Source organism: Asterias amurensis, chromosome 3, assembly GCF_032118995.1.
Source record: "Asterias amurensis chromosome 3, ASM3211899v1".
NCBI classification, from domain to species: Eukaryota; Metazoa; Echinodermata; class Asteroidea; order Forcipulatida; family Asteriidae; genus Asterias; species Asterias amurensis.
The window spans coordinates 1,403,003-1,607,279 of NC_092650.1; the positions used below are offsets into that span (position 1 = coordinate 1,403,003).

General features: G+C 37.9%; 14 protein-coding genes across 16 annotated transcripts; 8 read left to right on the top strand and 6 right to left on the bottom strand.

The window, feature by feature from the left end:
- Window positions 1-3,306: 3,306 nt before the first annotated feature.
- Window positions 3,307-37,888, bottom strand: LOC139935052 (beta-1-syntrophin-like). Its single transcript, XM_071929502.1, has 6 exons — window positions 37,276-37,888; window positions 18,801-19,207; window positions 18,037-18,179; window positions 12,420-12,619; window positions 9,870-10,072; window positions 3,307-9,070 (listed from the first exon to the last, which is right to left on the bottom strand). The coding sequence occupies exons 1-6, from the start codon at window positions 37,784-37,786 to the stop codon at window positions 8,978-8,980; spliced, it is 1,557 nt and encodes a 518-aa protein (XP_071785603.1). The 5' UTR covers window positions 37,787-37,888; the 3' UTR covers window positions 3,307-8,977.
- Window positions 37,889-37,931: 43 nt separating this feature from the next.
- Window positions 37,932-51,529, top strand: LOC139935054 (malonyl-CoA-acyl carrier protein transacylase, mitochondrial-like). Its single transcript, XM_071929504.1, has 7 exons — window positions 37,932-38,056; window positions 38,365-38,705; window positions 39,262-39,492; window positions 40,067-40,278; window positions 40,815-40,902; window positions 41,478-41,695; window positions 42,341-51,529. The coding sequence occupies exons 2-7, from the start codon at window positions 38,453-38,455 to the stop codon at window positions 42,734-42,736; spliced, it is 1,398 nt and encodes a 465-aa protein (XP_071785605.1). The 5' UTR covers window positions 37,932-38,056; window positions 38,365-38,452; the 3' UTR covers window positions 42,737-51,529.
- Window positions 45,022-65,817, bottom strand: LOC139935053 (uncharacterized). The gene is made up of 9 exons (XM_071929503.1): window positions 65,220-65,817; window positions 63,154-63,277; window positions 59,228-59,274; window positions 57,091-57,211; window positions 56,172-56,408; window positions 55,356-55,557; window positions 54,071-54,191; window positions 53,064-53,436; window positions 45,022-52,641 (listed from the first exon to the last, which is right to left on the bottom strand). Exons 1-9 carry the CDS (start codon window positions 65,666-65,668, stop codon window positions 52,060-52,062), a joined length of 2,256 nt encoding a protein of 751 aa, XP_071785604.1. The 5' UTR covers window positions 65,669-65,817; the 3' UTR covers window positions 45,022-52,059.
- A 441-nt stretch (window positions 65,818-66,258) lies between these two features.
- On the bottom strand, window positions 66,259-114,365 carry LOC139935060 (Fanconi anemia core complex-associated protein 24-like). Of its 3 annotated transcripts, none has more exons than XM_071929512.1 (6): window positions 114,299-114,365; window positions 70,599-70,868; window positions 69,927-70,066; window positions 69,081-69,233; window positions 68,135-68,311; window positions 66,259-67,345 (listed from the first exon to the last, which is right to left on the bottom strand). In XM_071929512.1, exons 2-6 carry the CDS (start codon window positions 70,735-70,737, stop codon window positions 67,244-67,246), a joined length of 711 nt encoding a protein of 236 aa, XP_071785613.1. In that variant the 5' UTR covers window positions 70,738-70,868; window positions 114,299-114,365; the 3' UTR covers window positions 66,259-67,243. The 3 variants fall into 3 exon arrangements, with proteins under 3 accessions (XP_071785613.1, XP_071785611.1, XP_071785612.1); XM_071929510.1 differs by lacking the exon at window positions 114,299-114,365 and adding an exon at window positions 71,851-72,046; XM_071929511.1 differs by lacking the exon at window positions 114,299-114,365 and adding an exon at window positions 71,847-72,046.
- On the top strand, window positions 72,204-85,717 carry LOC139935056 (DNA replication licensing factor mcm4-A-like). The gene is made up of 18 exons (XM_071929505.1): window positions 72,204-72,337; window positions 73,262-73,463; window positions 74,090-74,272; window positions 74,639-74,720; window positions 74,979-75,057; window positions 75,940-76,140; window positions 76,418-76,652; window positions 77,199-77,441; window positions 77,894-78,125; window positions 78,819-78,913; window positions 79,282-79,384; window positions 79,847-80,023; window positions 80,386-80,479; window positions 80,945-81,099; window positions 82,381-82,498; window positions 82,800-83,041; window positions 83,308-83,518; window positions 84,392-85,717. Exons 2-18 carry the CDS (start codon window positions 73,277-73,279, stop codon window positions 84,485-84,487), a joined length of 2,733 nt encoding a protein of 910 aa, XP_071785606.1. The 5' UTR covers window positions 72,204-72,337; window positions 73,262-73,276; the 3' UTR covers window positions 84,488-85,717.
- Window positions 88,504-92,311, top strand: LOC139935057 (E3 ubiquitin-protein ligase TRIM71-like). The gene is made up of 2 exons (XM_071929506.1): window positions 88,504-88,668; window positions 89,005-92,311. Exon 2 carries the CDS (start codon window positions 89,066-89,068, stop codon window positions 91,382-91,384), a length of 2,319 nt encoding a protein of 772 aa, XP_071785607.1. The 5' UTR covers window positions 88,504-88,668; window positions 89,005-89,065; the 3' UTR covers window positions 91,385-92,311.
- On the bottom strand, window positions 106,407-113,590 carry LOC139935059 (DNA-directed RNA polymerase II subunit RPB3-like). Its single transcript, XM_071929509.1, has 7 exons — window positions 113,398-113,590; window positions 112,474-112,592; window positions 111,735-111,787; window positions 110,870-110,998; window positions 110,601-110,652; window positions 110,001-110,207; window positions 106,407-109,590 (listed from the first exon to the last, which is right to left on the bottom strand). The coding sequence occupies exons 1-7, from the start codon at window positions 113,481-113,483 to the stop codon at window positions 109,409-109,411; spliced, it is 828 nt and encodes a 275-aa protein (XP_071785610.1). The 5' UTR covers window positions 113,484-113,590; the 3' UTR covers window positions 106,407-109,408.
- Window positions 113,862-121,171, top strand: LOC139935058 (regulation of nuclear pre-mRNA domain-containing protein 1B-like). The gene is made up of 7 exons (XM_071929507.1): window positions 113,862-114,065; window positions 116,240-116,369; window positions 117,080-117,192; window positions 117,883-118,157; window positions 118,832-118,958; window positions 119,141-119,316; window positions 119,640-121,171. The coding sequence occupies exons 1-7, from the start codon at window positions 113,915-113,917 to the stop codon at window positions 119,784-119,786; spliced, it is 1,119 nt and encodes a 372-aa protein (XP_071785608.1). The 5' UTR covers window positions 113,862-113,914; the 3' UTR covers window positions 119,787-121,171.
- A 726-nt stretch (window positions 121,172-121,897) lies between these two features.
- On the top strand, window positions 121,898-132,419 carry LOC139935061 (glucose-6-phosphate isomerase-like). Its single transcript, XM_071929513.1, has 13 exons — window positions 121,898-122,134; window positions 124,111-124,201; window positions 124,702-124,890; window positions 125,208-125,291; window positions 125,634-125,777; window positions 126,269-126,385; window positions 126,962-127,015; window positions 127,247-127,471; window positions 128,017-128,182; window positions 128,494-128,570; window positions 128,862-128,990; window positions 129,669-129,811; window positions 129,941-132,419. The coding sequence occupies exons 1-13, from the start codon at window positions 122,001-122,003 to the stop codon at window positions 130,065-130,067; spliced, it is 1,680 nt and encodes a 559-aa protein (XP_071785614.1). The 5' UTR covers window positions 121,898-122,000; the 3' UTR covers window positions 130,068-132,419.
- On the bottom strand, window positions 132,145-142,843 carry LOC139935062 (type I phosphatidylinositol 4,5-bisphosphate 4-phosphatase-A-like). The gene is made up of 8 exons (XM_071929514.1): window positions 142,726-142,843; window positions 140,280-140,467; window positions 139,185-139,291; window positions 138,820-138,934; window positions 138,097-138,143; window positions 137,527-137,617; window positions 137,068-137,122; window positions 132,145-136,608 (listed from the first exon to the last, which is right to left on the bottom strand). Exons 1-8 carry the CDS (start codon window positions 142,835-142,837, stop codon window positions 136,520-136,522), a joined length of 804 nt encoding a protein of 267 aa, XP_071785615.1. The 5' UTR covers window positions 142,838-142,843; the 3' UTR covers window positions 132,145-136,519.
- Window positions 142,844-145,137: 2,294 nt separating this feature from the next.
- Window positions 145,138-150,458, top strand: LOC139935063 (pyrimidodiazepine synthase-like). The gene is made up of 5 exons (XM_071929515.1): window positions 145,138-145,312; window positions 146,779-146,884; window positions 147,172-147,394; window positions 147,754-147,880; window positions 148,400-150,458. The coding sequence occupies exons 1-5, from the start codon at window positions 145,288-145,290 to the stop codon at window positions 148,624-148,626; spliced, it is 708 nt and encodes a 235-aa protein (XP_071785616.1). The 5' UTR covers window positions 145,138-145,287; the 3' UTR covers window positions 148,627-150,458.
- Window positions 150,459-151,655: 1,197 nt separating this feature from the next.
- Window positions 151,656-177,028, top strand: LOC139935120 (trafficking protein particle complex subunit 8-like). Its single transcript, XM_071929586.1, has 29 exons — window positions 151,656-151,972; window positions 152,874-153,074; window positions 153,796-153,885; window positions 154,660-154,834; window positions 155,456-155,630; window positions 156,258-156,393; window positions 157,000-157,334; window positions 158,042-158,151; window positions 158,668-158,818; window positions 159,487-159,587; window positions 160,717-160,822; window positions 161,393-161,524; window positions 162,279-162,350; window positions 162,957-163,109; window positions 163,538-163,664; window positions 164,091-164,288; window positions 164,674-164,846; window positions 165,727-165,801; window positions 166,256-166,576; window positions 167,198-167,631; window positions 168,290-168,443; window positions 169,036-169,135; window positions 169,734-169,805; window positions 170,253-170,308; window positions 170,489-170,701; window positions 171,222-171,326; window positions 172,300-172,448; window positions 172,805-172,897; window positions 173,390-177,028. Exons 1-29 carry the CDS (start codon window positions 151,816-151,818, stop codon window positions 173,706-173,708), a joined length of 4,683 nt encoding a protein of 1,560 aa, XP_071785687.1. The 5' UTR covers window positions 151,656-151,815; the 3' UTR covers window positions 173,709-177,028.
- A 2,101-nt stretch (window positions 177,029-179,129) lies between these two features.
- LOC139935123 (uncharacterized protein KIAA1143 homolog) lies at window positions 179,130-181,296 on the bottom strand. The gene is made up of 3 exons (XM_071929591.1): window positions 181,079-181,296; window positions 180,378-180,513; window positions 179,130-179,858 (listed from the first exon to the last, which is right to left on the bottom strand). The coding sequence occupies exons 1-3, from the start codon at window positions 181,190-181,192 to the stop codon at window positions 179,617-179,619; spliced, it is 492 nt and encodes a 163-aa protein (XP_071785692.1). The 5' UTR covers window positions 181,193-181,296; the 3' UTR covers window positions 179,130-179,616.
- A 258-nt stretch (window positions 181,297-181,554) lies between these two features.
- LOC139935121 (kinesin-like protein KIF15) lies at window positions 181,555-203,802 on the top strand. Its single transcript, XM_071929587.1, has 34 exons — window positions 181,555-181,711; window positions 182,640-182,655; window positions 183,312-183,483; window positions 183,807-183,883; window positions 184,179-184,216; window positions 184,362-184,462; window positions 185,503-185,682; window positions 185,886-185,987; window positions 186,268-186,501; window positions 186,888-186,946; window positions 187,437-187,500; window positions 187,915-188,035; window positions 188,488-188,618; window positions 189,095-189,253; window positions 189,775-189,982; window positions 190,519-190,655; window positions 190,934-191,113; window positions 191,914-192,135; window positions 192,230-192,337; window positions 192,884-192,977; window positions 193,785-193,915; window positions 194,400-194,594; window positions 195,186-195,347; window positions 195,514-195,600; window positions 195,794-196,021; window positions 196,915-197,031; window positions 197,431-197,586; window positions 198,005-198,097; window positions 198,390-198,499; window positions 199,157-199,282; window positions 199,543-199,614; window positions 199,846-199,939; window positions 200,267-200,398; window positions 200,645-203,802. Exons 1-34 carry the CDS (start codon window positions 181,699-181,701, stop codon window positions 200,819-200,821), a joined length of 4,296 nt encoding a protein of 1,431 aa, XP_071785688.1. The 5' UTR covers window positions 181,555-181,698; the 3' UTR covers window positions 200,822-203,802.
- Window positions 203,803-204,277: the final 475 nt, after the last annotated feature.

Sequence of the window (204,277 nt, forward strand, 5' to 3'; positions counted from 1 at the left end):
GCTTATGATTTTTTTTCGAAAAGTTCACAAGCCTAATGATTTTTTCGGAAAAGTTCAAAAAAGTTCACAAGGCTGTAGCCTTATGATTTTTTTCGAAAAGTTCACAAGGCTTATGATTTTCTTTTCGAAAAGTTCACATGGCTTTAGCCTTATGATTTTTTTCGAAAAGTTCACAAGGCTTATGATTTTTTCCAAAAAGTTCATGATTTTTTAAAAAAAGTTCGAAAAGTTCACAAGGCTATAGCCTTATGATTTTTTCAGAAAAGTTCACAAGGCTATATGTTTTTTTCCGAAAAGTTCACAAGGCCTTATTATTTTTTTCAAAAAAGTTCACAAGCCTTATGATTTTTTTCGAAAAGTTCACAAGGCTATATGCTTATAATTTTTCAAAAATGTTCACAAGGCTTATGATTTTTTTTCGAAAAGTTCACAAGGCTATAGCCTAATGATTTTCTCGGAAAAGTTCAAAAAAGTTCACAAAGCTGTAGCCTTTTTAAAAAAAAGTTCGAAAAGGCCTTATGATTTTTTCAAAAAAGTTCACAAGGCTGTATGTAGCCTTATGATTTTTTCCGAAAAGTTCACAAGGCTATATATCGCCTTATGATTTTCTCCGAAAAGTTCACAAGGCTAGCCTTATGATTTTTTCAAAAAAGTTCATGATTTTTAAAAAAAGTTCGAAAAGGCCTTATGATTTTTTCCAAGAAGTTAACAAGGATATAGCCTTATGATTTTTTCCGAAAAGTTCACAAGGCTATATGCTTATAATTTTTCAAAAATGTTCACAAGGCTTATGATTTTTTCAGAAAAGTTCACAAGGCTATATGTTTTTTTCCGAAAAGTTCACAAGGCCTTATTATTTTTTTCAAAAAAGTTCACAAGCCTTATGATTTTTTTCGAAAAGTTCACAAGGCTATATGCTTATAATTTTTCAAAAATGTTCACAAGGCTTATGATTTTTTTTCGAAAAGTTCACAAGGCTATAGCCTATTGATTTTCTCGGAAAAGTTCAAAAAAGTTCACAAAGCTGTAGCCTTATGATTTTTTTCGAAAAGTTCACAAGGCTTATGATTTTCTTTTCGAAAAGTTCACATGGCTATAGCCTTATGATTTTTTTCAAAAAAGTTCACAAGGCCTTATGATTTTTTCCGAAAAGTTCACAAGGCTTATGATTTTTTTTCGAAAAGTTCACAAGGCTATAGCCTAATGATTTTTTTCAAAAAAGTTCACAAGGCTATAGCCTAATGATTTTTTAGGAAAAGTTCAAAAAAGTTCACAAGGCTGTAGCCTTATGATTTTTTCCGAAAAGTTCACAAGGCTTATAATTTTTTCAAAAATGTTCACAAGGCTTATGATTTTTTTCGAAAAGTTCACAAGGCTTATGATTTTCTTTTCGAAAAGTTCACATGGCTATAGCCTTATGATTTTTTCAAAAAAGTTCATGATTTTAAAAAAAAAGTTCGAAAAGGCCTTATGATTTTTTCAAAAAAGTTCACAAGGCTGTATGTAGCCTTATGATTTTTTCCGAAAAGTTCACAAGGCTATATATCGCCTTATGATTTTCTCCGAAAAGTTCACAAGGCTAGCCTTATGATTTTTTCAAAAAAGTTCATGATTTTTAAAAAAAGTTCGAAAAGGCCTTATGATTTTTTCCAAGAAGTTAACAAGGATATAGCCTTATGATTTTTTCCGAAAAGTTCACAAGGCTATATGCTTATAATTTTTCAAAAATGTTCACAAGGCTTATGATTTTTTTTCGAAAAGTTCACAAGGCTATAGCCTTATGATTTTTTCAGAAAAGTTCACAAGGCTATATGTTTTTTTCCGAAAAGTTCACAAGGCCTTATTATTTTTTTCAAAAAAGTTCACAAGCCTTATGATTTTTTTCGAAAAGTTCACAAGGCTATATGCTTATAATTTTTCAAAAATGTTCACAAGGCTTATGATTTTTTTTCGAAAAGTTCACAAGGCTATAGCCTAATGATTTTCTCGGAAAAGTTCAAAAAAGTTCACAAAGCTGTAGCCTTATGATTTTTTTCGAAAAGTTCACAAGGCTTATGATTTTCTTTTCGAAAAGTTCACATGGCTATAGCCTTATGATTTTTTTCAAAAAAGTTCACAAGGCTATAGCCTTATGATTTTTTCAGAAAAGTTCACAAGGCTATATGTTTTTTTCCGAAAAGTTCACAAGGCCTTATTATTTTTTTCAAAAAAGTTCACAAGCCTTATGATTTTTTTCGAAAAGTTCACAAGGCTATATGCTTATAATTTTTCAAAAATGTTCACAAGGCTTATAATTTTTTTTCGAAAAGTTCACAAGGCTATAGCCTAATAATTTTCTCGGAAAAGTTCAAAAAAGTTCACAAAGCTGTAGCCTTATGATTTTTTTCGAAAAGTTCACAAGGCTTATGATTTTCTTTTCGAAAAGTTCACATGGCTATAGCCTTATGATTTTTTTCAAAAAAGTTCACAAGGCTATAGCCTTATGATTTTTTCCGAAAAGTTCACAAGGCTTATGATTTTTTTTCGAAAAGTTCACAAGGCTATAGCCTAATGTTTTTTTTCAAAAAAGTTCACAAGGCTATAGCCTAATGATTTTTTAGGAAAAGTTCAAAAAAGTTCACAAGGCTGTAGCCTTATGATTTTTTCCGAAAAGTTCACAAGGCTTATAATTTTTTCAAAAATGTTCACAAGGCTTATGATTTTTTTCGAAAAGTTCACAAGGCTTATGATTTTCTTTTCGAAAAGTTCACATGGCTATAGCCTTATGATTTTTTCAAAAAAGTTCATGATTTTTAAAAAAAAGTTCGAAAAGGCCTTATGATTTTTTCAAAAAAGTTCACAAGGCTGTATGTAGCCTTATGATTTTTTCCGAAAAGTTCACAAGGCTATATATCGCCTTATGATTTTCTCCGAAAAGTTCACAAGGCTAGCCTTATGATTTTTTCAAAAAAGTTCATGATTTTTAAAAAAAGTTCGAAAAGGCCTTATGATTTTTTCCAAGAAGTTAACAAGGATATAGCCTTATGATTTTTTCCGAGAAGTTCACAAGGCTATATAGCCTTTTGATTTTTTCAAAAAAGTTTACAAGGCTATATGATTTTTTCCGAAAAGTTCACAAGCCTTATGATTTTTTTTCGAAAAGTTCACAAGGCCTTGAAAGGCCAAGGGCACCAGGCCTTGAGCATTTTAAGGGCACCAAGGCAATGACCAGGGGGGCATGGGATCAGGCCTGGGATTTGGATTGAAAAATGGGGATTTTTAGAAACAACAACAAACACAAGTAATGTCAGCTGTCTCATGCTTCCTCTTGTATCAATGTCTATTTTATTATTTAAGTCTGTAAATCAAGGTAAAACAAATGACTGGTTATAATTAAATAAAATGATTTGAGTGACCAAATGACTTTGATTACATAGTATATGAGTATATAATTTGTTAATTCACCGGTTAAGTACATACAAATAAACAAGGGATATCATCAAACAATGAGTGGATTCCCTCCAACTATTACAAAAAAATGCCCATTAAAGTTTCCCTCCCGACACCAATATAACACTTTTAAGAACAATTGTCATCTAAGTATACGGCAATTGACAGGCAATTTAGAGGCAACCTGCAAGTTGTTGCTTGTGGACACGTCGTTAAATGTTTGTCGCAGTTTTGCATAATGGCTCTCCCACAACTATACTGTCACGAGAACTGCTGTTCAGTACCAGACTACTCTCTTGCAACTACTGCAGAAAGTCAGGAGCCAGCAGTAACAGTAGGAAGATAGTCACATAAAAGCATGCACCACAACAAACATTCAACTTGTTCACATGCATTCCTTTTGGCCAATGAGTAGACTTGTGACGGTGTACACATTGCCCAAAAGGAACGCATATAGATCCATTTTACTTCAAGAAATTTCAATGATAATTCCAAGGTTTCTTCTAGAAAAATGCCTGCAAACGGCAAATTGCCATTAACGATTTTAATATTAAGTAGAACTTGTTTTTGAAATTGTTAGAACTTGGGTTTTTTTGTAAATGATTAAATTTGTTTTTACATACTTGCCAGTACTTGCAAACATCAACGTTTTATATTATCAAGCCATGGTTTTTGTTTTATATATCTTTATGAATAATAAAATATTAAACTTTTAAGTCTTAATAGCTTAATTCTGTGCACTTCTTCATCATAGTCCATTTGTATGTGATCCGACTTGGTACATAAAAAGCAAGTAACAACAGGCACTGAATCTTTTCTCGTTCCTTTTTTCTTTGAAAAAAACTAATCACAAAACCTGTCAAAAAAAGAAACCCCAAATGCTCAAGCCAGTTAAATTTCCCTGAGAAAGATCAAAATGCTGGCAAGCTGGCGTTTCGGCAAAAAACTAAAACTTTCATTCCCAACTTAGTTTTGTACTTTGAATTGTTTTGAAAATGAGGAACATGTGGCTGAAGTCTTTCAAAATAATTGTATCTAGGCCTACACTTTATTTTTGAAGGTGTGCTTTAACTCTTTGTCTTTCAGAGTAAAACGAGCTATAAGCCCCTGCTGTTAAAATTCAACCTGTTTTTACAAAAACAAAAAACATTGAACCAAAAATTTTGACAAAATAGGGACCGGCACGTTAAACCAGAGGTCAATGGTTCAAATCCTGATCTATTAAATTGTTCATTGTTCAACCCTCAAATCGGAAAAAAACAAAACAACAACAACAAAATAACAACAGGTGTTCAGTTGAAGCTCGACACCAAAAGAAACAGTACCATAATAGTTTGTTTGCTGTATAATATTTGTTTTAAAGTATTCAATTAAATATATTTGTTTACCTTAAAAGATTTTAAAATAAATGTTTTTGGGTGGCTATTAATAACTCATGATTACATCACATTTCAAACTCAATCCAAAGGTATTTGAAAGATAACTGAAAAGACATTTATGCACTTCTTACACAAAATATCTGCACTTTTTTAAAGAATCAATTACATTGCAAATATTGGACAAAAATGCTGGTAAAATTACATGTTAAACAATATTAATTATATCGATATCAATAAATAAAACTAAATTCATGCTTGTTATGTTTTTGTTGTTTTTTGTTATATACAGAAATAATAATAATACTTTGCAGTTAAGCACACAGCATGTTTGCACAAAAGCCAACTGAATTCAAGACTGCACTCTCTTTTCACTAACTTTTTATGTTAATATTAATTGGAGATTGATAACTACAAACACCTTAAACAATTATTTTGTGGTGAGACCTATCTATCGAAGAACAAAACCTAATAGCAAAGATTTGAAAGAAATTTGCTTTGGTCCATTTGCATTAACAGTAAAAGAACCGAGCAAAAGCATAATAATCCCTATCTATCATGAATAGCGCCCTCTTTGGCTACCTGTGGTAAACCAAAGTATTGACACTAGCTAAATAGAGTTTTATCTTGTTGTGACCAACTTTGTAAGGATTCCCTGTGTTCAAATAATGATCATTAATACTGATTTGCATTATATCAGAAAGGTACCAGACTATTTTATCTTCTGGCCCCCAGTTTAGTTACACTACAAAGTTAAGTATCGGTGCAACAACAGCACAAACAAATACGGAATACATTGTATAACTCAACTGCTGGTCGATGCTAACATACAAACATCATAGAAAATAGTAAACAATTCTGTTTTTTATTATATTTTACTTACAGAGTGACACCTCAGTGATCTGATACCAACATATTTTACAACCCGTCTTTGTAGACCATTCCATTTGCTGATAAACAAAGCTTGGGTGGGTTTCACCATGGTTTCACAAAGAGTTAAAACTAGTTTTATCTCGAGTTAAGACGAGTTACTAGTGCTAAGGACTAGTCCTAACTCTTTGTAAAATCGACCTTTGGTTGGCATGGAATCGTGTCAACATATATTTGAACCAAATTTAATATTTATTCTACGCTGCTGTTGGTAGCTTGTTGTTTATATCCCCTTGTCTAAAACAAAACCCAAAACATGGATGTTTTGATCTTTTAAGGGGAAAACAATCTCTCCAACTGGACGACACCTCAAAGTGATAATGCTATAATATCAAGGTCACAGAAGGGTCATCTGACTCAAGGCTCAATTTAATTCTTTCCAACTATAATCGATCATTTCATTTCGGACCATTAAAGACATATTTCAGTACATCTTCAAGTCAGCAAAGTATCCTCAAAACACGAGTCCTGTTATAATATGCATGCATTTCAAGAATTATAGAAATTATATTATCAAAAATGCATCAGAGAAGGGCCCAATTCCATACAGATGCTTTTTAAAAGCACAAAAAGTAGCCAAGCACAAACCAATTTTGCTTAATAGGGTTACCAGCCAAAATACTATATTATGTGTACGATCTTTAACTGGTTTCCTGCTTGGATTTGCTCAAACTTGCTGCTTATGAGCTCTATGAAGTTGAACCCAATTCGTTACATCATACAGTTTCCCACAGCATAATACATTGACAAGGTTGGTTTGTATTTTAGCAAATAATGAATTGACGTAAAAATGAATAAAAGCTCATCTTCCTTGTCAAGAAGTGACACTCTTTATGTCTATAACTGCAGAAGGTTCTGAATCTATAGTAATTAATTTGCAGAAGTGTCATCAGACTGGGCCCGTCAGCCTATGGTAAAACACAAAAACAAGGCTGACATTTCAAGGTTACAACTATTTCTCAGAATTTTTCTGAATACAATTCACTTTGAATACATGAAAGTAAAAGCTTTATAAGCTGAAGCAAATCATTAAACAGAATATATTTTCTAGGTTGTACAAATGCTGTTAAAAAGTTCTCTCAATTTAAGAATCCAACCTATAAATGCTTTATTGATACATGATGAAAAGTAAGTACAATTTTTCACCCAAAAAAATGTGCCTTTGTTATGTGTTTAAAATTAGGAAAACATTTAAAGTTACCAAATGAGGTAGCAGAGTCATTGATAACCGTTTTAAAAATTGTGCCAAAACTCAATTCATGGTGCCACTAAAATATTCAAATTAGGTTTTTACTTTTAACCAATAGAAATACCCTCATTTGCATAGTGTACACATAATACAATTTTGGTAGTGGACTTGCAAACCAATGGTAAAATCAACGTTAAAATTACTACAAACAATAGCAAACTTACAGGCAGTTTGTATTGGCAACCTAATGTATTGTTTTTAGCTTTAAAAGTGTTCACTGTAATTTTCTCTATAAAAAGAAATATGGAGCTGTAAACAAAAATGAAATGCCTAAATGCGTTGGGTGCTTATAAATAAAAAAATATAAATTCCCCCCAACTAAGAAAAAGATTGGTCGAATTATCAAGGGCAACGTGATGGGATCAAAGGAAAAGTATTTAAATTACACATGCATTATAATAGCGATGCATAATTTGCATAGATCTTTCTGACACCATCATTCCCAACAACCAATTACAGCCCTGGAGGACCGTCTAAATATGCGCATATTTTATGCATAATGAGATGCACTGATAGCTTGTTTTTACAGACAATCTTGAAGACAAAAATCCCCCCAAATCGTCCTGTAAGTGTTGTTGTCCCGATAAAAAAAAGACAAATCACAAACAAAAAACAAAAGTTTACATGAAACAATACTTTAAAGTGTGACATTTTCCAGTACTTAAATAAAGTTAATTGTTAAAATTGAGTTTTCTGCTGTCACAGTTATGTTCTAAAATAGATAGTAAGAGTTATATTTGAGATACATATCATAGATGATATAACTAAGATATATTGGGATATAACTAAGATATACTGTTTATCTTACAAGTAGAACCTAGTAAATCATGCACACAAGGTAGAACTTAAACAAGAGAGAACTTATACATATCCATAACAAACAGAGATATAACGTATCAAAGTTTTTGTTTAGAAGTAAACTGGACAGTTTTACAGCAAAATATTGCAGTAATAAATCAAGTGTTGTCAACGTTAGTCAATAGTTTGTTAATTTTCATAAAACATGCCACATTGTTTCAAGAGTTAAACAATAAGAACTGAGTTTCCATGAAATTTAGTTTTGTTCATTCAATGTTCTCTTCATCTTTTTAATTTGAGTTATTTTTGTTTGTCAACTTTTTTTCTGAGTTGTTGCTTTATTATAGGTGTTAAAAGATAAAGGTTGAAAAAGTGAGTCTGTTTTGCTCAACAACTGATTTGGTTATATACATTTATAATATTCACAAGTCACTTTATACAACTCCATTTAAGTCAGGATCCAAGACATATGAATAAGGCATCCTGACTACTTGTGTTGTTAGCTTTGTCTTGCCTCAGGATACAAATCCCAATCCGTATACTGAACACTCCAGGCTATGTTTACAAAAATGGGTCAGTTTTTGAAAAGGCTGTGGGGTGCTCCCTCGAGGAGCAGTCTGGTATCCTAATCCTTTCCCTCGATGTCAAGTATCAGGGCCCAATTTCATAGAGCTGCTAAGCACAAAAATTTGCTTAGCATGAAATTTTTGCCTTGATTAAAAACAGGAGTACCAACCAAATTTCTACGTGATTTTCAGGATAAGCAAACAACAGCTGAATACCAGTAACAAAGCAATTTTCAACAAATGGAAATTTGGTTGGTAATCCTGCTTTAATTTAAAAATACTCAGGAGCCAGCTCCAACCTTTTGCCGATAATTACACAAAGTACACCCTTGCTCCAAATAGTTTCTGTTGCCGAGTTGCAGATGCGTGCCATATTTATAAATATAGAGTTGATGTATGCGTCTTGTGCCAACAGCAAGTCTAAAGAGTGTGATGTCATCACCAAATGTATCCTCCATACGACGATTCCAGTGACGATTTGTCACTAAGGAGTCCGAAGCTTAGGACGCTATCAAGTTTTTGAGGCGATGAAAATACTTTGCAGCCTGAATTCCTAGGGCACGGAATAATCTTTATGTGCATCAATTGTCCTACTGGATTATCTCCCACAATGCACTGCATATATCCCATCATGCAAAGAGTCCCATCCGTGTGACCTTGGCACTGAGGAAAGTGTGAATGATAAAAACGATGGGTTTGGGGCAGGTATGTAGGTCCAATTCCTGAAACAAAGAAAACAAAAGCAAAAGTCAACAACAAGAAAATTAAAGACCATTTCCCCTAGAACAGGAAGAAGAAACTTACTAAAATGGGCACAGAACCACACCATAATATGGCAGAACTCAACACCTTAAAGTTATGAAAGATAAGATTGACCCATGTGTTGTGTTTTGTTGGCTGCACATACTGAATCAAACAAACCCAAGCAAAGTGTACTGAAAACGATCATGGAAATAAAACCCCAGATCAAAGATTCACCAAGATGGGGCTAGATAGCTCAGTTGGTAGAGCCCCAGCTTTCTTATCCAGAGGTCATAGGTTCAAGTCCTGATCTAGTAAATTTGTCTTTGTTTATCCCAAAATTATTTAAAAACTAATCCAGTCATTTTACTTCATTTACACCCCCGAACAAAGATATTGATAAAAAAGGGACACCGCCAACATAGGGCTAGATAGCTCAGTTGGTAGAGCGCCGGCACAATCCGGAGGTCGTTGGTTCAAATCCCACTCTAGTCAATTCTTTGTTTAACCCCAAAAATCACTTGATATTTAAAATAGAATGTCACATCTTCTTATATCTGGTGATCCCTTTGCTTCCCAGTTTGTATCGTAAACTTGGGTTTGATCCCTGGCTATATACAGGTTCAGGTTGTATGGTTTCTACTGCGGTCTTCAGGAGAAGACGAAAATTTGAAGAAGTAAAGGCAACAAGGTTTTATCATAAAACCAATCCTCTCACCAACTCTCTACCTATATGTAATATCTTGAGAGTTTATGATTCTTTGAAGACATATTACTTACAAATTCTCCTTCTCCTGCCCCAAAGTCCAGCCAGAGGAGTCTCTTGCCGTCGTCTGATGAATAACGTAACTTCTCGTAGGGATAGACCCAGTAAACTTCTTTTGTACTACTGCTGATCTGGCCCTCCTGTGGGTTGCTTGTGAGCGTGAATCCATTCTCATAGTGGAGGGTGAGCTTTGTTTCCTTGCCTTGCCAAGTTGAAGCTACAGAAAGATTTGGAAAGAAAACACAGAAGCAAATATAAATCTCAAAGAGAAACAGTCTAATTTGTGGCTAAGATTCAAATAAGCAATGATGAGGGAGGGAGGAGGGGGGTCTTCAAATGCTATTTTCTTTGACTTTGGCAGTTTTTGAAATAAGCTTAATTTTAAACAGGAACATTTCTTGGATGATTGGTACTGGTATGAACTTTATGATCATTGAACTTTGTGACTGAAACTTAAATATCAATTTATATTTCAATAACTACCAAGTCAGAACCAATTGTGATTATATTTACACAGGTTGGCTTAAACAACAAAATTCTGTTAAAGACATGGATAGACAATGCTTTCCCAAAGCCAGTGTTATACTCTTTCTTTAAAGCCATTGGACACTTTCGGTAAACAGTATTGCCCAAGGCCCACACTTCGTGTATCACAACTTCTATATAAAATAACAAACCTGTGAAAATTTAGGCTCAATCGGTCATCGGAGTCGGGAGAAAATAATGGGAAAACCCACTCTTGTATCCGCATGTTTCACCGTGTCATGACATGTGTTTAAAATAAATCCGTAATTCACGATAACGAGAATTAATATTGTTTTAATGTTATCTCAAAAGGTAAAGCATTTCATGGAATAATATTTCAAGAGAAGTCTTTCACCATTACCTTCTGTAAACCCTGTAAGTTATTTGTAAATCTGTGAAGTTTTAATTTTGTTTCTGTTCCGAAAGTGTCCAAGCACAATTTGGGGCAAATATAAATCACAAAAAATGTGTTTCATGTAGTTGCATGGTTGAATAACGCGACAAACTGTAAGAAACCATCCCTCGATGATCCCTAAGGATCCATAACTCTCAGTGTAGACAGACTTTGGATCAAGATTTGATCACCATCAGATGTTGATGGAGGTCGTAGATAATCGCATTCCCATCCAACAAATTCAATATCTTGATCCCCTATGACCCCACTGATAAACTTAAAGTGAGGTTAAAAAAACATTGCTTTTTTCGGTGACTAGTTGACTAAAACTTTACAGACCCGTATTCTTAAACACAGTCTGCTGAAATATCCTAGTACATCTTCTAGCAGGCTTTCAGAGAAAACGATTTCAACAGTCTTATGTTTAAATGCTTTGGATGCAATTTTCTGAAGCCTCTTGAAGTAAAAAATCCAGCTCAATTGTTTTTCAAGACGGCAACATTTCAGAAACACTCTGACTGAGTGAGCCTTCAAAGAATCTGCAACATCTTAGAAATTAGATCTGTCTGAAATTCTGTATCCTCTTATTTAACAAATAAAAGGTCAGCGAAAATATTTCTCAGATTAAAAATAAATTTTTTGGGGTATATCACAAAAATTGATACAAATAAAAATATTACAGTGATGAGTATTAAGTACTGTTCAATACATTCCAAAGTTCTGTGAGAAAAAATCCACAGGCATATTAGTAAGGTGGGATTCGAACCCACGACCTTCTCCATACTAGAGCACCAAGCTTGCCTGGTGATAGAAGAAGTTCCAATAAAATATAGAACTCGGAATGCCTCTATCTATCAGCTAGCTCGTTTGTCTGGTGGCAAGACTTCTGCTCTGGATTAATAATAATAATAATAGACCGTTTTTATATAGCGCTTTTCACGCCAGAGGGCGTCTCAAAGCGCTTCCGACAATATTACCCCTGGTCACCGGGCCTTAAATCATTCTTTAAACCATCTCAGCTCCCTGGGGAGTATACAGCCTGTGCGACAAATACATGCGCTACTCGGCTAAACCAATCACAAGAACCACCTCTGCCCTCACAGGTACCCATTTACCCCTGGGTGGAGAGAAGCAATTATAGTTAAGTGTCTTGCTCAGGGACACAAGTGTCACGACCGGGATTCGAACTCACACTCTGCTGAACAGAAGCATCAGAGCTTTAGTTCGGTGCTCTTATCCACTCAGCCACGACACCCCACAATTAGCAAAGGCTGTGGGTTTGAAACCCACCCCGAGTGGTAAAGCAGTGGAAATTTGTTTTCACAGAAATCAGGGAAGTACTGAATATACACTGCTTAAGAAACATCGATGTATGGATAAAAAACATACAATATTCTGTATCCCTGATGTGAAATAAACATCTATGAAATTGTAAAAAAAAAGAAAAAGAAATTGGTTCAGCAGAACATCTTGAGAAGTCATTCATGATGGTATCCCAAGCATGGAGTTGTTAAGGGGGGGGGGGGGTGGACTGTGTTAGCAATTCTCATGAGCAAAGATGAAGATTGGCTCTTATCCAAACCTAATGTTCTTGGGAGCAAAGTTTCGTGAGAATATCTAGATTAAGGAACCTGACGGTACTCACAACATGCAATCTCTTTCATCAGCACAGCTGCATTATGGGAACCCTGGACCAGATGGCGAGTCCATGCAGCGAGATCCCGCCGGGTATCCACTCTGAATAGGTGTGCTTCGATCCCGTTACGGGTACCTGTCCGAGTACCAAATGTAAGCTCCACTTGGTGACGTGGTCCAAGGCCTTTAGGGCTACCTGAGTATAAAAGCCTGGGGGAAAAAAGAGAAGTTTGGGGGTTAAGTTGGAAACAAGTAAGGTAAAGGTATAGGTTGGAAAATATTGAAAAAGACAAAAGTGAACAAAACTTATTATTTGGACCCAGTTTTCAGGCATACAACTGCAACTTCACCACCCCAAAAAGAGGAAATTGCAAAATTCCAATGATTTTGTATAGTATTTCTCAATTTTCAATGGTAAAACTGACATTTTAAAAAAGAGGAAATCAGCTGATCCAAGGAAAAGTTGCATGCCTGAGTTTTAAAGAAAGAGTAAAACGAAACACTTTTTAAATGTTTTATTTTTCAGACATCATTTAGAAGATCTGAATCTCATAGTAAGTTAGAGAGAAAGACCTATGGTTCATACTTCCAGTGAATGCGATAAGAATGCTGACGTCACAAAAACACAAAATTGCAGCAACTAATTCGTGTCAGTTGACTTGTGCTCAACTACTGCGAAACATTCCCAGCGAAAATAGCCATGTGACGTCAAAATTTGTATTGCATTCGCATTTGCAGTATAAGTATAAACCAAGCTTTATAGGAATTTTCTTGATTATTACATGACTTCAACTTTTTAAACAAAACCATGGACCAGTGGAGGGAAAATAAATCCGCCGTCAGACTCATGATGAATGATAAACAGATAGGACTAACTGTTTCTATTTCAAGCAGACAGTGTTTCTTGTGACCATAAACATGTGGTTTCTCTTTATTTTCTTACCGGGTTAGCGAGGGTCATCTCTCAATAAACAAAAAGAGGTATTTGAAATGAAAAATGTCTTCCTACTGATTGATAACTTTGACTGGAATCTTGACCAAGAGAAGATTATGTTTGCAACAGGATGTTTCAAAGAGAAGTGAAATTACCAAAGCAGTGGAAAACTTCCAAAGTGCTTTCAACATGAATTAGAAGACTTGATATCATCAGCTCAAAACCAAAAAGTCAGAAGAGCAGCTTGCAAGGATTTCATAAAATTGTTTTAGCATATTTTCAATCTCCTGGTAAGTGAAATTTATTGATTAAGAGTGGTCTCCTGAGTAGTAATAACACCGAGTTCTTTATAAAGGGCTTTATCACAACCGATGGGCAAATCAAAGCGATCAATGTTCCTTTCCCGAACTGTATGCGGAGCTATGTTTTGGACAATTTTTTGAAACCAATTCCTTCACATAGCACCACGTAATGGTTTACAAGGTGCTGTGGCGCAATATGCAGCCGATCAAATCAGGTACACCAGGTGAAACCCCATTTCTTTTTGATAAGTGCACTTGGTTCTTTTACATGCATTACACACTCCACATGACCTATGGCTTAACATCCCGTCTGAAGACACAGCAACAATAATATGTCTTGCTTTGGGACACAAGTATCACAACCAGGACTCGAACCCACACTCTGCTCAGAAGTACCATAGCTTAAATCTTGTGTTATTATTCGCTAGGCCAGAACATACCATTAAATAAATGGTCAGCTTTTTCGCCTTGTTGGCTACTCTTTTTCCTACAACACAGAATTCTTCAAAGCTAGCTCAGATTTCCAGCGACACTTTAACAATAATTCCCAAGAAGGAGAACCTTGTACTTTTCTCTTCCAATGTGCTTCCGTACAATGAACCCAAAGTACTTTTCTGTTAAAGGGAAAACAGACTTTTGGTTATTGGAACTGTTTGATTGTTTTAAAGCTATATTAATGTTGATTGAACTGACCTGTAACAAAAAGTCAAAAAGTGATCAGTTTTTAAGATTTCGCCGAAAGTTGAAAATGATAAATGTCCACGCAGGAAGAATAATCCGTAATTGGAATACACAATCTGTGAGTAACGATTCTCAGATTCTGATATCTTTTTCCATAATCACATTACTTTGAAGTGAAATGATTCTCAAAATGCTATTAAAAGCTGCTGTACTTCTAACCAAGTATCTTTGTATTGCCATTAGTGATTACCAAACGTAGACCTTCCCTTTAAAAGAGTTCTGTTCAACTCATTTCAACTCAGTTCTGTAATCATTTGTTATGGGATCCACATGTGGCACTATTACAAGCCTTGGGGCAATGCCTTATAACAAAAATCAATCCCTCTGCCAAGTCCTTCCAATTTCAATTCTTAATTTCAAGTACCCCCCCCCCCTTCATTTCAAGAAGGTCTACCCTGCTAAAGTGCAAAAGCAGATTTCACACTTTAGTTGTGACTAGAATAACAATGTCCCCTTGATCCACTAAAGCAAAAGTAGTAGTCCCGCTCGATTTTCTACCTTGCGCCCAGGTAGTAGTTAAAAAAGCAAGACAGTTCTGTTCAGAACTGAGAAGTCTCCCGAATTCCGACAAATCTACTCCAGGGTTCTCAAAAGAACATAATCTACCTACATACACACATGGTGTTAACGCAAATCTAAAATAAACCATGATTTTGTTTTCTACAACAAGTAAAGAACTAACAGACATAGATTAACAGACATAGATGTAGTAAATCTCTTTTGAGTGATTGTGGTTCTGAGACAAACCAAAGGGTTTGTTGTTTCGGACAGTATACTCTGTCCGTTGTCAGGAGACTGCTGGATTCCAACTGGGGGTTATGTAAGGTGAAGTTCTTTAAACAAAAAATACAAAAGGAAAACAAAAAAAGTCTCCATCATATGTAGATTTTGTTAAAAAAATCATATGCATTGACGGCCCAAAGAACATTTAAGTTTAGGCCGTCCTACTTCACATATTTAATTCTAATTACTCAGACAATACCCCAATTGCCAATTCCAGCCACACTCAGGAATCAAAGACCGACCAACGTCAATTACCGATTCTTACTTAGCTCCAGGCCTTCATGCCCTCTACTCATTCCTTGAATGTCTTTTCACCTAACCTCAACTTGTCTCCCTTCCCTGGTGGCATCCACACAGATGAAATTCCAGCTGAGTGTCTGCACTCTATGGCAGTTATTTCCTCCTCATGTTCCCCCGGCTGGTGTTTTACCAGCCAGTGTTTTTTGAGCCAGAACACTAAACCTACTCAACTCAGCTGCTCAACATGAGCATATTCTGCATCGTTTAACGCGATGATTTTTTTTTCTTTTCAGAGAGGAACTTATCTAAAATATCTGGTTTCAGAATTTAATATTCGTATCCAGTGTTATCGCTGTACATTTTTCAACATCTCTCAGTTATTAATATTTCTCTCGGTTATCTTTATTGTGTCTGTATATCAGGCCTGAAACTTCATCTTCGAAAAAGCAAGACCATTTTAATTTTGCAAAGAGCACTTCCCTTGCAAAATCTTAAAGTCAAGGAGAAACTTTGAAGGGGCACCAATGCTAAGACTGGGGGCAACGGAGGTCATGACCTCTGTGGAAAAACCACCCTTGTAGCACAAATATCTGTGCTTTCAGATGCTCGAGAAAAGCTTCAGGCTTTAAGTCTTTCTCAGATTTGAAAATGTTAGTGAGGAATTACCTCTTTCTCTAAAACTACAAAACTTCAGAGGGAGTCCTTTCTCACAATTTTTTAAGCATCAACAGCTCTCCGTTGCTCGTTACCAAGTAAGTTTGTTTGCTAATTATCAAATGAGTAGGATTAATTTTAGGACTTAGGACGAGTTAAATTATGTAACCATAGACGTTAGGATGAGTTGCTCGTCCTAAATTGAGATATGATTAATCCTAGCATGTCGTCTGCAGTACCTTTAACAGATGAGGCATCCTTGACGTCATGCACAATGAGAGATATTTGGCTGAAATCCGGTCTTGTTTGCAACATGACCAGCCATGACTCAAAAGTATCACAACATCGCAAGGATCAGGTTTTACCTTGCAAGAAGTAGAGATCCTTTGTAAATGATGGTATTATGAACTACATGTATAAATAACTTGGTCTATTGTCAATTGATATGCATAGCAGCCTTCATAATCAGAGGAGAGGGGGCGGTTATCGGGAGTTAAAATGTCTGAAACTAGGATCCAAATATCATGAGGTACATGTATGCTGAAATGATGGCATTTCTTCTTTTTGGATTTTTCCACCCAGGACTTTGTGTTAGAAATACCATCCAAAATGTACACTGTTCCAAAATTAATATGGGACCCAAGCCAGAGATGGTGCCCAAGTAGACTGGTCTCCCATCTTTATCCGCAATGATAAAGACAGACACTGGCCTTATAGGCGCAATGATTCCATTGAATAAACAAGCAGAACATTTACCTCTTAGTCTTTCTCTAAAGCTACATTCCTTCTATGATGGTATTTTCACAATTTGGTAACCCCTGAAGTTAGAGATTTCAAGGAGTTTCTGGGAAAAGTCTCCTTGGAAGTAGATCAAAAGAGCGAAATTTACTCTACATAAGGGGCCCATTTCAAACAATGTTTTACAACATCAACAGCTCTCCACTGCTCTTTGCCAAGTCAATTTTTATGCTCATTAACTTTTGGAGAAATTACCAAAGTATACCCACCCTTTAAAGAGTAAATTTTTGCTTGTTTGTACTTTCTTGTCATCATCATACAAGTTCAACCACTTGTTGATTTATGCATAAAAAGTGGGAACACTGCTTTTATGCCGTAGTCCATCCCTATGATATGACACCTCTTCAACATGATATGGTACAACAGCAGCGATGAAAATATTCATTAAAACTGAGACCATAAACCATCTGCCTTGAACGCATCGCCGGTGGACGGGTATTCCGTAATCAATCCAATAAAGATAATGAATGGTCTGCTTGCATCTCTCTCCACCATTGAACATTCCAATCAGCCAAGACATCATGGCGTGATCTTAACTCAATGTCTCGGTAGTTGGAGGAAACGATTGAAGGGAAGGGAGGACAAAGACGGATCGAGACAAGGCGTCTTGAAGCACCTCTGCATTCATCAATCTTAGATGGACATTGTCCATTAAAGAGAAGTCATCATTTTCAAAGATCCATCTAGTTTTCAAGATGTTTTCAAGAAACATTTCTAATTAGGTGAGCTTTGCCGTAGCACCATGTGTAAATCTCTTTCAAGCAGTGTTGGTTCTGAAAAGAACCGGTGTTGACAACTCAACATTTCAATCAGGATGCTCTGATCGTCTTCAGGAGGACTAACTTAAGCAAATTTGAATTACACAGGGGCACAATAAGATTAAATAACATCAATCTTAGATGGACATCGTCCATTAAGCGGCGGCCATTATTTCCAAAGATCACATCCATTTTGTTATCAAGAAACATTTTGAAAATAACTAGTTCTTATACAGTGCGATACACAGATCAAATGAATGCTGAGCGGCCCTACCCCAAACTGCAACATTAATCCAATATCTGCTTGTATGATAGCACCCTGCATCAGTAGTCATCAGGTAAGAAAAAGATGCACAAAGTTATTTTATGACATGGAGAAAAATACACATATTTAGAATTTTTTCTTTCCCTTTTTACCTCGTTGCAAGAAGCCCATGGACGAGAAATGCTTTGCCCCACTCCTCTCTCGTAAACGGGACGCTGTCGTACATCAAGATGTCTTTGTCCGTGATTGCAACAAAGACCGGTTTCCACGCTGAGCCACCGGTATCTGTATGGGTCTGATTGCAAATGTTAAAGATGAGTGGAGGCAAAGAGGGGGAGGGGGTGGGTGGGGGAGGGGGGTGAGATATACCTTCCCTTTTAAAATGATTCCTCAAAAAGGTTTAAGGATCGGGAAGAGGGGGGGGGGTGAACAGCGTTCTCCCTTTCAAACAATGGACCACTAGACGAATTGTAATTCTAAAAACCTGAGGAAAAGTAAAAAACTTCGCAATGCCAACTGGCTAGTGCAGTGTTGAAAATCATTCTACATAATATGAAATATGGACTAATGTTCAAAGCTAGATGACCAGTCAATTGGCAAGCTAACTGGATCAGCTGGTTAGTCACTGACAAAGTTAGTGACAAACCCAGTGATATAGGAGGTCATTGTTTATTTATTTATATATATTTTTTTTTAGCAAAGATTTTTTGCAAAGAACCTCTCCAATGAAATATTCAGAAGCATTTGAGAATTTGTTTTAAAATGGGCAAGCTAGATAATGGCAACATACAATTTGTGGGCACAATTCTGTGCCAGGCCCAACTCAAACTGAGGAAAAATTAATAGCATCATAGGCCTCAACTTTTGGGGCACAATTCAACTCCAGACCTAACTCAGTATTTCTTTTTAGCAGTACCTGTTCACAGAGCCAACCCATGTGTTTAATCTCTCTACTCCCTGGCGTAGCTCTCAAGATGTCGTTGGCTTCGGAGATTGCTTGGATCGTCAGCAGCGAGACGTTGGCCTGCAACGCACTGAACCACTCACTCGCACTCGTTGCGTCTTTACACCTCAATATACATGAGCTCCTCCCATCCGGGGAGTGCAGCTCGATCGTCCGTTGTTCGGGATCGTTAACGGTCAAGTTCGATGTTACATAGCACAGTTTAAGCGGTATGGTGCGCATCTCGGTGAAGTTGTTACGGGTGGCACGAGGGTTTGCTCCTGGCTCCTTGATGACATACGGTGAAGGCGTGTCCCATCCCACCTCTCCGATAACGGTGCTACGACGGAAGTAGGGCGTCACTTCACGGAGGTATTTCACTGAAAAAGAGAGAAAATAGTAGGCATTTTTAAAAATACACTTACATGTATTGTACAATGAATATTGCATTTTTCAATCTAAAAGGCAAAGTACATACACTACAAAACCGGAGCGGTGTTGTCCACACACTCAGGAAGCAAAATCTATAATTGGAAATATATACACAATTTTTGAGAAAAGTATCTGACAGTATTGTTTCTCAGATTCAAATTTAGGGGAATAAAAATTGATTTTTTTTTTTTGCCCCAAAACCACAAGACCACATTACCACATTACGTAACCACGTAACCACATTACTTTGCAGTGAAATGGTTCTCAAAATACTTTATACAATCAAAAAGCCGAGCAGCTGTACTCCTTACCAAGTAAGCTTTTAATGCCACGAGTTTGGACACTTTCGGAACAGAAAAAAAATTAAAACTTCACAGATTTACAAATAACTTACAGGGTTTACAGAAGGTAATGGTGAAAGACTTCTCTTGAAATATTATTCCATAAAACATTAAAACAATATGAATTCTAGATACCGAGAATTACGGATTTATTTTAAACACATGTCATGACACGACGAAACGTGCGGATACAAGGGTGGGTTTTCCCGTTATTTTCTCCCGACTCCGATGACCAATTGAGCCTAAATTTTCACAGGTTTGTTATTTTTTCATATCAGTTGTGGTACACGAAGTGTGGGCCTTGGACAATACTGTTTACCGAAAGTGGCTTTAAAGAGTGATAACCAAAAGTACATAAACATTTGAACACATGTAGATAAACCAATGCTGTTGGTCCCATGTTCTTAACTTCTGAATTTGAGACTTTTGGACGATTCTTTTTCACAGTTCTCGCCAGTAGTGCCCTCACTCAGACCTACACGCGCAATACTGAGCATGTGTGCGCACAAAAGCAACCTTATGTCTGCTGCCGCCAAAGTCTGACCTCCTCCTCCCCCCACCCTTCCACCCCCATCATACTCAAACAAATGCATCTTATTTTGACTTTACAATCTCTGATGGAATCTTCAGCATCCTTGTTGTTTTCATCTTGCCGGTTGGTCTCATCTGTCCTCAGGGAGGCAGATTGAAGATAGGCCGAACGAGAAGCCATGATCACGGTAATTTAATGATGGGACACACTCGCATTCACACTACTCCAGTGTACGGGGACCCCGTTTATTATGTTGACCAGTTCACACAATCCTGCCTACAATTCTTCTAACTTGACAAATACAGGGTTGATTACAATATCAATTAGTGAGTTTTCTATTCCTTATACTTGTATATTGACTGGAGGACTATGACCTCGCATTATTCCTGGTGCTTATATTGACTGGATGAGTACAACTGGGCAATATATTTACTGGAGGTATACAACCAGGCAATATATTTACCGGTTTACTACAACTGTGCATTACATGTAACATCCAGGATGGTAATATTGACTGGGGGACTATGACCATATCTGATGCTTACATCGACTAGATTTCTACAACTGGGAAATATATTGACCGGAGGAATGCAGGCAATAAACTGACTGGATGACAAAGACAAGGCATTAGTCTCTGCTGCTTACTGTATATTGATTGGATATCTACACTTGTTCAACTATAGGCACTATATTCAAGCTGCTTATATTGACTGGTCATACGGTTATGACGTGCTGAGTACAACTGGGCCATATACAGATATATCACAGTTGCTTATATTATTGACCACAACTAGGCGATAAACCTCTGATGATGCCTACATATATCATATATATGATATTTGGTCCTTGCGAGAGAAATGGGGGAAATTTAATGGAGTAAAAGGGTTGACCTAGATGAACATGTTCGCATGGTGTAAGCTTTAGAAGGCTTTTCAGGCAATTTAATCACAATCTTTCTTATTTTTCCAAGGGTAAAAAAATCATTGGATGAATATTATGCCTGATGGACGATTTAAGCCAGGATTTGGTAAAGTTGTCGGAAATGTAAAAACTAGGTGACAGATAAAAGAAGGTGTCCAAATTTAAAACAGCGTCCAAAAGACACCCAAAAACCCTTCTGGCTGACACTATGTAAACCTTTGGTAAAAAAGCAATGAGAACAAAACAAATTTCAAATGTGAAAGCTATTCACAAAAGAGCTGAAGTCTTCTTATACTCTCCTGATGTTTATCAGAAAAGCATCGATTCAAATTAGAGCTTGAATAATAAATCAACACAACGCGCCTCTTTAAAGTTCAAGCAGCAAGCTTTGCCTGCAAAACCAATCTCCAATTAAGTAAACATACATTTAACATGCATGAGTGTGATACTTAAACATTTATTGACCTAAAACTAAGGTCTGCTCCATCGTTATTTTCACAGATCCGAATTACCGAACACGGATGGGACAAGATTAGAATTTATGTCTTCCTCTCCTGTGAAGCTCCCTCGGAAGATGAAGGAGCTCATTATTGAAGGAACGATTCGAGGTGTGTTGAGATTCTCAGGATGGAAATCGATGCGAGTTCATGCTTGATTTCTCACTACCTGACTCATCATACTATCTGCTCTGACCATCACTGATTGTTCTCAATGCCATTCGTTGCATACTGTCATTGGTGATCTGACGTTTTGTGCACTGTCGACGCAAGTACATCACGTACAGTACAGATACAGGCTCTGTGGATATTTCATTTTTGTTATGGTATATATATAGTTAAAGGGAGATGAACCTTTGGTAATTACTGCAAATTTTAATGACTATAAAAACTTGTTCTCAATGCCATCCGATGCATTGTCATCGGTGATGTGATGTTTTGTGCACTAACGACTCAAGTATATCGGGAACATGCATGCTACATGACTGTGTGGACATTCCATTTTTGTTTGGTATAATTAAAAAGAGGGTATACCTTTAGTAGTAACTCATGAAACCTATGACTAGGAAAACTAACTTGGTAACAAGCACTGGAGAGCTGTTGATATTATACAAAATCTTGTTAGAAAGCCCCCCTTTGAAGTAATGTAGTTTAAGAGAAGAAGGTAATTTGTTTGCCCCAAAATCTTCAGGAGAAAAGCTTCAGGCATGAAGTCTTTCTCAGGTATTTGAAAGTACACAATTCTATGCAACAAGGGTGGTTTTTCTTTTATTATTTTCTTGCACTTTGATGACAAATTGAGCCCAAATTTTCACAGGTTTGTTATTTTATGTATGATGGGATACACCAAGTGAGACTGGTCTTTGACACTCACCAAAAGTATATCATGCGTTTAAACAGTTTAAGGGGACATTTATGCAAAATTTCCGTCAAAAGTTTTACAACATGCCAAAACCATTTGACAGAATAAACCGTAGTCATGGAGAAACCCCATCATCAATATGATAAAATACACTCCTCGCTAACCCTCGTTGATGTGTTCTAAACACCCAGCATTGTTCAGATAGCCTAAGCGGCCCCAGCTGCATTACCCATCACTCAGCGTCTTACTGATGGACAAGCTTTTATTTTCTCATTTTCTGCCTCGTTTCCCGCAGCAAAACATTTTTACGCCATTTAGAAATGAAGTCCTTAAGGTGCAACAGAATGGACGCAAGGGTGTCCTCTGATGGATTCAATTTCAACTACCTTGAATTATGGTTTTTTTTACAATTTTAAAACTGGTTTATACTTCCTGCGAATGCGAATGCAATGCAAATTTGACATTAATTTGACATCACAACTCTGTTTTCACTTCAATATTCGCAGGAGAGTTGAGCACAATTCAACTGCTACAAATTATTTTTGTGAATTAGTGAGGTCAACATTTGTATCGCATTCGCATTTGCATTCGCAGGAAGTATGAAAAAATCGGGCTTTACTTAATTATTTTTCTTGAAAATATTTAGAGCTAAAAACAATAGTGAAAAACTTATTATTGTTTTGCTTTTTGGTTTTGTAACAAAAAACATTATATACACTTCAAAAAAAATTTGATTGATATATTCTTGAGCAAGCTTTTAGCGAGATTTTGGTCAAAAGGGTGTCCAAATTTGCTGGGAACTTAAAAACTGGGCGTTCAAATTGTTCACTTACAATACATTTACATATAAATGACAGATAAAACAGGGTGTCAACATTTGTAAAAGGGTGTCCAAAAAACACCCAAACACCCCTCTGACTATCGCCCTGTGTTCCTGAAATACACCTTTAACAGTGTTTCTTAACGCTGAGAGAGAAAAAAAACGGTCTCACACTTTCAAATAACTCATAATGTGAATGTTAGAAAGCGTCGGAGCAGATAAGCATATTACAAGTGTGTCCGATGGGACCGCATCAACTGTACAAGAGGCCATTACTGAGTCAGACCAGGTGTTCTTCTAGGAGCCTGGTATATCATCAAAACACTGTATGATCATTTTCAAATCTCTCCGTCATGGTTGTGATTTGGAAATTGTTTAGCAGGGTCTGTGTCTTCTAGTAGTCTAGAAAAGGAAGATGAGGCGCCCTGGACCTCCTGGGTGTTACACTCTAGAGAAAAAAATAGGTGGTCGGATTCACATCTCGGCATGGTCTACATGTAGAAGATGAAGCCCCAGTGACCCTCATTGATTTGTATGAAAAAAATATGCACAGCCACCCAGCCGTGAGTTTTCCCTTCAGCCCAGTTCGCATTGGGAAGGTAATTCCTGGGGAATTCCTGGGGAATTTTAATGTCACCGCTGACCCATATTTGTTGCACAATAGCTGGAGATTTTGACACAACCTTTTTTGCGCTTTCTGGAAGTTGTTCTTTCACTTCTTCAAACAAATAAAATAAAACACTGCTTCTTGAATTTCAAAATGTAAATTTGTACAATTCTTTCTCTTTAAATTCTGATGACCTTCAAAAGTCATTGACATGGCTGGAGTTAAATCTTTGTGAAGGGGAAGGTACTGCAATTTTCATTTTGCAAAGGGCCCGTCCATTGAAAAATCTTAAAGTCCAAGGGCACCATGGGCCAAGTATGGGGCAACAGAGGCCGAGCCTCCGTGCCTACATGTAATTCCAGGTCACCATTGACGTATTACTCAATCCAACACTCCAGTCCTCTACTTAAGTTAATCAAGTTGTCCTGAATGAACTCATCATGTCAAACACTTTCTCGTTACGAAATCTTGCGCAGCTTTAATAAACACTTACATTTACATAATTGCCAATTTGCATATTAGGCACTATTGTATTAAGACTATGCCTCTGTGTTGACGCGCTTTTTTAACGTGCATAAAATTGGAACAAAACAAATTTGAAAGTTGTGTGTCCTTGTTAGTAAAAGAGAGCAACAAAAACTTGTACAAAGGAACTCTTTCTCTCTTGAAATGCTGTCAAAATGAATCTTAAAAATAAAAAGAGCTATTTCCATAGTCGCCTTTGTCTTTAAATGCGATTAAAATGTTTAAATGCGACAATAAATGCGATTATAATAAACAAAAAATTCAATAAAAATTTGACTTAAAAACACTTGAGGTACAAAACAAAATGAAACACTGTAAACTTCATTTACAAGACCGGAAGAAATTTTAAAACTACGCTAAAGAAATGAGCAAATTATAAACAGATAAACATAAATGAAGATGAAAACAAACAAGGAGGAAAAACCATGTACTAAAAGTGTTTGAACTCCTATTGCTGCTTTGTCTCGTTACATTTTTCTCAACGTTTATTTTGCAAAACCCTACATCCCTCTCAGTGACCGAACTGATTTTAATCCCACTCTTTCCAGAGACATGATCTGAAGTCTCTGTTCCGAACCCCCTGCCTCATTCCATGGCCCAATAGACAGTTCACCTTGCCTGAGGTTACCCGCTAGGTAATGCCCTCATCTGACTCTACTCAGAACCCAGCAGTCCCAGTACATTGATTGTTTCCCAGCTCAGGTAGGGGGCTTCTGGTCCTCCAAGGGCACTAGGTTTAAAGGGATCTTTCAATCAAAGAAACCTTCCTCCGTGGTGAGATGATGACAAAAGCTTCTCCAAAGATGACATACAGCAAGGACAACTTGTGTACTTTTTCAAACACAATGGAGAGTCTACATCATGAGGTGATGTTTCAATATTTTGAAATCAGAACATTACCCTGTTTATTTCTAGTAAACCTGGTAAGAGAAACACAACCAGATCCAAAACAAATTCCTTTATGACAGTCTCTCGGATGAAAACGCCCACAATCTCAAACTTAAAACCTCTAGGCTTTTACAGAAACAAACAACAAACAAACAAACAAACAAACAAACAAATAAATTACAGATTCTCTTTGCAATAACAATATTACTATATCTTTAAATGTAATACTGTATTTTGAGTGCAGGTGGCGATTGAAATCCGTCTACTTTGCAGGATCAGAAATCAGACTCCAGACTCTCTTTTTTCCAAAGCAAAGCAAAGATGCCTTTCTTCCAGACTTGAGGAAACCTTATAAATGTCTCATAGTGCAGTGACCTCCAGTTACTTAAGACCTCACATTGCGAAGGAAGAAAAATAGTTCTTCACTTTTATTTGTGCCAGAAGAGTTTGGTTTCAGGTCAGTTTATTTCCACTCAATCAGTTTGCTTACACAATGATAAACATTATGGTACTTTATAAACAACGTAATGATTAAGTGGTGGAAGTCCCCTAAAAGCAAGCGCAGAAGGAGTAGAAAAGTTATTACAGAGAAAATATCTTGATAGAAGTAGCCCCTCCTTAAAAAAAATTTAAAAATACACAATAACCAGATTCCGAGCACAACTTACAATTGTACTTAATCAAGTGGTAGGGTTTTGACATAAGATGACCTGAAACCCTTTCAGACGACAGCCATTTAGCAAGGCTCCCTTGCTTATTTTTTAGCATGGTTGCTAATTTAGACAATGCACCTCATGTGAAAGGAAAACAATATTCATCTTGTCCATATAAAGAACAGCAAATTTGATATTTCACTAGGAATCTTGAACAGTCCTCCTTTCGCACAAAGTGCAATTGTGAAGTTTCACAACCTTGCTCAAACTTAGCAAGAGACACCTACTAAAATGATGTTGTGTGAAAAGGGTTTTAAAGTGAGTTTTCAGCAAAACAATCCAGGGTCCTTTAGCATGACACAGACCTGTCCATTTTTCCCCTCAGCCCCTCTTCTTCTAACTGTCTTCAAAAGAAGACTGTTCCATATTCACTACTCCCTCATACTGAAGGGGACACAAAGTCTATCACTGCAGGCCAAGTTGTGTTCTACACCCACAGCGTCAAGCCATCTTCCGCGCTTTCAATGAATGCATAGTCGAGATGCTTGGCACAACGGCCGCTCATTGGAAATGCGAACAAAATACTGGAATGACCCAACATTATGACGGGATTGAAGAAGTACGTGTATAAATGCATGATGAGGACTGCTTATTCCTCCATGCTTGTACACACCATGTACATGTAGTGCATTTGTAAATGTACAAACATTTATGTGTGGACTGTGGAGTTCAAGAACAATGATGGGTTTTTTTTATGTGGGAATTAAACCAAATCCTTTCTCATATATATTCCTCAAAACAAACTAAATAACTCTTTTTATTGCTGAAAGAAACTCACCTTAAATTTCTATGAATAATTCCTATTACAGATAAGACTTTTATAAATATGTATTATTCCCACACTGTAATAGGCAGATGAATTTAAAGAAAAAACAAATTAAATTGAGTTTAAATACAATCTGTTTGCGATGATTTATGTCTTCCTTCGACAGAACTATTACAAGCTCTGAGAAAACAGTGTCTTGTAAACAGGTCAACAGAGAAAACCAACCGATTTAAGGTTTCATCAAGGAAAGCAAAATTTGACTTTTAAAATAGTTCACAATTTCTTAAAAGGTCACCTGTTATCTAAAAGGTAATGGAGTAAAAGTTAATCAGTTTTGAAATGGTCTGAATTAGAGGAAAATCCAATTAGAAAATTAATAAATTCAATTGGATTGAGATGACATGAACTACGCTGAACTGAACTTGGTCAAATTAAAATCGATTTAAAGGGGAGATATACGTTTGGTAATCACTCTTAAAGCCATTGGACCCTTTCGGTTCAGAAAAAAAAAAAAAAAAGTTCTCAGATTTACAAATAACTTACACGGTTTACAGAAGGCAGTGGTGAAAGACTTCTCTTGAAATATTATTCCATGAAATGCTTTACTTTTTGAGAAAACAGCAAAACAATATAAATTCTCGTTAACGAGAATTACGGATTTATTTTAAACACATGTCATGACACGGCGAAACGCGCAGAAACAAGGGTGGGTTTTTTCGTTGTTTTCTCCCGACTCCGATGACCGATTGAGCCTAAATTTTCACAGGTTTGTTATTTAATATAGAAGTTGTGGTACACAAAGTGTGGGCCATGGACAACACTGTTTACCGAAAGGGTCCAATGGCTTTAAAATTAATTGCAACAACAACTTTTGGTAAGATGCCTACAGCAGCTTTCGCAAAATACATTATAAAGCACTTTGAGAATCAGTTCACTTCAGAGTAATAATAATAATAGTAATAGTAAACATTTCTATGGCACTCTACAATGAACACAGCGCCTCACAAGAAAAACGAAATAACATAAGTAAAAAACATGGCAAAATAAAACTATTAGTTGCGCTCAGTGGGAAACAAAAACGTTTTGAGGTTATGTATGTATAAAAGGTATTTTATAAAAAGTTTTTATGCCCCAAAATTTGAATCTGAGTAGCGTTCCTGTGTCAGTAAGTTTATTCAGATTGTGTCTGCCTATAAGGGATTATTCTTTCTTTCAGGATATATTTGTTATTTCCAGTGATATCTCAAAAACATGAACGTCTTTTGAAATTAAATTTTCACAGGTTAATTTGATGTTAGTTTGATTGCATAGACCTACATGTAAAGGATTTAAATAATCAAACGGTTAAAAAAACTAAAGGTATACTTTGCCTGGTGTACTGTTGGAATGGTATACAAATAGCTCATGATCGGTATGGGGTAAAATTATAAATTTATTAGAACTCGTTAGCTTCCATTCCAAGAGTATAATTAGTACGGTATGACAAATGATATGCAAATGAGCTCAGAGAATGACTCATAAAAATGATATACTCTTGGTTTTAGTTAACGATACCATAACGATATCTTATCAGTCAAGTGGGTTACTGAAAGGGCAACTGCATTAACCATTACACTTTTTCTAGTTGTATAAACATAATTAAATTCCTTTTTTGTTTCTGAAGTACTGTATCGGAGTAGTGTATTCAATTAATAGCGGTCCACTGGCCGAAATGGCATTTAAAAATCTAAGTGGTCTAGCTGCCTAATATAGTGTTTAAAAGCATCCCTGTTTACGAATGCTATTTATGAAGTATGGACAAGTAAAAAAAGCTGGCCAACAAACAAACTGACAAGCTTCCCGGTCATCACTGGCAAGCCACTGAATAAGTTTCTTTTGGGTTGAACACAGAAAAACTATAATGTACCTGAAATGGGACTTGAACCCGTGATCTCCAATTGAGCTATCTCGCCCTACATGTTTTTTGGCGATCTCCCTATTTTGTCGATTTCTTTAATCGAGGATGCAAGTCAAAAGGCATATAATAACTGTGGTTTATTATTCGATACAATAAAATAAAGACTGTTGGGGATAAGGTAGAGTTGAATTGCTGAAATATCGAGATGAAAACTTGCTTTATATTTATGCAAATTTTCATGCTATTTTGTACTAAAAGTGTGCAATGGTTATTTGACACAGCAATATTCATAATTGACTTGTTTGGAAGCGCTTTCACTCACGTCCTTTAAAGCTGAGTGCCAGGAGCCTGCTGTGTGGATGATCTGCACTATCAGGAATTCATCCTTCAGCGACATTGTACCATCTTCTTTTGACACAACTATTCTTGATATTCATATTATTAGAATAGATAGTGAGGTATTCCATTCATTTTTCCTTTCCACATCCGCGGCCGGGCGTGAGCTCAAAATTATTGTCTCAGTGTGTGTCCCTGATGACACAGCGTGGATGGACATTCCATAATAAAATCACCATCACACTGACGAAAACCATCAAGGATTTCTCAGTAACCTTCCCTTTTTATTATCTTCCTTCTTTTTTTTTAATGACAAAATTCCACAACTGAAACTCACAGGAAAGCAATTCTGAAGATCTATCAATTGTCTATAAAACAACAATTATTTGTAAACACAAAGATCAGTAGGGATAGATTGCCCATTATACAACAATCTTGGGAATATTTTGTTCGATTATATTATCAATCAATGGATTTGAACTCCTAGGCAAGGAAGATAGATGTAAGCTTTTGATGGACCATCTTGATGAAGCTATTGTTAATTCTGTTGCTTTAAAATATCCTTTTTCCCCATGTGGTTATGTTCCAATTTCAGAATAAAATACAACACAATACAATACATTACAGTTGAACAAAATGGTAAATTAATATTCACAAACTGTATGGCAACACTATACTGTACTTTGTATGGTGTAAATTTCCTTATAATACTGCTTTTAGAATTAATTAAAACATGCATTCACACATACTCCTAAAACCCCTTTTGCCATGCGATTCCCTTGACCCCCGTGTTGCGGTGTACTTGTTCTCAGATTCCACGCTTAGTTCCAAGTAATTGCAGCGGACAGTTTTTCATTAACCTGTTTATGCAATCCTGTCACGACAGATCAAGTACAAGAACCTCTGACGAATAGGTACACATGTTTTAATCTGACCACGATGTACTTGACGCCGACAAAATGAAAGAATTCCGCAGTATTGTTTTTCTCCTTAATTCCGCATTCCTGTCTTGCTCTGCTTTTTTATATATTTTTGATTCTTGACACTTCTGATTTGACGAGGTCTTCAAGATTGTGTTCCAATCTCGACAATCAATCCAATTTCAAGTCCACACTTCCACGGAATTCTACTTATGGTCTTCAGTCACACACCATCTGCCCCCTCCCCTTCGGTTATTACCACGGTGACAAATCCAGCACTATTGCACAGGCCCTACATGAGTCTTGTGTAGTGCGTTACGACCATTAAAGGTCTCACACACCTTGGGTGGACTGTCACAAGATGCATACATATTTTATAACAATCCAGCTACATTATTGTTACACACTATGTAGGCTGTAAACACAAATCTGCATAAAGCAATTGATCCTATACTAGGCTTTGGAAGCTGTTGGATGGCTTCAGCTTTGTCAGACCACGGCCAGACTGACAGACAAATAATCACAGCAAACAGGGTTCTCACATGCCACAAGCTAACATACTGGCTGTTACGCATGATTTGCGTGCCGATACATTTTTAATTTTTATATAATTTTATTTTTTGTTTTTACAAAACACATGAAGAGAAAACCATGATATAGAATGCTTCAGATTGCACAGTAGGACTTCTTATTCTTAAACCAAGAGAACTAGAAACATTCTGAAGACCTCATTTCAATTCAGCATGCTTCGGCCGAACAGCATTTGAAACAAAATCTTGCTTACCAGAATAAAGTTAGCAGCCATAATACTATGTCACATGTACTATCTATAACTGGTATCCTGCTAATTTTGCTAAGCAGATACGGGTTAAACAGTATTCTCTGCTAAACGTAGCTCAATGAAATTGGGGCGATATGTCACAACTCCCCTCAAAAAACATTCCCATTCCGAACAAATGGACTCCATAGCATCCTCATGGCAGTGCCCTCTTCAAGTGGAAAGATTTGAAGATGACAAACAACTTCTCAAACGAATACTTCAAGTGCATATAATGGTAATGTACTAGAGCCTTTAAAGCCTACACACCACTACACTAATGCCCTACGGTGACCTGCTGCCTGCTTGTACCCTTGGAATGCGTTTTTAGAACACAGTCATATGTGAAACTAAATCTATGATACATGGTATGTATGCATGAGATGTTTTAATGAGAACTGCGCCACATGTTCAGCGTGGGAAATGCAAACGCAATATTACATTTGTGATCATCAGGCCATAGATAATACACTCATAAAAATGATACACCCCTTGTTTTTCTAATGAAGCCATTGGTATGTGTTTGTATTGTCGATTATTTTACTTTGATTCAATTGCTGGTGTGACTACTGTTTTGCATGATATGATCATGTTGTTGTTTTTGTTGTTGTTATTGTTTTCAAATGTAATAAAGTATTTTTTATTTTAATTTAATAATATTCATTAAAAACATATAATTTTGTTTGAGTTAAGACTAATTTGGATATATTTAAAGAAGAAAATTGAATGTCTTAAAAACACATTCCAGTTATAAATAAGTTGTACTTCAAAATCGTTAAATAATATTTTTGAAGCCAATTTACATAATAAATGATACATTAATTATTGTAAAATAATTCTAGAACAAATAAAAATAATTTTATCTAAATCTTAGTTATTTTTATTTGTTTATTATTAATGTTATCACCAACCAACAGTGGTAAACAGCTATTAACAAAAAGAGAGTACAAAATAATTACATTTACAGTTTACAAACAGATAAAAAAATGCATCACAGCAAAAAAAATTAACACCCTGTTTTCACGACAACAAAGTATTACATTTTTTTTATATTCTCACAGATGTCGGCAAAAACAATCACAATTTCCCAAACCCTTCAGTAAATAACCGTTTTGGAACTGTTTTGAAGTGTTTATTTACTGAAATTTAGCTCAACTAACAGCCAAATAAATATACAAAAAGCCATCAATCTTGAGCTGTCTCCATTGCCTCTAGGCAACATGACAGAATCCAGTCCTTTCTACCTACAGTAACCCCTCCATGAAAAGCGTCTGTTAACGCCACTTCAGGCCTGCTCCAATCTCATCGCTGCGCTAGTATTAGAGCCACTCTCTCTCGTCGGAGAAGAAAAAAATCATCTCATGATTTTGGAATCCAATTCTAGAAATAAGTAATGAACTGAAGAATGGTTATGAGTTTGTATTAAATATTATTATGATTTGGAACTCTACAGCCTTTCCGCAGTGAATGAATTCCCTTCAGTAGTAAAAACAAAATGTTTCATAAAATGTACAAATATACAGTACTCAACCGGGGGGGGGGGGGGGGGGGGGGGGGGGGGGGGGGGGTGGGGGTAACAGCATATAGGTCAACTGAGGCATTAAAGCATTGCTCCAGGACACAAATCATGACTAACATTTGAAAATAAAATAAATCAGGGCGAAAAATTAATCAAATTCAGATATATGACAAGCCACTCTAACTCCTCTCTAACTCATTACAAAACTTTAAAATTGTATAATGAAACCTGATAAAATTTATTGCAAGTTGTATAATATGCTCCAGAAGATATGGAATGAATTGCTGCATAGCATTGTTTACCCTTTTCATTAAAACTTTTTATTAAATTTTGTTTTCAACGAACTTTGACAGTCAGGGCTAAAATTTTACACCAGAAAGACAGGCAAGAGCCCAGTGATTTTAGTGCCAGGCCAGTCAGTAGTCTCTTTTGTTTTTCAATTCAATGTATTTTTGTATGATGTTCAAATATTGACTTTGACAATTTTTTTTATTTTCTTTTTTTTCACAGAGCTCAGGAATATGTATCAGTGCTTCATACACATTGGTGTAAGGGTAAAAGACAATTGGAAAACAAAAAATAGCTGCACTAGTGTAAGTTTGGCCGAGTAATAAAAAAAACATGTTTCACGTCCGGGTTTTTCAAAAAAAGGAGGAAGAGGGGCTTTTTATTTTTTATTTTTTATTTCAAGATGGCCGCCATTCTTTGTTAAATGTCAAATATCCATTGTTTTTTCTACTGCTGAAATACACAAAACATAAATGAAACAATTTAGTCGAGGCATTCAGACAAGACATTCAGATTGTTTTTGCTGAGATCATTTAAAATAACCCTATTTTAAAATTTTTTTTAAAAATGTGCATAAAAAAATAAAATAAACAAGGAAGCAGCCTGTAAAAAGGAAGCGGGCGGGGACACTAAACATGTTTCTTTTTTTACTTGGCCTTACTAAAAATCTTCAAATTTTCACCTGAAACTTTACTTATGCAGTTTAGGTACATCTTATGAGGTTTACGATGTGGCAGTTTGACATTTTGGTCGGACGAAGCTAATGTGCCAAGGGATCATATACACAAAGCTTATCTACTGGAAGGGAATTTGTTCATGCCGGCTAACCCAATGATTGAACCAAGCACCGTGAAAACCAGGGCCCAATTTCATTGCCCTGCTTACCGTAAGCAAAGAATTGGCACTTGCGGAAGCAGGGCTTACTAAGTCAAGCGCATTTCATGAGTTAGCAGGGAATTTTGGCTTGTGCGTACTGAACATTACTAGGCATTCTTTGCTAACACAGTACACAGCTACAGCTAGCAGAGAATCTTGATCGTAAGCAAAGAATTCGGCGGTAAGCAGAGCCATGAAATTGGCCCCTTGTTATTCCACTGAATGCAACCATCATTTAAAGCAAGGATACCAGCCGTAAAGTATGACATTTAAAATATACATTGAGATCAGAAAGTCATCCTAGAGGTCGCTTGACACTTGCAAAGTATCATTTCCAAAAGTGACCTTTGAAAATTGGGATTATGAATTTTAAGATGGCGTAACTGATGCAATATTCATTGTGCGCATGAATGCTTAATTACAAAGCATATGACGCAGTTGTTGTGGGTGCCATGGGTTATTTTGAGACCTGCTAGTGAGTATGAAACTAGAACATAATTTAAATGTTGGCAGAATGCCAACTGTGAATGTGCTTACAAGTTGAACCATTTCCTCATCACACAGAAAATCCAATGCAAAGGAGAAGTATGACATGAACGTAAATAGAGCTAATTTCCGGACTATTATAATTGCCATCTTCCCACAGGAAATTTGTTGTAAAATAAAATCATATCTGCAATGTTCAAACTTCCACTGCAGAAGTCAAGACGACCCATAAGCGTGGCCATGTGACCTTTCACCTATATCATCGACACAATGACCCCTACCCATATACTGTGGACTTCACAATCTTTGTATTACAATCTTGAATCATGTGAACAGTACACAACACCCAAAGATACAATTGTTTACTTGGTAAACAAAGTTCCTCTTTTTAACTTAGTAAACACACAATGTATGGCAAAGACTCTATGGATTTAAAGGGATACCTTTGGCAATTATTTCCAAAGTTAATGACCAATGATCATAAAAGCGTGCTCGGTTTGATATCTCAGAAACAATACCACCTTTTTAAATGAAATTTTCACAGGTTGGTTTTATCCGAACAGTTTAAAAAAACAAACATAATATTTATTATTTAATATTATTACTATTATTGGTTTATTTCATACTCAAATAAAAACATGGAATAAACAGTATGGCAACTGAGTGATGTTTAATTGCACCATACTATCAATAATTCATAAACTAGGAATTAAAATAATAAAAAGAAAGTAGCATACTTTGCTTCTATTAAGGGAAAACAAAATGTATTGGACAGATCATCATAACAGTACTTGATCCATCCAAACCCCATTGATGAAGGTTTTACTGCCAGACTAAAAAGTAGCCTACAATACACATCCATCACCACAAAGTTAAGCTCTCTCTTCAAATCACCCAGGCACATTCCTGAGGTCAGAAGAAAAGCAAAACTTTCCTTTACTCAATTCCTTGTCTATTGTTTAGCCTCTTCCACTGAGGAGATTATCTGGTCTCTTGTGTGGGAATGAGTACATTGGGGTGAATAGGGATAGTGATGCAAGAAGGGTGAAGTGCTATTATGCAGTCAATGGTCTTTATAAATCACAGTCTGTCACATCATGACAGACAGGATATTAAATGCAAAGGTAAACCACAGTTATTTGCTAATCGAAGGAACTGTTTATCATGGTTGTAGCTAGACCAATTTATTTTAGAGGTTAAATCATAGAGTTATATATAAAAACTAGAGGGCGCACAGGTGATGCTGCTTGTACAATCGGGACGGGACCACAAGGAGACACACGCGCGCCATTCTGTACGCGACACACGTTTGAGTTTGTGTTTATTGAACGCTACGCGTTACTGTTTTGTCAACTTACAAAATGGCCGCATGTGCGCATGCGGGGCGCCCATATAGGCCAGTGTGCCCTCTAGTTCTTATATATATCTCTATGGGTTAAAAAACTTATTCGAAGTCCACCAAGGGTGAGTGGATCAACAAAATTATTCATGTTTAATTGTGGGGGCTATCATTGCTGAAGTGCAAGCTTCAAGGCCTACTGCCAGGTTTCCAAACTGTTCATGTTATTTAAGTTGAATGCCTTTTTGACTATTGTTCTTTCTCTGTGACATTTGATACTTCTTATCATTAGCTGTGTCTGATATCAGTACACAGTAGACAATATTTTGAACAATTTGCATAGCAACACAATGTTCTCAGAGTGCTGGGCAAAAATTGCAAGTCCTAGGCAGGCCTGCCCAGCACCGCCCACCTTGGCTGCAACACTGCTGTTAATCACCAATAACAGAGATGACTTCTACAAATGGTTTCATGTCAAAAGACTTCAGGTTCTTATCTATCCGAGAAAAACAAGGTTGGGAAAACACCTTAGAGAAAGTAGTATGGCAACATACTTCAAAAATGCTCTCTTTCAAAATGGCTTGTAGAAAAAATTAAAATTGAAAAAAAAGAAAAGAAATGTAGCTAAAAACTTGTTTTAAAATGCATCATACTGCACTATATGTTTACTGGAGTTTTCTGGCCCTTTCTGCACAGTTGGGTAAAATTAACCTGAATGCCAGACAGACTGTGTATTGTAGACTGTGTATCTTTGACTATAACTTTAAGTATACCCTACCTTTAGAGGAACTTGCTGCTTGATCAGGCACCAGGGTTGACAGCGCTATCCTTAATTACACTTTGTCTTAACTGACAATGATTGATTACATAAGTTTCATCCAATGAAGGTGAAACGTTTATTTTATCTCAAATACTGAGCTCTTCAAATACTGAGCTCTTAAACCGCAGCACGCTGACTGTCAGAGCTAAGCCAGAGTCTGGTTAAAGTCCAAGGTAAAACTTGACAAGTTAATAAGTCAGGCCTCGACAGCATTCTTGTGGTGTTAAAGAGTGCATAATTATTCTCAAATAATCACTGTACACAATCCTTTTTATTCCATCGGGCTTTGAATAAATTTGCCTTCAATTTCTTTCAAGTATGATTAAATATCCGAATACAACATGGGTATCGGTGAGAGCTGGGGAGTAACCTGCGATGGACTGGCATCCCCTATCCAGGGGGAATAGAAATATTCTAAGTCGTTTAATTAATGCCAAAGGAAACCGGATATAAACACCCGCCTGATGAGCTATTACTTTTGGAAATAAATGTCACAACACCAAAATTTTACACTGGTTGTTTGGGCTAACAATGGCCATGAGTGTACACAAATTTCTGGCTTTGAAAACTGAAGTAGCCCTATAATAAAACAAGTTAAGTACACAAATACTAAAATCTATGCTTTGCCTTTGAATGACGTTTCGAACAAATTATACTGAAAAAATGATTTATTCATTTTGGGTTTTATCTCATCCTAAAAACCATCAGCTCTCAAGTTTTAAAGTTTGCAAACAAGAACACTAGCGTGGTATTTGGATGATTTTCCCCTTTGTCACATTCACAGTTATTGAATATAATTAAGTGGCCCACATTCACAGATGTAACGAACATGGGTTAGCCACTTTTAAAGAGTAATAACTCTAATATTAAATATGTAATAGTAATAAAGTTTTAAAAATAATTACAAAAATTCTTCTTCTTTGGAACCATTACTGGGTAAAGATAAAGGAAAAGTTTCCGTATGGCGCCACCACTTTTTCATTCGATTTGAAATAATATAGTATCTTATTTACCCCAACGATACCTCAATGACTATGAGATATCCCTTTTTGTAAAAATGAGTGAAAAAGGGCTGGCGCCATACGGAAAGTTATCCAAGATAAAATCCTTTAAAAAGTAAAACCCTTACAAATAAGATACATACAGCTCCCCTGCCCTGCCCCGCCCACCCCAACACCCAAACACACCCAAAAAGTAAACAAACCCTCACTCCCAACTCCCAGGTACCGTTCTACCACATTCTTACCTTCAAGGACCACCTCCTTCCCCGCCTTTTTGAGCGCTCGTACGGCCTCATCGTGGGTAGCGTCCCGCAAGTCCTCTCCATTCACGGACAAGATAGCATCTCCAACATACAAACTCTCGGTGTGATCAGCGGCAAGTCCCTTGAAGATTTTACTGATGATAATCGGCATTTTGTTCTCTTTCCCACCTTTAATGCTGACACCAAGGCCGCCAACTTCATGTTTGATGACTTTAACAACACGTTTTTGGTTGGCAATAGCATCTGGAATGTTGTCCGGGCCTTGGACTCCGTGCATGTAATCCGAATGGCGTAGCGAATCATTTTTACCGGGGTTGTTGTTCTGTTCGGTGGGCCCCGTTCCCCCTCCGTTGGCAACACCATTAGGCTCATATCCATCCTCTAAACTGATGGTCAATGTTTCTTCTTCCAGGGTAGCCAACACTCGACACCATTGATCCCTTGCAAGAACCTCCAAAAGACCTGATTTTCCGACGCCGGCGGCAGCCATCATGTTGACAAAATTTCGGCACACCAGTTTTGTTAAAAAACATCTACTTAAAAATCCTACTGTGCATCCGGATCCAACATTGCTTACTGATGGCTAGAACAGTAAATAAACAAGCAATATCTCCCTCGTTTGATGTGGTCTGGTACCCTGTTCCAACTACACACACACACAATCTCTGATATCCATAAACCATGCCAGAGCGATTGGTGGCGCTGTTGATCAAACATGTGTATTTTTGGGGGCAGAAATCACAACATGACATGAGTTTCGCGCGTGAGTATTTATTTGTTTTCAAGTAATTAATTAAAAACAATGAAAGTGGTTTAAATAATTCTTAGACCTATAATTTTCACTGATGGGGACATTTTATACAAGAATCATAAACTTAGTTTCACTTTGCCAAGTTCAGTTCTATGATTTAATTGAAATTTCTGTATGTTATTGTATTGTTATTGTTAATGAATAGTGCACACCACTGGCAGTGTTTCTGTAGTCTGACTGTTTTAAAGTTGACCCCCGCCCCCCATACAAAAAAGAAGAAATTTTTGATGTTTCTACTCAAATGTTGAAATTTTTCTCAGATTTACACATGGATCATGTGACGACACTTCAGCAGCATCTCAGGCCAGACATAATGACTTGAATGCGGATAATCGTTGGAGAGACATCATGGCCAAGGTTATCTTTAAGACTACGATGGATCTGTCACGGCGGACGAGACTTGGCGTCTTACTCACAAGACTCAGCCAAAGGACTGCTCCAATCATCCACAGATCCATCACGACAACAACACAGAGTTTTCAAACCTCATTAACAGACCTTTCCCCTAAGAATGGATTGCATCTTGACAGGACGGAATTGATGGGAAAGAGGGTCTACCTCCAAACAAGACAGCTATCATCTGGGAGTAATGATGAGGATGGTGAGAGAGGAAAAGGCCGTGTCCGAAACAACGACTATGGCTACAGCTACGGCTAGATCAGCGCCTGCCAGTGTTGAAAAATAGGCAGATGACTCAGATGAGCCCGATCTAGCCGTTGCTGTAGCCGAAGTCGCCGTTTTGGACACAACCTTAACATCTAAGAAAGTTGAGGTCAAAGGTTAAAGGCGATGGACTCCTTTTGAGATCCCTGATTCAAAGGAATTCCTGATTGAATCAAAAATTGATGACATAGTGAAATGTTTTGGCAGATTTTGTTGACACTTATCAAATGTAACTTTGAAATGTATGTTTTAATTCTCACAATTTGTTTAATTTATTTATTATTTATTTATTTCCAGGCAAACAGTTCATACAAAGAATAGGCAATAAAAATAAGACTACACAGAGAACAAGCCTGCAGATACCAAAAAGCGAAAATAATCACTATCTAAAGGCGATCCAGACAATAAAAATAACAAAGGCACAAAAGGGTTATTAAGTTATTATTGTTCAATGAATTTTTATGATATCTTAAAAATAATTGATTCTCATTCAGAGAGCAACAGTCCTGATCAGCATTCCAGTCCACAACCAGCCAAGGAGCGATTCCAGAGCGTCAAGATATTACTGGATGAAGCCAGTCTACAGAACAAAAGAAGGGATCCATTTGACTTTTCTGATGTTCCACAACGCACCAATTTAGTAACAGAGAACCACAAGACGTCTAGTGGTCGCAAATCAAAACAAGATCCTCGAGAGATGTCGACTTTTCTTTTCCCTGGTCAAGGTGAACAATAATCTTAATCAGGTTGTATCCTTAGCATGTCATGGCTGAGTAGTATGGTGTACTGGACTCAGGTTCTGGTGGTTAAGTGATGGGAGTATGGGTTCGAATCCCCATCATGACACTTGAGTCCTTGAGTTACCTATGAGGGTAGAGGCTGCCAATTGTTACGAAACTTATGCAAATGTATTTAGTCCACTCGTGCAACATTTTTTGCTTAAGTTGTGCTCCACTAACACTCCATCGACACACCCAGTCGTGTTTGACAATTACATTCGAGGACACCATTGTACTTTCTGTTGTTCCTGTATTAAAGCAATCCCTATTGATTTCGAATCCCCCAGCTAATTGCTGATTTCACAACGACTAGAATAAATATTGTTCTCTAGTTACTGAATCACAATTTCTTGATTTGTGTAATTCATAATCATTACCAATGTTTGTAAGAGAGAGATTGGCTGTTGCTAGCTTGGCGCTTATATTCCTTTGTGGGAGTTTGCCGAGTTCTTGTGTCTGGGATATGTGTGCTTTATTTATATTATTATAATTTCTGTCCTGATTCTTCCTTACAATGCAGGGAGTCAGTTTGTAGGTATGGGTCGTGATCTTCTAAAGTATCCAAACGTAAAGGACATGTTTAGCATCGCATCAGACATCCTTGGGTACGATCTGCTGGACTTGTGTCTGAACGGAACACAAGAGGAATTGAATCGAACAATACATTCCCAGCCAGCCGTTGTCGTGTGTTCTCTCGCCGCTGTGGAAAAACTAAAAGAAGAACAGCCCAAGGTACTTTTAAAACAATTGTTATCTTCATTTAAAGACACTGGACACTATTGGTAACTACTCAAAATAATTGTTAGCATAAAAACTTACTTGGTAACAAGCAATGGAGAGCTGTTGATAGTTTACAAAATTGTGAGAAATGGCTCCCTCTGAACATGGAGCAAGGACTGAAGTAAAGTAGTTTTTGAGAAAAGAGTGATATCTCACTAAAATATTTGAATTTGATTTAGAGAATTAGATTTTGAGGTCTCGAAATCAAGCATCTGAAAGCCGCAACTTGTGCTACAAGGGTGTTTTTTCTTCCATTATTCTCTCTCAACTTCGACGACCAATTGAATTTTCACAGGTTTGTTATTTTGTGCATATGTTGGGATACACCATGTAAGAATACTGGTCTTTGACAATTACCAATAGTGTCCAGTGTCTTTGTAGGGGCGGGGCTGTGTTGTCATGATAGGGTGTCATGGCCATCATTTTCAGATCAACTTTTGAAGAAAGATTAATACTGTTGTTGGTTTTTATTTTGGTCATCTTTTTAGCTGGTGGAGAATTGTGTGTCGGCAGCTGGCTTCAGTGTTGGGGAATTCTCCGCTTTAGTCTTCTCTGGCGCCCTCGACTTTGAAGATGGTAAGAAGACATTGGACTGGTCTCCTGTCTTATAAATCCCAATGATAATGACAGTAAGAAGACTCTAGACTGGTCCCCTGTCTTAAAGACAGGCACTGGTCGTACAGACCCAATAATTTCATTGGATACAATGATGTCATTGGATACAATTATTTCATTGGATACAATTATTTCATTTGATCCAAAGATTTCATTGGATACAATGATTTCATTGGATGAACGTGCAGTGGCGTAAGCTTTCCATATCTGTGTTGTGATTGGTCCAAGGTGATGTAGTTTGTCAGCTTGCACTTTCTATCGCCTGCATGCTGCGAGTGCATAATGTTGTGTATATCAACGTGCAGTGGTGTTCTATTCACTATGTGATATGTGTACATGTAAGTGTGATTTGACTGCGAATCTCCTTGTGAAACAAGTGGGAGGTCAAAGGTAACATCCAGTCAGGCTGGTATTTGGTGTTATTCGCGAGCCTAGAAGTGTGACTTCAGATGTTCAGGCCTAGGTATTAATTTATTTTAAAATAATATTGTGAAAGTAGGATTTAAAGATGAACTAATTTATTTTTTTCTTCACAGCTATTCAATTGATCAAAATTCGTGCTGAGGCGATGCAGCGAGCATCAGATGTGGTTCCTAGTGGTATGCTGCACGTGATTGGTCGTGCGTCGACTAGATTTAAGATGATGTGTCGAGAAGCGGCCGATTCCTGTTTAATCAATGGCCAGACTAATGCTATGTGTATGATAGCAAGCCATGTATACCCAGAGGCTAAGGTTGTGGCAGGGAATGAAGAGGTAAGTGTAGGAGTCGCTTAGAACCATTTTGACTCCCATCAGAACTGTTCAGCATGTGATTATTTATAAAGTGTCTGATCAACAGAGTGTTGGTTTCAGTCCTGCTTTGATACTTGTGTCTGAAATGAGTGGATAACTTCACAGAGTGTAACTTCCAGATACACGTTTATTCATCAGAGTAATTCATGACTAGGTTTACAAGGGTATAGTAAGGGTTATGTGAATAGCGCCCTCTATTGTTGATATATTACAGTGTCCTACGGCAAGACACTTGACCGTTATTGCTGGGTCATTCAAAGGAGGTGTTAATCCGTAGGTCCTGTGTGTTGCACGTAAAAAGAACCAAGTTACACTTATTTCTAAGAAAAGGAGTTTGTCCTGCTTTTTCTGGGGGTGGTTGCTGAATGCACCACAGCACCTGGTAAACCCAAAATGCGACATAAATGGTTTTCATCATTCAAACATATAGTAATAAAGTGCTTTGAGACACTTGTAGATAAAGCGCTTGTATGAAATCTGTTTTTTATTATTATAGATTAACTTTTTCTTAAGCAGGACACTTAAATTTTTGCTTCAACTTTGTATGAAGCGGTATATAAATGTTGTGTATTATTATATTACTATTATAATTATTAACCTCTCCAGGCACTGAACTACATCCAAGAGATGTCTCATCACTATTCCCTTCGGTCTGCTAAGCGTGTCGCAGTCAGCGGTGCATTTCATTCTCCACTCATGGCACCAGCTCAGGAAATCTTCTCCTCTGCCATTGAAAAGGTCGCCTTCGAAACCCCGGTCATCTCTGTCCACTCCAATGTCAATGGCAAGAAGTACCGCCACTCAAAGCATATCCGCTCCCTTCTGAAACGGCATATTCTAGAACCAGTTCACTGGGAGCAGACGATGCACGAGGTTTACCAGCGTAATAAGGGAGACCATTTCCCTAAAACTCTTGAGGTCGGACCAGGAAAACAACTTGGTGCATTTCTACGAAGGAATAATGCCAAAGCATACCACTCGTATGAAAAAGTTGAAGTTTGAAAGGTTCAATAGACCATATGCATTGACGTCATCCAGCCACCATCTTAGAGGTAAAACGGTTACGAAACAATCAAAACAGACGAAACGCACAGATATGTACGCGCGGTGCACAGGATTGGCCAATGAACAACCTCCTAGAGGGCGCCCTACTAAAATGACATCATGTGCATGAGGTCTATATACGATGATGCAGCATGTTATTTATGGTCGTGGTTTAATATACCATGAAACATACACTTGTTGTGATCTACCTTAGTTGATAGCCAAAATTCATCAACTTGTACCTAACACCAACAAACATTTACAATATTCATTATGCTGCATTTTGTTTGTGTGCTTTCAGATGTCTATAAATCCTTCTATACACTGCTTCTCAAGATTTCCCCCATCTCTCCTTGTAATATGCCCAAAATACTCAAGTTTTCTTAAAAACACCGACGCTAGTTGTATGGTCTTGCCATTTGGTATTTAGCATTTGTCTCCAGCACCAAAGCTAAAAACTTGTTATTTTTGTTTCCTCCACTTACGCCACTTACCAGGGCATTTTTAGGGCTTTGACCATCGTTCTCAGAGTACAGCTTTGGCACAGAAACTGTTTCGAAATTTTTTAAAATGCGGGTAATTTTATTCATGGCAGGGAGATTCAAGTCCAACTTCAGTGAGCTAATTAAACTCCTTGCTTTTTCTCTGGGCATAGTCTAGAATAAATGTATGCTGCTGGACCAAAAATTATTTAAAGAATGCATATATAAAAATGACAATGTTTGTATTCGTATTAAAAGTAACAGAATACTGAAATTTATTGCATGGCCACTGTGTCAAGTAAGGTTGAATTTAAGATTATAATATCAAGGCTAATATTTTTTAAGTCATGTTTAGCTTTCTTAACGATGCAAGTATTATGTGTAATTCACGCACAGATTTAGTTTGCAAGTTATAACAGCTGATCACCAACAACAGCTAATGTTTTTGTGCAAAAAGTTAATTGGCAGACGTTTCGACCCAAGCCGATTCTTTCTCAAAGGCTTAGAGACAGACTCTGCTAGGGTTGAACGACAGGCCATTAACTATTTTTTGCGTTATACCATAGGTCCTATTTTCTAATTTTATTTGATGACTCTGACTCACAAAGTACCATAGCTTTATCGGTGCATTACCATCTTGAGTAACTCTCATTCAATTCAATGTGTTCAAACCATAGAGTTATATATAAGAACTAGAGGGCGCACGGGTGATGCTTCGTGCACAAACGCCACGGAACCGCAAGGAGACACGCGTGTGCCATTCTGTACGCGCATTGAATATGAATCACACGTTGGAGTTTGTGTTTATTAAACGCTACGCGATGCCGTTTTGTTCAACTTACAAAATGGCCGCACAAACACACGCTGTGGGATGCCAGTTTTGTCAACTTAGAAAATGGCCGCCTGCGTGCATGCCCGGGCGCATGTATAGGCCAGTGCGCCCTCTAGTTCTTATATATAACTCTATGGTTCAAACTCAAGCTGAAGTGCAAATTAGTCTGGTCCCTTTGGTGTATAATGGAAATCAGTGTCTACTAATTGACAAGCCTGCAGGGAACCAAGATGATGGCAACACAAAATAAAATAATACTCACTCACACTTGGGGAATCAAATGGTATCCTTTATTTCAAAATTTTGGCAAAAATCTATAATGGGTTGTATACAGTACTTTCCAAGTAATTTCACATTTAATGAAACAATTTTGGGTCGATTTTTAATGTTTTTTGTTTGTTTGTTATAAGTTTCTAGTTTACAAACACTTAAAATAATTTGCAACATAAATGTAACTTATGACAGAGGGGTTTTTACATGCAATAAAATATATATTTTTGTGTGTTTTAAATTTTTTTTTTCTCCACCTTTTTTTTTCACTTAAATTTGTACATTGCAAAACAAAATAAAATGTGTTTTAAAAAGTCACAAAGTATCCAACATTGAATTAAGAAGTCTGATATCTGTTGAAGTATACTTTAAATGGATTGGATAACACTAGTTTGAGAGTTCTAGTTAAGGATTCGTACAAAAATTGACTTGATTATGAGTTTACAGGCATCATCCTTGAATATCATTGTCTGGACTACAAAGTATTTCATAAAAACGTATACAAAATGAGTTATATGACTTCAACACAATGGTTCCATTTCACAGGATTGCCAAAGACAGAAAGTTGCCAAAGACAGAAAGTCGCCATTGACAAAAATTTGCCAAGTATCGGGAAAGGTTTTACTGATTACCAGCCAAAATGCAAACTGTACTCTATCTTAACCACAACTGGTTCCCTTTGTTCATTAATGATGTCTCTTGTTAGAAACGTTAAACAGCGAACTGGGTGTTGTAGAACACAAGGACTAGAGATAATTATGAAGAGCGGCAATTTTACAAAAAAACAACCCACAAATTGATGGAGAGATTTTTATCTGCCAACTCAACTGGTGTTGAGATCTGTAGAGCGATTACTCATTTTGTCATACCTGCTTAAACTGCTGGCTACGGCTACGACTGTTGCTAAGAGTGTTGCTTAATAAGGACATCCTATGTATCAATGCATGATGACACAGTAATCTAGTTGTAGCATTAGGTGTAGCCACAGCTGCCAATTCAGACTGGGCCTTAAGCTGGGTTCATACTTCCTGCGCATGCTTCATGCGAAACAAATTTTCATGCAGCGAACAATGAATTATCGCGTCGACAAAATTCACTTCGCATTCGCAGGAAGTATGAACCGGGCTTCAGTCATGTGTCCCTTCCATTCAGAACAACCAAATCTATTACAATTTTTGTTACGTGGATTAAAGCTCAAAGATTGTATCCAGCTTAAAACACCCTCCTTACCAATGCATACTATCCAAGTACTTTAACAATCCACACTATTTCCCAAAACCTAACCAGTCTTGCTTTAGAATAAACGTTAACAGATATCGTTAATACATAGCACTAGATTGAGGCCTATAAAATTATGTAGTATATGGCTATCCAGGCTCATGATTTACAAGGGTTGTAATTAAACGCTCCTCTTTTGAAAAAACTAAACACGTCCCATCTCTTCACTATAAAATTGGAAAGCATTTCAAAATAGTCCATCAGGAAAAAATAACACTATTCACATAATATTTATAATAATTACTCGTTACTATGTATATAATGTACACAAGAGATATGGTACTGTATGTACAACAATCGGGAAAACTGAACAGCAAAAAGGCGTTAGTCGCTACTAACTCTTATTCCACCCCGTACCCTGCATTAAATACCTTCATTTCTTGAAATGTCATAAATCAACAAGCGAAATAGTTTTAAATACCTTTTTTAGAAACTATTCTCACAGACCCCAATTTATCACAACTCTATCGTACCCACAACCCATCCCTGATACAACTTTGTTCCGCTTCATAAAAACAGAATTACATACAAGGGAATTGAGCGAGCTTCAACCATTTTCCTAAAAATTCTTTGTAACAATAGTCAAGCAATCCTGTTTTTGTAGAAGTCTATGCGCCAATGTTATACCTAGTGTTAAATATACAGTACAAGGGTGCCTAGCCCCTCAAGGCGTTTCAAAACAGTACAATGCCAAACCTGTCCAAAGCAACAGGATCAACAAGCTGAAATATAATAGCTCCTGGGCTGTACACAGTACGTAACTTACACCATTTGTCCAATCCATATGATAACAGATGGAGCATACCATAAAGTTTCAAAAGCTTGTTCAATTTAACCAACCATACGCATTGACGCCATCCTGCTACCATATTACAAGTTAAGTAAAACAATGATGAAATGATGTATATGCAAAGCCAAGTACGTGCTACATGCGCACAAGGTGGGCCAATTACCTATCACCTTTGATCTCTACATAAAGGCGCCCAACTGCAATGACGTCATGTGTATAACAATCATTAATTTCAACAACTGTTCATTTGTGTAAATGACAAAAATTAAAAGTTCACCTTGGAACTGCCTGGTGGCTATTTAAGGAAGTCTAAGACAGTTTTTAAACGATGGTGGTGTCTTTTTCTAAATAAGTTGATTAAACAATTTGTTTACCTGCAATAACTTGAATATGTATACATACTGTAATACAAGAATATATAAATATTCATACATGAAAATGGTACATCTTGTTTTTTTTGCTATTTTTGTAATTTTTTTTTCACTCCCTCTCTCTCCATTTCTCGTTAGTCAAACTGAAATATTTATAGGACAGATTGTCAACACTCTCTCATCTGCATAGTCACACAAGCATACAAAGTGTGTGTGTACATGGCACATGTACACCACAAAACACAACAGATTTCCTAAAATTCATTAAAAGTCCATCTTGGGCGAGAAACAAAAACAAATAATAGTTATATCCAATGAGAAACATATTCCCGAGAAATTTACAACATCAACAAAATCTTACATCATGGTTTAAAAAATTAAAAGTCTACAATGACAACCAAATGCGATCAACAATCCTCCAGATGAATTGCTTCTTCCGAATGCCACTTTTTAGGAGCTACCTTTGGGAAATAAAACTAAGACTCTGATGTTTTGTTAATTTATCAGAGTTTAGTCAAACTACAAAGATCGTTTTTTTTTCATCAAGGAGTCTGTTCTAGTTTCATCAATGAACATTCGTGTAAATGTCCAAGCTGATTTGACTAGTAATTTTAATCAGAAATAGTAATATTTTACAAACTATTTTACAAGTAAGGCTGCTCATCCCTCAGAGATTCAGCAGATGGACGTCAAACAGAATTTGTTTTGGTGTTTTGCTGTGAAACAAGACCTGCTCCTACATGATAAGGCTTTGGTGGTAAAACGGCTAGAGAACAAACTGCCTTTAGGCTGTGTCCGAAACAGCGACTTCGGCTAAAGCTACGGCTACACGCACGATCTAGCCGTAGCTGTAGCAGAAGTCACCGTTTTGAACACAGCCTATCAGAGTTAAACTTTAACAAAGAGTTATAAGAATGCTAGTTTCGCCTTAAACATCAGCATGTGTTAGTGAGTTGAGTTCCTTCCATACTAATATCAGACATCTAGTCTTTGAGTTGGAAAATGACAAATTGTACAATTTGTAGGGCTGTGATACCCAAGGAGCAGATCTTAATCACAAATATTTATAACCAAGAATGCGTTTCACAGCTAAGCTTACTGTGGGTCCAAACATCTCTTAAACAAAAAACCTGTACATTTCTCTTTTTACAACTTACTTTGAAAGCAATTTTTTATACTTTTAAATGCGGCTAAATATATGTATACTACATCGTAGTAGATGTTCATTGTTTTAACTCTGCCTCCCCTGCATCGTTCGTTGTTGAGATGTCAAATTCACTCCATTTAGACGTTTTAAAATAAAATGTCCTCAGAAAGTTTGTTAACAAAACTAAAGCAAAAAATATACACTTTTTATACACACTTTCTTTACAATACGAAAAAATCTTAAATGTCTACAGGTGTTTTCACTAAGATGTCTCTTTGGTTGAAAGTGTTTGTTGAGATATATTTGTAGTGTATGTTTGAAAACACAAGGGTGTTTTCAACAGCAAATTTCTTTGCATCACTGCGGAAGTATTTATCCTATTTTGACAGCCATTACGTTGTTTACCTGTATCATTGGCCGAACAAATAATAACAACAATCACCAATAAATTAGTTATAATTGTTTCACATCATGAAAATTTGGTTCACATACGCCCTCATGTGGTAAAAAAATACTGGAAATTATGAGCAAAAAGGTAGGGATTTCTGTTTGGATTTAACTCAACAAAATGTATTTGAATTGTTTATTAATATACACACACACATTCTCAAAACACAGTCAACTTCCATTTGCAAACTATCCAACATTTTTCGCCATTTAAATGTTGTTTTTTCCTCTGTAATCTGAATACTAAACAAACCTGACATGGCTTACAAGATTCTCCCAAATGAATTTGAAATGAAAAGTACATATGCTTTCACTGTTATAAAAAAGGCACATTTGTTTTTCTGACAATTGTTTACGATAAACACAAACAACAACAATCTTTGATGGAGAGCTTGATACAATAAATAGCCAATCCATGATGGAATTAGAAAGTGAAATAGTTATTAAGCATCATAAGATGAAATGTCCGCAAATTTATTTTAATAAAATTGTTGGGAGAAACAAAAAACGACACAGGAGTGCATGTACAGGTATAATAAAATATCGTTTGAGGAAAAAACAAAACTCTTTTTTTACTTGATAAACTTAAAAATGTTGAGAACTTCACTATGTACACTGACTTTGAAATTTACAACGACACATACAATAACAAAAATGACATTGGTACGTTTGAATATTTTTAAATTGTTACTTTTTTTTTGGTTTAAATGCAATTTATTCACTGGAAGCATTTAGCTTACTTAGCTATGGTTGGTCTGTGAATGATGGGCAAGCTACAACATTGTTATCAATCTGGACCCATTTTCAAAAGAGATTTAGCAGAAAATATTGACTACCCAGCAAAGCTGAGCGAGTAGCAGGTCACAGATAAGGTATGATAACTTGGCTGGTAACCATATATCTGCTTAGCGAGAATTTTCTGTGCTTAACGACCCTTGCCAAATGTTGAGGTCCTTTTCAAAACCACGGCTTGGGCTTAACCTCCTGCTTGGGCTCCGTCAGTAGGTTTGAAACTTTTCCTGTAAGTACAAGACCTCACAGCCAGACATAGCCATAGCCGCAATTGAAGCCTTAGCCATGGCTTCAACAAAAACCCATTGCCGTTTGTTTAAATCTTCCATGGCAGTGACTGAAGACTACAGCATTGTAGTGAGTATACATTCCCCAAATCAATGATGTATTTCACCCTATGCTGTTTCTATTGCTGGAAATCTTATTGCAAGCAAAACTTTTGAGAAGACAAAGCATCTTGTTCCTGAAAAATTTCAAAGCTTCATTACAAAAAATTATCAAGAAAAAATGTGAGTTTAAAAGCTTAAAAAGCCCCACCCCTTTGTAACATCTGTTCGCAATGTTATTGTTTCAAGCAGGTTGTGTTTTGTTAACAGTATATTTGATTTACTAACTTTATTTGAAATAAGTTTTGCAACCTGTTTCCGAAAAACTACTAATGAAATTTATATCCACAGACAAATTTTGGTTCTTGGACAAAATTTGGAACAATTGATCGAGTCCAAGAACTAACCTACATGGTTTAGGCTTTAATACACTTAGCAGGCTATTTAATCACATTTTTGTCTGATTTTCCAAGAGCGAAGCAAAATTTAGAAATCGGACTAAAGTAGGAAGAACATCATGCCTGTATTCAATTACATGTGAGAATCTGTTCCTAAGACTGCGGCTTGGTTAACTGCAACTACTTTCTATTTAAATGTGCATGTTTTAGCAATGTTATTATGCTGCCTAACTAATTTTTGTTCATACCTGAGTTTTTAGTATAACTTGACGCAAAGCACAAAGTATTATTCAGTAATGGCAACAACAAAAATATAAAAAGACTTCTTTAGTGGAATTATTCATTTTTTGCTATGAGCGCCGGTTCAAACGATAACTGGTGAACATTATATGCTAAATGTTATAATTACTTTGAGTCAATTTAAAAGTTTGTAAGTCTACTTGGTATTCCTGCTTGGAATAAACCAAGATGTGTGTTAACACCCAGATAATAGGCGTGTCACGTTCCCATGGCGATATGTATATAATATCAAAGACAATGTAGCTGGAGATACAGATCCAGAAATCCAAATATCTTTCTAAACCAAACTCTCTACACTGTATTTAAACACCAGCACATAATCTTCATTGTTTTAGCCAGCGGACATTAATCTCCATCTGCCAACGATTTAAAATATCCCTTGAACTTCTCCGTATCTAAAATTCTTCTTTTAACACCAAAAAATCCACATCACAGGATTTTACTTCATGAAGAGCCCAGTGTGTCTTCGGGTGAACTATTTCTCTTGTATAGCATAGCAAAATGCTACAAAAACTATAGCATGCAGCATCACAGTCCAGCTTTCTCCAGAAGACGATCAGAGCATACCGATCGAAATGTCGAGTTGAAACCAATGGTTCTTTTCAGAACCACCCAAACTCATTGGAGATAGTCATTACATGGTGTTACCGCAAACCTTTCCATATCGTATTTCCACCATGCAAAGTTTCAAATCCTACTTATAATAATCCCAACAAGGGAACTCACTCCTGCTTGTGCAGGAAGCTAACTCTATTGAAAGTGTGGCTGAAAGTCTGGCCATTAGTAAGGGAATCAACTACATCAAGTCAGTTCATGTTAACTTATTTTCCTGCTTATCCTTAGAAGAAAGATGCATATGGACTGTCTGGCTTAACTTATCAAATTAAAACCAAGCTACAATTACCTCTCATCAAAATTTAAATAATATAAAAAAATAAGACCAAACATAGATCACTACATGCCAATGTTACAGCTCACAAAACAACAAAAAGGAAAAAACTTCAATGTAAAATTTGCCGGGCGAAGCAGCATCGGACAAGTACCAACCATATGCGTCACGTTCACTGTTTTTACAGTTTAAAAAAAAATAATTGGAAAGTAAAATCAACCTTTTTAAAAAATATATTATCTTGATCTACACTGATTGAACCTGTGCCCACATACTCTTGTTCAAATTGAAAACCATCAAAACAACATTACCGGACACCTTGTGTCCAATTTATCTTCGCCATTCTCTTTTCTATCTACAAAATGGCAGCACCTCTTTGACTTTTTTTGTATCCACTGTTTTTTTTTTTCTTTCTTTAATTTTTTTTTTCAACAATGTTTTTTTTTTTTTTTACTAGCGCAACAGGTACTTCAAGTGTTGCATAGACAGTGATGCATAAATAAAGTCAGACAACGTTAATGTACACCCAGCTTATTGCACCCAGTTACAAAAATATACAGTATGATATGGTTCAAGTTGTCGTCGGTCAATTAAGTTGTTCCAGATCGGGTGTTGAGATGTCTATACACAGAGAAGAAAAATCGTCATAATGAAATGGTTAAGGCGGTGAAGTAGCTTTTAAAATGATACAAGGGTAACTCATACGCCATTTAATCCTCTCTTTTTCTCATTTTTTTTTACCCAAATGCAGGGTTTAAAAGTGAAGATTACGGAACTCACTTCCAGTAAGTTAGTCTTACCAATCAGGATTACGTGATCTTTACACTTAACATTAACACTTTCAGGAATGCCTGATTTTGTGAGGTGGTGCTAACGAAGACTTTAAAGAATCACTGCTGGCTTTTTTCAACATTCAATCCTCGCGGAGCTGGAGTTTGTCGTATCAGACCTGGCAATGTTCAACGGACAGGGTTAGAATTGTTGTCCTTTTTGTGCTTGCGCTTCATCTTCTTGTTGATGTTGTTGTTGTTGCTGCCGCCTCGACCGTTGTTGCCGCTACTGCTGCCAGAGCCGTTTCCTGTATTACTGATCCCACCGCTGCTACCGTGCAAAGCACCACTGCCACCGACACTACTGCTACGGAATTTACTGCTCTGTTGATGGTTGCTATTACGATACGTCCGTGATGTTACCATATGAGTGGCAGTTCTAACCGCTTGCTGGGGAGGACTTTGGGATGGCTTTGCCAACTCCTCCTTAACACTAGGCTTCTCTTTAGCAGCAGTGCTCTTGGACGGAACGTCTTCCTTAAGAGGTTTAGAATCAGACACAGCTTGCAAAGTCTTCACTGTTCTCACTTCCAGGTCTTTTGGAGTGTTTGCAGAGCCTGATTTCTGAACCTTGGCATCTAAACTGCCATGTGTTTGAGTTAAGTCTTCTGTTGGTGATGAAGGAGTTGAGCTTGAGGGCTTCTGACGCTCTGGAGTGTTATCAACGCTGTCCTTTGATGAGCCAGATGCTTGTGACGACAAATCCGAATCCTGAAACACAAATCATGAAAAACTTGTAGGTTATATTACACCACAGAACACAGTTGGGTTCGTTATCAGAAAAGAAATTTTGATCAAAACACAAGGTGTTACACTCTCTGGCCATCCTTGGTTGACTTTTAGATATTCAATAAGTCTTGATTTCTTACTTCAAGAGGTCAGGCCTGGAATTCTAAGTAGGGCATGGCCTCCGTCGCCCCTGGTCTCGGTGCCCTTTCAAAAGTGTTCCATAGACTTTCAAGTTTTACAATGGAAGCTCCCTTTGCAAAATGAAAATGGCTAGGACCGTTTGATTTTTCTCTCTACCATGTTTGGTCCTCTCAAAGATGTGCACCTGAGAGATGCACCTTACCATTGGACGCTTGCTTTCTTTCTCCAAAAACTACATGTATATCGTACTCTTAGACACTTACCGTATCACTGGCACATGACAAGGCATCAGGCGTTGATGGTAACGATGCCAGAGAATTCACCTCTGACTCAGTACCCTGAACATTGACTGCAACGTCCGTGTTAGCGTTACTGGTATCCTCAGACGCTTCCCTGTTCCGTCCTTCTGCGATATTGTCCATGTTATTATCCAGAGTAGTGTTCACAGTATTGCCGATAAGCTGGGTGGTGTTGTTGCTGCCCCCTAACCGCATGATGTTCTGGGGTGGGGGTATACTCATCATACAGTTCCTGGTGTAGATCATCGGTGGGGGGACCTTGTGAGCCCAGTTGACGTGGATCCATTGCCGGTACTCAATCACCTCATCGGTGATTCGTACAATGCGACCAAGAATACTGCGTCAAGGGACAATGACATTTATACTGGTTAAGAATAGTTGGAATTAAATTTAGAAACTGTTGAATCAGGAATTCATAAATACCCGACAGTTTCGCTATTCCTATTGGTGGAGAGCGCGTCATGTTGGGGTGTTTAACGGTTGATAATGACCAGCTGGAGCTGTTTATAACCGGTTGTTTTAAAGCTACGTTTAGATGCATACTACTACTACGAATGCATATCCGAAAACTGCCTCAGTCATAAAAATGCAACACACGTACAGAGCTCAAGGGCATCGGAAAACGGATTAGTTTCATACTTTATTACGCATTTTAACTGCCGTTTAGAACCTACGACCATGCCAGTTTTATATGGCAGTTTAATAACTTGTCGCTACCCTTTTATTCCCGTATTTAAGCTTGAAAATACAAAACAGCAGAATGTATTACACTGTGAACGGCCTGGATGTGATTTCTCTACAAAAATGGTAAGGTTGCTCACTTGGATGTGAGATTGGTAGGAATCCATGACTTTCACTACATGGCAATTAAACCCCCTTAACAGCCAGAGGACATCAACCTATCAGTCAATCTTTCATGAAATAAATGTTGCAGCTGAGAATTTCTTTCTGAGCATGAAGCTCTTACTGACCTGTCGATGTAGTTTTCTTGATCCAGTCTCGTCAGCAGACCCTGTTTCAGGACGCTATAAGCGTAGCCAAATGCCTTCCGTACTTCCATAAACCCGTAAGAACTCTTGCAGATATCCATTCCTACATGAGAACAAATAATCTTTTAGAACAATCTTTGCTTGAGTGAAATTCTACAGTAAAAACTAAAAACATAACTTATTCCCCCTACTCTTGGGAACATTTCCAGTTAGTTTACCTATCATATACAAATTATTCAACTGCTCAGATTGTGTAAAATTGTTCACAGAACTATGTGTGTGCTGTGAAGATGCATTATCTTATTATATCATATTGCAGGCTTGCACAGTTAATGTAGCAATTACAACTTTAAATGATCAAATAAACCTTTAAGCTGGCTGAATACTTCATGCGAAAGCGAATGTGAAGCAAATTTTTTTGACGCAATAATTGGTGTACGTGCTGTTTTCCCAATTGTGACACAAAAATTTTGCTTACGCGCAAAGTATGAACCAGGCTTTACAATAAGACTTCAGGCCTGCACACAAGTTTGTGCGACAAGGGTGTTTTTTCTTTCATTATTTTCTTGCAACTTTGATGACCAATTGAGCATACTGGTCTTTGACAGTTACTAAACGTGTCCAGTACCTTTAATAGTCTCATTCATGCCCTTTCCGTGACCTAGCTTCAGTCTAATCTGCTATGCACTTATGCCTAATGAACAGGTGGCTTAAGTAATTAGTATCGATTACCAAGAGCATTCCCATGGTAAGAGACATAGGAGAAACAGGAAGGACTTGGACACTGATCCAGAATTAACGGCCGATTAACTGCATTAACTCTCATGGCCAACAGCTTCATACAAGGGCATAGATACATCTGCAGTTACACATTTGGAAAAACAAAACTAACACAGTTCTCCAAATAACCCACAGCACCCACAGCAATTGCCGTAGTGCCCTGTGCTTTTGCCATGGTGCCCTTTGCAAAGTTCCAATATAAATTTTTAATTTCCTCATTAAAGTGCCCCTTAACGGAGGAAAATTGCTATGCCCCATCAAGGCCTTAAAACTTTGAAAATTTGAAAACAAATCTCCTTGTAGATTTCTCAAACTTAAATTTTGTTTTCCTGGTGGAACAGAGGTTGGACTATGGGTGCACAACACCCTTAAACCAGCCTTGACATTTCCTTTGGCAACCGCGAAACCAGTCAGTCACGACTGACCCATCTTCCATCCCTTTCCCTCCTCCCCTCTCCTAAACCTCTAACTCCTGCTCCTTACTGACCTGGGTTTAAGGGATCCTCGATGCACAGCAGCGATGTACGATACCCTTGAGCCATCTTCTCTCTGGCGTCTTCCTTGGAGAAGTAACGCCCACCGTCCGTGACGCTGATTCCAGTCTTGAAGTAGTTGAAATTGACTCCATAGAGCTCAAAGAACTCAATGAGCTGGACACCAAGATTGGTAGGTTCTGGTCGAACGTGCATCTGAGAAATAAAAAACGTACTCAACATTTTAAAAAGTCCATTCCAAGACAGGCTTCTCAGCAATCAGTGTTGGTAACTTTTGAAATTTCACTTCCAATTGAAATTTTTTTGGACCACTTTGGTTTTCTGCACATTGCTTCAACGCAGAAAGCAATCGAACGAAAGCAATCGAACGAAAGCAATCGAACGAAAGCAATCAAACTTGTGCACTTAAACGGGTCTCAGAGTCTGAATATTCGCAATCGCCCAATCTGTTATCATCCGTTCCAAAAAACAAACAAAAATGAAACAAAACCCTAAAACAAAACAAACAAATCCTATCAAGCACTCTTTACTGAAAAACTAAATTTTACAAGTTATGTTTCTCAAAACCAAGTATTTACAATCACCATACTATTATTCTTTAAAAAACCTCTGTTCAGCCCTCTACTTACACGGAGACCACACAAGCCACGGCCTCTGTTGCCCCCTGTTCTTGGCCTTGGTGCCCCTTCAAAGTTTCCCATAGACTTGCCCATGATTTTCCATAAAGTGCCCATTGCAAAATGTAAACGGCCTTGCCCTCGTGCCATTATTTTAAGTATTGGGTTTATTTTCATCACAAGAGGGCTCACCTGTAGGAAGCTGACTGCCATTAAGATGAGGCTGTATGAACTGATACCTCCCGTCCATACTTCATTCAGATCTCGCTGCAGTAGGAACTGTTTCAAGACGAAGACTAGATATGGGAGACGTGGAAACTGCTTGATGAAGTCCTCAATCAGTTTGGCGCAGGCGGTACCGGTTCGCATGTTGAAGCTGATGTCCACTTTTACCTTAGTCAGGTCGTCGGTCAGCTTCACAATCGGAACCTTTGGGATATAGAAGTGAACAGACAGTTAACCTCAAATTTCTCATGAAAAAAAGTCCGGTGAGTTTTTGAGTGACTTTGTTTCTCAGCATGAGTAAGATAACAACTCTATAAGATTCAACAGATTTGAGTGATGAGTTACTATTTATTGTGGGATTCTGATATAGATACATAAAGGGTTTTGGAAACACTTATTAATACATATTTATTTAGAGAATGTAATTACTAGAGAAAGTGTTCAAAGGTTGGGACATTCTTAAAACGTAAAAACAGTGGGTTGATCTGAAAATTCTGAAAGGGTTTTCCTAAACATTTGGAAGTCATAATCCTTATCTAGATCAAACCTTTAAAACATTTTTTTAGGAACACCACAAAACAAATTCAGGTGCAAAATCCATGGGAAGGTAAACAATACATTGGATTATAGTAACCCCCCCCCCCACCCCCGCACGTTCTCAAATGACAATAACACAAACCAGACTTTACTTAATACCCCTCCAGAAAAAAAGAAAATCAACAAAACAAGCCAAGAGGTTAGACTTGTGTTGCACAACACCCTTTAACTAGTCTTGACATTTCATTTGGCAACCGCGAAACCAGTCAGTCACGACTGACCCATTTTTCAAGGGTTAGCGCACTTAGATATCCAGAACTAGATCAGCCGTACACAAAGCTGTACTCACCGATGCTTTATCCAATACTTTGATGGAACCCATCTCAGCTATGTTGCTCTTCTCTAGCTCGTTGCCGATCCTGAAGTAGGGGCAATCCCCTAGGTCTCCAAACACCACAAGGTCAATGTCACTGTCAAACAAAAACCAAAAATGACGTTAGTCTCATTGGCTCTACTTTAAGAAAAAATGTCACCAGTATCTATGAAGAGCACAGTTTGTTGCTGTACAACTTCTGTCAGTCCCAACCAATTCAGTACAACATCAACCTTTCTGCTAATCTTGTGGACGTGCATACTTTGTGGATCACGACAAATGTATGTTTCACTGGGTTTTCTCAGTGTCATGAAGGCTCTGTGTTCACAGTGCATCATAAAAGTGTTTCAAGGCGTACAATGTGCGTTGCATTATGGAATTGCCATGGGAGGGGCTATAACTTTGGTTTAAATTATAACAAGTGCAACAAGAGTTAATATGGCGAATGATATGTAATGAGAAACATGTATTATACATGTCAACTGTTGTTAAACGCCCAGGGTTAAAGGGTCCCGATCTTGGCCTTTGTGCTCCTTGAAGACTGGTCCCATATTACCCAAAAACTTACTCAGGTGCAATTTGGTTTCTTTGCATCGTTAATAATAACATCAGCTGAGAATAGAATTGTGGCTAAGGTACTGTTAAAGTTACAAATTAGAAACTTGACTAGGTTGAATAAAGGCGCTACAGTCTCAACCTTAGTTTTCAAAAACATTAGAATGAGCCTGCGGCCAGCGTCTTGGGGCAGTTTCTTTTACAAATAGTTGGAAAAGCAACAACTTTTAAGAAGGTGGGGATGAAGCTAAGTTCCCCGCCATGTCTGCATACTCTTCAGTCTTCTCAAATATGGTAAACACAGTGTGTTGACCCTGAACACATGTCACACGCGGTGACTCTGCCACGCTCATCATTTTGGTGGGCGTTTGGTTTAAGTGTAAACGTCGAGTCGCCTAAAATGCGCTCTTCACTGAATATCGCACAGTGACTATGCCCACCAATATGGCGCATCCAAGATTATTTTGATGATGACTTCAGGTGAATTGGGTCAATAAATCATACAGTTACATCTAGGATTAAAGGTGTACACTTCCTTTTGAGATCCAGGTAAACCCATAATCATTATGTGAACAGGAAATGCCCACTAGCTTCTGTTTGGCCAAGACTACTAACATCCTGGTAGCAAAATAATCATACCATCTGGAAAACACTAGACAACTGTTAACCAACACAGACCACCATGGTTTGCACCACTAGGATGTCTGACAGCCTTTTGGACACCCTGATTTGAAACTTGGGAAGTTTGTTGACACCAGGTTTTACACCTCCACAATTTTGGGCAAACATGGAAACTCAATTACCTGCCAAACTTGTACCGGAATTTTTATTTTATTCTTTATATGATCTAACGATCTTTTGTTAACAGTAAATATCTTAAAAGAAAGTTTGTTGCTGTTTTTACAACAAAACAAAAAATACTTAGAAAACTTGAGAATGATAATGATTTTTGGTCAGAATCAACATGCAATTCTGACTTTGAACGCCATCCATGTACACATAATATGACGTACATGTCACCTGTCTAAATCCAGTTACCAACCATGGAAAATCTGACCACAATAAAGCTACATGTACTTCCTTAAACACTCCTCATCAATTTTACAACTTAATGATTTGATTCACTCTAATGCATAAATCCATGCGTTCTTAAAATGGACATTACGTCAGTAAGAAAAGGGCTTTTAATACTGCAAACTTGGGGATTGGTTGGACTGTCTAAGTTTAAACTTTCTGAGGCTTGCAAAAGTTGAGCTTTGCACACATATTCATGTCTTCGAGAGCAATGTAATTATATACCGACTATTTTTTTTATCGACTCTTTTTAAATTCCTATTTGTTATTAGTATGCAATTTGCTTATAAATCTGCTTGTAAGATTGTATGAGTGTTTTCTCTTTGTATTTTGTATGCAGCTGATTTTTATATTTGTGTAGAGCGCTTTGAGGCTTTGCATAACGTGCTTTAAAAATGTTCCTTTATTATTATTTATTATTATTAATATTTTTATTTTCAAATATGCAGTTTTTGATTAACAAATTTGAACAAAATGTCCTCACCTTGTTGGAAGGTACAGCATTGTCCGATAGCTGCCATAGATATCCACCTGTAAAAAAAAACAAAGTAAAGAGACATTTAAAACAGAAAGCTAATATTTCATTTATTTCCTTTGGAATATCTATCACTACTCACAACTCAATGTAAATGACAGGAATTATATTTGGCCCTTGGAATAGAGTAGGAACATTTTTATTGAAAACACTGGTTGGCCTACATGTACATGTAAATGGGCACTGTGGTTCAGTGGTACAAAGTAGACTACAGGACTGCAATCACAAGGTTGTGGGTTCGAATCCCCCCAAGCTAACCACTGATTTAACAATGACTTGAATGAATATTGTCGTCTCGTTACTGAATCACAATTTCTTGATTTGTGCAACTTATAATTATAGACGATTAAACCAACGTTTGTATGAGAGGGATTGGGTGTTGCCAGCTTGTGGGAGTTTGCCGAGTTCCCTCTATGGGAAGATCATTAAGACAGACAGACAGACAGACAGACAGACAGACAGACAGACAGACAGACAGACAGACAGACAGACAGACAGAAATGCAGTAATAGACTTTTAAGATTATTTCAAGAAGAAGAAAAATCCTTCAGATTCTTCTGATGAAAAAAAAAGAAAAGGGAAATCAGATAAAAGTAGGAAGACTATCATGCCTGAAACGAAAAGCACTCCACTAGATAATCTTAACTTAAGGTCTATGGGACTTTTGTATCAGAGATTTATATATAAGAAGCTCAAAGGTCATGAGAAGGTCAGCCGAGGCCATGTTAATCATAAAACCCACATACGATATGTACACAGCCATGACAGGACTCAAGAATGTATTTGATGCAAGTGGAGGTTGTACATGTACTTGGGTTTCAAATGCAGGGCTCCAATTTTGGGGACAAAATCTACAAGACATGTATGGCTTGTAGCTCAAACATTTGCAAGAAAATTGTTTACAAGACCAGGGCCCAATTTCATAGAGCTGCTTAAGCAGAAAATATTGCTTAATAGTTTTTTGCTTAGCAGAAATGAGCAGGGTACCATTCAAAAATTGTACATGTGACATGGTATTTTGGCTGGTAACCCTGTTCTGGTAAGCATAATTTTGTTGTGCTCAGCTACTTTTTTGTGCTTAAGCAGCAGTATAAAATTGGGTCCAGAATGCAGTATCACTATAGAACTGTTTTTAAGGGTACGACTTTCATAAATACTCAACAGAATTGAATGATATCCGATCTGATCACAACATTTGAACATAATTTTTGTTATAAAAGGATGAGGTGAGGTATTATTATTCCATCACACAAAACTACTCGACTTGTCCAGTCAAGAGTTTACTGACCCAATGCTAAATACACGTCACTGACCTTGGGTCTGCGGTCCAGTGTTAATTTCAATCACTGAAATGGAAAAAAATGAATACCTGAATGTGTTTCACAAGATCGGCACCAAACTTGCATTATCACAAAGCACAAAATCGGCACAAAACTTGCACTATCAAGAAGTACAAGATCCTGACAAGATCGTCACAAAACACGCTTGCTTCCGAATCTTTAAAGTTCTGCTTATAACAACTCAATGTCACTTTCACAAACTACCGAGGCATGCAATTCCCACTCCTAGAGGGACAAGGCCACTTCTAATTGAGCAAAGGGCATTCTCATTAGCAAATGACACTATATTTGTGAGCATTCTTGAAGAGGGCACCAAGGCCAGAACTATTATAACACAGGGTCATGACCTCCATGTAACTCCAACCCTTCAACAACAATTTCAAAGCGAAATGGAGTCTATAGGATTTGAGGCATTGCATGGTGAGGTATCAATGTATGTTTGGTTTGCGGTAACACCATGTGTGTATCTACTTGCCAGGTAGAGTTTGTTCTTAGAGAACTGTCTTGCTTTATTCTACTGCCGCGGAGTAGATAATCGGAGGTTCAGGAGACTTCTCAGTTCTGAAAAGAACTGTCCTGCTTTTTAACTATTACCAGGGCGGATGGTATAGAAAATAGACTACTACTTTAGCTTATAGGACCGTAATTAACTGTACTGCCCCGGAGTCAGTTCTGAATTGGTTTCTAAATGGAGTCTACCATCAATAGCTGGCCAATCCTTAATGTTCCGCCCACACACATTCTTTGTTGATGCTTTGCAAATCAAATATTCCCAGGCTACATGTATTAGACAAAAATAAAAAGGCCTTCCAGAAAGATTTACTAGTGTTTGAAACCTCCAGACAATTTTTTGCATTTATACAAAATGTCCTTTTGGTTGGTAAACAGTTTGCAACAGCTTCTATTTTCTCATAAAACTAAAAATAAACTTGTACTAGTCCAAGGCAAACAATTTGTTGACAAGTTGATTAGGAATAAACTGCCAGTGATTAGCCTATATTATAAATTTAACTTGGCAAAATTACCAATTTCAATCAATCTGAAAGCTCACTGATAATACAGAGACTCATACTCATGAGGGAGAAGCACTTGAATACCCTGCAAATTTCAGTACATGTACAGTACATGTACAGTACATGTAGGTTACATGTATGCCGATTGCCAATATCAAAATAAGCCTGATGTAAACACGCAAAATATCCCTCACAAAACAACATTTTGGGGTTATTTTCACAGAATGTGACAACACTATTTGATGGAAGTTACAGAAATTTGTCTTTGTGTGTTTATTGTTTATTAGAAGGTAGTTGTTTTAATTCAAATAACCTCTCCCTTTCGATGCGTTATGTTCGAAAATTCTGAATAGCTGACAAATTTGTTGGGGAGAATGTCTGAACAGTCAATATCATTTCAAATTTTTCTTGTATGACGTATCAAAACCATCGTTTCCACTGCATGTAACAAAACATAATAAATGTGTACATATTTCCCAGCCATTGTTATTGTAAAGCTCAGAGTTTACATGTACCTGTAGTAAACATTATTTGCATACTGGACCCATTTAACCAAACAAGGCTTGTGATGTCACACCATCTGGATTTCTCATCGCTGGGGATTTCCCAATTCCTGTGTGCTTTTCGTGAAATCCAGTTTTGCCAAGTGCCATTATGTTAAAAAGGGTTGGGTGCTTATTATGAAAATACAAAACATGAAGTGTCAACATACATATTGTGCACCACCTCACAGGGCTGTATGCTTCGTTTTTGAAAGGGCAAGGGCACCAAGGCATTTTCTTCTTGGTATAGGGCACCCTATGATGAAATTGCAAACTTGTACTGGAGCATTTCTTCGTTGCCTCCGTGAAGTATCAGGCCTGACCTCATTCAGTCTCTTTACTTATCATTTTTCCTTAGCTTGACAAAATATTGTATGGTTGGTTTTAAATAAAGTGTTTATCCATTTGAACCCTTACATGTCCCATTTTCTTATAATTATAAGCAAATATTCAATGCACTTTCATAGATCAGGGGTCAATTTCATGGTGCTTTTACCACATAATTCTGTGCTTACACAGCCTAGTACAGCGATTATTAAGTGCTTTCAGATGCTTGATTTCGGGATCTCAAAATCTAAATCCTCTTTCTCGAAAACTACGTCACTTCAGAGGAGCCGTTTCTCACAATGATTTATACTATCAACAGCTCGACCAATGATCGTTACCAAGTAAGGTTTTATGCCAACAATTATTTTGAGTAATTACCAATAGCGTCCACTGCCTTTAAACCAAACTCTAACCAAACTGCTGTTCCAATGCCAGGTGTAACCTTTTCTTTTTGTGTTATCCACCTGGAATTTAAAAATCTTGAAAACTAAAGACCTTAACAAAATTAACTCTCCTTGAAACCTGTCCCATAAAACAATCACAACACTTACCAATGTAATCCTTTAAACACTTACCAATTCCAATGACTGCTTATTCATTGACTCTAAGAATCATTTTTGTGTGAATAAAAACAAAAGCAAAGAAAGATTTACCCGAGCTTCAGGCCAGATGTTCTTGACGATGCCCTCTATTCTTTGGACGACTTCTCTACGCATCCAATGCTCCTCAGCGCGTGGATACATGAAGTAGTAGAAATCTTCAATCTCACGACTGAGTCTGCAGACAAGAAAACACAAACAAAAATAATTTAGGATAAGCTTTTCGTGTTTTTGTCTTGATGTTTAAATTTACTTCCCGAAGAACCATTATAAATACTACACAGGTACAGAACCGTGTCATTTCTTAGATTGGTGGAATAATTTTTACTGCCTCAACACTAAAGGACTCCAATATGGATTATTTTAGGATGCTTCAAATGCTTCACAGCGTTGTTTCAAAAATAATCGTTCCAAGCCAGTTTATCTAAACGAGGCATATGTCACGGAGAACAAGGTAATTACATACTTGTTATTATTTAGAAGGTTTTTAAAAGAATTTTAAGAGTCTAGGTTGACAAGTTCCTGTCTCTATTTTGTGACAGTTTTGTGATTCTGTGAACAAAATTTAAATGATAATGATCTACATTATGAATAATATGTGTGAGTTACATAAAACATATTTTTAAATGCATTTCATTTGTGTACTGCTGAAGAATATGATGACAAGATAAAATCTGGACTATTCCATTTCATGAGGGGATGGAAAGTAAAAAAGGAAAGCCAGATTTTCATGGAATGGGATACAAAGATAATTAGTAAACAACCTTGCAAGTGAAGCATTATATGTTCAAAATGAAGCGCTATATTGTACTTTCAGGCAGTAATTAGAGCTCGCTAGGTCATATTGGTAAACTCATCGTTTCAACTAGATCTTCCATTAGCTTATTAAATTTGACCACAAACAGTTGTACAAAATTTAAGGGTCTTGACATTCAGTCAAAAAGGGCAAGTCTAAAAGGTGTTCTACAGCAAATGTTCTACAGCAAAACAGTCCATTACTGACACATATTTGTCAGTAACCAACCCTAATTGCTGAAATTTATCTGAAGTCGAGCATATTCCGTCTTAAGTGCAGTGCACAATTTGGCTTTGTATGCGCAAGCTTTAGTCTTGTGCAAGCAAGCAACTACTTAATTGAAATACTGTCACACCTGAACCTAGATTCCACTTCAAAGTTTTAAAACCGTTCTTCTGTTTAAGTTCAAAATTTCAGTTTATAGCTTACACTTACAGGTTTATCAGTATTTAATTTTATAAGTAAAGACCTTTGAGATGAAAACTTTTGAATTTGTTAAAGTTCTATTAAAAATGTTTATAAATTCCCACATCATATAGGCCTATCTCTTTGTAATAATCTTTCCGGGCCTGGTTGTGAAAACTTCATTTTTTAACTTCATTTTTAGTGACGTAACTAAGAATAAAGATAAAGACAGAATCTCTAACTTAAAGAAAGGCTTAAAAAAAATAGGAAAAGTTTCCGTATGGCGCCACCACTTTTTCATTCGAAATAAAATAATATAGTATCTAATTTACCTGATTGATATATCCCTTTTTGTAAAAATGAGTGAAAAAGTGGTGGCGCCATACGGAAAGTTATCCAAAAAATATAATGATTAATAAGCCTAAAAAATAAAACAATACGATGGAACAAAATTGGTAGCGCCCTCTATTGAAAAACATTAACAACTGCAGTGTCTTTGTGCATAATCTAGCACTGAAGACACCGCAGCAAATGGCGCGCGGTGCTCATCAATTGCGCGCCCGGATTGGTGTAGGCCTATCTGCCTATAGGCAAGTCCATTTTTCTTGCTTTGACAGCTACAACAAGGCTATAAATATAATTGTACATTCCTATTAATTAAAGTGATTTTGTGAAAACTCTGGAACGTCGCCAGTTTTAAAATGGCATAATCCAACTTAAAATATTCTAAATCCAAATTATATTAGACAAAAACAAAAGCACGATTAGGCCTACTTTTTTTTGTCCAGACAAAACTTAGATTTAGAATTGAAAAGGGACCACCATCCCATACAGAATTTGTTTAAATTAAAGATCCTAGTTTCAAAAAAATAGAATAAATCTCCAAAAGAAAGAGCCTCGTCAGGCCAGCAAACCGTACCCAAGTTCCACATTGTGATTGGTTAAGTCCGGATAAGGCAAGCCATGATGGCTGCCTGCATTTCGCCTTGACCACCACGGCGTTCCACCGTCACGAAGCTTTCCTGAACTGTTCCAGTCGTAAGTACTGGCAAGGTTGTCTTTTCTCCTCTTATTGAAAATATTATTGCTGCTAGTTCTCTCGCCATTTTGATAACCATTTATGGCTGATCGTTTTGTGGCCAAATCGGTCCCAGAATCGCCGTGTAACGGGATAAAATCCTGCGAGTCCCGAGGGGGGAGTGTTCGGTTTCTGGATTCATATTCGTTCAGTCCATTGCGGTCGCCTGCTTTACTGTCGCCCATTTGAAGGTCCCGAAAATTCTGGGTAGCGCTGTTGAAAATTCTCGTCCAAAGTTCTGTTGCTGGTCCAAGTTGCTCGGGCTGATACCAAGTGCTTCTTGGATCCATCCAAATATCCTCTCGGAGGCTAACCAAAAAGTAACTACAAAGCAAATTCGGCGACGGTTTCGCAGACCTTTTCCTAATTTTCCATTCAGCAGACAGGCAGATGTTCTTCACCTTTCGAATTTTCAAGATGGCGACCGCAGATGAATAACTGCAATGAATATTCATTAGATTAGAGTTGCACACAGTCGATTGACTGATTCCTGTGACGAATGCGCATGCTGCGTACAAAATACATTTATGACAGTTGGAAGTAGACTTGGTTCAAGTCCTTGCAAATCACAGATCTGGGGGAGTGACTTGCATTTTGAATATCAGCAGAGTGACAGGCTAGCTAGCTAGCAGGAGAGGAGGGGGCGGGGCTAAGGACATGAATGATACACCCCACATTGTGGCACTGATACAGTTCAACCCCCCCCAACCCGCAACTCCCCCCCCCCCCAATTAAAAATCTTAATTTTGAGCCTCCGAATATACAAAAATAAAAAGATGGGGCATGCCAGATGAAAGCTTGATGTTTCTCCCACTTTTTTTCTGCTCATAATTATTTGATGGACTTGACAAAAACAAAACAAACAAAACTTCAATCGATATCATGTCACAAATGTCATGTGCAAAGTACATTTTATTTACAATATGGTACAAACAATAAATAAATAAACAGAAGTTTTGCACATTTGACCCCAACATTTCAAAGTGCAATTATTGCCACTTTGTACTTACAAAATACTGGGTTTATCATTGGGTTTATAAACTGGTTATACACTGTGGTTAGTGCATATATTCTTGTCAGTCCTTTTAATTCTGAATTCTGGGTTGAACATTTTTTCTTTGTTCAACCCCAAATTAACTAAAATTTACCCAGTAAGTTTACCTTGTGGTTTGTAATGTTATTTTATATCATTTTAATTGTACTGTTCATTCATTCATTCATTTTAAAGTGTTCATGTATGTAAACATATCGCATGTATAATGTCCTTGTTAGCCTCATAACAAGCAGGTAAATTGCACATTTTATTTATTTTAAAGGTAGTTGGAAATAAAAACATCCCCTGGCCGACAGTAATTCAGAAATATTCGTAAACTCTCTTGTGATTGAACAAGGAGGGTGAGCACTTGAAGCTGATACCAAGAAGCCGACCACCTCAATGTGTACTTAGTCGGTATAACACTGATCTAGAATTGCAAAGGTCGTGGGTTTAAATCCCACCCGAGTAATATGCCTGTGATTTGTTTTCACAGAAATTGGGAAAGTTCCGAGTACACATCGATGCAATGTTGACCCCAGTCATGGCCTTGGTGCCCCTTCAGAAGTTTCCCATTGACTTTAAGATTGTCCAATTGAATTGCCCTTTGCAAAAAGCAAATGGCCTTGCCCTCTCGAAGATGAAATTCCAGGCCTGTGGCTTACAGTGGAATTAAAACACACGTATATGTATGCCATGTCTGCATTGATATGGCTATGACTGATTCGCTGAATAGGCCTACTCCTCAACAATGTAGCTGTAGCCAACAAGCGTAGCCAAAGACTCTTGGATTTAAACTCAATTCCAAATGAAGCCCACTGCCTGGGAGGGTTCAAGTCACTGATGGTTGTTGATTTGCAAATGATGAGGTCTTGTGCTGGAAGAATGACCTGATATGACTCGCCTTGCTCTTGCCAACCACTTCAGCTATTGCCTGAAATATAAAATGGAAAATAGTATTAGCTGTTAGAAACCGCTTACCGAAGGTATAAATGCAAAAATATAGTTATTGGTCTGGCGTTTCGACCCTAAAAGAGACTTTGCGAGAAAGACTCTGCTAGGGTCAAAGCGTCAAGCAAGAGGGTAAGAAGTACAGCAGATTTGGATAGTATTAAGCTTTTTGAGAAACTTTTTCACTAAAGATATCACCGTTTATACACAAATTTTTGAATCTGAGAAGTGTACTGACAGTAACATTTCAACGATTGTCTATTCCAGTTTCATAATCACTCCGATTTTTGACATCTCAAAAACGCTACCACCTTTAGAAATTAAATGTTCACAGGTTGGTTCTATTGTATAAATCTACAACTATGGGTGCGTTCGTTTAGCTTCCCTGGGTAGACCCCGGTGCATTCGAATAGCTTTGACGGGGCTCACCCGGGTCAGCCCCCAGTGCCCTGTTTGCGGAGTGGGTCACTTGGGGGTGACCTGAGGTGCATGCCGTCACCACGAGAGGGCGAGTGTGATCGTTCGTTTAGCTCTTGTCAGGGGCTCACCCGAGTGAGCACCGCAGGGTAGACCCAGGGAAGCTAAACGAACACACCCAATATAGGTTTGAAACAGTGGGTTCAAACTCCCCAAACGTGTACAATCCCTTTAACCTACCCAAAGGTAGTTGATTGGTTCTCTAATGGTTGTAATAATACACAGTAGAGATAAATTAAAAAATCCAATGATTTTTGAGATGGGGGTAGTAATAAAAACGTTGTTCAATATTTACCTCTTCACTGGCATTACTGATTCCTCTGATACTACCAAACTTCTGTAGCAGGTGTTTGGCTTTGACTGGACCCACATTCGGGATGAGTTGCACTAACGTCAGGACCACTGCATCAATAGGTTGTTTACGTCTCTTTACAAGAAAAGGGTTGGCGTGGGGTTTGTGCTCCTCATTCACCTGAGATTCAATGTAAAATGAAAGGTTGTTTGTTTACATTTGTTTAGATGATTTTCCCGTCAAGGGAACTCCGCTTACTTCCCTAAGCTGGCAGCGAACAGTCGATCTCTGTGGTACAAACATTGGAAACAACAGCCAATATTTCTCAGACAAACATTGGTTGAAAATCTATGATTATGAACTGCACAAATCACAAAATTGTGATTCAGTAATTAGACGACAATACTTATTCTGATCATTGTTAAATCAGTGTTAGTTTGGGGATTCAAACCCACAACCTTGTGATTGCAAGTCTTGCAGTCTTACCACTGGACCACGGTGACCATAAGAGTCACATAAGACTCTCTTCTATCTGAAAATACTCTTTTTCTTTCTTCACGGAACGTGTAAGAGTGCTTTCAAACACAACTATATCTTCTCCAGTGCGCTCATCCAGTGTTCTCACCACATTGCTACAAGAATCATCACCCATCATAAATTTATAGTGGGTGCGTTCGATTAGCTTCCCTGTGTCAACCCCACGGTGCTCACTCGGGTGAGCCCCTGACAAGAGCTAATCGAGCGATCCCACTCGCCCTCTCGTGGTGACGTCATGCACCTCAGGCCAGCCCCAAAGTGACCCGTTCCAAAAGTGGGGCACTTGGGGCTGACCCGGGTGAGCCCCTGGAATGACGTCAAAGCTATTCGAACGCAACGGGGGCGGATTGGGGGTCGACCCGGTGAAGAATCAACATCTATGGGTATTTGGGGAAGCAAGATGGGAATTTACCATTTGGATAAGAAGGTTCGCAGCCTCTGTTTGAGATGAGACAAAGAGTAGCCTCAGCCCCAACTCTAAGATAACAAACTTCTGTAGTTCACAGTAGTACTGGTTGCTGACTGGGGTGAGCTCAGCTATCACGATCCCCCTTAGACTGTTAGCCTAAATATATAGGTAGGTAAAAACAAGACAAAGTTTAAAAAGGCATAGAAAGTTACTTTTATAACAACAAATGATGATAATGCATCTTAAATGTTCACGGGGGAAAGGTTTTATTCATGTTTTGTTGGGACCACAATGAAACTGATTCAAAATTACAAATTTGGGTCTTTCGGAACTGCAGGAAATTCTGTTGCCCAAGTATGGACAATATGCTCCTCCAGGGTGTAATAAATTAAAATTTGCATCAATCCTGAGCTTTATTTTTCCCCTGGCTGATTAAAGATAAAGTGTTGTTTTTTCTTTTCCTCCAAGCTTGTGTGTAAACATCTAAGGATTTTGTGAAAACTTTAACGGATATTACGACAGCTCCATGAAGTAATCACCAATTCAACAATCTATTTGACTGAAACATCACCCTTTAACAAGTTATTTTGGTTTGTACACAATTTATGACACTGTAATTGTTGAATTTAAGTTCTAGTGGTTTATTCATCTGGGTGTTGGTTCGAATCCCGGTCAAGATCGACACTTCACTATAATTACTTGTCTTCACCCAGGGGTATTAATGGGTACATGCAAAGAAGCAAAGGTAGCTGAGAAAGATTACAGGAATACTATTGGCCCATTGACCATCAGCAATAAATGTTAGTATTAATATTGTTGTTATTATTATTATTTTGCATAAAATCTAACCTTCCTGAGTTTTGCTATTTTCTGTTTGAAGTTGCTGCCAGCAACGAGATCTGTCTCTGAGACGTAGATCACCCCAGCCTCGTTGGAAGGATGGAAGTCAATCACTCCAAGGTTATCTTCAATCACTACCTTTAGTCGGCCTGAACACAACAAAAGAAAATCAACTTCTGTCAACAGAACTAGATTTACATTTGTAAAACAACACTGCAAATTTGTGTGGGTAGAGGACAGTTCAATATGGAAAAAACAAGAATGTTTAAGAGCATAATACAATATAAATTTTTGGTTTTACCCATAAACACTTATGTGTGTTAGTACTGTATAATCAGTACTTACCCAAGCTCTGTGAAAAAAAATCTAAGGCATATTATTTGAGTGGGATTCGAACCTCATTTTAATATACATTTTGTTTTTTTACTGTGATATTAAGGGCCTTGTCACCTCTGGGCAACTTTAACAGGCAACCAACTGCAGTGCATAATACAGGACTAATCTGGTAGCACATGGGTATATTTTCAAACAATGTCTGATGATTCCCAAGAAAAATTTGGACAACGTCAAATGTGAATGGATTCTCTTATTTTTTTAGATTGCCTGGAAATTTTATAATTCAAATAACTTTATAAAATCTCTTCAATAGACTACCGATTCTGTACAACATTTCAGTTTAACCTTTCAGTGTTTTGACTAGTTCGGAGCCTTTCCATCTTTGGCTTGTGACGATACATCCTGGTGGGACCCGACCGCCTTCATTCACAGGAGTGCATGGGATCTGAGACAGGTCACCAGACCTCATTGATGATGATGTCATTATGCCATTGGATAGGGAGTTGTAGGGTTGTGCATCTGATTCTGTTTATTTTCCTGAACAGTTAAGCGGAACTTGTGATCGTTCAACCGCTCCAACATTTCCACCAATTCCAATCGAACTATATCAGCAACCTGTAATAGGAGCAGATGTCAACAGTCAAGACCCTTTCCATTAATTTAATTAATCTTATCAAAAACAACTATTTATTTCTTAAACTTCCAATTTACATTGCCTTTGATTTGATTTTGATTGTGATTAAACTGATTAAATGATTGATTGTTTGATTGATTAATTGATTGATTGATTGATTGATTGATTGATTGATTGATTGATTGATTGATTAATTGATTGATTGACTGATTCACTGATTGACTTGATTGATTGGGCTAGTATGAGCCGACTGAACATGTCGTAAACTTAACTGGTCAGCAATTGTTATTTCCAGAGTTTCGCCATCCCATTTCTATTTGTGGAGAGCCAGTCACATCCCCACATGGGGGTGTTTATAATTATAAATGTGTGACTCTGAGTGTGATATAAACACGACTAGAACTTAACATGCTTAATTTCTTTCAAGTGTTTGTTAAACATAGGCGTGTCTTTTAATATTAACGCTTGCCGCTAATTTACACTTCATCAGTATTACTGTTAGTTGCGATAAAGTAACCCTCCTGCCGACATTACTGTTAGTGTTAATGCAATAATTGAATAAATAAACTGGTTATCAATGTATTCCCTTATTACAAAATCAGTTATCAATAATCTTGTCAATCATGCCCATCATGGCATGCTGTAACAAAAATATTTAATAACTCAACTGCATGTAGTGTTAGTGTTACTGTGGACGTGGTGGTAACAAAGATGTAAATTTAAATTATACAGAGAAATATCTATTTGGATAACTTTCCGTATGGCGCCACCACTTTTTCACTCATTTTTACAAAAAGGGATATATCAATCAATCAGGTACTTGAAATTAGATACTATATTATTTTATTTCGAATGAAAAAGTGGTGGCGCCATACGGAAACTTTTCCTAAGTATGACCATATGACCCACATTTCAGGAAGTAAATATTGTCCCCACATAGTTCTAAGAGTAATACTTACTGACCGAAATGTGCAATCTGTCAACGTCCCCTGAAGTTTTCGTGTAGTTTAAATAGTTTGTTGACTTTTGATCAGTGACACGTCAATCTATTTTGAGGCATTTCGCGGGAGATTTTTGTTTTGATCTGCGCCCTCCAGCGTCCAGAATTAGTTCTAATACTCAACTTTTTATAACATTCTTCAAATTAAATATTCTAAATAAATAACAAAATAATATATAAACATCATTTTAACACCGCATCAAGTAAAACATTTTTGATGTATGTTTAATTTTATTGATTGTTAAATAAAGACCAAAATAAAAAGTAATAAAACTTACAGTTTGATTTTGTTAACGATGTTGAATATTGCCAAAAGTAGGTCATTCCTTTCGCGCGCTGAATTTAACACGTGATAGCAGACAACACTGCCGTCGACTGCAAGCAAAATTGCGGGAAAGTCACAAAATTGCAGCAAGAAGTTCATCAAGATCCAGTATTCATTTATTGTTGGTAAGAAAACATTTGATGTATTACTGCTAACCATGTTGATCTGTTAAACCTGCAAGTGTTCACATTTAAAGTGTATTAATGGACACAAAATTCCGAAACTGTTTATTGTTTTTTAAATGCCACTTGAATTTGATCATGTTGATTTGGGGGACTTTAAAAATGGTAGATCGTCATCAGACAAAACAACATTCACATTCACAATGTGGTGAATTCACTCCAGATGTAATTCCTTTGTTGGTTTTTCAGTCCAGAATACATTATATTTATAAAAGTGTCTTCTAATACAGAAATGAATTGAAATGAACTCCTCAAAATAATTTTCAAATAATGTTTGTTAAATAATAAATAGGGCCTATATGACTTTTTTTTAATTCTTAAATTAAAGTTGAAAACAAATTTAAACAGCAAACTAACATTACAATTCCATAGCACATGATAGCAATGGGGTTTCTTTAGGCCTACATTCCATTCAAGATCTGTGGCTGTCCTGTGCTGTACACTGCAGTGTAATTTAATTTAAATGATTTTTGATAGTTTTTTTTAGTTTTTTTTATTTGTCGTCGTTGCACCTTGGAAAAGTTTCCGTATGGCGCCACCACTTTTTCATTCGATATGAAATAATATAGGATCTGATTTACCTCAATGCGATATCCCTTTTTGTTAAAATGAGTTAAAAAGTGGTGGTGCCATACGGAAAGTTATCCTGCACCTTTTATTTATTGAACATTTAAAAACATTTAACATTTTTGACAAAGCCATGAAACAGGCTGTAGTTAACCCAAGCTACTCCCTGGCATTTACCTTTTGGTTTTGCAAACTCAGTTGCATGCCTCACTCATTAACCAAACACTAGGAATTATTGATTTTGTTTTATAAAAGATTTTAAAAATCTTAATTTTACGAATCAAACAACTTTCTCCACAGAATTAGGAGGAAAGAATGTCTTCTCCAGGTAGTGCCGCAAGTAGCCCGGGTAGTCGCCGTGGTAAGAGAAATCGCGTTGAGGATGATGACCCAAGCGTTGATAAAACACCCAGCAAGAAAGGGCGCAAAGCTTCACAACAAAGTGATACACCTTCTAGGAGGAGTGCAAGAGGGGCGGCTGGAGCTTCAGAAACAAGAACACGTAAGAAGCTTTTTAGGCAGGGTTTTGGTTAGCGCAATTTGTTGGGCTGTTATGGCTACTCTTTGAACATCAGTCTTATCAAAGAGAGCCTTAACAGCCCAACAAGGTGGGCTAGGGTTTAGAAACCCCTTTTTCTTTGTTCTTTTTGGGGGAGGGAGGGGGTGAAGGGTTTATATTGGTTAAGATTGAAGATTGAAGATTGACTGCATTCCTGATAAAGGAATAAGTCAGAAAGATTTGATTTTGTTTGTTTAGATGATCTTCCGTCAAGGGAACTCTGCAAACTCCCACAGCGGGATATAAACGCCAAGCTGGCAACAGCCGATCTCTCTCATAGAAACATTGGTTTAAGGCCTATGATTATGAACTACACAAATTAAGAAATTGTGATTCAGTAACTAGACGACATAATTTATTCTAGTCATTGTGAAATCAGCGGTTAGCTTGGGGATTCGAACCCACAACCTTGCGATTGCAAGTCCTGCAGTCTAACCACTAGGCCACGGTGTCAAGATTTATTGCATGCATTGAGTTTATGTTTTATCAAACGATTTTTTGCAAATGTATATCCCATCAACAAAAAGGTTGTGACACTTCTAGCGATTTTGTTTGTTTATTTTCTACAGCAACGCGTCCGGCTGGTAAACGTGGAAGTGCAGCATCTTCTCCTGGCTCTCAGTTGAACGGTCGACCGATTGACTCCTCCCCAGATGGTGACCTACGACCTTTGCCCTCATCTCCGCCTTCTGGAGGCTTCCAAGGGATCCAGGACACCTCGGTGTTCTCTAGCCCAGGACTCTCAAGAGCAGGTAGGGCAGAGACTATTCCATTATTCCTTACACAGGGGTGTAACCAAATTGAGAATGCAAAAGAAAATGCAAAGGAATGGTAGCTCCTTAAAACTGAATGGTGCTCATCGCCGCTGATGGTCTTGAATTTTGGCGTTGGTGAACTTTCAAAATGTTTCTATAAATGTTTAGATTTTTTTTGCAAAGTGAAAAAGGCCTGAGTCTTAGAAAAAAAATTCTAAGCTTACTTTTGCCTCAAGCCCTCTACCCAAGTGCAGTCATATTTCTCTCAAGTCATCCTTTGAGATTTCTTGTTTGTAATTTCTTTCATTGTTCCATTTGGGTGTTTGTTCTCAGTTATCACAAATGATATCATTATGTTTACAGGAACTAGTGAAATTGCGATGAGTTCACCTCTGAACTACGGAACCCCAAGCTCAAGGATGAGTGGTACACCAGGAAGAATGGCGTATCCTTTCTCATATTTGCTTCTTGCAACTTTGTTTTCGTTTTTTCTTTTTCCTCCTGTTTTTACACAAGGGACTACTAATTTTAATTATCAATACAGTTTTAATCTTGTTTACTATCCTCTGCTCTTCAAAATGGTACTTTTGTATAAAAAAGAAAGAACAAAAAATAAGATTTTTAAATTTCAGTGCACTAATCGTATTTGCTGTGGTTTTAGTAGTTTGATTAAATAATTAACCTTGACCATTGATATCTAAAGTGGGACACCTGTGCGACCTCGTAATGACATCACCAGTAATCGCAAGCTACGCCAGGTCAACCTGCAATCTGACCCTCCCGTGAGTAATGTTAAAGGAACACGTTGCCTTGGATCGGACGAGTTGATCTATAAAAAAGCGTTTTTAACCGTTTGTTATAAAAAGCATATGGTTGGAAAGATGTTTTAAAAGTAGAATACAATGATCCACACAAGTTTGCCTCGAAATTGCGTGGTTTTCCTTTTACTGTGCGAACTAACACGGTCGGCCATTTATGGGAGTCAAAAATTTGACTCCCATAAATGGCCGACTCTGTAGTCGACGAGGTAAAAGGAAAACCGTACAATTTCGAGGCATGTTTGTGTGGATCATTGTATTCTACTTTTATAGCATCTTTCTACCTATATACATTTTATAACAAACGCTTTTCAAAGACCAACTCGACCGATCCAAGGCAACGTGTTCCTTTAAACTTCTTTAACAATCTTTTGATCGACGTAAGAAGCCTTTGAATGACCGATAACTATGTGTTTCACCAATCCAATAATCAGGTTGTGCCACTTGGGTCCATCTTCACAGACTTACTGAGAGGAATGCAATTCTTGTGTAGTCTCTAAGTAACCCACGGCACCCACAGCGATTGCAGTGCTTCCCGGTGCTTGTGCTGTTTTGCCCTCTGCAAAGTTCCTGTACAAATTTAAGTTTTCCTCATAGAAGTGCCCCTTACTAGAGGAAGTATGCCTTTTTGAGATATAGCGGACACTATGCTACAATATTATAAGGTTTGGGTTAATTTGTGTGTATACACCCAAACCAAACAGTACACTCCTATAACGTCCGCCATACATCTAAAAGGTTTATTGCTTTGCCTCTTCAAGAAAGAAATTCAAGTCCTGCTTGTGGTGAAGTGGCAGTAAACCAGTCGGCTGTGACTCATACAAGTGTTTTATTTTCAATTTATAGGGAGATGCCACTGAGCCAACTGCAGCAGTCACCAGTGAACAGCCCGGTGGTCCACAACTGGTCATCTGGGGAACCAACGTAGTGGTCAGTGAGGCCAAGGAGAAATTCACTCGCTTCATTCAAAGGTTCATTGACCCCGAGGCGGATGAAGCGGAAGGAATTGACCCCAACGAGCCCTTGTATCTGCAGAAACTTGATGAGGTGATCAAAGGTCATAGGTCATCATGTGGAAGGTCAAACACACAACAAAGCAAATCTTGCTTGGCTCAGAGAAATCTTATCTTTAGCATAAACCTGCTTCAGCCAGCAAAAAAATATATTTGGACATTGCTTTGCGCTCAAATGCCACTGTCTGAGCCAGTTTCTGCTCAGAGAAATCTTAATCTTTAGCAGAAACCCGATTCAGCTGGAGGAAGTGCCATACATTTAGACATTGGTTAGGACCAACATGCTTATATTTGTATTTCTCTCACCACAGATCCACACCCTTGAGTTACCGTTTCTCAACATTAACTGCCAGCATCTTGGCCAGTTTGACAATGACCTCTACCGTCAACTTGTCTGCTACCCTCAAGAAGTCATACCAACCTTTGACATGGCGGTCAATGAAATGTTCTTTGAGCGTTATCCTGACACAATGCTGGAGCATCAGATACAAGTGCGGACCTACAATGCCGATAAAACCAAGAATATGCGCTCACTCAATCCAGAAGGTAAAACGAACATTTGTGGGTTTTTGTTGTTTTTGCAATTCCTGTTGAAGCTGCTCAAACTCTTAAAGGGAAGGTATATATGTGTGGTAATCAGTCTTAAAAATAATGGCAATCAGCTTTCGATAGTTTAAATAATTTTCAGAAACATTTGGAAGTAATGTGGCTATTGAGAAAGATATTAGTGTTTAACCCCAAAAAGTTGAATCTGAGAAGACTGTCTGATACGTTCTCAGATTGTGTATTCCAATTACGAACTATTCTACCTGGGTTGACATAACCGCTCCTGATTTTTGGCGATATATATTTTTTAAAACGCTACCACCTTTTGAAATGTTATTTTCACAGGTTAGCTTTATATCTTTATTTATATATGTTTTGACCACTCGAATGGTATATGAATTGACCCGACCAATCGAATGGTTAAAAAAAAACCTAAGCAATGTGTTCCTTCTAGAGTCATGTAAAATCTCTTCAATTCTCCATCCCTACTCTCCCCCATGTACTTATCCATTACCTCATACTTTCATCTTATTCATCCTCCGACAGACATTGATCAGCTAGTGACGATCAGTGGCATGGTGATCCGTACCTCTCAGCTCATGCCAGAGATGAGAGAGGCTTTCTTCCGCTGTCACGTTTGCGCATTCACCATGACGGTGGAGATCGACAGAGGGCGTATTGCCGAGCCTGCAGTGTGTCGCTCCTGTCAGACCAAACATAGCATGGCTCTGATTCACAACCGCTCACAGTTCTCAGACAAACAGATGGTCAAGCTGCAAGAATCCCCTGGTAAGAAGAGAATCCATTGTAAAGAAAAAGAGATTGAGTTTGAACAAGGAAAAATTGACTGGAGTAGGACTTGAACCAAAGACCTCCAGATTACTGTACTGGCTCTCGACCAACTGAGCTATCTAACCCTATGTTAGTGGTCCCTCTTTTAGTCAATATCTTTGTTCAGGGGTGCCAGTCAGAAGCAATGTAACTGTTTGCTGCATGTTGCCAGGGATCACACCCAAGTTAACAATACAACCTGGTAAGCGGCAGCCATGGGATCACCTCAAGTGGATGCAACTTAGATCTCAAGTAATAGACCACAAGGTATACTTACCGAGTCAGTTTCCCTTGTGGTTTATTTCTAGATATGTAAAGACAAAGAATATGACACAAACTGTGTAATATTTTTTTTTTTTTTTTTCCCAGGGAAAAACGATTGTAATATAATGTTACTTTTCTTTGTTTAGATGATATGCCAGCGGGTCAAACCCCACACACCGTCATTCTGTACGCGCACAACGACCTCGTTGATTCGGTTCAACCTGGTGATCGCTTGACTGTGACCGGGATCTACCGCGCCACTCCGCTGCGTGTCAACCCGCGCCAACGTAATGTGAAGGCTGTGTATAAGACGTACATAGATGTGATTCAGTTCTGCAAAAGCGACGCAAGTAGATTGCATGAACAGAAGGATGATGGGTGAGTGGTGTAGGTTTACGATTAACCCATGGCACCTTCAGCATTTGCCGTGGTGCCCTGCGCTTTTGTTTTGGTGCCCTCTGCAAGGTTTCAAAACAAACTTACATTTTCCCTACAGAACTGCCCCTTACCATAGGAAAGTTGCTGTGCCCTTTCAAGAGCGGTGTTCAAAGCCTGCAATTGGTTATCAATCAAAACATTAATGAGAATAAAAACTTACTTGGTTAGACCGTACAGCAGCTTTCGATAGTTTGAAGCATTTTTAGAATCATTTCACTTCAAAGTAAAGTGGTTATAGAAAAATATATAGGTTTTTATCCCCAAAAATTTGAATCTGAGAAACTAGCTGTCCGATCTGTTCTCAGATTGTTTTCCAATTACATACTTTTCTTCTTGCATGGACATAACTGCTCCGGATTTTCAGCAATATTTCAAAAACGCTACCATGTTTTGAAAATGAAATTTTCATAGGCTACTTTTATTGTATAATCTACATTTATATTGGATTGAAACAATCAAACAGTTAAAAAAAAAAAAAAGGTATACACTCGCTTTAATTAAGTTATCTTGCATTGTAATTTCAAACATTTTATTAAAGTTGACCAAAGCTTTACTCCATCAAGAATTCTACAGCTTATAAAATGTTGTCCCCTTCGTTCACCCTCGTCCTCTTTATGATTTGTTCTTCCTCAGAGATGACCAGAGGATCTTCACAGATGAGCGCAAGCAGGAATTGATCGACTTATCACAAAAAGAAGACATCTATGAGAGACTGGCCAGAGCCTTAGGTAATTGACATTTCATCCAGTTTGTAACCTTTTCATGTTTTTAATTCTTAAAGGGTTTTTGGTGCTTTTTGTATGACACAAAACACAAACGCTACAGATTTACATTATATGGTTTGAAGATAATGGTGGTAGATGGATGTACGGATCCGTTTTTACAACGGATTTACCAAACTCTCCTGAAAACAATGCTCTGTGAAGCTGAAACATCTACAAGTAAACTATATTACATTCAATTTCATTCACAGCCAGTGGGGATTCATGTCATGGCCAAAAACTACAAAAGGTATCAAAAAACCTTTTAATAGAGCAGCATAATTCAAGTTTTTGCTGGATGTTTGTGACAACCTGTGAATGTTTTTGTTTTATAGCTCCAAGCATCTTTGAAAATGAGGACATCAAGAAGGGAATTCTATGCCAGCTTTTTGGATCCACCAAGAAAGATTTCTCTGCAGCAGGACGCAGCCATTTCAGGTAAATTTGATAAAATAATGATTTTTTTTTGTGATTTCACATTGACCCAAGATTATATTTTCAAACTTGTGTTTGATTCAACATGATAATTTTTTTTTTTTTTTTTTTGGTGAGTTTTGGATAGTTTGTGTTCAGTAAGTTGTGTTTTTGTTATCTAAACTAAAATGTTAACTGTTCTGGGTTTTACTATCTCCCCTGATTCTTTTTACAATGTTTAGGAGACTTGTAGATTTTGATGCATAATCTTGATGCTTCTCTTTTGAAAGGGTAAAGGCACCAAGGCTTGTTTTCCTTTTGATAAAGGGCACCTCCATGAGGATATTGTAAATTTCTAGTTGAACGCCTTAAGGGGCACCAAGGCAATGGCCAAAGGCAAATGCCTCCATGAAGGCATCATACCTGAATGCATTTTGAAATAAGAAATACGCCTTCATTAAAGCCTGTGGCATCCTCTTTCCCCAGGTCTGAGCTTAACATCTTATTATGTGGTGACCCCGGCACAAGCAAGTCTCAACTTCTGCAGTATGTGAATAGTCTGGTCCCAAGAGGGCAGTATACATCAGGCAAAGGTTCCAGCGCTGTCGGTCTGACAGCTTATGTAACCAAAGATCCGGAAACCAGGCAGCTGGTTCTACAAACGTAAGTCGGATATTTTTTAGTTTAAAGGATATATTTTGTTTAAAAGTCTTGCAAAACAAATACTTGAAGTAAATGCCAAAAAGTAAAGGAGCTTGCCCCTGTTGAGCATTGCATTTCTTGTGACTTGGACTTAGTGTAAACCTAAGGAAACGCTAACGAGATTCACAATGGCAAATGGTCAAGCGCACAGATTTCCAGTTGTTTTTTTATTAGACTGTGAGTTTGAATTCTACCCAGGCTGAACACCTGATGCTTTATGACCGTTACTGTACATTTAGATTGGAAACCAAAGCCAGATGTACCACTTCATGAATGCGTAATACCTTAAATAACAGATAAAGTGTTGTTCTTTGTATATACAGGGGTGCGCTTGTACTCAGTGACAATGGTATTTGCTGCATTGATGAGTTTGATAAGATGAATGATAGCACACGTTCTGTTCTTCATGAAGTGATGGTAAGTACCGACACTAAATCCATTAGTTTCTGTAAATATTTAATTCCTTTTCAGTGCAGTGTTTTTACTTCCAACAATGTACAATTTATTCACCTTATGTTTTTGGATAGAAGTTTAGGGGGGCAGGGTATACTTTTGGTTATTTTTAAAATACCAAACCTGTGAAAATTTGGGCTGAATTGGTCATCAAAATGCAAACCTGAAAAAAGGGCTTCAGGCCTGAAACTCATATTCAAATTTTGCGGTGAATAAATTACCTCTTTCTCTGAAACTACATTACTTCAAAGGGTGTCGTTTCTATAAAAAAATATATTTTAAAATACCAACAGCTCTCCAGCGATCTTTACCGCGTAAGTTATAAAGGTCGTTAATTTTTGGATTAATTTACAAAAATGTACAACTCCCTTTAAGCTAGAGATCCAGTACCAGGTTTAAAAGTTTTATCTTCTCCATTTCCCTCATCAGGAGCAGCAGACCCTCTCAATCGCTAAGGCTGGTATTATTTGCTCCTTGAATGCTCGTACATCCATCCTTGCTGCCGCCAATCCTGTAGATTCCCAGTGGAACCCGAAGAAGACCATCATCGATAACATCCAGCTTCCACACACTCTACTCTCAAGGTTTGTTCCTCATTCTAGAATAGTTCAAATCACTCCTCTCTCCCAGGAGAGAAAGACGACCCTCGAATCCCCCCCCCCCCCCTGCCCTCGATTCCTTGTTTTACTGGATTCACATTGATTTATTATAACAATGAAATCAAACAAGCTTAGTAAAAGGCCTTGGGTGGATTTCACAAAGGTAGTCCTAACTTAGGACTAGTCCTAGGCAATGCTAAGAGATAGGACTAGTCCTAAGTTAGGACCAGTAACTCATCCTAAGTTAGGACTGGTCCTATCTCTTAGCATTGCCTAGGACTAGTCCTAAGTTAGGACCAGTAACTCATCCTAAGTTAGGACTGGTCCTATCTCTTAGCATTGCCTAGGACTAGTCCTAAGTTAGGACCAGTAACTCATCCTAACTTAGGACTGGTCCTATCTCTTAGCATTGCCTAGGACTAGTCCTAAGTTAGGACTACCTTTGTGAAATCCACCCCTTAACACCTCTCTGGTATGCAGCACTTTTAGAGGAAAATGTAAAATTGTATTGGCACTCGGCAATAAGCCTTTTTGAGGTATGGTGGACGTGATAGGAGTGTACTGTTTGGTTTGGGTGTATACACACAAATTTACCCAAACCTTGTAGTGTTGTAGCATTGTGTCCGCCATATCTCAAAAAAGCTTACTGATGTGATGCCATGGGTTAATTCGAGGGCCGTTAGTGAGTTGGTCGTTCATGCCAATTTCTTCAGATCTGAAATGTTCGGGTGTCGATTTACCACATATTGATGGATTCTGCTGAATATGAATACCGTTTCTAACCAGAACGCTAGGGAGGTTGGGGTTAGAGGGAAGGTACAAAATCTTATTCTCAAGATTCCAATCAGTGTTGTAGGGGGCAGTGCTGGGCATGCCTGCCCAGAACTAACACATTTCGCCCAGCACTCTGAGCAAAATACATTGTGCTGCCCAGCAGTTTGCACTTGATGAGCAATGATGGCCCCATATCTAAACATGAATAATGTTGTTGAACCACTCGCCCTTGGGGGACTAAATTGGACTTAGAGCCCACCACTGGAATTGGTCTAGATACAACACTGATTTCAATAATGTCCAGCTCATCCATAAGGTTTATCGCGATTCAGAAACGCAATGCATTGTGGGAAGGAATATGGGGCGGTTTCTATGCAGTTTCTACGACTCGCGCACGCTCTGCCTTTACCTTTGTGTGGGTTCAACAGCGCCCTCTCTTGATATTTTGTATTCGCGATAAACCTTTTTGTATTGTGTTCTCTTCTCTTGTAGATTTGATTTGATCTTTCTGATTCTGGATCCACAAGATGAGATTTTCGATCGTCGTTTGGCCAATCACTTAGTGTCACTCTACCACCAGGGTGGGGAGTTGTCGACTAATGAACACATGGTGAGTTGTAAGAATATACTCAGAAATTTAACAAAGTTTAATCAATATAAACCACAAGGGAAAGTGACTTGGTAAATTTTGAAATTATTTTTTTGGGGGATTGAACAAAGAATTGACTAGAGTGTGATTTGAACCAACGACCTCCGGATTAACGTGCCGGCGCTCTACCAACTGAGCTATCTAAAGTTTAATCACTAATAACTCATAGGATTCAAACTGCCTCTAATTTCCTTCAATTCAAATTTCAAAAGACTATAAAATTTTTCATGCAATTATATTTGACAATTTTGTTTTTTACCAGGACCTGAATCTTATGAGAGATTACCTTTCTTACGCCCGTTCCTACGTCCACCCCAAACTCAGCGAGGAGGCAGGACAGCTTCTCATTCAGGCCTATGTAGAGATGCGGAAGATCGGCAGCGCTAGGGGGATGGTTTCCGCCTACCCAAGACAACTAGAGTCTTTGATTCGCTTGGCTGAGGCCCATGCAAGGATGAGATTTTCTAATGTTGTGGAGATCGTGGATGTGGATGAGGCAAAGAGGTAAGAAACAGTTGGTTACTTGGTTTTTGTATTTTAATAAAAATTATTTTTGGGGTTGAACAAAGAATTGACTAGGGGATTCGAACCAATGACCTCCGGATTAACGTGCCGGCGCTCTACCAACTGAGCTATCTAGCCCTATATTGGCAGTGTCCCTATTTTGTCAATATCTTTGTTCGGGGGTGCCAGTCGGAAGCCACCGGTTGTTTGGCATTGTTGAGATTGTTTTTACAAAAGTTTGATTGATATATATTTTTTTTTTGTAGATTGCATTATGAAGCCTTGAAGCAGTCTGCCTTCGATCCCCGCGATGGAACAATCAACATTGACATCTTGGCCACTGGACTGAGCACATCGGCTCGTAAACAACGAATGGAAGTTAAAGGGGCTATCAAGAAGAACATCGAAGGCAAGGGTAAAGTGGCCACCGTTAAATACCAGATGACATTCGAGGAGGTCAGACAACAATCAGAAGTGGTGAGTTACTTGAGCTCTAAAATTTGAGTTGTTTGTCTCTCTGTCTACTTTGTCTCGCAGCTGTCTGCTTTGTTTAACAATTCTTTATTTAATTACTGTTATTATTTCTAAATTCTACAATTAGTGTTGTTTATCTTGTTTTGGGATGATACCGGTGCAAATGTGGAAACAAATGTTCTATTGAAGTTGAAGTTGTAGTTCTTTTCCAGTCTGTTTATACACTTCATATAAATAAATAAAAGGCCCTTTTCACACTGTATCTCTTATCGTGAAACATAGCCCTGCGGACACCCCAGGAATTTGTTAACCCCCACTGTTAAGCCCGGTTCAGACTTCCTGCGAATGCGAAGCGAATTTGATGTCACGCCCTCCTTTCGCAGCGATTATTCGCAAGGGAGTAGAGCAGAGGGCAACAGCTTCGCATTCACATTCGCAGGAAGTATGAACCGGACTTTACCCCCGCACACTTTCACGCTGTGTCCCTATTCCAAAGGGTTCTGGTTGCACGTTTCTTACCCCCCTACTCCAGAGCAGGGGTGGCTACTCCGGGTATGCCCATTTGCCAGGGCAGATCAGGTGTCAAGTGATCATTGTGTGAAAAGGCCGGCCTTTATTCCCCAGGGTTTAGAGTGGTTTGAAAAGGGCTAAAATGATACTGAACCTAGGAAATGTAAAGTTTTACAGTCAGTAATATACAGGATTTGACAAATAAACTTGGGTACAACAATTGTATTCAATGAACATTTATTTGATCTATTCAGCTTGCTTGGGATAAGTGGGAATTCAAACAGCTTAGTAACCTGTAAAACCAATGCACAATGTGTGGTAAATAATCAAACTTAACAATATATTAACATTTTTACTTTCCCTCAGCCAATCACCAAAGAGATGTTTGACGGTGCTTTGAGAGAGCTACAGGATGAAGATGTCCTTATTTGGCTCGGCAAGAACATCCGTCTTATGAAGTAGACCATCATATGAAAGCATCTGGAATATACTACTTTTAACTTTCATACTTTCCAGAAAGTAAAGGAGGTATTAAAACAAATACACTGTTGTCATTTTTTTAAGATCAAAGTGTTGGGCCCTAATGCAAAGTGATTTGTATTTTTATAAGGAGGTGCTGCATTTGGGTTTTTTTTTCTTCTTTTTTCTTTGAAAGCGTTAGTTTACAATATATTATTTTTTTGAGAGCATGCTAGGGACTCGGAATACATAGTGTGATAATTTGGACCAATATTCAAAAGCACAAACACAAAGTGTTTTTCCTTTTGATGACAAAAATATGAGGAGTTAAAAGTTAGAAGTTGTAAATATTTTTCAATCTTGATAGTTTTCCATGTGTGGATCGGAACTTGGAAAACAAAAAAGTCTTTTACCGTGCCCAATAGGTGGCAGAGGCTGGCTCCCAAATCTTCACATACTTTATAACCCTCTTTTCCTCTTGTACAGAAGAACCCCCCCCCCTCTCTAAAATATTCCTGAGATTCTCAGAACACAATGAAAACACTAAGGGGGGGGTACACCATGCCACATGTAGAGTACCAAAACAAGGCCAAGGAGGTATGAACACTTCCTCCAGAGTAGACAAAAGACGAAGGAATTGAAAAGGTCAGACCTTTCATAAAATATATAATCTAAGTCCAGTATTCTAAATAAATCATTTATTTTAAAACATTCATGATATTAATAAAGAAAGGGTTAACTTTACATTGTTGTTGCTGTAGAAATAAATATGGAACTGTGTGACAGTAAGCTGTAAATGATACAGGTTGAAATGAAAATTTTAATATAGCTACATGGTCATTAAGTTTATTTACTTGTACCGTTTTGCTTCTTGTATGAGCTGGATGGGATAGGGTAAGTCGCCAAAATAACAAATAATTTAGTGACAAGGCAAATTATTGGGAAATGTGTACCTTACTATTTGACCAATATTTGCATGTATGTTTATAACGATTTCGTGTTAAGCTCTGAAGGCACAAACAAATTTTAAACTGCTGAAAAATTCATACCCAATCGAAAGGTAATTTCGATATCATAAAATGTAACTTTGATTTACTGATTTGTAAATTTATATTATTTTGGCACTTCCTGGGGGTTTTCTTGGCATTTGGTTTACAATGTACTTTTTGTATCCTTTAGTTGATTGTGTAAAGCGAAAAATTAATAAAATAAACCACAAGTAAAAGTTTAAAATGCTTTGTTTTGTTTTGTCGGTTTGTTGGTTGATATAGATGGTTTGGTTTTAAGTGGGTTATTACATCTGCAATAGAGGAAGGACAAAGCTTTGAAAACATAAATTAGTTGATGAAGCGAACGTGTTTTGTTCAAGTTTTGCATTACTTACAATAAAGTGTTGGACTGATTTTGTTTTTTCTTCCTGAAAAATTACAAACAAAAAATTTGGTTTTACAGTTAAAATTAAAGTTTTTATTATTGAGCATATAAGTAAAACGCACGACTTTTGCCGCCCAAACATTTCAAATTTATGTTTTCTTCGGGTGAGGGTTAGGCCAAGGTTAGGCCTACACCTTTAAAACAAAATAATTAATGACCGGAAAAAGAACTCGGTGTGAACGTTATTTCAACCTGGGGGTGTGTGTCACAGTGTTTTTGTTCACTCTGATTTTTTGTCACTTAATGCACACTTCTTCTTTTTTAAGAGTAATGTTTTGTATTTCGTTTGTTGTCCCCCAAAAAACGGAGAACGAACCGCCAATTATGTACATGAAATTGGGTGGGGTGGGGCCTGTTTTTATTGATTTCTTACTCGACCCCTTTTGGTAAACTTTGCATCATGCGCTCAGTTGTAAACAACTGATTAGTTTTATGAAAACAACTGATTAACTTCTCAGGAACATTATACACCACTATACACACATGGCTACATTTATATCTAATTACTTACGTCCAACCCATGCGTCCATCGAGGTTTTGGAAAAATATTGCGGTAATTTTTCGACTTCATTATTATTATTTGCTGTATCGCCCACTACCGGTGACCACTATCAGGCTCTACTTTCTAAGGGTTTTTAGCAACAAATTTGCTGGAAATACCCTTTCTCTAACTCGGACACTGAAGATCTTAAATAATGTATGCACTTGAAACATCTAGTTTGTTGATGGTCTGTGCGAAAGTAAACTACGATTATTTAGAGGAGCTCTGCTATGCACAATCCATGTCATATTATGATTGATCACATTCTCGCAACAGCTGACAACAATGGACTAGAGTCTAGACTACCACGTGACGGCTGGTAGAACATGAATGACCCAATGCTGGTTTGGGGTGAATGTGCAAGCATGGGGGAGCTATACACATTATCTCATCTCATGTGCAAGCATTGCTAGAGCACGTGTCTCTTTAATAGCGCCAAGGTTTGAACTGAGCAATCGGAGTCGTGGTTGAGAGCTGGCTTCGGTCGCTCTGTGCCTTCTTTTGTCGGTTTCTTTCATTTTGAAGAAACTCACTTTCAGATATTGGAACAATTGCAAGAGATAATTTTTTAACTCCGTTCCGTTCTCTCCGAGTAATAAAAAAACAAACACGCACGACTGTTGAAAATAATACAGCGTCTGTCTCACGTTTCATTATCAATTTAGTCTAATCCCCCTCATCTACCAGTCTCAATCTTCCCACTACAGTATCTATCAGAGCGCCCTCTATCTGTTAGAGGACGAGCCCCAACACTCTCGTCGGCAAAAGTTGTAGCGGTTTGAACACTTGCCATTCTGGAGGAACATGGAGGTTATTTCTATCTCCATGGGAGGAACCACAAAACTATAAAAACACATTTTTGTTGATGAACGAAAGCTGTTTTTGCTTTCCTTCCATCTTTAGATTCCATGAAATTTCAACCTCCACGGTCCTGTGTGTGAAAATAAACATAACTACTCAGCCGCTTGGCATTCGGATTTAGAGCATAAAATATCGCTTATTTTCTTTTGTCTGCTTAGCATATAAATGAGCAGTATATACCAGGCACAAACTGTATATGTCTCATGGTAGTTTGGCTAGTAACCATTCTGGTAAAAGTCTGTTGTGCTCAACTGCGATGTTGTGCTTTAAGCAGCTATGAAACTTTGCCAGTGATGTCTCATCAGTAGTGTGCACTGAGCCGTCTGAGAAAATCAGATGCCACCACGAACCAAAAATATTATTTGTATGCAGACATTTTAAGCCGGTAGGGTGTTCCCTCCTTTGAAGAGAAAGGCATAGCTACCCCCCCCCCCCCGCCCCCAACTACACACACAGTCATCGATCACTACCAAGCTTTTTACGAGCACTTTCCTTCAAAAATAGCTGAGAGGTGGGCATTCCATCGCAGCTAAAGTGGGTGAAGTCATTTGAGAAACTTTCTATCAAAATCTGAAATATTTTAAAGCCCCGGGTCCTGCAAAGATGTATTTTTTTGTGACAAAATAAATTTTGTTTTTCTACCACTTAGAAGAAGAGTTTTTCTCTCACTGTTATGATTCGCGCGAAAAATATGAAACTCATAATCAAGTCACTCGAATATTGACCATGCAATGGCGTGTGCCCACAAAATGCCTGACAAGCTTGGGCCATGAACCAAAACGTCCATGGCACGCAATAAATTAACATTCAGATTCAGAACAATTTTATAGTTGACACTCAACTAAACCAACACCTACACCCTTTTGGGTCTCTCAAAATTGGGTTTATAAAACTTTATTTTCGAAGAAAAAAACTTATCCAAATTGTGGGGGTGGCATCCGGTCATATCTTGCGATCTGAGCACCGGGACTGGCTAGATTTGGTATGACTTATGCAAATTATCCTTGAACCATGACCGTACTTCCGATCTGGCTGTGTGTGAATGGCCAATAACAAACTACGCTTATCAGAAACACCGCCCACTTTGTAGGGCGCAAGCTCCTAGCCCTCAATACACAGCGGGTGGTATGGTACACGCGCGTATGGCCCTGTAGTAGTAGTGTAACATGTATAGTACATTCGTACATGTATTGTGGTCATGTACATGTACACCATAGTAATTCGCACAGTATACATGTTATACTATACTAGTACGGATGTACTGTATTGAGGAACAAGAATATGTGTCTTAAGATAGCAGTTTTTCAAAAAAAGAAGCAACTCGCCAAACCTAGTCATCATGGAGGAGGTATGTACATTTAAATGCATCTTTAAAGTGATTCCCATAATGGTGAAGATTAAGAGTGAATGGTTGGTACTTAAATCAGATGAATGTTTGAAATTCTTTTTTGAAAAAGATGGGTGGGAAATGCTGTGTGGCCCGTGGTGGTGTGAATTGGTTTTGGCGATTGAGTGCGTTCGTCGGTTGCGTCCTCAGTGTTCGTCTTTTGCATTTATTTAAATAGTAACCTTTTTAATACCCTAACCACAATGCACAAAAGAACATTATCATGTTGACTGAGCACACAACAGCCGCTAATTCACAGTGACTTTTACGTAACAGTGCTTTGCATTTTCAAAACAGGCTGGCGTGCTGCACTGACCTCCACACCGCCAAATGCAACACTCCACTCCACGCACCACTCATGGCCGCCTTCGCTGCTGCAGTAGCCGAAGAATTCAACGAACAGCAATGGTGTGCGCTCTGTTCAGAACGTTTGCAGGGCACGGAACCCAAAATCCTGTCCTGTTTTCACAAGTTCTGCCGGCCGTGTTTAGAGATGCGAATTGCCGAGCCAGATCGCATCCGGTGTCCAACTTGCTATCAGGAAAGTCAGCTAGGCGACTTGGGGGTGGATGGGCTGCCGACCGATCTTTTCATCAGTAATATTCTCGATGTTGTGGGCAGTCATGAAGATGATGGTGACGGGGTGTCGTTGCCGCCCGACCGGCGAAATTGCAATTCTTGTGATGAGGGGCAAATTGCTTCAAGGCTGTGTAGAGACTGTAATGAGAGATTATGTGAAAGCTGTGTTCAGGCTCACCTGCGTGTCAGATTGACTAAAGATCATCACATTGTTATGCTGCAATCCCAAGGGCCAAATAATTCCAGTGGTCGACACAGAAATCCACATCATCAGTCCTACCAAGCACAGATACAGCCAGTTTCCGATAGACCCCCAAGCTACTGTGAAATCCACACAGATGAAGTCTTGAGACTTTATTGTGATTCATGTAGTAAAGCAATATGTCGGGATTGTACCATGATGGATCATCGTGGGCACAGTTGTGTGTACCTCCAAAATGCTATCGAGGACAGTAAAGTCATCACACTCCGTCTTCTCAGTGATGCTAAAAATGGCATGCATGCATTAGAGGACAGTTTATCCCACACTCGATTGATGGCTGAGCAAGTTGAAAAGAGAACACAGCTTGTCGTGAAAGAGGTCCAATCGGTCATGCGTCATCATCTAACAGCTCTGGAGGAACGGGAACGTGATTTGCTGCGAAAAGTTGAAAAAATCAGACAGGTCAAAGGTCGGGCATTGCACATGCAGATGGAAGACTTGAAGCAAGGGTTGGAGAGTGTGTCCAACTGTATTGGGACAGTAGAGAACGCTTTGCAGACCGGAACCGATTTAGATGTCCTTAAGACCAAGGACTTGATTGTGAATCAGGTGCAGGCCCTGCGAGGTTTAAGAGGACACCTTCAACCACATGAAGACGACCAGGTTGTATTTACACCCCCTGATGCTGCCCTTCATACTGCTATCAGCTCTCTTGGTTTCATTAGTAGTAGTGCCTATGCGCCAACCTCGTATGCCACTGGTGATGGGCTGAAGCGTGCGCTACAGGGTAAAGTCACAACTTTTATGGTACACGCCAAGGACCACAATGCTGAGTCCCGCTGCATTGGAGGCGAAGCTGTTGAGGTCGTCATCCAAGGACCTGAAGGTGGACTCTACCCAGCTGAAGTTGTTGATCGTCAGAATGGTACCTACGCTGTCAGCTACCGACCACAGCTTGAGGGCCAACATGTGGTGTCAGTAACCATCCGCGGAAAAAACATCCTAGACAGCCCTTTCATCGTTACAGCTCGGACCGGTCGGAATTATGCCAAAATTGCTAAAGTTCAACTCAACTTTGGCAATGAGGGTGAAGGTGATGGTCAGCTTTGTCGTCCGTGGGGAATCGCTGTAAATAAAGACAACTTCATCATCATAGCAGATCGCAGTAACAATCGCATTCAGGTCTTCACTCCGAAAGGAATATTTCATCACAAGTTTGGCTCGGCAGGATCTCGAAATGGCCAGTTTGACCGTCCGGCTGGAATCGCCATGGATAGCCGTGGAAACATTATCGTTGCGGATAAAGATAACCATCGTATACAGGTATTCACATTCGAGGGGCAGTTCCTTTTCAAGTTCGGCGAGAAAGGCAGTAAGAACGGCCAGTTCAACTATCCATGGGACGTGGCTGTGAACAACGAGGGAAAGATTCTGGTGTCCGATACACGCAACCATCGTATCCAAGTCTTCCATCAAGATGGCACCTTCTGCAATAAGTATGGCTTTGAGGGCGCTCTTTGGAAGCATTTTGATTCACCAAGAGGAGTTGCTTTCAACAATGAGGGCCATGCCGTCGTCACCGACTTCAACAATCACCGGCTGCTTGTCATCACTCCTGAGTTTACATCCGCTCGCTATCTCGGCTCGGAGGGCAGTAATAACGGGCAATTTCTCAGACCTCAAGGAGTAGCCATCGATCAAGAGGGAAACATCATCGTGGCCGACTCAAGAAACCACCGCATCCAAGTGTTTCAGCCAAACGGCAACTTCCTCTGCAAGTTCGGAATTCAGGGAGTACAGGAAGGCCAGCTGGACCGCCCCTCCGGAATATGCGTCACTCCAGATGGTGTCATCCTCGTTGTGGACTTCGGCAACAATAGAGTACAAGGTTTCTGAATTTTATTGTAATTTACGGGTATTATATAAGCTGTCAGAGGTGGACGGCTGGTGAGTCAGAAAGGTTCGTACCTTTAAGTTGTTTGCATTTTGACCACATCACATTAAACAAAAAATTGTATATAAAAATTTGCTCTTTCTTTGTTTGTGTTGAAAAGTTTTGCTTCGCAGTGCTCAAAGCATTTTAAACTCAGCAGTGCTTTTCAGTACTTGTGACAAGTCGTGATACACGTACCCTTAAAGCCCTAAACAAAAATGCAATTTTTAATTTTTTAAATTGTGTTTCTTCCTCCAGGATTTTGTATAGAATGAAATGATGCTTGCATGTGATGTATAATGTAAAGATACAATTTATATTTTATCTGATGTGCTTTCTCAGGAGATTCTGTGATGCAGGTTTTAAATGCAAACGTCTCAAGGGTGCAACAGCAGGGAATAATATTTAATATAGCAGGCTGTTGTTCAGAGCAAAGCACTTGTTTGAATACCTTTTCACTTGATGATGCTGTATAATTGTAACTTTTTCAAATGAAAACTGTCAGTTTGTTTTGTTTGAAATGCAGAGTCAGCTATGAACTTTGTTGTAAAAAAGAAATGAGATTTCAAATCGGACTCTTTCTGTGTGGTACAAATTCTAAGCCAACTTTAAGAAAAACAAAACCTCATGCTAGCTATCGCATTTAAAGCATTTAGAATGATTACCAAGGTTGGCCAACTTCGTGAACAATTGCCTGGCAAGTTTTAAAAGAAAAGAAAAAAGGAAAAACAAAAAAGTTTTGTAAAGTAGTTGTGTCAACTCATTGCGACTTTTGTCACTGATTTGTGGTGTTGAAATAATGCCACATTAAAATATTACTCTTCCACCACCAAAGATTTTTAAATTGTCAAAATATTTAGAGTTTTAGCAGGAGGACAGCCCAAGGCTGCTTTTTTGCAGGTCAAACCGTGCAGCAAGGTGCTAACATGCCTTGCACCAATTTTATGATTTTATACTCGAGACAAATGCTTATAAAGCAATTCAGGGTTTGCTAATTCTTCTTAAGTATTGTTTTTGCTGTTTTAATTCAGAAGTGAATAAAACTGTCCCTCAGATGACTAAAAAAAAGAATTGATACAACAAGTATTTTTAGCAAGTTTACTAGAGAGTAGAAATTGAAATCGTTAGGAAGTGACAAATGTTTACATGACTTTCAAAAAAACACAATTTCTCCATTTACAACCGACATGCTTATGAACAAACATGTTTTGGACAGAACACTAAATTCAAAGACTTCTTGAAATGGTTGTCTTACCACCAGTAGTCAAAGCCAAAGGGCTGTGTCCCCGAAACCATCACTAAGTAATTGCTATACAAAAATAGTAAGTATGCAAATTGCAAATGCTACTGTTTCTGACCAAAACACAAGCAGTGAAAGCTTACTCCGCTTTTTGTGTGATAAATCGTTCTGTGAATGGTGATTCATTGTTCTTAAAAGTAGTGAAAATGTTGTGAGTTTGTAAGTTTTAAACAGCACCTTTTAAAATTCTACCTCATTTAAGTTTTGCACCTCATTATAAATGTATTACGTAGAGTTAGTTTTACATATTTAAAGCAGTGCCTTGTTCTTTTGTATGTTAATTCTAGTTTTGTTCGAGCTTCTGCTCTTTATAATTTCATATTTCAGTGTCTAGAAAATGTTATGTGGGCTTGTTTTTATGCCCTTTTTTCCCCTCCAATTAATCACGTTGTATTTTGTAAGTTGTTTTGTTGTTTTTCCATTTATGTTGATTTGCTAAATGATTTAATCACATGCCACATGTAAAAATTCAAAAACATCATCGTTTCAAGAATGACAGTTTTTGTGCCAACATAGATGACTTCCAATATATATTTTTACTTTGAAGACTCAGGAGTATTTTCATTCGGGCTGTCACGTGGTTGCAGCTCGCTCTTTCACAAATACCAAGCAATTGCCGCATTGCTGCAAGAAGAATTGTCCGCAAGATTTGTTCAGCCAAGTCGTACTGCGTGTTGTCTCGGTTTAGGTCTTCATATGTTACCGAGATGTACATGTATAGATCTGTATCATATGCAATATAATTATGCAAAGTGCTGACTTAAATGTAACGGTTTACCAAACGCATCGCCATGACTCACTTTGAAATGTTCCTCGCTGCTTGCAATGCATTACTAACAGTTCAGTACAGCATAATGCGCTAAGATACCCGTACATCAGCTTACTGAATCTAAAGGGGCATAATTACAAATCAACCACAAGAAGGAATTGTTACTCCTTATATTTAGTTGCCCTTGTAACATTATAAGTAATTGTGATTTAAATAAGACAAATTTAAGAAATTATTTAATAATGTAAGATCTTGTAAATACAACAAAGACCAACTAAGCTTAGCTATCTGATTAACAATCCAAATTTTAACTGAATGTGGATTAATAATTGTGAGATAAGAAAGCACGAGTCACACTGAGAACAAAAAGTACCACAAGCTGGGTGTAAATGTCATACAGTGTTAAATCCAATATGGCGACCTCAAGCTATCACTGCTGTACTACTACACAGTACATGTGTTGTGTGGGTCACTGGAAAATTTTAATCTAACCACACTGATTATGCACCAGGTCACTTTCTTCTGATGTTGGCCCTGAGTGCAGTACACTGAATGGTTAAAGGGACTAACTGGACCAAGTCTCATGTAAAAACCATCTGTATACTAAGATTATTATTTACTCTACTCCTTTAACCTAAGAAATTCTTTAAAAAGATTTATTTCTTAGATAAAAAGTGAGTTCAATGATTTTACTTCATGAGCATTTTATAAAAATCTAAGTTTCATTGCTGACGTTACCTCAAACTCAGAGACATTTTTGTAATGACTATGAATTAAATTGCCCAACGAAATATTAAGTTTATAAATAAATGTATCGTTAATGTTGCATTCTTATAAAAAAAACACAGGTACCATTTTTACTACCAATCACATATTTAGTTTTGGGGTAGGGGTAAGGGGTAAAATATTGGTGAAAATGATTGATTGTCATCGAAAATAGTAAAACACTTGTACTCTGAAAACTGATCACAAATAGCCGAGTTTTTTTGTAAGGAATAGCTTTGTAAGGAACAGTTACTCTCATGCCATGTTTACTCTTCCAGTTTGAAAACTGCCTAGGTTTGATTTTAATATCTGAGTTGTTAGTACTGACACAAATGTTATTAAGGGTTATTCAATTGTCCTTAATACAGTGTATTTTGCTTGTTAATTGTTTTCTCCAGCTGTAAAAGTTGTTTCTAATTGCTGCCAAACAAAACAACACAACAAATTAATGCAGTACCTCCTGCGGGTCATGGCATAAAGGTTGTTCTTTGCATGTGATTTAAAGTTCAATTTTGCCTGGCCAAACAACTAAAAAGGAGATTCATTGACAAAAAGATTCATTGACAAAAATGGACTTAGAGTAGGAATGTTAATGAGTTGCTATTGTTTCATGATATTTCTATCAGTATTGTAGCTTTCTATACAAAGAGGCTACATAGGCAATGGCCTCTATGCCCCTTGGGCATTGCCTTGGTGCCCCTTGAAATATCCATCATAGAGGTACCATCTAGAAGGAAAAACTGCCTTGCCCTTCTAAGAGCTTTCAGAGCAAAGTATCAAGCTCAAAGAACATGACGCATTTATCCTATTTTGGATAAAAATGTTCCTTAGTGGTTGATGATAGAATATTTTTTAATTACTTATCAAGTGATGACATTCAAACCTTCTTTAAAAGAAGAAGAAAAATCAAACATTTACATGTAAGGTTGACTGACTCTGTGACTGGGCGTGACTGCGTACAACTCTATTCTCAACCAAGCGGATTGTGGGACTTTGTGTGGTGTAAACCTTGACCCATTAATATTAAACCACAAGCCAGCTTGTGTTTGACCTGGAACAGAATCACAATTTTGTTGTTGGAAATAATTAGAAAAATAGGCTGCATGTAGAGGTAATAATTTATAAATAATCAACGTGCTTTGGATCAAAAGTCATAGTGGACATAAAGGCTATCATCAGTAACTTACACTGCATTTTTATGTCCTGGTATATATTGCGTGTTTTTTCAAACTATAACAGGCCTGGAATTTGGTCATTGGAAGGGCAAGGTCGTTTTTAATTTGAAAAGAGAACTTCCATTGGAAAAGTTTAAAGTCAATGAATTTGCTGTCGGATTAGATTGGAATTAGTAAACATGAGTCAAATGAAATGTGTGCTTTTTACTGGTTTATAATAATCAATGACTGTGTGTGATTCATGGTATACTATGTTGTACACAGGAAGAGGAGATGCATGTTTGGAGGCAAAAGAGTTGTTAAACGTACTCCGTTTGCAGAAATAACAAAACACGCAGATAACAACTTCTCTGCTGATTCTGAACTTTTGATTTCTGCAATAAATAAAAATTACATGAAAAATTTAAATACACAATTATGCTGCGATAAATGTTATTATTCCAATTTGTTTCACTCTATGGAATAAGTTGTAAATAACTATAAAAGTTGAATCAGATTATTAGTTTTTGTAGCTGAAGTAAAGATCTTTTTCGTCACACTGGAAGATCTAAATCTAAGTAAAATATGTTTGTTCCTTCATTTCAGTCAGCCCAGATAAATAACAAAAATAGCACAGTTGATCTCTAAAACCTATGGTCTCAAAGTTTGGAACAATCACTTATGATTGAAATTGGTACGTGTAAATACAATGAACAAGTGTTCCTGCCAGCATTTTTAACTGTACATTTTTAAAATGATGATAAAAATCAATTTACATAAACTGGCTTAATCAGTATGAGGAGTTTGAGGTCGTGTAGATATTGGAATGTACACTAATTCTATTACATGTACTTTGTGACATACTTTGAAAAACAAAGATTGTAATTTAGTTTTCATGTTTACAGGGGAATTCAAGTGGCATTATTAGCTTATCGTTTTCACAGCATAAATGTACTGCTCAAACTTAAGTTGATGTTTTAAATTTGTCAGTTTTCCCATGGAAATCACTGGTCAATAACATTTTTAGGCTGTAGCATATTACTCAAATTACCGAAACCTTTTTAAATACAACAAGTTTGACTTGAGGTTTATTGACTCTGTGCTGCATAGCCAAACTAAACCATTCTGTTAAAATTTTCTTGAGTTTTGGTGTTGCGATGCCATGAATGTGCTTATTGGTTTTGGATGATGATAGCAAGATCTTGGTAAAAACATGTTGGTCTGAGGGAGGGGGGGGGGTCATGCTTAATTGGATCAAAAATGTTATTTAGATGTTGGGCTGAAGAAAGAACTGAGGTGAAAATTTAATTGAAGCTTCAGAATAATGCATTAATTGTTTTTAAATGTTCAAAGTTGTTAGGAAAGTGATTTTACAATTGGATGTGGCCAGGGTTCATTTTCATAGAGCTGTTCTTGAAATGAATGCTGTGCAAGTTTACAACACAAGTTTAGCTCTAAGGATGTCATGTGCTTGGCTAAGTTGTGTGTCAGGCAATGTGTGGAAAATAGGGTCAGCAGCTGATTTCAAGAAACTTTATGCTGTGCCATAAACATTGGCAAGTGGACTTACGCAGTTGCGTAAAGTTTCGTAAAAATCGTCTGCTGAACTCTTTGCATGTTTCAAGTAAGTGTACAGTAGGTGTATATTGTAAGTGTTAACAGCCAATGGGATATTATTATTAAGTTTAAATAAAGTGTAAGCCTTTGTTATGATGATAACTAATGCGCTGTACATACTGCTTAACTGTTGCAGCCACGCTGCTGGCTACATGTTTGTGCTGCGTGAAAAATTACTATAACAGGAAAAACGGATTGCAAAGCAAGGCCTTAGGTGTGTAGCTATAACAAATTTGAATTACGGGTAGCCTTGTTTGTGGTGTATCTCTAAGATCCCACAGAAGGCTTTTTTCAGTCCCATCTTAAATGTCGACAAATATAATAATGCTTTGCAAGTCGCATCTACCTCAATATAGTAGTAAAAGTTGGCTCTGTTTAATCAAGAGCTGGATCTTCTACGTGTTTTATCTCAGGTACTGTATAAACATAGTGATTTTTTGTTTTTTGTGGAGAGCGCTAAATGATATGGTCAAGTGCATGACTAGAAATAATTTAGGTCATTATTGAGAATGTTTATTTGCAGCTGAGTTGAGTTCAGGATGAAAATCCTAAAATGCCAAGCATCTTCTTTTTTTTTTTTTTGGTATCATGGTTGAAAAGTTTCCATTTTGGAGGCCCAAATGCCATAAGTTATTCCTCCCTGTTTCAGAGAAGCTTAAGACTTGCGATTTTTCCACATCTGACCGACAATGTGCCAGTAACTTGTCTCCACATGTAAATTAGATAAGGTGTGTTACATTTTGCTCAACAAATGTTTGTTAAATTGGTTGGAGTATTAAGACTGTTACATTAGAAATGTTTTGTGCTGTCTGAAAATTATACTTGGCTCTTTATTCTAAGAAATGTATAACTTAATCAAATACGCCTCTTTTGCGCAAACATGTCTGGAGGGTAATTGTGAGTTTGAGGGCAGCCAAAATACCTGCGTTTGAGATGATTTTTTTGCTTTGGTTCAATATACACATCTATTGTGGGTTTGCTTTAGCCCTTTTTACATGACATAATATTAACATGGGTCCCTTGCTTAGTTTTAGCATGGTTGTGAAATTTTACCAAATGGACCTGGTATGAAAGAACAACCATGTTTATCTGGCCATAAAGGATGGTCAATTTTTGAAGATTTCACTAGGTACAATGTACTCAGGACAGTCCAAACATACTTGTTCTAAAGCTCTTCTTACACACCAAGTGCAATTTGTACAATTTCACAACCATGCTTAAATTATTAAGGGACCCCTGCTAAACTGCTGTTGTGTGAAAAGGACCTAGTAGGTGGAACAAAGAGACAGCACAGGCGTGCAGTTAAACATGTGTGGTCAGGTGATGTGTAGATCTGCAAGAACTGTATGCAATTTGTTGCAAACACCTCACATGTTTACACACACGTTTGTCAATTGCTATTGAGGTGTATACATATACTTGTTATTCACTGAGTGAAAGAATCACCTGAAGTAAAATCCTAACTCAATTTTACCACTGTAAATTGTAAAGCAGCAAAATAAAAGCCTGTCTTAATTTCATGCTGGTTTACTGGCACATTGTTTCAGTCAAATCGCCAAATTGAGACCTTTTTCATCCATTTTGATTTTGTTTTGTAATTGTATGATTTCTTGTTATCAATATATATTTTTTGATCATATACGGATCAAATCCACATTTTGTTGTCATAGATGTTAAGGATAATTTTTATTTTGAGATTTATGTTTGGTGTGTATTAAACCTTGAATTAAATGATGTAAAAGTAAATAATTTGATGTTAGAATTGTACCTGTAGTAGATGAGTCGAGTATTAATGTTCTATAAAATGAAATATAAAAATAAATTTTCTTTACACAATTTTATACACTAATATGAAGATTTTCAATCCATGAAAATGAATCTCTCTTACTTTGATCGTGTAAAAAGGTGATTGAAAACCAACAGATTTCTGATGAATTGTTGCCACAGAAATTACTGTTCCTTAATATGTATGTGATTAGAAAGATCATTTAAAATGCTGCATGTGTCTGTAATTATTTAGTGTTTAGATATTGGTTTATAATGGAAACAAGTGAATAAATATGTTAGCCTAGAAAATGTACAAAAGATGTATTGCAAAAAATGCTGCCGGGTGTTCACAAGGGTTCAGTTTTGCTGTGTTTACTTTTAAAAAGTAAATTTTAAGAACTATCTTTCTACTTTTTATACAATACACTTTTCAAGCTCTACTGATTTGCATGACAGTGATATGGGGCCTTGAAATCTTTGACATGTTCATTTCTGTTGAGTATAAACAGTGATCAAATTAAGACAAGCTTCTCCCATGTGATCCTGTAAGCCCAGTTCACGCTACTTGCTAAGGCGACAGGCCAAAAGAATAAGAATTTCACTTCACAGCTCTTGTTTTCTCTGTGATTGTTTTGCAGAAATTGAGAATAGCTGAACTGTTTTGAATTGTTCGTTGCGAGTTTCTGACTTCAAAATATACTTTGTATGAACTGGGACCTAACAAACGAGTACAACAATTTTTTCTTGAAAACACATCACAACTCGACCCGTTTGAATTTCCATCAGATGTCTGAAGATTACACTTTTTTTTTCCAAATTAAGATTTTGGTTTTGACTTTGAGTAGTGTTATCCTATTGAATTTGTGTGATGGATTAAATTCATAATAGACCATCGAAGCATTAAATGTTGCCAAGCGGCATGAAATACCTGCAGATAATATGATGAAATAACATTTAGGCCCCTTCATGTTGTATGTTAAATATTCATATGTGCCATAGTAAGCAAAGCTTTGAATGTAAAATATTAACAAATCCCAGATTTAATACCACTGCCAGTCAAATTGGTACAGTAAGGTACTGATTCTCTGTTGATCAGGTTTTTATCGTTGAACCAATACTCATATATTGTTCATCCAAGTCCTCCTATTTGTGGGGAATTGTCATCATTGACAGCCTAAATTAAAAGTTCAATGTTTTCTCAAGAGTAACTGAAACATGTTTGGCTTGTCAATGTGACTGAAAAGTGTGTCCAGTTTAAGCAAAGTAAGCTACTCGGTGTAGTCCAATAAATGTTTGGTAACCATTCCCTTAACAAGAGCTAGTTTAAAAAAACTTTCAAAAAAGACACTTTTTCAGAAAATAACTCTAAACGTAAAGGTGCCTAGTGCACACATAATTATCCAAACCCCTTTGAAGTGGGGACAATTTGCTGCAGCTTGGTCATTTTGAGTATGTGATTGTTAGCTTATAGTGATGACTCTGTGTATACTACTATCAATGAGTAACTAGTAAAAAAGTGTTGTTTATCGTGTTGTAGTAGTTTAGTATAAATGTTTCCAGTAATTTGATGTGGCCTTGGGTGGGGAAGGGAGAGATGGTTTAAAAAAATATCAGGGAAAATGTGTTACTTTCGTGGTCGGCTCTTGCTGACATTGATGATGTTTGAATACATGTACAAAGAGAAAATGTTTGATTAGGATGGAATGCTTAAAATATTTAGAATTATTGCAGCGTTACAACCCACATTTGTATACGCACCTTGTATGAGGGTAGCCCCCAACATTGAGTTCCCATTGTTGGATAGCTTTTACAAGTTGTCGCACTGCATTTTAGTTGCAATTAACCTGAAGATAATGTTTGTGTTCTTATGGCGACAGAAAATGGTTCGTGCATTAAGATATATTATCAGAATACATTGCTAGGTGCTGAACATCAAATTAAACTGCAAGTGTTATGCCCTTTTTTTTTACAAAGAAGTGTTTTGTCCCAAATACAATAAGAAAACACATTTTTTTCACTTGCTTAAATATTCCAAAGTTTGCTTTTGTAAAATGCCAAACCTGACTGTAACCAAGTTCAGTTCATACTCATTTTATTATGTTGTATTTAGTGTTTTTAAACTACCTCGTTTTGGTGCAGAATGTTCGAATGATGAATTTGAATATTGAAATTGTCTCAGTCTGTGTTTGTTGGTAGTACAAGAAGTCGACAAATACAGTGATACATATTTGACAGCTTGGAAATCTTTAAAAAGTTTAACAAGCACTTAAAGAGTGTTTAAATGCTTTATTGTGACATTCAATGTCATATAATCTTTAATAGCCAAGCTTACCTCACGCATCAAAATGTAATGTTTCTTTTTTGTTTTAGCAAATAAAATAAAGGCCAAAAAAAGTATGAGTGTGTTTTGATGTATTTGTGTCACTGTATGGACAAAATTTGTTTGTAGATTGTGTTTGTCTCTGTGGCGGACAAAGTAAAAAAAGAGACCCTCGGGGCAGATTTCTGGTCATTATGAAGTCAAGGTTATTAAATGAAGGATTACAATTATGGAGCTCCATGGTTACACCAACTTTTCACTCTTTGGTTACACCATGGAGGTAGAAATAGTAGCTCCATGGTTACAGTGTTTGGACCACTCAGAATTTTGCGCGTTTTAAAATGATGTTAGTTTCTAAGTGAATTGTACACCTGAACGTTATATCAGTTCTGAGAAAATAAAGGGTGTACATTTGCTATTTACTTGACAAGCAAAGATTGCAGATTGCAAAAAAAAATATGTGCTGATTTTTGTTGTTGTTCATAGTAAATGTTTTCCATATAGGATTTGAGGCATTGCATGGTGAGGTATCAATATATATTTGGTTTGCGGTAACACCATGTGTGTATCTACTTGCCATGTAGAGTTGAGAGAACTGTCTTTCTTTATTCTACAACCGTGGAGTAGATTTACCACCAGTACCACCATGTGAGAAAGATTTACCAAAATGAGTATTTGTACTTTCCTCATTTCTCCCTGATGACAAGTTAATTCGGATTGGGTGTGAGATTCAAATTAAGTCCTGGTTTGGAATTTCTTGGATGCCAATGAGGTGATACCAAGGAGACCATTGCCTCCTTTTCTCTCCTTATCTTGTTAGTGCCCCTTAACAAATTCCAATCAACAAGGATTTTAAATACTTTGATTTTGAATGGTTGCATCATGGAGGAAGTTGCATTCTCCTTACAAGAATGAAATTCCAGGCCCAACTGTCTCAGCATGTTAATCATGGCCACACAGCAGCCACATGAAGTGCTGTTGAATATGCAGCTCTGATAAATGTTTACATCAACATAAATAATAGTCATTTCCTGTTTATGATGCTATTGTTTCTATGCAATGGGCAGGGGGTACACCAATATTAATAAACAGGAAGTTCAGTCTTTATTAAGATGTTACTTGGTCTGTTCCTTGCTCTATGTTTGGTGCATGGCCTCTGAAGGTTCAATAGTCCAAAGGTTCAATAGTCCGAATCGACAATAAGGTTCAATCGTCGATTCGGACTATATCGTCGATTTGGACTACCGAAACCTATCAATGAACCTTCGGACGAATGAACCTTTGGACTATCGCATCAAATGTTCGGATTAATGAACCCTATTTCATATTCGAACTAATGAACCCCCTGTTATGGGAAATTTGTGCATTCGGACTATCGAACCTTCGGGTCGACACCTCTAAAACAATCATGCCTTGTGACCACAATTACATCTTTTGGATGATTTAGCCAATGGCCAAGATAAATCATAGAGCCAGGGGTAAATGCTACAATAATTGGAGTCCAGCCTATCAAGGGTACTGGTTCAGGTTTATGTGTGTGGTTCACAGTGTGTACTAATAGTAGTGCACCATTGTCAAAGAAGATTGTACATGTGTATGTACATGTACATGTACATTGAGCCTTTATGTACCACATACTCCTTATAGATAACATTGTTCAAGAGCTGTTACATAACATTACATAATAAGGCTGTGCTTACCATTACATGATTGGCTTGCATAACTACACTCACTGGTCAAAGAGTAACCGTGCATGCTTGTTATAGCCCATCAATTTGGTTTTCTAAGGATTGTTTTGTTCTGTTTCTCAGAAGTGCCTTCATGCCAAATAAAGGCCATTCTTGTAACTGAGTAATTCCATTAGGGTCAAGGATTTCTGGCCAACTCCAACCATTGCTATACATGCAATATGCATGGAGGTAGCCAATGCTCTATGCAGGCTCCAACTCACATGGTGGACCTAGCTTTACAATTAGCTTTTTGAAAACAATTCAAAGTATGGTTCATCTGGTCCTTGTATGCTCTCTATAGATTTACTTTATAGGCAGTTCAGTCATAGAGCAACTTGCTCTTTTAAGTGCAATTCACACTATGAATTACTTGAGTGGGTCGGACCATAGAGGTTTGTCCTTACATATGGTCAGGACAGACCAAATACAGAACAAGATACATTATAAATAGCATTGTTCCATGATAAAGGTTCCTGGATTTTCCCCAAACATACACATGATGTTGTACTTAAAAGTTAGGGGAAGGAACTTCACACGCTTTGTTGCTCATACAACTATTTATGTAACCTTCAGTTTGCAGATTTTAATTTTTATGCTTATGGTTTCAAACATGGAGTCCTTCCTTCATGCATCAAGCAAGGATGTAGAACCATAGAGTAAGGTAGAACTAGTATATAACATTGTATGAAGTTGATGGTCTTTGTGGATACCAGTATTTCTTTTAGCAATAAAAAGAAGACTTAATTTATTTGGCCCAATAATTGGGTTTTCATTTTCATGGTGGAAGTAGGCTACAGGTTTACTGCATAGCTGTTGCCAATACAACAACATGGCTTTATGTCTCATGGATTGAAGACTGCTTTGCAGATTCTATATAAAAGAAAATTATAAGAAAATCACTTTTTCTATGGATGAACTGAAATTGTTCTTCTGAGTGGTACTTATTTTCAAAAGGACTTGCCCCAACAGAAAAGGCAAAGGCATCTGTTAAATTCTAAACTGACAGAGGGTAACAAGCATTTGGCACAGATGAGTTTCTCAAACGTTTCTTTTAAGTGGACTAAGTCAAAGGAAAGAAATGGTTTTAAAAATCAGACAAAAGGTATCCACTAGTTCTTGCTGTGTGTTTGTGTGTTATCATAGCAATTTACACACAGCTTTGTTTTGCATGTCATAATGGATGTTGTTATAGTGGTTGAGAGATAACAAGCTCACTTAATTATTATTAATATATTACCTTGGAGGTAGAAATATTAATATTACATTAGCTAATAGAAGTAATATAAAAACAACATTATATGGTAAAATGTCTGGGGTGTCATTCTTACCACCTGTTAAAAAAAAAACTATTTTTGAGAGAGAAAAATGCACTTATAGAGAGTCTATACTTGGGGCAAAAGAAGGCTAAAAAGTTTAACCATGATTAGACCATGCAGGTAGCTAAGTAGGAATTGGTCTCCAACCATGGGAGTGTGATATGCTGTGATTAGCCTATCGGTAAACACAGATCAAATCATAATCTCAACCCACTGTTTCCAGTAACTAAACTATCCTGAGAAAATCTTTAAGTTGTTTTGAATTACCAGTGGACTTAAAACAAACTGATCAAAGATACCTCCTGCTTTGTGTAAACACACTCTGTTTGTCATGGATCTGATACAAGGTTTCAAGTAAGATACCAATATTGTGTAAACTTAAAGATTAGCATAAATTTGTCATGACTTTGAATTGAAAGATAAGATGTTTTTAGCTTGGAGAAGTAAACTATATATACATGTAGCTAGGATATCTACTTCATATTCATTAAACTCTGTGGTTGTCACAATAGTCAATATACCCATAGCTTGAACTCACTTTAAGCCCTAAATAAGAGTAAGCTTGTTGCCACAACATCCAAAGGGCGATTTAGGCTATTTTTTCTCCACCAGTTTCACTCCAGGTTAAGTGATAAGGTTCTTGATCATAGAGCAAGTGTTTGCAGGCTTCGAAATAACCCGTGGAATCACCGCAATTGCCGTAGTGCCATGTGTGCTTTTGCTTTGGTGCCCTCAGCAAAGTTCCAATTTAAATTTCCTCAGAAGTGCCCCTTCAAAGGGCCTACTAAAGGAAAATAATTGCTGTGCCCCCTTCAAAAACAAAATTGAAGGCCTTGGTTTGTAATTTTTCCTCCTCCATGCAAGCTCTTTGTTCTGATTCCTTCTGTATTTCCTTCATCTGTATGTTTCCATGTTCCAAACAAGACCAAAGGCTGAAAGCTGACAACAAAGAGAACATGATCTGGAACTCATTTGAGATCAAGGTCATTATTAGCCAAAGGACAGGAAGTTGTTGAAGGCCTACTAATATGGTGGATGCTGATACATGTACTTAGGTTGTGTTACATCATGGCATTCCTCTATGATCATGGGTCATGGTTGCTGGTTATGTAACAGGATGCAATCCCCCCCAGCCACGCCCCAACCCTCTTCAAAATGACCAATGCTGTGATCCTATGGTTTAGACATGATCAAGTCTGTACAATTCATTTTGTTGACAGCTGAGTGATTTTTTTTTTTGCCAGATCCTTGTCATAATTTAGCAGGAAGACTTCCACGAAAGGATGCATTGTGTGGCAATAATTATGGAAGTCTGTCTAGGTTTTAGTCTCATAGTTATAAAGACAATAAAAAAAACATCAACATGAGACCTGTCAATAGATTTTTAAACACCATCCATCCATTCATTGGAAGTATTAAGTCAAAACTTGTGAGTGAGCAAACCTAAGAAAAGTTGGCTCAAAAGTCAGTGACAGTTAAGATCAATTAATTTGGGGGTTTGCAGGTTGGGTCAATTTTTATAATTTTGTATGCATTTATGCCTACAGACCTCTCTAACCATATTGAATTGAATTGAATTGAATTGAATTGAGAAATTGAAGTGTAGGGCCTATTTTAGCCTACTTTTGTGACCTCAAGCTCCCTCATTTTCAATTATACATATACTTAATACATGTACATATGAAAACATATGATAACCCGTCCATTCCAAATTGTTAAAATGAACTGCTAATTGAGTAATTTTAAAAGCTATTTTGTTTAAAAAAACACACAATATATTTCAAGATGTACCATGTGATCATTTCAAATTTCGCGCTTGGTCGATAAACTCGATCATACATGATCAGTCGTGATGCCTACATTACAAACATCATGTCATGTTTATGTGATTTAGAAAAGCTATTATAAAAGCATTCACACAGTGCAGCTGATGCTCGTGAACTTTACAATAATACACATCAATGAGATCCAAAGGCAGTGTACGTGCACACTGATGTGTTTGTAACATGACCTAGCTGTCTAGACACTGATCACCCTGGATGTGATGTTCTGGTTCTATTTGTGATTGATTATCCATGGAGGAAGAAATTGGATAAAAAGAAGTGTATTTTTATACACAGGAATAATAACAAACTTATTGCACAGCTTTTTAACTCAATTTGTAATTTTTATTTATTAATATATGTCCACAAATTTGAGGCACTTGTCATGACATCAGTTTGGTATGATTGTAATTTATGGAAATTACAAATTGCAACACATTGAACTGAAGCAAATGAACTACTTCTATTATCTGTGATAGTTATAAAGAAATATTGAAGGCAATTTAATTATTGTTTCCAAAAATATCTTCAGTATTGATTACAACTACTCTGTAGCCTCAATAGCATTTAGCAATCTAAAATAAAAGGGATAATTTTTTGAAACAATCTAAAAATGTACCCAATGCTTGCCCCAGGTGAAATTTTTCCTCAGGCAGACATTTTTTAAACTCTAATTTTAGGGAAGAGAGTGGGAATTTGTTCTCTATGGTGCACAAGTTCTAAATATTTGTGTAGGCCAACTTGATGAGTGCTTGTATATAAGGCTAATAAATTTGTGTATTTGCAACCCAAGGCTTTGATTGTCTGCAAGTCCTTTTCAACAAAATGATAAAAAGGTCTTTAAAAGATTGTCACTTTTATTTGCTGAAACTAAATGAATGAGCTATTCTTTGGAAGCAAAAGAAAGTTGAGTCTAAATAAAGATATCCTATTCTTTAATAACATTTTTTACTGAGGGAGGAGACCATGCAGCCTGATTAATAAGATAAACCACTTATTTATGTATGGGGAAAATCTTCCTTTATTTATGTTATTAATGCATGTTGTTTAGAAATACATCAGTACAGCATCACTTAGTTTACCAGGATACAAGTTGGACTTCAAAGATAAGCTTTTTGTTTTGAATTGAATAACTGAGTAAAAATTATACTAACAAATTAATTGTATATATTTTAACAAATGGGAAGGGCAGTGGTATTGTTTTCACAAAGCTGAAATTCAATGAAACTTTTATACTACTTTATGATCATGACTTGACAAATAAAGAAACCAAAATGTTCCTTATTGTGTTTCTTTAGTTTAAACTTGAAAAAATTGACAATATAAATTACAAGTTCTTAAAAGTTTTAAAAACTTTTTGAAATGTGGCTTAGCGTAGCCTAAATGTTATTTTTGTAATAAAATAAGCATTACTTTATACTTACACGCACAACTCCTCTTTTCTCCCGAATGTTCTGCCTTGAACTTGAGGGCAAAATCTCCTAAAGTTTACAGGAAAAATTTAGTTGTGCAGCGCCTCGAAATAAAAGGTGAATGTCGTCTGCTCACTTTTAACTTTAGTTTAGTCTGTTAGAGCGCCCTCTTTAGTTCGAAAGAGAACCCTCGATATATCACCCTTTCTTGAAAAGGTTTAATAAATGTATTTCGGACAAAAAAATGAAATTCATGCATGTGGCAATGCGGTACAATTGTGAACAAGAGTGCCGATAGTTTGCAAAATTTTCCATTCCAAAATTATTGGCCCGGATAGTTCTGGAACTTGGAAGCTCGTCGAAAGTTTCTCTACTCTAGCCCATTAATATTTTTTCCCCTTTCCCGTTTTTATTTTTATGGTCTAGTGTAAAAGACCCAATTTTTACCTGCTGATCAGTATTTCAGCTTTGTGCACTATTGGTAATTGTCAAAGACTAGTCTTCACAGTTGGTGTATCTCAACATATGCATAAAATAACTAACCTGTGAAAATTTGAGCTCAATCGGTCATCAAAGTTGCGAGATAATAATGAATTATTTTTAGATGGTTGATTTCGAGACCTCAAGTTCTAAATCCGAGGTCTCGAAATCAAATTTGTGGAAAATTACTTTTCAGAGGGAGCCGTTTCTCACAATGTTTTTTACTATCAACCTCTCCCCATTACTCGTTACCAAGTAAGGTTTTATGCTAATAATTATTTTGAGTAATTACCAATAGTGTCACTGCCTTCAATAATGATCACATTTTAACAAGGCAAAAAGGAGACACAACTTAAAACGGTCTAATGTTAGGACGCCCTCTGTTGGTCGTTATTTGAAAACTTAACAAAATTGACGGTGTAGTGGTTTTTGGGACACTGTCCTGTAATTGCAGAGAGGGAAAACAGAATGTAGCACTTTTAAGACATACTAATATTAAATAAATAACTACAATTTATGCATTTGTTTACTAACTACTAGTTAGTCATAAAAGTGCTACATTTTATTGTCCTCTCTGCAATTACCTGGCTCCCCACGACTTTTTAGATTTTTAACTGAAGCCTCCTACAGGAACAGATCAGTGTTTTTAACTTGAAAACTACATTAGAAAAAAAACCACAAAACCATAAAAACAAAACAATAATCAAAGCATTGGAGGCTTAATAATACATTTAATAAAAGTATAAGAAATAAAGACGAAAAAGGTGTTGCTGGCAAAGACCTCACTTACTCAAGACAAAAAAAGCTCTCTTAGTACTTGACTTTAATCAAAATTACAGCAGTTTTCTGAAACACTTCATGATAACAAAGTTATTAAAAAAATGGATAGTGGTATGATAAGGTTGGAGGGAGAACTGAGAAAAACAAAATATTCATATTCAGAATTAGAATACCCAGATGGCGTTGTCATTTGTAAGTTCTTTTTATCCAAGTAGTTGTAAAAGCCCTATTTTAGAAAGCGAAGTCTTCATAAAGTTGCTTATAAGAGTCAGGTCCCCTGTTGAATTTTGCTCAACACAGAACTTTCTCTAGCAAAATTATCTTCTTAAAGCTGCGAAACTCAGCTGTGACACTTTTTAAACAACTTTATCAAAGTCAATTTAGATGCACACTGGTAATTAAAGTTTAAAATTAAAATGTATACAGTTTTTTAAATGACCAGCCGTCGTTTTCACAAAACTTTTCCTAACATAAGACGTATCTTAGGACTTAGGATGAGTCCCAACCCTGCACTGTAGCATGCAGACCTTAAGATTAATCCTAAGTTAGGACAAGTTACTTGTCTTAACTGGAGATAAGACGAGTCCTAACTCTTTGTGAAATCGACCCCTGGGCCGGCAAACAACTAATATTGCTTGAACGCATCACATAAACATCCTCCTCTAACCGCAACCCCCCCCCCCAAAAGTCTTGACATCTTCGTTTTTACTTCCAACAGTAAAAATATCTAAAAGTATATTTCCCCCTAAACAAACTAATTAATTGCCAATCCTTCACTCTGTGTTTCGTGGCTGTGCTGTGTTTGTAAGTCACTCAACTTTTTCTTGAGAACTGACAGACCTGTGAGAACGATCGTCTCTGGTTTGAGGGCGCCGCACGACTCAACGTTGACCCAGAACTTCCTTGGGTTACTGGTGGGGTCGAAAGGGGCCTCAGCTACAAAGGGGAAAAAACAACAACATTTTCTCAAAAAATTTACTACGAATATTTCTGAATTGGACTACACAGTATAATGTTTTCTTGAAAAAAAAAATGGGGAAAAAATCAAACTGCACATGGAATGATAAATAAGCACCAAATGTTTTGTAAATTTTGTGTAAAAAATAATTGGTAGGTAGAACTTTTACAGCACAAATTATTAAATCTGAAGAAAAGCTTGATGCACTCTAAACAGGCTGAAGGAAGAAAACAAAAAAACAAAAAACAAGAAATATGGGGACAACATTTGGAAGGTGCCTTAAGGAACGATAACGAGAACGAAAACGATAACAATAAAAGTGCACACCCTTAATTGGTTGAAGGAGCGTGGGCGTATTCTGATAGATACATGGTTAGTTGGAACTTACGTGTGTCTTCATCCAGCTCTGTGAATTCACTTTTCGGCCATTCTTCTGGTTTAGGGTACACTGTGTTTCTGAAAGCATTGTCTGGATCGTATTCAAAAGCAACAGCAGCTGTGGGGATCCATTTGGCATGCTCTTTACCGAAGCCTTTTCTCGCAAAGGCGTGGAATTTCAACTCCTGCCCTTTGCGGAGCTTGACAATTAGGATATCTACACAATGAAAATAACAAAAACGCACAATAAAGAAGCATCATATAGTTTTAAACAAAACATTTTCAAAGTTGATTATTAAGGGGTGAGAGTCTCAGTCATTGGTGACAAAAAAAGTCCGAAACTAGGATTCAAATTTTTAGGAGGCATTTCTACCTTTTGGTTAACCGTGGAGTTTAGATTTCACAGAGCTTTTAGGAACAGTGTCCTGAGCCCTAGAGAAGAAGATCAAAGAGCAGATTTATTTACATTTCTAAAAATTAATCACTAATTGTCTACACAAGGCTGGTTTAGAAAGTCTGAATTCAGATAAAAGTCTGCAATTTCTCACCTCTGTTATTGCAACGATTCCCTTAGGTGCAAAAACAAAATACTTTGCAATTGAACACTTACCGTCTGTTTCACCATACTCGCTTGATTCATCCTCCCTGTGTCTTGAGGTCACCTGAAGTCAAATGTCAAAGGTCAATTTTGTGGTTATCTAAAACTGGGTAAAAACTTCCCAATACTCACAGTGAGACAGAGTTCACAACTAATGTTTTCACAACCACTAAACCGGCATTGTACTGGCATTGTAAATAAGCCCCCAAAAATAAAGACAATATCAAATAAGAGTACATTTGTAGCTATACTATAGGTGAAAACTCGGTTAGGCAACTTACCGGTACTACTTTTGGGTTGTTTGAGATGAGATCTCTGGACGTAACATGCCGCGTCTGATCGTCCGTGCATTTGACATCGAGGATGAACTCTACAGAGCAGTCTGCGCAAAATTCCTCACAATTACAATCCTTCAAGAGAGATGTGGGAGAAGATGAGGTACATGTAGGTTATTGAAGAAGGCAAGATGGAAAGTAAATCTTATTTTATTCAAAGTAGTCTTAACACTACTACTCTTGGAAACATTTTCCAGCGAGTGGACCAACTGTTTTAGACCATTCAACTCGACAGATTGTGTATGGTGGCACAACTGTGCAAAGAACTGTGGTTCGTACGTGTCATGTGTAGTGATATAATATTGCAGGTTGGCATAGTTTATCTATCACTGAAAACCACAGTGGATGATATTGAATGGTCAGATGGTAGGAGGGTTGACTATGTGTTATGTGGAGCGATACATTTACCAATGATGTAACATTGCTGACTCGCATAGTGTATTTATCATTCAGAACCACAAGGGATGATATTGAATGGTCAGACAGTAGGAGGGTTGACTGTGTAGTCGATGCACTCACCACATGATATCACACAGCAGGCTGGCATCGATAAATCAAAATCACAGGGATTATATTAAATGGTCAGACGGTAGGAGGGTTTGTAGCCTTGCTTTAAACCAAGCAGATTATATTTCAACAAACATGATAATTCACAGGAGTCAAGAATGCTTCTTTTCGCCTCTCTCCCTGTCAACTCATTACTGGTTGATGGAATTATGTGATGTTCTTCCTTTTTGTGGAACTTATTGGTGATGTTTGTTTTTAGTTTCTTTTGTTTTCTTCCTTTGGGGTATTTCCATTTATAGCTTACCCTATTATAGTTCATCCCATCAACGACATCATCACTTGTTAAGGGAATCAAACCTGAAAATAAAACAAAACAAAAAAGTATAAAAATTAGATCTTAAATTGCAGCTGAACAGAGCATGGACAAAACATTCTTGTGACAATTGTTTGCTGTTTTCAGTAGACACTGTTCAGCTGAAACTTCAACGAATGACCTTTATTGTTTCTTTCTTGCTAATTTGCCTTATCAGCATTTGCTGACAAAAACCAAATTATGACTCTCCATTTAACTCGTGGCAAATTGAACTATAACCACAATAATTGTCCCTTGTTTATCAAGTTGGGTTGTTATAACAGTAATAAGCTCGGTCATCTTCCACCCTATCTTTCCACCACTCCTGGGCCCACCATTTGCAACCTTAGTTGCGATAACGCAACCCTCCTCCCGAGGACAAATTCTTGCTCCGGGCTCTCTTTTTTTTCTTCAAAATATTTTCTCAAGGGTGTTTTGAGTGTTATGAAAGGATTCATTAGACATTGAGTATCAAGCTCATGTTCTTAAAATTTGCATCATGATTTTCGAAAGTAGCAAAAATGAGACAAATCTAGGAACTAGCTGTCAAAATTGTATGTGTTGGACCAATTCCTATTTTGCAACAAAACCTGCTCGTAACCCTTCAGCTTTGCTGTTGATTGTAGGGTCACGTTAATCGCAAACTATTGCAACCTATGCCAGTACCTAACTATGGATTTTACCCACTCACCCACTCGTTGTGAAATGAACTCATCGTGGAGCACTGAGCTATTTGCCTCAATCTGGATCCAGTCAATGGCGATTGTTGGTGTTTCTGCGATGAATACTCGACGAAGACTGTTTGCAACACTGTAACATAAAATAAAACAAACACAAAGAACACCTAAGTAATTGGTCGGCAGGAGGGTTACGTTATCGCAACTAAGTAATTGATTGATAACCAAGTCAACCACAAAACAAAAATAAAATGAAATGGACAACATTTCCAATCTGTTCATAACTTGTTTCATTCATGATTTAAAAACAAAATTAGCAGTATAATAATTCAATGTTATGTTTCCAATAGTATAGTAGAATTTCAATATTCAATGAGGGCTTTCGTCAGAATGACATCAATGATGCACCAGATGTCTTTATTTAAATAACACAATCAGATTCTTCACTTTGAACAGTCGTTCCAGTTCCAGTCTCTGCGCTTGAACGAAGCCTCACGTACGTTTCATCCGTGAAGATCGGCTTACCAGGATGCCATAAACTTGCATTGCAGACGACAGAGGCTTACTTTTACAAATGAAGAACATACAATCGAAAAAATAAACTTACTCCCTATTTTAACTTTTAGTTAGGCCTACTCAGCACCAGGATGAATGCAACTTACGTTACAATTACATTATTATTTTTATTAATAAAAGTATAACAACAATTAATACAATACAAAATACAAGTATCATGAAGGTTATTATGTTATTGAGGAAGCTTTGTTACAGGAACAATTTGAGTTTTTTTGGTTTTCTTTCATTGCTTTATAAGTTTTTGACCAATTAAAATAATGGTCAAAATAATAGACTACAGAAATAGCGCCCTCATGTGGCGGAGTTGTCACATTGTGACTCACAAGAAAGTTTTGACACCGCATGAACTGTTGTTTTTTTACCTCAAATCAGTGTCCTCAATGACAAATTTTACGTTGTCTTCTTTTAATTCCGTAATACTAATTGTTGGTTGATTGGCGTACGGCATTGTAGAAACTCTTCATCAACGTAAAGTGTTACTTTAGGCACAAAAACTTCACGTCGTATGCCGAACACATACAAACAACACACATGTTTTGCAGCAAAATCAGAAAATAACAACAAACAGACTGGTACCCAAACATTACTCATTCACATACCGCGGTATGAAGCCTGGAATTAACACCATCCTCGTTGGTAATTTGTAAAGATTACACAACAAAACAAAAATTACCATATAACATAATTCTAAAATACAATTATTAAATACCGTTTTGTACATTTGATTTATTATTAATAGAATATTGTTTACTCAAACTTTAAATTGATTGTTACAAAAATACATATAAATCAAACAATCTGAAAGAGACTGACACTTTCTTTTGGTCTCAGGATAAGTGAATTTTTAGTACTGAATTTTTAGCTCGAGAATCATCCAAAATGAGCTCTTTTTCAGACAGTGCGTTGATTGAAAAGCTTTCTGGCCTAACCAACTCTCAGCAGAGTATCCAGACAATGTCCCTATGGCTGATTCACCACAGGAAACACGCCAAGAAGATTGTTAAAATTTGGTTTGGAGAACTCATGAAAGGTTAGACCCAGTAACTGGGGCGCTGTACTCCTTTTCAACAATTTTTTACTTTATCTGTCGTACTAGCGCCCCAGGGAATGGCACAGAATTTTAACGAATACCCAGTTTTTCGCGACACCCAGCCACAAAAAATGCCTCAAAATGACAAAAAGACCAAACAAACTAGCTCAAAAATCGCCTACTCTATTCTCGATACGTCTAGGATGTAACATCAGGCATTTAATTGTACTCACGATCATTTTTTAAACTCCAAATCGATGATTTTTAACTCCGCATCGTGGAGCGATTGACAAGTCTGCGATTTTCGGATGTGTATGGTAACGAAACATGGCGTCGCGTTGTGGGTGGATGTCCATCAACGGCTGTTTAATGCTACACTTGTTAGAGGCGTTGCAGCGAATGCTATACATTGTACACGGGGATGGGTACAGGCGCTGCAGCTAGCGAGTGCCCACGTGCGTTCAATCATGGGCAACGTAACTTACACGGTGCCGGGTTGTTGGAAAATTATCAGAAAGGGGGTGAAAGGTTCTCAGAAAGGGAATATTGTCTGAAAGAGGGGATTTTTCTGGTCTGAAGTCTGCTGGATGAAGCTGGATGGTTCTGGATGAAGTCTGCTGGTCTGGATTTTTCTGGTCATCGCCCTCCCCCCCCCAAAAAAAAGAAGGAAAAAACGAAAAAAAGGGGAAAAAAGATGATAAATAAATAAAAAAAAATTCTACAGTGACACTGGCAGCACTAAACATTATAAGAAGCAATTTAACCATGCACAAAAATCGTAGGCCTAGATGAAGTACAGCGGTTTTTATATTTTATTTATCATATTTTTCCCCCTTTTTTTTTTCTTCTTTTTTGGGGGGGGCGATGACCAGAAAAATCCCCTCTTTCAGACAATATTCCCTTTCTGAGAACCTTTCACCCCCTTTCTGATAATTTTCCAACAACCCGGCACCGTGTAAGTTACGTTGCCCATGATTGAACGCACGTGGGCACTCGCTAGCTGCAGCGCCTGTACCCATCCCCGTGTACAATGTATAGCATTCGCTGCAACGCCTCTAACAAGTGTAGCATTAAACAGCCGTTGATGGACATCCACCCACAACGCGACGCCATGTTTCGTTACCATACACATCCGAAAATCGCAGACTTGTCAATCGCTCCACGATGCGGAGTTAAAAATCATCGATTTGGAGTTTAAAAAATGATCGTGAGTACAATTAAATGCCTGATGTTACATCCTAGACGTATCGAGAATAGAGTAGGCGATTTTTGAGCTAGTTTGTTTGGTCTTTTTGTCATTTTGAGGCATTTTTTGTGGCTGGGTGTCGCGAAAAACTGGGTATTCGTTAAAATTCTGTGCCATTCCCTGGGGCGCTAGTACGACAGATAAAGTAAAAAATTGTTGAAAAGGAGTACAGCGCCCCAGTTACTGGGTCTAATGAAAGGTAATTTTTAGTATTGAATGCTAGTGAAATGAATGGAGTGTCATGTCTGGCTGTTCATTTTCCGGCAGGTGTGGATTGCGGGGGTGGGGGTGGGGGGTGGGGGGTTAAATGATATTATTAATGGATTTTTTAGACAATGTTTTGTATGCATCTCCGACCAGTGAATTTGTTAAAAAATACTTACTTCTGTTTGATCGTGATATCGAGCTATTATTATGTTAAATGTGTAATATAGGGCTATAGTAAAAAAGGTATTGTAAATGTTGTAAGTAAAAATAAAAATATAAAAATAATAGTAATTAATACTCAAAGTCGATTTTGAAATGCAGATTTTATGATAAAAATGGAGATTAGTTAATTGTTTGTTATACAAACTTAGAATTGAATATTGAATAGACAGGGGGTCTGTCTCTTGTCCAATTCCAAGTTACTCGACCCAAAGATGTCCGATGCGGTTTTCAAAGTTTGAATAATATATCTGGCAATGGCATATGTAGTTGTTGTTGTGATAATCGTAACTTGCCCTCTTCCCAACGGCGTAGGGAGGAGGGTTAGGGGTTTTGCAACTATGGCATTTTGTAGCCTGTACACCAGTAATGTCTATGTTAAAAAAGCAATGTTGGCACTTGGGACTGGTTTCTGTCTAATTTATCGTGGGTTATTTCTGATGCTGTTTAGCTGTTAATTTTCTTATTTTTTTCGTTAACTTGCATTTTCGTTTTTTTAAAGCCAAGACACGTCACAAACTTGTGTTCATCTATCTCGCAAATGATGTGGTGCAAAATGGCAAGAAGAAGGGGGGAGAGTTCACTAAGGAATTCAGCACAGCCATCCACAACGCATTCATCCATGTTATGGAGTAAGTCAATAATATAATCAACATTTGCCAGAAAAAAAAGAAAAAAAAATCAATTAACCCCCATGGACAACCCTCCAACTGTCTGACCCTTGAATATCATCCATTGGTGTTAAATTTCAGATTTAAGTATGCCCTTCAACAATATGACTTATGCTTTGAATCATCATCTTGTGTGAGGGAATGCATCTATGTACACAGTACAAAGTTAATTTTGCATTTTTGTATGAACTGCAAAGGTCAATTTTGTATTTGTTAAGTACAGTGCCCAGTTGCTGGATCTACATCTACACAGTACACAGTCAACCCTTCTACTGTCAGACCACCCAATACCACCCACTGTGCTTTTAAATAATGGACACTATGCCAGTCTGTAACATATACATAACTATGATATCAATTGGTGAGTGCATACATAGTACAATATAAATTTAAAGACCTTGAACTTCGCTCAGGGGCACAGCAATTTTCCTCTGGTAAGGGGCACTCTATGAGGAAAATTTTATTGGAACTTTGCAGAGGGCGCCACAGGAAAACCACAGGGTACCACAGCAATTCATGCAGGTGCTGTGGGTTATTTCGATGCCTGCACAACTGTTTCAAATGGTTGGTCGACAACTCGCTCAAAAATTGTACAAAGAGGTGGAGGGTTAACAACAGTGATAATCATATTTTTCAAACTATTTTTCATTTAAATTTCTCCTCTTTAATAGAACCGCAGAAGATGAGAAAACGAAAAAGGCACTAGCAAGAGTGCTAAGTGTGTGGGCAGAGAGATGTGTGTTCCATTCCCACTTGCTGCTTAAAATGACATCAACTCTCTCAGGTAGGTTTAAATCGTCAAACAAAATCATCATTACCATCAGGATGTCTTCATCCATGGTAGGATAAAGCCCTCCTTCAGCAATCTCCATTGTCTTTTCTGTCACTTATCATTCTACTCCATGCCAGGGCCCAATTTCATAGAGCTGCTTAACAGAAATGTTCTGCTGAGCAGAATAGAACAGGGTTCCAATGATTTAACATAGTGTACTCTAAATAAATACATACTTCCCAAACTACCCAACTGAAAATTCAAATGTTGACCCCTTCTCCATAAATACCCCAATGCATCAAATCCAACTGTAGGATAAGCACATCATATATCAGACATATATTTTTCTTTCTTTATGGCCAAATGCTGGTCTGCTTTATACGGCCTCGTGAGTTTAACTGTTCAGCATTCAGCATTTGCTGATTGTGTAAAGCCACAATCTATGGCTACACATTTTTGTTCCTGTCCATTTTATGAACAACAGTATGAAAACCACTGATTCAGCAGTTATTTCAGTGCTCTTTGTATATCAATTAACAATGTCATTGATGAAGTGCTTGATTTTGTCAAATTGGGTTACTAAACATTTTTCTGTTGTTCATTTGGTCTCTTGTTCATTTGGGCTTTACACGCTTGCATGCAGATAGGTTGACTTTTCGGTAGAGATTGTTAATTCTAATGGGCTGGCGTAATTTCTTGCAGGTGGAGAACCGGTAGTGAAGAAATCGCGACACAGCGAGCCTCGACACAGAGATGGGCGCCGAGGTGAATCACGCCACCATCACTCTCAGCGTAAACCTTCGCCAGCCACCGCCCCGCCTCAGTCGGATTCGGAGAGCCTCAATGAAGAAGCCCCTAAGAAGGAGCAACAATTTGAAGGCTCATTCGGAGAGAAGTTTGAGGCCTTGCACGAGTTACTTGATGGAGAGGGAGATGAGGAGGAGGAAGAACATGTAGACCCGGAAGAAGTCCCAGATGTAAGTCTTGGGCCGTCTCATTTTAATATTGGAAGGAGAAGATAACTCGAAATAACCCACAGCACCCACAGCAATTGCTGTAGTGCCCTTTGCAAAGTTCCAAAGCAAATTAAAATTTTCCAATTGAAGTGCTCCTTTAACCAGAGGAAAAATGCTGTGCCCCTTTAAGAAAGATGATCAAGGACGGCCAATAATGTTGATAAAGATAATGGATATAGGGAAGTGAACCCTGCTCCAAATCAAAATCAAAGCAAATCAGAATATCTTACTAGAATGAGAAATGTTAGACTTCCATCAGAATTCAGATATTTTTTCAGATAGAATGAAATCCTGCTCTTTGACCTGCTTCTCTAGCAATGAGCTTACCTTTCCAAGAAGCTCATTGAAATCAATAACTCTAGGGGTACCATAAGGTGGAAATCCATCGTACTAACATACATCCTAAAGTTTGTTCAAACCCATTTTTCAGTAATAACTCTCACCCCTGATCTGCCCTGAAATATACCTGTGGCCCAGGTATTACCATCACATGCACACTGTCACATATGACAGAAAAACGATTGCAACAGTTTTGGGGTAAAACAAACTGTATATATACAGCTGGTTTTACCCCAAAACTGTTGCAATAGGTTTTTTTTTTTTAAGTAACTAAAGTGTTCCTCGTTTTCTTGAAGGCTGATGAGATAGTACAAGCTCTTCAGGATATGGATAACTCAGCTTCAAGTGATGCCGTTGTGAGGGAACAGATCGCAAAATTGCCCCCCGAAGTTCAGGATACCAGCCTGCTGGAAAAGATCGAAGGTTTGTCTTATTGGCCGAGGGGTTTTATTATAAAAAGTTAAAGACACTGGACACTATTGGTAATTGTCAAAGACCAGTCTTCTCACTTTGTGTATCTCAACATATGAATGTCAATTGCCTTGTGTCACATGATGGAATTTCTTTTAAAATTAATTTTTGTAAATTTAATAATTGCTATTCAGACACAGAAGGTGCGGACCGACTGTCAGCGTTGGTGAATGATGCCTGCTCCCTCCTCGATGACTACAACGTTAGATTATCCCTAGAGTTGGAAGACAGACAACACGTCATGAAGATGCTGAAAAACTACAGAATATCACAGCAACAGAAACTCAAAGCATCGGAAGAGAAACTTAAGGTCAGAAACACTCAGTTTCTTTCAATTACATAATAATAAGACTTTTTTTTAAAGACTTTTTAAGACTTAATAAGATAATAATAAGACTTTTAATGACTTTTTTTAAAATTTTGCACCCTAGCAACAAACACTCTCCTGCCAGAAGAATGTTTTGTTCAAAATTTTGACCAGCTGCCATTTATGACTATTAAATTATTGTATCAAAATACATTATTGTATGAAGCATGGATTGCATTTTTTTATCAATTTGCATAATCAGTTAAATTTTTCAACTAATTTTTTGTTTAACGCTTCGCCTTCTTCCTTGTCAAAACCTCTTCCAGGACTTTGAAGCCAAACTGACCAACGTGACCATGGTGCGCAAAGACCTTGAATCTCATATACAGAATCTACCAGATCTGACGCTACTGCCAGACGTCACTGGGGGGTTAGCACCCCTGCCCTCTGCTGGTGACCTCTTCTCCATTTGAAGCCAGTCAGAGGTCAAAGTCTGACCTGAACTTGACAAACTGAGCTGAACTTAAATCTGCGTCAACTTGATATCTGGTCAAGCGGTTTGCTATAAACTCAGATAATCTTTGTTGAAGATGAACCTACTACCTCAAGTGGTGTAGCTAAACTGAGGTACCTGTCGGAAATTGAGAGTACAGCTGGACCAGTGCTTTACACACTAAACGAGTTATCACACCCAAGTCGGAAGCTGAACCTTGGACCATTCTTTTCATGGTCAAACACCGATGATAACTACCTTGTGCTCAGACAGTCCCTGTGATCCAGGAATTCTCATAAGAATGGAAGTTTATCTTCCACACTCAACCCCTACAAAATTTCAAGACACTTTATCGGTTTGATTTGTTGCTTTTGAAACTGTTGTTTCCACTGATTAAATCATTGGTGTGAAGTTTGTTGTTTTTAAATTTTTGTTAAACATAAATGGATTTTTTCCATGTTGGCCCAAAGAGAATAGAACTTACATGGGCCCAATTTCATAAAGCTGCTTATACATAAAAAGTTGCTAAGCACAACAAAATTATGCTTACCAGAATAAGGTTACCAGCTAAAATATCATCTTCCTGTACAAAATGTAGGTGGTATCCTGCATAGTTGTGCTTGGCACAAACATGTTAAGCAATGTTTTCTGCTTAAAGCAACTCTATAATATAAAATAGAGCCCAGCTTATAATCCTTAACGCAAGGCTAAAAGGGCCATACGTCGCTTGGGGCATTTCATCATCCATTTCCACTGCCTCATTTTATTTCCTTGATTAACCCTCCTACTCTTTGTGCTATTTTCCAGCGAGTTGACCAACCAGTTATAACCAATTAGCTGTCTACAGGCGTAGCATTTTGTAGCAATTTATCACGCAGAACTACGCACATTTGTTATTGTGTACAGTCCACTCTTGTTGTATAACAAGGTCTTAGAGACTGGCCAAATTACCTTTTTAAAGTATAATTGTTATAAGAGGATAGCAAAACCAAAACAAAGAAACACAAAGCAGAAATGAGATTCAGGACTTTAGAATGTACTCTTTGTAAGCAGAACCCATTCTTAATAGTGCTCTTCATATTGAGAACCAACTGCATATGACTTTAAGTCACACAATATTGTATTGCAGGCTGGCATAAATTATCTATCATAATAATAACTGGATTTATATAGCGCCAAATTACCAAAGGTGAACATTGCATATTCAACATTAGAAGGGTTACAGATGTAGTGTTGAAGTTATACTTCATTTTTTGTAAAGTTTATTCAAACTTGACAGAGCCAAATATTATAGTAAGCTTTTGTACAAGTTTGACGAGGATGTGTATGGTGTAAATAAATAATAACAAATAAATGCTTTGTGTTTGTGCAATACTTTGCTGGGAAACTTAACTTAGTTTCACTTGGGTGTTCTTTTTTCTTGTCATTTGATTCACATTTTTTATGATGTGGTTTCCACAAATAACTGGATACATTGTCTTGTGGTGAGGGCTGATTTAAAATGTCATTTTCCCGGTTTGCTTCTGCTAATTTATAAGAATTTACAACTGTATCTCATTAATGTTGAGTTACTCCATCATGAAGAAATTCAGCTCTCCAACCCCAAATTGTGGCCCCCCCCCCACCTATTGTGTCTTTGTGTGGAATTCTGTAGAGGATTTTAGTTGGGGGGGGGGGGGTACTTCTGTATGCTAGGAAAATGTAACTTTTTTTTTTGGGGGGGGGGGGGGGTTATCTCTTCTGCCCTCGTATGGTAAACCCCTAGAGCTTTTTTTTGTAAAAAAAATTGCTTCTAATTGCAATTTGTCGCAACTCTCTCAGAGTCAATTCACAGCTCTGTAGACTGCTTCCAACCTCCAGTGTGTTCTTAAACAAAAGCAAGTCCCAGCCAATTACCTAAATGTTATTTACACACCACTGAGGCAGAACCATCGCCAGTATTTCAAAACAAGTTCAAGCCTTACTATTATTTGTTAAATAGTACATAACACATACACTACGTGCAGATTTAAAGGTCAGTGAAATAGTCAACGACTGTTGCATGATTTGAAATAAAGACACGTCAAACAGTTTCTGACTGGCCGGCCAGGTACCGGCAAAATTCACACACCTCCACCAGTACCATCCATCGCGAACTTCCGTGATAGAGCTTCTAAAAACACCTTCCAGAATTTCACCAGGCTTCAAGTAGAAAATGGCTTCTACGTTTTTAACTGACGACCAGGCATGGCAGGCTCTGCAGAAGTACTACGATGCGAGTGGGAAGAAAATCAACGTTCTGGAGATGTTCAAAAATGACCCCGAACGATTCAAGAAATTTAGTCTCGCGTGAGTATTTCCGACTGAGTTAACACTGTGTATTTAGCCAAACATTTGTAACTTTAACTTAAGTTGAAGTGGCTGTGTTTTCGCAAAGTCATGCCGAATCAACAAAATAATTGCCATACAATTATATGTTTCTCTTTGTTGTAAATGTTGTAATTCTCAATAATTTATAAATAACAAATTGAGCTAAAAATGTACTATTTTATTGCAGGCCTAAGTGTTTTTTGTATTTTTCTTTTTTAACAGGCTGGTTAAATGGTTTGTTAATACTTCCTTATTTAATGCTGAGTTAGCTCTACCCTTAGTTACTACCCCTCCTGTAGCCCCATTTGGGTCCAATTGTCTCTGTATCCTTGGCCTCAGCACCATTGCAAATATAATGTTGTGCCCTCTTGGATTTTTCGGATAACTTTCCGTATGGCGCCACCACTTTTTCACTCATTTTTACAAAAAGGGATACCTCATTGAGGTAAATTAGATACTATATTATATCATATCGAATGAAAAAGTGGTGGCGCCATACGGAAACTTTTCCGATTTTTCTTCTGCGAACTGCATCACTGATCGAATGCCAATGGACACATGCCAATATACTTGTAAATTAAAATAGCCAGTTTTGGGGATTTTTTAAAAACATCTGATCACATGTTTCAGTTGAAAAGCATTAATTTTTGAGAATGAACTTTTAAAATTATCTCAATAAACTTGCTCATTGAAGGTAGTTGCGATATCGTAACCCTCCTCCCGACGGTTCGCTGAGGAGGGTTACGTTATCGCAAATTGAAGGAGGCGTACACGCAATTCATTTTACGTCGAGATCCCTTTAACCAATGACCTCTTGAGTAAGGTGTGTGAGACTCGGCGCTCTACCAACTAAGCTACTTTTAGCCCTATGTTGGCAGTCTCCTTATTTTGTCAAGAATATTCTGAAGGAATATTCGGATAACTTTCCATATGGTGCCACCACTTTTTCACTCATTTTTATAAAAAGGGATATAATATCAATCAGGTAAATTAGAAACTATATTATTTCATATCGAATGAAAAAGTGGTGGCGCCATACGGAAACTTTTCCGAATATTCCCTTCCAACACTGCATGTTAATTCACTCCATTTGCAGAATTTGGTACATTTATTTCCTTGTTGTGTGACCCAGACGTGTTGATGTTTTTAACCTTCACCATTTTATTGACTATCCAGGATTTAACCCTGTTTGTTGAACTAAAGCTTCCTGTTGTGTGTTTGCATAAAATCCAATGCAAATATGCATTTTACTTTTAGTTGTTAAAACTTAACAGTTTTCAAGTGTCCATATTGAACTTTTGCGTATAGAGTGTAGTCTCCAGCATACATTGTAATTTAACAGTTTTCAAGTGTCCATATTGAACTTTTGCATATAGAGTGTAGTCTCCAGCATACATTGTAATTTAAAAGCAGCATACTGAAATAACTTTGGTGAATTCCATGGTCTAGCTCAACTAATAAACTTGGGAACTGATGTGAACTTTTGATATAACTTGAATAAGTAATGAAAGTTAATAACAAATAATTTCAGTCAGCTAGGCAATATAATTTGCAGGATCATTTGTAAAGCTCAAGGGAAACTGACTGGGTAAATTTTAAAGGATTTTAGTGTTGAACAAAAAATAAAATTGCTGAGAGCTTGATTTGAACCAACAAACCTACAACGTGCTATTGAGCCCTATGTTGGCTGTCTCCTTATTTTGTCAATATCTTTCATCGGGGGTGCCAGTCAGAAGCCGTGTTGCCAGGGATCAGGTATCATTAAGGATATCAACTTTTTATTTAGGATATCAATAAGATTACAAGGGAATCTGACTGGGTATTATTTTAAATGATTTGAGGTTGAACTATAAGACAAATTGACTAGATCAGGATTTGAACCTGACACCTCAATTCTGGAAGCTGAAGTCAAGACTGAAATGTTGACCATTTCCTTTTTTTAATGTCATTTCCAGGTTACCGTTAGGAGACGGCAGTGGGGATCTGCTCCTGGACTTCTCTAAGAATCTTATAAACGAGGAAACCTTCAAACTGCTTATCAATCTGGTAGGGAATAAGGGATCAATTGACCATGTTTGACCTAATGAGGGCGCTTTCAACAGGGAGTTTCCTTGCGTCACAATTACAGTTTTATCTTATTTTACTGTCTGTATGTTAATAACAACAGTTTTTTTTTTTTTTTTGGATCATGTGAATTCGGTTCACATAGGCTATGCTTTCATGGTCTAAGTACGGAAAGTAAAATTTTGCCCCTTCAAAAATCAGAAACCATCCCCTATATTGTCTCGGGTTTGACTGATTCTACACAGACAAGCCAGGGACCAATTTCATAGAGACACTTTTGCACAAAGAAGTAGCTAAGCACAGCAAAATAAAGGTTACCAGCCAAAATACCATGTCACATGGAAATTTTCACTGGTATTCTGCTAGGTGTTGCTAAGCACACAACTTGAAATGAAAAATTGTCTGCGTAAGCAGCTCTATGAAATTGAGCCCAGAAGTCAATTTAAGTCATCTTTTACAAGGTTCATTCTACTTGAATGTAGGCAAAGTCTCGTAACATTGAAGCAGCACGCGATGGCATGTTCAAGGGAGACAAGATCAACATTACTGAGCAGCGTGCCGTGCTTCACGTCGCCCTGCGTAATCGCTCCAACACACCCATCATGGTGGACGGTAAAGATGTCATGCCAGAGGTCAACAAGGTCTTAGCGCAGATGAAGACTTTTACTCAGGTTAGTTTGAGACAACCTCTTCCGGGGTGTAATGAGAAAGAGAAATATATACCCCTTACCGTTGGTTTTTTTCATTTTCCCATATGCCCCTCTGACTTCCCATTTTTACAGTAAGAAAATGAGCTTTTTGTTGGCATGGTATATTTATTTTCACAGCAAAGGTCCTAAATTGTATCATGTGCTAACAACTCTATGATAAAGTTGAAACTTACCTGGATTTTTTTTTACAATTTCTTCTCTTTGACAAACTTTTCAGGGACATTCAATCAGATTTGGGAACTTATAACCTTAATAGGGTTTTACTTTCTTTATTTCAGGCGGTGCGAAGTGGCGAGTGGAAGGGCTACACAGGAAAATCCATCACAGACATCGTCAATATCGGCATTGGAGGATCTGACCTGGTGAGTGGATGGTTAATAAAGTCACCTTAACAAAACAAATATAAAATCGCAAAGACGTAGTGGTATCTTGACTCGCCTTAAACCTCTAGGACCCTGGTTTGAATTCTTACACGCTCAAACAGCGCCCTCACAGAGGTCAAAGAAAGATCTGTCATTGGCTGAGAGTTTCGTCCATTCCTATTGTTTGATCTGCAGTGATAGCAGTTCTTTTGCAGGACCCTATCCATGGCCTAAAGTCTTGTTTTAATCCATGGTGCAGGGTCCTGTAATTATTACCCTTTTTTTCTTATTCATTTTCAAGGGCCCTCTAATTAAAAGCCTTTTTCTTAATCCATACTCCAGGGCCCTGTGATGGTAACAGAGGCACTGAAGCCCTACAGCGGTGACCTTCGTGTGCATTTTGTTTCCAACATCGATGGTACTCACCTGGCGACAATTCTGAAAAAGCTGAATCCAGAAACGGCTTTGTTTCTTGTAGCATCAAAGGTAGGATTTTGTCATAGTGCCTGCTCACCCCTTCTACCCTATACCATCTAAATCAAGCAGAAAGTTTATTGTGATGGTATGGCCTCTTCAAAACTGTGAGTAGAGCTGAATTATTAAAATAGTACTACTTGCTATGGAGCATAGAAGTACTGTGTGTATAGCTACTCACTTTCATGAATGAGAACTTTCAAACTTTAACTGAACTAAGACTTATTAAGTCAGTCTGGTGAAGACAATAAGCTGTTATCTTTTCCACATATAAAGAAAACCTGCTCTTTGATCTACTTCTCTAGTGCTGAGGACACTGTTCCTAAAAGCACTGTGAAGTCTATATTCCAGCAGTTACTAAAAGGTGAAAATGTCATCCTTTCAACGTTCCTTTCGAAAACTTTGATCCTAGTTTTCAGATTTTGTTTTCAACAATGACTCTCACCCCAGAAGGTGCGTATGGTAACTCAGCTCTACATGTATCTTTCATTTCCTCCTTGCAGACGTTTACCACTCAAGAGACGATTACCAACGCAACGTCAGCCAAGAACTGGCTCCTCTCCTCCGCTAAGGACCCAGCTCATGTTGCTAAGCACTTTGTAGCTCTCTCAACCAATGCTGTAAGTCATCTAGTGTTAACGTCTCTTTACCTGAGGAAAGACCAGCCAATTTCCCCCTAATGTTCAAATGAGACAAGGTCTAAGAAACATGACCATATCACACCTATAATTAGAGAAACTCCATTGGCGTCCCATCCGACAGAGAATTCCTAATAAAAACGATTACTTTTTAATCACAGATTGGCTTAGCCCCACCTTACACTACAAATCTTCTTGTACCCCACACCCCTCTCACGCACACTTTGTTCTTCTTCCTCTTAAATGTCCCATAAATGGTGACGTGCCTTTTCCGTCTGTACACCAATGTGTGTTAGCACTGTATACTCAGTACTTTCCCCGAGTCCTGTGAAAAACTATCACAGGCATATTTTCTCGTGTGGGATTCAAACCCACGACCCTTGCGATTCTAGAGCAGTGTCTTACCAACTAGACTACCGAGGTTGCGCGGTAGCTAGAGGCATCCTGCTTGTTTCTGCTGTGCAGGAAATTGTTAGGCCGCTTAAGCAGCTCTATGAAATGGAATAAAAGTAGCAGTGTTTGTTCACTTAATATTGTGTTTCTTCTTTTCTGTTTCAGGTCAAGGTGACAGAATTTGGCATTGATGGCAAAAACATGTTCCCCTTTTGGGATGTAAGTAAAAGAACGTGTTCTGTTGTTCCCCTTTTATTCGGGTTGAGAATAAAATCTATTTGAGTTCCTTGTGAAGGACTCAGCGAGGGAAGGGGGAAGAGCTGTAGGTGTAAACTTGAATCATAGTTTATTTAAACCTAAAGTGACAATTAAATAATTACATTTGTCTAAAATTATTTGAGATCATAAAAATAATGGATCGGTTTTTGTTGCTGTTGAATTTCTCTCCAGTGGGTAGGTGGGCGTTACTCCCTCTGGTCTGCGATCGGCCTCTCCATTGCCTTGTACATTGGAATGGACAACTACGAGCAGCTTCTGTCTGGTGCCCACTTTATGGATAACCATTTCTGCAACACCCCTCTGGAAAAGAATCTGCCAGTTGTGCTAGCCGTGTTGGGAGTCTGGTACCACAACTTCTTTGGATGTGAAACTCATGCACTTCTTCCGTATGATCAGGTTGGTTTTTAAAGATGAACTGGTGCCTCTATCTTATGTCACTGTTTGAAGGGAAAGAGTACCTTTGGTTTTTGGAATTGTTTGTTTTTTTTTTTTTAATCCGTTATGAGTGTAGATATATACAATAAAACTAACCTGTGACATATTTATTTCAAAAGGTGGTCGCGTTTTTGAGATATCGCTGAAAATCATGGGGACCCAAGATCACACATTAGACTAGAACGAAGAGCCTTTCTCAAACCCGGCTTGGGCTACGGCTAAGGCTAAGGCTCTGCGCACTGCAAACGCAGCTCGGCCTTTAACCTGCATTTTTTTAGCAGCGCGTATTGCACGCGGTGGTTCGAACATCAGCAGACAGAGCCTGGAGCTCAAGCCAAGGTTTGAGAAAATCCCCAAGAAACAAAGACACTATTATAGTAGAAAACATAGAAGATTAATGGTTAGGTTTAGGTATTGAATTTGATTAGGGTAGCATTTCTGTTTAATGTAGATTCAGGATTATTTCCGAAAGCTGTATTGATTAAAATCCTCATGTTTTGTTTCAGTACATGCACCGCTTCGCAGCTTACTTCCAGCAAGGTGACATGGAATCTAACGGTAAATACATCACGGCATCGTCCGGTCGCCGTGTTGAGTACACTACAGGACCCATAGTATGGGGAGAGCCAGGCACCAACGGACAGCATGCATTCTATCAGCTGATACATCAAGGTAAAGGCCCTAATGTTGTAGCGTCACCTTTTTTGGAATATCATGGCACAAATACTCCACTTTTCAAATGACACACAAGTTGATATTTTGTTGCAATGTTTTTTTAAAACTATTAAGTATTGTTAATTGGTAAACTGTAGGAATATATACTTCTTGGTTTGTGTAGGAGAAGTATAACTAATGATTTCAATAACGTCAACTTTTGCTCACTTGGGGTCATTTAGAATGGTCATTGTAAAAACATTCAAAAATTGGGGGTGGGTCGAAAGAAATAACTGGAAAATCACAATTTTTGTTTTTTTTCCACATAGGTACTCGCATTGTCCCAGCGGACTTCCTAGCACCTGTAGATACACATAATCCCATTGCAGAGGGAATTCATCATGAGGTAAGATCAATCAGTTATTATTAATGGATGTTAATTTTTTTTTTTTTTTTAAATCCCACCTGAGTGATTTGCCTGGGGAGTTTTTTCACAGAACTCGGGGAAAGTACTGAATATATACATGTAGTACTAAATACACATCGGTGTAAGGGTAAAAACCAAATAATATTTAAAGTTTCATTCATACCAATTATATTTATTAATGAATTCAATAATAAATGCAGATTTCTAAAGTGCATTTTCTCCAAAGGTTTGAAAACTGTATAAGTGTAAAAACATTTATGTTTCCTCTAGATCCTTCTAGCTAATTTCCTTGCTCAGACCGAAGCTCTGATGAAAGGCAAGACTCTAGCCCAAGCCGAGGAAGAGCTGAAAGCAGATAAGATGCCGGAAGAGACTAAGAAACGCATCCTTCCACACAAGGTAGTCATACAACCATCACAGACCTACAGCCAGGCTGGAGAGCAGAAAATGAGGGGGGGGGGGTCTTCTTAGCCCCCTCCCCACCCCTCTCAATCACACACAACCTTAGTCCTTCCATTGTTATCCTATTGTTCCCTTTTTAAGAATTCCTCTCCGGGACAGCATTGTTCCGTGGTTTAGAGGACCCTCAACTGCCAGTACAAAAGATAGTTTTTGACCTGATAAATGTTTTAGCCCTTGTGAAAGACTCTGCTAGGGGCGAAACATCAGGCTATTTTTAGCTGATAAATCTTTGTTCACAGACTTGGTTTTTGTATGTTTTATGTTTTGTACACATGACATCAACATGAAAGTATGATTCCTTTGAAATATTGGAAGTTTTAGTATTTCAATGACAAGAGTGAAGGTAACTACATCCAGATCCTCCTGACATCAAACTTTCTTAGAATAATTCTGAGATATATTTTGAAAAGCACAGGTATAATGTACAGGGCATTGTTCAGTTTTGCGTAAGTTGTTATGTTTAGTTTGGTATGAAAACGTTTGTGTTGAGTTGCATGACTAGTTTTGTTGCAGGAGATGTGTACGTTCAGTTACAATTAGGAGAGACGTAGTTTGGGTTAATTTACCCTTGTCTTCTTTATCAACGATGTTTTTTTGTTTCTTTCTATGAACCAGGTCTTTGAAGGAAACCGACCCACCAACTCGATTCTATTTCAGAAGCTGAACCCCTTCACCCTAGGGGCGCTTCTTGCGATGTATGAGCATAAGATCTTTACTCAGGGTATTATTTGGGATATCTGCTCCTATGACCAGTGGGGGTAAGTTATGTTGTTCTACTTACCAACGGTTAACGAAAGAGTATGTTAAATGTGTGCTGTAGTGGTTACTTAACTAGACATGCTAACTCCATACACCACAGTTGACTCTAGAACTGATTCCTCCTCCAGGGTTGAGCTCGGCAAGCAGCTTGCTAAAGTGATCCAACCTGAGCTGAAGGATGATAAACCAGTCGCCAGCCACGACGCTTCGACCAATGGTCTGATTAACTTCATCAAGACCCACCGCAAGAAGTGATGTGATGGGCCTGCATCTAGAAATGGTGACATGCAAGGGATAGGGGTTGGAGAGCAAGGGGTCAGTCGTACCCAGGTCAAAGGTCAAGAGGCCAAAGGTCAAGATGTCAATAGGCTAGAGGTCTCTTCTAGTCAAGTCATTAGGGATAGTGGTAGTAAAGTCTGGTGTGTGTTTTCTAATCTAACAGATGGTAAGACAAGAATTAAGGTCATATTATATGCATGGTGGAAAAGTGCTAAGTAAGTGAGGTTTGTGGTGACCTCATTTAAAAATCTCCATTGTGATGATAGATTTTTTCTTGGTGTCATCGCAAACGTTACTTACTAACAAATGTTGGGTGACAGTAGGAATATGTATGTTTGGGCATTTTGGGCTTTGGATTGTTCCATATTGGCAATAATTTCAAGGATTCTGAATTGTCATTTTCAACCCCACCCCTCTCTCCGAATTACAAAGCATAACCCAAATCTTTGCATGAGTTCATCCAAGCATTCATCAAACAACTCTCTGCATAACATTTCATTACCTTCAACCAACGCTGATGTTTTTTCTCTGTGTGTCTATGAGTGTATTGAATTTAAAGGTGAACCCATTTAATATTTAGTCGTCAACTGATAGTTAAGGTTTGTCGGTTTCTTTTGAGTGGTTGAAATGAAATGGAGCATTGTTGCTTCTGAGATAAGGTAGTCTGAATTATTGCATTATTTGGGAAGGAAATAAATATTCTCATTATACCATTTTTCTCCATCCATTTTGTGCGCATTATTTTTTCTTTCTTGGATAGCGTTAGGATTTAAAATCTCAGAGGTATGGTCATTGTTTTGTTTTTGTCAACGTAATGTTGATTTATAGGCAACAATTTCTAGAAAGATACAATAAAAGTCACCTATGAAAGTTTCAGTTTAATTCTGCGGAAACTTGTTTAAAAATGAAGTACTTAGAAATTCTAGCAATTTTAACAAATGTACTCTTAAAAAGATGAAGTTGTTATTGAATTATATTTTACCAGTGGTTAAAACTGCCATTGACATGTAGTTACACAAATGTGTACGACTTCTAGAAGAAACCTACACAATGTTGCTACAAGCAATTTATTTGTATAATTTTTGTTTTGTGTTGCAGATTTATGTTGCTCTTTGATGTCAAGTGCAGGTTATCCTTCTGAAAGATTTTAAGAAAGCAATATATTAAAGTATGTGAATATCTGTTTCAGAAATTATCTCTTGGTACCTCTAGGGCCAAGTCAAATGAGGCAATTTACTGGCAATCCGTCCCAGGCAGTATCCAAGAGGAAAAACCCATATTTCCACATATTTGTCTAGGGAACATTAAAATACTAATATAAAAATGTCCGCTGTACTGCAGAAGTGTTTATTTTTTACATGCGAGGTGCAGTTGGTTGCCTCCAAGTTGCCTGTAAAAATTACCTCGTGTGACAAGGCCTGTAGACTGCAAAAACTAATAATAGCATAGTATTTAAGAATTTCCTATTTTTGTATGAATAACATAAAATGTATTTCTAGTTCATGATGAGAGCTCTTCAAGTTTTGTGGTCAGGTGTTTAACAAAAATTATATTGAAATTTTATTTTGTTAGTTATATTACGCATGAAACATGTCATAGGCTCCACCGATAATGCTTTGTTTTGGTTTGGTGAAGTCAAAACTTTATGGTACCTCTTTTCACTGTGGTGCTGCAGTCTTTTTTAAAGAAGGCAAAACACAATAATCATGAGAAACGTGTTAATTTGTAAAAGCAACTAATATGTTGTTATTTGCAAAGACTGTTCATCAATAAATACAAAAGTACACTTTAATTTGTCTTGTTTTGTTTGTCGAGTTTCATTCCCCAAAATAAGCAAAATATTTCAAATACCATCCATTCATTTAAAGTTGGTGAGATATACAATCATAGTTGTCGAGTGTCTTGCTCAATTACACAACTGCCATAACTAGTATTCGAACCCACAATCAAATGCCTCAGCTACCAAATCTTAATCTGCAGCATGCATTTCGCCTGCCCCTTAAACACATGAATAAAAAGTGAAGACACCAAAGAAACAAAACTTCACAAAATGTTCATTGTTACATACTGTATTTTCAATAACAGTCATATAATTACAGAATTTATAAATTTCCCAGTATCAACTAAAAACTTATGAAAATGTGTAAGCAAAATACCAATAAATTAATAAACAAAACAAAAAAAGCGCAGAAGAGGAAAAAAACCAAACCTGTTTTCAATATTGAGAGTAGTCCGCTTTTGTCAAGGAAAGAACTGTGAATTAAACTACCTGTTAAATGTGATAGTGGTCTTGTCACCAAGGTAATCCATATTTGGTAAAACATAATACAATATTTTAATTCTTATAACATATGATTCCCTTATAACATATGATTCCCTGCAAATCACCTGGTATGATAAGGAATTTTTTAAATGGTGTTTACAAAATATATACTTCTGCGTATTAGTTTTACTCATGAGCAATAAGCCAGATTTCTGAAGAAAAACATGGAAAGTTGTAAACTTTTAAAAAAGACCATTTTTAAATCTACGGAAAGAATGTCATGTTACTCATCAATTACTGTCCCCTAGTCCTCAGTGGAATAGTCCAACCATGCCTCTTTCTGGACATGTTATTGGGCATGGGTGGGTGGGGAATGAGGGAGTAGGGGTGTTATTTGAAAATCACAGCATGGTGCAAATTTAACAGTCCTCTACACTTTGATGGAACCTTTGTTTCGTATTTACCCTGCCCTTCAACCCAGAGGAAATGTACGGACTTAAAATGTGTCCATTGTAGTTTTGACAGCACAACTGGTTACACCCCCGAGTTCCGACATCCCTATATTCCGACACCCAAAGTGTATTTTCCCAAGACTTGATTTCAAGTCTGAGACTGTTGTTATTTCTCTGCATCAGCCACGCAAAATGCCCCCGCAGATTTGCTATCACACGCTCTAACTCGCAATCTCTGTGATCGTAGGCCAATGACGGAGGTTAATCTGCAAGAGGGCCCTATTTCAGGCAATGATGTGTTGTCTATCAGGTAGACTGAAAGCCACAATCACAGACTTGGAACCAAGTCTAGCATTTTCCTAACCCTTACCCTAGCGTGTAAATCATCAGTTTTTTCTTCTTTGGAACATAGGGGTGTCAGAACATAGGGTTGTTTGAACATAGGTGTGTTGGAGTATAGAACAGTCACCCACACACACTGCATGAAATACATGTAAAGTGTGCATTGCTTTCAGAATGTTAACCCATCACTTAAACAGAACTTCATGATCTCATTTCATGATCCCACCGCCAATCTCACGCATTGATATTAGTTAAACCTCTACTCTACGTTATATCTTAAGTTTAATACAAAAGAAAATTATGTATACATACACAGCTTTTGAATCGTAAAGATTTGTTTATCACCTGTGTTTAACAATCTGCGTATTTGCATATTTACAGTAATTTCACCTTTAAATTGTTTTTTGCAAAGTCTACTTTCTCTCATTTTTTTTACTACGTCTGATTAAGATTAAACAAGTATCTTTACACTGGGTAAAAATTAAAACGAAAAATGAGTTGCTTGATGGGAACTTGCCATTTTCAAAAGTTTTTGTGGGCTTTTTTCTTCAGTCAAATTTTTGTTTACTGGAAAGAACAAAAACATTTAATTTTTGATACTCGGATTTTAAATGAGTTTCACCTTATTAGACTATGGGGTGATTTTGTAACTTAAACAACTTGGTGTATTGTATATGAAACGACAAGGGGATTTTGCCGTATTCCAAAATTGTACAGCTTCTTCAACACAAGTTCGCAAACTCAAAAAAATAAAGCATAATTTTTTAACTTCACAATTATAGAACTGTTTCACCCAGAATATATGTATTTATTTTATATCTTTTGAATGGTATACCATTCTAACAATAAGCATTATACAATGACCAGAGAGAAAGAAATTTCACAGATTTAGAGCAGCATAGTTTAAATTTTTAACACTATCAGGGATATGGTGACAGTAAGCCAAAATCGTAAACGCTAAATCCTGCGACTAAATTGGTTTTCTGTGATACTTAATGCACTCACTTAGGCTTTGAGTTGAAGCTTTTATAAAAGCAGCGTATTTTCCAGAAAGACATTTCTTGTTTAAAATGAAAACTAAAACAATCGGGGGAACCCAAGCTAGGACTCAAATATTATAAAAAATTCCTCTTTGAAATTTCAATCCTAGAAAAATTAATGTTGCGTAGCTATACATTGAAAGATTTTTCAAGTCAAATATCCACGTTGAGTAATTTTGAACGCTCGACACCCAGTATCTGAAAACTACTTCATACAGTTGAAATTTACTGACCGCAAAATGATTTGACAACAGCAGAAGTTCATGACACCATTTGCACTTAAGGGTGTTTACCTCTTGCTAAAAACGACTTCATCGACTGCTTTTAAAAAGCAAGAGGCAGATCGATCAATCCTGACAAAATTTAGCAAATCCTGTCTGACAAAAAGTTAGCAAACAGCATTAAAAGTTTGGGTTAAAACTCTCAAATAATTCACCTCGGAGTTCAAATTTGTCTACATTTCACAATTCTTTGTTTTTAAAAGGTGAGGCTGTAGCTAAGAATACAAAGAAAAAAAACCTATATTTTGGCGACTAGACATGTTTTTTAAACTTGAGCTTTCCAATATAACCATTGCAGTAACTTTTTCCATTTTGCATCAATATTATATAAAGTGCGCATTTTAACTTGACTAGTATTATTTTTGGTCAACAGCAAAACCATGTTATTAAGGGTCACTACTGTGCCCTTCAACAAGAAGTGCTTTGTTATAGAGATTAATTAAACATTAAGTAAACTAATCTTGGTGTGCAAATCTAGCATTTTCATTGATTACAAAATGCTGTTATTATGTTTTTTAAAGCAGCCTGATGCATTTCAAGATCAATAATAAGAATCTGGAAATATCCTTTTTATATTTTAGTATAATCTGCTGATACATTACAAGCAAAGTTGAGGAAAAATGTTATTTACAATCATATACATGAGAAGCATTCATACATCTATATTTATTCATCATATTTATGGTACTTACAGGCATTGGACACTATTGGTAATTACTGAAAATAATTGTTAGCATACAAACTTACTTGGTAACAAGCAATGGAGAGCTCTTGATAGTGTCAAACATTGTGAGAAACGGCTCCCTCTGAAGTCACATAGTTTTTGAGCCGCGAATTTGATTTAGAGACCTCAGAATAAGATTTTGAGTTCCCGAAATCAAGCATCTGAAAGCACACAACTTCGTGTGACAGGGGTGTTTTTTCTTACTCGCAACTTCAACGACCAATTTAGTTCAAATTTTCACACAGGTTTGTTTTTTCATGCATATGTTGAAATACACCCAGAGAGAAGACTGGTCTTTGACAATTACCAATAGTGTCCAGTGTCTTTAATAAAGACAAGAAGATTCGGAATATTAAACACCAGAACATACATTGAGATGTTGCAAACTACTCACCAACCAAAAGGTTCTCAAATGAATTGATAAAATGAATGAAACAGCATGATGTTTGGAAACGCACTCAATCTTTTCTTCCAATTTTCAAACACAGTAAAAAAATCAACCGTTGTCAGAGAGGAAACAGTCTCAGAGAGTAAAATGCCTTGTAATTGCTTAGTTCAACGTCAGTCCTCATATTTTGAATGGCGACTGCACTTTCAGGGCTCGAAATTAATACTGGACCGCAGGCCCAAGGCTTGTACTCTTAGCCTTTGGGGCAGTAAAATAAGCCTGGACAAGCCTGGTGTTTTTTTAATTGACTAGTAGCATTAATAACTCATCATGTAAGTTATGTAGAAACTTGAGGTTTAATTCAGCAAAATCTACTGGAGCAGGATTTTATTGGTTCAAATTCCGCTCTGGTAATTTTTCTTTGTTTAACCTAATGGTTTATAATTATTACATCAAATTTCTTTAAAGCGCCTACACCCATACCACTAACTGAGTCTGTGTAATATGATACACCATTCACATATATATGGTAGTATGTGTCATTGACAGCCATCTTTGATGTATTAACACTGGAAAAGTGCACGCGTGTACACGCTGCGTGTCACTCTCTTAGCCAATGGTAGCTCTTTACCCATGTACAATTCATCAAATATGGCGGCCGATGACGCGTATTGCAATGGAATGAGTCTGAGGAACCTTTCTAGTAAAATAATCCCCAGAGAATATTTTAGGGGAAATGTTAGTGATCTATATGTTCAATTGTACAAACTCTTTAAAAAAAAAACCAGCTGACCAAGATCTCGCAACTTAGTTTCAATCACTTCATCTGAAACAAAAATTGTATAATAATCTCTCATCTTTGGTTACCCACTGCCCGTCTTTGTCAGTCAAGCTTCAGAGGGTTTTGTGATGTGGTGGTGCTAATCCCAAGTCGGTTCTTAGGTTTCACCGGTTTCGAAGTTGCTGACAGTCATGACGCCGTAATAAATCCCTCGCATCAGGTTTAAGATCCCAACAATAAAGGCACCTGGGGTAAAATGGGTACAAATAAGGGGTCAAATCAGTGGTGTTGTAAGATAAATGAGAAGCACACACGGTCAGTAGGGTAAAATGGGTACAAATGGGTACAAAATAGGCTAAATTAATGTTTATCCAGGTAGAATCAGGGGTGTAGGATCAATAAGAACCAAATATGCACAGTTTAGTGGAAGATCTAGGAACAAAACAGGTTGAATGGGATAACTACAGGATCAAGTTGGTACACTAAGCACAGTTGTTGGTACAAACAGGGATTAAATAGGTTAAAAAAACAACCGATGGGTACTTCTAATAAATGGGTATACTCTACAAACAGGGGAGTCTAGAACCGTCAAAAATGGGTACACCAGGGTGTCAACTGGGTATAAATGGGGGATGGAGGGGTCCAAATGGGTACCCTTGTCTACTCCAACTGTGGGTACCCCATTGTGTATTGAATTGTACTTACCAATCCATACGACGTAAATCCCACCTTGATTTTCAGCCATGGAATAGGTCCCGAGCTGAAGAGTGAAACAAAAACATGGTAGGTTTTACATTTCATAACTCTTACATCGGTCAAAATGATGTTCAAATATGTCACATTTACTTCGGTGAAGATATTTTTTTGCCAAATTAGTTGACGTCTCCAAAAACTTTGTAAACTAAAATTAATTTTGAAGAACTCTGGCAGGCCACAGCAACAAATATAATTAGGGCCTACTTTCATGGCTCTGTGTACCACCGTATTCTGCGCTTATGATCACCATTATCCGCTTACTCTGCAAGCTTAGCTTAGTAACATGGCGTATGCAAGCGCACAAGCAAATATTTCCTGCTAACCCGTGAAATACGCTTGACGTTAGCGCAAAATTCCCTGCTTCTGATCTTTGGAAACTATCACAAGCAAATGTTTGTTTTTTCTTACCGTAACGCCGACTCCAGCTCCAAGGAAAATAAGTCCAACCACAATGTAGATGAGACATCTATTCTTGGCATAGGCTGAACCAACGGATGATCTACGCATTACAAATTCAAAACAAAATGAACAAGACATAAGAAACAATGAGTGTAAGCTTTATAAAATCATAAAGACCACAAGTGTTGGTTCCAAAAAGCACACGGCTGCAACATTTTTGTACCACATAATTCAAATCTCTTCTAAAAACTTATCTCATGCCACAGGTTTTCAAGGACTAATTTTGTTGTGTCTGTATTTCTTTGTTTTGTTTTGTTTTAGGGTTTTTACTGCGCCTTGAACACCCAGCAGGGTGGATATGTGCGCATTACAAGTCTAAATATGTACTATTATTATTTTTATTCTACCTTATTACACTCAAGCGCATAGGGACTTAGCTGTGATATTGATATACAAATGTGGTTTATTATTATTAGAGGTCATGCTAAACATCATGTCATTAACACATACTCCAATGTTTACCATAATATCTACATTTCTAAAAACAAAAAAGCATTTCAAGACAAAAATTCAACTTACACTCTTCGACAGTAGGGACACCTGGCTAATGCTGATTTGTGTGGAAACTGCAGAGGAAAACAGTTTTAAAAGATTCCAGGTTAAACTAGTGTTATCAATCTCGGTTTTTTATGACTTCTAAAAAAGTTTTTCCTATTTTCCCGTTATAATGTACATTATTTCGTTTATTCTCACTTAAATATTTTCCTCCTTGGTCTTTTTTTGTTCTTTCTTTTTACCAACCCCCTGCTCTATTTATTTTTTGCTCCACCCTACACACAACATATGTTGACACCCCGCACAACTAGACAAGGCCTGAGATCTATCAGACATACGCTTCATGTTCCTCCAGCTTGGCTAGTTCCGGGGACAGGGCTTTTCCAATGAACATAGCACCAAGACTCTGGAATTCACTTCTTGAAAACCTCAGACAATTGCACCACATCATTTTCAAAACACACTCAGGCCTGATACTTCTTTGGGCCAACAAAGGCGAGCCTATATGCCCCCTGGTCATTGCCTTGGCGCCCTTGAAATGCTCTTAATGTACAATTTCCTCATGGGGTCCCTTTTCCAAGGAGATAATGCCTTGGTGCCCTTGCCCTTTCCTTCACACTTGTTCATGCTTGCTTTCCCGACAATTTGAAAGTCTTTTAACTTAATTTCTACCAGACCGAAAGTGTGCCTTACAAATGCTGCACTATTAATATATACCCTTAACCAACAACCGAGACAATTACTTACTCTGAAACCCTCGTTGCAATGTCCACATATGACTCGGTAGCTAGCAGATCGAGTCACGTTGGTAGAGGATGGACTCGCAATTGAGACCGTCGGTGAAAGATTGATGACTCTCTTACTGTAACACAATGGAAGAAAACACAATACCAATCCTCAAACCCTTGTATTTAATTTGTTTTTTATCCGAAGCACCAAAGAAAAAACACTCAATTGGGATTCAAACCCACAACCTTTGCATTGCTAGAGTAATTGAGTGCAAAGTTTCAAAGGTTTTATATTGTGTGCATATGTTGAGATACACCAAGTGAGAAGACTGGTCTTTGACAATAACCAATAGTGTCCAGTGTCTTTAAGGAAGGACAACCTACCAGTTGGCTCGAGGGCAAGCGATACGCTTTGATGAGAGTTTGCAGATGAGCAGACAGTTACACGGACAGCGGACATACTTCTTTCCTGCAGGTGCTTCTTTGATTGGCTGAAGAGAAATTCATAATAGGTGTAGAATATGTGAGCATGCTATTTATGTTGTTATGGTGTCATTATTATTGCGATGATTTACTTCTTGGGCTTGAGCTTTCTTAGACTGGGGGATAAAGACAGGTACCTGCTACTCAGATCCAGTGATTCCATTAGTCCTAGATTCCATATGATACAATGACTTCTATGGAAAGTTCATGAGCTTTCCATAGATGCCTAAACAGTACACTCCTGTCACGTCCGCAACAGAATTTGACTGCGTATCTCTATGTGAAAAGAATGTAGGGCAAAGGTGAATTTACACGCCGGCTTGATGGCCGGTCTCTGGCATTATTCACGAGCCTCGAAATGTAATAATAATAATTTGGGGGGCTAATCATCCTTACTCGTAGCTAAGAGCTGAATTGCGAAGGACGCGGCTACAACGTGTTCGAGAAGCAGGCATGCAAGGGCGCATTTAGCTGCCAGCCACATCAACCCATCATGACCACGGAGCACAAAGGTGACGTCAGATGTTCAGGCTAGAGCTTTCTTTGTTTTGTGAAGGGTTGAAGCGTAAGGGTTAGGATCAATGTAACAACCTCTTTCCCACATCTGTAGACTGTTTTACAAGGAATTTCAACCTATACCTTTAGCTCCCTTGAGTTATTTTTATCTTAAATATATTCTTCTTGTAGCCCCTTAACAAGAGTATAAATTTTATTATTTGTTTTACTACTTGTATTATTACAACCAGATGTGGGGAGGCAGGGTGATGGAACACATCAATTACTTTGCTTTTGTTTCTCCTAGCCCATCTGGAAGTATTTATGTATTGTCACGAATCGTTCAAATGGCTGAATAAATAATAATACAAATAATAGTAACTTGCATATAATAAAATAAGTAAAAACAATTACAATTTGAAAATAAAATTACTGATATTATTATTAGTTATTGACATGAATTGATATTTAAATGGGGAAAAAAGGTAATATTTGCCTTACCGTTGCTTCATTACAAGAGCTGCATTTCACAACATGTTGGTGCATCCGTCCCTCCAGGTTGATCATAGCCTGACACACTCGGCAGTTGATCATGGGCACCCCGCCCTCCGGCGCAGGGGAGTAAGGCGGGGGTAACTCCCCGGGTTGAACGGGTGGCGGGACATCACCTACTATTGGTGGGTCAAGTTCTTCAATTGGTAGGAAAAATAAAAATATACACAATCAAATACAATTAATAATACAATTATCTGAATTTTTAATGTAGACAGTGAAGAAAATTAAATACTATTTTCATATTCTTCCATAATACAATCAGGGAGGAGATATTAATGGGTGTGTTCGATTAGCTTCCCCGGGTCGACCCCGATCTGCCCCCGGTATGTTCGAATAGCTTTGAAATCATTCCAGGGGCTCATCCGGGTCAGCCCCAAGTGCCCTGCTTGTGGAACGGGTCACTTGGGGCTGGCACGAGGTGCATGACATCACCACGAGAGGGCGAGTGATAGTTCAATTTGCTTTTGTCAGGGGCTCACCCGAATGAGCACCGCTAATCGAAGGCACCCATTATCAACATGCATGATCCTGATCTGATAGAGAAACCATATTATGCTCGGAAAAACATTTTAAATCGCATGAAACAAAGTACAAACACCGCTTGCTCAGGTTGGGAAGCTAGAGTAGAGTACTCTGTTTCTTCTACTTCTACTTTACTACTCAGCAAAGTCCCATGATGGGAATGGGATATCACACCAAGATTACACACGCGTTTGACCGATGAAGCAACCTAGGGTAGATTAAGAGTGGATTTGAACTGGGAGAGCTGGGCAGTGACAACAGGCAGAGGAAGATTGTTCCATGCAGGGGTAATTCTTGGGGAAAAAAAGAGTTGTTGTAGATGTTGGTGCAGGATGAGACGAGGTTTCAAAACGAGAAGCAAGGAAAGTTGCTTGGGTAATTTTTGTAGTTCTATCAATAAGCTGTAGGCCCTAAATTTGTTGAAATGATTCAATCAAATTAAATATTCATGATAATACAAATTACATTAACAATTATCAACCATTCGACATGACAATAACATTTTGGTTTCAACTTTCAACAAACTGACATGATTTTACTTTTTATTTATTTATAATAAATTAAAATAGGTCTAGTGGTGTAATAGGCTACATATACTACCTAGGCCTACCTAGAATCTAGAAACTATTTTTTACTAATAAAAATAGGATGGACACCCAGCCAGGCCAACCAAAAAGGCCAAAATGGTAAATGAATTAAATGATGATGATGATGGGCGCGATCGGTCAATCTGCGCGATCAACCGATCGCGCTGCGCTATCGACCGATCGCGCTGCGCTATCGACCGATCGCGCTGCGCTATTGAAATATCTATTGGTCGCGCAGCAATCGGTCGATCGCGCAGCAATCGATCGATCGTGCAACAATTGGTCGATCGCGCAACAATCGGTCGATCGCGCAACATTCGGCAACGAACATGCGCGATCAACCGATCGTGCGGGAATGGCTCGGCGCGATCGGCCGATTGTGCAGGAATGATTTTGCGCGATCGGCCGATTGTGCAGGAATGGTTATGAGTGATCGGCCGATTGTGCAGGAATGGTTTTGCGCGATCGGCCGATTGTGCAGGAATTGTTTGGCGCGATCGGCTGATGTTCAGGGGCCGAATTAACAAAGATGTAACATTGTTTGTAACTGCAAATCAATCGTAGTATTACGTCACTATATAAATCACTATGGTGATACTAAAAATTTGTCCTGCTATGAATTTTATTGCTTTGAGAAATTGCCCCAAGGAATAGTTTACCTGCACGATCGGTCGAACGCGCAAACCCATTCCTGCACGATCGGTAGATCGCGCAAAACTTTTCCTGCACGATCAGTTGATCGCGCAAAACTTTTCCTGCACAATCGGTCGATCGCGCAAACCCATTCCTGCACGATCGGTAGATCGCGCAAAGCCTTTCCTGCGCGATCCGCTGATAACGGGAAAAAATACTCGTAGCGCAATCGGTCAATCGCGCAAAGATGTCATTGCGCGATCGACCGATTGTTGCGCGATCGACCGATTGTTGCGCGATCGACCGATTGCTGTGCGACCAATTGATCATAATTTGATCGTTCAATAGCGCAGCGCGATCGGTTGATCGCGCAGATTGACCGATCGCGCCCAACAATGACACTTTAATTATATGAAAACATTTATTTTAATAAATGTCAGCACTGTAACTTGTAAGTGTAACTAACTGTCAAAAAAATCGGTGGGTTTATCCAAAAAGTAGGTCGACTTGTCTCACTCACCTAGAATTCAATGCAAAACGAAGAGGAAGAAATAGAACAACAAATGGATCACACAAAAAGGCAATGTTTGCGCCGCTTTAAAAACAACCAGTTACAAAATAACTCCACAGGAGTAAGATCAAATGTTTACCTGTTGAATTTATTGGAGGTAGAGACGGGGCTGATGGAGCAATCAACTCATTCTCGCTGTTATCCGAGTTACTGAGCAGAGGTTCGCTTTCTTCCTTGCGCGAGTCCGCCATCTTGGTTTCAACTTTATTAACAAAACGCCAGCCACTGCACTACGTCATCGACCATCATGTGACCTTGATCACGTGTGACCATTGTTTACTTTTAAAGTTTGGCCATGAGGCAATGATCATGCAATGGGAAAGATAATGGGATTTGGGGTCCGGGTGTGATGAGTAATTGCATGAATTACGAAATTGTCAGAAGTTTGATTATAAGAAACCAAGTAAAATGTGGGTGTCTTTGAACATGTGAAAACGTATACTTTTCCTCATATCTTTCAACATACAAAACCAATGTTTAAAAAAAACCTATTTTGTTTAATTTTTGAAAGATTTATTTAGATGGGTTTAAAATGTTCACAATATACTACTGTGGGCTTTTAAGCAACATGACCACACTAGGGACTGCCAGTATTTTGTGGGCTTTGTTTTTGGTTGGACACTGCTAATTAACTAGTAGTGCCTAATTACATCACTTTAGCTAAAAATACCAGCAGGGCCCAATTTCATAGAGGTGCTTATTATATAAGCAGAAAATCATCAGGACCCAATTTCATAGAGCTGCTTAGCACAAAAATGTGCTTAGCATGAAATTTCTTCCTTGATAAAAACAGGATAACAACCAAATTTCCATTTGTTGAATATTGCTTGGTACTGGTATTCAGCTGTTGTTTGCTTATCCTGAAAACCACATGGAAATTTTGTTGCAAAATCCTGTTTTTATCAAAGCAAAAATATATCATGCTAAGCAAATTTTTGTGCTTAGCAGCTCTACGAAATTGGGCCCTGCTGACAAATCCCTGCTTAGCAATATAGATCAGGATGCCAGTCACAGATATTGTACGAGTGACATATTTGACTGGTAACCAGGTTAACATTATTCGTTTTTGCTTAGTTTTTTTAGCTTATAAATAGCACCTCTGATATTTGGGCCCTAGCTGTCAGACGAACAGTTCACCAATAATTTATGCAACTACTCACGTCATTTACCACAGTAAATGAGCTTGAAAATTTCCCCTATGTTAGTGAAATTTGACACATTTGTCAGAGATCATCTGTAACTATAGCTGTAGTTTCAATTTTGATGGTTGTATTTTTATATAGTTACTGATCGTTTGTATTGTATTTGCATACAGTTCTTTGTCAAAGCCATTATAATTTCCACAACGAGTGTTTAATAAAGTGTCTATCTATCAATATATCTAAATAATAGCTTCTATTTTAAAAATTGGTGGGGAATGTCAAATCGAAGCACAAAATATAGAACAGCAGAGTGTTACAAAATTATAATTTTATTTCAAAAACAAATTAGTTTTAAATGGACAATGCAGAAAAGGTTAACCAATAAATCAAACATTATACATGTAATTCTTTAAAGAAAATTAAAAGTAACATTTAGTATAACTAGTGTAAGTCTTATTTCTAACTAGATTCACCATTCCCCCATCCCCTATGCCACAAATGGCACTAGCAATGAGTAGCATATTCACCAGAAAGTTTGAATCATTGCTTTTGATTGGTCACATCACTTTATCATTTTTATTTATTTTATTAGTATCTTTGCTTGGATCAATCCTACCTCCATGCTTGGATCTTAAGATTCAAGTAGTGGTACATTATTTAACATTACGTTGACATAATTATGGTAAGGCTAATGAAATGCATCCCAATATCAATATTTAACTAATAATAATTTTAAAGTAAGTTCTAAGCATTAGGTTTACGTTTAGCTGTGCTGTTGAATGGTTGTAAAATAAAGAACATTACTTGAAATTTCAATCAACTCAGCAGTTCCCCCGCCACCTAATTAATTTTAACATTAAGTTAAACCTTTTGAGAGAGTATAATGTTGTTATTTGTCGAATCGTTCAAAAACATTCAAAACACTTGAATGAGGTACCGGTATGCAAACTAATAACAGTTGTCTATAGGTTGTAGTAAACCTGAATACATGTATCACTATTTACTAAGTTAGACAAAAACACCCCTTTAATATCGCGGTGATAGTCTTTTTTCGTGCGTTACATTTTTGGGACTGTGCGTGCTATCCGGTGTGCCGCGTGCGCCTTGACTAAAGGCAGTACTGACTAAAGGCTATCTGCTACCCCGTCGGTAGACTTGGTTCAGGTCGGGTCTCGTGCTTTTCGAGTCAATAGCCGCGGCAGATGAGCTTTTTTTTAACATTGGCAATCCAAATACTTTCGATGGGGCGCGCTGTTTGTGGGATCAAGCGAATTGTATCAAAGACTAGCTTTGTTTAGAGAGTAGTTGGAGATATTAACTGAATCACAACTTGCGCATGCGTATTTTAATCACAACCATTCGTGGTATAGCTTCGTATGGACGTCGTGTTGGACCAAGGATGAAGGTTGAATGAAATGAAGCGTATCTTGACTCAGCAATTTTACAATCTTTTGGCAAGAACTAGCTGACTGGTTGTAGGGGAATGTAAAACGTCAACAATGTCGCAAAAACACCTCCAATCCGGTAAGTAATTGCATTAAAGTCTGCTTTATTGCTGAGGCAATTGGCCATGTCACTGATGTAGAAGAACTGGCAAGTTTGGAGGAAGGATGTTATTATATTTTATTGCTCAAAAAGGGGGCTGGTCATCTCACCGGGTACCGGACACTTCGGCACCTTGCAAACTCGGCACCAGCAAACTTGTGCTGAGTTTGTGGGTGCCGAGTTTGCAAGGTGCCGAGGTTGTGGGTGCCGAGTTTGAGAGGTGCCGAGTTTGCTGGTGCCGAGTTTGCAAGGTGCCGAAGTGTCCGGTATTCATCTCACCACCTAGCAAGCTCGCCACCAACTTCCTCTATGCACCAACAAAGTCGCCCCCTGCAAAGTCGCCCTCTAACCTGCTCGCCCCGAGTTGTTACAAAGTCGCCCCCTGACAATGTCGCCCCCAAACAATGTCGCCTCTAGCAAAGTCGCCCCCCTGACAATGTCGCCACCAGCCAATGTCGCCCCCTAGCAAAGTCGCCCCCAGAAAATAGTTAAGGGTTAGGCAAGTTAGGGTTAGGGTTATGGTTAGGGTGAGGGTTAGACCTTCCACAAGCACATTACTTCATACGGAATTTTTTTCTGAAAATGTTTTAACTATATTTTTTACCACAATTATTGTAGCCGTAATTATTTTCTGAACAACATCTGGGGGCGACTTTGCTAGGGGGCGACATTGGCTGGGGGCGACATTGTCAGGGGGCGACTTTTCTAGGGGGCGACATTGTTTGGGGCGACATTGCCAGTGGGCGACTTTGTTTCAACCCAGGGCGAGCCGGGTAGGGGGCGTCTTTGCAGGGGGCGACTTTGTTGGTGGCAAGCTTGTCAGGTGGCGAGATGACCAGCATTCATAGATATATGGCGATAGCTTTGATGGCGACGTGCGGAAGATTATCCGAACAGGGTGGGCAGGTGAGGTGAAGCCTTTCTCATCTTTCACTGAAGGTGGATGCTGCCTTGGGTGGGTAAGATCGTGGATTTAATTTTTGGTTAAACTAATTAATTTATCCCTGTTTCATTAACAGATGTCCTGTATTGAAACAATTGGGTGGACCCCCCACCAAAAAAAACAAAAAACCCCAAAACACACCAAAATTTGACAAATAATTGTTTAATTTTATACTACAAATATAATTGAGGTCAAAGGAATAATAGCACAAAGATAAAAAACATGTAGAATGCCCCCTCCCCCCCAAAAAAAAAAAAAAAGATGGAAAAGGAGGCTTCGTATTCGCATGGTCTTGTGCAAACTTTCACGCTTGGCACTCGCAGCTTACCACAGGTCAGGCTCAACAGCCTAGCATTTCCCTGTAGAACTATGAGTTTGGTTTCGCTAGGGTCGACAAGTGGTATTCAGCGGAATGAACCCTATTTTATAATGCGGGTGCCAGGGGTGTTTTTCGTCTGCATCAATTAAAGATTTATTTCACTATTTCATTCACTACTTATAGGTGACTCTTTGCCACCACTGACAGAAGGAGCTATGCATCTCTTTAGCATGCGTTACTGCCCATATGCACAACGCAGTCGCTTGGTTCTCTCAATCAAAGGACTCAGGTAGGTTTAAATGAGGCGGAGTGTGTCTTTCTGCTAGACCTAGTAACTGGGGCGCTGTACCTTTAAAAAGAAAACTTGTAATCTTTGGGGGTACGACAACTGAAAATTTATTTACAAAATTGAAGGAGTGCACTGCCCCAGTTACTTGTACTTCCCTTGGGTGTGTTCAACTCTGCTAAACAGAGGGCATTTAAGGCATTTTGGTACAAGCTGCTTTCGCCCACTATTGTCTCTAAAGAAAATCATGAATTATAATATTTATGACTTAACATGTTTTTTTCTTCTAGTTTTGAGGAAGTGAACTGTAACCTATCGAAGAAACCAGAATTTCTGCTTGAGAGGAACCCAAATGGGAAAGTACCGGTGCTTGAAATCAACGGGAAGGTCTTCATTGAGTCCGGCATCATCAATGACCTCTTGGATGACCTTTACCCTGACCCACCTCTCTACCCTAAAGACCCATATGCAAAGGCGGAGGATAAAATCTTCATGGAAGAGTACTCATCCAAGGTATTAATCTATGTTGCTGACAAAGATATTTGTACAATTTTTTGTAATATTTTCTCTTTCTTTTGACATGGTTATTGGTAAAAGTGTGTCCAATTTGCTGGAAACGAAAATATTGGGTGTCCAAATTGATCACTTACAATACTCTTAACATAATACCAGATATCTCAGGGTGTCTACTTTAAATCATTTAAATCAGGGTGTCCAAAAGACACCCAGACACCCCTCAGGCTAACACTAAGTTTGGACATCATAGAAATATCTACTTTTTTTAGTTACATTAATTTAGAGTTTCAAATAGTGTAGAATTTAAAATATATACTCCTTTTTCTTAAATTCCGTCGTCTTTTTTTTTCATCAAGGTGATACCACATTTCTACAAGTTTGCGAAGTCGGATTGTCAAGACAAGGAGGCAGAGGAGAAACTTATGGCTGGTCTTGAAATCTTTGAGGCAGAACTGAAAAAAAGAGGCACTCCATTCCTTGGGGGTAAGTAGCTCCCATTACAAGATGTACAATTCCTTAAAGGTACCTGGAGTTTCAACAGGAAATGATGTTTTCAGTCGAAAATGCTTTCCAGGCAAAATCTCTCTGAGTGTTAAGCCTTGAATTTCGCTCGTAGAAGACGCACAGCGATCTTCCTCTGATAAGGGGCACTTCTATGGGGAAAATGTAACAGTAATGAGGAAAACTTGAAATGGGGCATAACCTGAAAAGCCAAGCTTGCGGTAGACATGCCTAGACAAATAAAAACACAATGGACTAACATAAACGCAAACTTTTTTTTTGCTCAAGTTATTTTCTTTCAAAAGAGGGGGATGTTGTGATATGGGACTACTTTATATCACCTTATTTATTTCCTTGACACATATCACTTCAGTTCCCAAACAGACTCCCTGCAAAGCAACTTTGAGGAAATTGGCCCAAGTATTGAGCTAAAGTCGTCTATATGATTGTAAAACTGTACTTCTCGGTTCTTATTGTGTTATTTATGTTCCTTTCTGTCAGGTCAACAGCCAGCTATGGTAGACCTCAATATCTGGCCATTTAACGAGCGCTTTGTCATCGCGGATGCGCTCACCAATCTCATCAAGCAAAAGTTCCCTGAGCTTGATTCTTACTGCAGACGTATGGAGGCTCACCCAGCCATCAAGCCAATCGTCACTAGCAAAGAAATTCTGCGAGAATTTGCCAAAGGTTATCAAGTTGGCACTTTCAAGTATGATGATTTGTGACTACAGGGTGAATCCATGCGGGATATCAGACAGGGTAAAGGGACTGCTAAACTTTAATCCTATTGTAAATGCAGTGGACACTATTGGTAATTACTCAAAATAATTATCATCATAAACCTTTCTTGATTACGAGTAATGGGGAGAGGTTGATAGTATAAAACATTGTGAGAAACAGTTTTCGAGAAAGAAGTAGTTTTCCACGAATTTGATTTCGAGATCTCAGATTTAGAATTTGGGGTCTCGTAATCAAGCATCTGAAAGCACACAACTTCATGTGATCATACAACTTACAGGTTTGTTATTTTATGCATATGTTGAGATACACCAACTGTGAAGACTAGTCTTTGACAATTACCAATAGTGTCCAGTGTCTTTAATAGTCTCAGGCTTTACAAGTTAAATCCTTCATTATTATTTTAAAGGCAAAGTGTACCTCTGGGGTTTGTTTACAGTTGATTTTTTTTAAAGCCATTGGACCTTTTCGGTACAGAAAAAAAGAAAAAGTTCACAGATTTACAAATAACTTACAGGGGATACAGAAGGTAGTGGTGAAAGACTTTTCTTGAAATATTATTCCATGAAATGCTTTTCTTTTTGAGAAAACAGTAAGACAATATCAATTCTCGATAATCGAGAATTACGGATTAATTTTAAACACATGTCATGTGACACGGCGAAACGCGCGGATACAAGGGTGGGTTTGCCCGATATTTTCTCCCGACTCTGATGACTGATTGAGCCTAAATTTTCACAGGTTTGTTATTTGATATAGAAGTTGTGATACACGAAGTGTGGGCCTTGAACAATACTGTTTCCCAAAAGGGTCCAATGGCTTTAATCCAGTACAAACAAACCAACCTGTGAAAAATTAATTTGAATTCCTGGTTGAGTTTTTGAGATATCGCTGAAAAACGGAGCGGTTATGTTAATGCAGGAAGAATAATCTGTAATTGGAATACACAATCTGAGAAATTCATCTGACAGTAATGTTTCTCAGTTTCAAATTTGGGGGGAGTAAAAACTAATATCTTATTACATAACATTACCTCAAAGTGAAATGATTCTCAAAATGCTATTATAATATCGAAAGCTGATGTCCACTCCAAGTAAGTTTTTATTGCCATTATTTTTAAAGCGTGATTACCAAATGTATATCTTCTATTTAAATCCTTTATTACTACTTTAAAGGTTGTGTTTTCGTCTAACTTAGTAACAGTGATACGTGTACTCAGGTTTACTACAACTTACAGACAACTGTTATTAGTTTGCATACCGGTACCTCATTCAAATGTTTTGAATGTTTTTAAATATTTCAACAAAAAGCAATATTATGCTCTCTCAAAAGGTTTAACTTAATGTTGAAATTAGGTGGCGGGGGGAACTGCTGAGCTGATTGAAATTTAAAGTAATGTTCTTTATTTTACAACCATTCAACAGCACAGCTAAATCTGAACCTAATGCTTAGAACTTACTTTAAAATTATTATTAATTAAATATTGATACTGGGATGCATTTCATTAGCCTTACCATAATTATGTCAACGTAATGTTAAATAATGTACCAATACTTGAATTTTAAGATCCAAGCAAGGATCACTGATGAAATAAATAAAAATAATAACGTGATGTGACCAATCAAAAGCAATGATTCAAACTTGCCAGTGAATATGCTACTCATTGCTAGTGTCATGTTAGTTGTATAATTGGCATAGGGGATGAGGGAATGGTGAATCTAGTGGGAAATAAGCCTAACGTTAGTACTAAACGTTATTAATTGTTTTAATGAATTGAAGTGTATTCGTTGTTGAAATAAAATTATACTTTTGTAACACATTGCTGATCTATAATTTTTTGCTTCGATTTGACATTCTCCACAAATTGTAAAAAAAGAAGCTATCAGTTAGATAGATAGATAGATAGATAACACTTTATTAAAAACTCATTGTGGAAATTATAATGACTTTGACAAAGAACTGTATGCAAACACATTACAAACGATCAGTAACGTTACAATACAACCGTTAAAATTACAGCTATAGTTACAGATGATCTCAGACAAATGTGTAAAATTTCAACAAAGTCGGAAAAGGAGAAGGATGGGGAGACAAACAATTTCAATAAATTAGCATTTAGTAAAATGATTGGATAAGAAAGTATCACAATGTTTTTGTCCTACTGAGAACAATGATCTTGGAGTGCTCTTTGGATTTAAAAGGCGCAGCCTAGCCGAAGTGATTGTTGTACAATTTTTTGTGCACGCACACACATCCCTTTTTTAAATATAAATTTTGCATATTATGCATATTATGCATCTTCACAAGAACACTATAATGTGAAATATTAATGGTCCACAAGTATATTTGTTATTAGTAGCTTATTTTGCAAAAGTCACAGTTTTAAAAGTTTGTCTCGCCCCCCATTTCAACCCTCCTTGATGTCTCTCTATAGTAAATTCTCACTAAGAAAAGGGGCGTGGTGCCCCAAAATTGTACCGCGGTAAGTGCGCCCCATCATCTTTTAGAAAAAGTATGGACGTAGTAAGTGTAATTACCAATACTGTATAGAACTTTGATTAAATGGCTTTGAAAAGGAAACAACCCAAGGATGTTCGTGTGAGCATACATTGCGCGCCCCCCCCCCCCCCCCTTTAAAAGGGGAAAAACACATCCCGCGCTCCCAGAGTTTTTGGGTCGCCGGGGGAAAGTAACTGCTTTCTACGGCGCGCATACACAAAGTTTGATGGAAACACTAATAATTCCTAGCTTGAACTCAGTTAGACATATATGAAACAATGATGTTTTGTTTTAGGTGAATGGTGATGGTTTAAAACTGTTTTATTCCCATTTTTGTCCTTTGAAAACCACTCATCGAAAACAGGTGTTTTGTCCACAAAATCAACACTGACTTGAGCGCTTTTTGCTACTAAAAACTCGTATTAATTCTGAGTGCGTGAAGAATATGTGGGGTCAAGAGTGTTTTGGTGACGAGGCTGATTTTCCCACAATGCAGTCCGCAGAACTGAGTGGCGTATGGAGGAAGATGGCGGACACCTAAAACAAGAACAACTCCCGTTACGTATTTTCAATGTTCTACTTTCAAAGTGCCCCGTGTTCTGACCGAAATTTAAACTCACGAAAGGGCTGAACAATTACTAAAAGGATATAATTTGGAGTTCTATTATTTAGGAGCAATGGCGCAGTGCACGCAGAGCGCGCAGGAGTTTGTGCAGAATGCCTTCGGACCGACGGTGGCTGTGTTGTGCAGCCACGACGCGGAGGTTTTGGCACAGAAAAACAATCTTTCTGTTGTTGAAATGTTACGCCCATTTAGCTGTTTAACGAACGAGGGTAAGCTAAAGAAGCCGTTTGTTTTTATGTGGTTCTGTTCTTTAATCTAACCTATTAAGAAGGCAACCAGTCTTTCTGCTCAGCTCAGGCAAAATCTGAAGAATGACACGAATAAAATAATGAGGAGTTTTTCAGTTGTTATTATTTTGATTACGGTGACTGTTTTGTGTGTGTGGTCGCTGATATTTGGGGGTGGGGGGTTATTACTCCTAGAACTATTTCGGTTTCGTCCGGCTATCGTCTCCCGTTACGGGAGACGATAGCCGGACGAAACCGAAATAGTTCTAGGAGTAGGGGGTTATCATCAGAAAAAAATTCTGTATCCTGCCAAAACCTTCTTGAATGATCATGAGTGTGATTACGGAAAAGTTTCAGTATCACGCCACCACTTTTTCATTCGATATGAAATAATGGAAAAGTTTCCGTATGGCGCCACCACTTTTTCATTCGAAATAAAATACCTGATTGATATATCCCTTTTTGTAAAAATGAGTGAAAAAGTGGTGGCGCCATACGGAAAGTTATCCAAAATAATATAGTATCTAATTTACCTCAATGAGATGAAGTGGTGGCGCCATACGGAAAGTTATCCAAATAATATATTATCTAATTTACCTCAAATGAAATATCCCTTCTTGTAAAAAATTTGTGAAAAAGTGGTGGCAGGATACGGAAAGTTATCCATGACTACCACCATATTTTTTGTTCTCTGTTATAACAAATTTGATCTAAGAGTTCTTGTACATGTTGGCACCACACTATATTATATAAAGTTATGAATGAAAGTGCTTTCGAATACATAACTCATGAATAAAGGCAAGTGATTTATTACAATGACTCTGTCTATAATGATTGTATCACCTTAAATGTTGTTAAATTGTGACTATTTCTTTTTCTAAAGCTCATATAAGAGACCCATCAGGACAGATACACACTGTTCGCAACCTCCGCCTCATCCTGAACGAGATGAATCATCAACCCCAGGCTCCGATGCTGATGAGGAAGATGCTACAAGAGAGTGTCAACCGATGTCAACCACCGCCTGTCAACGGAAACCGTGGCAACGTCATCACTGTTGGTTCCTATGACCTGCAGATTGGATGTAAATTTATATCATAATAATAATCATAATGAGTAGGGTAGATGGCCTAGTTTCCGATCCAAACCAGACCTTCTTCAGAGGCATAAACAAGTACAAACAAATACACATCCATTCATAGAAAAAAGAGGGGAAAGGGATTAAGGGAAGGAAAAGTAATAATCATAATAATAATAAGAAGAAGAAACGCAGTATTGCTGCAGAACAGCCCCAAAGCTATGTACAAAAACAAAGCTAGAAAAAGAAAAGAAAATCGTTTAGCTGGAAAATTGTTAAAAAGTTACACAATTTTGTCAGGAATGTTCACATTTGTGTGTTGTTTAATCTCATCCCTGTAATGCAGACATTTTATGTGTCCCTTGTAAAACAAAACCCACGCCCATTAAACTACTTCTCTACAGCTGAGAAAACTGTTCCTAAAATCTTCTTGCAATATGTATTTACAACTCATAAACTTCTCTAAAAATTAGAATGCAATCAGTTTAAAACACCTCCTAAAATTTCTACTTACAGACTTTTTTTGTCAGCAGGTTTGTGTACAAACTAAAGGGTTTTCTCTCAAGTTTTGTATGATTCCAGTATTTGTTTTTTCTTGTACATATTTTGCAATTTTTGATCTAAATTGCACAATGCCATAGATAACAATTCTTGGTAGGCTTTCCCCGTCACTAAAAGTTTCTCAATACATAATTTTTTTGAATTTATTTTCTTGATTAAATTGCAGCATCCACGGCTTGGTATGAAACTTACCGTGATGTCTTCCTTCAGCTGTTGACACCATCAGATCATGAGTTTATACAACACTACGTTGCATGTATCCTTTTTAAAACAATCTACAAAAGTATAAATTCAATCTTTTGTACATTACTTTCTGACCATTCTGTATCATCTGTGTTGAGTAATAGAATAGACGTCATCCTGCAAACTGATTTCATGATGTGAATGCATCTAAAAGGTCAACCCTCCTACTGTCTGACCATTTAATATTATCTTCTGGTTTTTAATGATAGATGCACTGTGCCTGCATGTACTCTGATATCATAATGTGAATACATCTACAAAGTCAACCCTCCTACTGTCTGCCCATTTAATAGCATCCACTGGTTTTTAATGATAGGTGTCCTATGCCAGCCTACAATATGATACCATGTGGTGAATGCATCTACACAGTACACAGTCAACCCTCCTACTGGCAGACCAGTCAATATCATCCACTGTGCTTTTGAATGATATTATAAACTATGCCAGCCTGCAATATTTTATCATGTGGTGAATGCATCTACACAGTTTACAGTCAACCCTCCTACTGCCCGACCCTTCAATATCACCACTGTGCTTTTGAATGATACAATGTATATAAACTATGCCAGCCTGCAATCTGATAACATGTGGTAAATGCATAAAAAAAACACTGCATTTCTGACTTTTTAAAGAGATATGGTGACTTAAAAACCACATCGAATGTGTAAAAACAAAATGACAATTTTTTTATCATTTTAACTTTTACTTAAAACTATGCAAAATGATAAAATGCAAAATGATACTGTTCACCAGTAGTTTTCCTTAGCACAATCCTTGTTGGCGCTAGGTATGCATGTAGTATCAACGTCCCACGCCGACCCGATGGATCAGTTTGCCAAGCTGAGCCAGCAGCAGCATTTTCTGCAGCACACCTCCAAATCCCCCTATCCAAAATGGTTGGTCCCGAACATCTTCAAGTACTATGTACTGTTGCATGACAACACGGATGGTGAAGAGGAAAAGTGAGTATTTTTTAGGGGTGTTTGCTTTTTGGTGTTAGCAGATTAAAATGCAAAGGTTCGCCAGCTCTTAATTAATGCATCTTGGAATAGTTTACTAAAACATATTCCTCCTTTTCCTAATAATATAAAATTTTGTATCGCCTGAGTGGAGCACATCACTCATGTTCATCCCTGAAACATGTTCCTCTTTTGTGATTGTTTCTTGACCAATGAAAATTCACAATCTGTTACCATGGTATCACAATCGCCCTTGTTTTGTTCCCCCGAATACACAAATGATTACATTGCTCATTACCTGTCGAGATAAGTGACTATTCTTTCATCTAGCTACTGTTTAATACACCATGCCTGAGAAAGGGTAGAGGGTATCCCCCCCGAATGTTCTCATACTTTAAGACACTATTTATTTATCTTCACTGAAGTACCCCCCCCCCCAAAAAAAAAAAAAATAAATAAATAAATAAATAAATCCTCGAAAGAGTTTCTAAGATTCCACAATGAAGACACGATGTAGGGTACACAATGCCCCATTTCAAGTGCCAAATGTGGTTCGGTTGCATCAATTTACATGCAATAGCCATGACCATCTACTTCCTTTTGATTATTTTCCCGCCTTTCCAGGGCTGAGGCTGTTTACCAGAGCATGAAGACCACCTATAGCCCTCATACCTGCCACCTTCTTAGGATCAACTCACGTTCCCTCAACGCCGCTGAAACCACCATATTAAATAGTGAGGGGAGCAGTAACATGCCGGACCCCTGGAGCCAATATGTCAATAAGAGTTCAGAGCAGTTGGTAAGTAATGACCAGAGCCCAATGTCACAAAGCTGTTAAGCAGAAAATAATGCCTAACAAACTTATTCCCTAAACAAAAATTGGGTCAGGCACCAGCCACAACAATGCTAACTTAATGTAATGTGGGCTGGTAACCTGTTTCTGCTAAGTAATACTATTCTGTGCTTAGCAAGTTTTTGTGCTTACAGGCTTTATGAAATTGGGCCATACATGCATTTCTGCTAAGCAAAACTGAGCATAAACCAGTGTTCTCCGCAGACTGTTTTTGTTGGGAGGTTGGGTTGACGTCATTGGATTGGTGACCGTCTGTGTGACGTCATAATCGACTGTCAAAATCTGTGAAGTAGATTTCGTCCATACTGTGTCAATTTTTGCCAGGGTGGTGAATTTTGTTTGTCAGGGTCGCCTGAACTTTGACTATGTTGAGTGTTTGTTAGTCCCTGTTAGGACATGATTTGCATGACTGCAACTGTTGAATATTCATGAGTGCTTTTTAGTCCTTCACAGTACATCATTTGCATGACTGCAACTGTTGAATATTTATGAGTGTTCGTTAGTCCCTGACAGGATATGATTTGCATAACTGCAACTGTTGAATATTCATGAGTGTTTGTTCCATCCTGACAGGACACATTGGATTCAGACATAACTCAGCCGACTGATGACGAGGGATTCCCGGACAGAGTGATGGAGTCCGGGCCGGAAAACCTGGAAGTCACAAATCCTTCAGACACGAGCTTATTAACACCGGACAGCACAGATGGTAAATCAATTAATGTTACTTGTTGATGAGTGTTGTATTAAAGGCTGGTTTAAACAATATAATTTATGAAAGCACATTCTTAACAAAAGTGCCACAGAGCCCGGACCTCATGCAGGCACAAATTGTACACAGCTCACAGAGCCTTGACTTCCTGCAGGCGTAAATTGTACACAGCTCACACAGCCACAGAGCCTTGACTTTCTGCAGGCACAATTTGTACACAGCTCAAAGAGCCACAAAGCCTTGACTTCCTGCAGGCACAATTTGTACACAGCTCAAAGAGCCACAAAGCCTGGACTTCCTACAGCCTGGAACTTGATGAGCTGATACTTTAACAATACTAGGATACTGTTGAAAAAATGTCCTATATCAATAGTCGAGTAACCAGCCTATTTGAAATTGCCCTGGTTATGTGTTATGTCATTGCAAGATTAATTGATATTTATCCCACCCGATAAATATGCCTGTGATTTTTATTGTAGATCGCAGGTAAGTTATGAGTATACAGTGCTAAAAGAATCGGTGTATATAGGTAAAAACCAAAACAAAAAATTCATATGATATTAATTCTGTTTAAGATTAACATAGCATTGTACTGGTTCACAGATGGCCCTAATGACCCTTCACCCGATGATGTCATCATACCAACTCAGGGGAACTCCCTCAATGAAGTCATCGCCCACCCTCTGGATCAATCCATAGAGACGAAACGATCTCGGGAAGAACTGGATTCCTTCAACAGTGCTGACGCTCCGCTACTTACCAACAACAAGATCCTGAACAGTGAGGGCGGTATGCAGCCTACCTCCAAGAGGTCAAAGTTTCATGGGGCATGCTTGACGTTGAGCGATCACGACCGGCTGCGAAATTTCATTCACGAGTTTTCCGTGCGAGGCTTGTTGCCGTACATTGAGAGAATGATCAGGATTCTTAGCGATCAGGTTAGTCCCGGAAAATATCCACTGTTAAAAACAAAGCCGATGAAAGGAATACTGACACCCACTTACCCTACGAACCCCCTCGTGTCTTTGGCTAGAACTACTCTCAAATCCTCCAAAATACTCTACTCCTAAAAACTTCCTTGTGTCTTCGGCTAGAGACCCTGTAAAAAACCTCAAAAATCCTCCACTCCATAGACCTTCATTGTGATGGCCCCATCTTGGTCACATTCCCTGTATCCAATAACAGTAATGGATGCTAATATTCATTGTACAAAAACGAAGCCAGACTATTTCTCCTTCCAGCCTTGGTTTGGTTGCATGTTTTTGAATGCTGGTTTTCTAGTAGATAGCGATCTAAGTCTCTGCGATTTTAAAACAAAAGTAACCCCAGGTACTGTGAACTTCTCTAATTTTTTTCCCCTTACCCAATTTCAAACAAGGTGAATTAACAGTATTTATCCGCTGGTTGTCCTGGACTAATTGAAAATCACCCCTGTCGTATTTTTGATGCGATGTGGGTAACCATGATGGAACAAAAAGGGAGATTTCAGTACAGTAGTGTTTCCTGAGCCTCCAGCCACCATTTAAAAACCTTTCACATACAACAGAACATGGCTACAAAATGACAGATGTACCATATGCCAACAACTGTGCTGGTAACATTTATAAAGAAGCATTTACTAAAACTCACTTTGTCAAATCTTCAGCTCGCCGCAAGGAAAGGACTTCACCGGTTCATGTTCAGTGCGACCAAGAAGTGGTTCGGTGGTAAACAGGCTGAGAAGGCTGCCGTCACTGGACTCGATATGGGTGGAAAGTAAGTACAGGGTACCAGTCAAGGTCAAAGGTCAATACTTGTCTTTTTGCTGATTGATAATAAAATATATATGTTTATTTCGATGAACAATTCTGTGTAGAGAACGTCTTTCCCTCTTTGGAAGAGCAACCTTGAGAAGTAAGGCTGTGTTTGATTTGGCTGCAACAGTTATGGCTGTGACTGTCGCTAAGAGTGTTGCTATAGTGGTCCTTTACTTCAGCACACAATGACGCAACGATCTAGCCATAGCAGTAGCCGTCAATTTGGACACATCCTATCTCTGTAATTTTGTGTGTTTTTTCCTCTGCCATTTTTATAAAGTTTTCAACAACTTCTTTTGAAATGTGAAGATAGATTTGTTTTTACAGAGGTAGTAGTTTGATGGTAGAAAATTACAGATTGGTGAGAGAAATGGATATAATTCTCGGAGTGACTTGTTTTTGTCCTGAGCGATATCGATAGCGATTAAATATGATGGTTTATAAAACCCATTTCTGGTTTCACTTTTTCCCCCAGGTACTTGAGAGAGTCTCCTGAGCTACAGATGAGACGTCTAGCCGACCTGGCCTTCTTGGTCCAGCTCTACGAGCTTGCTTATACCTCATACCATACTGCAAAGAGAGACTTTGGTAATGACCAGGCATGGGCTCACTACGCTGGGGCACTGGTGAGTGGTTCTTCTAATGTTCATACTAATTGGTCATTTTGGTCCAACTCCTCTGTCAGGCAAGTAGGCAATACTGAAGGCATTTGTAAAAAGTAATGTGTTTTTAAATTTGTCTTCAGTAAATTCATTGTTTGTTCTTGTTTTTTGTTGTCGGGAAGACTATTCTGCAATTCTGCTGCTGCTACTTCAAAAGCTCTGGCCTTATAAATACTAGTAAAAGTCGATGGACTTACTAAGACAGACTTGGGTTATGAGCGGAACAACTTATTATAAGATCTTTTTGTGCATGAACTTTTGGTGTGCTTGGTGTGTTATTGGTGTGTTATTGGTGATGCTGCTTTGTTATTGGTGATGTAGAGAGGCGCATGTTGTACAGACCATCAACATGATATACAGTGCCTTTATAGATCTGTCTACAAATGCATAATAAACCTTATGCACATGATGTCATATCAGTAGGGCGCCCTCACCTACAGTTAAAAAAAAGCAGCTGTTCATTGGCCAAACCTGTGTGCCCATATATGTACAAATCTGTGCATTTTGATTGTTTCGTCATCGATTTACATGTACCTTTAAGATGGCGACTGGATGATGTCAATGCATGAGGTCTTCAATAAGTTACTTGTGAACTGACGTTTATATTTTCTCCCTGCATTGTTGTGATATAGGAAATGGCCGCAGTGTCTGCTTTCATGCTTGGCAGTATGCAGAAGGCTTACCCCACACACTACATGGAGACTGCAGTAACCACGTACCTAAACACGTGCAAGTAAGTAGGCGTCATTGGTTTATAAGACAGAAAAATATGACCAACAAAGGGTTTTGCTCAAATTGGGAATGAGCAAAACACCAGTGTCAGAAATGAGCATCGTTTCAGACCATTTAACACTAGGGCTTTATCACACGAGGAAACTTTTGCAGGCAATTTTGAGGCAACCAATCGAGTGCATTCTACATGACCACTGTGGTAGAACTTGAGTATTTTTTCAAACATTTTCTTACGATCCATCAACAAATTTTGTGATTATTCTAATGTGAATGGATTCTCTTCTTGGAGATTGCCTTGAACCGACTGCCTGTAAATTGCCTCGTGTGACATGGGTCTTACATGCTGCTATGGAACCTTTGTTTACAATTTTAGTGACCGTGTATATTACAGGGCTTTTCTGGCAATATTGGACACAAATTTCACATTAATTCAAGAGTTATAAAAGTACGGGTAACAGCAGAACAAGTTTTGAGATTTGTCCCCATTCTTTATATCAAAAGTTGATATAAAAGAGGCAGTGAAATCTTTATCAAATATTAGAGTATTTATATAGTGCCTTATGCCAGGCATCAAGGCGCTGTCCACTTAAATACAGTATTTTAAAAACAACACTAAATATAGAAAATGCAGTCTAAAAACCACAAGAAGGGTATTCAATTTAAACTAAACCAAACCACCAGGAGCAAACCATGAATAAAAAATACTGGAGGTGAGAGGTAACCAGCACCTTGCCCTAACGTCAAGAACCTAAGGAACAACATACATAAAAATACTAAAAATATTTAAATACAATGACAAAATTTATATGTTCTTCTGTTTACAAATCATGCCTTCAGCAGAACAAGTTTTGAGATTTGTCCCCATTCTATATATAAAAAGTTGATATAAAAGAGGCAGTGAAATCTTTATCAAATAGTAGACTTAATATGTTCTTCTGTTTACAAATCATGCCTTCAGGAAGTCTAAGATCTTTGGCTTTTTCTTTTATACATGCCATACCACAGGTTACATGGTCAATAATACTGAGCGCTCTTAAACAAGTTGTTGATTTTGGCGCTATATAAATTTCGCCTGATTGACTGATTGATTAATTGATTGATTGATTGATTTCAATATTTGTTTGTTTTAGGAGACCACAGTTTGCAACTAGAGCAGTCCTGATGAGCACTGAGATCCTTAAAGCCAGAGGAATGTACGCAGAAGCAGCCATGGAATTCATTAGAATGACGGGAGAGGTAATATTATCATTGTCAATGCGTCAAGTCTAGTCTCAAGTAATAAAATATGACGGCCGAATCCCAAGTGTGAAGTCAGTTGAATTAAGTCCAAGTCAAGTTTCTGTCTGGTACATGGTTTCAAATTTGAAGTTATTAAAGCATTGTTATACTTTTAATGTCTTATTCATCACTCCAAGTTCTAGTTTATATTTTATGATTGGCTGCAAATCTCAGAATTGTTACCAATCTCTGTGATTTTGAGCTTTTGGATGAAAAAGAGGATGTTCGTAGCATCTCAAATAAAACCAGGTTGACAGGAAACAGTGGAATTCAAAGATATAATGTTTGTTAACGAAATGTTGCTAATATGGGTCCGATTTTACAAATAGCTAAGATTGATCTTAAGCTGTGTAATACTCTTAATTGCTAAGCAACTCAAATACAAATCACTATGGTGATACTGACAACTTGTCTTAACATAAATCTTTGTGCTTTGTTGAATCATCCCCAAAAATAGCTTCAGCATTTTAAATCGAAGCTAATGATTGAGTTTTGTCTTAATTTAATTGGTGGTGCTTTTCTTGGCAGGATTCTGATATAAGGAGTGCCATCTTCCTGGAGCAGGCAGCCCACTGTTTCATCAATATGCGTCAACCGATGGTCCGCAAGTATGCATTCCATATGATCCTAGCTGGCCATCGATTCAGCAAGGCAGGACAGGTCAGAAATTAAATATTTTTTGATGATTACAACTTTTGTTTTGTTCTACCCTACACCGATATATGACGGCCTTGATGAGCAATGTATACTCACAAAAATGTAATGACAGAAGTAGAACTGGCTTTATCCTCTTATCACTGCGCTCGCTCGGTTGTCTATACGCCTCTCTTAATATTTATCCATGAGTACGTCACAATTCTAACCAAAAACGAGGCCATAGGCGCAGCCACTGCAAGCGATGGCGGACGTGCGCCTATGGCCTCATTTTGGGTAAGAATTATGACGTCATGCATGAGGCGTATAGCGTTAAAGCCGTGTTCGCAATGGACTTTTGGGGGTAATCTAACATTGCACATGGGTAACTTGACCATTTTTAGTCCAGTGCAAATAGCCCTTGGAAATTTCACCGTGGTAACTAAATGGAGTCCAATGGGTAGTTTAACCGGCCACCTTCTCCAAAGGTAAACTAACCTGGTCAAAGTAACTGAACGAAAAAAAGCCAAATAATAGTCTTTACCTTTGAAGCAAGTTTTACATCTATAGTTAATGATTATTTCCAAATTATTTATGTGGACAATTTTCTTATCACTTTAGTTTTTGATACTAATGTGCTTGTAATTCGACTGAAAAAAGTATTTGTTATTGTTGATTGATTGTATTTTTAAAACAAGATAAGCAGTTGGTTTAACTTGGCTCGTTTTTTTTTTCCTGGGATCCGATCAGAAATGACTTGGTATTTTATTCTTATTCACAGCGAAAGCATGCATTGAGATCCTACTGGCAAGCCTTACAGGTGTACAAGGGCAAAGGTTGGACACTAGCAGAGGTATGTATGCTACAACCGCCATTGTCAAGTTTCTGTAATTACAATGACAGACATGGGTACTGATAGTCAGCATACCTAAAAGGGGACCAGACTAATGTACATACCAACCTCGTTTTAGTAACATTGACTTCTAATAGGAGAGTTGAAGATTATTGGTCCATGGTATAAATCAATGAGCCATTTGCGAATTGGATTTGAATAATGTCTGGTACAGTGACTTGCTTAATCACTACTTACTGCTACATTTGAATTCCCCAGACTAATAGAGACAGTTGCTATGATATGATTCAAGGCAAGCTTTTGTGATGTTAGGTAAGAGATGGTGAACCAGGGTTTTCTTTTCTGGAGGTTGCTATTCAAGAACTTGCCTAAACCATTTGACATAGCAACTGTCTCCATTGTTTGAGGAATTCAAGTTTACGCGTTACCTTTTGACTAAACAAGTCATTGTACAATACATTATTCAAAACTCGCAAAGCCACCTTTCTGTCGATAGGTGTAGTTCATGCTCCTTGCATCACGTTGTACTCTCCTTAACGCCAATAGCGATTCTTTAAAACCATCATTTTACAAATACTTGAATGCATACTTTTTTCTCACTTCTAGGACCATATAAATTTCACTATTGGTCGTCAGTCATTCAACCTGAAGCAGTTGGAGAATGCCACCACTGCATTCAAGCATCTACTAACCTACAAGAGCAAACAGCCACCAGACCAACAGAACGCTTTCTTCAAAGACTACTTGTCTGTTTTCAAGGTAAAGCTCTTGTTTTTGTTTGCATTAAATTTGAGGGTATGGAGCTACGTATTATAGATTTAGTTCTGTGCGAAGGGCCTTGAGTTTCTTAAAGGCGGCGGATTGGGCTTGATAGATTTTCATTGCTATTATTTACTGAAGAGGCAAGAAATAGACCATATGTTGTGAAACATCACAGAACAGGAGCAAGCAGCCACAAAGCTTGATAATTGTCTGGTTGCCAAAATACACCTTGACTTGAAATGTAGGACCAATCACACTTTTCAAATGATGTTTTGTCTCTCCCATTTTCTTCATCATCATTGTCATCATCATCATCCCCCTGTATTCATCCATTGTTGGATGAAGTCCTCCTCCGGCAGATTTCTCCGTCTCCCAATTTCTTCTTAGTAAAAACAATTTTTAACTTCTTTTTTGGGGCGTGGCAGCAACTAAAGACAATGCAATCTCAAGAGGGAAACATGCAGACCACATTTTCTCAGCTCCCTCTACCCATCATCAACAAACCATTAACGAGGGTTCTGCTGACAAACCCCAGGAAAACAATACTCCCAGGTAAGCAAGAAACTTCAAATCATACTTCCAGAAAGTTAGATTCTTGTGTCGTCTATTGTGCAATCGGCGTACTTAACTAATTATTGTACAATCAGCGTGCTTGACTTACTCATAACTCAGACTTGGACTCAACGCAAACTCAGGTAAACCATTTAAGACTTTGATAATTGCACCGAACGCTTTGGACTTAGACTGCATCTTGGGTTTGAGTTACAGTGACCTATTTTGTCCTTTTCACCAGTAAGCCTCGTTTCAAACCAGTCACTAATTCTTGTGTTTCAATTGAAACCATTTATCCAATTAAGACCATTCCAATTGAATTGTAATTTCAGTATCGTTCGAAAAAAAACCGGAAAGAAAGTATCAAACATGCAAAGAAAAGAAAAGGGTATTTAACACAATTTTTAAAACAATTCTTTATTCTAGACAACCACATGTTTGCAACCTCTGTGACCTTTGACCGCATATTTGACCCCACGGAGCGTGAAGAATGGCAGGACTTGGAGGAGATGGCTGTCATGGTGGCTACCGGCCAACGGAATCTACCGGCCGGTTACCGGCCGAATCTTCAGCTGTTACATGGGAAGACGGACAACAGTGTCAGCCCTCTGGTGGTGGTTGGAGGTGAGACACAAAATGTCACTGATGAAACAATTTTGTTTAAACTTGCAGAAAAAATTGCCCCAACTTTTTGAAAACTGGTGTAGAGTGAACAGTATCATGATTGTGATCTAGTTATAAAGGAAAACTGATCGTAAATTTCTGTTAATTTGGGGGTTATATAAAGAATAGTTTAGTACAATTTGGCACGTTTGTGTGGATCATTATATTCTACTTTTAAACTATCTATCTAACCATTTGCATTTCATATCAAACGGTTTCAACCACTTTTCAAAGACCAATTCGACCGATCCAAGGCAACATGTTTCTTTAATACCGAAAGTCTATTCTGTATCATGAATCCGGGAGAGAATTGAAAATTCAAAAATATTTTGTTTTGCCACAACAGAGGCAGTGACAGTAGAGTTAGTGTTAGAGAACCCATTGAAGATTTCATTAACGATATCAGACCTGATGCTAAGATGGAAGTTCACCCCCGTCGACTACGAGCACGTGAATAAAGAGAACCCAGAACAGCAGCCGGCTGTGGTTTCAAACGAGGCGGATATCCTCAATGAAAAGGTATTTTCAATTTCAATTCTGATTATTGATGGTTTTTTAATCGATGCAAAGTACTCAAAATAATGATTTTTGGTAGAATGTATTCCTTGGGTAACATTAGCTTCTGAGTTTGTATTTGGCGATTGGGTGGGCGGTGTGGTTTCTTTCCTTTGCCTTTCACCTCTAGGACCCCTGTTCCGGGGGCACTATGTGGATTAGGTTTTCTGTCCCTACCTGATTGCATGGATTATCCTGGGAATATTTCTCTAGGTTTTTTTCTCTGACGTCTCAAACTTAAAAGGAAGGTACACGTTTGGTAATTAACTTTAAAATTGACTTGGTAAAGAGCATTGGAGAGCTGTTTATAGTATAAAACATTGTGGGAAACGACTCCCTCTGAAGTATTGTAGTTTTTGAAAAAGAGGTAGTTTCTCACTAAAATAATAAAAGACTTCTAGCTAGAAGTCTTTTATTCCTATCCGAAAGCACACAAATTCGTCCAAGCAAGGGTGTTTTTTTCTTTCATCATTTTCTCGCAACTTCGATGACCAATTGAGCCCAAATTTGCACAGGCTTGTTACATAGCCTTAAAACTTCCTTCCTTGTCTTCTCTCCATTTGGTTATTGGCTAGCTACAGTGATTAAGTTTGCTTTTCTGGGAAACCTTACCTTTACAACCAAAATTAATAAATACAAATTAACTTTAAATTTTATGAAAATCATTTGCCAGAAATTGAGATGAAGTTTTCACAAAATATGCCTAAGTCATCATAGTATATTATTTGGTTTCACCGCTACACCAATGTGTGTAAGCATTGCATACTTAATTTTTCCCCGAGTTCAGTGAAAAGAATGCAAATTTTATCTATTACAGTCTTTTTTATTGTGTTGTTGTTTTCAGCGCAACCAGTTGGATGAAGTGGTCAGCACAGAGTCGATTCATGAAATTGTCCTCGCTGGTAGTGAATACAAACCGGTGAGTCCAGTTCCTCTTTAAAAAAAGAAATTAATTACCATTCATAAGTACCCTAGAGAGTTTCGCTATTCCTTTTGGTGGAGAGATTGTCTTGAGGAGGTGCTTATAAGGTTGATAAAGACGTTGGTGGAGCTGTTTAAGACTGGCTGGCTTCGCATGCTTGGTGCGCCAATTCCATGTTTGCTAATTTACTTCCGCGGAAAGCAATTTATATAGCTTTAAGTACCACTGCATAATCTATTTGTACATGCCTGTATACACAACCCAACGCGTACCAGTTTATTGTGTCTGAAACAAACTTCTTCTTTTTTAACGGAATTTTACAGTTTTCTGAAACGGTAAATCATTGGCCGTACTTAACATCGCAAACTTACACGGTGTAAACTCCTTTGATTGTTATGGTCTCTTTCTAGCTCAGTTTTCTCTGACCTCCCCTCCTGACTCCCACCCTCAGGTACACCTCTCAGTGACACCTCATCAGACTGGAGAGCTCCACATCCTCGGTGTCGCTTACAGCCTCTCCGCTCAGCAGTTACTCACCACCAAGGACGAGATCACCCCCACTGATTTCGGAAACCGTGAGAACCCAGACAGCCCCCAGAAGGATTCCAAGTCCATTTCTCGTGGCGTCGGTGTCATCTCAGTCCAGGGCGGGCAAGATCTGGACATTCAGGGGCCGAGACTTAACGGCACCAAAGTTGAACGATGTAGCGTGATGTATGGGCCTGATCGCCGGCTGGACCCTGTGGTTGTACCACCCATGCCACTCCTAGAAGTATGTATTACTCAGCATGCTCTTTATAACTATCTTTATGTCTATAGACCTTATGCATTGACGTCATCTAGCTGCCATCTTAGAGATAAAGCGTTGACGAAACAATCAAAACGCACAGGTTTGTATGCGCGGTGCACAGGATTGGCCAATGAACAACCTCCTTTTGACCTCTAGGTGAGGGCGCCCTACTGAAATGACGTCATGTGCATAAGGTCTATTAGTAATCTCTCTGTTGTATTGACTCCTTGCAATAATGCCACCCATGGCTACTGTGCATAGCCCGAAGGAAGAACACTTGGAAGGAAGAACACTTTGATAATTTAAGGAGAATGTACTGTCCGGTTTGTGTAAACTGTTAATATGAAGAAAAGTGGTACATCTTAGCACTTGTTCGGCTTTTTTTTTTGAGATCTTGAATTAAAAGTTTCTAGCTTTCTTATTAAAATACTTTTAATTTGTTCAAAATTGTTTTGCCCCTGCATTATTCATATACAATAGATGTAGTGATCCCATTGGAAACAGTATTTTTCATGGAAGCTTTTGAATATTGTTCCGTCTTTATATTCAGAACAAAGACATTTTTGTAAAAGTTTGGGATCTTACTTTCTTTCTCATCGTCAGGTTATCTTCAACTCTTTCCCATCAACTCTACTATGTGGTGAAGTCTGCAGTTCAGTCGTGGAGTTCACCAACAAGGGATTCAGCCCCCTCCAGAAACTTCTTGTGTCATCCAACCACCCTGAAATGTTTTCCTTTGGAGCGTTCCACACTCCCACCAACCAATCCCAAACGGGCAAAGACTTTGCCAACCAATCGAAAGCCAGTGTGTATAGGACTGTTCAATTATCCGGCAGTAGGGAGGGGGGTTGTGTGGAGAGCACTGTTGATAAGTGTAATATATCGCATGTGACTGAGATCCCACTGCCTGGAGGCATGCTGCCTCCAGAGGGCAGTATATCAATACCCATGTTTGTGAGAGGGCCCGATAAGAGTGGAATACATGAGATTAATATGCTTTTTTATTACGAATCTTCAGAGGAAAACGCCAAAATGAGGTGAGGGCTTGTTTCTGGAGAATTAATATAAATAAATATGTTTACTGTCCACCATTCATCTGTGGAGCATGCAACCTCAACTCTCAACCATACAGGACCAAATTCCATAGAGCTTCTTGAGCACGTAAAGTAGCTAAGCATAATAAAAATATGCTTACCAGGGTAAGATTACCAGATAAAATATCATGTCACTTGTACAATCTGTGACTGGTATCCTGCTTATTTTTACTTAGCAGAAAGTGTTTGAACATGATTTAATGCATCTCTATGAAATTGGGCCCTGGTCCAGAGGATTGCAAGGAAAGATAACCAGCTGGACCAGACGAATTGCCTCAAAGAAACTAAGTTCCTGTCTAAAGGCTCTCCTCTCCAGCTGGTCCTAAAAGAGAGCAACAATAAATTTAAAATTTGCCACTTCTGTCCCCAAATCCTTTTGCATTCTTAAGGCCAAGTCACACTGCAGCGATAACGAAAATTGCAGTTTGATTTGCATGTTGGAAAGAGAACTAGCTGAAGCCTGAAGGATTGCCTCAAAGAAACAAAGGATCCTGTCTAGAGGCCCTCCTCTCCAGCTGGTCCTAAAGAGAGCAACAAATTTGCCACTTCTATCCCCAAATCCTTTTGCATTCTTACAGTTTTGATTTGCTTACCGTTCCAGGCATAGAACATTGCATCACACTGCTGTGATACACTCTAGTAACTCTATTTCTTTGACTGCGACTGCCTTGAGGGCGCACTCTGGCGAGAGACGAGACGCCGAGGCAACGGGAACCAGCTTGGTCGTCAATCTGGACATTGACAACATGAATCAGGTACGATGTTTGGAAACAATGATAGAGGGCGCTGTTTACACTGTGCAGCATTTAGGGAGTGTCTTAAAAGTGGGAATGGTAGGAGCGTTCATGGTTTGTTTGTTTGTTTGTTTTTTGTTTGTTTGTTTGGATAATCTTTCCATCAAGGAAACTTGGCAAACTCCCACAAGGGGATATGGACACCAAGCTGGCAACAGCCAAGCTCTCTCATTACATACAAACATTGGTTTTATGTCTATGAATGAATTTCACAAAATCAAGAAATTGTGATTCAGTAACAAGACGACACTGCTTATTCTAGGCATTGTGAAAACAGTGATTAGCTTGGTAGGATTGTAACCCACAACCTTGTGATTGCAAGTCATGCAGTCTAACCACTAGACCATGGACCACCTCACTAGACCACTAGACCACCCCCCCCCCTTGATGGTCTACTAGTCCATTGGGCCCCCAGAGTGTTCCACTAAATGTTCAAAATACCAATGCGTATATTCTCCTATGTGGGAATGTTCCCTTAGCTCGGCACAATTCCTTGCCTACACTATTTGAGGTGAAACCCACACTTTGCAATTTTTTTGTTTTTGGCCACCAGGTTCATGATTCTCATATAATTGAGTTCAGCATTGGACAGGTGTCTTGCGTCAGCAATACATGGGCTCTTGACAGTCTCGACGCTAACACTCAAACCAAAGGTGAGATATTATTTTCTTTGTTAGTTGATTTTTCTTTTTATTAGAAAGAAAACCCAATTCATATTCCAATTTCATTGTACCAGTTTTTGCTTGGCCATGCTGGTTACTGTAGCCAATATTTAGCCAAGATGACAAGTGAGGAATGTTTTACATTGATGGTATTGCACAAATATCTACTGACAAGAGAATTCCATTAAGCAACATTTTCTAGGCCCAATTTAAAAAAAAATTACAAGCACACAATTTTGCTAAGCACAGAAAAATATTGTTTAGCATAAACAGGCAACCAGCGTTAATCCCATTAAGTTTGCACTATTTCGACTGGTACCTTGCTCATATTTTGCCTAGCAAAGAAACCTGCTAAGCAGTGTTTTCTACTCAGTAATAGGGCCCTGCTCAACTGAGCTCTATATGCCTTGTTGAGATATGGTGGACACAATGCTACAACACTATAAGGTTTGGGTAAATTTGTGTGTATACACCCAAACCAAACAGTACACTCCTATCACGTCAGCCATACCTCAAAAAGGCTTATGAAATTAACCTTAATTTCAGATTTTTAATTTGTTATGATTTGATGTGTGTTTTTTTTTCACAGAGCCGAAGATAAGTGGAGGTGAATCCCAGAGGATGTGTTTCAAAGCTACAAAGTGCAGACAGCATCCAACTGGTAGGTCCTGTCCATCACATTTCGGTTGACCCATGGTGATATTTTTGGTACCTTATAGGACTTTATTATGCTGCCTCCATCTTGGTCATGTCCCCGTATCGAATATCAATAATGCATGCTAATAATCTTCTTGCAGTTAGGAACCAGACTAGTTTGTTCTTTCAGCCTCGGTTTGGTAACATTGATATCAATTGGAGAAATTCAAGATGGCTGCACTGTGATAAAGGTATATGGAGACCAAGGACAATGCAGAAAATGGAAAACAAAAGGATCCCATTGGGGAATTCCAAAGGCTGGGATGCTCCCCAAGGAAATATGTGTACAAAGTCTGGGGGAAACTGTTGTGGTGACGAGTTTTTGTGAAAGTTCTGCGTAAATATGAAATTCAAGTAAAGCTTGCAATAAACATACCATTCAACTGACTATTTGTTTGTATTTGTTTAACAGAGAATCCTGGTAAGGAACAACTGGTCTTCACGAGTGTTACATTCGGGAAACAAAGGGTAAGTTACAAAATCAGATGTTTGCATGGATTTTGATATCAAATAGACTGGCAGTTGGAGGGTTGATAAAAACTGATGATAAAACTGATGACCTCCCTGAGGGCGTGGATAGTTCAAAACAATATGCGTTTTCTTTCTATAGTAATTAATAACAATTCTTTGTTAATTTCTTTTGTTTAGGTGGATAGCTCGGCAACTCCTTGCCGTGACTTTTTCTTCCGTTCGACCTTTGACCCCAGCAAGCGAAGCCTGGAGCTGACCCCATCCAGCAAGACGGCAACTCCCAGCACCATGAGCCCGACAGAGGAGACGAGTGTTACCGTGGTAACTGACACCAAAACAGCTCTGGAGGATTGCGTCAAGGCGGGGTTGACCCTCATCGTACTGTGGAAGGTAACTTGATAGGAAGAAGAAATTTAATGATGGTTTGAGCTTGAAATATCAAAATAAATTAGTACATTTTTAAAGTGGTTTGATTTCTGCAGATGTGACGTACTTAGGAGTTTCACTATTAAATAGTTGTATTGAGAATTGTAGGTTTGTATTGTGACATTTTGTTTTTTTGGGGACCGAACAAAGAAAAATTTACTTGAACAGGATTTGAACCCATGACTTTGGATTAACCTACTGGTGCCCACCAACTGAGCCATCTAGCTCAAGGGTGGATTGCAGTCTCCTTATTTTGTTAATATCGTTGTTCGGGGTGCCAGTCAGAAGCCATTCAATTTGTGACTGCCTTGTAGCCAGGGATCACAGTGTACAAGGGAAACTGACTGGGTAAATGCGTTGATCTTAGAGACAATTCTTTAGGTCATGATGTTCAATTGGAGTAGATTTCGCTGAAGTTTGTTTTGTCAAATAGACTTATTGTTGTTTACTTTGTTTGTAAAGTTGTTGTCTTGTTGTCATGCAGGCTTTTGTTGTTGATGAGGAGGGCTTCCATCATACACTCGTCGGGCAGCATCACATTACCATGGAAACAATGGGCAAAGAAGTAACAACTGTGCAGACTACAAGGGTAAGTCAAAACAATGCCAACAATCCTTTATTTGGATAAAAAAAAATATTTTTATTCTTTTCTTTTCGGAGAAAAACAACCTTTTACTAAATTTAAGTATACATTCCACTTGCAAATTACAATAAGAAAAAGTTTTAAAATAAATTCATTATCACATAAAGTAGAAAATACAGTTTTAACTTTAAGAGAATGGTTTTATGGTTCAAAAATTTCTTCACTGCATCCTGTTTGAAAGCGAATTTCTTACACATTTTGCCTGCTAACTTATCAAGCCCTTATAGCTTAGCCCCTGGCTACATTTCTTGCCTCATTCATTCTGTCTCTCTGTCACTTGTCCTGGTCTATGATCATCTAGAGCCCCTAAACTTCATAAGAAGTTGGGGTTACAGGCTATTTGCTACAGCTGATCCTCGTTAGCGCTTCACAAACAAACATCTAGTTCCTTAAGTTCTTTAAAGTCTCAACTAAAAACGCAGTTCTTCACTGCCACTGTGGAATCAGTACTGCTGTACGGATGTGAGTCATGGACACTAACCAGTCGTCTAGAGAAGAGACTGGACGGCTGCTATACAAGAATGCTTCGTTGTATAAAACAGATTCTTTGGGAGAGGCATGTTACAAACCTGGAGCTCTACGGTGGACTACCAAGAGTAGACTACTGAGAGCAGGCTGGTACTATGGGCCCCTTCTTAGGGTCACTGTTCCCGTGGCAGACCATAAACCACCTTTGTGGACACCTTGTGCCGGGACTCTGGACTGCGTCGGGAAGAGCTGCGAACAGCAATGGAGGACCAACGTGTTTGGAGGGCCATCAACCGATGCTGCGCATCGACTGAATGAATTGAAAAACACATTTGATGTCTCTAGCCTATTCCTGCGCCTTGTAATTTCATTTTCATTGTCATTTTCCAGAAAAGCAAGATTGTTAATTCTTGTTTTTTTAATCGGACTCTGATTTTTCTGATAACTACAGAGGCCCCGAGAAGTCACCCCTCTAAAGATAATCAAAGACCCTGAGACGGAGCTGGCCAAGAAGGAACCCAGTGCAGAGGTCATGGGTCAACTTCTGAAATACAGCCTACAGTACAGCGAGGTCAAAGAGCATGACTTTACCAAGCAGAGGTCAGTCCCTTCCTCAAGTCACTCAAGAAAAAACAAATCATAGATTTGCATCAAATGTAGCCATTTTGATTTGATTCCTTTTTGTTTGCATGGTCTAAATGGGAAGCTATCTGTTTGGTGATCACTCTTAAATTGAATGGCAATAACAAACTTTTGGTTAGAAGCCTACAGCAACTTTGGACAGTGTAAAGAATTTTTGAGAAACATTTCACTTCGAAGTAAAGTGGTTATGGGAGAAGGAATCAGGTTTTATGCCCCAAAATTTGAATCTGAGAAGCGATATTGTCAGTAATTTGAACCTATAAATGCTGTGTTTTATTTGAACTGTTCTAATGTTTGTTTTTCCCCTTCCCCAGAATCTGCACGTTACCAGTGTCTCTGAACGTATACAACTGTACCAGTACTGCTGTAGAGGTTGCCATAGAAACAGCGGACCAGGACAACACAAGGTGAGTTAGTGACATAATCTTTGCAAAACATAGTTAATGACCCTAGCAGAGTCTTTCTCGTAGGCTTCAACAAAATATATGTATATTTTTGTTATTTGGATATGTATTTGTCTGTACTTACTTATGCCTCTGAAGAAGAACCGGTTTGGATCGAAAGCTAAGGCCATCTACCCTACTCTTTATATATTTTTGTTATTTTATATTTTTAGCCTTTTCTGAAAAACTCTGCCAGGGCCATTTACTATTTTATGCATTTATGCCCTAGGTCCTTTTGGTTGGTTAGCAGTTTGCAACATCTTATTTTATTTTCTTAACATAATCTTTGACGTGATAGATGATTGAGTGAGATGCATAACAAAACCCGCTCTAGTAAATTTGTCTTTGTTCAACCCCAAACCAGTATATATTATTAATAAATGTTCCATCTTTTCAAATTGGTATAATGAGAAGATTGAGATTGTTGAGATTTTCTTTATGTTTTTGTAAATCTAGTGCAATGGCGGAGAGGTCAGCCTCCCAGCCCGATAGCTACCCACTCAGGGCGACATCAACAAGCTCAACCGCCTTCTCCTGGGTCGGACACATCACCCAGAAGTTGATTCTACCCCCTCACGCACCCCACCAGGCTCCACTCCATGCCTGCTTCAGTGCCCCGGGAGTCTACAATCTGGCTAATACAAAGGTTCTTGCCAGGTCACCACAAGAGGGCGCTGGTGACCCCAAGAGGTCGGGAGGTGAGAGGTCGGGGTTTTTGTTGCAGCAGAGGCTACCCCCTAGCCTAGTGACAATCGTTGGTGCTTCTGTATCGTAGTGTACACACAGTATTCTTTGGTTGGTGTTATTTTAAAACTTTTATTTTTAATTTTTTTTTTTTTCAATTTAAATATTTTGAGGAAGACTTTCAGATATTTTCTATAATTAACTACTGTAGAATATTATAATGAAAAACATAACTGTACAAATTAAACGAAGTTTCAAACAGATTCAATTTATAGAGAGAATTCAGTTCCAGTGATGTTCAGGAGTGTTGCAAATCAGTAGCAACACGATGACAGTGAAAAAAGTGAAGTAGAAAGATAACAGGTTAATGTTCATTTAAAGGTCCAAGGCTCAATTTCATAGAGCTGCTTAAGCAGAAAATATTGCTGAACAAATTTTTGCTCAGCAAAAATAAACAAGATACCATCTAAAGATATTACACATATGTTATTATGGCTGGTAACCTCATATAAAAAGCAAGATTCTGTTGTGCTAGGCTACTTCTTGTGCTTAAGCAGTTTTATGAAATTTTGCCATGTTTTGCTCGACATTGTGGTATGCCCAAATTAAGACGAGCCTGTCCAGGTTATAGTTGGAACAATTCCCAACTTGGCCCGTTTTCATCAATATGCTTTATGAGCAGACTAAAATGATATTTTTTTCTGGTAACCTTATTCCCGAGTAATATGCCTGTGAATTTTTCTCACAAAACTTGGGTAAGTAGAAAGTGCTTCCACACATCGATAAGGGTGGTAAAACCAAATAATAACATTGATCTGGGCCCAATTTCATAGAGTCTATTTTCTTTAGCAGCAAATATTGCTAAAAAGGTCTGCTAAGCTCAACTAACCAGTTACATTTTGTCCATGTAATATGGTATTTTAGCTGGTACCCATTCTGGTAAGCATCATTTTGTTGTGCTTAGCAACTTTTTATGCTCAGCAGTTCTATGAAATTAGTCCCTGCCGTCGATTTCACAAAACTCTTCCTAACTTAGGATTAATCTTAGGACTTAGGACGAGTTCTGTTCCATATATGAAGACGTTAGGACGCATTGAACCCATCCTAAGTTAGGACGGGAATTCGTCCCAACTAGAAATAGGATTAATCCTTGCGTTTCGTGAAATCGGCTTCTGGTCTGCAAATTTTGTCTACTTTGCTCAATTTGTGCTGAAGCAGCTCCTTAAATTTGGGCCATGGAACTGTACAGCAATGTGGACAGGGTCATCTGTTAGTTGGGCGATTACGCAAATAAAATGTAGGAATGGCAGTATGTATTGCCGTGTCAGTGCAAAAATATTATAACTTGATAAGTTTTAAATAACATTTGTTGCATAAATCATGTGTTTTAAGAGGCTGCATGCAAAAATGTATTTCTCAGCATTGGGTTTGTTTGTAGGTCAGTGCGGGTTTCAGAAAGAGAAGGTGTATTTTGAACAATAGAGTAAAGGTTGTTATTGTATAAAACCATAACCCTTTCGTATCCTTCAATTCCATTTAGGAAGTTTTCTGATTTTGTAGGATTTGGGACTACAAGCTTGAGCTCAAGCTACATGCCAAATAACAATTATTTCTCACTAAAACTGACACCTGGATATGGATTACATAGTCATCTGGAAGCTGTGGCATTGAACAAACTTTTAAATCGCGGTCTAAAACCAAGTGCAGATGAGAACAGATGGCAGTCTTTAAAGACCTGTACACTATTGGTAATTGTCAAAGACCAGTCTTCTCACTTTGTGTATCTCAACATATGCATAAAATAACAAACCTGTGAAAATTTGAGCTTAATTGGTTGTCAAAGTTGCGAGATAATAATGAAAGAAAAAAACCCCTTGTCACATGAAGTTGTGTGCGTTTAGATGGTTGATTTCGAGACCTCTAATTCTAAATCGCAGGTCTCGAAAAACAAATTCAGGAAAAATTACTTCTCTTGCGAAAACTATGCCACTTCAGAGGGAGCCGTTTCTCACAATGTTTTATACCATCAACCTCTTCCCATTACTCATTACCAAGTAAGGTTTTATGCTGATAATTATTTTGAGTAACTACCAATAGTGTCCACTGCCTTTAAACCTTCCTTTGAACCTTTTCCCTACAACGTACAATTCATTCCTCATTCAACCGCGCAGCTGCAAAATTATTTCAAAGTTTTTCCCTCAAAAACAGAGCAATTTTTTCAGGTGGAATTTTCAGAAATCTTAGCAATTATTACGGAAAAGCTCCGTTAAAGAACGAGGCTATAAAAAAAACTTCCTTTTTGTCTGGCAACTCACAACTGTTATCTTCAGTTATCTTACAAACCAGTAGGGCTGTACGGTATATCATGGGTATATAGGCTGCGAGGCAGCAAGCCACTTCGCCATAACAGTTGTTCAAAAACAATTCTCCACTGTTTCTTTATTATTGTCTTCTCATTGTTTGTTCATCAGGGAGATATAGACAAGAAAATTATTTTCTTTCGGAAGTATGAAGAACGAAAACATCCTTTTTGTCTGGAAACTCACACCTGTTATCTCCAGTTATCTTACAAACCAATAGAGCTGTTGACTGACCCCTCAAGTTATTCAAATAAACACACACACTTTAGTGAAAACGATGTTTACTTTCAGAGTTATTGTGGCCAAACTCGTAAATGTGACTGTGAGGAGCCTGAACTCTATTTTTGAGTATACCTCCATTTCCACCAGTAATCTTTCCACCTAATAAGAAAATGGAAATAAAACTGGGCCATTGAAGCAGCATTTGTTTTTGATAAGTCTTCTTTAAACAACACATAGTCAGTATTCTATTTTTGGAATACATATAATCATGCTTTATTCTTTAAGAAAGGTTAGAATGTAGAAGCATAATCACATATTATTCTCTAAATACTTTGTGAGAGCAGAACCACAAAACTCGGGAATGTACTGAGTATACAGTGCTTACACACGTCATGTTAAGGGTAAAAACCAAATAATATCCTTTAACCTCGATGCAATTTTAACATTGATGAATGTTTTCAAGTTGAGCGGACAGTTGTTCAAAAGTTTTCAGCATCTCATTATGAACTACAAATCCTGTCTTCAACATTTCCCCCTAAATTTGAGTCCTAGAATGCATGTACTTTGCATGCAGCTTTCCTTTTCCCCTCAAAGTTTGTTAAAAATTCATTCCCTAAATCTATTACTCCAATCACCCAAAACCTGGTTCATAGATTGTCTATATTTATTACAAACTTAACTTTTTTAGAATATGATGGTTACCGGTACATTGACAAAAGTTATTATTAAAAAAATAGTCAATATTTTCAGATTTTGTGTTAATTATAGTTAATGTAAATACTTTAAACAGATTCATACAATGTTTATGCATTTATCCATTTTTTGTATAGTAAACAGATTAATCTTACAGTAATTGCTATTTTTGTTTATTAGAAAACTCAACCAATCCATTTGATGTCAAATTGTGTTCTTCTAAGATTAGTTGCAAATGTATGGTTGTGACTAAGCAGATATGGAATGTTTCAAGTTTTTTTTCAAACCACGCACACCTTTCTCCGTTTGCTTCAGTAGAACTTACTGGGAGGTTAAAGAGAAGGTACACGTTTGGTAATTAATAGTATAAAACATTGTGGGAAACAACTTTAATTTTAAAACAAAATTTTATGCTAGAAATGTTTGTGCTTAGCAAATTTGTGTGCTTAGCAGATCATGAAACTTGTCCCTAAAGAGAAACTTCGCTGAAACCTTCGGAGTCTCTGTCTTTCTTCATAGTCAACGTTGTGTTGTCTTACTCTTCTCCTTATATAATCTGCATCTTAAACAGCTGCAGCATCCTCCATCATAGTATCAAAAGCCAGAGGGACATTTTTGGCTACTGAAGACCTACTCATTTTTTTTGCCTAGCAAAGAAACTTCCTAAAAGTGTATCCTGCTGAAATTGGGCTTTCATTGCAAACAATGTAAATTGAATATTTTCACTAAGCAAGGTTTTTCTTCGCTCTGCAAATTTCTTTGACAAAACAGCTTGAAGAATATAATACACATCTCGCAAAATGAAACTGGGATTAAGTCTCCTTTGTTGTCAGCTGCAGAGAAAGGATTCAAAAATTTTGATTATGCAAATATCACATAAAGGCAGTGGACACTATTGGTAATTGTCAAAGACTAGCCTTCACAGTTGGTGTATCTCAACATATCAATCAGTCATCAAAGTTGCGAGATAATAATGAAAGAAGAAAACACCCTTGTCACACGAAGTTGTGTGCGTTTAGATGGTTGGTTTCGAGACCTCAAGTTCCAAACTTGAGGTCTCGAAATCAAATTCGTGGAAAATTACTTCTTTCTCCAAAACTATAGCACTTCAGAGGGAGCGGTTTCTCACAATGTTTTATACCACCAACCTCTCCCCATTACTTGTCACCAAGAAAGGTTTTATGCGAATAATTATTTTTAGTAATTACCGATAGTGTCCACTGCCTTTAAATAATATGCCGACTCTTGAGATATATGCACATTCCAGTATGTTGTGATTAACTTTTTAACTACTTTGGAAAGGCTTGCTGCACTTTAAGATGCGTTGCACAGATATTGCATGCAGCACGTTGGTTTAGACAAAGCATACTGGAGCATCAAAGTGGAACATTTGATGAGGGAGATGTAGCGATCAGACGTCTAGAATTGATAACGACTTACTCAGTATCTTCATAAATTTCTTTTAAAGTGAAACACGTATAACTACAAAAGAAACACCAAATAGATATAAATGTGAATATGTCGTTATTTAATGTTAAAAAATGCTTCTGCAGATACTTCTATTATTAAAGAAAAAAACAAATGTAAATTTAAAGGTGAATATAATAAATTATGAATATAAAATGTACAAACCTAATTTGCCTTGATCCTGTCTCATAATTTGTAGTGTTCAATTTTGAGAATAAACATGTAGTTTTGAAAAAGCCTCTGCTTTTACAGATATTTTTGTAAACATTTAACTGTGTCTGAAATGGTTGGTTAACTGACCATTTCAGAAACAACTCAAGAGTTTTACAAAAATTTGTTTCAAAAACTGTGCATGTGACGAAGAACATGCAAATTGGAAACTGCTTGTTCGTTGCACACTTAGTATGCATCGTGTACATTGTGATCACAATAGGGGCGGCACTTTCAAGCAAATCTTTTGACAACAATCCAAACGGTACAAGTAACTGTATAAGTATTTTTTCTCCACAAATAAGTTTTACTAACAGAGAAGTACTTTGGTGATGATTCAAACAATAATTTTCAGAGTTAATTTCAAGTTTTGATACATAAATCGATGCAACATTTTGGGGACTAAGACTCCTGGGGTGGATTTCACAAAGGTAGTCCTAACTTAGGACTAGTCCTAGGCAATGCTAAGAGATAGGACCAGTCCTAAGTTAGGATGAATTACTGGTCCTAACTTAGGACTGGTCCTATCTCTAATCTTGCCTAGGACTAGTCCTATTAGTTAGGACTACCTTTGTGAAATCCACCCCTGGGGCAGTAGTTGCATGAACTCCTTTTAAAAGCTAAGGATAAATTTATTCAAGGACAGGTAAGATTCAATTATTGTAGGGTTTTACAAAAGTAAGTTTCCAAACAAAAAAGTTGTTTAAATGATTTTAGGCATTGAATGGTAAGGTATGGTTTGAAATGTGTACATCTCTATGTTCTTTTGAGAACTTTTCTTGAGTATTCTATTACTGCAGAGTAGATTTTTAAGGAATTCTGGAGACCTCTAAGATCTGAAGAAGAAATGTCCTGGATGGAAGGTAGGAAATTGGCCGGGACTACTGCTTTCGCTTAGTGGATCGAGGGACCATATTAATGCCATCTTGTATTCAAATATCCATTTCTAAAGTTTTTAAAATTAAACCAAACAAGACTGAAGACTCCTTGCGAACAAGTTGCAGGGTATCGTTTTAAAAGCTTAGGACAATTCAGTGATAAACCCCTCTAGATAAAAGGTACAATATTTCCCAATTTTTCCATCGTCTCTTCTTCCTCGTCATCACCAAACGATAGCAAAGATTTGTTCTTCACTTCTTTCATTTCACTTTTTTCGCCTCCTTTCTTCTTGTCTCGTTTGGGTTTCTTTTTCTTATTGGATGTCACGTTGAGATCGGATGTTGCACTCTCCTCTGAAGATCTTTTAAAAGGTTTCTTGAAGAGGATTTTTCCAGCTGATTCGTTGTCATCTGAAGAGAGGGGAAAAAATAATATAAATTCAGTCAGAGTGGAATGTCTCTTTAGTGACTGTTTTATATTCCGACACCCTTTCGTTCCAACACCCTTATGTTTTGACAACTTTATATTCCAAAATAAACCTCAAAATTTTATTCAATTCAATTCAATATAACATTCATTTCCACTCTCACAATAAGAAATCATCATACAGAGAGTTAACATGAAAATGATACTGACAAATGTCATAATATAAGTTGGGAGTAAGGAGGCTGTTCAAATAAGCCAAGGCTTGTGGGGATCAGCCCTAGACAAAATAGAGGTCGTTCAGAAACAGTACTAAAGTTGGTTTAACCGATGGTTTAACCCGCTCGAGTTCAACTCTGTGTGTCTGAACGGTTCTTAAGTTAGTTCGAAAAATGGGTTTGTAATCGTCTTTAGTACAACACAATTTTTATCAGTTTTTTCTCTCATCATAAACTCAAACATCCTCAAAATGCCAGAACACAAGGGACAAAAACAAAATACCTTACCAGTTGTTCCTTTATCTTGGGCGTAGTTATCGACCTCTTCTTGGGACAAATCTCCCTCACGGAGTACAACAACAGTTGGTTTCTCATCATCTTCTTCTGGTCGATCATCATCCTCATCAAATGACGGAACCTCTCTCTAATATACAAAATTAAATAGTCGGACGAAATTCAAGGTTATCATTTCAAACCAAAAACAGTAGCTAGTAGTAGTATGAACTTGAACTGAAGTTCAGAAAGTAATTTATAACTTATTTTATAAGTATTTATTTTTTTTAGGAAATATATTTTTTGATTGATTACAAAAATATTAAAGTGTTATCATCAAGAAAAACTAAGATAAAGATTATCAAAAAGAGAAAAAAAAGTTGTTTATTAAAGAACTAACAAATATTGTTGGCAGTGACACGGACAGTGACAAGATACCGATGACAGTCATGAGATACTGCAGAAAAATATTGATTAAAAAAACCTAGCAACAAGTAGATCCGGTTCCTTAAAATTAAATACATACAAAACAGCTGGGCTTGTGTGTGGCTAGCTCTAGCATGTATAGTCTTAGTCTATAGTTTAATATAAATATTTAGTTGTTTTTTTTAAGTTTTTTTTAACTCAATCATCACTGTTTATCACTTCATCATGCATTGACATAAATGTCATTCAATTCAATCGATGTGGTTTAAAATCTTAATAATAATAATTACCTTCGTATCAACGTTTGGCCCTTCTTTGTAACCTGCTTGCTGCTTAAATTTCGTCAAAAAGCTTGGTTCGCTCGGTTTTACATAGTCTATGGATTGGCGACCACGGCCAGACATATTCAATTTGTTAAGTTGGCTTGCTTAAAACGTCTCAATCTTGAACAAAACCTCTGTTCAAAAGTCACAAAATGTTTGTTGCAGACGACATTCAACGTTCTGGATTCAACATGTCAAAGGTCATTTACCGAACAAAATAAAAGAAAGTGTATAAAATATTGAAAACATAATATTTGTATTCAAAAAAAAAATGTTATTGACATTTTAATGTTATCAAATAATTCCACTCTAGTCAATTCTTTGTTCAACCCCCCAAAATCAAATAATTATTTTATTAAAAAAACATACAATTATATTTTATTCAACTGGCTAAAATAAAAGTCTGAAACAAAATGTCAAAGGTCAACTAGTCGCCATTTTTATCATCAGCGCCAAAATTCAAAATAAGCATCGCTCCAACTTCAATGATCGTTCTCAAAGTTAAGGATTATTTACAACTTTTGCTGGGTTTGAGAGTGTCAATTAAGATTGAAGAAGACCTTAGATAGGATCTTAAAAAATCAAGAATGCCGTCTTTAGGTGAGTTTTCTGCATATTTCGTCCCGAAACGACGACCGTCGTTCTCGTTCGCGTTCGTTGAATGACATTCCCACGTATTGTGAAGTTTCGCCCCATTTCCCACTAAATCATACATGTACTTCTCTTACACCACTTCGCCCCGAATTGAAAAATTTATCTTAAAAATTATTATAAAACTCAAATTACTTTTTACTTTTAAGCTCAATTAATCTCAATGAAATAATGTCGTATCGTATAGGCCTACTCTATGTTTCGAAGAAGTTGATAATTTTTCGTCTTTAGAATTAGAAATTATTGATAATATTTTATATAATAAAAAAAAAAAAACAATTACCGACCATGTTATTGTTATGTTTACTTCTGATGAATGAAGAACTTTACCAGGCAAGTTGAATTTTATTTACTGGTTTTATGATGATATTAAATTTAATTAATTATTATTAAATTGTTATTATTAAATTAATACTGTACTCTGCTCCTGTAGTACTGTAGTAATAAATAAATTTCATTGAAAATACTTTTTGTACTTCAAAAAGTTGGGATAACGTAACCCTCCTGCCGATGGCGGTCCGCAGGCGTGGCAGGAGGGCTACGTTATTGCAACTACCAGACTACTTCAATTTCAGACTTTAAATACTTCAAAATCGCAAATTTACAAAATAAATTTCGCCCCAGGCCCAGATAACTGAAATGGTGGAAATAGTTGACACATTTTGCAGAGGTATGCAAGAAGGGTTCGTACTCGTATTTAACAACCATTTTTTAGGAGGATGGAGAGTTCGATTTATCTAAGGAAAAGATGTTTGCCCTGCCCTCTGAACAGACCTACCTAGGTTTTTGAACCGTTTACACCTTTTTGATCAGCTTCTTTAATCATTTAACTTGTTTGTTTCTTTCATGTTTTCTGCTTTGCTCTGGTCTACTGAAGACAATGGGAATGATGGGTAAGTAATAGATCATCTCAAAATGTCCAGTCTGTTCAAATGTTGAATAAATGTTAGGTTGTCATATTAGCAAAAAAGTAGTTAATGGCTTCCGACAATTCGACCCTAGCAGAGTCTTTCTCGAAGGCTAAAAAACAAATTGAAATAGCCATGACAACAGACACTCAGCAGACTCTCAGCAAGTCTTAATTTAATGCATATTTAGTTAAAAATGTCTTGAAATTTTTACTTGGGTTACTCGCAGGAATATTTAAAGACCATGGAAGATTTTGACTACCAAGAAGCGTGGCTGGAATTACACAGTGAGGCAAAGGTCTTCGTTGACCTGTTCTTGGCCTTTGTGCCCCTCAAATGTGTCTTATGTACTGTAAGGTTTTCCAGTAGTAAGTTCACTTTGCAAATGATTCAAAAAGTAATAAACTCCCAAAAATGAAATTCCAGGCTTAAGAGGAAACACAGGTTTTCTCTACAAATGCTCAGTGGAAAGAATCTTCAGAATTTTCAGAAATTATACTGTATGAAAACGCCTTTGAATGCTTTTTAAACACATAAAAGTTACTTTTTCTTAAACAAACACATAATGACCCCCCTCCCCTAAAAAAACAAATTTGAAATACGTTTAATTCTATCATTGTCTTCTTGCCTTTTGTATTCAGCGATGGGGATTCGATTAAGGTATACCTCCGAGTTCGTCCACCTGATCAGGACAATGGTTTAGACTCAAGCCAGATATTGACCGTCCAGCCACCGGATATGGTCATCCTACCGTGCAAACCTGAGCCCAAAGTCTTTACGTTTGATCATGTAGCTGATATTAATACGACACAGGTATAATATAATATAAACAAGTTTCTTTCTCCCCAGGCACAAATTAGAGCATTGGGCCGATATGCGCAAATTGCGTGCCGATACGCCAACATTTCAGTCACTAGCCAATAAATGCAATTTGTCATTGTTTTTCATTAATACCAATCTCACAAAAGTCATCAAGATAAAATAATTTATGATGCTCCCAGGCCATTTACAACCAAGATTAACACCATGAAGGAAACATTTTGTAAACGTTATGACGTTTCAGTTTAGATCAATGCCCCAAAAGCTTACCTGATCCCTGATTGTTTTATAATTTTTCATTTTTTATTTTCGATCAGGAAGCAGTTTTTGCAGCAGTTGGTAAGAGGACGATCGAAAGCTGTGTGGCTGGTTATAACTCCACCATCTTCGCTTAGTAAGTGTCAAATATGATCATCAATAAATTTTCTCCTAATGCTGCTTGTTAATGTAACATTTTTGTTCTTACTCCCAATAAGAAAAGAAGACAAATTCTTATACATCAGTATGCTCTGATCGTATCCCGGAGGAGAGCATACTGATCAAAGTGTTGAACCACAGGTTCTTCTCAAAACCAACCTTATTTTAAAGAGATTTACACAACGAACCATGCAAAGTTTCAATTGTTTCAATTACAGTGTATGTCATTAAAATTAACATTAAATCATGTTTTTTTTTGTTTTTTATTTTAGCGGTCAGACAGGATCTGGGAAGACGTTTACTATGATTGGTAAGTAGTTCAAAGAACAAAACTTATGTATCCATAACCACGAATCTTCCTAAATAGTCCACTCTGGTAGACTGTTATTACAGGAAGTAACTGAGAAGTTGATCAAACCGAAAGTTAACAGAGGCATGTTTTATACCTGTCACAGGTCCATCAGAAGACACGGATACATTCCACCATGAGCTACGAGGCGTCATCCCAAGAAGCTTTGAGTATCTGTTCAACCTCGTCAACCGGGAAAGAGAAAAGGTACTTTAGCCAACTTATCCACGCCATTATTACTCATATAGGATTTGAGGCAATGCATGGTGAGGTATCAATAAATATTTGGTTTGCAGTAACACCATGCAGGCCTGATACTTCACGGAGGCAACGAAGGCGATTGCCTCCGTTGCCCCTGGTCATTGCCTCGGTGCCCTTGAAATGCTCCAGTAGAAATTTACAATTTACTCATAGGGTGCCCTTTACTAAAGGAGAAAATGCCTTGGTGCCCTTGCCCTTTCAAAAACGAAGCATACAGGCCTGACCATGTGTGTATCTACTTGCCAGGTAGAGTTTGTTCTAAGCGAACTGTCTTGCTTAATTCTACTACCGCGGAGTAGATTGTTCGGATGTTCGGGAGACTTCTCAGTTCTGAAAAGAACTGTCCTGCTTATTAACTATTACCTGGGCGGATGGTATAGAAATAGGCTTTAGCTTATAGGATCGTAATTAACTGTACTACCGCGGAGTCAGTTCTTGGGTTGGTCTCAACGTTTCGACTAGCTTGCTCTAGTAATCGTTATGTTCTTTATCTATGTTTGCTTTTCCCTAAAGAGAAATTCAGAAATGATTACATTATGTTAACCCAAGCCCTGCTCAGCTGTTGCTCGTATCAGACTGTGGGCTCAAATTGCATTCAAGTCTTCTGTAAACTGTCTGTCGGTTAATTTGGGGTTGAAAAATTGACTAGAGCAAGACTTGAACCAACAACCTTTGGATTAACGTGCCGGCGCTCTATCAACTGAGCTATCTAGCCCTATGTTGGCGGTCTCCCTATTTTGTCAATATCTTTGTTATGGGTGCCACTCAGAAGCCTTTTAACCTGCCGCATAACCATTTTTCCAGATATCAAGTAATAAACCACAAGGGAATTGATTAAGTGAATATTTTAATAATTTTGGTTTGAGCTAAGAAAATTGACTTCAGTTATAAGCATAACATTGTTTTTGTTCGTCAAGTTTCTCCGTGACTGCTTGGTTTTGGTCCAAATTTTGAACTATTTCTCTATATTTTGTCTTTGTCTGCAGCAAGGAGAACGCTTTGAAAGTATGTGCAGAGTTTCATTCCTGGAGATTTACAACGAGCAGATATTTGATCTCCTGGACCCAGCCTCTACCGGCCTTCATCTTAGAGAAAACTTCAAGCGTGGAGTCTTCGTGGACGGTCTGATTGAGAAAGTCGTCACCACTCCAAGCGATGCCTATGAGGTTGTTAATTTTCAGATTTCAGGGAGTTTTGTTGGTCTCATAACTATCTCCTGGTTCTGTTTCTGTGGTTTGGTTGCATTGACTTTGAAACAACAAACTGCACCATGATGAAGGACAATGGTCTCAACTCTATGACAAATAAAACTCTCTACAAGATATGATCATTCACGGAAAGTTGTGTTTTTGTTTTTGTTATTGTGTAGGTGCTATCATCCGGCTGGTTGAATAGGCGAGTAGCATCTACCTCAATGAACCGCGAGAGCAGTCGTAGTCATGCTGTGTTCACCTTCTCTATTCAGACAAAGGTAACGAAGATACTATTCCCAAAAGTTCCTTAAAAACTTTAACTCCAGGGGTTAGCAACATACCTCCTTTAAAATTCAGATTCTAGTTTCAGAATTTTTTGTTTCAGAACCTGTTCCTGGAATGACCTCAGGTAAACTGTCCGGAATCTCTACTTGTACATATTCCTGAACTCACTTCAGTTGGGAGAGCTTGATTTATCTCCACCTTCCTCTGTTTCTATTACATATTCATCAATCATTATTAATTATTTATTAACCTTGTAAATATTCATTTATTCAGGAGAAGAAAGCTGGTGTGTCCAACATTCGCGTCTCGCAGCTCAATCTGGTGGATTTGGCAGGAAGCGAGAGGCAGAAAGACACCAAGACGTCTGGTCTGAGGTTGAAGGAGGCAGGGAGTATCAACAAGTCTCTCTTGACCCTAGGTCACGTCATTACGGCTCTGGTGGACATCAGTCATGGGAAGACGAGGCATGTCCCGTATCGGGATTCAAAGCTCAGCTTCTTACTGAGGGTCAGTCTTAAACTTATTTATTCATTTATTTCAAATGATATTTAACGAGGGTGACCCGTCCAGCACAGCTGGTCTCAATTTCATGGCTCTGCTTACAGCCGAACTCTGTGCTTGGGATCACCATTCTCCGCTTATGTGTAAGCGCTGAATTTCTGCGTAAGTCTTGTAAGCGTAGAATGCCTAGTATCGGGGAGTACGCAAGCACACAAGCCAAAATTCCCTGCTAACCCTTGAAATACGCTTGAAATTGGGCCCTGATCATTTGGGGCCCTCTACATCAAAGATAGATTGATATAAAAAGTGGCAACCGTTTTAAATTCTATATATTTATAAAGAATTTTACTTTTTCAGTGTTTTCTGATTTTGTTATGTGTTTTTTTTTACAGGATTCCTTGGGTGGTAACGCTAAGACGTGTATCATTGCTAATGTGCATCCTGGTGCTAGGTGAGTATACCTCAATCAAGTGTCATTGAAGATACCCCGATCAGGGACATTACTTACCCCTTTAGGATTTTGGGGTATATATGTTTAAGGTTAAGTGATTTGGCCATTTTTTTAATTTCTAAATGGGAGAGTATTAGGGGATTAAAGTACATCCCAATTTGGGAAGAAATGGTCAGGTCCAAAACGGCGACTTCGGCTACAGCTTCGGCTAGATCAATGCTTCTGCCATGTTGAAGAATAGGCAGACGCGCGCGCGATCTTGCCGAAGCTGTAGTCGGAAGTCGTCGATTCGGACACAGCCTATGATAGAACAAGGTAGATTTAGTCTGGTACCCTTGTTTGATTGATCAGAAGGTCTGGTAGTTTGTTGCTGCGTGGACCGGAAACAAACAGGCTAGTAAAAGTTTGCTTGAAATCTTTTTAAATATTTCCTTGGGATTAAATAATGCTTTTGACTAACGGAAGTTTACTTTTTATTTCGTTTTTGAAGGTGTTTTGGGGAAACATTGTCTACACTGAACTTCGCCAGGAGAGCTAAGATGATTAAAAACAAGGTAATATTTAAAAATATATATACCAGTGTTGGATAAGACAATCTTGGATAGACAATGTGATAAAGTGGAGTGGTAGACATGTGTGAGAGCTGAGAATAGCGACGATTTAAAGAAAAAAGTTGATGATGCAACTCCTGCAATGCGCCCCATTACAATTTGAGGACGCAAGTCTTTGCCGAATGATATGCTGACGTTGAAGTCTATTTTGAGCATGTTCCTCGTTTAAAACTTGCTCGTTGGTTCTAGTTTATAACTTGTTAATTAATATGGAAAGGTTTGCGGTAGCACCATGTAATGACTATTTCTTAATGAGTTGGGGTGGTTCTGAAAAGAACCGTTGGTTTCAACTCGACGTTTCAAGTCAGCTGATTATTTAATGTTGTTTATTAATGAACATCCTGTCGTTGTTTTTAGGCTGTTGTCAATGAGGATACTCAAGGCAATACAGCCCACCTTCAAGCAGAGATTAAACGACTGAGAGAACAGCTACTACAGGTCAGACAAGGAGGCGTACCTGTTGACGTCAACAACCCAGGTAATTCTCTTATGTTTCAAAACTAAACTAATCTCTATGGTTAAAGCATCTTTCCGTTAGCAAGGTTTGAGCCAGGATTTTGTAACAGGTTTCAACATTTTGTGGAAATTTTTTAACTGGATGTCCAAATTGTTCACTTACAAAACATTTACATGTAAATGGGAATTAAAACAGGGTGTCCAAGTTTTAAACAGGGTGTCCAAAAGAGACCCGGACACCCCTCTGGCTCTAACATGCATCTCATTCCTTCTAAAGTCAGCTTTGATATCATCGACATATCCAGGTACGTAAGGAGCTGATCACCCTCTTGTCAGCTAAATTGCACATTCCGTTCCCACTCAAATACTAGAACTTCAGCAAAACTCCAAACTCACTCTGACTTCATCTGCTTCATTCAAATGCTCCAAACCTTCTGATTTATCTTCCTATCTGGTGTTTCTTTCCCCTCAAAGTGCTGCTGACGCCAACCAGCCTAACAACCCCAAGTAGTCTCCTTACAGGGAGTTCCAATAATGAGAAGAAATGGAAGAACTACTTTCTAGATACCATGTTCCTCAGGGAGAAAGTAGAAAATGAGAAAAAGGTGAGGTCAGAAGTTTTCACAATCTCTTTTTTTATATATATATTTTTTTTTTATACAAAATCTTGAAGAGCCTGGTCATTAAGTCTCTTCAATTAAAGGCTGGTCAGATTGGTAGCCTGAACCCGCCTCTCTGCCATAGTGTTGTGTGTTTATAGAAGATCCAAAGCTTGGAGAGATCTTGTGTGGTTACATGGCTCAAAAGTTACACCATACCTCACACATTGATTCCCTTAGTTATAGCACCAGGCTATAGAAAGGTTAAATGTTTCACAGTATTACTTATTGATATTATGAAACACACAACGGCTAGCTTGTATTTTCACACCTGTGTCACTCTTGTCATGTTATGCTTCTTCTTGAGAAAATCACCAGGCTAGAAAGGTTAACTGTTTCACAGGAATACTTTTCACAGCAACGTTCTTTAACATATTTGCTTAGCCTGTATTTCTACATCGGTCTCGTTCTTGTACGGTTAGGTTCTACTTGAGAAGATCACCAGGCTAGAAGATCTTTGCAATAAGAAGGAGCAGTCAATACAATCCACCAAGATGATTCTCCGCTTCAGGGAGAACACCATCTCCCATCTCCAGAAGTCTAAGACTCAGACAGAGGACTCCGCTCAAAGTGAGATCATGGTAAGAGCAAAATATCTTGGAAATGTTTTCTTGTTAGCCTTTTAGGCCCTCGCTCTAAACTTCGTTCTTACAGGGGCACCGCTCTGTGCTTTTCCTCATAGAAATGCCAGAGGAAATTGCAGTGCTTCTTCAAGAGTGAATTGCAAGACGTGAAATCCCATATCTAGATATAAAGTTATGTTGTCTTAACTTGGATTAGTCATCGAGTGATTTCGATAACAATATTCTCGGTGGTCTGTTGGTACGACACTGTTCTACAATTGCAAAGGTCGTAGGTTCCAATCCCACAGGAGTAATATGCCTGTGTTTTTTTTTTCTTAGAACGCTGGGAAAGTACTGGGTATACAGTGCTAACACACATTGGTGTATATGGGTAAAACCAAAATTAATGATATTCCTCCACCAGTCCACCAAGTTTTTCACTGGTCGGTATTTCTCCTTTTTCATTATTATGAGACAGTTAAATCCCTTGCTCTTGGTTGTGGTTTGAACTGACTGATAAAAATCCGTTCCTCTTTTAGAATAATTTAAGAGGTGAGATTGAAGCTCTGAAGGATCAACTCGCCCACAACCCAACGGTCACCAAGTACGCCATGGAGAACCACAACCTCCGCAATGAGAACAAGAAGCTGTTGGCGCTGCAGACGGTGCGAGCCAGCATCGCATCCGATAACGAGCGAGTTCAACAACTGGAGAAAACATTCAGAGAATTGATGGCCAACCTGGAAGGTAAGAAACCTGCTTAAGCTGCAAGTGACACTTAACAATTTTCTGCGTAGTGAAAATAAGCGGGATACCAGCCACAGATGATACGTGTGGAATGGTTGATTGGCTGGTAACCTTATTCTGGTAACCACATCAATTTTTTTGATCTAACCTATTTTTTGTGCTAAAGCAGTTCTATGAAATTGGGTACTAATTTCACAAGGCCGCTAAGCAGAAAAGTTTGCTAGGCATGAAGTCATTGTTCACCAAAACCATGGCAGTGTAGGCCTATCGGCTGTAAGAGAGGACATCTTGCTAGTGACATCAAAAGCTTAAACAGCACCCTCACTGAGGTAACAAAGTCCGAGAGCTGTGCGTGGCGTCAGGTCTGGAATTTCATCTTTGAGAGGGCAAGGCCATTTTAATTTGGCAAAGGGCACTTCCATTAAATAATAATAATAACTAGTTCACATTTAGCGCATTTTACAATAACAATCGAAATTTTGCTTAGCGGGAATTTTCTAGAGCCAGGATTTATTTTTTGTCATGTCCACTTGCAGGAGGTGACCGAAGGAAGAGTGTCTGTCTATCCCCATCACGGACACCGTCTCAGCATGGGGACCAGCACATCGCTGTATTGTCAACATTTGATAAATACAAGACACAGTCTAAACAGCTGCAGGCCGAGAGAGATTCAGTGAGTCGCTTTATTAAATTAAAACGGTTCCATGTTTAAAACATAAACAACAAATTCAAACAGTTCCATATATATGTTTCTATTATGAACTTTTCACACTTGGGATTCAAGGGAAATCCTGAAACAATTTCCCTGGATATTAATTTTGTATTATTATTGAAAATAAGATCAGTAGGGCTGTCATCTCATCTACAACTAAGCTTTAAAATTAAAAATAGTTTCTTATGGCATTCTGTAACTTCCTTTTATAAATTGCTTCTCACATCTTCCTTTACCAGGCAAGACAGGAGCTTCTTGAACAGGCAGAGGTTTCTCGCAAGACTCAGCTGAAACTGGAAGCAGAGGTAGCCTCCTACAAGAAGTCGGTCAACGAGCTTGAGAACGCCCTGGAAGCCATGAAAGTCAAGAATAAGATTGAAAGAGACACGATGAATAATCTACACATGCAGACTATCATGGTAAGAAATGAACAGCAGCTTATAAAGTGAGCAAAACAAGATCACAAAACCTTCTTTATTAAGGTGCTGTCATTTCTCAGAATTTATCCTGATTTCAACAAAAACTGTCAAATGTGCTGAAGAAGTCGGTCCAAGAAAATCAAATCCTTGATTGATTTGTGTCAAGGCGGGGCTGTCAAGCATACAAGCGCTCAAGCTGTGTTGATTCTGATCAGCAGAGTGTGGGTTTGAGTCCTGGTCCTTAAGCAAGATTCTCTACCAATATTGCTGCGTCCTTCACATGGGACTTAATAAAGCTTTGTGTGATGCACAAAAAACAATACACTGATATTTAACGGAAAGGTTTTTATGGACTGAGCAGAATTAAGGGGAGGTCAATGGTGTTTGAAGCTTTGCATGGTGTGGAGAATAAGAGTAACTATAAATATAAATATTAATAGTAAACTTGCGGGTACAACCATGGGTAAAAAAGAGAAGACAAGCAGAGTATACTGTTCGAAACGTCAAGACCAAACCGGCTCTTTTCAGAGCCAGCACTCCCTCAAAAGAGTTTTTACCCATGGTTGTACCCGCAAGTTTACTATTAATATATTTATAGTTACTCTTAAGGGGAGGTCCTTTAACGCACAGTCGAAGACCCTTCAAGGTTTCATACAGACGTTAAAGACAGTTGCCACTCTTTTATTCCCAATAATAAAGCCTTTTTAATAAAAAGACCTTTTTTTTTATTCCCTTATTATCAAGAGTCTTTTCTCACCAAATTTACTCTCTCAATATCTGATATAATTTTTTGTCCATAGACCATAACTACACCCAAGAAGGCGGCAGCCTACACTCTGCGTAATCGGGTAGTGACCGTGCCAAAGGTAGACAGCACTCCACTCCAACCCTGCCGCCTTGAAGAAGAGGATGACAGCCCCTCACCCCTCAGGGGTGCTGAGGGTATCGTAGACGAGGAGATACCTGAACAAATGATAGAACAATGCAACGAGGCGCTGACGGATGAAGTCAGAAAACTGCAGGTAGGGACAGAACTTTTGATCTTTGACTTTTTGGCCTCCTGATTTGCTTAAAAGCAGCTTTATGATAATGGGCTCTGATCTTGATTCCTTACAGAGAGAGAACTCAAGTCTTGTACAGCATCTTGAGGATGAGGAGTGTGGGAGTCTGAAGCTGAAACAGACGATAACGCTACTGGAGCATGAACTGGAGCAGAGAAATCAGGTATGAGATCAGAGGAATCATAAGGGGGTACCTTTTCCAGGGATGTGGTTTCTCTGTTTTTAACCAGAAAACCATTCCTTTTAAACCCACCACCCCCCACCCCCCCCCAAAAAAAAAAAATGAAATAACTATTACATATTATTATATTTTATAACTGAGATCAAATTCTTAAGAAAATCAAGATAAAACCATATGTAACACCACAAAGCTAAATGTATGTAAGCTGGCTCCGCACTCGGGAGCTTTTGCACTCTCAAGCTTTCACACATAGCGTACATAATTCAGTTTTTTTTTTACAGCCTATCACATCCCTGCTTTTAAAGAGGAAGGGATCATTTCAACTCTGCCTTTGTATCTGATACCCTGCCAGTACAAAACTTGTCAACATCCAAAACATCCGATGACATCATTCTGACATCATTCTGAGAAAAATTTATTACTACATTTTTGTACAAGGAATTTGGGGTTTTCATTCCTGACTTTTAATGATATTCAGTCAAAACAGCCCTAAATTTGACAAATTCTTTCTCTTTTTTTGTACTGCAGCTACTTGAGTCTGAGAAAAAGGAGAAAACCAGTTTTAAAGATCAAGTTGCGGAGTTGTCAGCCAAGCTCCAAGAATTACAAAAAGACTATTGTAGTAAGTCTGACAGGTTTACGGCAATTGCCACGATTCCTCTTGTCCCCCAAACTATCATCGATTCACGCCATATTTGAGCTTTTGTGAACAATTTGTTGGAATTGTTTTAAAATATAAACCACTAAGGCGCTCTACCAACTGAGCTATCTAGCCCTATCTTGGCGGTCATCCTATTTTATAAGTTTCAGGGGTGCCAGTCAGAAGCCATTCAACCTGTAACTGCTGTATAGCGAGGGATCACACCCATAAGTACACAATACAACCTTTGGAAACTGCAGTACAGTGATCACATGGGATCATATTCAGTATTTCCTGCAAGGTATTGTGGGGCTATGTTTGGAGTATGAGACCTGGGGTGGATTTCACAAAGAGTTAAGACGAGTCTTATCTCGGGTTAGGACAAGTTACTAGTCCTGACTTAGGACTAGCCATACGTTTTGTATATCTCCTAGGACTAGTCCTAAGTGAGGACTAGTCCTAACTCTTTGTGAAATCGATCCCTGCTCCTTTTTACATAGCATCATGTAATGGTGTATATGCAGTCATTCAAACCCGGAACACCGAGGCGAACCCGTTCTCTTTCCGATAAGTTCACTGGGTTCTTTTACAGGCGTTACACAACACACGAGACCAACAGCTTTACGTCCCGTCCGAAAGACAAAGCAATAATGGTTAATTGTCTTGCTTAAAGACACAAGTGTCACGACTGGGACTCGAACCCTCACTCTGCTGATCAGAAACACCAGAGCTTGGGCAAAACCGTCAGTAAGTCTCCAATAATTCCCAAATTGTTCTTGTGTTTTGTAGTTTCTAAGAGTGAGGCTGAGGATATGAAGATCATGCTGAAGTCAGCTGACCGTGTGACTGAGGAGAAACAGAAACGACTTCAGATCCAAAACATGGAACGAGATCGAGACTTTGCTTCCATGGAAGCAAAGGTATTCCATTCATGGAGTTTTATGAATTTTAATTTTATTTTGTCATCAATCATACATCTACGACCTATAATATACTTGTTATCACGAGAGGGCATTATCACTCAAGAATTTCTATTGATTTTAGGATGTACCAATGCAACACAAATCAGCAAGATATATTTTGTTTGGTGAGAAGGACTTATTTTTGGGGGTTCTAATTCAGGATTTCAAAAAAGGTTTTAGGTTCAAAACACAAAAAACCCAGGCACTAAACAGGTTAATACATAGAGCTTTAGCTAGTATAGATCTATAGCTATTTTCTTTGATGCTATTGAAATGTTCTTTGAGGAAAAGAGTCAACCTTTAAGGAACACTTCAGCAGCACAACGGACATTCTTTTAACAGAATCATTCTTATATCATTAGAAAATAATCTCATAGAAAAAAAATCATTTTAAGAACGAAAGATTGTCCTTCTGAGCTTTCATTTTATTTTGGTATTTCAGCTCCTCGGAATCGAGATGGATGTTTCAAACAAAGTGAGGGAGATTGAGAAAATCACCGAAGAGAAATTGGAGCTTCAGGATGCTTGTGGCACGCTGCAAGCAGAGGTAGACTTTAAGGAGCAACGCCAGGAGGAATTGGAGACGGTCGTTAAAGATGAAAGGAAGAAGCATCAGCAGATGGAGGACGAGATGCAGGTACGCCTCCTGAGAATAATGTCTCAGTACTCATCTAGGGAAGCGTTTTTTACTTTTAATAAATTATTACTTGCATCTTAAAGACACTGGACACTATTGGTAATTATCAAAGGATCAGTCTTCTCACTTGGTGTATCTCAACATATGCACAAAATAACAAACCTGTGAAAATTTGAACTCAATTGGTCGTCGAAGTTGCAAGATAATAATGGAAGAAAAAAACACCCTTGTCACACAAAGTTGTGCTTTCAGATGCTTGATTTCTTGATCTCAAAATCTAATTCTGAGGTCTCGAAATCAAATTCAAATATTTTAGTGGAAAATTTATACTTCTTTCTCCAAGACTAATTTACTTCCGAGAGAGCCATTTCACACAATGTTTTATACTTTCAACAGCTCTCTATTGCTTGTTACCAAGTACGTTTTTATGCTAACAATTATTTTGAGTAAATACCAATAGTGTCCCGTGCCTTTAATCATGAGACTTCAACAGAGACTGAAACTAAGATCAGCGGCACTCAGTAAGGTTTATATCCCAATCTTGGCTGGAAATCTGATTTTTTTTCTTCTTGGAAATATGTTTTTTTGCAGTCGCTCATGGAGAAACTGGACGCAGAATTCCAGAAGAATTCCAAATTAATGGATGATTTACGAGAGGGCTCTGATACCAAACGAGAACTCCTGGAGACCCTGGAGGTAACGGAGCGTCTACAGAACGAGAACAGTGACTTGCAGACAGCTTGTCGGGAAAAGGTAGGATGGGATACCTTATAACCGTGGGGATTTTTATGGTTTTTGATAAGAATGAGACTGTGTGATGTTATTGTTATTGTTAAAGTATCGCTTTCCACTAAGACATAAAAATTATACAATATAAATTGTTTTATATTCTTGTTTTAATTTGTGTGATTATTGACAGGATTCTGAACTGAGCCAGTCGAAGGAGGAGTCTGTCCGAGCGGCTATCATGATTTCTAGCCTCAACAAGAGAGCAGCTGAGGACAAGGTTTGTTCATTGACCCTAATAGTTCCAGGTCTTCCAAAACAGTCATCCAAAATCAGTCACCATGTTCCAGTAGTGAGACTGAAGGACTCGAATACAGGGTTGTCGGTTTGCCACTCCTTTCACGAGTGAAAACCCATGCATGAGGTTTCTTAAAATTAAACTCCTTAATCACTGTTTTTTTTTTCCACTGCAGGATGCCCTCGCTGGCATGGTCAGTACTGTCCAGGACCTACGTGCAACCATTCAGTTAAAGGAAGACTCCCTGAACATGGTGACCAACGAGCTTGAGGACATGAGGCATCGTTGTCAATCGTTGCAAGCTAGCCTAGAGGAGTACAAGGATGAGGTATTAGGGGTGCAACGGGAGCTGGAGGAGAAGGGAGAAGAACTACAGAACCAGGGCTGGGCTTATAGCATGGAGGTAGGAACAGAGGAAGCGAGACAAAAAATAATAATAAATAAAATAATAATAATAATTACAACATTTATAGAGCACTAAATATGGATGTTTCAAAGCGCTATAACCAGATTGACAGAACAGATGGGTTTAAGTAGAGATTTAAAAGTGTCCAATGAAGGAGCTGCTTGAATGTGGGTGGGTAGCCTGTTCCAGAATGTTGGAGCTATGACTGAAAAGGCCCGATCGCCATAGCGTGTCATGGTGCGGGGTCCCAAGGAAAGCTGGAAATGAGCGATTGCAGAAGAGCGAATGCGTCGGGTAACACTATGTATTTGGTTTGCGGTAACACCATGTGTGTATCTACTTGCCAGGTAGAGATTGTTCTTTAGAGAACTGTCTTTTATTCTACTACCACGGAGTAAATTTGTCGGATGTTCGGGAGACTTCTCAGTTCTGAAAAGAACTGTCCTGCTTTTTAACTACTACCTGGGCGGAAAGTAACACTAATTTTTATAAAGTGCTACATCTACGGGCATCTCAAAGCACTTACCATTACTTATTTTCAGACAGGTTTTTTGTTTTATTTATGAGATCAATTTATATGACACCATTCCGCATTGTTCCCACATCAAGAAACAGAGCATTTCTTCATCGTCTTCTTCACACAGGGGCCTTCCTTCAACCACGTAGTCTCCTGAATCTTTAAATATTCTCTGCGGCAGTAGAATAAATAGCAAGACGAGTTCTTAAAGAACAAATCCTACATAGCATACACATGTGTGCCACAAACCGAATTACATTGGGGTTTTTTATTTGTTGATGGACGCCAATTAACCAATTTTTCACAGGAGTGTTTTTCTCAGGAAATTCATAAATTGTGAAAGAGGCTACTGTTTGAATTATTTCCTCACCAGATGGAGATGTTGCAAGATGATCTAGCTGAGGTCAGAGGTCAACATGACACTCTGATGCGAGAAATGACAGATCAGTTGGAGCTGGTGCAGGAACAGGTCGATCAACTTAGGAAACAGGTCAGAGGTCAATTATTAAGGGGCTGGTAAATCTGTGTTTTAAAGGCAGTGAACACTATTGGTAGTTACTCAAATGAATTTTTAGCATAAAAACTTACTTGGTAATGAGCAATGGAGAGCTGTTGATAGTATAAAACATTGTGAGAAACGGCTCCCTCTGAAGTAACGTAGTTTTTGTGAAAGAAGTAATTTTCCACAAATTTGATTTTGAGACCTCGGAACTAGATTTTGAGGTCCAGAAATCAAGCATCTGAAAGCACACAACTTTGTGTGACAAGGGTGTTGTTTCTTTCATTATTATCTCACATCTTCAACGACCAATTGAGCTCAAAAAGACTACCCCCTGATGACAATTCTGGATATTTTTGTTGTGCCCCCCCCCCCTTCACCCACCCTTAGTTATCAGATAAGAACGAGGAGATGAAAACGATGCAAGAATTGTACGAAGCTCAGTTGGAGGAGGCCAAGTCCAACATTTCCACCGTCGTCGTCGAAACAGACCTGGAAACTGCAGAGATGAGAACGACCATTGATTCACAGCGAGTTGAAATTGCAACATATCCTTTGAGTAGGAAACTCCGGGTTTGATTTTTTTTTTTTGTAGGCGGGGGGGGGGGGGGGGGGGGGGGCCACAAGATCTCAGGGAGTGTACATTATTTTATATTTTTTCAATTGTTTGGACAACACATTATAAGAACAGAAGCCTCCCAAGGAAGGGCAAAAGTAAAAAGAAAGGAAAAATAAAAAAAATAGATCTACAAAATGTATAAAAACCCTTTAAGGATATGCATGTTCTGGCACTCCTTGTACTGATGATCCATATTTTAAAAATATTATCTAACTTTTCAAACCCAGAGAAAATCGCTTTGTTAGTCTCGACCGGGAATAGAGTTTTATTAGCTCTGTTTATAAGAGTCATTTTTCTGGGTGTAGTTTTTAAGAATGAGATGTAAGTCCTTGACTTGTTTCCCTCACGTTCAAGTCAAAGGAGAAGACATTCACGGAACTTCAGGAGCAATTTGAGATCATCAGAGAAGAAAAGAATTTGGAAATCCAACAATTGAAGGTGAGACAATTGTGATTTTCTTTTTCATTTCCCCTTTGCATTTTAAAAATGAACAGCTGCTACCTGGGCCAATTTCACAACAGTCAAAAAATGAATTATGTTATGAGGCTGTAGTCCACGCATCAGAACTGCCAGCTTTCCCTGATTCTGCAGAAAGTTCCTTGAAAATAAACCAATCTTTCTATGTTCAGATGAACAAGTTGGACAACTTCCCTGAATTTTGGAAACTGTTAATTAATGTATTTTATCCACAAGTTTTTCTCTTTTGTTTTCTACCTCGGATCGGATGCAGACAACTTTGGAGAAGTTGGAGCTCGTCCAAGTAGACAAGGAGATTCTTGACGATAAATGTCAGATGCTTGAGTATCGACTTGAACAGTGGCAAAATGAAACCAGAGAAAAGTAAGAAGTTGTCTCTGTTATCTTACTACTCAGAAACTTTGTTTTAATCCATTTCCAGAAAATCAGAAATTAAATTCCAGATAGCCCTCAGCTCAAAAAATATTGCATGACAAATTTATCTGCTAAGCACAAAATGAGTGGGGCACCAGTCGCAACAGTGTAAACTTTATGGAATGTTGGCTGGTAAATTGTTTTATGCTTAGTAAGATTTTCCTGTGCTTAGCAGGTATTTGTGCTTACAGGCTTTATGAAATTGGGCCCTGATGTGTACAATAAATAGAAAGTTTTCATTTTGCTGTCACAATTTTCTGCTCACTGTCACCATTTTCTGCTTATCAGGTAAGAGCCAAAACTTCTTGCACTAATGTTTTCCCCTGGCTGATGAAAGGATGGTAAAAATTGGATGTTTTAAGCAAATTATCAAAGCCTGCAACTGACAAGAATGCAGCTCTCACACAAATAAAATAAGTGTTATTCAAACACTGGTGTGTTGGTTTGTGATCTAGCCCACACATTGAACTAGCTTATTCAAAATTTGTTCAAATTAGGAACCATGTTTTTGTCCTCCTTAAAACGGTTTACTACTTATCATTTAACAAACGAGGTTCTAAAGTTCTAGTTAAAGTTCTTGTTTATTGTAATTGTCTTTATTTTCAGGGAGTCAGAGACTAAATTTACAATCCAGGAGTTACAAAATGAGGTCAGTCGAATGAATGTTGCGTTTGACAGCGCCACCAAGCTCAAAGATGAGGCAATAGAGGGCAAACTGCAGATGGAGTCAGCGTAAGTCCATATCACACAATTTGTTCTATCTAATGTAGGTTGAGTTTGGGCGGTGTGTTCTTGGCTCAAGTTCACTGTTCTCACGCCCGAACTATAAGGACACGACCCGAGAACAATACCTGTTTCTGTTAAGCAATACTTTGCTCTGCTTAGCAAGTTTTTGTGCTTTCAGGCTTTATGAAACTAGGCCCTGATATGGACCAAAGTCATCACTAAATTTTTCTAAATTTCCCTCTTGTTTTCTTGTGTCCCTTCATCAGGCTTGCCCAACTACACTGCAACAATCAAGTAATGGGAGAAAACGCTGATCAAATGATGGAAGAATTGGAAAGGTAAGTACCAATGAATTGACCGTCAAAAGATCTCTGGTCATTTTTAGTATTTGACCAACCATGTTTTGTGCCCTACATTAAGTAAATATATTAAATGAATTAAGTCAAAATTGTCTTTGTTTTACCTTCACCAAGTCAAAAAGAATCGCCGTTTATTTGCCCCCAAAAAGCCCCAAACGCAAAACCATTTTCAGTGACATTTTGTAAACTTCAATTCTGGATACATTACAGGGTTAAGGCTGTGGAGAATACACACTTCAAGGAGAAAGAGGACCTAAAATCAACCCTTGAGGAACTCCAAGAAGAGCAGATGAAACTCCAAAAGGTACACTCTTGGGAAGACATAATTGAGTCTTGGAAACCAATAATTTATTGCCGTTTTGCATTTGGTTTAAGGGAAAATAATACAGGATTGGTATGGGATGTAAAAGCATTTATCGAAAAGAGAAGGGGTCCGCCCCGGTGTTCCTGGTTTGATTGGCAGCATATTGCGCCACAGCACCTTGTAAACCATTACGTGGTGCTATGTGAAAGGAGGTCTCATAATTCAAACGTAGTCCCACATACCTTGCAGGAAAATACAGTATGTTTGATGAAGCACCTTGAGTGAATATGCATGCTATAAGAATCCACTACTATTACTTTTATGCAGGACAAGAATCGACTGGAGGAAGTAATCAAGGAAATGACGGCAGTTAACGCCAAGCTAGCCGGTCACCAGAACTTAAAGCAGAAGATACACTATCATCAACAAGTCAAGAATGAAAACGTCAGCCTTAAAGAGGTAATAAATATTTTGCTCTATGGGAATTCGGGATTTTTTTAAAACTTGTTATTAAGTAAAACTTGTTATTAAGTATTCTTTTGGTTTTGGTTCCGGACATGCGAGAATACCTCTCCAGTCAACAAATTTGATAGATTTTCTCTTATGTTTGTTTGTTTGTTTTGGTTCCGGACATGCGAGAATACCTCTCCAGTCAATTTTACTTTGTTCAAACCTAAATTTTTGTATTTACTTCTACTTTGGCAGCAACTGGCTAAAGTCCAAAATAAAAGCAAACTGACGAGGGGGGAGTTGGAGCAGTACAAGAAAACTTTCGGTGATCTGAAGCTAAACCGAAATGGAAGCAGCTCGGAGACGGATAACGATTCTTCACCTCTGAAGACAGTCAAGGAGAACCTTGACCCAAGATTGATGACATTGTGAGGACGTCCACTGATTTTCAATTGGTGCGTTAGATTAGCTTCCCTGGGCTGACCCCGGTCTGCCCCCAGTACGTTAGAATAGCTTTGACGTCATTTCAGGGGCTCGCCCGAGTCACCCCCAAATGCCCTGCTTGTGTAACAGGTCACTTGGGGCTGGCCCAAGGTGCATGACCACACCACGAGAGGGTGAGTGTGGTCGCTCGATAAGCTCTTGTCAGGGGCTCACCGGAATGAGCACCGCGGGGTCAACCTGGGGAAGATAATCGAGCGCACCCAATGAACTTTCATTTTGTACAGAAGTGAAATAAAGATTTTCATATATTTAGGAATCATTTAAAAAAACAAATTGAGGCACCTTCTTGGTTTGCTTTCTCCTAAAGCGATAAATCTCCAACAAAATAATTTAATTTGAAAGTAAATGTAGCAAGAGAGTATACTTGAGTACTTCCCCAAATTGGTCTCTTAAATCCTGAAACAGACTTTTTGGAACAGCTGTAAGTATTCCTAATTTTGTACAATTTTGCAAGAACTGTAAACAAAATTCCCCTGAGGTAATAGTTCCCAGGACAAGAAATAGTTGTAATTAGTTTCAACATTAGATTGGTGCTCATCAAAATGAGATTTTGTTCATATGAATTTTCTTTTTGGAGACAGGGCTCGTCTTTATTTAATTTAATTGTATTCATTTTAGAAAAACAAATCATGGAATTTGTAAGTTAAAAACATCTTGAATTCCCTGTTTTAATTAAATTGTTCACAAACATTATATTTAACGATGTTTTAATCTAGTTTGAAATTAATAACAATGGATTTTGAGCATGTGCAGGGGTTACTCTTTCCCCAAATTCCCACCAAAACAAATTTGCATTGCTTTTTCCCACTGTGTTTTGAGTATTATTAAGTAATTATCTCGATCTTTTTGATGATTGTGAATAACTTTAGCAGGGAACTTGAAGCAATGATAGTTTTCAACTTGGAGTATAATTCTTGTTTTTCTTGTTTTCTTTTCTTTTTTAGTGGTTATAATTTGGCAAAGTCTAGAAACAATACTTGGATGTTTTTTTTTTTTTCTTCAACTTTTAATTGTACAGAGAATGTGGTAGTTTAACAAATAATATAATAAGCGCTGGTGAATTTTCCCCAACATTTCGACTTTTTGTCTGGTTATTTTTGTCTGAAGTTCACTGCCATGTAAACTCAATAAAGATAGGTTTAACAAGCCAACTTCAGCAATAAATCATTAAATTTCATAAACATCTATTCAAATTCTAGCACTTTCCCCCTTATCCTCTCAAACTAGGAATTATTTTTTAGCTTTTAATGTGTCAAATTGTTTTCGTGCATTAAGTTTTTCTCATTAAGATATGTTTCAGTCAATCTGTTACATTTATATATATTCATTCAAGACGACCAAAGTTTAATTTCAACCACCTATTTGCATTTAATGAAAATGAATGGTTGACCAGCTCTTGCTGCTGGCTTTTACGACACTAGGTGAAACTAGATGACTCCTTTCCAAGTTTATATTGTAGGTTTTCTCGGTCAATTTCGGCAACTGAGCAGCCAATTTAACCACCACACTATTCTCTTTCACGCAAAATCGTATGCTACTGAAAAGGGTCATTCAATTTCGTTAGGACTAGTCAAATGTACTGTTGCGTAATTTTATTTAACAAAAAATTCATTCAATTTTACAATTCATCAAAGCAGCATTCAAATTCGCAGGAGTTTTTTTAGGGCACCCCGGAACAAAGATATTGACAAAATAGGGAGACCGCCAACATAAGGCTAGAAAGCTCAGTTAATCCGGAGGTTGGTGGTTGGAATCCCACATTTAGAGGGGAGGGGGGTGTTACATCAGGAACATTCCAAGCTTCCTGTATAGTGTCTTTATAGTGTCTTTATTAGTAAATTGATTGTATTTACATGTTCACCCACTATTGGTAATGTAGTCACAAGAATGGTGAAAATAATATTAGTAGTTCCTACTGCATAAATACACTAAAAATCAAAGCCTCATGCTGCGTTGTTTGAACAATTCCTTAACACTGCATACTTTTTGAAACACACTGCTGAACGGGTAATTGACAATTACTTTGCACTTTGGGAGTGCCATGACCAGCACTCGAACCCACACACACTACTGATCAGAAACACCAGAGTCCTGTCCAAGGACTCGAGTGCCGGTCATGGCACGACACAAGTGCCATGACCGGCACTCGAACCCACACTCTGCTGATCAGAAACACCAGAGCTTGAGTCCTGTCCAAGGACACAAGTGCCATGACCAGCACTCTACTGATCAGAAAGGGCTCAATTTCATATCAGCAGAAAGTATTGCTTAATATTTTTCTGCACAGCCAATTAACCAAGCATGATACCAGTTGCATTTTGTACATGGCAAATGGTATTTTAGCTGGTAACCTTATTCTGGTAAGCAGCTCCATGAAAATGGGCCCAGAGCTTGATTACGTCCAGTGCTCTTAACTGCTCAGCCATGACACACCATTATAGAATATACTTAGGCTGTGTCCGAATTGGCGGCTACAGCTACGGCTAGATTTCCGCGTCATCATGTTATGAAATATAGGACTTCCTTAGCAACACCCCTAGCAACAGCCGTAGCCATAGCCGTCAATTCCGATTCAGCCATAGATTGTCCCATTGCTTGCTATGCAAGCTTTATGCAATTTTCTTTGTAATTACTCAATCTTTAAATGCTACCACTACCATAACCATTACTACCATTTCTGTACAATCCATTACCACTCAAAGTACTTGGCATTATTTACATATTTGTAATAAACCGTTTTTCTGGACTTTAAGCCAAAGACTAAACAGCTTGAAGTAAAAGTAAAAAAAACTATACATACTGCAACTTTTTCTTTACAGCACTGTATCTTGATATTTACATATAGACACTGGTTTGATTCTGGGCCCAATTTCAAGCTGCTAAGTGTAACGGCGTAAAAAGGCCCACTATTAGAAAGTTCCCTGGTTCTAACGAAAAGTCGCAAATCTACTTAAAAACTGGGACGGAAAACAAAATCTTGCTCTTAAACAGTGATTTATTTACTTAACTCCAATAATAGTAACAGCCAAAAAAACAGAACTCAAAATTAATTTGCCAAGAAATAAAACAACACGTGACTGTGACTTTCTCAAACAAGATTAATTGGTTCTCAAAAAAAATGCTTTAAGATCAAAAAAAGAAAACAAAACAACAATTGTCTGCCACGCAGAAATGAGCAGGATATAGATGGGTTGCAAAACGCGTCATTGACCTCCATCATTGATGTACATGTATTAACACTGGAAAAGTGCACGCGTGTTCACGCTGCGTGTGACTCTTGGCCAATTGATAGCTCTTCACGCGTACACAATTCATCAAATATGGCGGCCAATGACGCATATTGCAATCCATAAATCCAGTCACAAGTTGTACATGCTAGTTGGC

Bases quoted from the DNA above. Each gene is read 5' to 3' on its own strand.
- LOC139935052 (XM_071929502.1), bottom strand. From the start codon at position 37,786: ATGATGGCTGCCGCCGGCGTCGGAAAATCAGGTCTTTTGGAGGTTCTT. The intron at 12,620-18,036 runs GTAAAAAGGGAA...TTTTTCCCCCAG, and splicing joins CATGGGCTTCTTGCAACGAG to GCTTTTATACTCAGGTAGCC. The intron at 9,071-9,869 runs GTAAGTAATATG...TCTTTGTTTCAG, and splicing joins GGGCAGGAGAAGGAGAATTT to GAATTGGACCTACATACCTG.
- LOC139935054 (XM_071929504.1), top strand. From the start codon at position 38,453: ATGGCCAAGGTTATCTTTAAGACTACGATGGATCTGTCACGGCGGACG. The intron at 38,706-39,261 runs GTGAGAGAGGAA...ATTCTCATTCAG, and splicing joins TGGGAGTAATGATGAGGATG to AGAGCAACAGTCCTGATCAG. The intron at 40,903-41,477 runs GTAAGAAGACAT...TTTTCTTCACAG, and splicing joins CGCCCTCGACTTTGAAGATG to CTATTCAATTGATCAAAATT.
- LOC139935053 (XM_071929503.1), bottom strand. From the start codon at position 65,668: ATGGATCCAAGAAGCACTTGGTATCAGCCCGAGCAACTTGGACCAGCA. The intron at 56,409-57,090 runs GTGAGTACAGCT...TATATCCCAAAG, and splicing joins AAGTATTGGATAAAGCATCG to GTTCCGATTGTGAAGCTGAC. The intron at 52,642-53,063 runs GTAAGTGTCTAA...TTTGTGTTTCAG, and splicing joins TGTCATGTGCCAGTGATACG to GATTCGGATTTGTCGTCACA.
- LOC139935060 (XM_071929512.1), bottom strand. From the start codon at position 70,737: ATGACATCATCATCAATGAGGTCTGGTGACCTGTCTCAGATCCCATGC. The intron at 68,312-69,080 runs GTAAATTCCCAT...ATTGAATCTCAG, and splicing joins CGAACCTTCTTATCCAAATG to GTGAATGAGGAGCACAAACC. The intron at 67,346-68,134 runs GTAAATATTGAA...TTTATATTTCAG, and splicing joins TCAGTAATGCCAGTGAAGAG to GCAATAGCTGAAGTGGTTGG.
- LOC139935056 (XM_071929505.1), top strand. From the start codon at position 73,277: ATGTCTTCTCCAGGTAGTGCCGCAAGTAGCCCGGGTAGTCGCCGTGGT. The intron at 76,653-77,198 runs GTAAAACGAACA...ATCCTCCGACAG, and splicing joins GCGCTCACTCAATCCAGAAG to ACATTGATCAGCTAGTGACG. The intron at 80,480-80,944 runs GTAAGTACCGAC...TTCCCTCATCAG, and splicing joins CTGTTCTTCATGAAGTGATG to GAGCAGCAGACCCTCTCAAT.
- LOC139935057 (XM_071929506.1), top strand. From the start codon at position 89,066: ATGGCCGCCTTCGCTGCTGCAGTAGCCGAAGAATTCAACGAACAGCAA.
- LOC139935059 (XM_071929509.1), bottom strand. From the start codon at position 113,483: ATGCCGTACGCCAATCAACCAACAATTAGTATTACGGAATTAAAAGAA. The intron at 110,653-110,869 runs GTAAGTTGCCTA...ATTTGACTTCAG, and splicing joins ACAACCCAAAAGTAGTACCG to GTGACCTCAAGACACAGGGA. The intron at 109,591-110,000 runs GTAAGTTCCAAC...TCCCCTTTGTAG, and splicing joins AGAGCTGGATGAAGACACAC to CTGAGGCCCCTTTCGACCCC.
- LOC139935058 (XM_071929507.1), top strand. From the start codon at position 113,915: ATGAGCTCTTTTTCAGACAGTGCGTTGATTGAAAAGCTTTCTGGCCTA. The intron at 114,066-116,239 runs GTTAGACCCAGT...GTTTTTTTAAAG, and splicing joins GTTTGGAGAACTCATGAAAG to CCAAGACACGTCACAAACTT. The intron at 116,370-117,079 runs GTAAGTCAATAA...CCTCTTTAATAG, and splicing joins GCATTCATCCATGTTATGGA to AACCGCAGAAGATGAGAAAA.
- LOC139935061 (XM_071929513.1), top strand. From the start codon at position 122,001: ATGGCTTCTACGTTTTTAACTGACGACCAGGCATGGCAGGCTCTGCAG. The intron at 127,472-128,016 runs GTTGGTTTTTAA...GTTTTGTTTCAG, and splicing joins CACTTCTTCCGTATGATCAG to TACATGCACCGCTTCGCAGC. The intron at 128,571-128,861 runs GTAAGATCAATC...TGTTTCCTCTAG, and splicing joins CAGAGGGAATTCATCATGAG to ATCCTTCTAGCTAATTTCCT.
- LOC139935062 (XM_071929514.1), bottom strand. From the start codon at position 142,837: ATGGCGGACTCGCGCAAGGAAGAAAGCGAACCTCTGCTCAGTAACTCG. The intron at 138,935-139,184 runs GTAGGTTGTCCT...ATTGTGTTACAG, and splicing joins GCTTGCCCTCGAGCCAACTG to TAAGAGAGTCATCAATCTTT. The intron at 137,618-138,096 runs GTAAGTTGAATT...TGTAATGCGTAG, and splicing joins TGTCCCTACTGTCGAAGAGT to ATCATCCGTTGGTTCAGCCT.
- LOC139935063 (XM_071929515.1), top strand. From the start codon at position 145,288: ATGTCGCAAAAACACCTCCAATCCG. The intron at 145,313-146,778 runs GTAAGTAATTGC...CACTACTTATAG, and splicing joins GCAAAAACACCTCCAATCCG to GTGACTCTTTGCCACCACTG. The intron at 147,881-148,399 runs GTAAGTAGCTCC...CCTTTCTGTCAG, and splicing joins AGGCACTCCATTCCTTGGGG to GTCAACAGCCAGCTATGGTA.
- LOC139935120 (XM_071929586.1), top strand. From the start codon at position 151,816: ATGGCGCAGTGCACGCAGAGCGCGCAGGAGTTTGTGCAGAATGCCTTC. The intron at 164,289-164,673 runs GTGAGACACAAA...TTGCCACAACAG, and splicing joins CCCTCTGGTGGTGGTTGGAG to AGGCAGTGACAGTAGAGTTA. The intron at 171,327-172,299 runs GTAAGTCAAAAC...TGATAACTACAG, and splicing joins CAACTGTGCAGACTACAAGG to AGGCCCCGAGAAGTCACCCC.
- LOC139935123 (XM_071929591.1), bottom strand. From the start codon at position 181,192: ATGTCTGGCCGTGGTCGCCAATCCATAGACTATGTAAAACCGAGCGAA. The intron at 180,514-181,078 runs GTAATTATTATT...TTTGTATATTAG, and splicing joins GGCCAAACGTTGATACGAAG to AGAGAGGTTCCGTCATTTGA. The intron at 179,859-180,377 runs GTAAGGTATTTT...CCCTCTCTTCAG, and splicing joins CCAAGATAAAGGAACAACTG to ATGACAACGAATCAGCTGGA.
- LOC139935121 (XM_071929587.1), top strand. The intron at 188,036-188,487 runs GTAATTCTCTTA...TTCCCCTCAAAG, and splicing joins TGTTGACGTCAACAACCCAG to TGCTGCTGACGCCAACCAGC. The intron at 199,615-199,845 runs GTAAGTACCAAT...GATACATTACAG, and splicing joins ATGATGGAAGAATTGGAAAG to GGTTAAGGCTGTGGAGAATA.